The sequence below is a fragment of the Rhinolophus sinicus genome, chromosome 11 (genome assembly GCF_057876585.1).
Source record: "Rhinolophus sinicus isolate RSI-liver-muscle chromosome 11, RSI-T2T, whole genome shotgun sequence".
NCBI classification, from domain to species: domain Eukaryota; kingdom Metazoa; phylum Chordata; class Mammalia; order Chiroptera; family Rhinolophidae; genus Rhinolophus; species Rhinolophus sinicus.
The window spans coordinates 10,519,689-10,740,411 of NC_142511.1; the positions used below are offsets into that span (position 1 = coordinate 10,519,689).

The 220,723-nt window shown below is 37.3% G+C and overlaps 1 protein-coding gene and 2 long non-coding RNA genes across 3 annotated transcripts; all 3 read left to right on the forward strand.

Annotated features, from left to right (window-relative positions):
• Positions 1-8,485: 8,485 nt before the first annotated feature.
• Positions 8,486-14,793, forward strand: LOC141569362 (uncharacterized). The gene is made up of 2 exons (XR_016022744.1): positions 8,486-9,644; positions 10,695-14,793. It is a non-coding gene; the product is annotated as an uncharacterized LOC141569362 (long non-coding RNA).
• Positions 14,794-34,165: 19,372 nt separating this feature from the next.
• LOC141569355 (uncharacterized) lies at positions 34,166-81,062 on the forward strand. The gene is made up of 2 exons (XR_012492897.2): positions 34,166-34,315; positions 79,896-81,062. It is a non-coding gene; the product is annotated as an uncharacterized LOC141569355 (long non-coding RNA).
• Positions 81,063-88,716: 7,654 nt separating this feature from the next.
• On the forward strand, positions 88,717-220,372 carry XPR1 (xenotropic and polytropic retrovirus receptor 1). The gene is made up of 15 exons (XM_019733509.3): positions 88,717-89,130; positions 112,918-112,969; positions 165,142-165,243; positions 175,288-175,511; positions 178,376-178,525; positions 178,895-178,978; positions 183,012-183,093; positions 189,514-189,704; positions 189,921-190,100; positions 194,545-194,716; positions 195,862-196,065; positions 204,980-205,146; positions 208,190-208,329; positions 213,320-213,541; positions 216,086-220,372. The coding sequence occupies exons 1-15, from the start codon at positions 89,062-89,064 to the stop codon at positions 216,144-216,146; spliced, it is 2,100 nt and encodes a 699-aa protein (XP_019589068.1). The 5' UTR covers positions 88,717-89,061; the 3' UTR covers positions 216,147-220,372.
• Positions 220,373-220,723: the final 351 nt, after the last annotated feature.

A 220,723-nucleotide genomic window follows, 5' to 3' on the forward strand; every position in this document is an offset into this window, starting at 1 on the left:
TACTCTTTACGGTGACTGGTTATAACATTAGAATTTTCTTAAATGAAACAATTGGTTAGTGGTTACCTCATACCAATTTGGGGGAACAATTTAAGTTTTGCTTATGATTTTCAGAGGCATAATCAAGAAGTGACCCAGGTCAAGTTAGCCTTGCCTGTCTTGCAAAATAAGCTAAATTAAGCTTTTCTTGTATGACTAAACTGGTTTTGTCTGCTCAGGGGATTTTGAAGTCTGGTCACCACTACTGTTTGATTTTAACAGGATCCAGAATGTGCCACTGTTAGTCCCTGCCCTCTAGGCACTCAGAATCCAGTCTAGGGATGGCTGATGAATATTCTTGCAGTTAAGAAGTGATTACTTATTGAATCCCTTACTGACTTAATCCCTACTACTTCAGGAACGCAGAGTCATTTCCACATTAGAGACAGGAAATCAGCAGAGTGGCTAAGTAGAGAAGCACAGGGCTGCACAGTAGAGATGCAAGGTACAGAAACTAAAAGAGAAATTACTAAGTAGAGAAGCTAATCAGAAGAGAAGGTGCTGGCATTCAGAAGCTGTCCTGGCACTCACAGCTAAGCCATGTATGTTAGATAGAAATAATCTCATGAAATGCCAACCTCAGAAAAGGTCATTCTGAAACCATGATAAAATAAGACAAAGCAAAGCACTTTGTAAGTTTGTCTAAGCACAGGCAAAAACAAGATCACTCTGCCAACCACAAAATACTACTAAATACCCTTTCTCTTGGCCAAAATGAATGATTACTACTTCCTTACAAATTATAGCTTTATTCTCATGCTAGTCTCCTCTAGCTACAGAGAAGATATATTAAAGATGCCTATTCATAGAGATGCCCCAGCTTTCTGACAGCATCCAATCAAGAGCACACCCCTGCTTCCTTAGCCTCTCAGGTCACCAACCAAAGCCCAAATCCTATAATAGGTTCTTTCTGAACACCTTCTTATTGAGACAGTTCATAGTTCCCTATCATGTGTGTTCCTGGCTGCAACGAATAGTAAGTACAATTCGGTTTACTATAGGTACCTTCCTGGAGGTCTCTTGCTAGAGTACGTTGACACTTGATAACATTTCATTTCTTCGAGATTCCATCAAAACTCCAAAATTATTAGGATCTTTGAGAGAAAGGACCTTTTACAATTAGTGTTCACCTTCAAGCATTTCTTGGAAACTGCAGGGAGCTGTATTTGTTTTTCTGAATCCCAAGAAAAAATCAGCTGAAAAATCAGGAAGACAGGAGAAAGTATTATAATTCTCCTACTGGAATTAAAGTTTAACAATCAACATAGAGCGGTTCTGATTCAAAGAGATCCGCGGACAAGTTGAAAGCAATAGCTGGCGAGGCTAACACTTGGAATCCAAAGAGAGCAAGGGCGAAACGCAGGCAGGAGAAAAGTGGTCAAGTTCTAATCAGTCTTGCTTATAGTGTTTGTCAGGTTGTACATATAGTCATGGCCTCATCTGCTGCTAATAGCAAGTCATTCTTGCAAATAAAATAAACATTAATAAGATTATATACATAGTATACTATATACAAATTCTATGAATGATCTGAGAAATAAGTTTTGAAATCAAACCAAGTCCTCAAACTGGCAATTTCTTTAAGTGATCCTGAGTAGCGCTGTTAAAACTTTGCTCAGAGATCTGAATGCTATGTTATTAGACTACCCAACAGTGTTTGCTGGCATTTTCCAGTGTTTATATTCACTGTAGGCCACAGTTTTTTCTTAGCACTTTAACAGAAGTGCAAAGAGAAGATGTGAACTTGCCTGTGAAATATTCCAACACGACATCCTGAACTAACCTGAAATCTGAATGAACAGAAGTCCTATCTGTTTCAATGGCAAAACCAAAGTCTGGGGAAGCTGACAAAATAGTTTCATTAAAAAGTAACTGGACTGGATTTAGTATAAGTGAAATATTGACACTTTTTACATTACCATCAAAACATTCATTTACTCATCAAAAATACGTAAATTTCTAATGCTTCAGACACAGTGCTGAGCCCTAAGGATGCCAGGATAAACAAAATCATTCTTCCTTCTTCTCACTGTACTCCAGCCCACGTGGGCCTCCTCGTGGCTTTTCTACAAACCAGGCATAATCCACATTCTCCCATCTTAGTGCCTTTTCACTTTCTAGTCCCTCTCTGGAACACTCTGTCCCCAGATATCCACATGATTTGTCCTCACCTCCTTCAGGTCTTTGTTCAAATGTCATATTCGTCATAATTTACTTAACCACCCTGTTAGAAATGGCAACCCCAACCTCACTAACACTGTCTATTCCACTTCTTTAGAACTTAACCTCCATCTAACACAATATATTTTATTTGTTTATTACATCATTTCTGTATAAGTTCCGTGAAGGCAAGGATTTGTGTCTGTTTTTATCACTGTTGTATTCTGCAGAACTGGCACATAGCTAAATCTTTATTGAATACATAAATCAATGAATGTAGAAGAGACACAGAGTTCTTTAAAGATTTACAGATAGTGAATGAATAAGGGCAATAAAATATTACCAATCATGACGAAAAGGGCATACCAGGCAGAAGAAATAGCATGGGCAAAGGCAAAGTGGTGTAAAATTCGCAATATTGTTTGTTCTCACTTAATAATAAGTAAGATTCAATGCAAACAGCAGAAATACAGTTAGCTGATTTTCCTCTCTTATTCAGCATAAACTGAAAATTGGAATATATGTTAACTTGCTCCTAAGAGAAAAAAACCTTGCTTAACAAAGGCTGCATTCCTTGGCAAATATTAAAAGAATAGAGTTCTTATAGGTCAGTGGCTTATTTTTAGGTCCCTGAATCCAACTGACAGTGTTTATCTAGGACATAATCTTCTAGGAAACCCATGGCCTTTAATCCAATGCTTTAAGCACATTAGTGGGACTCTAGCATATAGACAGATAAGCGGGTAGAAAAAGATATTAGACTGTATTATCTAATTTGCATAATCTTGAAGTTCATTTGACCTCCTTCAACTAAAAGAACCAGCAGAATTATACTAAATGTGAGAAAGAAAAAAAAAAAAGGCAATCACAACAGGAAAATTAGAGTACTGACCTTTATGAAATCTGTATAATGAGCAAAATTTAATGAAAAACACATCACATCCTCAAGTTCTCAGGAATAGTTAGATATTTCCTACTAAAAGTTAAGAAAAAAATGTGATTAATTTTGAGACCACCTCAATGGAGGCTGTTTGATGATAATGGACTGCTTAATGCAGTATGAATAATAGAAACTTTGGGGGGATGGGTTTGTGGGTTTAGAAACTGACTTTACTATAGTCTTGTGTAATGCTATGTATCATTACATGGATATAATTAAAAGGGCAAATCACATGCCACAAACCAAATGAGGATTAAATAATAAAAGACTGGCACACTCTTAGCCATCACTCCTGAAAAAAATCCTATTATGCTTTGATAAATCTGGACCACAGAGCAGTGGATTCAATTTTAAGTGCTTAGTGCTGGCTAACTTCTGCCCTACATTTGAAATATTTTGGTTGTTGTTAATATAGTAGCTAGTACATTAATGGTGCTTAGTGAGTATTATTTATTAATAAATGTAAATATTTCTAAAATTCCATATTATTATTTTGACTTGCTAAAAATTAATCAATAATGAACTATTACATGCTGACTTATTAATCTTTCAGGTAATGTAATACAGTAAAAAGTGCACAGGCTGGCAAGTCTGATGTCTTCCTTGCCCTCAAGTAACTTAAATTTTAGTTGGAGAAACAAGATTAGGATTCATGAAACAATTACAAAATTAAATAAGACAGTAAAATTAAGTGCGAAGTCTTGTGATGGACACTGAAATGAAATAATGATAGGAATTTTTTTAGCTGGATGTCCTCCCATGAAAGACCTCAGTTGAACCCCATTATTTTCCCAGAAAAGGCTCTTTACACGTTAAGTGACTTGCGTTAGTCCTTACATTTAAGTGGCTGACAAAGTGCATCTCACACCCCAGTCTTCTAAGCGGTCTGGGCCTTTTATGCCGACTAAAACACACTGCTCAGAATTCATTAATGGAAAGGGAGCTATTCATCAATTGGCAGAAGCTAAGATGAACCATTTGTGGGCCCATTAGGAGCTAAGATATTTAAGAAAATATCCCTGAACTTGACACTAAGAAGCTAAAAATGTTCTTATCCATCTCTGTAATCTTTTTCTGGGTAGTTACTGGTTTGAAAAATAATGGATCCAGAAAATAAAAAGACAACTAACACATTGTTCCTTCGTGAAATATAATGTCTTTATATAAAAACTGAGTCCAGTGAGATTGAGTCTCCTCTCTGGGTGGTTCAAGATTCCAGGTGCCGGTCAGCTTTCCGGGTACAGGCCCAATGGAAGCGTTACGTATATATTGACCACACGGTGGCGACATAGACTCGGGTTTATTTTCCGGATTTGTGTTGCCGTGCTTGCTGGCTTGTCTTTGTCCTTGGGGTCTTTACACTTAGGAAGGACACAGACCTTGCACGTCCTATGGCACAGAGAATGGAACAATTGTCTGTGTAATCATATCTTTATTTTAAACAGCAGCCAAATCCTAATTCTGTTTCTTCTTTAGATTTGGAACCCAAGAACTGAGAGTGAAGAGGAAAACAGACTTTCTTGGGATGTGCTTGGTTAAAAATAAATGTTCTGACTATCCACTTACTCTGAATGTCACAATAAGAAATACAGGTCTTACAGTGTGGAGTGAGATAAACTTAGCTCTGAATCTATGTCATTACTCCCTTTTGAATGTCATTGGTTTTGCTTTTGCTTAGATTTTCTTTTCTTGAGTATTTGTAAGTTAACAAATAATATTAACTCAATGGCTACAATCCATCTTTTAAAGTGGCATTCAGTTGGCTTGGTTTTCTGTCTTCCTTTTTCCTTTATCCCTTTGTTCTTCATAATAACCCTTTCTCCCTCTATTCTTCATAATATTCTTGAGTATTAATTAGAAAAAAGTTATATTAACCTTTATCATGTTGAAGTATTTTATAGTTATCCAAAGTATCTATTACAACTGAGTAGTAAAAGTAAATATATTCTAGTAGCTTCCTACTGAAGCCTGTACAATCTATCTGAAGCCCAACCTTGGCCTCTCTGACAGATCTACCTTGGCAGGTGCAAACCTAAGAGAATCCCCTTTAGGGGGCACCATTCACCCATCTGAGAACTCTACCCATTGACATTGAAGGTGTTTAGTTAGTAGGCGTTAACATGAAGAATTTACTGCAGATATCAGTCACAACTGGACAGTTTGTATGTCGGTAAAAAAAACAACCCCAAACTTCAATGGCTTAACCCCACAAATCTGAAGTCTGTGATTTCACCCACGTTCCGTTCCTCTGCTCACCAGAATCATCAGGGGCCCACGCTGATGGAACCTGGAACTGTCTGGATACCTGCTTCCACAATCTCTAAAACAGCAACAAAGGAGATTGTAGCAGATTGTGCACTGGCTCTTCAAGCTTTTGCTCAGGAGTGACATAAGCCACTTCTGCACACGTTTCATCAACCAAAGTGAATCACATGGTCATACCTAACTTCACAGGGAGCGGAGAAGTGTGGTCCTACTATGTTCCTGGAAAGAAAGAAAAGCAGACTATTTGTGAAGATCTATAATGACGTTCACCATCTTACTCTTTTTTTCCTTCCGTCCTCCCTGCTTTTTGTGAAAACATATTATATCATTTAATGGAAAACTCCCCGCCAGGGAAGGGTCACTTGCTGAAGGATAAGAAATGAGCTGCCTCATGCACATTATTCCTTGGAAAGGTTAACTCTATGCAGTATTTTACAGGACTCGAATATAATTTCTGCAAATATCACCCAATTCAGAGGCCATCTGTAGCTTATGGAAAATATTAACTGTAGTGAACACAATGGCACTGCATCACATGTCAGCAGCATCTTCCTCTTTGCCATGGAAACCGGGAGACATTTTGCAATTTATCAACAAGTGTGCTGCCAGATCAGAGTTGAAGGCTTGCTTCGAACTCATTGTACTTGTCCAGACATGGTCCAATTATCCCTAATGCAGGGAAGAAATAGCTGTGTGTTTCCCGTTGTGCCTCTTGAACTTCAGCTGCTGGCTGAGGACTGGGCAATGTGTTATGTTGTCACCTTCCTGCAGGGTCAGTTGAGGATTTTCTGTTTTCATTGTGGGAATGACGAGCATGTCTTAGCAGTTTGGAGGAGTTGTTAGTTATCTGATACCTTATGGTATGTCAAGGGCACTGGCCTTGATATAGAAAGAGCTTTGCACAGGTTTGCCACCCATGTGGGGTATTACTTTCTGCTTTTAAAATGAGTTCCTGTTTGTTTTGCATTTTGCCAGCTGTCAGTTTTTAATTTCTCTACTTTGGAATTCCTTCTAAACAGTGTTACTTGTTGATGAGGAAGGTCATGGCTGAAGACTAGTAAGGTCACACTTGGGGTTGTTTTTCCACCAGAGCAAGCGTCAGGTCTGTTTTGTTTGCCACTGAATCTGCATTGCCTGGGATGGTTCCTGGAGCACGGTGCTCAATAAATATTATTTAATTAATAAATGAAGGAATGACAAATAGAGAAGACATTATTGGCTCACCTGCATGGTAGTTTTCTATATTTATCTTGACCAGTGGCAAAAAAATTGTGAGCTTCTGGACTGGAATGAGAGATGCAGAGACCTTTTGCGCATTACACTAAGCTAACAAGTCCATAGTTTCGTTCTCCAATTATTTTAGTTGCTAGATTGTTTTCATCTCTCACCACTCTTTAGTCATACCTAACTTTCCAGCCAACTATTCTCAAAATGGGTCTGCTCCTTGTTATGGGTTGAATTGTGCCTGCTCTCCGCCCCCCACCCCGCGCACACACACACACACACACACACACACACACACACACACACGATATGTTGAAGTCTTAATCCCCAATACCTCAGAATGTGACTTATTTGGAAATAGGTGTTGCAGATGTAATTAGGATGAGGTCATACTGGAGGAGGCTGAGCCCTAATCCAATATGACTGGTATCCTTATATGATGGCCATGTGAAGACAGGGACACACAAGAAGAATGTCATATGACAACAAAGGCAGAGACTGAAGTATGAAGCTACAAGCCAAGGAATGTCCCAATATTGCCAGCAACCCCACCAGAAGCTAAAAGAGACAGGGATTCTCCCCTCCAGGTTTCAAAGGGAGCATGGTCCCCTTGACACTTTGATTGCAGACTTGTGGCCTCCAGAACTAAGACAATCCATTTTTATTGTTTTAAGCCACTCAGTTTGTGGTGTTTTGTTACAGCAACCCTAGGAAACGAATCCACTCCTATATGCTTTGCCTCCTCTATCTGGTCTTCACCCTATTGTCCATCTTGAAAACCTCTTTAATATTTCTTCTCGGGTAAAATTTCTAAATCATCTCCAAAATGTTAAATGGGCTAACTCCTCTTCCCTCCTATAGTACCTATGTCTACTGTGGAGTGATGAACAGGCAGGAAATTCTGAAGAAACTGCTCTAGAGGTATCAAAGTTAGTTAGAAGAAATAAAATGAGTGAATAAATTAAATGAGTCAATTAGGGGGAGAAGCATATTGGTCATTGAGACCTGGGAGGAAAACAAGGGGACAGACCAAGAATACCAGAAGAGCTTATACAAAAAGTAGTTTTTAAAGGTAGGTTTAAGGCTCCAGGAAGGGCTGCCTTAGGAGAGCAGACACCGTTCCTGGTTTCCCTGCAAAAAGACTTTCTCCCCTGGCTGATGATACCATCATGAAAAAACTGCTCTTAATTAGAATCACTAATAATTAAAGGCAGAGCCATATACGGTCCAATAATTCCACTTGATTCAAGAAAAAGTCCGAGAAGGAGTTTAGTGAGCGTTCTGCCCGAAAGAAGGAGGTCATGAGATAAAGATTTTGAGTTACACATAAAAAGTAAATCCATGTTTGAATACACATTGATTTTTTAAAAAAATAGGTAAAGAGAAGCAGAGACAGGGAGGGAGGGAAGGAAAGAGAGGACGTTCATCTGGATATGCCTGTTAGTCTTCTCATGGCCTTTTGGTCAAGTCAATTAGGTAATAAATTATGCATAACTACTTCTACTGGCATTAAAACACGTGCAGTGAGAAATGATGGATGTTCTGGTGTCCTGTGTAAATGTGCTTGGGGTCAGAACAATTGTCCATAGCCTGTTGCTTAAAGTGTTCTCCCCATTCCAATTATACCTCTAGGGACGCTGGGTCTGGCTAGAGGAGGAAATGACTGCTAAATAGAGAGTCAACACGTATCTCCAGAGCAGTGCTTATCACTTGGTGTTTTAGTCATCTGGGTTGAAATAGCAATGAGTAGCAATTGGTTCAGTGAAAGTGAGTCAAAGAGACAAAACAGATATACACACTGTCTCAGATGGATGGGGAAGAAAGGGAAAAGGTGGCTTTCCTGGGGAGGAGCTAGAAGAAAGGCATGGGGTGAGCCCACCATCTGCGCTGGTCAGGCCTTATAGGCTCCTAGGGTTCAGCAGAGCATGTGTGTGGGCGTGTGGTGAGTGGGGAGATGGAGGGTGGGGGAGCATACATGCTTCACCAACAGTCAGACTCAGTGCAGGATTTGAGCACCAGCAAATCAGGCCCCCAAAATATTTGGGCAGGAGGGGCATGTGACAGTTAAAAGAAAAAGGCATTTAAACGGTCATCGTTTAATGTGTTTGAGTTTATTTTATGGTTTATCCTTTTAAAATGGTAGTTGATATATTTAAAACGGGCGGGAGTTTTAAAGGTTTTAGTCCAGTCCTAGGTGTTTGAGATGGAAGAAAGCCAGGGTTAAAGCTGGGGGATCAGTTCCAATGTGAAGGACAGAAGCTGAGGTGGGGAATGGAAATTGGGGAGGAGGATGAAGCAGGTAGAAAGGGAGAGGTCCTTGATGGGAAAGCTAGGAATAACAAATGAGTAGCAAAGTGAGCAAGTGGGGGAATGGTCTGGAGAAATTCTGGAGACTTAGGCCAGATGCTGCAAAAGGCTTATAAGCCACTTGTATGAGTGAATGGGATTTATCTAAAGAGATAGAAAATGAATGGCAGCAGTTCAGCTTGTGCCCTTGACAGAGTTGCTTACCTTCTCAAAGACATCATGGGCAAAGTGGGGAGACTCAATGGCACCCCTTGAGGAAGTAAGAGCCTGAAAAAAGCGGGAGCCCCTGTTTCTGCCTGAATATGAGGGTGGGGCCTGCTCCTGGCCTTTGGAAGGAAGCTTGTGTGCATAAGAATACTGCCCTACATACAAAGCCAGTGGTGAGGGTAGTGGCCTCAGTGGCTGGTGCATTATCCCAGGGATTATTTCATGAATTATTTCTTTGGTGGCTGCTGGAGTCAGGGAGAGTCACTGCAGCCCTTGTTATGACAGCGGTGGAAGCCATCCTAGAAATCCTGCCCCATTTTGAGCCAAATCATTTTTGTGCTAGTATTAATTTTCATTCTGCCTGAGGCTGGCGACCTGGGGAAACCTTCCTGTGACACAGATGAGAAGGTTGAGTGCCCAGAGCCACCGCTGACACTCAGAGATGCTAGTGTTGTAAGCTTCGCGGGCACCGACTAATTAGAATGTGCTAGAGCTACTCCAGGTGAGTCCTTTCGACCTACCTTAATCAGTAAGTGATCAACTGCCTCTGGGCAGAGGGCCCAAGAAAGCCTTTGTATGAACTCTCGGTTCTGGATTGGTAAGTTCAATAACTAGAGGTATTTATTTCCTGATTTCTTCTAACTAGGACTGTACATGGGTTAGTGTAACGCAGATGTTCCCAAGTCCACTTTCCTCCTAAGGTGGCTCTTGCCTTTGACAGTCACTGTGGAAACAGTATTGCTTTCCTTAATGCACCCACCATCTCCTGCTCTGAACTCCTGCTTCCTGCTCAGTCCTTACTGCCTGCTGTCTATCTTCCCACTGCAGGCAGCCAAAGCACAGATCCGGCCTGTCTCCTTTCTGTTGCAAAACACCACTGACAGAAAGCAGTTGCACATAACAGACTTTACTGAAGATGGGAATAATGAGAGCAGACAGAGCTATTATAGCCTGGGGGCAGGAAATAATTTTCAATGCAACATCGGACATCATTGTTCCTAGAAATGCATTGGCCATTCCCTCCATGAGGCATTTATCTCCCTCCTTGGCACTATTGGGGTGCCCCAAAGTCAGTGGTGCCCTCAAAGAGGTAAAAAAAATATCCCATCCTTCTGTGTGGATGGAACTACCATTTATTAAGGGCCAGGGACTGCACTGACTGCTTATATGATCTCAATCCTCTCAACAATGCAGTGGTAGACACGCTCATTTTACACATGAGGAAACTGAGACACAGAGGTAGTTAACTTGGCCCAGGACACACAGCTGAGATTTGAACCCAACTCCATCTATTCCAGGTTCATGCTCTTACTGTTACAGTTACTGCCTCTTTGCATAGCCCAATTCTTCACATAGGTCATCAGAATTCAAATCTATTACTCACCCCTTCACTCAGTAAAGTTTTCTGTAGAGTCAGGTAAAAATTCCCTTAACATTTTCTTCCGTGCAATTGAATCCTTTCCCCTCAGAAATGACCCTCCCTCTCCTGGGATAATTTTCACATCCACTTTGATATTTCCACTGAATCGTTTCTCCTCACTTCCTCTTCTAGATAACGCTCTGTTGTCTCTGCTCCCCTCCTCCCATTTCTCTGCTCTGTCAGCTCTTCTACAGAAATGGCCTCAGGAACTTGGATCATCTGCCCCACCTCCTTCTGGAAGCAGGTGAATCGAGCCCAATAGAAACACAAGCAACAACAGGATGTTTGACTCCTGCGCTGAATCTCTCAGGTGTCTTCTCTGGTTGCCTGGAGAGAAGGAAGGACTCTCTCCAACTTGAGGCTGTCATTTCTTCCTCCTGTCTCCTTGGCCTTCTTGGAACTGAGCTTGCTACTCCATTAAGCCAGGAAACTCAGCCCTCCTGAATCTTCATAATTCTTAATTACGTTCTTACCCCTGGTTGCACTACCAGCCATAGATGAGAGAAAGCGTTGCCCTGAGACACTGTAACAAAACGAATCCACGGTCCACGGATGCCTTATATCAAGTAATGGTAAGAAATGACAGCTGTGCTCCCCAAACTAATAGTTAGCCCTATCTCCAGACACCAAGAGATTGGGACTCATGAACCCATCAAGAGATGGTTTTGAGTATCTATTTGGACTGAAGCATCGTATCAGGGAATGGCTTTTTTGTTGTTTTTAAAGATAGAAAGGGAGAAAGATACACCTGCAGTGATGGAACTTACAGCCTATTTTCAGAGATAGGATATAAAAGATGTTTATCCATACCAGAAAAGATACACCAAGTTGTACATGTGTTAGGTAGAGAGTGAGGGCTACAAGAGTTCAATGGCGAGAGACAGCACTGACCTGGGAAAGGAAGCCGAGACGTCAGACGGGAGATGAGGCTTGCAGGCACGTAGCCTTCCTGGGCAGGCCAGATGGGGCAAGGGCATCGTGAGGAGATGGGCATGAGCCAAAGTGCGGGGGCAGGAATGTGAACGATGTGTTCAGATGACAATGAGTCATTCCCTGGGCTTTCTTTACAGTTGCCACATAGTAGTAGGCACAAAACAGGTTATTATTTTTTCTTTTTTTTAAAAAAAAAAACACACAAAAATAAAACGAGATCGAAATTCTCATTATGAAAAATACGCCTGTGATGTCAGTGCCCAGTGACACCGAGGAGGGGAGAATTCCTGAGCCCAATACGAACTTGACCTCTGATAAAATGCTCACCCTTGTTTGCTGGAAACTCCATTTATTAAATGCTGAGGGACAGGAGTCTGTTCCTTGGAAAACCTGAACATCACTTGGTCAAACTGTACTTCCATTACGAAGCACAGCGTCAGCAATGATCTTGGCTTTGTCATAATTGATCACAAACTTTTCTGTTGTTTTAAAATACTTGAAAGCCATTTGGAGCCAGGAAATGTCTCTCTGAGGAAACTAATCCTGGTAACATTACCTACACAAATGTCTTAGTGCTGTCACATCAGCAGTTGTTGTGGGGGAGGTGAATGAGTTTTAAGGTGTATTTCCCGAGGATTTAGAGTGCTGTTTCTGATGCGTGCCATTCTGTTACTGAACTTCTGTGTATGAATTAATGGTGGTCGGTGTTCATGTAGACTCCCCAGCCAGAACTGAGGCACTTCCACCTCCAAGACGTCGCTTGAAGATGTTTTCTTCTTCTTTTTTTTTTTTTTTTTGCTTTCCTGGTATTGTCTGTTGAAGATGTTTTTGTTTTTCCAGTATTTTCTATTGAGGAATATTAGCTGCCCCTAACTCACACCTGATGGGAAGTTCTCCTTTATTTATCATCTTTTAAAAATAATTTTTAAACCCACCTACCTCTCCCAGATGGTTACTATACATTTCCAGGCTATTTAGAAAGGAAATTAATTCTTACCTCATGATTGCAGAAAACAAACGTTACCAGAGTGCCACAGGGACAACTACGGGAGACATTATGTTCTCTTAGTCATAGGCACATACTAGGGAAAATTCAACTAAGCCTCAGTTGGGTGTATTAAAATAGCCCTTTTCCTAGCTCAGAATCACATTTCAAAGGGTGCCTAGGTGCAAAGCTAAGTCAAGTACAACCTAGCCACACAATAGTGCCAGGATAATACTTTATTTTCCATTTTGTTTTCAACACCAGAAGGCAGCATGGAGCTGCTGCGAACAAAAAGACAACTGGTCATGATCAAACCTGAGCTGCAGAGAGCTGTGTGACCTTGAGCAAGTCACCTCACCTGTCTGGCCATCTTCATTTAAAAAATGAGGGGGAAATGCCATTAACATCTAATAACCAAATAAGAAAATGTACGCAAAAGTACTTTGTAAACTGCAGATTTTTTTCTAGAGCATTTAAAGGAATCATGGAGGTGGCTCTTTGGGGGGAAATTAGATATGTGCAAAGCTTCTTTTTTAAAAAAAGGATTTTAATATCTACCATTGTATGTGATTTACATTTAGCAATTCAAGGACCATTAATTAATACCCTAAGAAAATACTGTTATACTATTACTGTGTCTTCTAAATGAACCATGTCTCTCTTTACTGTCATTTGGAATTTTCTCTATGGAAGAAAAGTATTTAAAAGACAAATTACCTGGCAGACAATGGGGTGAGATTTTTCTAAGTGTCTTCTGTCCAGAGACAAATGGCTTTTTCTGCTATAACTTCAAATGCACCTGTGGAACACAGTAATTTATTCGACCATATAGTACTTTTTTTTTCTACTAAAGTAAGGAAATAGAGGCTGTTCCAGCAAGTCACATGGAGTGAGGTGTTGAGCGGAGGGTGTAGGTGAAGGAGAAAAGAATATTGAGGGGAGCCAACCAGGAGTATCAGGCAATCATCCTGGATACCTTCAGAACCGGAGTCCCTCTTGGGTGAATGAAGTCCTTTGGCAGCTCCCCATCTGCCTGTGAAGGTATCTAGGCTTCAGCAGGGCCCAGCTCTCCTCCCCACCACTCTGCTCTTTTTTGAAGGCTGATCAATGAGAATGTCACAGAGCACTTTCCTAGGAGGGCCATGATCTGCTGTTTAGAAGAGAAAGCCTTTCTAGGCGAAGTCAATACACCAATCTGATGCCTGGCTTTGCTGCTGAAAGCACAATGGCCACTAAATACCCAGTAGTTCACTGTCCCCACTTGGAGCTTATCTTCAAAGAGCTTAACTTCTAACTCATTCTCATTTGAGGCAAGGCCACTGTCCCCCCCAACTTTACTAAGTGAAATATCATTTCTCAACTCCTTTTCAATATTGCTTAACAGTTACCTCTTCCTGCCCATTTGCAGGAAACTCAGTTGAAAACAGCTGATCCTACAAGAGAACTCAGGGTCTCTTCACACAGCAATGGGATCCCATTTGCTGCACTGCTAACAAAGCTAGATACAACAGAATCCCAGAAATTCCCTTTCTACCTACCCTATATTGTGAAGGAAGTGCCAAGCACCTACTGCTTTCTCTACCCATCGCCCTCTCATCTCTAGTGGCTGGGATCTCATACCCACCACAAGCCTAAAGTCCTGATTCCTTTTCATCCTTAGTGACCACAGTGACAGCTCAGAAACGGATTTTTTATTAAAAAGCAGAAAAGGACATTTTTTATTTGAGTGGGATTTTATTTAACAATGGGATATGAGTGAGATTATGACACATTCCTGTATCTTGCTAGAGTCCGATACCTCATAAGCAAGCCTCAAGTTTGGTGAGGACAGAGGTAAGTGGTGATGTTTCTTGAAAGATTCCAAGATTGCTTCCTGTAGCTATAACCTGAGCACCACCCGCTGCCTCTTCTAAAATTAGTTTCTTAAACAAACAAAGAAACAAATTAATTCCTCTACTTCCTGGGTCAGCTAACCAAAACCGCAGTGGAAGTAACATAGGAATACATCACTGAGAATAAAGCTTTTATGGTCAAATAAAACAAAAACATTAGTTCACTGATTTATTTAGTTGACAGATACTTGCCAGCCACTGCAGGGAACAAATGAAATATAGGTATCTCTGTTCCCTAGGAACTTACAATCTAATTATGGGGAAAAGTACACAATCACTGCAATTAAAATATGTGCATTGCAAAAAAAAAAAAAGGAAAACAAAAAAGGGTATAAAAAATTGTTAACTTTTTCATAGGGTCCCTTATAGTATTTCACTTAATTTTATGTGGTTTTAAAAATAAAACTGCTGTTATACTATGTATACGGTTTTTTTTCCTTTATCACTCATTCTGCTTTATTTTTTGTTATCAACTGTAAATCAACAGGTGTGTGATTTTGCTGCCTATGGTTTTAGTAGATATAAAAGTATTTTCTCATTAAACTACTTTATTTAAGTTCTTAGATTTGAGCTGTAATAAAAAAAATAATTATTAGGTTTTTGTAGTACTTCCCTAGAAATTAGGCAGTGTTAGTGACGACAGACTGGGGTGTCAGAAAAGTAAACAATAACAAATAGAATTATTTACTAATGTGGTAATAACAAAAGCCTATGCTTTTTTTTTCTTTTAAATATTCTTTTTTTTACATATTCAGAATGACAGTTTATTACTTTTATACAAACCTACAGACTCAAAAGACAAAAAAGATTACTAGTAATTAAGACTAGAAGAAAATTGTAAGCTATTAACATGTACACAGTTTTGTATTCTGCTTCTTCCACTTCATTTCACTTACCAAGAGAATTGGAAAAGAAGGCCTTAACCCTCTCTTCCAACTTTACAATATACATGATAAAGGGTTCATATCATATGGCTAAGGGCTTTAAGAAAAAAAATTAAACACTTCAATAAAATAGGCAAAGAACTCATGAATAGATAACGTCACCAAAAAGGAAATATGTGATCAACATACATATTTAAAATACTTAAATTCACTAAAAATAAAAAAATGTAAAATAACTAATACTCTCTCATTTTCACCTGTCAAGTTGGCAAACATTTTTATAATATTCAGAAGAGCTGCATTCAAAAACTACTAGGGGAATCTAAATTAGCACCACTTCTCTAATGGGAAATCTGGCTACATGAATCAAAAGCTTTAAAATATTCATATCATTCTCTACTGGAATTTTTATCCTTAAGTAATAAGTGTTACAATCCACAATAGGTAAAACCTGGACATAATCTAAATGTCCAACAATACAGCATTGATTAAATGATTGCATAGTTATCAATACAATGTGTGCAGAAATTAGACATGTTTTCAAAGTACAAATTTCACGATGTACACAGTATATTGAGTGAAAAAGAAAACCAATTATAAAACTGTATAGTATGAGTTCAGTTTTGTTTAAAACATATACATATAGTTCTATATTTAAGTATTGTTATGTATCAAATAATTAACAATGGTTATTTCTGTGTTTTTAAAAATATCCAAATTTTATATGGTGATCACATATATTTTTGTGATTAGGAATAAAAGCAACTAATTCTATTGTTAAAAACAGATATGAAAGTCAAACACTTTGTGAAGGGCCTTCTCATTTAACCTTTATACATGTCATGTCTTTTATGTCCCAGTCTCCCTCAACTTTACCAGGTATCATAATATCGTGTCTCAAATATCAATAATGAACATCGTTCTTCTCCTCCTCCTCCTTCTCATCATTATTCTATAGCTACCATTTATTGAGTACTCACTCCATATCAGACATTATGTTAAGAAATTTACATGTATCATTGCATGTAATCCTCACAAGTACTTCCTGAGATAGAAATTATTATTCTTCCCAGTTTACAGATGAAGAAACTGAGGCTTAAAGAGACAATAAGAGGCCACCTAGCTAGTAGGTGGTGGTGCTGGCATTTGAACCCTGGCAGTCTGGCTCCAAAGCCTACTCTTTTTATATCGACACATAAACTCTTGCAAGGAGAATTTAGAAGGCTCATCCAATTCATAAACGTAGTAAAATCAGGTTTGTTAAATAGAGAAAAGGGTACTAGTCTTGTTAAATAGGAGGCTGTGAAATTTGATGTGAATTACCTGGAATTTGCTCTTGGGGCTACTGAAAACACCACCATCTGGCTTCCCAAACTCATCAGCAGTGACAGAGCTTGAGTCAAGCTCAAGAGCTTGCCCCAGAGTTTGCAGGCCTCTGCCAGCCATTGCACGATACCTCTCAGGGTATCTGCCTAAGTCCCCACTTATCTGAGAGCATTAGGAGGAAAGAGATGTTTTCCACTGTGATTGTGTCTGGTCCCCTGGTAGCTCCATCACCCAACTGGCAAATACCCTTTTCAGGCGAGAGACTCTCCCAAAGCCCTTGTGATTTTTGCTATATGTGTAAGTATTCAAGTTGCTTCTGCGTCCCACTTTTCCACTCTTCCAACTCCTTCTGTCTCCAATTTCTCTCCCAAAACTATATATCATCCATATAGAAAGATATGTCACTTTACTGTTAAAAATCCAGTCTACATCTCAGTGTCTCAGAAATTGATTGCATTGCTTGGTGAGGCATGGGAAATTTGTTCTTGAGGATAAGGGTCACTGTAAGAAAATATTAACATTTAAAATCAAAAGCTAAAGAATCACACGTACTATTTCCAAAGGAGGAAGTCCTAATGGTTTTGTGAATGCACAAACGATAGCTTGTGAGAAGCTTTTAAAAGCTTTTCTGCTAACTCTAAAGGCCCAAGGTTGTTGTTGTTGGTTTTTTTTTGAGATTTCTTAATGCAATCTAAACACTTTATTGTGTTCACCAGAGCAGGGAATTGAATGTAAAGTGGCAGGCCTTAGAAGGGAAGCCAGCAAGCTGTATTGACTGCATGAAATACGTTAGTTTTTTTTTTCTTTATGGCATTTAAATGTTCCTATGAGAGATGAGTATTAGATTGCTTCCTTTTTTCTCTACACGTCTAACAAGCAGGGTCATCACCCCCTCCCTGGGCCTTCCAGGCGTCATGCCCAAGTTGCCACTTGGGGGCACTCTAACGTCTCCTTCCCTGCCCATGGCCATTTTCCCACTTGCCTTCTCTACCCAGGATTCTTAGGTCATTGACCTGGTTTCCGGTCCCTCTGATAATATAATGGTCATTACCAATCTCAGCAGTTACTTAAAAAGAACCAAAGGGCCACATTCTTAACATATTGAAAAATAAGACATTCCACGCATACAGTTTTTCAAGGAGGATTCAGGAGGGCTATCCTTCAAAAGAACCTCCTGAGGTAGTCAGGGGAGGTTTAACGATCACCGTTTTTTAACAGACACCTTGGCTTCAGGAGGTTAAGTCAACATCTAAACCTTGAATGGTTCTGCAGAGCCAGGTCTCTTTCCTCCACTCATTCTGGAATAAGATCCAACCTTCACTGTGAGGGAAGATCATTTTTTAATGAAGACGTCAGAACAATAAACAGCAGCAAGAATAATACGATAGAAAAAGAAAATCACATCATCACATTTCTTTTCCAGCATCTACTCACAAAATGGTTTCAACCTCAAGGAAGAAAAAAGTCACAATTCCCTTTCAAAATTTAATATAAATTCACTTAAACATGGAATAGATAGCACGCTCAGCTCCTTTCCTGGCCCTTCTATCCACACTAGGCAATTTAATTAGTGGGCAAACTGCCCGGTGGTGGCGTTTTCTGATAGGATGGCATGAAGAGTAAGATCCATCCTGGCACAGAGCTGGTTGGCATAGCGCTCTGGCTGCACTACAGAAACAGAACAGAGTCGTATGTTTCCTGGAAAGTAATTATTTGGCAGGGCTGTAGCCTTGGGTGCATCCATATAGAAGAAGTGCTCAGGTGGCTGTCATTGGTGCCAGGGCCAGGGTGGATGGCAGAGGGCATGCGTTGAATGTGTGTGCGATGGTGTGAGGCCCTGAGGTGGGAGAGGAGGACACAGCAAGGGAAAACTGAGAGACCTGCAAGATGAAGGTGTGGAGCATTCCTGCTTCCTCTGCTCCTGTAGTCTGTTCATTTCGCCATCAAATGTCATCACTGAATATGTATTGCTCGCTCAGCACCGAGCAAAGAGTTCTGCATAAGTAAGCACAAGACATGAACTTTGAAAGGATTAAAAAGAAAAACGTCCATGCCTTTGGTAAGCTTCCAGTTCAGATGAGGAAATGGTTTTTTTCCAGCAGTTATTTAAGGAATGTTTATTGAGCTTCTACTCTGTGCAGTGGGGGTCTCTGGCAAGCCTCAAGGCTCCAGATTGAAATATTGATATATTCTAATGCAGAGAAGTAGCTTTTAGAGTCCACTTTATTGACATGCTCAATGCTCTACAAAAGTCCAGAAGAGGATTGCTTTTAAAACCACCCCAAGATTGTTGTCAATGTTAAAATTTGAATCCACTAGAGACCAGTTTGAGGAATTTGCTGGAAGCTTTTCCAGGATTTTTGCAAAGGAGTGGGCAAAAGGGCAAACTTTAGTCTCAGACTTCAGGCCAATCAAGCATCTGCCCTGTTCCCGACCCTAGGACTCGCTTTACAAGTCTCCCCCCCCCCCTTCATTTCCACATCATTTACAAATATGAACCTCAAGCATAATCAGCATCGTGTGACTGGCTTAATAGGAAGCTCGTCAGCACTGTGGCTCTGGATTCCACGTCCTGGTCCACTCCCAGCAAATGGCGCCATAATCCTTCTGTGGACGTTAGAAAGGGTCTTAGGATCTCTCTTTTATATCAAAATGCCTTGGAGACTGCAGACTTGGACCTGTGAGCTCGCACTCGGCGCACACCAGTGGTAGGTAGTACATCAGCCTCCTACTGCCACCGGGAGCTGTCCTGGCTCTCAGCCAGTTCCCTGCTGCGCCCGCGTCCTGCACCGGGGGTGCTTGGCTGCCTCTCGCCATCATTTCTCCACGTGTGATGTAGATGGGCTCTATGTACCATCGTGCGGTGATTATGACTGAAGACAGGAGCAGCAGCGGTCGCTACTAGGAGGAAAGGGCCACCAACCCAAGGGGGCTTCAGTTGCCACCTAACATTAGCATTACGGTTATAAACATGCAAACCAGAACCCAGACGTCCATCCAGCTTGTTGCAAAGCCTTATGAAAAAGGCTCTCGGCAAAAGAAAGGTCTGGACAGAGAGCAGAACACACTTTGGTTTCGCCCTGTCCCTAGGACTGCTTTTAAGGAAGTCATTTATTCTGCACTGGACCTTAGTTTTCTAATTTGTGAAACAAAGGGTAAGACCTGTGATTTGTAAGGTCCTTTTCAGCTTTAACTTCCTATGTATTTAAAAGCCAAAAGAAGAAAACTATCAGGCAGGAGCCATTAAGATTCACTGCCCTGTAGCTGAATCAAGAGAATCAGTATTAATATTTATAAAGAATTATATCTTTTGTAAAAATTTTTAAATAATTTAAATTTTTTAATAAAAAATTTATAAAATGTATTAAAACTTAATAATTTAATTAATAATTAGCAGAAGACAGCATAACAGTTAGCGGTTGAATTACACTGAAAAGCCTTGGATTGAATCAAAGGACTAGAGTTCCAAGCCAGATAAGAGGCACTGTGGTCCACAGAAGAGGAAAAAATCATGATTTTGGAGCTGTGTTCAAATCCTGACTCTGTCTTTTTGGAGCAAAAATTAATATAAGACCCAGTCTTATTTTAATATAATATAAGACCAGGTCTTACTTTAATATAAGACCTGGCAGAGTGTAATATAATATAATACCGGGTCTTATATTAATTTTTGCTCCAAAAGACGCATTAGAGCTGATTGTCTGGCTAGGTCTTATTTTAGGGGAAACACTGTAGTTGTTTGACTTTGTGCAAGTTATTTAACCTTCAGAGTCGGTTACTTCATCAATAAATGAGAATAAGCAATACTTCACAGGATTGTAGTTTAAGATTTAGAGACAGAATTTAAGATTTGTTAAGCTCTTGGCACGTTGTAGGGACTCAATAAAGATTAGTTTATGTAAGCGGCTTTTCTAAGATCTCTTGGGGAAGGGAAACCAGCATTTTTTGGGTTCCAGCTTTATGCCAGAAACTTCTGTGACTTCATCATTTAATCCTGATGAAGTGGCTACTGTTATCTGAATTTTAACCTAAATTTGCTTTCCTAGATGTAAGATGAACATAAATAATACTTTTCCTTGCTTACCTAAAGAATTCTTATGAAGGTTAAAAGAATTTAATGTCAAAGGGCTTTGCAAATTGTCAACTTTTTTTACATAAATGTGACTATAATAGCTATTATTTTATGAAATACTGTTAATAATAATGTTCAATCATCCAACATGCATTTATTCAGATGGTACGACTTGGCCAATTATTCAGAACATGGTTTCTGTTGTCAGGGGCTTTATAACCAGGGACACCAAAATAGCACCCAGGAAACTAGTGAGAATAGTTAGAAACAGCTGGGTTGCCACTGTTGCAGAAAGTAGGTGTCATGCAGGGCAGCCTGCAGGGTCTCTGCTCCCACTCCCCACATAAGAACACAGGACATGGTGACGCCAAAAAGGAACACCCACAGACCCATGGATAGGGGAGTCACACCACTATAGTCTCGCGGGCGGCTGGGTTGGAGACATAGGAAGCAGGAGCCACATGACCCGCAACCTGCTGTCTACTTCTCTCTGCCAACCAACCTCACTTGCTAGCTGCAATCCGCCTCTCTGCAATCCGCAATCCAGACTCCGCCACTTGCTAGCTCAGCTACCATCTTCTTGCTAGCCCCCATTTTCCTGCTAGTGTAGCCATGGCGGTTATATTAGTGGCCAATGGCTCACTGGTTACAGCTGACGGCCAACTAGCCACAGCTGGTGGCCATCCAATCACAGTTGATGGCCATTTACTACCAGAGTGAGCACCTTTCCACGTGAGGGCGAGAGCCTGGAAACTGCACTCCTGGCTCTGTCCCCACACTCCACCCCTACAGGGTCTCGCCTCACAAGTTACGCGACAAGCGTCTTTCACTAGGGGCCCTGTGTGAGGAGCCTGGAGGTGAATGCAATATCCTGAACACAGCCAGGCGCTCCTGGCACAGCCAGACTTCCTGGACACAGCCAGGGCTCTCAGGGCACTGCCACTCTCTCTGGGCACAGCCAGAATTCCTGGACTCAGCCAGGGGTCTCAGGGCACTGCCACTCTCTCTGGGCCTCTCACGGTACCGTGCTGGAACAACAGCGACTCACAGTCAAGGTGCTTACATATTCTCAACAGCAGCTGGTCGAGACACAAAAGCAAACATCCGCCAGTTCCACTACATGATGGTATGTTCCCAAATAAACAGTCAAGCGGTCCATTAAATTAGGGATAGAAGGCAATTCCCTATAGTCCACAGTCATTTGCCAGGGCTGTCCTGGGGGTGAGTGACGACCTTGACCTCACCCTCTGCTCCCATGGATGACTCAGCAAGCCTTTCCTCCTGGGACAAGTCCCACATCCGGGCTGCCTCAGCAAGTACCTCCCAGCCCAAAGGGCCGCAACGACCTTCGCTTTCTCTGGCCTGTGCTGGTTGGAGAACCATCCACGTCTTCCCACCCCTCCACGGGGGTCCAGCTCTCCGGCAGCTGCTCCTCCTGGTCTTCCTGAGACTGAGTGTTCATACGCACAGACTGCTCCACTGCCCTTTGGAGAGCTTTGGCCAGCACCGTACCCTTACCCTGCTCGCTGGGCCATTTGTCATGCAGGGCGGCCCGTGGGGGCCTCTTCTGGGGTCTCTAGTCCTGCTCCCCTATCTATGGCTCCATTGGTGTTCCTTTTTGGCCTCACCACGTCCTGAGTTCTTATGTGGGGAGCGGGAGCAGAGACCCCGCAGGCCGCCCCGCACGACAGTAGGTAAAAGAGAATGAGCTGACTTAAGAATAAGTAGATTTAAGGTGATGAGATTGAGAAGAGGGGAGACATTTTATATAAAGTAAATAACATGAAAATAGCAGAGGCAGAAAAAAGTCTCTTTCGAAGACTGTGAAGAAATTAGGATTCATGCCCTTGTAATTTACAGGAACATTAGTATTGAATTATTCATGCAGCCAATAGTCATTGAGCACCTACTATGTGCCAGCCACTCTTCTAAGTGCTGGGGATACAGCAGTGAACAAATTAAAAGGTAACTACTTTGAGGAGCTTATATTCTAGTAGGAGAGACAGAATAAATAAATAAATTATACCTATATACTTAATCATAAATTATACAGAAGGGGATGAGTGCTATGGAAAAACAAGAGTAGAGCAGGGTTGAGTAACCAGATATGACAAGAGTAAGTGTCAATATAAAATAGAAGGGTCAGACTAGGTTTCATTGAGAAGGTCACATTTGAGCAAAGGCTTGAAGGAGGTGAAAGAAGAAGTCAAGAAGATACACAGGGAAAGGGAACAGGCAGAAAGAACAGCTACAGCAGGGTTCTTAACATGTGGTGTCCATCCAGCCCTAACATTCATTATCTGGGGACTTGTTAGAAATTTACATTTTCAGGTCCATCAGAAAATCTGGTGGGGCCCAGCCATCCCCCTCCAGGTGCTTCTGATGTTCCCTAAAATTTGAAGGCCACTGAGCTAGAATAAAAGTCTCATTGGTTTGTGCCAAGCTTGTGCCAGCGTTGTACAAGGTGAGCATGGCTCGAGTGAAGTGAGCCAGAGGGAGAGAAGGAGAGGAGGTCTGGAGAGATAACGGCATGCGGAGGTTGAGATGGGGAACGGGAGAGACCCCGTGAGACCCCGTTAGCCATTGTAAGGACTTTGGTTTTCTCTCTGAGTGAAATGTGGAGACATTACAGGATTATGACTAGCAATGACATAAGCTGTTTTGAATGTATCACTCTGGCTGCTGTTAAGTATAGATTGTAGAGGATCAAGAGTGGAAGAGCTTTTTCAGTAATCCAGGCAAGCGATGATAGTGGCTTGGGTCAAGATGGTAATAGTAAAAGTGGAAAGAGAGGTGGGCTCAGAACACATTTTGAAGAGAGAGTCAAGAGGATTTCCCGACAGAGTGGTTGTAGGGAGTGAGAAAAAGAGAGATATCAAAAATGTGTCTGTCTTAAGCCACTGGAGGGTTGAGTTGCCATCAACTGAGTTGGGGAAAAGTGCAGTGGAAGCAGATTTGTGGTGAGAGGCAAGGCAGTAGGGCGGCACAGAGATTGGAAGTTTCGTTTGGGACATGTGTGAGATGTCTATGCAACCTCCAAGCAGAGATTTTGAGTAAACAGTTGGACCTACGAGCCTGGATTGTTTTGAATCAACTTGTTATTCCGATTTAGATAGAAAACAATTTCCAAGAGCACCGAGAACTGATTCTGCTCATTTCAAATCCAGGTTGGTGTCTGAGTTCTTAGTCTTTCCACTGCTTATTTCTTTATGGTCCACACATCCAAGGAGAGGTTTTCTTTCTTGACCAGCTAAAAGCTCTCCAGGCTGGGTCCAAGAGACTTCCACTACAGAAATAAGATCCAGATTTGGGACAAATGGAGCTAGTATGGTGGTAGTTAGCTCTCCAGACTTTCAGTGAAAATCAGTTGCGTGCTCTCATGTTAGATTTTGCCTTTTTATCTGAAGTTCTACCTATGTGGTAATTTACGGAGGTTCTCCCCCAAGGGGGAGAAAACATGTGGAAGCATTAACTAGTCCTGCTCAGGGTCCACGACAAGAAGTTCCGATCATAGACTAGCAGAAAGTGTATGTTATGGAGGAGCCTGAACACCTCACTATAATTAACTGTTTTATCAGCTGCTTTGAAAACATATCATTGAGAATTTCCAAAAGAAAAAGACTTGAGTTTCCCAGCTGAGACTGTTTGGAACCTGGTCGCTGGGGTTTCCATAAACTAAACTATCATTAAACATTTCAACCACTGAAGGGGATCATTAGGTGTGCAATCCCATTTGATTTAAATTCCTATTTATTTTGGTGGTGAATCTCTATATAGATTTGTGTCCCTAAGGCAGAAAATAAGATGACATTTATGGATCTTAGACATGTATTTTCTCAAAGGTCAAATGGATGGTGTCACTAGGGCTGCAGTAAGTGGTGGAAGGTTACACCCAAATATTTTGCATCCACGATGATTCTTTGTTTTATTTCCCAGTTAATAAAGATGTCTGAGAACTGCCCAAGAGAAGCATTTCTTCCCTTACATTTACCCACCTGCCACATAGCTAAGGTCAGCTGTGTGTGGACACTTACAGCAAGTGGAAGTGGCTGGGAAAGGTCCAGGACTGCTTGCCCACTAGGGCAATCCTACGGGGAAAACTCTAGGTTCCGGGAGCAGTGCCCTGAAGGCAGATGTAGGCCTATTGTGTGTCAGGTCCTGTAGTCTTCAACAGAGGCCAGAGGGAAGACAGTTTGACTCAGAGGAACCGTTCTATGCTAATTGGTGTCACCCTGGTTTTATGCCTTCTCTTAACATCTCCTGCTAGCCTGGCTCTGGGATTCTCATCCAAGTGGGTGCCTGACCTCGGACTGACTCAACTTCACTTTGATTTCATGGACGAGATTCTAGTGTCCAGTCCCGTTTTCCCAGCACCAAACTTGACCTGTCCCTGACTTCATCTTCACAGTGTCCCAAGCGTTGGGTCTCCTGGGAACCCCTGCCCTGACTCCCCTCAAGCCCAGAGGTTTCCCTATGCTTCGGCCCATCTTCCGTGGTGCTTCTACTGGAGTGGGTAGCAGCAACTTCAGCTGCCTTGTATCGTCATTTTTCAAGGTCAGACTCTGGAGCACCTTAAGTGTAGACAGCAGCATTTAACAACATATGGCCCACCAGGTTTTGCAATATGGCCTACAGTTCCATTGCAGGGATAAGAAACCAAAATTATTATATTGATGAATAACTATCCCAGTTACTCACAGAAGCATTGAGAAAGCCTCCTCAGGCTAAGTAATTCCAGCCAGCAACCTGCCATTCCAGTGATGAATCACTGAGGTGCCCTCCCCCCCAGGATGTGACATTTTGTGGCCATGCTTATATGACTTAAGACACAGGATGGGAATGAGGGACAGAAGGAAACAGACCTTTTCAGAACAAAGGATTAAAGGCCCCCAGTAATCTATTCCCCCATCGCCAGACCTCTGGAGAATGTTTGTTAGCAGTAAAAATATTCCCTTTATATTACTTTATATTTGAGAGTGGAGAAAAAATTCAGCCTGTTTTCAGAGTATTTTGCATTCACCTATGCTCCCTCACTCGACACACTCACAAGCTCTGTGACCCATTTAGATCACCTTCCTCCAACCAAAAAAGGCAGCACTTTCTTCCCGTTTCCCTAGCACCCTAAAATCTCCCAGTGCAGTTATCTTTTAAATAAAAACATGAGATAATTACATGTAAAGCACTTAGAACAATGGCTGGCACATACTAAGCGTTGAATACATGCTAGCTATAATTATTATTTTTGTCTCTCGACTGCAGATGAATCCATTGCCATTTGCCTCCTCAGATGCCAATATCTTAATGCCTTCCTCAATCCCTGCCACATGCACATGTGCGTACACACACACACACACACACACACACACACACACATACACACACACACTACAAGGTCTCATCTCAATGAAAAAAACAATAGAAAACAACCCTAAGAATTATAATCAGATATGCCAAGGTGTACTATTTGGGTTACTTTTAAAAAATTAAAGTGAAACCACTCAGGGAGGGGGAAATTAATTTTAAATGCTTCAGTGATAACCAAATGTAATGTGAGGGCCTTGTTTGGGTCCTGACTCAAACAAACCAACTGTAAAAAGACACTTTAGAGACAATAAGGGAAACTTAATTACAGACTGGGTATTCATGATACCTAAGTATTGCTGTTAATTTTGGCAGGTGTGATAATGGCATTGTGGTAATGTTTTCAAAAGTCACTATTTTGAGAGATTCGGAGGTAATCTCTCAAAATTATATGAAATAATATGATGTCTGGGATTTGCTTTCAAGTCCCTCAGCAAATAAAAAACAAAAACAAAACAGGGATAAATCAAGTCCATATGGCAAAACCTTGGCAATTATTGAATATGGGTGATGGGAATATGGCGGTTTATTATATTATTTTCTCTACTTGACTAAAGTGGCCCTCATGCAAAAAAAAAAAACCAAACAAAAAAAAAAACGAAACAAAACAAAACTCAAAAATGCTGCTGACCAACAGTTGTTAGATTTACGTTTTTGACAGTGGAAACAAGGTTGGGAGGCTAGGACCAACTGATTAAGCAGCTGATAGCAATGGATGCAAAGAGAGATGTTTGAAACTGGAGCAGAGGGGTCAGGAGTGGTAAGAGGTTTGGGTGAGTGTGAATTCTGGATCCCTGGAATCTGGGGGAGAGAGAAGCATAGTAAGCTCAGACCAGCGCTGTGGCAAGGACTGGAGAAAGAGGAAAGAGACCCAACAGACAGAGTGACTGCACTTAGGCCACCCCTGCTTGTGGAGTGGCATTTGGGTCATTTTGCTTCCAACCTCTCCTTGGAATGAACCAGTCTCTTTCTAGCAGAACTGGGCTAGTCTACTCCCTGGCTATTCCTTCCTCTGGAAACAGAGAAAACTTGTAGGGAGTGAAAAATAAGATTTACCACTTCCCCGCATGCCCTAAAAAATGACAAGATTCTCTTAACAATGCTTTTAGGCATGGTGGGATTCTGGGAGGCTTGGGAAGGGCTGTCTCTGTTCTCTTTACCTAAAATTCTATTTCAAAGGTGCAAGGTCTTTCATTTACTATTTAGAGTTAAGTTTACAGTGTTAACATGCTTAGGTTATGGCTGCAGCTCATTCCTCCTGATGTGAAAGGACCCAGGTCGCATTCTTTCCTCTGTGGCTGGTGAAAACCAGCAGTCTGCTCAAGGCCCTGAGAAGACAAAGACAAACTCACTCGCCTGCTTTACAACGTGGCTGGGTGCTGTGCACCTAAATCTACCGGACAAATGGAAGTGGATGGAAAGCATACAGCCATGCCTACTCTCAGAAAACACCCTGATGAAGGCTACAGGAGGCTGTGTGAGAGGACGTATAGCTCATGAGCAACTCAGGCACCAGTCATGTCTCTTCTCTCGCAGGAGCTGTTCAGAAAAAAAATGTCAGATGCTGCACATATCCATAGCAACCAAGGACACTCCTTGTGTGCTACTGGGGCCTGACCACTTGCCCTTTCCAAGTCTCAATTCTGGAATTTCAGAAAGAGAGTTGGAAGGAGGAAGGGGGAGAGAGAGAGAATGAATACCATGTTTCTATATTTGCCTCTTTCCACTCTGAGGTTTTATAAGAATTAATGCACCTGGTCCTCTGGAAAAAGATACCTTTGTGTGTACTGGGAATGATGCCATTTTCTTTACCTCTTTTCTTCAGATGTCTTTTCCATTAATCACCTGATTTTGAGAAATATAAAGGAATTTAGTTTCCACTATATTATTTCTGACTCGACCATATTTTTAAAGGAAAGCTACGCTGTGTTCTCACTGACAGTTCGATAGAATAGTGTTCCAAGTGGGTTGTAGTACAATCATCTTAATCTTTTACATGGAGCAAGGGGATATATATTATCTCTTTGTTGATCTTCTACTTCTGTACCAAGTGGGAATCTTATAAAAACACTGGGCTTGTGTAGGCAGTGAGAGAGCCCTGGCAAAATAGGAGTTCCCCCAGGACCGGCAGTTCCTCTTTTGTTTTGATAAAATATTCCTTGTTTCTTTGGGGACTTATCCCCCCCTATCCCTTCAGGTCCTTGTGAGGCTGTCAATCACACAATCACAATGTCCCATTCCCCTCCCAGCTTCACTGGGGAATAGGCTGACCCAGGTTGACCAGTCCAAGTATATCCTTGTTCTAACCATGGTCATTAATTCAGAGGTAGGCAAATGGCCCAAGCAGGCCAGTTGGAGCTGTCAAAGGCAGGCATTGCATAATCCAAAAGAGCTCGTCTGCTCTGCAGTGAATTCCTTTCTGGTTCGGTGTAATAGACCCCTGACTCTCAGGTAAATTCACATTCTTGGTACCTGCCCAGGGCAGCTATGCCCTGAGGGGGCTCCCTGCCTGGGCAGTATGCTGATCAGAGCACAGTCACGTTTCCAGGGCAATGGAAGCTCCTGCGGTTTGTCAAATCCAGGCCTCAGACAATACTTTTGGACCCGCTAAGGTAAGGTTAAACCAATCTCCTTGAGGACCGAGTGCCCCAAAAGGGAAACTCACAAGGATAAAAGGAGGATTTGGGGCTGGTGACCTGGGTTCTGTGCTAAGACCTAAAGATCCTCACGATAAAATGGCATCTTGATGGGCTTTGGCAGATCACAAAAAGACCCATTTTTATCCTTTTTCCCTGGGGTAACAGATACCTGTACACAGTTACACCTGGCCGACCAGGCAGGGTCCATGCAAGGCCTATGCAAGAGAGGGAAAGATGCCTCAAGGTGATCTGAGGCCACCTCTAGACTTGGATGGACTGTCGTAACTTTTAGGTACCTGCCTCAAGGCCCACAGTGTTAATCCCACCATTTCCACCTGCATAATTTGGAAAAATAAGTTTCTCCAGAGACAACCTGGTATCCAGAGGTAGAAGCAGGGCATTCTTGGAATCAGCACATACTTGGCATGAGTAATACTCTAGGCTTTTCTATAGGGCAGATTAAGAAATACAGGGCTCCCAAGTAGGTTAAGAATGTAGTGCCTTTCAGATTGACTTTGTTCTGGGCTGGGGGCGGCTGGGGAAGAGTGGTGTTTTATTTTTACTGGACGATGTGGTCTACTTCACTGGAGTAAGGACACTTTGACATTTTACAAGTTATAGGTGGAATCATGTGTTGAACTTACCTGGCACCCTATTTCTACTTTATTCTTGAAACGACTCTTTAGAAATTAGTGCCTCAGGCAGCTGCCTGCCTGACCTGACCCTCCATTCAGTTCTGCATCTGTGGGATTCCTTTTTTGCATCCTCTGTATGCTTGCCCAACCTTCTTTGAAGAAGTTATGCTATCTCCCACCTGGGGACAATGGAAGGTATTCATAGCAGAACTCTGCAGCTAAATGCTAATCTGCAGTTGTCATTGTAACTCACAGTGTGTTTGGGACCCACTTTCCCACTGACCTGGCTCCTGAGGCCACACATTGATAGGTCCAGTCAGTGGTTATATCGCCTCACTAAGACCTTTCTGGATTTTTAGTGTTGTAATGCTAATGAAAGCTTTATCCAATGTATGACATCCTACTCATAAAAATGTTGGCATGCGTGGCCCTTTGCTATCCTCTTGGCCAGTGATAAAAATGTCTGTGACTCTAGTTGGGGCTGATTTTGACATGAGGGTTTCTTAGCCAGAGGTAAATTATTTCTTTATCTCTATCCTCCTGGCCATTTGAATGTTATAAGTTTAAATGGTTCCCTGTTAAGGAAAACATCCCAGATAGAAAGTGTAACCTTGGTGTCCAGGGAGATGGAGAACGGGGTTCAAGTTGGGTTACTTAATATAAAAATAAAATCATATTCTCTTATATGTGTTTTGCTTTAAGCCACCTGTTGGACACAAAATACAAAAAACATTTCAGAGGCCAGTGGAAGGCATGTGGATTCTCTAAGTGGAGCACCAGGGAACAATCAACTAGGAAAAAGGAGGCAAACCGCCTTTTAAAAGGGATTCCAACATGAGAAGGTAACAAAAATCCAGCTTCAGTTTCTACCTTCTGAACTGCAGCAAGATAAAACCGATTAGGATTTTAAAAACATAGAACCATATTCATTTAAGATGTGCAGGTAGAAATGGCCAGGAGTTAGCACCAGGCACAGGCGCCATTCAGTGTATGTGGTGACTGACTGTCTTGGTTTGCCCAGGCCTGTCCTGGTTTTAGCTCTAGAAGTCCCACATACTAGGAAACCCCTCCACTCCAGGCAAACTGGAACATTTGGTCACCCTAATGTGGGCCAAGTCACAGACCACAGGCCATGGCCAAAATACATAGACTGTCCAGGTATGTTTATGGTTGATGTATATTTGTCTCAACGTCTTTGTATCATAGTAAAAGAAGGGTTAAAAAAATCCTCAACCTCCCACTCAGAATTGTTATAAAAAATTGCCTCCATTCATCACTCGGCAATTTGCAAATGTGAAACGCTATAAAATTATAAATAATAGCTTGGAAGTGATTTTCACGCAGCAAGTAGACCTTACCTGGCTGGTGTCAAGGTCTTGCTGTGTAACTATGAGAGCTTTTCCTCTGGAGAAAATCTAGCCCATTGTGAGTAATTTTACATTTCTTTCATGCTGCTAATGCTAGGCCACCTCTCAGGACAATACAGAGCAACAACCTTGGCTCCGATTTTGTTTAACCCAGCTGGTTGCAGCCAAATTATGGGCTTCTTTTTGGGTGGAGCATATTTTTGTGGGCTGTGGGAGACCTGTAATTCTTTTTTTTTTTTTAAATGCAAAACCATTTATAGCTTCGGGTGATGTAAAATCCACAGGGTGCCTACAGCACTGTCACGCAACCCAAGGGCTTCCCACACGACCCATGTGGGACACAGTGGAGCCAGTGCCCCACCCAGGTCCCTGTCCACCCACTCTCCACGTCTCCTGTACCTACCCGCCCCCAGACAGGGCAGCAGCCTGCAGAGCCTTTCACTTAATTCTCTACTTGTGGTTCAGAGGTTTCAATCACCAGCCAGTTTTTCTTTTCATCGAGAGAGCTATTGTTTGATGCTGTGCATTCATCCATCCGTAAGCACCTCAAATCCATCTGACTTGCTAGCTTCAGAACCATGGCAACAGTGTAGTTTTATTCAAGAGTTCTTGATGAGGAGGCAAACCTCCTTTTTAGGCCCAGCTCTGCCGTGGCCTGACTGATCTATCGCGGGCCAACTGCCCTACGTTATAAGACTTCTGTTTCCTCACTTGTTAAATGAGAGGGTTGGGTTCAATGAGGTGTAGAGCCCTTTCAGCCTCTACAGTTCTATGATTCCACACCAGAGTGCTAACTGGTCGGGAGTATGGGGAAGAGAGGGAAGAGCTAAAGAGAAGCAGGGAAAGGTCTAAGCAGGTGGACAGCCAGTGTCCTGCCGAGGAAAGGGGGTCAGGATGAGATCCTCAACCAAAAGGCTAACCAATGACCGTAAGAACAGAAATAGCTGCTGTTCAATCCCAAGGAGTCAGCTGGGCTACGGTGCAATTTTACTTCTCTTCTTACCATCACCCTAACTTTTAGTAACAGCTCTCCCCAACAACCTTCCATTTTGGGTGGATTGGTGGAAAGATGACTTATAAGGTCAAAAAAGATAATGTTAAAAAGTTGGTTCTAAGAAAGCAACTCAGAAAACCATGAAATTGAAATCCATTTACAAACAGCTCATTCTCTCAACAAAACAAATGAACTACACTTCTGTAGATCCCAGTGGGACACCTTTAATTTAGCAAACAGCGCTACAAATACAAGTTCTTAGAAATCACTACACATAGCGTGTTGTACAAAGAGGAAGCAAGGAAGCAGAGATCATTACTGCTGCCTGGACTGGCCTTTCCTCTGGGCTCTATAGTCCTGGGTCCATTGAGCTTTTCTTTAGGGAGCCAAGATTTCGACATGATAAAGGATCTTATTAAGTGAAGCCAGCTCCAGAGAAAGACCATTTGCCACCAGAACTCTATAGTTCCTGATGCTATTGGTGGGCCTCAATTATTGTGACTCCCGTTATCCCAATTTGCTTCTTGGGTACAGTCCACAGAGGAAACTGAAAATATATTTTCTATTGTGGATTCTTTCTTCCTGGGTCTCCAGAATCCCCAGGGGTGTGCACAGTAATATTAACAAAGATCTGAATGCGCCTTTTGCCCTTTCCAAAGTTGTGCTGACAATTATGAATTTCCCTGAGTCTGTTCCATTCTGAACCTTTGAATGTAGATAGTAACTTCTCACTCACTATACTTAAGCAGGCACGTTAAATGATGCCAAGAGTTTAAGCACGTCCAATCTCTGTTTACTGTTTGATCTCACTGCTGGATATTATAATCCCGACCCTCTAATCTCTTCAGATACAGCACTAGATATCTTACATTTGTCTCTATAATTTTAAAAAGGTTTTTATTATGGAAAATTTTATATACGTGTATAAATATAGGTATATAGATAATTAGAGAGATGGAGACAGAGAAAGAAGATAGTATAATAAATCCCAGTATCCATCACTGAGCTTATATATTATCAACTCACTTGATGCTCAACCAGATTTGATGCCCAGAAGGGATCACTTTAAACATTACCCTCTTTATACAATGAAATTATTTTTGGTAGAATTTATGAAATGAAGCAAATAATAGTATTGGCCTCCTAGGGTGTCTCCGTAACAAAAGAAACATTAGAAATCACGTTTTGGGATACTCAACATTTGGATTTAGGGCTTCACCTCAGAGTTCCTAAGAAATAAAGCAATGGTTCTTGTCTGGCCCAACAATGGCAGTTGTTTTATTCTATATTTCTACATGGTTGATACACATCAGCAATGACTTTGTGTAGCTTATGCCATTGCTAGCTAAGTTAACATAAGTCACTAAGTGTTCGTTAGCATTTAATTATTTTAATAAGATCTTGTAACTTTGCCCTCCAATAAGTAAGGTTAATATTTAGCCTTAGACAGTAGTCAAGCTCTTTTTTAAAAAGTGTTTAGATTCAAGTTTTTGGTTAATCAAATTATGTTTTAGATATCTGCTTGATCCAACCCAGTGGTTCCTTAAGAATATCGAAAAACACCATGTTTAAATTGATTAAGGTTTCGTATTATCAGTCATCTTAGGGTGGGAAAAACCTGTATCGGCCTTTCTATTTTCAGCTCCCCTGAGGGGTTTGACTCACCATGTTCGAGCTGCAATGAATTAGTGATAAGAGGAAAGGAAACAAAAAGGTTATCAGGAAACAGCGTTATCTGGGATATTTGCTCTGCTCTCTCCTGGCACCTCTCAACAGTTGCTCTTGCCTGAGCACTCTCGTCTTTTCCATCTGCCTCCTCCCAACCCCCACCCCCACCCCCGCCCCCATGCTGTTGGAATGGAAGCTCAGAAGGCTTTTGGCTGAGGGTTATTGGAAAGGTCACCAAATCACAATGGTGACCAGATGCTCAGTGGCAGCCAAGCTGCACGAACGGCAAGAAGTAGGGCCAAGCAGGGGAATCTCTGTGAACACAGAGGGTGGGCAAAAGGGACCCAGCATTCATTGTCAGGACAATCCAGCCAGAGTAACAGGTGGTGTTACAGGAGGTAGGCGGAGTACACAGCAGGGATTTGGGGAACAGGGGATCCATGGAGACCCAGACATACTCACAGCTCTCAGCACAGGGTTGTTTGGCAGGTCTGAGCAGGCATTTTGCAGGGGCCATATGAAGTAGTTGGGTACTCAGCCTGGCTGGGGCGGTCTGGAAGGACCATCCCTGACCTTGTCCATTGTGAAGTGGGAGAAGCTGTAGGGACCCTGAGGCCTCAGTGGGAGGATGATACCCCATCAAGTTGGTTCAGGAAGTCAAATTTCAGCCACTGGGCATAGTCAGAATCATTAAAATGATTTTTCAAATTAAGGTTCCTTTTTTTCCCCCTTTGGTCTTAGCCTGTTTGGGTGTCTGCAGGGATCCCAGCCATCCAAGTCTAGAGAGCAGCAGATGTGGAGGTTGGCCTGCAAGGACTCAGCACAGTTCTTATTTCTTTTCAGGAGGCAGCTGTAGGGAGGCTGAGGTATGGACCAGACAAGCAACGCAGGCATTCATGGCAATATTTGGGGAGAGGGAGAGAAAGTGGAGAAAAGACCGAACTGGTTGCTGTTCTGGGTGAGAAGAAATCCGACTAAATATGGTTCTCCCAGGATGGTAAGGTGTTGTCCGTGCTGTGAATACTGGCACCCAGAATGTTGCTCCCAACTAGGTGACAGGTGGGAAACAGGTTATGAAGGGTCTCAGATATAATTCCTGAGAGGGGTTCCGTGAGACCAAAGATAAAAGAGGGTATATCTCTTATGTGTGTTATAGCTTTAAGAATGCTGTAACTCAGGGATCTAGAAAGTCCCAAGTCAAGTAGAGGGACAGGTAGAGGGAGAGGCAAGTCTAATGAGAAGCAGAGAAGACAGTCTGGTGATCTGAGCAAGAGGCAAAGGGGAAGCTAATATTGGGCACGGAGTAGGTAGCTGCGGCGCTCTGGGAATACATGCCATCCAGTAATGGATGGGATGTGCACAGGGAGGCAGGTGACAAATATCTAACTCAGGGCATAGCTCAGGCTGTTGCTTCTGAGCTGCCTGAGGTTTGGTGGATGGTCAGGCCACTATAGAGGGACACAGACAGAGAGAAAGAATGGAACGAACAGTAGTCAGTTTAGGGCTGTTTTCTTCTGCTTAAAGACTAATTTCTTCGGTCTAAAGATAGGATTGAGACATGTTCTTTTTTTCCTCTAGACAAGTGGTCCTGTGCAGGCTGACTGATGCTTTGCTCCCCCCCCCCTTTAAATAAGAATCTCTAGGGATGGGACCCAGCATCCATGGCTTTCAAAGGCTCCCCAGGTGATTTTAAGGTTCTAACGAGAACCATCGTCCTATGTCCTCACTCTGATTCCAGTGGCCTCCGTTCTTCCTACTGGATTTCTGTTTTGTGAATACCCTCCCTGTAGTATCGGGGTTTTTAAATAGTCCAGAAAAGATGACTAGAACACAAGTTCCACGTCAGAAGAGTGGCATAGATGAGATTCTCCAGATGGGTTCTTTGCCCATGCAAGACCTGTCTCAAGCTGACTCCCGGCTCTCTCCAGTCTTCCGGCTTGTTCCCGCCTCTCTTCAGCTTTGGCATCCCGTCTCATGCTTCTCTGCTCTCAACACAACACTTCCTAGTTTGTAGCTGAGCTCCTCTTCTCAGGCCCGTCCAATGGCTGGTCTCTTTGGCTTGGACCAACGATCCCGCTCTGGAGAACTGTCCCTGCAGGTCATGCTGATAGCACTAGCTATTGTCCAGGGCTATCCACCCCTCTGGGCCAAGCCCCAGACTTCAGCCATAGAGAAAATCCAGATCTTGCATTTCTAGAACAGGAATTGGTGGATCCTGCAAAGTGCCATTTCCTTCCAACAAGCTGGCAGAGTAAGCAGTGGTTTGCTTGCCAAATGGTAGCAAGGAGGGCCTGGCAGTGGCACTCTGCCCATGCATCATTGAAAATTGACTCTCCTGTTCTCTTTGGAATTTGATCCAATGAACTCAGATGAGCTTTTGGCAATGACCCGCTCAGATCCCTGAGCAGGATACGGCAAGACTTGTGGATTATTCATTCACTGAGTACCTGCCATGTGCCAAATACTATGCTATATGCTGAGTGCACTGGTGACTAAAGCAGATATGGTCCCTGGAGTCTATGAATCTTATTAGATAATAATTGAAAATAAGAACAATACACAGGAAAACTGTGTACTGGAGCAGAGTGAGGGTGGAACTGAAATGCCTGAACACACAGTGCTTTTCAAACGTAGCATTTCACCCAGCAAACAACCACCCTGACCTTCTAAGAGGCACTAGGCCACACAATTAAATTCTCTAAACAATAGGCTAGTGCAAATGGAGCTATTCCTTAAACCCAACTGTTGACACAGTAGCTACAAAACCGTTCAGAAAGAATCCCTGCTATTCACAACTGTCTATCGAACAGATGTTCAAAAGCATTTGTCTCTCACAGCCAGGATTTGTGAAGAGGAGGGAGCAGGTTGGAATGTCTGAGCATGGCACACGTCGTCTGCGCCCAGAGGCCGCTGCTCCTCAGCTCGCCTCTCAGAACACTAATGATTTTTAGAGGCATAATAAGGAGGGTTTGCATTGAATTATTAAACAATGGGCATTGAAGATATGTTTTTTTTGACCTCTTTACCTCTGGCTTTTACCACTCAGTGTTTTCTTGCACAGAGGCAAAGATTTCTAGAACAGCGAAACAGATGATGTCTTCCTGCATTAAAAACGCCTGCATTTTAAAACCCCCGTGATAAACTTGAAAACATCATATGCCCTTCTTTCATTTTCTGAAATTCGTCGTAAGTATCAGGGAGAACAAAAGCACACTAGAACAAAGCCCTGCTTTGTTTCCAAACCAGGCTCATAACCGGGCCTCCTTGAGATGCTGGTGGGGGTGCACGTGGGGCGCTGAACTCCCTCCCCCTACCTCCAGTTCCTAAGAATCATTGTTCTAAATGGTACTACGAACATTTGCCATCTTCATTTGTGGGTAACATTCCATTAGCATTTTCAGATGTAAATGTTTTCTCTGCGACATAAAAGAGGAGATGCGACTAGGAAAATAATGTGACCGGCTTTGAACAAATAAACAAGAATATGTACAACCAAATGAGCATTGTGTTTTTGAAATGGCCCTTCATAGGTCAAAACATGTTTCTTAAGGCTGATGCCATTGCTCAAGAAAAACTGCAGTGCTCATTTAGGCGTAGCACAGGGCAAAAAGCATGGGCTTTGGAGGCAGGTGACCTAGCTGCAAATTAAGTTCTGTCACTTTTTAACTGTGGGACCTTGGCCTAGTTGGTTAACCTCTCTCTGAGCCTCAGTTTCCTCATTGGTTAAAGGAGAACAAGACAAGGGAAAAAAATGTATGGAAAGTGTCTGCAGCACACCCCAGATAGCCCAATAATTATTAATATCATAATTATCACTAACGACATGTTCTTTTGAATTGCATCAAAAGATCTTGGAGTGTGATTTTTTTTTTTTTTTTTTTAAATTCCAAGTCTTTAAAGTCAAATTAGGAGAATAAAAGTGGATAATAAATGGCTGGAAATTCTAGTTTTGGTGGGGAAAAAATAATCGTTGCTATAGTCACAAGCTTAAATTTTTATGTGGCTCATTAAGTGACTCTGAAGTCAACTCCAAAAGATGTTTCTAAAATGCTCAGAAAGACCACATACGCCTTAGAATTGTGCATGGGCTCCCTGGGTGACCGCTTTGAAGTGGGTACAACTCCTTTGAATGTTTAAGTAAGTTGTGTGGTGTTAAAGAAATTCTCTTTGCTTTATAGTCACACCACATAGCTGAACCCTGTAAAAAAGGGCTTAAATATTGCCAATCTGCCTTGTTATTTCCTCTGTCCTGATGTACATTTTCCTTTTTTAAACTGTGGTGTGTAGTAACCAGTCCCCCCCCCCCCCCCTTTTCTAATGTTCTCCCTTTTATTTCTGAACCTTTGTAACTGTAAAGGGATATGAGACCCAGTCCCTGCTACCAAAAGCTCCTGTCATCATGCCACAATTTCAGGAGGCTTTCAGGTTTCCATTTTCCTTGTCTCACTCCAGATGCCTGGCATACGCGATAGCAGCAAAAACAAAATCTGTTGCATTTTTGGAACGTTATTAATGCATAAGCAGCCCAGAGATTGTGACAACTAAGACACACACACACACACACACACACACACACACACACACACACACACTTATTTATTTATTTATTTTTTTATCCAGAGAGCAAGGAGCAAAATTGTGCCTGAAAAACTTTATCTAGAAGAGTCGCCCAAATACATTCTAATCCACTACTTTCCCTCTGCTTACCATCCCCCCCCAGCCAGTCTCTATTTCCCGATAGGAAACCCATTTTAGGTGTTAGACAATGCTATTACACAATAGAAGTATAAATCCAACGTTTGTCTATAATTTAAATGGCACTGCAGAACTCCACCCTTCCTCCCATGAATAACGTCAGAAAGGGAGTTAGGGAGGGGCTAAAGCAGCTGTTAGTGTCTCTGAGTGGCTTTTGAAATTGCTTTCCCCCCAGGGTCTCCAAGGGTTTTTAGATATGAAGGTGTTCATCCAACTGAGAAAATGTTATGTCTATAAGCAATTTAAGATTTGGCGTGTCTGGCAATTCACATTTTTTTAAAAAACAGATGAGAAAATGCAGCACTAAATGTGAATCTGTGTGCTATGTAAGGGAACCTTTGAACTGTCATCTGGAAGCCTTCAGCAGGGAAGCTCTTGAGGGTGTTGGATTATAAAAAAATCATTCTTTCATTTCTGGGACTGGAGGACCTCTCTCTGGGCATGACAAATGCAAGATCACAAGTGAAGGTGCTTTGAGCTAATGGAAGAAAGATTTATCTTTAACACAGACAATTCTACTTCTCTAATAAAATCATATTGTGCCTCTTTTCATTACATGGTCCTCTCCGCCCTTCCCCTTCCCTAGGTGGATGGGATTCACCTCCTATAGTCAGTGTGGTTGGCAGGGCTGTCTGGATTTAGCTGGCATGGTCAGGAGATTGCTTCCAGGGGAATTGAGCAAATAAGTAAGCATATTGAGAATAATGGGAACCAGGTCTCCCTCTCGCTGTTGGACAGGTCTGTATTTGAGCTACAAATACAGAAAGGAAGAAGGCTAGAACAAACTCTGTGGTGCTTGGTTGGAATTGAACACCTGGTTTTTATGTAAATAGATAAATTAGATTTATGTGTATTTATGTGTGTATATGTATAAATATCCTGGGGGTGCCAAAAAATGTATACAAGCAGACACATTGGTCAACAGTGCTCAAGCAGTAGTTTCACGTAATCAGAAGTGTCTAGACACTGATGGTAACCACTATTGAGCACCTCTTGTAATTGCAGAAGTCAAACATGACTTGGATTCATCTTTTGTTATTGATATATATTGAGTATTACAATTTTAATACATTTTTCCTTTCTTAAAATCTGTATACATTTTTTGGCACCCTCTGCATACTTACGTAAATAAATATATATATATATATATATATATATATATATATATATATATATGCATACATATATGCATATATATGCATATAATATCCATATCTTTCTATCTATCTATATCTATTTTTCTGTCTGTGTAATTTTCTAGCTCTATTTGCACAGAGTGTCTGGAAATAAAGACCGTTAAGTAGCAATGAGCATACCTAGTATCCACACCTTAGCTACTAAATATCATTCTCCATTAAAAGAAACCAGCAGACCTTCAAGAAATGACTGATCCCAGGGTGTGATAGGCTGAAAAATGGCCCACCACCGAGGGGTGCCTACATCCTAATCCCTAGGACCCATAAATGTTACCTTATTTGGAAACAGGATCTTTGAAGATGTGATTAAGTTTCTTCTCAAAATAAGATTATTGGGGTGGGTCCTAAATGCTGTCACAAGTGTCCTTATAAGAGAGAGGCAGAGATTATAGGCAGAAGAAAAGACAATATGACCACAGAGGCAGAGACTGGAGTGATGTGGCCACCAGTCAAGGAATGCTGGCAGCCACTTCCAAAAGTCAGAAGAGACAAGAGGGGTGGCCAGTTGGCTCAGTTGGTTAGAGCGCAGTGCTCGTAACACCAAGGTTGCTGGTTTGAGTCCCACGCGGGCCAGTGAGCTACGCCCTCTAGATTGAAAACAACGACTTGACTTGGAGCTGCTGGGTCCTGGAAAAACACACTGTTCCCCAATATTCCCCAATAAAATGTTTGTTTTTTTTTAAAAAAGAAGAGACAAGAAATGGATTTTCCCCTAAAGCCTCCAGAGGGAGTCCCGCTGGCATCTAGATTTCAGCCCAATGATAATGACTTCAGATTTCTGGCCTTCAAATTTGTGAGAGAATAAATTTCTGTTGTATTAAGCCACAAAGTCTATGATAATTTGTTATAGCAGCCATAGGAACTGATACATGAGGCCAGAGTGGTGAATGGACGCAGAATATTTTCTTGTGCCAGAAAGTGAGGTAACGCTCAGGAATGATAAAGTCGTGTCATAAGGACCCAGCTTGAAAGGGCCTCCATTGGCCAAATTGAGGGCAATTAAGGATCAAAATAAATCAAAATTAAAAATCAAAATAAATGGCGAGACTAATTATTGCAACCCACTACAAATAAAAGAGGAATCCATGAGTCTAAGATGATATAAATAAACAAGAGAACACTCTACCTCATAGTATAATGCCAACTAATAAATAAAGAAAGAATGATAAAATTAGAAATTTGTTTGGCAACCGTTGCAATAAAAATTGATTTAGGCAAGAATCATCAAGGGGTGATAAAACTAGTTGATGAAAATTTGTTGAGAAACAGAAAATGTACATCATTTCATAGTATACTATGAGTGCACGGCAGAAAGTTCGTGAACTTCATCATCTGACCTTCGTATACTGATTAATTTCTTATGAATAAGTACAAAATGAGTACTAATTAACTCTACTGTAGAGACATTTGGCAAATGCCAGCTTAAGTGAGGAAATTTAACGGCACCAGTAATGGGACATCACGTACTCTGATATGATACACTGAGAAGAGCAAAGCATTACTCTGCGGTAGCCCTGCCAAAAATGCATGACCAAAAGCCAATTATAAGGCAATATCAGACATACCCAAGTTAAGAAACGTTCTGCATAATAACTGGAGGTACTGTCTGCAAATGTCAAAGATAAGGAAAAGCTGAGGAATCATTGCAAAGTAAAAGAGGCCAAAGAGATGTGTCAATTCAATGTAAGGCATAATCTTGGATGGGATTCTAGACCCATAAAGGATATTGTTGGGACAGATGGTAAAATTTGAATATTGTTTGTGGATTAGATGGTAACACTGTACCAATGTTTGTACTGTAGTTATGTTGGAGAATGTCCTTGTTTTTAGGAAATGCATATTAAAGCATTAAGGGATAGTGGGGTGTTATGTCTTTAACTGTTTCTCAAATTGTTCAGAAAAAAATTAAAAAATAAAGCATGTAAATACCCAAAGAGAATAAAAGACAAATGCGGTACAATGTTAACAATTGGGGAACCTGGGTGAAGGGTATATAGGAGTTCTTTATAGAGTTCTTGCAACATTTCTGTAAGTTTGAAATTATTTCTAAAGAGAAAAAAGTCATTATTCTTCCATGGTCACCTTATCACTTCCACTCAGAGACTATGGAATGCCCACAGCATTATTTGCAAAAGTGAAAGGGCATTGGCGGGAAAAGGAAAGGCAGGAGACCTGGTTCTGCCCCTTTTGGTGTCACTTCTGAACCTCAGTGGCCTCAGCTTTGTCATTCTCTGTCTTTCTATGCCTAAGGCATTGGTTTCCCCAGTTGGTTTGCTTCTGATTTAAAAGGGACAACCCATGGCACAGTTAAAAATCATTGCCTCGGAACAGGGAGCAGCTGTTAAGAGGCATCAAATCCTATTTCTTTTTGCAGGGTAAAATGTTTTAAAATTAGATTGTGGCGATGGTTGACTAACCCTGTGAAAATAATGAAAAACATTGAATTGTGTTCATTTTGGCTGAATTCTATGATATGGGAATTATATCTCAATAAAGCTGTTAAAATCATCGCTCCTGATTTCCTCATCGCCCACTCAACTGTAAATCTTTGTGGTGAGAATAGGATGTCTGTGACAGAATGGCAATGGCTTAATATCTGGATGAGTAGGAAAGACTTAGCCCTATTCCAGAGGCAGGAAAGAAAAGAAAACACAGTAAAGGAACCTTTTAGAAGGGACAGAGGAAAGAGTAAGAAGGACCCTCAAGTGCCTGCCGTCCAGGCTCTGTTGTCATCCTCTGCTCCTCACACTCTGTACACAGCCCCTGTGTGATGAGATCCATGTTTGTGGCTTCAACTCTCTCCCCAGGTTGGTGCCTCTTTGTGTGATTTAGGATTAGGTTGTGCTGCAAGTGAGGGAAGCTAAAATACCGCTAGTTTAAAAGCGTAAACAAAAGGGAAGTTTTGGATTCATTTCTTTCTTACATAAAAGTCTGAGTAAATAGTCCAGACCTGTAATGAAGCTGCGTGATAACAAAGCCCCAGGCTCTGGGCCTCTCTTTACAGCCTTACAGGCTGAGTGTCACGCAGCTCCAGGAAGTGTGATCCACATGTGCAGCATGAACGGTCCCTTCCGGAGGAGGGCAAAGTGATGGCCTTGCCCAGGACCCTCCTCTCTCATTGTTCTTCCCTAAGTGGTCTCAACCGTCATGTCCAAGACGGCAGCATCTATCTTCTAGGCAGGAAAATGGAGGAAGGGACAGAAGCAGAAGGAAGGACCCAGGGTTTACATCAGCTGAACCTAAAGTCAGGCTTTCTGAATTTCTCACATGAAGCGTGACTTATATTTCATTGTCTAGATCTTAGTCGTATGACCATACCCAGTTACAAAAGACACTGGGAAATGCAGTTTTTATTCTAAGTGCCACGCAATCAGAAAAAAGAAAAAGAAGAAGAATGGGGCAGAATTCTAGTACTGAAGAATAAGAAGCAATAAAAATAGGTAACGACTAGAATAACCAGCAGTCATGGTCATGCTTTCCAACCCATACTTTTAGTCCAGATCCATATAACTAATTGTCTCCTGGACATTTCTACCCAGATGACCCACAGACAATAAATCCGAACGTGCCCTCCATGGAAAGCACTAGGTTTACCCACCCTCCTCCCGGCTCAGATCTGCTCCTTCTCATGTGATTTCCATTTCTGTGAATGGCAATATCATCCACCTAGTTGCACGTGAATCATCTTAGACACTTTCATTTCCTTCACTGCCTGCCCTCTCCTCCTGCCCTGCAAGCTCTCCCTCCTAAAAGGCTCTTACATCCATCTCCTTCTCCCCATTGCCGTTACCTTAGCTCAGACTCTCTCTTTTTTTTTTTTTTTTTTATGGTGTGAGTTATCATAAGGATCTCACATTAAACTCAGTTCCTCCAGGCTGCATCCCTACAGTCCTTTCCCCACATTGCACCCAGAGTGCTCTTTCTAAACATCAACGTAGTTTTGCCCCACCCCTCCATAAAACTTTCCAGCTATTGCCCATAGCTTTGGTGATAAAGTTCACTTTATTTAAGCCTGGCTCCCAAGGCTCTTCCTGATCTGGCCTCTCCTGCCACGCCCCTCTGCTGCCTCTCCCCCACACACACCTTTGCTTCAGTTGTGCTAAACTATCTGTGGTTCCCTGAAAGTCTGCGATTTCACACCACCCTGCCTTTGCACACAGGGCTCACTCTGGAATGACCTTCCCATTTTTGTCTACACAACTCCTATTTCTTCAAAACTCAGCTCGAACATTGCTTCTCCCAGGAAGTGTTCCTAGGTTCTCCAATCTGGTTTAGAAGTTCTTCTGCTTGCTTCCATAATGCACCAACCATAATTATCTCCATATTCATTTATTTGTATATCTTTCGCACTAGAGTGTAAGCTCTTCAAGGGATGCGATCTTGTCTCTTTTGCTTTTACATCCTTAGGGATGTAATATTTATCACTCAATAAATATTTGTTGAGTGAACAAATATGCCAGGCTCCCTCTTACACATGTTTCTGTATAGTATTTAATTTTCATGAAGATCTTGTGAGACATATTCATTTTACAAATGGGGAAACTGAGGCTCAGGAGAATTGTACGAAATGTCAAGGGCCAAGGGCTAGTTAGAAGTGCACATGGAGATTAAATCCGATGTTCTTGCCTCCCTGTGTTCCCATTTAAACAAATCACATTTGTGGCTGTGATGAATTGAAATATGGAAGCACCCACCTTGGAGTGAGTTAACCTCCATCCTGAGTCCAAAATGGGTATTTCTTCTCTTTCCTCAAAATCCTGAGTCCTTGAACACAATTCTAGGGTATTTACAAAACAGAGTCTAGGGATTCAGTTTCTTTGTCTCCTCCTGGGAAAATGCCTTTATTACGCTTTCCTCTCCAGCAGTAGAGTCTGTGTTTCTTTACCCTTCCACTCGTGCAGTGATTATTTATTAAACACTCACTCTGTGTTAACGTTGGCCTCGTATACCCGCAAACATGCAGAAACAAAGACGTTTCAGTCATTATCAGAATCTTTTCATCTTTTCAGTGGAGTCACCAAGATTCAGCATTGTCCAAGGATACAGTTACAAATGAAGAACAAGCAACAGAGCTGTACTGTATGTTCAAGGTTGCATGTAATTATTGTTCCTCCTTAAGCTAGGCGTGGGCCATCCTTGTATCGGAAACAGGGTTCAGGCACAATAAATAATGTGCCCTTATCTCAGACGTACTCAGGCAGTTCAGCAAGTTGTTTACCACGTAGGTATTGCTTAGTCAGCAGTTTTCACACAATAATGATACCTTTAAATTCCCTCGATGCTCTAACCTCCTAAAATGTAAATAAGAAATCGAAACTGTGTGCTGCTTAAATGAATTCATTTGTGTGGCGAACAAAGCCATTTTTATATACTCCTGCAGTGTCCATTTGACTAGAAGCCAGAACATTTTACGCAAGCAGCAAAATCCATCTCCTGGAATTGATTCAGGTTTTGTCCGATGGGGAGGTAGGGTTAAAGAAAAAGAAAAGCACATGCTTATAATTGCAGTTGGAAGCAGTCCCAATTACCAGAGCACTTTTTTAAAGCTGCTCTTTCGGTTTCACCTTAAACTGTCTTGATGGAGCAGTCAAGTTTAGTAGGAACAAAGAAAAGCAGTGAAAGGAAACCTGGTTTTTATTTATTCATTTAACAAATATTGAGCACCCACTGCATTAGAAACTGGAAACATGAAAATTAGTCACACAAGAGTTCGTCCTTCAAGAGACTACAATACAGCAGGCAAGTTAACAGGCGTGTACACACACACACACACACACACACACACAATACACTTATACACACACTCATGCACGCATGCACACAACTGTATTATCCTCACTATTCAAACTCTTTATCGAAACTTTTGTTAACCAAACTCAGGAACTGAATAGATTCATATACATATTTAAGTAAATTCATCTCTATCCAAACTTTTATTACTCACTTTCCAAAAGTCAAGAACCTCAGGTAATCAGTATTTGAACTCACTATCCAAACAGTCGGTCTTTAAATTCAGGAAACTGATCAACGTGGCTAGCAGAACACTTAGTACTGTGTAAACATGATAAGGGCTATACGAGTGGCCCCAAGTGGCATGAAGCTTGGAGGAGTGTGAGATACCTTCCAATGGGGGTACAATTTCATGGAGAACATATTTTAACCGAGCCTTGAGGTATTGGTAGAACTTTTTATCTCCCACCTCGGTGCCATTGGGCAATCCTTTTATTTGTCCCTCCCCCCCCCCCCCCCCCAATCTCCCTGGACGTTCTTCTAAACCTTTCACCACTCTGATCAAGTTCGCTACCTCTATTCCACACATTCATTCACTCTCAGCAAATGCCCTCACTTCTTACTTCATAGAGAGAAGAGGGACTGGCAACTGTGAATGACTTTATTTTCCTGACCACATTCCCCTCTCCCTAATAAAAAACCAGCCCCCTTTCTACATTTCATCCATCCTTACTTCATTCCCATCTATGTCAAGGGAAGGAATCCCCTTTTGAAAACCAGAGTGACTTTTCATTTGTCGTTTGAATTCTATCCCTTCCCAAGTCTGTGAGTCTGTGATAAGCATCAACCATGTTTTTTTTTTCTTTTCTATCTGCCCTGCATTCCTTCCTTTCTAACTCCCCCTACCCCGTTCCACGTGCTCTGGGCTGTCAATAACGTGATTCTGCTTTCCCTACACGAGAGGGGGCACGACGCAAATAAGAACAGTTAAAATCTGTTTCAAGGATGGATAGGGGCACAGGAGGACAATTGGTTGAGTTCTTTTCTCTGGTGTTGCCAGCTATAAGACCGGTGTGAGCCTGGCCATCTTATATGGAGGGTGCCCGCCTAAGAACAAGGCTGAGGAGAGGCAAAAGATGCCAGGAAATACAAAGGCAGAGTACTGCTATGGATGAATATTTGTGTCTCCCCTGAAATTCATATGGTGAAGCCCTAACCCCCAATGTGATGCTATTTGGAAGTGGGGCCTTTGGGAGTTGGTTAAGTTTAGGTGAGGTCATAAGGGTATGTTCTCCGTGATGGGATTAGTGCCCTTATAAGAAGAGGAAGAGACCAGAGCTTCCCCCCACCCCTCCATGTGAGAATGTAGTAAGAAGGTGACCTTCTGCAAGCCAGGAAGAGGGCTCTTAGCAGAACCTGACCCTGCTGGCACCTGATCTCAGACTTCCCGGGCTCCAAAACAGTGAGAGATAAATGTCTGTTGTTTAAGCCACCCAGAATATGGTATTTTGTTATAGCAGCCTGAGCTGAGACAAGTACTGACAACACTGTTTTTAAATTTTTGGATTTTGCAGTTATGTGAGCCAAAAACTTTCCTTTTTGTTTAAGGTTGTTTGAATTGGGTTTCCGTTGTTTACCATCAAGAATTCTGATTAACGTGGTTTTCTTACTCCATCAGTCAATCGGCTCCTCTTCTCTCCAGCAACTTTGCTCTCTCCTGTCAAAACTTTCCTCAGCTATACACACGCTCCAGACTCCACCTGTTTAGAAACATTCTCTTTTGATGTTATAACTACTGCCTGCTCTCCCTGCTTTCCTTCATACCCACGGGCCAGGGTTGGTAGGTGACAAAGTTTTCACTAGTCTGTGGCAAAACGAAAAAATAAGCATAATGCAGAGAGTTTGTTTTAAGTTAGGTATACTGAGGTACAATTTAATACAATAAAATCCACCCTTTTTATATATATAGTTCTATGAGCATTGAGAAATGTAAACAGTTGAATAAATACCATTATTATGAAAATAAAGTATATTTTCATCACCTCCCCCCAAAAATTCTCTTTCCCCTTTAAAGTAAACCTCTCCTTCAGGCCCTGGCAAACACTGATGTAACTTCTGTCCCTATAGTTTTTTTCCCCCAGAATGTCATATAAATGCAATCATACAGTAGGTAGCCTTTTGTGTCTGGTTTCTTTTCATTAGTGTAATTATTTTGAGATTCATTCATGTTATTGTTGTTTCATTTTTTAATTGCTGAGTAATATTCCATTGTATAGTGATACCATAATTTGCTTATCCATTCATCAGTGATGGACATTTAGATTGTTTTCTGTTTTTGGCAATTGTGAATAAGCTCCTATAGACATTTGCATACAGGTCTCTGTATGAATGTACATTTTCACTTCTCTTGGGTAACTATCGAGGAGTAGGATTGCTGGGTTACTTGGGAAATGTATGCTTAATTTTAGAAAAAAACTGCCAAAATGTTTTCCAAAATGGCTGCACCATTTTGCGTTCCTACCCGCATGTATGAGAGTTCAAGTTACTCTACATTCTTGTTAGCACTTGGTATCACTAGGGTTTGGTTTTTGGTTGATTGGTTAGTTTGTAGGTTTTTGCCATTCTAATGGGTGTGTAGTGACATTTCATTGTGGTTTTAATTTGCATTTCTCTAGTAACTAATGATGTTGAGCATCTTTTCGTGGGCTTATTTGCCATCTGTGTCTCTTTTTTTGATTAAGAGATCTTTACCCATTTAAAAAAATTGAATTGTTTGCATTCTTATTGCTTTGTGGGAGTACTTTATATATTCTGGAAACAAGTCCTTTATCAAATATTTTCTCCTAATCGATGCCTGTCTTTTAGTGACTATCAAAGAGCAGATTTTTAAATTTTGATTAAGTCTAACCTACCAAATTTTTCTTTTATGGTTTATGCTTTTTGTGTCCTTTCTAAGAAATCTTTGTCTAACCAGTGGTTTTGTTTTTTTATTGAAACTAAACTTATTTAATTCAAATCATTTTAAATTTATTCTGAGATTGTGCTCCTTTGTTGGAATTAAAGTATCTTTTTAAAAATAATAAAATGATGACAGTAAGAATAGGTGTGTGTGTGTGTGTGTGTGTAGAAAAAATAGAGTTGATTGATAATTCTCTGTTAGTGTTATAGGTCAGGTTCTCCAGGAAACAGACAGAAATTTGCATGTGACAAAGACTCTCTCCCTGACCAAATCCTATTCATTCTCCTTGAAGGCCACTTCTCAACTAAGTGTTGACCTTGGGCTTCAGCATCTGTCTTTGTCAGCCTGGCATCTCTCAGTTTTAGCAAAAGTCCTGTTCAGTCAGTTTAGAGAGAATTCCCCCACCCTTGATACCTGATAATCCTTGCTATCTGATCAAATTCTTCACCCCCTGGTATCCTCCATATGATATGTGACCACCCTGGCCTGCCCTCAGCAAGAATCTGTTAGGTCGGTTTAGTCAGAATCCCTCACCCCATTACTCCTGATATTTCCTCTTAGTAATTTTCCACCCACCTCCCCCAACCCTACTCCTTGGCTATAAATCCCCACTTGTCTATGTTGTATTTGGAGTTGAGGCCAGTTCTATACTGAGATCTCTTTTCTCCTATTGCAATAGTCCTGAATAAAATGTTTTTACCGCTTTTACTATGGCCCAGTGCTGGTTTTTCTTTGACACATGCAGGAATTTTATTGGGGAGTGCTACTAGGAGCAACACCTCCAAGAGTGGGAGTGAAACAGGATTGGCAGTGGGAGAGGTAGAATTATGACGCAGTCGCCACAGAGGCCTCAGCTTATCCTATGGGGAGCTCTGGGGCAGGATGGTCATTCAGAATTGCTCTGAATAGAGGGAAGGGCCTGGACCCTGGTGTTCCTCAACCCATTCCCCATCAAATGAGATAATGTGTGAAACATAAAATGTGATATAGGAGTGAGAGAGATCAAATATTTAAACTGTAGTAAGTCTTGATGAGCCTGAGGCAATCCTTCTATAAGGACAAATAAAACAAAACTAATTAGTCATTTGTGAAATCCCTTCCGTGGTTCTGTGACCTCTGCCACCCAGCAGCCATGTCTCCTGGCAACAGTCTCCGGGCTTTATGCCTGGTTTGCATCATTCCCCACTGGGGTAAAGGCATCACTTTTACCTGTGCTATTGTTTTGTCTAAAGCAAAGAGCTGCCCTTTATAGCTGGCAAGTCTGGATTGTAAAGACACTGCAGAGGGGGAAGACTTCATGCCCAGTAATGAATCGTAGGGGATATGAACAAGGCTTTTTATGAGAAGTGTAATAAAGGACCAATCTTGAGGGTGCATGGGAAATGATGTTTTGCTGATTTTAATTTACCATGCATCACCAAGCCCTCTGCCCCACTTCTCGCATTGTTGTCAGTTTAAACCGAAAAGGCAGACAAAAGTTCAAAGTTGCCCATCACCCAGCGCTGCACAAATAAATCTGAGGAGCCACTAGAGGAAGAGAGGTTTTTCTTCCCCAAGGTGGCCCTCCTGGCCCCTTTTAGTCCTCTCAGCAAAAAGGGCTCCTGGGAGTGGGAGCTGTCAGGCGAGATGAGATCGATGTGCTGTCATATTTTTACTCTGACCCCCTCGAAATGAGGAAACTAGACTAGCTCGTGGCAAAGCCAGAATTAGAGTCAGATATCCAGTCTCTCAAGTTAACCGAGCCAGAAACTGCAATATCCTTGATTCTCTCGTCTTCCCTACCTCTCACATCCACTCGGTCACTAAGTTACATTATTTTGACTTAAAAATAGTTCAGTGCTGTCTCCTCCTCCCAAATGATCATTGTTGCTTCTTTTGCTTGGGTTCTCCCTAATCTCTTGGGCAATGGCAGTTGCTTCATAACTGGTCTCTCAGCCTGGTTTCTCCCATTGCAGCCCATTCCACACGCAGCAGCCAGAGTCACAGTTTACAAGCACAGATCTGACATCTCATTCCTCTGTCCTAATTTTTCTGTTGCTCCCATTCCTCTTCATGACAAGGTCCAAATTCCTCAGCCATGCCTATAAATGTCATCTTTAGCATGACAGGGGTGGTGGCGAATTTGACTGCTAGCAAACTATAATAGTGGCTTTAACCACAGGGTATTTGTTGTTTCCTTAGCTAAAAGTCTTACAATTGGTTTGGTGACTCCGATTGTTGAAGATCCTGCCGCTTTCGATGCTATCTCTTCCACCATTGGTGCGTGGTGTTCACCTTCAGGCTTCTCACGAAGGTCACAAGATGGCAACTCTAGATATCACATACTCATAGGACCACATCCAAATCACAAGGCGGGGGAAGGAGGGAAAAGGGAACTCTTCCAGGTACAGAATTCTTTTTCTTTCTTGTTAAAAATCAGAGATAAAACTCTCCTCAATGTCTTTCCCCAGACTTCTTCTGTTTCGCTGGCCAGAAGTGAGCGCCATGTGCAGCCCTAGACCGAGCATTATCATGAGAGGCAACGCGGAATTGCTATGATTGGCATAGGCCAATTGCGATTTGTGTTCTGTCCCTGGGCACTTTACCTCTGGAATTAAATCAAAATTCTGTTAGCAGGAAGAGGAATGGCTAGAAGGATGGGAACTTACAGTGTGCACCCCAACCCGTAAGGCCCTGTGAACTAGCCTCCGTCGACCCTGTTAGCTTAGTCTTCTGCCATTCTTCTTTATTCTGCCTTTCAGTCTAGCCTATGGAACCACTCTCACTTCCCACAACAGTCCTCCATGACTTTGCTGTTCCCCCTGCCTGGAATGTCCTGCTCCCCTTGATAATCGTATGCATTCTCATTCTTCTCAGAAAACTCAACTGAAATGTTGCCAGCTTTGGGAAACCTTCCCTGATCCTCTAAAGTAGGAAGAAAAGAAGGGCTCTTAGTTAAAGAATGAAAGAATAAAAAGGAAAGATGGAATGAAGGAAGGAGGGAAAAAAGAAATGGAAGGCTTGAGAGTTAAATAGAACGTCTGAAGTTGTTTAGACGGTTGCTTCCAGGAATCTCTGCCTAATTTCTTAGAAATGTGACTCAGGTCCTTCCCTCGGGGGATATCTGTCTTTGTTCTGGCAGAACTTTAAATTGTTTACTCCATGCTCAGTCCAGGCGGCCTCTCTATTCTTCAAGTCCAGCCATTTCCCTTGCAGACAACAATCACAGATGATCAAGAGACTGCCTCAGGCACACCTGGCAGGAGCAACGTTTCGCTCCTCTCGTTTTGCTTCTCTTGTCTCTGCAGCCAGACTTTCCTTGGCTGCACCACCCTGGGCTGCTTCCACTGTCTTTTGGCTGCCTCATGCTCTGTAGTCCTTCGTTCCCTTGGGACATCTGCTGCTGAGGGCTAGGATCTGGGGGCTATGTGGGCAGAAGCGGAGGACTGGGGGACAGGCCGTGCTTTCTGTTTAACAAATGTTTGGCCATTTTAGTCAAATGTCCTTCTTTACTTGCATAAAAAAAATATGTGCTATCTAAAATCTCAGATGGGCGCTTACTGAGGGTGCCCAGCAAGGACAGCCAGAGCAGAAATGCACAGGACACTCGTTGGACTTTCAGCCCTGCAGTCTTTTTGGGGTGTGGCCATGTCCCTCTTGCTCTCAGGGCACCTAGTGACCTCCATTATCTCTATAGGCCACTCTGCCCTCTGAAATGGAGCTAAGGAACTCATTCACGCTGTTGCTGGCTAAATAAGAAACTTCTCTGGAAAGGTCTTACAACAAAGGGATTAATGACTATTTTTGACATCTAGGGCACTCAATATTAAGGAAAGAGAGGTGTTTTAGAGGACAGGAAATGCTTCTTGGTATCTGTGATATCATACCTCATGGGATTCAGCCTCTCCTGGCAAAAGTTGCTCAGTATTCAAAATAGGTACAAAGTCTCGTTTTTATCTGAACTGAACCCCATAAGAAGTACAATCAAGCTAACTTTTATTGAGCACTTACTATGTACCAGGTATTTTGCTAAATACTTTACAATACATTATTTTCTTCTCAAATTTAGGTAGAATATCACTTAGGATCCTCTTGATTTAGCTGAACCAAACAGGTATAAATGCAAAGGTTTTTTATGGGCTCACCAGACTGGGAAATCCAGGTACAGGGCTGGCTTCATTCAGATATGACTGGATTCACGTTCGCTATTAGGACTTGTCTCTCTCCATCTCCTGGAATTGCTCCATCTTCCTTTGTGTGTTGGCTTTGTTCTCAGGTTCCATGCGGGTGCAAGTGGCTGGAGCTTCTCCAGCCAGACAGTCTTCCTGTATCTCTATTCTCAGCAGGAAATAGAAAGCTCCCTCCTGAATGCTCAGATGCACTCTAATTAGATAGGGTCACATACTCATCCATGAACTGGTCTCATGGCCCGGGCCTCAAAGACTCTCTCCTGGGTCATGTTCTGCTCTGCTGGTGTGAGGTGGTAGTACCCCCAAACCAGACCAGAGGGATAAAGAGTAGGGGAGGAGGATTCCTCAGATGAAAACTGATGGAAATTGGGTAGGCACCAAGAAATTTCCAAAACCCCTGTGAGTGTCAGTGTTCCAGTTTAATAGGTGAGGAAATTAAGACTCAAAGAGTTTTAATAACTTGCCCAAGGTCACTGCTAGTAATTGGCAGCACAGAGACTTGAATCTTGTCTGTTATATTTAATAAGCCATATTTGTTGTCCCATTTATTCAGAGCCAACGTGTTTGCTCTTTAAATAAATGAAAGCAAGAATGCATAAAGTAAATAAATTAATGTCAAATTTTCCATAATGAAAACCATCCCTAACTTGTTCCACAAATTTATCCCAGGGGACAGGCTAGAAGTTCTCGTTCCAATATGCCATTGGCCAAGGGGAAGGAAGCGAGTGTGGCCATTTATTAAAGATACAGGGGATGTATCTTTACTTCCTTATCAGAATGATGTGAACTAAAAACTCGGCTGGCTCCAAGAAAATCAACATGTTAAGTGAATTCTGGATATGATTTTTTACTTTCTTAGACACTTCAGATGGGCCTAGGTGCCTCCTGGCAAGATTTTGCAACAGTCCTCCAGGAGGTATGGTCATTGTTGACTTTGTTCTGAACTCTCGGCTATACAATCTGTTATTAATGGCCTTATCATATTGACACAGGGCCATGTACTAACCAAGATAGAGACAGATAGGTGTGCACTGCCGGACAGAACACCCAATTGAGAGTTATGAGCAGAGTCCTGGATCTGATGCGAATTAAGTCTGTAACCTCAGACAAATCACTTGACCTTGTTGGTTCTCACTATCTTCACCTATGAAATCTTTAAAATGATAACACGTCTTTTATAGGATTTTGTGAAGATAATGTGTTTTAAAATTCCAGAATATCGGCAAACCTTTAAACCTCTCATAAATATAAAATACTATAGTCCTTCTGATCTAAGAATCTGAGAACGCCATGGCTACCGATTCATGTTAACAATGGAGAGTACCAAGGGACAGGCAAGTCTAAATTAAGTTACAAATATAGTTTGCAACTTCAGAGGCTGATTCTAGACCAGGGGACAACCACTCGTTTAATAGGCAAATGATGGCTTGCTGCAAAACAAAAGAAAGCAAAACAAAAAACAGGAATGTGTTCTATTAGATTGAAATGCAAAAAGAGTGATGGAAATGTGGCATCAAGTTCTCAAGCAAAATTAGCAATTACCCAAACTCTGCATGACTTCTAGAGCTTTTCCTCTCATCCAAGAGGTTCCCTGGAATCCTTAGCACCCAACTCTGTCGCCTCAAAAATGATCAAATCTTTTTAGCCGAGAGCAGGATTCAGGAGAAAGCCCCACAAGTCAGAAACCTAAAGAGTAGTTTTACTGAGACCAAATTAGAACAGAGCAACATTCTGCACCGCAGGCAGAGTCTTTCAGATTTCAAAATCTAGCAAGTAAAAGTGGTCACTCTTTGGGCAGGTCAGTGGCCAGACCTGCAATTAGGCAGAGGATGAACTTCATCAACATGGGGCGCCATCTTTTTTCCAAAGCCTTCCCTGGTATTCCCTGCCTCACTTCAGCAAGACACAAAGGACTTAATTTTTTTCATAATTTTCAGAAAGATAACCAAATCCTATGCTTCTAGGCCTTTCCTGATTTCCTTCACTGATGAAACATTGGACTGAGCACCAACCATCATTTATTTATAGGATTGGAAAGCAAGTGTCTACTGTGCTATCTGGCCACAGGCACTGGAGATATCAACTGGAAAGCCCGGTCTCTGACCTAAAGGAACTCCCCAATTGAAATTTTGGGAGGGTTGTCGAGATGGAGGGTAGATTGGAGCCAGCCTTTCAGACAAGGGGTGAGGGTGAGGGATATTCTGGGCCAAAAGAACAACATGAGCTAAGGAGAGAGACAGGAAACTACGATGCATTTGGAAACTTTATGTCCATGTGGGTGGACTGCAGGATGTGTATAGCTGACAGGAGGCTGGGAGAGGAGGCGGAGAGGTAGGCAAGGGCTACATTATGAAAAGCCTTGGAAGCCAAGTTTTAAAATTAACCTTTATCATGAGGGCAATGCAAAGACATTGAATGATTTTAAGCACAGAAGTGACATGATTCCATGTGCATTTAAATAATAACAAGCAATATATATTCCAAATAGGAAAATCAAAAAAGCACAAAAAACATATAATAGATTTATTGAATGTACTGGACACACTATAACTCTAAGAAGAAGCAAATTTTTACTCTTTCTCCTGCTTTAGGACACCCATTTAGAATGAAACCCATAGTTTTTCTGATCCTATTCAGTCACAAGAATACTCTCATTTGAGTACTGTAAAAATTCTGTCAAGTCTAAGTACTACAACTTCAATCTTTTATTCATTTTAAAACATCTCTTGGAGATCCAAGATGGCAGAACAGATAAACACTGTGACTGCTTCCTTCCATGAACACTTTAAAATTAGAGCTAAATTACAGAACAATCAACCTAGAGAACCATCTAAAGTCTAGTTGAACAGAAGCTTTATAACTAAGGATATAAAGAGGCAGCCACGTCGAGACTGATAGGAGACTGATGCGAAATAGGCTGACCCCAAACCTCTGTGTGGCGGTTGAAAATCAGGAGGGATATCTTGGCCACAGAGGTTCCCCCAGAAGAATGAGGGACTCCAGCCCCACACCAGAGTACTGGTGCTGGGAAGAGGAGCCACTACAACATCTGACTGTGAAAAACAGTGGGGATTCTGTCCATCCAGGTGGGATGGAAGGCTTTGGAAAACCCAGACACCCTCTTAAACAGTCCGCTCACCTACTTTCTCACTCGGAGGCACTCACCCTGGGCTCTGGTAGAAGGACGGTGACTCCAGGGGCGTCAGAGGCATACGAGGACCAGACTGCAATGTGTGGCTTTGAGGCAAAGGGTGGAGGATAGTCACAATTTTCCCTGTGTGGGGTCATTCTCCCATGCAGCTGGCAGGCGGGCGCCATTTTTCCTGTGCTAAGCCCGCCCCCACAGGCCAAATCTGAATCTGATTGGCCTGCTGAGCTCCACTGGGCCCTCTGCCCCGCCCTACTCCCCCAACGCCAGACGCGCTTTCTCCTGAGCGGCCAGCCCCGCTCACATTGGAAAACTATCGGAGTCCAGGGGACCCAGGTGGGCAGCGACTGGCCTCTGTGTGCTCTGAGATTTTTGCTGAGTAGCTCCAGGCTCAGCACTGGAACCAAACTAGAGTCTACATTTACCTGGTGACCACAGCTCTTCTAACTCTAGTGATTCCCTGAGAGTCTGCCTCACCCAACTCACATACTGCATGGAGGTTTATCATTGACTGAACCTTAAGGGAACTGGCAGGTGTACTGGCTTTTTGTGGAGCTACCCCAGCCCGGTACTGTGGCAGCCATCCTGGTTCATAGCGTGGCCTCTCCCACATGCCTCCAGGTTTAGCAAAAAATTGTGGATAGCTTTGTAGCTCCTACTAGGTGGTACCCAGCCAGTCACAGGCAGTGGGTGACCTGGGCTTGCATTAGAGCCCCTCCCAAGAGGCCCTAGAAGTAATATACTTGGAGGATGTTTCCAGATCACAGCAGAGCACTGCCCAATTAACCCCACAAGTGGCACATACGAGAGGTGGTCTCAATAGGCACCAGAGCCCAGTGGGGCAAATCCCACTCAGTGGGACAAGCCTCCCACACAACAGCCTGTAAACTGTGGACATGGCCAATCCCCACAGCCAATCTGCCTGAGAGCCAATGCCACCCACTCATGTGCCAATAGCAATCAATACTCAACTATAGCAGGTGGCACATACAAGGGACATTCCTGGAGCACCCAAAGCAGGTGGCTAGGGAGACTGTGCTAGGGCTCCACAAGCATCTACTACACAATGTCGCATGGCCAAGACTGGGAGACATAGAAGATCTGCCTAATATATAGAAACAAACACAGAGAGGCAGCCAAAAATGAGGAAAAAAAGAAATAAATCCCAAATGAAAGAACAAGAGAAAACTTCAGAAAGAGATCTAAATAAAATGGAGGCAAGCGACTCTACCAGAGACAGAGTTCAAAACAGTGGTTATAAGGATGCTCAAGAAACTTAGCGAGAACTTCAACAGAGAGACAACAAGCATAAAAAAGGACATTGAAATAATAAAAAAGAACCAGTCAGAAGTGAAGACTACAATACCTGAAATGAAGAATGCACTAGAAGTAATCACCAGCAGACTGGATGAAGTAGAGGACTGAATCAGCGATTTGGAAGACAAAGTAGCAGAAAACATCCAATCAGAACAGCAAAAAGAAAAAAGAATCCAAAAACATGAGGATAGTTTACGAGACCTCTGGGACAACATCAAGCATAACAACATTCACCTCATAGACGTACCCGAAGGAGAAGAGAGAAAGCAAGGGATTGAGAATATATTTAAAGAACTAATGACTGAAAACTTTCCTAATCTGGAGAAGGAAATAGACATACAAATTCAGGAAGTGTACAGAATCCAAAAAAAGATGAACCCAAATAGGACCACACCAAGACACATTATAATTAAAATGGCAAAGGTTAAAGACAAAGAGACTCTTAAAAGCATCAAGAGAAAGGCAGCTAGTAACTTATAAGGGAACCCCCATAAGATTGTCAGCTGATTTCTCAACAGAAATTCTGCAGGCCAGAGGGATTGGAACAAAATATTCAATGCGATGAAAAACAAGGGTACTTTACCCAGCAAGTCTATCATTTGAAATTGAAGGACAGATAAAGAGCTTCCCAGACAAGAAAAAAACTAAAGAAGTTCGTCACCACCAAACCAGTATTACAAGGAATCTTAGAAGGACTTCTTTAAGATGGAAAAAAAAATAAAAAAAGATCAAATTTATAAATAATAAAATGGAAATAGCTACATATCTATCAAAAATTACTTTAAATGTAAATGGATTAAATGTACCAATCAAAAGAAATAGGAGGGCTGAATGGATAAGAAAACAAAACCCTTACATATGCTGCCTGCAAAAGACTCACTTCAGATTGAAAGACACACACAGGCGGAAAGTAAAGGGGTGGAAAAACTTATTTCATGAAAATGGAAATAAATTTTAAAAAGCTGGGGTAGCAATATTTATATCAGACTAAGTAGACTTTAAAACAAAAGCTATAATAAGAAACAAAAAAGGACCCAGTAATCGCACTTCTGGGTATTTATCTGAAGAAACCCAAAATGCTGCTTCCAGGGGATGTGTGCATCCATATGTTCATTGCAGAATTATTTACAATGGCCAAGATGTGGAGGCAGCCTGGGTGTCCATCAATAGATGAACAGATAAAGAGGAGGTGGTACATATATACAATGGAATATTGCTTGGCTAGGGAAAGGAATGAGATCTTGTCATCTGTGGCAGCATGGATGGACCTGGAAGTTATCATGCTAAGTGGAGTGTCAGACAGAGAAAGACAGATGCAATGTGATTTCACTTACATATGGAATCTAAAGAACAAAATAAACAACAACAATAACAACAAAACCCAGAAACAAACTCATAGATACAGACAACATTTTGATGGTTGCCCGATGGGAGGGGGTGTGGGTAAAAAAGGGGGAAGGGATTAAGAAGTACAAATTGGTTGTTAAAAAGTAGTTATGGGGATGTAGGGTATAGCATAAGGAATATAGTCAATAATATTGTAATAATCATGTAGGGAGTCAGATGGGGACTAGATTTGGTGAGGTGAAGGGGGTTGGGGGACAGGGTGAGAAAGGTAAAGGGATTAAGAAATACAAATTGGTAGTTACAAAATAGTTATGGGGATGTAGCATAGGGAATATAGGCAATGATAGGGTAATAACTATGTAGTCAGGGGGACCACTTCTTAAATTATGTAATGTCTAACCACTGTGCTATACACCTGAAAGTAATAATTTCCACTGTAATTGAAAAATTTTTAAAGGTGGGGGGAAGGTGAAGGGGAATAAGAGGTCCAAATTTCCAGGTATGAAGCAAATAAGTCATGGGAATGTAATATACAGCATAGGGGATATAGTCAAGAATACTGTGACGGCGTGGTACGGTATTAGATGGTTGCGGGACTTGTCATGCTGATAGTGATTACTTCTTTAGGTATGTAAATGTTAAGTAATTATTGTGTACCCCTGAAACTAATACAATATTGTATGTTAGCTATATTTTTAATAGAAATTTTAAAAAGAATCCCTCGTCCCTCCTGCTAGGCTCACGTCGGTCCTAGAAGCTTGAGATGGAGGAGGAGTACATGGTCAGCTTTTTCCTTTCCTTTTCTACCCACTGGCTGCTCTTTCCTTAGGCCCTTGAGGAAGGATTAGGGGTAAATGGCCCAGACTTGTGTGACTGATACAGTCGTCATCTGGTGTAGTACTTGCACCTTGGCAATCAATTCTACTAGGGATTCCTGGCTGTAGTGCCCTTCTGCCAAGTCTCTTGGGTAGTATCCCTCATGCTATTCACAGGTGGTCCATGAAAGGTTCCCCTGCATTCCATGACCCATTCATCAGTGAAATTGCAACTTCCTGCCAATGAGGCCTCTCTCTTCATTCTGCTGCAAGTCAGGCCTCTCCAGCCAGCCTTTCACCTTTGGGCTTCTTCTGGTGAAAGTCCGTCTCCAGTCTCTGTGTCCCCGTAGGTCAAGGTCAAGATCTCCAAATGGTTCTTGTGAAGCCCTCTTACTTGGGTTAAGGTGAGGGGGTATTTTTGATGGCAGAGTGGGGGTGGGATGGCTTGTGGAACACAACACCAGGACCATTCTTTGTAGAGCCTGTCTCTGGCCTCTAAAATCTCCCAAAAAATATTTCTAGCTTCTCCTCCATAACGTGAAGGTAGGTAACAGGCTGGTATTGGCAGTGCTATTTCACCATGTCTTTGCATGCCCTGCATAGCTAGGTGGTCTGGCATTTCCTTTTATAATGTACTTATTCTTAGCTTTTTCAGGCTTGAGATAATAGGGGAAGCAATTTTCTGCATAAAATAAAAATCACCTGTAATCTCACTCATTCGTCTCCCCCCTCTCCCATCCCCCCCGCCATCCACCTTTGGAAGTGTAGAGAAAGAGTAAACCTCTCCTTTCCTCCCCTAGTCTTTAATAGTTTGATGTGTACTTATAAGATTGTCTTTTATGCTTATACAAGTCTAGAAAATAGATGCTAGATATACAGAGGGTGCCAAAAAAATGTGTACACATTTGAAGAAAAGAAAAAACTGTATTAATTGTAATACTCAATATATACTGATAACAAAAGATGAATACAAGTCACGTGTGACTGCTGCAATTACAAGAGGTGCTCAAAGTGGTTACCATCAGTGTCCAGACACTTCTGATTATGGCAAACTACTGCTTGAGCATAGATAACATCTCTTAAAATGTGTATACTTTTCTTTGACACCCCCAGTATAGGTAGGTAGGTAGGTAGGTAGATAGATAGATAGATAGATAGATAGATAGATAGATAGATGATTTAAAACATAGCTACAAAGTTGTTGACACTGTTCCTATCTAGAGGTAGAATTTATGTTACATTTCCTTGAATGGAGGCAGGCTTGTGACTGTTTTGACCAATGGAATACAGGCTAAATTAAGGTATGTGACTTCCAAGGCTTGAACACAAAGGGCTATGACGCTTCCACCTTGCTCCCTGGAGACACCAGCAGTAAAAGCACTGAGCCACCATGGCAGATGTCTGACTAACCCGAGGCCATGATGCTGAGGAGGCCACACATTGGTCCTCTGGTCAGTAGTCCCACCTATCCTTCAGCATTGCAGCCCAGACACCAGACATGCAAGTAAAGAAGCATCTTAGGAGTCCATCTTCCAACTCCAGGTGTTCCCGTCCCAGCCACTCATGTCATCCCAGCTCTAGACATCACAGGGCAGAGAAAAACCAACGCTGCCATGCTCTGTCTGAATTCCTGACCCACAGAATCTGTGAGCACAAGAAAACAGTGATTGTCTTAAGCCACTAAGATTTGGGATGCCTTGTCACATAGTGATAGGTAGCAGAAACAGACAGATATTCATGTTAGAAAGTCCATTTAACTGCAAATGGTAAGGATTGAGCAGAAGGGTGCAAGATTAGGGGCAGGAAGACAAGGTGTAAGGCTTATGCAGTAATCCACCTGAGGGATAAAGGCTGAATGAAGGCAGTGGTAATAGGAAAGAGAGGCAGGGCCAACTGAGAAATACTCGGGCTCCACACTTCTGCTGCACTCGCCAGCATCAACAGTATGAAGCCTGAGACTGAGAAGAAGGATAGGGCAGGCACCCCGGTGGGTACTGTGAATAGACGTCTCCTTTGGTATAGCTCAGCTTTTTTCTCTGTGTGCAGGATTGGCTTTCTGATCCCAGGCTGTGATAACGTGGTTTAGTTCCACAAACCAGAGGACCGGAATGTTAGGCTATAGATTACATTAATCAATCTATTTTGTTTTATCTTGCATGCTTGCTTAAAAGCTTCTTATACGTCGAAGGAAAATATATGCAAAGTAATGTATGAATTAGCACGGCCTTGTCATTATTTTAAGCTGAGCCCTTGTCCCCTGTCAGTGAACAAAGAGGCCCCTGGGTATGCAGGGTCCGTCTGCAGAGATGAAGCTCCTCGTAACAGGGCAGCGAGGTGGGGTAGGGGAGGACAGAATGTACAGAGCAACAGGAAGATAGAGAAAAATTGCTCATGGTCTCCTCAGATTGTAGAACAGTGTGTGCAGTAAGATATAGTTCACATTCCAGAAAAGATGTGCACGCGAGTGAATATGTGACTAGAGAAGAGATCAAAAGCATATGTATCGAAAATGGTAAGGTTAGTGTCTCCGAGGGGTGGAATTACTTCTGTTTTTGTTTGGTTGTATGTTGGGTCCTTTGTGCTTTTTTTATGTTTTCCACGTTTCCTGCATATATATTATTTCTGAAAATTAAAAACAAAACAGCTGTTTTATTAAAAATCATTAGGCTCTCACAATTTCATCCATCGTATCCGTCTTTATCAGGGTTAGTATTTTCTTCAGGTTCCACGTTAAATCAACCCTCCTATTCTTCATCTTATTACCGTGTTTCCTCGAAAATAAGACCGGGTCTTATTTAAGGTTTGTTCCAAAAGACGCATTAGGGTTTATGTTCAGGGGATGTCATCCTGAAAAATCATGCCACCTTATTTTCTGGTTAGTGCTTATTTCCAGGGAAACACGATGGATTAGAAGGTTGCAAGCACCACAGAAGTTTTTCCTTTACACACACTGTTTAGGAGCCTTCTCATTCTCCCTTTCAGAATTCTTTTCTAAACCCTTCTCTGACACTCACCCCATTCTCGGAGTGCTCAGGACAGCCTGTGGGTACCCCCTAATCTCTCTACAGTACCAGGTCTTCAGTAACCAATGTCTGTGCTCCCAAATCACTTCTCCGTCTGGCATCTCCTGTATTTTCCCATATCCCACCTCCATCCAAGTGCCTGCTTCCCAGATAGATCTCAGTTAGATGTTAGAAACAGTCAATAAATGTTAAACTAATCCACAACATTTGAATAGCTAATTAAGCTTCACCCTCGCTGGGTTTCAAAAGAGGTTGCCCAGTTAATGTTCCTGGGTCTCTAATTGTCTGTAATTGTCTCTAATCTAAAGCTTTAGTTAAATGCAGATTTCCACGCTCCCATTAAATCTCCGTGCAAGCAGGTCACAACCTCTTTCAGCCAAGCAGGGAAGATTTCCTGCAGCCAGGCGCCATCGCCATTGCTACCAGAAGGAACAACAACTAATTCAGTCCTGTTGATGGATGCCGAGATGGTGCATCCGAGATGGAGACTCATCTACAGCCAGATAGAGCTGGAGTGCGAGAAACTAATTTCTTCCTGCCCTAAAGTGCTTCTGGTCACCCCTGGTTACAGGGAAAATGACATGAGCCACTGTGTCCCCTGAGCCACCTCATCCAGAGTGCTGTGCACAGCTAAGCCAACCAATAACAATAGGTGTATGTAGAATATGTGTTGTCTCACCCGTTAGTTCCAAGGATCTAACTCCGATTTCCCAGGAAAAAGGCAAGGGAAACTGCAAAATGTGGTAGTTGCAAAAAGCACTTCAAACCAATATCACCAGGGGAAGAAATGCAGACAAGCTTTTCTTGTGCCAGCTGAAAACAAGACTCTATCTGCTCAAGAGAATCCTTTCCTTAGGGGACCTTGAAATGGTTTGGAGGGTTTTCTGTGGCTTCTTTTTGTAGAGATGGGGATTTTTTTATTTATTTTTTGTATTTATGTCAAGATTTCATTTATTAAACAAACATTTTTAAGTACATGCTATGCCAACAAGTATTGTGCCAGGCATTGATGCTTCATATATGAATACTGATTAGTCCCTGCTCTGAAGGAAGCCACAACTTAGTTGGGGAGGGGGGTGGCAGAGGGGATTGGAGCAAATGATGAAACAAACAGAAATAAAATAAATTAAGCCCTATAAGAAAGTGCAGGGGAACAGAGAGGCAGGGGTGGGAATGAGGGTCAGTGGGTGGGAGGGGAGCTGAGATACAGGCGGCCCTGGAGTGAAATCTTCATCCCAAGGATAATTGTTAACCAAGTGGATATAAGTAACGTACAAGTGAGGAGGAACAGATGAAAATTAGAGCATGTTTATCTACAAAAGATAGTTCCAAGCCTTGCTTTTTATATCAGCTTATTTTTCTTTTGTTTCTTTTTTCACTCTAAAATTAAAACGAAGTGGGAATATTTTGTGACCCTTGAAACTTGAAATGGTACAATCTGATCTGTTAATTTCACAGTTAAGCTTCTACAAATCTTCATTCCTGTTCTGTGAGCCTTTGGAGTCACACTTGCCCTAGAAGATACAGCAGAGAAATGAAAGGGGGAAAAAATAAAGTGGAAGTCCATCCTTTTTTCAATAGTTTGTTTATGTTTTATAATCTATTTCCAAAGAGATTCAGAGGAAGCAGTTAATGTATTTGTTTAACTGATCCAGTTAAAATGATTGTGATAAAGTTGGAACAAAAAGCTACATTTCTACTTTATTTCCTCAATTACCCTGGTAATTGGGAGATAACCATAGAATAGGCCACATCCACTCCAAATTATATTTACAGGAAAAATGCCAGCAATCTGTCTCTCCATTCTTTCACTGTAAATAAAGGGCTCCCAGATGCTCTAGATACACCTAAAATACACGATCATATATGGCAAACTGACTCAACATGTATTTCTTTTAAACTAATTTTTTAAAATTATAAGCAATATATGCTTATGGGTTAAAATAAAAATACAGAAGGCAATAACAGTCACTCCCCAGAAGTGATCAGTCAACAACATTGAGAAGCTTGTTCCAATATACATATTCCAACAGAATTATATGGCATATCCAAAATTTCTATATTAAAGAACCTTGGAGGGGCCAATCTGGTTAGATGGGAAGCTGAATTTCCATAGTAAACAGGTAGTGTTCAGGTTGATGTTCATTTGTTGTGGTTTGTGGGGGAGGGAGCTGGAGGAGATCATGGAAGAACCTAAAAGCTTCTCAGATCCAGCCATAGCAAGCACTGCCATTTATATTTCCACAACTTGCTTTTTTAATTTAAAAATATGTCTTGAACATTTCACTATATCATCAACACATAGAGACCTACTCCCTTCTTAGTTATGTAGGATTCCACTGTATGTAACTCAATTATTGATCAACATTGAGATTTGTTCCAGTTTTCACTAAGTATTCTTGTGTGTGTGGATGTGTGTACGTATGTATAATCTTTTGCTCATAACATGAGAATTTCTATGATACAGATTTACAGAAGGACAATTTCTAGGATGAAGGATATGTGTACTTAAAATTTTGACCGAAAACTGTCATTGCTTAATATACAGTTCAATGTACGGTTGTTACGTGACCTTACTTCCGTTGGGATGGCAGAATACTGTCTCATATAATTAATAGAGTGACCATATAATTTAGTGCCCAAGCCAGAACACTTTTGAAAGAGGAAATGGATGCTATTAATTATTATACTGGGACCACAGGCACAAACCAGTATTATCTTGGGCAAACTGGGACATTTTGTCACCTTAAGAATTATTACCATAAACATTATTAATGAGAGTAATATTGCTAAAAATCTACGACAGCTCTGCAAATAGCTTAAGAAATTTCCATTATGCTCCTTTTATCCTTCCCAAACCTACCTTCTTACACCCACAGCATTACACTGAGAAGAGTATACGAATTTTCCAGCAACCTACTTGTTGGATCTTGTCTTAATGACAGCAAACCAAAGGTTTAGGGGAAAGGAGGAAGGATTAGCTTCTAAATATTTTACACTATTAAACTTTTCATTTGAAAAAAAGCAAAAAAAGCAAAACACAGATTCTCAAACTGTGTATCATACTTGGATATCAAGCATCTCATAGAATAAAGAAATAATATGGAGAGAAAAGTGTTTTGAAAAAGATCAGTATCACTACCACATTATCATAGAACATTTGCTTCCTATAAATCCAACCTCAGCATTCCCTGATAAGCCCAAAAGCCATGTGAAAACATGAAAAAGAACATAGCATATTCGGTTTTCTGAGGACAATATCTTGCCCTCCAGACGGCCAAATTTCAGGCAATCTCCAGACTAATGTTGACTCGTATGGCTCACCCTGAGAACATAGACTCTCTTTGGTGTCCTGTAAAATGCTGGCAGAATTCTGCCTACTCTTTGGTTCTTTTTGGACAGCCCAAGACCTGGGATACTAGACATATGGCCTGCTGTGAATGTGGTCTATCGCATGTGTCACTTCCCATTTCTAAGACAGCTGGGGAAAAAAAACACTTATCTTGCTCCCAGGCAGGATCAATCTATGGTGAAAATCTGTGTAAGTTCAGCAGAAAACTGGTTGTTCCAGATGAGAAAGGAGGGCTCATCCCATGCTTTGTATGTGTGTGTTCCCATCCCTCCAGCAGCGCCCTTTGTTATTCATTAAGGATTAATTTCTTTTTCTGCTTGTTATCCTAGGCTCAGGAAGAAAGCCCTTGACGGGTTAATGAATTGCCCAGAACACTGAATCATCTGTCTTGTGTTTCTCACTAAATGAGAGGCATTAACAGATCAGTGCTGAGGTGTAGGGAAGCGTGTTTCTAGCTAATGGCAAGCTGTTGAAAATGCCTCAGAGCCTTACAATCCACTACCTGAAGGCGACTCCATGAGAGTATTTTCCAAAACATTCCCATTTCACCTCTTGTCCATTGGCTGCTAATTCAAAAAGTGGAAGCAACGGCCTGATTTTTCTTTAAAGGCTGAGTTAGTTACAACAACATACTGTTTAGTAGGAGCAACTGTTAACATACTTTGATTTTTCCCCCCCAATATATAGCACTATCCCCACTCTCACCTAGACTTTGTTTTGATTAAAGCATGCATTAGCAAAACATTTGAAATTCATTCTATTTCTATGAAGCGGATATTTTCCTTTGTCAAAAGTTATCTGAAAGCTGAGATCAAGCTAAAGATACTGACAAAGAAAGAGCTAAGATGTTTGTTTGTCAAAAACAAACAAAAATTGCCAAACAGTATGGATGGCAGATCCCATTTATGTAAAAATATGTATAAATATAATATGTGTTGGTACGTAGATGAATAGAGGGAATTTAAAAGACTATGTTTCACATTATTAATAGGTGTTACATCTGGGGGTTGAATTGCCAGGGCTTTTTACTTCCTAAGACATCTGTATTATTCGCCTTTTATACAGTAAGCATGTTACCATTCCAATCCTAAAGAGACGAGGGATGCAAAAATAAAGTTACTGAACTGTCTCATGATCAAACGGACTGAGCTCACCAAAAGCAAACATAAGGAGCTTAGCACTGGGGAATGAACACTTTAGAATACAGAAGGCAGCATTATTATAAGTTGATAAATATTATATTACGTATGCTTCTCAAGGTGGAGGAAAAGGACAAGTGCCAGAGAGACAGAATTTTCTACAGGTTTTATGCATTAAAAATAAATTTGTTTTAAAAATAAACTTAAAAAAAATCTGCTTACAGAACTTCTTCAAACTCACAGAATTATTTTAGACAAGTACTCATTTGGGGCACATAACCTGAACTCTCCAGTTTAGAAAGATGTTCAGCTAGAATTATGTCAGATGTTAGTTGGTAGTGTCTGATGGCAAACTAATGATACATAGTTCAATTATATCAGATCTAACACACTGTTTTGTGAGTCATCCCAGTGTGTAGTGGAAAGTACACAGGTTTTGGAGATTCAACCTGGATTCAAGACTCCCTTCCCCTACTCTACTTGCAATTTGACCTTGAATAAGTTACTTAAACTTATTGGTCCTCAGTTTTTTCAATTAAGTGTACTATCTAACAATAACTACTGCATAGGGTGGTTGTAAGGCTTAAACAAAATAATCTGTAAAATGCATTTTATAACCTGTAAAATGCTCTAGCATACTGTCTTGACAGACTGAATGAATGAATGAATGAGAAAATATTATTCTCGACTTTCTTAAGTGTCCATACCAAAAGGAGAGAGAGAGAGCTAGAGAGAGAGAGAGAGAGAGAGAGAGAGAGAGAGAGAGAGAGAGAGAGAGACTTAAAAAGAGAGAGAGAGACTCATTCTAGTTCCTTCAGGTGTGGAGTGTCTCAAAAATGAAAGTGACTCATACGATTTAGAAAAGGAAAAGGGTAAACAATACTTGCATGAAGGCCCTGGATTTGGAAAAATGCTGCAAAATTCTGAAACTGCCACACACACAAATTATACACAGCACCTATCAGCCTCTAAGGTTATCTCAAATGTCACAGACTTTGTGAAGCCTTTCCTGATTTCCCAGGCAAAGGTAGGAAATCCCTCCCAATAAGGGCCTCGCATGAAAAGATTAGCTAGGCCAAGGAGATTCTCTTTGAGAGGAAGTAAAACTAATAGAAACAAAAGAATCTGCTAGTTGGAGAGAGGAACCTGCTTACGGTGTGAGTTCCCTTAATGAGAGTGCCCAAAGTGACAGTGCTATGACCAAAATCTACTGCTGGTCCCACAGTTAGGAAAGAAGTCAGGCATATACACACTCAAGGATATTTTAACTCTGTTATCCTACAAAGGTAGTTTGAGAGAGTGTGAGCACCTCAGAGAGAACTTTAAAATCCCTATTCTTTTAGAAATAACCTGATTTGACAGCTTGTTTGTAGCAAGCCAATCATTACTTTTTTATTTCCTTATCTTGCAGCCCTTTCCACTCTTCCATTTGCCACATGACACGTCTGAGCAGCCATGTAGATATAGGTAACATTTGAGGGACCCCAGAGCCAAACAGTTCAGGTACGAGTCTGACGGCCAGGAGAGAGATAGGGACCAGAGTTCTCTGTTTGGAAGTTCACAGCAAACCTGTTGATTTAAAATCCACATGAATGGATTTAGAGTGGGCTGTACCCTTGCTCTCAGAAACAAATCCTATTGAAGCAGGCTCCAGGCCTACCTTGGGCAAAACTCGAGGCCTGGATCCTTTAGGAATTAAGAGCTGAAACACAATTATTTTTCATGAATTGCCTACTGTGTGCTAGGCACCATGGTCGTTGTTTAACATGTTATCTTGTTTGATCTTCACGACAATCCTGTAGTTGCCCAAGAGATGGTCAGTGGCAGAGACAGGATGTGGGTACAGGTTTCACAGGCTCCAAAGTCTGGGCTCTTTCTTCTGTTCTTCAGTGTCTCCCGTGGAGGATGGGGAAGGATAGAATGCTGGTACTGTGGGGGCATCTGCTGTGCCTGCACTGTGTTTGATGGAGTTGGTCCAGCTCTTTGAGGATGAATCTCTGCTTCTAGAGGACCCTCTTCTAGGCCCTTCACCTATGCACATAATCTCCACTGTTCACTGCAGTGGTCTGAACGCCAGACAGAGGAGCTGGAATGCTGGTGGAGAAGGAAACAGAAAAGTCTTTCATTCTCTCATGCATTTGTTTGTTCATTCATGTACAGTATTTAATTGAGCCCTCCTCCTGTGTACCTCTGAGTTCCCAGGAAAACTGTGACTCTCTCTTTCTCTTAACCTCCTCTCTGTCCGGGGCCAGCAAAATTTCATGAAAAGACAACTGGGTGGTTATGTACATGATGAAAGGAAAATAAATGATTTCAGAGTAGCATGCTTTCCGAAATGAGATTTCAACGTATTAAACAAAAAATGACCTGTCACAATTATCTTGTTTGCCCAAGAATTATTTCATTACTCGATTCAGCCATAGGTCTGTGTAACTAACTGCAATCAGATAAAACAGAAAGGGTCATAATTAAGCAGAAGCTGGGCAATGGGGTTGACGATCCTTTTCCCGTAAGGTTATGATCTTGGAATATGTGTAAATTCATGACTGTGTTTGATGCTTTGTCTAAAACATGGTCTGAAAGGCTGGAGCTGCAAGTAACCTTGACAACAAAGCAAGAAGGGAGCATGGCCTGTTGTGAAATCCAAAAATTCTAGAGCTGAAATTTTCATGGGGGTCAGCTAGTCCAGTCGCCTTATTTGATAAATGAGGAAACTGAGGCTCAGAGATGCTAGATGAATGTTCTAAAGACACCCAGGTCATTAAGGGAGAGTTGAGCAGGGAACCCACGTCTCCTGGCTACAAGTCCAGGGCTTTCCAGTTATATCCTATTATTTTACCTATTATATTGCCTATTTCTTTTACTTGCTTAATTACATTTGGACTAATATGTATTCTTGATTTTTTCTATGCATTTACAAACAATACACTGTTTCCTTTTTATAAATGGAAACATACTATTCATATTGTTTTGAGGTTTACTTTTTTCATTTAATATTTTTCTGTGTTATTACAAAGATACCTACCTCATTCTTTTATTAAACCAAGATAAAATTCATATAACATAAAATTCCATCATTTTAAAGTATATAATTCAATGATTTTTAGCATATTAACTATGTTGTACAACCATCACCATTATCTAATTCCAGAACATTCCCATCACCCAAAAAGAAGCCCTGCACCTATTGGCAGTTAGTCCCAATTCCCCTGTCCCTTCAATCCTCTGGGCTACCACTAATCTATTTTCTGTCTCTCTAGATTTGCTTATTCTGAACATTTTGTATAAATGGAATCCTATAGTATGTGGCCGTTTGTGTCTGACTTCTTTTACTTAGCATAATGTTTTCAGGGTTCATCGGTGCTGCAGCAGGTATCAGTATTTCATTCCTTTCTATGGCTGTAGAATAACTCATTGCATGAATATACCACATTTTGTTTATCCATTCATCAGTTGATGGCCATTTGAGTTGTTTCCATTTTTTGGCTCATGTAATACTACTATGAACATTCTACGTGTTTTTGTGTGACTGTATGTTTTCAATTCTTTTGGGTTCATTCTTTTGAATATCTACATAATATTCTACAGTTTGAACTTATCACATAACCATTTCTCCTGTTAATGAAAATTTAGGTCTTATTCATCTTTTTTTATTACAAACAATGGTTCAATAAACATCCCTACGCATGTTTCTTTGACAGAGACAGTATAGTATCTGCTGTCACATAGAAGAGAGCACTGTGTGTCTGAATTCCTGCACTTAATAGTTGTGTTAACTTAAGCAAGTTGCTTCGTCCCTCTGCCTTTGTTTCCTCATTTGTAAAATGGGATAAGAATAGAAATTAACTCACAGGGTAAATGATTACTATTAAAAAAAAACAGGACTTGATACATGGTATGTGTTCAATGAATGTTAATAATATATGCAAATTCTTCTATAGGTTAGGTTCTTAGAAATAAAATTTGGGGGGTTAAAATATTCATTTTTATAATTTTGAAAGATATTGCTAATTGCTCTCCACTAAGGTTATACCAGAAGAAATAAGAATGCCTATTTCCCCCACACTCTTGCCAGTTCTGAACATTATTAAGCTTTTTGAGTTTTTAATTTTAATTTTGTCTATCTCATAGATAAGAATGGCACATTGTTGCTAATAATTTGCATGTCCCTAATTACAAGTGAGATTAAACCTATTCTAATATGTTTATTGGCTACTTACATTTCTCCTACTGTGAAATGCCTGTTTATACCTGCGGCATAATCTTCTATTGAGTAGTAGACTCTCTTTATATATGGTTACTAATCTTTTGTTATATATTTTGAAAGTATTTTCTCTCAATTTTGTTCTTGCCCGTTAATTTCATTAATGATTTTTTTTTTTATCATATTGAAGGCCTTAGTTTTGATGAAATCCAATATATCAATATTTTCCTCTGGACGCTCTCCCATAGACAGTTAAAAGGTCAACCTGGGAATGACACAGGTTTACTTTTCCTCATAACTTATTGGTCAGAACTTGTCACACAGCCCCACCTAACAGAGGGACCAGGAAGTATAATCCTAGCCCAATCCCAGAAGGTGAAGAACTGGAAATATTCAGTGAGCAGTCTGAATAACTGCCACAGAGGTCTAAGTCAGAAAGAGACTAACAGAAACAAGGGGCAAATGATAGCGTGATAAAGGAAGTGTTCATATGCCTCCAGGTATTGGGTGAGAAGACTGCAATCAAGTAATACAGAATTAATTCCAGTTGAGTTAGTAAGATGTGGCTTCAGGAAGCCGTTTCCTAAGGAGTAAGCCGAGAAGAAGATTCCAAGAAGGCCACGTTTGCTGAAGAAGCTGATAGAATTCTTTGCATTCAAAGAGTACGCATAGAAAAACATCAGCCATTGATTTAATCCTGTTGTGAGGGGTTTGTATAGATCCTCCAAATATTAAGTCACCAAGCCAGAGGGTATTTTGAATGCACTGGGAATGGCAGAGCTGTCTGTTCTTGAATAAATGCCTGTTGCCCAACCCCCATCCTTTGCAAGCGCTCTTAGTATGTGTGTGTGCACTTCCGTGAGAGGAAAATCAATATCTTCTTGGATAGATGGAAATTGAGCTATGTCAAGGCATACATGCATTGTCCGATAGCATCTTTCTGCCAGGAATCTAATATATTGATCAAATTTCCCTAGCAGAGCATTCAGGCAATATACAATAGAAAGACAGGCTGATGGTAGGAACATTGGCTATACTTTTTTTTTTTTTTGAAATGTCTCCTTTAATCAAAAAGAAAATCAAAGCTTGAGATCACCATGCAGGGCACTGTCTCTCTTGATGAGTGTCTTAATCTCCCTGCAATTTCTGGCAGGGGTTACCAACAACACGCTCTCCTGTTTCTGTGCTTCACCTGCTCCTTACTGAGGGTGAGAAATGATTTTCTCAGCTGGAACACGCCTGTCAAAGACAGAGCGCCTCCTGCACTCCTTTGACTCTACCTCTTCCTCCCCTTTTGAGCCAAAGCCACATTCCCTTCCCCACCTTCCCCCACCCCCAACAGCAGCAAATGTGAGGGTGTTGATTTGGCTGTAGCTCCATGTTATGACAGAAGTCCTACCTTTGCATTGTGCACATGCTATTTTGTTTGTTGTTAATAACTTTTGTTGTTGCTGTTGTTGTTAAAAGGTCAAGGTGACATGGCTAGGAGGAGGACGGGCTCTCTGCCTGGCTCTTTTCAGGCATGCTCATTCCTAGCTCAGGATGATGACACACGAGCACAAGGGGTACTGGCTGACACTGTTCATCGTTGATGAGCCTGCCTTCAGCTGCTCAAGAGGAAGGACATACCAAAGCAGAGAGGAGGATGTGCCTGTATTTTAAAATAAACTGCCTTGTGATGCAGAAGGCCTATGAAACATTTCAGATATTGAACCCTAGGTACATGGAAAATTACTCACATGGCTTTATATTTTTTTCCCTCTAATGACTCTAGTGATCCAAAGGGAAATTATTCCGGTTAAATGACTCATCTAAAACACATTTTTCGACTGCATCTTGAGCAAGGAAGAATCTATTCAGAGGTAACAATTTATTATTTAACATTTTGACAGGTCCACAGAAGTACGAGTCAATTGAATCCAAATAAAGAAACGTGCTATTTTAAACAATTTTTAGGTATTCTTGGCAGAACCGAGGCGAGACTTTTGTTAGAGGAAAGAACAGGTTTATGATCTTTTTTCTTCAGGTTTCCAATTAATATTTGATAATCACAATAATATTTTAAAAGAAAAGCCAAGAAATTGCCTTAGAAAATTTTATAAAAATATGATGAAAGAGTTAACAAGGGAGGAAGGAAGGAAGGAAGGAAGGAAGGAAGGAAGGAAGGAAGGAAGGAAGGAAGGAAGGAACAAGAGGGGGGAGGGGAAGGAGGGAGGGAGGGGAAGGGAAGAGAAAGGAAGGGAAGGAAAGGGAAGGGAAAGGAAGAAAGAAGAAATAAAATGTGCCCTGGAACTAAAGTAAGATGTACCTAAAATAGAGAAATTGTAATATTTCTATTACTTCATTCTTATTATTGCATAGATTGTTAGAGGAGATTTCATACATTGTTATATGCTTTTAGTTCCCTATAATAAAGGCATTTCATCCTTTATAGATGAAAATATCATCCTATTAGAACACTACATTCAAATGTACAACAATTCTAACAAGAGCTTTTTATATTTTCACAATGTTTTCAAAGATTTTACACGTTACTTTTTTTAAGAAGCATGTATTCTCAGCAGATAGGTAGGGCATGCATTATTGTCCCTATTTTACTGATGAGGCAATGACGACCAGGGTCATATAGCAAAATAATAACAAAGTTGGCATGTACTTCCTGAACATCAAATCTGTTACAACATACTGCCTCTTTCGACCAAAACCTCACTGTATTTTTGGACATACACTTACCTTTATTTTCTTTCTTTTTCCTGGGACTGAGTTTGAGCCTACAGAAGTCCTTGAAAAGTTTTATTTGATGTATAAAATTTTCATCTTTCTTCTGAGGGAGTGACAAATGAGGGTCCCCTTGGTAGTGCAAATGGATATTATGTTGCACTTTGAAGGTCCAAAGGGGAAGAATTGGCTCGGTTTTATCTGATACCCGTTTCCAGTACCTTCTACTTAGAATGACTTATACTGTGGTTCATTGCAGTAACAATGGAGAAATTAAAATAGGTATGACATGATCATTGGACATAGACATTCATAAATCCAAAATCACAGTTTAAGTATTAGTATTATTATGTAACAATCTGATTCCTAGCTCTCTTACTTTTCCTATATTATGCAGTTTAGTTCTTCACTAGCATATGGGTTTCCTGTTTAAGTTTGGTTTTACCAACACATTGTACGTAAATTGAATGTAGGATTTCTCATTTCTCTTATAACCCTATAACTAAAATTGTTAATCTTCAGAGTCCTTTTGAAACTTTCTTCACTTAAAAATATTCCATGCTCCATTTTTGTTACTCTATTGCCTGCCTTCCATGCAGAATTTATTATGCTCTGTAAATATCCATGCTAATTCATTCCTTCATTTATACATCTATACATCTAGTGCAGCTAACATGTATTGTACTCCCATAACGTTTGCCCCATTGTATTGGAATTATCTGTTCCTCTTTCTAGATTTGAACTGTCTGAGGGTAAAGACTGTGTTTTTGTAATCTTTTCATTTTAGAAAGTATCTGGTAGACAATAGGTGTACAATGACTGTATTTCAATGAATGGCATCTAGTAAGATGCCACATACCTGGTTATCTCCTGGTGAAGACAGGTTTCTTTCACTTTCTGTTTTAATCATTTTTTTTTATAAATGAAAGGTTGAATTATTTGAAAGAATAAGACTCTACTTTTGGAATGGAGTTTCACATTGCATTACAATGCAAGATCCTATTTAGATAAAACAAACAGACAACCTATTTTTGTGGTGGCTGGGTATTGAATGCTCCTGAAGCTATTAAATGTTGTAGCAATAGGTATATTTTTTTCAGAAGGCTGATATATGCATGCTATAATGGTAAGAAACCTTAGGTGGGGATCAATATATATTATATTTTAAATCTAGTAGAATAAACAGAAAATAATGAAAAACAAGCAATGGGTATTTATTTCTATGTTCATTTGAATTTCTGCCTCCGGTTAAACCAAGCAGTATTTTGAAAATCATTGGAACTGTAATAACATGCCACTAAACGCTTTTGCTTGCTCAATTTTTCATTTGCAAAGGTAATCCATGTTTTAAAACCTGGAAACCTTTGAAATATGCATCAGGCAGGAGGCTGGTGTGGAGATTGCCTTGAGGTCAGGGCTTTCTGTTCCTTGGTTGCTGAGTCTGAGGTTTCTGCCAAAGGCCACGAAATATCCCCTCATTAACTGGTTCTTGGCGGCAAATATAATTAAGAGCTAGCCATAGACCAGAATGCTGTAAAAGGATAGGTGTCTCCTGTGGTGTGAAAATAGGGCCAAAGATGCTGATCCTGTGACAAGAGTCCTGTGCAATCACTACCCTGCAGTTGGTGGGGATTTGATTTAACAAAATGGTTTGGAATAAAGCAGCTTTGTGATGCTGCTGGCTTCTGACAGATAGTGCGATCTTTTGTGGGGCTGCCATGTGCAGAGCACAGTGCCTCCACTCCACATGTTGGCAATTCCTCTGGTTGCCAAGAGCCATTCCCCAAGGGCGCTCATGTCAGGCCAGTTAGGTGCATGTTTGTACAGGTGGTGAATCAGCTGTTCTCCCTGGAAGTCATCCCCTTCTCTTTCTAGCTTTCCCGTTGAGGGTCACTCAAAGGTGACAAGAAGTTTACTGCTCCTTGAAGGCTGAGCCTGCTGTTGCTTTGGCTGCCAACACACAGCCTCAAAGAGAAAATGATTTGAACCTGGCTTGCTGACTGTTGTCTCTAGACTCTCCGGCACCACTCAGTTTAAGGAAGAAAAAAAATATACCTGGTAGCATTCAAGTCTAGAAATCATCATGAAGGGAAGGTGTCCAGAGGTATGCTTTTAAAAGGATTACCCCCGTGTTCCAGGAAGCCTTTGGAGGGTAATACATTATTTACTTTTTCCAAAGGAGATAGAAATAGGAACTCTTCAACCGTGCTCCGAGAGATGAGAATTTTAGATAGACCTTTTGCAAGTAGGGAGGAGGTAGCTGTTTGTGTTACACAGAACACACCCAGGGTAGATCTTTGTTTTCACCTTGGTCATTAGTGCATGCTTCTGATCACGCCAAGGTCCCTGGGCACACCAATTACACTTTGCTGAAGTCTGCTTTAAGAAAATTGGATGATGGTTGAAAGAAAAACCCCAAACCATCTTGGGCTGGGTAGGAGGGATTTGAAATGCTAATATTTGCCTTTGCAAGATTATATACTGCTGATAACCCCTTCCATCATGCAAGTCTCTCCTCCATTGGCTCACCAAACATACTTGAACCATTTGCCAAAATCTCTCTTCACACCCTTGACACTAGTCAAACCGGCCTCCTTGTCATTTCCTGAACACAATAGCAACTAAATATGTACCAAGTCTGTGCTATGTTCCAGGTACTGTGTTATGTGTTCTATATATACATGAAAGCTCTTCAGAGTGTTTAGTAATTGTCCATTCTTTTATTCAATCAAGCAATATTTAATGAACACCTACTATATGTCATGTATATAATAAGAAGTGAGGGTATGGCTGTAAACAAAGCAGACACGTTCCCTATTGTCAGTCGAACAGCGGACCCAGATGTTAAATAATAACAATAGGGAAGGATAGGCAGACAGGGAGGCACGGAGTAAGGAGGTCTGACCCCGAGGAAGGGCTGTTTACCCTGAGACATGAAGGAGCCATAGGAATCAGCCAAATTAAGAGGGTGAGGAGGAACGCTGAGGGAAAAATCTAGAGGAGTGAGAACAAGGTCAGAGGGACACAGTGGAGTCCACTGCACAGCCAGTATTCCTGGTTCAAATCCTGACTTACCACTTACTTTCCTTATAAGTTTGGGCAAGTCCCTTAACTTCTGTACCTCTACTTCTTTATCTTTAAATGGGGATAGTCACAGCGCTAAGCTGATAGGTTTGCTGTCCTGGCCAATGAATTCCTATGTGCCCAGCACATAGAAAGCATTAATTGTTAGTTATTTTAACAAGAAAGTGAGGGTATTTTGAGTTACTCTCTAGCAGAGAGTATAGCATATAAAAAGTACAGAGAAAGAGCTGAGGTTAGAAACACTGATAGAGCTTGGATTATGGGGGGCTGGGGCAGGGGGTGGTCTTATAAACATCGGAAGGACTTTCTTGATCTGTAGATTGCACTACAGCAATAGGAAGTCACTGAAGGGATTTGAGCAGGACAGGGACACAATCAGGTTTGTATGAGCCAAGCTGGTAGCCATGGAGATACACTAAACTGTGTGAATTGGCAAAGATATCTAGGAGGTAGAATGAACAACACTGGGTCACGGAGTGAAAGTGCGAATGAGGAAGAGGGAAGAATGAAGAATGACTAGAAAGATGCCAGGGTACCTCAAATGTCCAAAAATCGGGAGAAGTCCAGGGTGGCTGTGGATACACGTGGTTTGTTAGGCTTGGTGGACAGAGTTGGAATTTTTTTTCTAAGGGTCCGTCTTTTCTCAGTGCTAGGCATTGAGCTCACCTGCTCGGAGTGAGATGAGAAGAGGAGGGTGGTGGAGGTTTGAGGAAGCGTGATTTGAAATACAGGTTATGGAGAGGCAGGGTGGAGGACTGTGGTGAGGTTGGTGAGGCTGAATTTTTCGTGGCACCTGACTGCTTAGGTGTGAGGTTTTCTCAGCAGCTCCCGGTAGCTCTCAGATACAGAAGAGACCTGAGTTGCTGAGAGCTGTAGGGTCAGGATGATGAGATGATGATAATAATGATTCTACCGAACACGTATAGGTTTACAAGGTGCCTAGTGCTGTTTTAAAAGCTTTCCCTGCATTATCTCATTTAATTAGATACAGGCAGGTCTTAAAGTTGTGTGAAATATTCTCGATAGTGGCACATTGACTAATTAAATTCAAGTCAGCAAATAAAAGCTTAGCAGTTTGGCACGTTATTCGTATGATTGCTACGTACAAATTGTGTTTCTCTGGCCTCACAAATCTATGGGGAAAACCGTGGTGCCAGCATCTCCTTGAGGCCACTAAAGATTGATGTCCTCTTCCATGCCATCTTTGATCCAGCTACAGTTGGTCTGCTGTGTCCATTCTTAGTCCTCACACGGCCCTCATTGTGACCTGACTCCCTACCTGTGCATCCCCAAATAGTTTGTTGACAGATCTATGTTATGCTTTGTTTTTATCCACTCTTTGGCAGATCCTGCTCTCTAAGTTTAGTTGATCCAGAAGACAATCACAGGGAAAGATGCTGTTTGGGACTTAATCATCCTTCCCACTGACACTGACCTTGAGCCAGAGGCTCTGAACTAATCTTGTGAATTTTGCCTCTCTTTCCCTCAGCCTGATGGCTGTTATGGTGCCTCTTGGTACAATTAAAACCTCTGCTCACCCAGACCTGCTCAAAAATACCACTAGAAATACTAGGGTGAATGCAGCATAGCGTCTCAAGCCAAGACTATGGCTTCCTATCATCTATATATTTAAATTAATTTTGTAGAAAGATTAAATCCACAGCACGATGTTTATCATTGATAACCGTTAGGCTGGGTTGTCTACTGAACCTGCTCCTTGAGATTTGAAGTATCACCTTCTGCCCTACGAGAAAGGGCTTTCTCCATGTACCTCATGTTTGGTTTCTATTCTGCTCTTCTTTCCAAGCCTACTAAATCTGGTGAGATGTTTGATTTTATTCCACAGTTACTTATGGCCAATCATCACCTCTCACTGCAGAAAACACAACCATGCCCAGTAATATTCAGCTACAGCACGTCTTGTGTCTTGGTTTTCTTTTTCTTGTAAGAGTCCCTATCATTAATTATAAATGTTTGTACCTAATCCTCGCTATGACAGTTTCACTTTCACCACAGTAAGAAAAGAGATGACTATAATTATACCGGGGTGTCTTGCGTGTGTGTTTTACTTATTTTTTATTGTTTAAAAATTAAATTATAGTTGACATAATATACTAGGGTGTCTTTGACCCTAACCTGCCTCCAGGTGTGATACCTTTCTTCCCACCCAAAATGTCACTCTAAAGTTAGCTAATCAATCAATATTATTTGTTGAGTGTTTCTTATGTGTCCTGCATTAGCAGAAAAGACACAAGGACATTACCTTTTTGGTAATTTTTATTTTAAACTCTTTAAACCCAGATGATTTAAATCATCAATTTAAGAAGTACTGAGCACCTACTATGTGTCAGGTACTGTGCCAGGCATGAGGGGATACAGCAGAAGCAAAATGGGCATCATCTCTACCTTCTTAGAATCTACCATCTGTGAGGGAACCGGAACCTTAACTGTCTTACAAGTAAACATGTATTCACAAACTTTAGTAAGAATAGTAAAAGAAATGTACGGAGTGCTATCATAATAAGAACCTAAGTTAGATTGGGCGTGGATGGGCAATAATATTTAAGCTGAAGTTCAAAGGGTGAGTAAGAAGGGAAGAGATAATCTCCTGCAGAAGAGTAGTGTATGGAAAGGCTTGAAGTTAAAAAGAACTTGATGCCTCAAAGAAACTGAAGAAAGACTAGTGAAGCTGGAGCACAGTGAAGGAAGAGGAAGCTGAGACAAGATGAAGGAGAGGAGGGCAAGGACTAGATCCTGTATGTCCATGGGAAGGAGTCACATGTGCCATGTTCCCGGAAGCACTGAACGATTTTAAGCAGGAGACAGGTGTGATGGTATTTATGTTTTAAAAGATTGCTCTGACTGTTGTGTGGACAATGGAAAAGGGCCAAGAGGGGGCAACCAGCTAGGAAACTATTATTATGGTTGCGGGGAGAGAATATAGTGACCGGTGCTATGGAGACAAGAAAAAGTGAACACATTCAAGAGATATGTTGGAGATAGAGTCAACAAGTTTCTTTCTAGGGGGAGTATAAAAAGAAAGCATTAACCAGTATGGACCACTGAATTATGTAGGTTCTAATCCAAATAATCTGGAAGTTAGTCACCTGCTCAGCACTGAAATCGCCACTGAGAATCTGTCCCATTGCGTTGCAGGCGATATACCGTGGAGTAAGACCCAAACCTCCAGTTCACGGGCAGATAGAAAACTCGACTTTCTTTTTAGTGTGTGCTTTGCCTAGAACTGCGTTCCACTTCAGGATTTCAGGAAGTGAACAAATAAAAGTTATTGGTTTTTTTGTTTTGTTTATTTCCTGTCATCAGAAAGCAGCGTTCAGAGATATACAAAGAGCAGAAGCAGGAAATGATAAATGTGTTTTTTTCTTAATGAAGTAGACAGTCTCCTGCTTGGTATCTCCTCTCCCATTCTTTGCTTCTATCGTGACCTCCACTAGCAAGAGCCCATAGGAGTTATCTTAAATTACTCCTGTCCAATCTACACTCCTCACACACTCCCAGACACACAGACATACTCAGCTTTCTACAGATACACCCTTCTTCCTATCTCCCCACATCTAACTGATTCTTCTCTTTGCCCTATTTCCTCCTTCTTCTACCCAGATCCTGGCTCTCAGAAGACAGCTGGAAAGACGAGAGATGGAATGCACTGTAAACTGGTGGGAAGGACGTGCTGGGCTTCCCTAACTGGTTTTTCTTAATATCAATCTGTCATGCAAAGAAGAGGAACTCCTTCCCTCAGAGTCAAGACAATACATCTCTTTGTTCTAATGGATGCGTCAGAGGTTTTGGGGTAGCTTGTGGTGGTGTTATCTGAAGGGAGGGGGGTCTTGCCTCAGAGACCTGTACCCTGATGTCAGGAACACTTAAGACTTACAAGAGAGGGATGCATTTCTGCTCCAACCTCTCACTTTCTGTAACTCCTCGACTATATTAACTTAAAATGACAGAATTAATAGGCCCAAATATTGACAGTGGTTCCTCCTGGGTGATGACATGGGTCTATATTTTCCTGCTTCTTTATACTTTTCTGTGCTTTCTCAATTCTCTACAATTAGTGTGTGTTAATTTGATAATTAAGAAAAAAAAGACTAAAATTAAAATCAAACCTCCCTGGGGTTGGGAATTTTTTGATTGGATGTGCTGGCCACTGAACTGAATACCAAAAGGCTTATGTATCCCAGTAGGACTTTTGACACATTTAATAACAAGGCCCTTACTCCCCGAATGCTTCAGATTTCTCACTTTTTTGGATAGTCTGTCTTACCCCTTGCATACAGGTCTGTCATTCCAGTTTTAGTTTCCAGCCATCCCAAGTGTTGGGGAAGTGTCCAGATTCTGATGACATGTTTTTATAACAAGAATGGATCTGCAAGGATTCAAAAATTATCATGCTTATCATTCCCGGGGGGAAAGCATATATTAAAGGATCTACTATATTGCTATGTGGAGTCTACTGTGTTAAATGCTGTTAAGAGTGAATAAGACAGAAATGGTTCCTGCCCCCAAAGGACCTAGCTGCATTTGGGAAAGAGTATTTCTCCAACTTTAAAGATGTAAGTGTTGGCAGAGAACAGCGATTCTTCTTTGATCAAAACATCTGTGAGACTCATAAAAGACAAAGCCATGTCAAAGTGAGCTACATAATGGCCTACAGCAATTTTTATAGCCTGAATAAAAAGATAAAAGCGATTTTTAAAGCAAAACAAATAACCTAAACCACTCTTCCACAATCATTTTGATTCAATAAAACAAACATGTCATACTTTTTCATTGTTTGCAGTGTTGTTTTGTTTGTTTTGCTTTTTGGTCAGTGTTTAAGTACCGATACAGAAAACCACTGTAGCAATTTTCAGCAGGAAAGGCTGAATCAGGTGCTTACAAAGTCATTGGAAGGGCTAGAGGAGTAGGTTATTGCCTGAGAAATCAGGAAGGCACTAGAGGAATTCCTGGCTCCAAGGGGATGTGTTTATTCCTCCTCTAGTCTGGTCATCATACCACCTTCATATACTGTAACCTGAGGTCTAACTTATAAAGTTCACCACCTGTAACACAGTGATATGAAATACTAGAGCAAAAGGAAAGGGTAAGCAACGGAAGTTTGTTACTCTATGAATAACAAAGTGAGGAAGAAAATGGGGTAGCTAATGCAGACCTTGTTTCTGCATCTGGTCCCAAGCCATAGTTGGTATTTATAACTTTTTTCCACTCCTATCTCATATTCCTTTTTGTACCTTCAGCCAGCCCCTTAGCTGGTCGTGCTACTTTATCTGTTGGGGGTAACACAAACCTTCATTCCAAGGGGTCTGAATGCTTGGGGATCCTGCCTGTATTAGGTTGGTATGTCTTCCATTAACTTTTACCACTGGGGTTGCCCTGGAGTTTCCTCCGGGTTTTAGGCCCGCTCATACCCATCATTTCATTTGTAGTAGAAACTCTGTTTCCCCTTGAAAATCAGGACCAATCACTCCAGCAATAAGGAACCCCCTTTTCCTTATTGATTTAATGTCAAAAGAAACCCACATTGGCCAAATGGCTGTCTCAACTTCTCCTTTAGTGGATTTATGGAGTCTTTAGTTGGGAGCAAAGTTTCTCTGGGTTTTAAGCCTTCTAACCCATCAGAGAGCCAAGCATCATGACGACAGATACAAAAAGCTTTGTGATTTGGTCTTTATATGCAATAATGATTCCACTCCTTGATTTCTAGACTCATATAGTCTGACTGGGAGAAGAGGCACCATATATATTGGATACTGGTTAGAGAATCATTATATTCTGTAGCACAGCACTACAACTATTCAGAGTATTGTCTCCTGGCTGTTACCATAACTGAATCTTCAGTCAGTTATAATACCATGCTGTAAAGGCATGTGCTTGTAGGTGATGGGATACATGGTGAGATCAGTGAAATCTATAGACATCTTCCCTTTCTCTCACTTCTTTAGTAGAAGCAATATTGAATGGGACACTGTGATGGTAAATAAAGACATTTGCAGATGGTATTGCTGGCAGAAACATAGCTGGCAGAAAAGGCAAATCCATATCTAAAATAACTATGTATTCCAGTGAAGATAAGTTACTGCTTCTCTCCCCCACTCCCATGATGAAAAGAGATCAGTATAATCAACCTGCCACCAGACATCTGACTGGTCTAGCCCATCCCAAATATGGTATTATATTAGGGACTCAGCATTGGACCCTGACGGCAGGCTAAACAATCAGCAGTTGGCAGATCAGCCTTGGTAAGGGGAAGGCAATATTTTTGAGCCCCTGCATATCCTCCACCCCCTACTACTATGACCATTTGATCCATGAGTCCATTGACCAAGCCTGGGGTGGTTGGGGAGAGAGGCTGACTGACATTCACAGAAAATCATTATGTATATCTGATTACTGAATACCTCCTCAGCAACAGCTATAGACAAAATTCTTAATCTCTATGACCTACCCAAGAAATTATGACTTAGATTAATTTAAACGGACATACGTGTAGATTTTATTGGATGGCTTTGGGTTGCTCACAGTATCAGCGTGAAGGCAGCACGTAAAACTGAGAAAAAGCCAGAAGCCAAGAAAAACTCACAACCAAAAACAGAGCAGAGGTCATATCAGAGAAACAATCAGGTTAGAACCCTGCCTTTGGCAGTCCAACTTTGGATGCTCACTGCCCTTCTCACTGCTAGACTCTTAAATCTGCTGTAGCCGCTAAGAGTGTGCTCTACTTATGGCTGAGTCTTTGAGTACTTCCATATGAGGCAAGATCCTCGGTAGGAGCATCTGATTGGTCAAATCTGGGCCACATGCTTCCTGCCAAGGAACTGAGATAGGGACATCTGCCCACATAAGGCCTAGTGGGAGCTGGGTCTGGCTTCCCAACAAGACCTAAGGGATGAGGGATCCCACCATCTTGGAAGGCAGATCCAAACCCTGGCAAAAGCCCATCGAGCCCGTTAAGCCTCAGTTTTCTCATCTGTGCAATGAAGATGATAATATCTAACATTTTATCCTAACATCCTTCTTATCCTTATCCATTGCTATGAAGATTAAATTAAATAATGCACGCGAAATACAAGAAGTTTTAGTTGTTATTATTTTGTTTCCATTAGTACTTCAGTGTCTTTATCTCCTTTGTCCTGAGGCAATTTCTGCAATTCCTAACTTTGGAGCAATCCAACTAAGGTTTCCCTCATTTTCTACTCCTAGACTGCTGAGTACTGCTGAAAAAAATTGATAAAGTCATCCCTGTTGATTCCATTACAAATGAATAGTTTCCAAACTTAAGATGCTACTCACATACCTCTTGCCCAATTCTGCTCCCATTTTCCCAAGCAAATGGATGAGCTTGTGTCCTATAGAGAGGGAAGAGGGAGTTTACATGTAAACTCCTCTAAATTCCCTCCCCTCCCCTGACAAACTCATGTATGTCTGCCTCAATCATTGCTATCACCCCATACTCAAGTCTCAAGTGATGTCAAGTCTCTCCTCAAATGATGTTAAAGGCTAATCCCTCCCTTGGTTTGGACTGTTCTGCTTTTCTTGGGTCCTTGCTTGAGTTTCCATCCCCTTGATTTTCTGTATCTCATAGTCTAGTGGTTTCTTCCCTGTGGCTTGCAGTATCAAATACTGCCACGGCACTCCTGGGACATCACTGTTTTGGGGTGATTGAAATACTTAACACTTATTGTTTCTGTAGAATTGATAAATGCACTTTGTAAAAATTGAAAGCAACACAGAAAAATACAAGGTGTGGATATCACTTGAAATCTCTAACCCAGAGAGAACCATTCTGAAATCCTTCTTATTCCGCTTCAGTGGGAGGTGTAGCTTAAGATTGGATCCCTCTGCAGGTCAGTTGCTCACCCTTCAGCATGATCACCAGTCTCATTTGCTCAAGCAACAGAGCAATATTTATACTTATCACACATAATTCTAAGTTTTAGAACAGTTACTTTGGGGTAAGTATAACTGTCCCCAAACTTAAAATTATATGCGATACATATAAAGTGTTCAGACTCAGCACTTACGAATTTCTCGATAAATAGCTGAGTATATTATTAAGTTCTCACTCCTGGCGATCCTACAACATGTACACAGAATAAATATAATTTAGGATACACAAAAACAAAATGCTGTTTACTGCTCAGCCTTCTGCAATCCTTCATGCTGCTGAAGTCACTTTCTCTGAGGTTACTAATGATTCTAATTGCTAAACCCATGGCCTAGAAGTCACCCTGCTCAACTTCTCTGTAGAATCTGACATTTTTTTATCACTGCCTCCTTTATGAAAATGTCACCTTTTTTATGACTTCCTTGACACTATTTTCTCTTAATTGTCTCACTGCCCACTCCGGCCACACTCCAGCCTCCTTCCTTGCCCCGTCTTTTTTATCAGGCTCATGTCAAGATGTTCCCTTGAACCCTTTTCCAGTTCAGTGTATGCTCTCTTTCTGGGCAGACCGGCCTTACTTAATTAACATCTAAATGTGAACAGCTCCTCAGTCTTCAGCCCTACCATCTCTTTCCAGATCTCTAGATCTGTATCTTCAACGGGAGTACTGCATGTCTCATAGATTGCTATTTAACACATCCAATAATACCCCAAACCTGCCCTCCACTTCCATTCCTTATTTCAGTTCATAGCAGCAGCATCTACCCGGTCACTAGAATTACAGTCACATGTCACACCCCCTTCCGTCCATCACTACAACTGGCATGGGTTGTTGCATCACCAATCAGCATAACGTAGTGGTCAAAACCAAGGACTCTGGAGCTGGATCGCCAGTGTTCAAACCCAGCTCTACCACTTACTAGGTGGGTGACCTTGAGCAAGATTCTTAACTGCTCTGTCTCTGTTTACTCGTCTCTAAAATGAGGATAATGATAGTAGTTTCCACATGGGGTAGTTGTGAGGATCAAATAAGTTCGTATTTATAAAGCACTTAGAATAGTGTCTGGCACGGAGTAGGTGCTGCATGGGTGCTTGTTAATAAATTGGTCTCTGGTATGCTGTCACTCTAGTTCATCCTTCACCCACTAACAGAGGTGGTTAAGGGGCTGCCAATTTTTGAGTGGTCAATTAGAGGCCAGTCATTATGCTAAGTGCTTTATATGCAGAATCTCATTTAATCCTCATAACAATCTGTTAGAGAGGAGTCATTATCCCCATTTGAGAGGTGAACAAACTGAGGCATTAAGAGCTAATGTACTTTGCCCAAGGTCACACAGATTATAAATGCCAGAGTTGGGATTTTGATCCAGGTCTGCCTAATCCCTGAGCCAGTGTCCACAACCAGGAAGCTACACTATACTGCTTTCCCACACCTGAGCTAGTCACCTACTGCTTAAACTTCAAAGACCCCACACTGTCTGTGCTGTCACGATCTAGCCCTTCACAGCCTAGTTCCAATTTAACTTTATTTCCTGCAACTTCCCTCCATGTGGACTGCCCTTTCCTTCCTCCTTTCCTCTTTTTCTTCTTTCTTTCCTTCTTTCAATATTTATTGAATGTTTGAATGCCAGGCACCATGCTAAACTGGAGAAAACAAGAGAAAGAAGCAATTTGTCTTCAAGGAGCTCATAGTCTGATACTAATTATTATTGACAATACAGTGATGGGAATGCACCAGGGGGAGGTGGGGACCAGACTAAGGAAGGGAGAGGAAGGAGGGCACAGGGAGAGTTTCTTTGAGGAGGGGACATTTAGTTGCCTGAAAGGATATTTTGGTCAGACAACTTCTTGCCGTTCTTTAATAATCCCGACTTCTTGCTTTTTGCCTTTGAGATTGTTAGGTGTCTTTATCCCTGTCAGGTTGTTGCTTAAGGCTGTATTTTGAAATCACCTTCTCTAGGACACCATCCTTTTCTACCCACTCAGTTGAATGTTTGTTTCCTTGTACATGCCTTAACTACAGCACATATCACACTGCAATCTAGCTATTGGCCCATTTGCCTATCTTGCTGACAGAATTGTATTGTCTTCCAAGGAGAAGACAGTTTTATTTATTTTTGAACTGTTCTTCATTTCCAAAGTGGCATAACTGGTATATCACAGTGCGCAATAAAATTTTGTTAAACTTAGAGTTATTTGCCTATTTAAAAAAGAACATGTAAGGCTGGGGACCCTTCTGATTCAGAGTAAAACAATTCAGATTATCATTCATAATACCTAGCCCAGTGCTGTCCAGAAAGTAGGTGTTCCATAAATACTAAGTATTTGATGGCTCTGTCAGTGAAATAGCTGAAGTCATAATAGGAATAAGGAAACTTATTATTAAATATACTTCTGTGGATAAATTAGGGTTTCCATGTCTGAGTGTCAGGGCTCTGGGTCAGGCATGAGAAAAATTAAGAATTGGTTATAGAGCTAGCAGTGAGGATTTCCTTTCTTCTCTGGATTGTGCCGTGGTTCCAGGATCTTATACACAGTTAAGGCACCAAGATATGGAGTTGTCGGCGCAGGATGCTATAGCCTACAGGGATTGCTGCTAAGCGTCTACCATTCTAGTCCATATCTGGCTAAAGGCTAAGCAATCTCTTTTGCAGCTGCTCCTGGTTCCGTCTTCTTAGACACACCAAGCAGCCATTTCCTCTCTGTGGTTGTGCCTTCTTCCTGGGAGCTTAACCCTCTCTTTTGCCTATTTCTTCCTCCTGGCAACATTTACCTACAGTAGAGGGGAATTGTTATGGTGGGCAGAGGGTGTGGTGCTGGGTTGAGAAGAATCCTCTGTTTCCTCCATCACTTCCTCCTCCTCCTTCTTCTTCCTCTTCTTCTCTTTAAAGTTTATTGGGGTGACAATTGTTAGTAAAGTTACATAGATTTCAGGTGTTTAATTCTGTATTACATCATCTATATATCATATTGTGTGTTCACCACCCAAAGTCAGTTCTCTTTCCATCACCATATATTTGACCCCCTTTACACTCACCTACTACCCTCTTGTCCCCCTTGCCCTCTGGTAACCACTGAACTATTGTCTGTGTCTATGAGTTTTTGTTTCTTCATTTATTTGTCTTGTTCTTTTGTTGTTTTCAGTTTTATATACCACATGTCAGTGAACTCATATGGTTCTCTACTTTTTCTGTCTGACTTATTTTGCTTAACATTCATTCTAATCTCAAGATCCATCCATGTTGTTGCAAATGCTAGTTCATCTTTTCTTATGGCAGAATAGTATGTCATGCCTTCTTCTTTTTGACCTTGTTTATCCTTTCACCAGAGGTTGAGGCTTTTTTATAACAAAAGTCAGAAAGACTCAGAGCCTATGCCTATTTGCCATCATGCTTCATCCTTCTCCAGAGAAAATGATTGCAGAACTTCTAATGGTATGAAGTTAAGAGGTTTGGAAAGGAGAAAAATTCATGGAGGAAAAAAAAGCCAATATCAGAGATTGATCTCAGAATACTGCCCCACTCACAGTAGTCCTGCAGTCTCTTTGGGTCTCATCAAAACTGTAAGAATTAAAAAACAAAGTACCTGTAAGAGATTTAGAATAGTATTCAGTACGTGGCCAGTGAGTGCTTCAGAAATGCTAACTATTACTATTTAGAGGAAGGACCTGGGTTTCTGTCCCAAGTCAGGTCTTCCAGGAAAGTCACTCTCACTTTCAAAGTAGGGCCACGCTGTGTGAGTGATCTATTCCCCTGCTCCTGGAGGACAGTTCAGCCTGGATGCTGGATCCATTTCTGTTCTCCCTGGGTTGCTGTGGTACCTCTAGGGCAGGGGTGTCCAAACTTTTTTCAATGTTTTTCACCAAGGGCCATATCCGGGAAAATACACAAACAGCCGGGCCACTCGCTCGAGGTGAAGTACGTATTGCCTCACTTGGTTTATTTAAGTAAACTAAATATATTTTTGGAATTTGCTGCGGGCCAATAAAAAATGGATCGCGGGCCACAGTTGGCTGGTGGGCCGCAGTTTGGACACTCCTCCTCTAGGGGATTCTCTTTCTTCCCAACCCTAGTTTCCCTCTTAACCCTACCCCTAATCCTCAGAAAGCTCACTCACAAGTTCAATTGGTACCCCCAGTCCTGGTTTGAATCCAGGTATTATTACTGACCTTTCAGGTAGACCTAGTTCTGGATAATTACATTGAAATTCAGAAGCAGCATGCAATCTTTGGCACTGATGTCTTTAATTAAATCCAACAAGCATTTATTGAGCACCTAGAGCATGTAAAATCTGGAGCCTTTAAATATATTTGGCTCTTAACTATATAGTCTGTTTTAGTTACACATTTTGGATGAATTCTGATCCATCTTTGTTTTATGAAGAATTAACACAAAAATGGAAAGATATTTGCACAATTCTTTGCAAACATAAATTTCTTGTGAGGATTACTGTTCCTACAGTGCTAATATTAATTGTAATAACAACACTGCAGCTTCCCACACAGCTGAAGGCCAAGAGGAGCCCGAAGGCAGAGGTCAGGGGAGGTGCCTCCAGCACGTCCGGCCCAGCAGAGGCGGAACTTTAAGGAATGTACCCACATCCCGCCCTTTACCCCGCCCCTTTCGTCGGCGCGGCGTAGGCGGTTACCATGGCGATGACGTATAGTGGGCGGGGCGGGGCGGGGCTATGGAGAGGAGGAGGAAGATGGCGGGAGGGCGGCTCTGAGGAGACCTCGGCGGCGGCGGAGGAGGAGAGAAGCGCAGCGCCGCGCCGCGCCGGGGCCCATGTGGGGAGGAGTCCGAATCGCTGTTGCCGCCGCCGCCGTCGCTGCCGCCTCCTGTAACTGCTGGACACGAGTGGAAGTGAGGGGGAAACGTCAGGATGAAGTTCGCTGAGCACCTCTCCGCGCACATCACTCCCGAGTGGAGGAAGCAATACATCCAGTATGAGGTACCGGTGGCGGCCGGGCTGTGGGAGGACTCGGAGGGGCCACCGTCTCGCCAGTCCCGACCTCCACGGCCGCCTTCCGCTCTTGCTGCCTCCCCGCGTCCGGGCGGACTTTGACTGGGTGCCGCGGGGAGCCACTGCGGCATCCCCGTCGCGCCGGCCCCCTCCGGGCCCCACTGACCTTCCCCTCCCCCGCGGCCCCGCTGCCGCCGGGGTAACGGATATGAAGGCGGCGGGCCGGGAGGGCACAGCCTGGCCAGGGCTGGGGAATGGTGGTGGGAGGGCGAGCCGCAGGTGGGGGAGTCGGGGTGTGAGGGGAGCCCGGGGTCGCTGCGGCTCCGCTCTGATCCCCTTTGCCCCACTCACCCTGACCTCTGGTCCCCACCCTGGGCGAGCGACTCCTCGGCAAGGTTGGCTCTTGTTTCATTTTGCTCACCTCTCACCAAGGAATCCTTCTCTTTCGAGATAAGCCCCTCCAGTTATTTCCTTCATTCCACAGAGCCCTTCAGCTTTTCTCCACTTGCCCGCTGTTGACAAAGGCTTTGTAACAAGGTTGAAACTTGATTGAAATGTACATCACATATGCAGTGGTTACGGTGTGCAGACGTAATCAACTCTTCTGGGTTGGTAATAAGACGGCGACTCTCGTCTTACTGATTGCATGAAGTATACAAAGTAATCACATCTTTGGTTTTGGCTCTTCTGTTGTTTTGGAATGGAGTGCAGGGGGAAGAGGAAGGAGGAAAGAGAATTATTAAAATTGTCAGATTAGTTTCCCTAAAATTTTTGTTAACCAGGAGGGAAAGTACTGTATGATCAACAATGTACTTTTAAAACATACCTGTGTATTACAGAGATCATGACATCCCCCCTCCCGCCCCCAATTTCTGTGATAACAGCTCCTGGAGGGTTTCTAATAGTGATAAGGAATGGAACGTTAACACAGGGAAAAGTAAAGATAATGGACCCACTTACAGATTCAGAAGGCAAGATACCTGGAGGGCTTTAATCATTGCAATAGGTTATTATCAGTAGCTGGCAATTCAGCTCCTGGATAGAGAAAGAAAGACTTACCTGTAAGCTCCAGGAATTCACATCTACGTTATGTGCAAGAACAAAGAGTATAAAATCAATAGGGAACGCAAATATGCTAGGTAGATTTTATGAATTAAAATATTTTAGTTCTCTATTTAATTTCTATTTAAGTTCAGTGATAGGATGTTTAGGCAATAGCACAAGTTTATTTATTCATATAGCAGTTGTAATAATTGAAGAGTACAGGGAAAGCGATGTAGATAGGTTAAACAGAATGTTGAAGATTGTAAAATAAATTCACCTTGTAACATACAGTGTTGGTTATTGGGAGAAATGAAAGGCCTAAAATTATTAATGCTTTCTTGTCACTTAATTTTCTTACAGTGTTTTGTGGCTACATTTGGAAGAATGAAAAAGGGAGTAGCTTTTCAGCCTGTAGAGTTTTTGATTTATTATTTCTAATAACATTCGGTCAGTTTTAAAACCTTGGCTAGAGTCCAGATGATGGTTTTTATTGAAGGAGGGTATTGGTCTTTCATCTTTCTAGTAGTAGTTTTCAGCACCACTGCCAGTTCTTCACAGAAGCATAGGACACAGCATGCTGAAGCAACCTCTTATACTTGTTACATAGTACGGAATGCTTGATTTGGGCAGAAGTAATAGTGGCTGTGTGCTATGATTCATTTGAAGTATTATAGTACTTAACTGTTTCATAGGATTGTATTAATTTGGAATATCTGGAGCTGGAAGGGGCAGCATACGATTTAGTTTGAAAATACAATTACCTCTTGATTTGTAGTGTCAGCTTTGTGACTGGAGTAACCACAGTAATTCTGGGACTCCTCATTCACATACTCCATTTGGATACTAGTCCTAAGTGGTTACTTCTAGGTTGATCACAGAGGGACAGAATACCTGAGCATATGTGTGACTGCATTCATTGTGTTTCCCGGGCCAATTATAAATTATTTTTTGAAAAATTCATTTATTGTGGATAACTGAAATTTTTTTCTGCAGAGAGTCCCTAAAATGTGACTCCTGTCCTGGATAAGCTCATTGTTTGGTAGGCAACATTAAAAAAGGGGCATTTTTCTTTGTGAATTGGTGCCATTAAAGACATTGTTTATAGGGTTGGGATCTGTGTGTTACATGTTGTTTCTCAAGAACTGGTACTGTTCCTTTAAAAATACTTAAAAGAAGCATGAATAAGTATTTGGAGTCCAGAAATTTTGGCAGTTTAAAAACTTAGGGGAAAAAAGGACATCATAAAAGATGTTAGCCTTTGCTAGAGAAAAGAACCTTCTTGTAATGCAGTAACGTGTAGTTTCTTATGTATGAAGATGATGCTCTGGAAACAGAACAAACACTTGAATTTGTTTTTCAAACCCTGGTGGTGAAATTTTGGAGTATTACCCCTGATTTCTAACCTAGGGTGTTTTCTAGTGCTATAAATAACTATGCTTCAGCTTCTTTGGTTTTTATGTCATTTCACTATGTTCAGTTTTACTAAACAGAGCTTTAGATAGAAGCTGAAAATTTTGTTTTACATCCATAATCATATGTATATCGGGTATACATGGTCACACGATAAGTGCTGGTTCTTGTATATGTTAGTTGTGAGACCCTCGGGACAGCCTTTTTGCCTTTCTAGGGTTCTTTTCTCCTCCATAAAATAAGAATATAGGACCAGAGTTTTTCAGGGTCTATTGTAGTTACAGGTTTTTTAAATTTAACTTTTAATGGTTTTTATTCCTTGGACTGTTAAAATTATTAATGTTAGTGATCCATCAATATCCTGAAAATTATTGTTTGTAATTTAAAGATAAATTGTGAAGTTCCTAGACTCAATCTTCATGGGCAGAATAATGAAGCATAAAAGAAGAGGGCAACAATGGAGAACCATGTAAAGAAAATCTCTGTGGTCCATTTCTGAATAGTTTTTAGAAAGAATAAACACAAATGAGCAGAGACTATTCTATTGCTGTTTTCAGTAATCTATTTGAGTTTAAATCTTGGCATATAAAATAAAACATTAATAAGTCTTTGTAAGAACACTTTTTTGATTTAGAATCAGTAATTGTATATTTTAGAGCTCTGTAATTGATTAATCAAAATTAACTTAGACCAGTTTAGACCTAATAGACTAGTATGGCCATGTTAATATTTTACAGAATATTAGCAGAAGAAGCAAATATATTTGGTGCCGTAGGCTGCTGACTTGTGTTTTCTTCCCTAGGGTCCTATGCTGCTTTGGTTTCTCAGGAACCAGGAATGATTTTTTCAGTGTATACTGTAGTTTTGTAAGATACTAAAATAATGAGGTATCTAAATTTGATGCTTTTAGAGTTTAAAGGGGATTTAGAGGTTATCTACCTCCTTGTTTTTTTAGGCAAGGAAACTAAGGTCCAGAGAGGTTAAGTCACTTGTCCAGGATCATACTATATAGATAGCTAGTCTCTTGAGGACAGATGTTTAAGCAGTGGGGGTCAGGTCACCCTAGCCTAGCTTTGTGACCCTGATGAAGTCACTTCCTCTTTCTGGGCTTTAGGTTCTTCATCTGTAAAGTGAGAGAACTCGACTGCATCATTTCTAAGCTCATAGCCCTATATTTTTTAAGGACCCATCTAGCTATAAATTTCTGATGTTTTTATGGCTTAATTATGTTTGATATATGAAGAGGAAAGAATTTAAAGGACTATTATTAATAGCATCTTTTTAAATTAACAATGTCCTTTCGAACATTTTTGATAAGATTTTAATCTGTGAATGGAAAGCTAATCCAATGAAACTTTTGTTTAACTTAAATAGATAAAAACTGATAGTCATAGATTAATTTTTTATTGCAAGATTTGGGAACGGATTCTGCTAAACTACACGTCCCTTATTTTCAAGTGTAAGGAAACATTGCCATAACATCATTGTGATTTTCATTTATAGAACTCTCCCATGAGAACACTTGTGTTGCAGGCTTCAGTTTCCCAAAGGTATTATGTTGATTAGTTAGGGTTAACTTGCCTTGCTGGAACTTGTTTGAAATTTCCAGTTTGGCCACCCGATGGGGCACAAACCACACTTTTTCGTTCAGCGCTTCTGCAAATGCAAGTATAGTGTAGCATATTTAAGATAACACTTGTAAATGATTGTGTCAGATGCCTAGCATTTACAAATGTGTCTTAAATGAGTGAATGAATGTTGTATAAGATAGGAAGGTATTACTGTTTATTGTCTTTGTATGATAAAGTATGTTAGGGTAAGTATTCTGGAAAGGTTATACTTGTCCATCCATCCCTGAAGGTTGGTTTTGGATCAGCTTTTGGGTGAAGGCCCAGATCATAAGAACCTAAGAATCTTATTTGACCTGGGGTGGCCATGGAAAATTAGTCCTGGCTTCAAATCCAGTCCTAATCTGGAAAGCATTTGAAAGACTGATTGAGTTGTGCTGGTTAGGGGCTTCAAATATATTTGTGTCATATCCCCCAAAGGAGAGGACCCGAAACTCACATGGAATAAGAGAAAGTGGTATTGGAACTGTTTGTTATACTCATTTTTATGCATAAGACAAGGAAGAACTAAAATTTTACTAATAGATCTAATAAATGGATTGATACCTTCTTTAAGAGGTATTCTGAGGGAACGAGAGAGAGGATTGCTAATAGTTTTCTCACTTGTTTTCACCAAATAGCAATTAATGCAGTTTATTGGTGCATAGTTAAATGAATTTATGTATATTATGTAGTTTTCACTAAACTAACTCTCATAAAACGGATGTGATTTAAAAGACTCCTGTAAGGAAGCCTCAACAATAAATAATAGCAATAGTCCAAGCACATGTGAACAACAAGAAAATGGCAGAGCTGACAATTCCACGTCAAGTACTAGCTTTTTGTCAGGCAAATTATAGATAAAAACAATGACACTTTAATACACCTGGCAGGAAGTTCCCCCCAAATTTCAAAATAATTAAGGTAATTCTTTGAAATGAGATTTTTACATCCACTGTCATCCACAATGAACTTCACCCTAAATATTATGTATATTATGTATTAAAAGTATTCTGCCTTTGTGAGGTCTGTTTTTCAGCTCATAATATTATAATCAAGTTTCAAAATCAACTGAATCCTGAAGTTTGAACTAGAATACTATATCACAAAATGTTAAACTAAAATTTTAAAAAATAATGAAGCTTTTCACTTATGTTATTCTCTAAAAGTATTGTTATTGATGGTAATTTTTTAGAGTTAAAAAAAATTTTGTACTATTCATAAATGAAAGGTAAAAATTATTTTGTTATTGTCTTATCTTTTAAAAACTTCTATTTAGAAAATCCCATGTTTTATAATGTACACAGTTTTAGAAGGATATAATTTACAAATATACAGGAGGTGCATAGTACACCTCTTTTTTTTTTCTTAATAGGGATGTGACATAAACAAAATTTTGAAGACTTTGCTCAAGTTGTACAGCTTAAGCAAAGATAGTTTGTGGGTTGTCCGGTATTGAGCTGGCTTTTAGGATTGAGAGAGTGTGATAATTCACTAGGGTTCTTGCCTTCTCAGGGCTTCCCCTTACCTAGTAAATGCTAAAAGAAGCCAAGCAGACAAAGTTCATGAACAAATGCTTTACAAATTATTCATTCATTCAACAAATATTTGCAGCGGTTCTGATGTTTGCTGTAGGGTGATAGATTTGTTGCTAAATTCTAGCTCTTTTATTATCTTAAAAATAGAAAAAGCAAAACATTATTTTTTGGTTTTTCCTTTTTTTAATATGTTTTTTGGTTTTATATTTCAGTCAACATAGTGTTTTACAAATTAAAATGGTGTGGCAAGGGAAGATTGCATGTTAAGGTCTTGGGACATTGTTATAAATTTGGATAACTTATATAATGATATGAGACTTTCTCCTTAGCTTTTCAAACTTTTTATGTTATACACCTTTAAATATAATTTGTTTATAGGAAGAAATTTAGTGACCTATTCTCATCACCAAGCAGGTGTGGTATCTATAGGGACTGATCAGAAAATCCTTAAAACATTGTTTATTTATTAGAGGTCAGAGGAAAGTACAATTAACCTGCTGTAAGCATAACTTACAATTTTGTTAGCTCTGTAACAAGAGGGACAATATGTTGATTAAGAAAACATAGTCATCTTATTTATTGAGGGCGACCTGCAGTCTTTAGGAAGATCATACACCAGCAATAAGGAAATATAAGTCCTTAGACCCAGTTCTGTCACTGACTGTTCGTTCATAAATAGTGACCAAGTGATTTTTTATTTTTTTTTTGAAGATTGAAGTGGGAACTTTTTAGGTTATGGTGTGAGATACTTATTTAGGCTAAATTGGTAAAGTTTTAATTCAGAGTAATCCATGTGCTTTGTGCACTTTTTCTGTACCTTAGAGTTGTGTTCTTTAACTTTTTTGGTCTTGGGACCACTTGAAACTCTTAAAAATTATTGAGGATTCCAATGTCTATTGATATGTGCTGTATTAGAAATTAAAACTAAGAAATGTTTAAAATACAAAAGTATACAAGCACACCTACTAGCCATCAGAGACATGACATCACACTTCATGTAGCCTTTGGAAAACTCCACTGTGTACTTGTGAAAGAATGAGAGTGAAAAAAGCAAATGAAGTTGTAGTATTATTACGAAACAGTTTTGACCTTTTGGGTTTCCTGCAAAGATTGCTGCCTGAGAGCACAGGACTCCTTTCAGAAAGTTTGGACATGGCCTAAGAGAAAGCTCTCTAGTCTTGGGAAGCACATAAGAGAATATGGAGACTCCATGGGTGAGGATTCTCTGGTATCCCCTCCACCCCCACCCCACCCCACTGTAAAGGACCATAGAGAAAGAAAAGTTGGTTTCCCTGGGGTTCCCATTTTCTTTTTTTTTGAGTTAGTGGAAGTGTAGTCAGCTTGTCATTAAAGTGAATTAATATTGGGCAGTCAAGAATCAGGTGTTAGCTGCTTTACTATATGCTATTTCATTTAATCTGCACAATAATTTTGCAAGATGGATGATTTATCTTGATGAGGAAAGCCAGGCTTAGAATATGGCTACACACCTAGTAAATAGAGCCAGAATTTGAAATCAAATCTGTCATACTTTGGAGTTCTTGCTTTCATATGGGAATTGTAAATAACAACAGTGGTAGTAGCTGTGGCAGTAACAACAGCTGTTGTATTTTGAGTGCTTACTGTGTAGAGCTCTGTGGTAAGTACTTAAAAATTTTTTTTTCCTTTTCATAGCATGCTGTTTAAGTGGGTTGTTAGCTCTCTTTATAGATTGGGGAAACTGAGTCTTAGAGCCATTAAGTAATTTTGTTGATGTTGCCAATTGTGGATAGCAGAGATGAGATTGTAAGAGTCCCTGCTCTTAATTCCTACATCAGACTGCTTTATGAAAAATAAATAAATTCACCTATTTATGCATACATGCATACATACATACATACATACATGCATTTATGCTTGGTCTGAGCTGTTCTCCGGCACCTGCTGAAGTAATGGCTGGTCTGTTTTTAGTTCTAGGTCTGGTCTGGGTGTGGCTTGGAGGTAGTAGAGTGTGGTCTGGAAGTCAGAGTTCACCTCTGTTAATTTATATTTTCTTTAAGATTATCGGTGTAACTATTATTAGGTAAGCAGCTGGTAAATAGAGGAGCTTATAAAGGTGAGCCATAAGAAAAAGATAAAGGTAAAAAGAGGAAGGTAAAGAAAAGTGGACATGCTCGTACCTGTTACTATGTCACAGTTCAGGCATTTGGCTTCTAGATCATAGATCATAGAATATTAGAACTGTAAGAATGTCAGAAATTATTTAGCCCAGTTCCCTTTATTACCTAAATGGGAAATGAGGTCCAGAGAGGTTAAGTGATTCAAAGTCACATGGCTTGGTTAGTGGCTGAGTTAACACAATTACCAATCACCCTGATTCATTTTATTACTTTAAAAAAAAAATATATATATATATATATATATATACATATATATATATATATTAGTATGATGTATACAGAGACCAAACTCTTCTGAAGCCAGATGCTAGGTTCATGTTCCAGCTCTAAAATTTACTAGCTGAGTGACCTCAGACAAGTCACTTAACTTCTCTGTGCTTCAGTTTTCTCATCTGTAATATGGGGATAATAATAGTAGTTTTATAGGCCTTTTGTTAGGATTAAATGAGTTAATATATGAAAAGTGCCTAGAACAATGTCTGGCACATAGTAATATATATATCATATATATTAAATATATCATATATATTTAAAATTATTTATCTTACAGAGCTCAACAGTATTAGATAATGTTAGGTTAACAAAATTTTTGTCAGGGAAACCAAGCCTCAAAGCTTGTCCCTCTGGGCTTGTCCAATTTAGGTTTTCTTGGAAAATGGCTTTGTTGATTTTAGCTATTATTCCTGTTATCTGTGATACTTATATTAATAAATTGTCCTTAACCTTTGTACATGTACTAGTAAGAAAACCTGTTATGGGAACAGTTATGTGGTTTTGAAATAAATTAGTTCAACCTGGTCACTTATAATTTCTGTTCATTTCAGTATCTGTGTGTTGTTGTTTTTTAAATTGTGAAATTCACATGTGTATTCTTAAGTATGGCTAAATAGCTTACATAAATAGCTTACATGAGTTGAGTTTTTAATGGATATCTAATTTTAGTTCTTTTCAATTTTATAATAAAATTTAATTTTAATACTAGTATTGATTTTAGAGTTGAAAACAACCTCAACACCTTGGTTTTATAAATGAATAAATTAAGGGCAGAGAGGCCATGATATGTGGTCAGTCTTATAACTAGCTGATAGCAGAGCCTGGAATAAGAATACTGACCTTCTCACTGCTGTACCTTGTTGGATCTTATCACTACCATATGAACATTTCTTTGTTTTTAAATTTTAAGAATGAATTGTCTTTGTAAGAGTCAATATGAATTTAAATGTTTTTGTTAACAATTACTCACCTACTCTGCATTAATACATTTAATCTGAATCTAATCCATTAGATCACATTAACAGCCTAAAATAGTTCTTGTGTGTGTTGGTTAAAAGACTGTGTAAATTATGAGAATCAAACTAAAAATATTATTGTTTACTTGACTATAGAAAATTAGCCATTGCCCCATCTAGGTAGAAACCTATTTTAGGTGAGATAGGACTAAGTAATTATGGTAAGGCTTACGGGGTTAGGTAGAGAGCAAAACTCAGGAAAGTTGAAAAATCGTTTGGTCATTCCTCTGTAACATAATCTGTGTTTGAAGTTAACAAAGGTTATGTGTGTTACTTGTACATGAAGAGCACATGCTCATCTCTTCTGACATGTTATGAAGCCAAAGTTGGAGCATATATGACTAGAGAAGATCAGAATATGTATTATATTAAATCAATTCATAAGTATTCTTGAATGCCCCTTCTTTGAAAACAAAAAACAATAATGATGATAATAAGAACAGCGAATGTTTATTGAGTGTTTCCAGTGTGCCAGGCATTTTACATTTAATCCTTATCCTCTAAGGTAGGTTTTGTTATCCCTGTTTTAAGAAGACAGTAAGTCTTAGATTGAATAGGTTGCCCAAGGTCACATAGCTGGTGAGTGGTAAAATCAGAATTCAAACACAAGTGTGTTTTATTTCAGCGCCTAGATTCTTCACATGGTGATACACTGTCAGACTTATGCAAGGGACTGGAGATGTAGAGATAAGTAAGACCCTGCCCTAGAGGAGCTCATAACTTCCATGGTCTCCTAATCATAGTACACTGTGATTATGTTACAGAGGGATGGCCAATTGATCTTGTTCTGGAGAGCAAAGTGTTGATCTTGAAAGGTATTACAGAGGTAGTATTTGAACTGAGTACTAGAGATTGAATAGGGTTTGATCACATGGTGTAGAGGGGAAGGGCACTGGGGGCAATCTGGGTTGAGAGAGTAACACTGAACAAAAGCATAGATAGGTGGACGTGTCCAAGCGTATTAATGGAATTTGGTTTAGTCGACGTTAGAGAGCCTATAGGGTGAGATTGCAAAGGTGGCCTGGGAGGATCAAGGGATGGAATATCATGCAGAGGAGTTAAATGTTTCCTGGGTGTGAACCATCAAGGATTTTAAAGAAGAGATTAGGTAGGGGCCAGGGATCAGTGCAAAGGGAAATGTGCAGTTTAGATCATGGAGGATGCATTGGAGAGGAAAGACCAGACAGGAACGCTAAATAGGTTAGCTAAAAATAATGAGGAGGGGGCTTGAATTAATATGTTATTTAATCTGTTTTAATATGTACTTTCCCCAGATTTTAACACCCGAAGTCAGGATACATTTTATAATTAATGCTGATAGATTAATTGACAGACTTTTTTTTTCATTCTTAGAACATAAAATAATGGTGTATATTACTATTAGTGGCATCTTAAATTTGAAGAAATATGATAGTAATAATACAAAATATTTACTGAATGCCCACTGTATGTCAGGCAGAGTAGTAGATACATGTCAGCATCCAGCATCTGGCAGTGTCTGGCATACTTAGCAACTTTAAAAAAAAATATCTATCTATCTATCTATCTATCTATCTATCTATCTATCTATCTATCTATCTATCTATCTATACACACACACACTCACACACACACATAACAGAAAGTGACTGAAAGGCCATGGAATCTGCCTGAGGTGTCATTAAGGGATGAGAAAGAGATTCAGAAGAGCACGGGAGAAGGCAGTGAGTGGAGAAAATTAGAAGTTCATGCCTGTTCCATACACTGTGGTGGCTAGAGCTCTGGAAATGAATTGCTTTGGTATCAATTTAGAGACATTTTTTATTCTTTTAGTTTTGTTTATTCAGTGAATGTGGATTTAGCCTTTTTTACTTAGTTTTATTTAACAAACAAATGTGATCAGCAATAATGAAATTGAGATATCTTTTCCTGTTTTTCAAATATTTTTAATAGCAGGTAACTATTGATGAGGGGTTGAGTCACACAGAGTTCATGCATCTTTTGATAAACCTTTCTTTTTTAGTAGAATAACCTTATTTGAAATGCGAGTTTTTCAAATTATGCTCTTATTAGATATTTGCTAAGAAGGTTGCAAAATGTTTACTCTAGGATTTGTTTGCTTAGTATCATGGACTTTCAAAAATTCAGTTCTTGATAGATTGAGAAATTAGAATTGAAATTATAATAACCCTGTGAGCTTGGGCAAGTCATTAGCCTTTCTGTGCCACAATTTGTAATCTTTAAACTGGGGATAATAATGATGCCTACTTTAGTGGATCATGTAAAATGCAATGAATTAATAATTGGGAATCACTTAGTATAATAGTATAATACTAATATAGATATTGGAGGTGAAGGAGGGAAGAATTCAACATAATGTTTTAAATCTCGGGAAACTGGTAGAGAAAAGCTACTTTGGGGGGTGGTAAACTCATTAAATTAGATCTTAAATATGCTGATTTCATGTGTGAAATGTTTATTAGAGATAATAGCAGGAATTTGAGATTGTATCAAAAGACGAAAATGTTATAATTGAGATAGTAATTAAAGAATTCACTAAAGGAAAGTATATAAGGCAGAAAAATAGAAACACAATAGAGGAAATATTGGAAAATACATTGTCATAGGAGTCAAGGGTCTTAAGGGTAAATGGAGTATCAGAAGTGACATTGTAGACAGATCAGTGAGAATGAGGATTAAAGATAGGCCTTTGGATATGACAAAAGGAGCCCATTGGTGAATTTTGAATATAAAACGTCTTTTGCTAACTATTCTGGGTTTTAAGAGGTTAAAGTCATTGAGGCAACACGTGTATTTCTCATTAGAGAAATTTGGCTATTAACAGAGTGAGGAAAATAGGATAGAACCTTTAGGAATGAGTAGAATAAAGGAAAAGCTTCTTTGAGGATATTTGAAGGTAGGAGAGAAAATAGCTTTAATTTTATCTAAATTTTTGCTTTAATTGCATTTCCCTCATTTATTGCATGTGAGACTTTTAAAAAGTTATTTTATTTCTCTGAACCTCAGTTTTGTTTTTGTAAAATGGGGATAATATTTACCTTTCAAGGTTATTGTGAGAATTAGATATAATAATATATGAAAGTGCCAGCAAGGGCCTGACCTCTAGAAGGCACTTTTCAATGAAATATAGCTGTTAATTTCTATCATCATTAAAAATAAGCCACAGGAGTAACTTTTACTCATTTATTCAGTAGACATTGTTTTAGGGTGTTACTCAACTTTTTAATATAACAAGACCCCCTTTCAGTGGCGTGAAATTTCTTGAAACCAAATGATGGGAGCTGGACTTTCAGAATCCATTGTTTAAGGAACTGCATTCTGACAAGATGAATTGCTATTATTTCATAGATTCTGAGATGCACATTCCCTGGGTCCACATCCCAACTCTTTTGAAACTGGGTTTCATCTTACAGATGTCATAGTTTAATTGGTAATGTTTTTCTTCCTTACTGGTATATAAAACAAGGGTATGTTTTAACAACTAATCAAATAGAAAGATGATGTATTTTGTAAGTACAGATATCTTCATATATTTTGATAAGTAGTAACATATTTGTGGGAAACATTATTTAGCCTCCAAAGAATACCTAGTTTGTTAAGGTTTTGTAGTATTGAAGTTAGAGCCGTGAAGTGGTGTGAGACCCATGGATTAGAAACCATTTTTATAGGTATATAGGAAACAGCATTGCAGCACCTTTGGGTTCCTTTTTGTTTTCTTACGGATAAACTGGCAAACCAAGAGCAGGAGTGAGAATTTTATGTTGCGACAACTATTACATTTGGCAAAATCCAACATATTTTACCAACCCGTATAAACTTTAAAATTTAAAGAGGGCTGGAAGCCAAAAGCACTATGAACTTTTCTTGTGACTAGTAAATGAAAGAGGTTTGAATTTTGTTTAGAAATAAAATATTATGAATATTGGGAAAAATAAGAAAGAACTTTGCATTTTGATATTTCATGAAACTGGAAATGCTATAATTCAATAAAAATAACAGTAGCTAACACTTTAAAAAATTAACTGATGTGTTGATTTTAGATGTTTAGTTTTTGTATTACAAAGTCTGCAGTTTACAAACATTTTGAACTTGTACTGTGCTAGATGCTGTGGCCTATAAAAACTGAAGTGAGATTGCTCTCTGCCTTCAGAGAATTTACAGCTGTCATCACAATAAATGAAGGAATGAGCCATATAGATTTAATTAGTTAGAAGAGAGCGTTTGTTATCAGCTTTATTTTATCATCAGAATAGGATCCTCAGACAAGGCAGATGCTGATTTATTCTTCTGTCAGACCTGCTTCAGCCCAGAAGTGTGGCTATATGACTTTTCAAGGGCACTCAGTGTAAGTTAAAGAACAGTGTTGTTGGAGGCTTTGGCATACAGGAATGCAATTTTGCTTATTATTGTTAATATAAATCTCTTACTTGAAATTGTCAGTTTTCCTTTCCATAATTTTGTATCTTTATAAGAATAAAAATTTTAGCTACTTTGATCAAGACAAGCCAAACAGGGATGTTGGTTATGATCTAATAATGTGTGCATTCTGTGATATGAAAATTGTTTTTCAAATTTAGTCTCATGAATTATCTATTGCTGTGGCTTAAAACAAAAATTTAGTAGATTAAAACAATAATAATCATTTGTTATCTTATACTGTTTGTGTGTGTCAAGAGTCTGGAAGCAGCTTAACTGGGTGGTTCTGGCTCAGGATATTTTGTGAGGTTGCAGTCAAGATGTCAGCCAGGGCTGCAGTCACCTCAAGGGTAGAGGAGCCAATTCTAGGATGTCTCACTCAGGTGGTTCACAGAATTCTGCTAGTTATTTTCAGGAGGCCTCAGTTCCTCACCCCTTGGACGTCTTCATAGAGCTGCTTCAGTTGTTTCGTGACTGGCTTTCTCCAGAGTATGTTACCCAAGAGAGAGCAAGATGAAAACCCCAGTGTCCTTTATGACCTGGCCTTGGAAGTACTCGGTCATTTATGCAATATTCTATTGATTATACAGGCCAGCCCGGTTTAGTATGGGAGGAGATCGCACAGAGTGTTACTGCCAGGGAGGAAGGAATTATTGGGGGTCATCGCAGAGGCTAGTTACCACACCTGATATAAAAATCTAATGGTTTAGAAAAGTTTTGGAAATAAAAGGGAGAGTATCAGGAAATTAGAGGTAAATCTTAGAAAATAAGGTTTTGTTCCATATAGTGGGGTACATGTCTTTTTCTCAAAGAAGCATGGGTTATAGAATGAGTAATGCTGGGGCAAGATATTTCAACAACCTCTCTTGAGTCTTTGATCTTCAGTGGTAAAATGAGAATCATATTTACATTAAAGAGTTGTGAGCCCCTGTTAACATAATGTTTAAAATACTCAAAACAATATCTGATAGTAGGCATTCAATAAATGGAGCCTGTTACTTTTATTGATCAGTATTTGTAGCCATCATATCCTCAACTCTCATGTGTATTCAACCCAATCTAATCTTGCCTCTGCCCCCATCTCTATTGAAGTCATATTTTTGAAGGTCACTAGTGAGCTTCTGATCCTCACTTCTAATTACCCGCTCTTAGTCTCTTCCTTCTTGATCTCTAAGCAGCTTATTATTTTTATTTTCTTTAACTTAAGGTTATATTTTATTGATCTTACATATGGATAGTTTACATTATAGGCTCTAAAGTAGAAAGTCAGAGTCTAGGCATTCTAATGTTAGCTGTTTTACTCTGTAATTCAGTTGCAGCTTTCCAGTTAGATAAATAGTTACATAGAGAGATGCGTAGGTAGAATAGACATCTATATTCACCATCTAGCTCAATTATCTTAAATATTTTTTTACTTTATTGAGATATAATTAATGTGTAACTGTAAATTTAACATGTACCACATGTTGATTTGATATTTATATATTGCAAAATGATTACCACCGTAGCATTATCTAACAATTCCATCCCATCACATAATTACCATTTCTTTTTTGTGGTGAGAACATTTAAGATCTGTTTTTCAAGTATATAATACAGTATTATTAGTTATAATCACCATTCTGTACATTAGATCCTCAGAACTTGTTAATCTTATAACTGGAAGTTTGTACCCTTTAACCAGTATCTCCCCATTTCCCTATCCCCCAGCCCCTGGTAACCACTATTCTACTCTGAGTTTGGCTTTTTTAGATTCTATATGATAAGTGGTAATCATATAGTATTTGACTTTCTCTGACTTCTTTCACTTAGCATAATGCCCTCAAGGTTTACCCAATTTGTTGCAAATGTCAGAATTTCCTTCTTTTTCATGGCTGGATAATATTGCATCACACACACTTGTGCACGCATGCGTGGACCCCATCTTCTGTATCCATGTATATTTTGGCATACACTTAGGTTGTTTTCATGTTTGGGCCATGATGAATAATGCTGTAGTGAATATGAGAGTGCAGAAATCTCTTCTATAAGCAGCTTTTGATAGTTTTTAATTTCTCTTCCTTTTGGAAATGCTCCTTTAGTTTTTGTGGTACTGTATACAAGGTTTGCCAATTAAGTTCTCTAACTTGTTGCAACGATATTGCTAACCTTTTTTGATACCAGAGGAATTATTCCTTATGAATTTGTACCAATTGGTCAAACAGTTAACCAAATTTACTGTTTGGAAGTGCTGAAAAGACTGCATGAAAAAGTTAGACGACCTGAATTTTTTGCCAACAATTCATGGCTCTTGCATCACGACAATGCACCAGCTCACACGACACTGTCTGTGAGGGAGTTTATAGCCAGTAAACAAATAACTGTATTGGAACACTTTCCCTACTCACCTGATCTGGCCCCCAATGACTTCTTTCTTTACCCCAAGATAAAGGAAATACCGAAAGGAAGACGTTTTGATGACACTCAGGACATCAAGGGTAATAGGATGACAGTTCTGATGGCCATTCCAGAAAAAGAGTTCCAAAATTGCTTTGAAGGGTGGACTAGGCACTGGCATTGGTGCATAGCTTCTTCCCAAGGGGTGCATTTTGAAGATCACTGTAGTAATAGTCAGCAGTGAGGTATGTAGCACTTTTTCTAGGATGAGTTCGTGAACTTAATTGTCCGACTTAATACATCTCATTTTGTTCCTTATTTCTGTTTTGTATTCCAAAAGATTTCGTTGTTTGCCCACTTCTCACTTTTTGAGAAATTTCATTTATCTAGTCTAGGCAATTTCAAATCAACTATAGATTATTTCATTATTGACAATTTCCAACTCTTAACCACTAGCTTTGACCTATTTTCCAAATTGTAGATCTCTATTTTTTTTTTGTCTCCTGACCATCTCAGTTGTCCTATTGGATACCTAAAGTGGTTTGTCATCCCAAACTCCTCTATCTTTTCTTTGTCCAAGTTTTTTCTTTGTTGTTTTTCCTACTTGGTTAATAGTGTAACTGATCAAACTTCTTTTTACCTGGGCTCAAAATCTTGGAGAGCTTCCATTCCCTTAATTCATGTTTAGTTGTTTGCCTAATTTTTGTTTCACTTCTTGATATTTCCTCTTTCCCATATTTCATCTACTTTGAAATTTCTTTTCATTGCTACTGCTTTAGTTAGGCCTTCAGTATGCTTTGTTCATGTTTTATTTTAGTATTTAACATATTATATTTGAATTTGTCTTTCTGTGTGTCTTCTCCATGTTTGGTTCATCATTACAGTTGACTCTTGAACAACATGGGGGTTAGGGGTGCCAATTCCCCTTGCAGTCGAAAATGCGAGTATAACTTTTTAACTCCCTCAAAACTTAACTACTAATGAATAGTCTACTATTGATTGGAAATCTTACCAATAACACAAATGTAGTCATTTATATGTATTATATGCTGTATTCTTACAACAAAGTAAACTAGAGAAAAGAAAATGTTATTAAGAAAATCTTTAGGAAGAGAAAATACATTTACAGTATTTATTTAAAAGCTGTGTATATGAGGACCCATGCAGTTCAGACCCATGTTCAAGGGTCAACTGTATTTCTTTAGAGCCTGGCATAGTGCACAGAATAAACATCTAATAACTTTCATTGAATAAATAAAGCTTAGTAACTTACTTAATGATAATATTAAATAATCTAGAAATATTTATTTTGCACCTCTTTTATACAAGTATAAGCAAGGTGACAAAAACCCTGACTTTCCAGTCAAATGGGGAACAAGTGACATAGATAAGTAATGAAAACAAGGTAGAAATGTTAAGTGCTATAAATGGTTTCAAATGGAGTACTACAATATTTCATAGGAGTGAGTGATGATATCCAGCTGGAGGAATCAGAACAAAGCATAAAAGAGGTTAAATTCAATAAGGACCTTAAAGGATGGTTAAGATTTGGAAATTAGATTTAAAAGGTGGGGGGTAGGGGAGCGAATTCCAGGTAGAGGCAATAGTCATAAACAAAGGCAAAGATGGAAGAAATATTGAGGTCGCTAAAATGAGTAGTAAGTAATTCATTTTGGCTTTAGGGTCTCATTGTGAAAATGAAATTGTTTTTCTCCAGTTTGGAAGATAAGCCTACAAACACAGTTTGGACCATTCTGGGTACCTTAGACTGGTAGATGAGTATAGACTTTATTCTTGTAAGTTTTGAGCAAGACAATCAGACTGATGCTTTGGAAACATTGATATGGCAACAGTTTGTCAGATGTGTTAGAGAGATGAAAATCTATAGATTAGTAAACCGTTAAGGTCTGTTGTAATAGTTCAGGTAAAAGGAAAGGAGAGAATGAATGTAAATGAGATTGTGGTAGTGGAATTGATTGAACCGGATTACTGAACTCAGGGGTGGAAAGGAGAATGTAGGAATGTGAACTCCACCAGGACAGGGATTTTCACTTTGCACATGATTTATCCCAGGTTCCTAGAACAGTGCCTGGCACATAGCAGATTCTCAGTAAATTACTTGTGGAATGAGTGAGGCGATGATAACTGAGATTATGCATCGGTGTTATTTGGATACTGGCCATAACGTTAACAGAAAGAAAGAACATGAGAAGAGCAGGCTTTGGGAAGAAAACAAATGGAATTTTGGACATTCTGAGTTTATTTTAGTAGACATGTGGCTGAGGATATAGATTTGGGATTTATTTACATATAAATAATAAAAGCTATGTCAGTGAACGTCAGAGTATGCTAGTATGGATATTTACAAATGTGAATATATCATATATTCTAAATGAATTCTTCCTATTACAAATTATATGTTTTATACATTTAGTATGCATTTAATAAATTCAATAATAATTTAATGTAACAGCTTTTGCATATTGAATTGCATTTTACTAATGGGCTGCTTTTGAATTCCATGAAAATTTTGAGTCATGCATATTCTTTCTAATATACTATAGGTTTTGGATTTTTGATTATGTGCAAGAGTACACTGATTTTAAAATTTAATTGATTATAAGAATTTGTATAAGTTTTTATTGACTTTATAGAATATATCTACCATCAAAGCAGAGCTAGGTTAGTTTATTTCTATTTGGGGATAAAAATGAAGATTAATTAATGGAGACTCTTTATACAGGACACGTGAGAATGCTAGAATGCCCTCTTTTGAGGTTTATGATTTGATTTACAGAACTGACCTTAGAACTTCTGTGTTAGGAAAGCATGACTGACTTCTAGCTGATGAGCCAGAGAAACCAGGTCAGATGTAACTGACTTCCACATTATTCACAGACTACCCAGTATTTCTGGTGAAAAAAATTAAACAGGAAATGCAAAAAGAAGAAGTGGAAACTGAAAAAGAGATCATTGGAGAATGTTTCTGTGATGCTGTAGGTCAGCACATGATGGACATATTTTAAAGCATATATCAGAATTTTATTCAAGAGTTCCTCTTGGAAAAGTTTTCAGATAATAAATGTCCGATGTAAATTTTATCCAATTATAAAACACTGTGAAACAGGGATTATGGCTCCTTTAAAGGTTTATAACAAATATTCCTTGCCCTTTCTCTTCAAATACCTGTTTATTTTATTGTGTATTAATCCAATAATTAGATTGCAGTGTGCTGACTTTGAATGAATATTGAAGCAAATGAGAGCCATATAGGTTAGATATCTTATTGATGGAAGTGATCATATTTCTAGTGTGTTATATATGAGGCTAATGGTGAGTTGATAGGAAGTAGGAATTTTTCTAGCTTCTGATCTCCTTTGTCTTCGAAATGGTCTGTGAAACCTATCTGTGCTTGGAAAGGAGATAAGAGGTGATCTATGGGTTATTAAAAATTAACAAGACATTTGTATTGGCAGTATTATTGAGTACGTATTAAATTTGACCTATACCCTATTTTGTACAATAGATAACGTTGTAGAAAGTTCAAGTAATATATTTAGCAGACCTTGTTCTTTAAAGCATATGTAAACTGGGCTCTCCATATATTTTCTTAGCAGTCTGTAGGTTTCCTGTGAGAATTAAAAATATAGTGTATTTATGTCAGCAGTCATCAAAAATATAAAAGGAGCATAGTCTAGATAATGTGGAGGACCGTTTTATAACCTACTACTGCCAGGAGGTTGCAGTGCCTACGTTTATGCTTGGCTCCCGGTGGTACTATCCTACCTTGTCAAGTTAATAAGAACTGAAGCATATCTAATGCGTAAATGACCAGTAGAGGGCCAGATGATGCCACAGCCCATTGTATGACATAAGTTTTGTGATAATTCACATTCTGTTCTTAACTAACATTCTTTGAGCATCTTCTGTGTCCTAGGCACTGTTCTAAGTACTCTTCATGTATAATCATGAATCATAATTAATGTAAGGATTTGTGTTTTAAGAATTTTTAATTTTCACAATAGACCTGTGAGGTATATGTGGTCACTATTTCTGTTTTACAGATGAGGGCACTGAAGTACAGATAAGTCAATTTTCCCAAGCTAACAAATGCTAAGTTGGTTTTCATACACAGTGTCTAACTCTGTAGCTCCTAGCCGCTCTCCTATGCTGCCGCACCTAGAGAAAGGTACTAGGGGAATTACATCAAATCCGACACAAAGTCATTCACCTAGGCATTCCAGACTCAGAAGAAAAGGTATGTGGCGGCCAGCATTGTATTGGCGGCCAGCATTGTATTCATTCATATTACCAGTTGAGATTTTGTTTCTTCAAACAACATGTATTTTCCTGTCATGTTAATGTTGGTTTTGTGGTTGTATTTGGATTGATTTTGTTAGGTTTTACTATTACATGAGTTGTTATAAACCCTAAAAATTTTGTTCTAGTTTACATATATTTCAATAATATAACAAAAAAATTAGAGTAGAGATTACAGTATAGGTGCTGATGAATAGAATTGTTTTGAATTCTTTGGAAATCAAAGAAATTTTTTGTAATGGACATGAATACATGTATTGATTTTATTTATTATACAAATTCATAGTTTTATATAAAGTATTAGATTTTCTTAGAAAGAAATGAGGAAACTCTTTTTGTTGTTTTGTATATTTGAATGTACTCCTTCCAACCCAGGCAAGTGCTCTGGTGACTCACTAGAGACAAACAATCCATAGGTACTAATGTAGAGACATTACTTTGTAGGCTTTTCTCCCTTCCCTTGGTTCCCAGTTGCGGGCTATTTTGTCACAGGCATAAAATGGTATCCTGTTTAGGGAGTACTCTAGAGTCTATTACTATAAAAAAACGCAGAAGGTCTTTTGTTCAGAGGGTAACTGAGGCAGTAAGAAGCAAAAAGAGTTGTCCCTGATTTCACTGAGATTGTCTTTATTTAAATGAAATTATGATTCAGCCTTATAATCAAAATGAAGACTTTCATTTTTCTCTTTATAAAATTTTAATCATTTTTTAAAAATTTGTAAACTTTCCTTTTGCAAATTTAATTCATTTTCATTACATGTCAGAAATTCTACTTAGTATGCTTTTTCAATCATCTTTAATTTTCTCCAAAAAGGAAATCCTTTTGAATTTAAGAATTATTTACTGAGCTCCTACTGTGTACAAGCCACTTTGCTAGTCATTGATGATTTATTTGGTTTCTGATCACATCCCTTAATTTGGTACACATGCCTGTTATACTCCAGAAGTAGAAAAACTTTGTGAGACATTTGAGTCTCTGATACTACCTGCCCCCGTGATAATTTATTTCCATAAGTATTCTCTGGCTGAATTTATTTGTTCCTTATATTTTTCTACTACTAGCAATTTACTCTAAGCAATGTGTTCATTTACTCTCTTAAAATACCTGTGGAAGAACTGTAACACAATCATTACTCTACAGTTGTAGGACTTCAATATGGAATTCTAATCTGTGAACTAAAATAAAGATTTTCTGATGTTTGATAAGATCTTCTGGACTGACTTCTTTTTTTAGACTAGAAGTTAGTAGTGTCTAAGACTTATGAAATTGTAAAGAAAATAGTGTATATACCTTTTTCTTAAAAGAAGGTCCATACCTTAGGGCTTTTGTACACGAATAAGTTTAAGAATTAATGGTCAGTAAACATGAGGTTGAGCTTCAAATGTAATCTTAGGAAAGCTGTGGACCACTAATAAAGTTTGTTTCCAAAAAAGATTTCCGTTTGGGTATTTTTTGTGACCACTTCCAACACAAATATAGTTCTTTTTTTCTGGACCAACAACCATTTTCTGACACCAACTGTGTGTCTAACAATTCAGTTCAGTTCTGACACTATCTGGAGTTAGCACAGACCCCACAGTATAAGGGCTTAGTCTCACAAGACTATTCCCACTTAAGACGCCTGCTGCAAATGGGGCACCTGGGCTACCCACACTTCTGCCTGGATAACTATAAATTTGAGGGTTCCCATGACCCCCCTTCAGGATTGGTAATTTGCTAGAATGACTCACAGAACTCATGAAAGTGCTGTACTTACCATTAAAGACTTATAAAGGATACCACTTACGGAAGAGATACACAGGACAAGATACGGGGACAGGGATGGCATGGAGCTTCCATGCCCTCTCCCAGTACATTGATCAGCCTCTGAAACCTGAAGTTGTTTGGAGTTTTTATGGAGGTTTCATTACATGGGCATGATTGATTAAAGATTTTGTCATTAGTGATTGAGCTCAATCTTCAGTCCCTTTCCCCTTCTCAGAGGTCTGGTGTGGGGCTGAAAGTTTTAACCCTCTAATCGTTAATCGGGTTGTTGGTTTTTCTGGGGACCAACTCCCACCCTGAAGCTAACTCCCCCCTACTCCCACCCACTCAAGAGAATCCTCTCATTAGTATGTAAAAAACAGTCAATTCCAAAGGTTTTCAGAGCTTTGTGTCTGGAAGAACAAATTTTTTTTGTTATAAAACAATTGCATTACTGTATTGCCTCAAATTCTATATAAATAGTGAATCTTACTGAATATTTTTGGATTTAAGAATGTGTGACATTAACATTTTTATACATAATTTTCCTACAAAAATGAACAAAATTGCATTGATTTTTCAGTTTTCCTTGTTTTATTGGAAATCTTTTTTACTGTATATTGTCAAACTTGTTTAGTCACGGAACTAACAGATTGGTCATTAATCTAAAGCAAGTGGTAAATTCACTTGGGCAGAATGTCATTCACTAGACTTGAATACAGAGTGAGTTACTCTAGAGGTGTATTTTGCGTGTGTTGGTGTTTATATGCTTGAAACACTCTCAGCCAATGGTTCTGAGGAGGGCTGATTTTGTTCCCAAGGGGACATTTGGCAGTGTCTGGAGACATTTTTGGTTGTAACTACTCTGGTGGTGGTGGAGGGGAGTTCCTACTGTTATTTAGTGGATCCCTAGATGCCAGGAATGCTACTAAAAATCCTGCTATGCACTGAATGACCCTCACAACAAAGAATTATCTGCTCCGAAATGTCCACTTCTACTGAGGTTGAAGAAGGTTGGAGGCCAATTTAGGAATCACGCATGGTTAGATGGTATTTGAGGCTTTGAAGCTGTGAGACTGGATACAGTCACCTATGAGTAAGCTTATGACCAGCTCTTGAGCTCTGGAACCTTATCCACTTAATTCTACTGTTTTGCTAGATATGGAGAAATGATTTTCATTTCTGTCCCCAAACCACTTAGTGAGAGACCAAACAGCAACCATCCAAATTACCTAAACATGGTTGTTAGTTTATCTACTGGTTTGGAAAAAAGAATGCAACCTTTACCATCTTTATAGTCTTGAACTATTATGGAGGACTTTCTAGACCTCCAATAAAAAGTATTTGTATTCAAGATGAAAAGATTTCTGAAGATTTTCAGAATTCAGAATAACAGTATGAATGTACTTAACACTGCTGAATTACACACTTAAAAATGATTAAGGTGGTGAATTTTATGTTACGTCTATGTTACCACAATTTAAAAAATTTGTACCCAGTGTTTCATATTTTCTTCTGTTGTGTTCATTGTATTCCTTTAGGACCATTGTTCTCTATAACTATAATCTTTTAGTCAAGAGAGTCTGTGATCTCTCAGGTGATTTTCTAATTCTTTTCAAATGTCCCTTAATTTTTAAAGTGTACAAATTAGCCATTGTCTTAAAAATTAGACAATACTACATTGGTATAAAAGTATAGTATTTTTCTTTTTTAGCTTATTAAGGTTAATTGACGTATTTCACTAAATTCTCAATTTAGGGAATAACATGTAGGCATTGTGTGGATACTGAAAAAGAAGCAATTGTTTAGCTTCAAATCCTTTTAATATAAAGGTTACTCAATTCATGTATTCCTTTTCTTTCTTCCTAATAGGCTTTCAAGGATATGCTGTATTCAGCTCAGGACCAGGCACCTTCTGTGGAAGGTAAGATGTACTAACCCCTACATTTTGTCACATCAAACCTCTTTTTAAGGAAAGATATTTTAAACTGCACAGTATAAAACCAATTTAACCTGCCTCATTATGTAGATATTTTTTATTTTTGTAATATATGAGTATATTATGATTATATTTCAATCAAATTTTTTTTGTTCACATTTTCCCTATGATGGATTGCTTGTATGTCCTTAAATCACCTTAGAATTATGAATCACAGATATTGGGTTAGAGTCAAAGTTCTTATTTGTGTCATGTTCACCCCCCTGAATGTATTTGCATGTCGGTCTGTCCGTCCGTCCATCCATCCGTGAATCCTTAGTCCTTAATTAGTCTAGGCAACACAGCTTTTCCTTTCTATTTATGCCATTCTTTAGACGGGGACTAGTAAGACAACGGAGTGTCTCTCTCTCTGTCTGTCTCTCTCTCTCTCTCTCTCTCAGAGTACAGAACGTACTTCCTTCAACATCTGAAAATCTTTACCAGGATACTCGCACTTAGATATTAGTTTTATGATATGTCACTGAATTTTGGTTTATAATATTTTAATATACTTAATTTTCTAATATTTAGCTGAAGACACTTAAGATTTATTAAAATGTTTAGTTCTTTTTTGGATTATCTCTTATTTTGTGTGTCCTAAAGAGTACCACCTCAAAATATTTTAAGAATATAAGAAAAATGTGATTACATGGAAGTTAAAGATTTCCTCACCCTGTGTAGCTTACTTTAATAGCTGGTCTTTTCATTTTATTTTCAAAGTTGGGCTACTAATATTTGATATTTTTTCTTTTTATGTTTTACCATGTGGTTTGTAACAAAGATTCTCTGAGATATGTTGAAAGTTATGATGATCTTTCTTCATCCATCCATGCTAGATCATGTTGCAATTTTCATTCACTCTTAGCTGTTATTATAGAAAAATGGAATTCTGTGAAAGTATGCTAAAATGAAAAATATTTAGAGTTAAGAGCTTTTTACTTTGTTTCATTGCCAAGAGATGTGCATTTCTTTGGACCCTGTTGTAAAGAGAGTGTTGTAGGCTGATCATCCAGATGTATGGTCTGCTTTCATAAGGGAAATACCTGCACTTGTTTGTTCTTTGTACTCTCAGATAAACAGACTAAAGCCCTATAGTTTTTATCTTCTTAAAATGAATTTTTCTCTTTTGAGACACTGGAGGATTAAAGGTATTAGAAAGTGATTTAAAGAAACTTATTCTGTGTAGTATTGAGGTTAGAAAAAGTTATTAGGTTGGTACAAAAGTAATTGCAGTTTTTGTAATTATTTTTAACCATTTAAACCACAATTAGTTTTGCACCAACCTAATAGTAAAGGAACTATACTTTTGTATCTCATTTGCACTGTGATACTATATTAATTTACTGCCTTGTATATGGTGTTAAATTTAAATGATCATTTTTGTCATTTATTCTTGCTATTGATTTCATATATCTTTAAGTTTTTATTTAGCAGTTATCTGAAAAATAATGCAACTTGAGCAGGTTTATCAACAAAGTCTAACATAGGACTTTCAACCTTTAACATTTTTAAAGGAAAAAACGTTTGATAGGCCTTGATTATTTTTTTAAATATTGTCTTTCTTTTCCTCACTAATCTTTTTTCTATACCTTAAGTTTTAGTGGACTTAAAACCTTTGGTGTCAGTGAGCACGGTGTTTTTTTATTTTTATCTAAAACTGAAATATACTGTAAATTGGTGGTTCTCAAATCTGTTGCACATTTAACTCAATTTACCTGTATTTTGTTTGTTTGTTTGACAAATAGTGATACTTAGTCTCCATCTCAGACCAATTAAAATAGGATCTCCGATGGAACCCAGGCACTGTTTAACAGTCTCCCCAGTGGAGAATTCCTGCCATAAATCTTAAATAATTTTAGATCAGTATCGTTAATGCTAACTTCTTTTAGACAGTAATTTGCCAGTAGGTTTATAGGCTTCTTAAGCTCATTGATAGTTTGATTATTCTGTTAGCATACAGGAAAATCTGTCAACCTACGTCACAGAATTAAGAGATCAGTGACATTTCTAACTGAAAAGATAATTTTGCCTCACCCTCTTTTTAGATTTGTGTGCTCTGAGACCAAGCTAAGCTGGCATGGCTCAATAAGAACAATTGGGATTACTGATGCTGTATGTAACGACAAAAGGAGAATTCCAGAGATTAACTAATATTGAAACATAAAGACTTTTTTTATGTTGACTTTGCATTTTTATCTAAATATCTTTGAATAAAATTTTTAACTGGACATTTCCTTGCATCTGTGTATTTTTAAAAGACTTACAAAGCATAACTTTTTTTGAATAATACTAAACTGTTTGATTTGTTGTGGTAAAAGCTAAATTGTATCTTTCAAGAAACCTGTCTGTACTAAATTTTTTTTTTTATTACTCCACATAGTTCCCATAAGTATTTGGAAAGGTTTATAGAATTAGATAAAATATATTAGATAACGGCAGTTATAGAGGTTAGAATAAGGGAGAAATGAAGACAGAATAGTGACTTAAAGCTCCACTAAATTTAATATATAAAATAGACACTGTAAAGATCCTGGAACAGAAACAGAACATCTGGTAAAAATTAAGGTAATCTGAGTAAATTATGGACTTTAGTTAATAATAATGTATCAGTCAATATTGGTTCATTAAAAGTGGTAAACGTATCATACTAATGTAAGATGTTAATGGTAAGAGAAACTGAGTAGTGCGTATATGGGAACTCTTTGGGCTACCTTTGTAGTTTTTCTGTAAATCTAAAACTTAGAAAATAAAAAGTTTATTAAAAAAATAGATGCCATAAGTTTTTATATAATTGCCAGAAGTTTATTATAAATTCAACTCTGAATTTTCTGGAATTCAGAGGATAAAAGAGAGCATGGTTAATTTCAGAATTCACATAAGGTAAATTTTTAGCAATTCCTCAGCAAAAGATCAGTTTTTACTGAATGTGAGATTTGATTCTTAATTTGGACCTTCTTGAAGAATAGTATTTTGTTCAGGATGGTGAATAATATCCCCAAGAGCAGTTTTACAAAAAGCATGACAGTGAGTTTCATAGGCTGCTTCTTAGCATCCAAGGGTGTAATGTAAAAATGTATCACACTGACCTAAAAGGCCCTAAATAATCTGGTCCTGTGTCAATGACCTCATCTTCTGCTATTTTCCCTCTCGTTCACTAGGCTCCAAACACATTGCCTTTCTTTCTGTACCAAAACCAGATGAAACTTGCACTTACAGTAGGGCCTTAGCTGTTGCCCTCCACTGAGAATTATTAGATCATTCCCTGCCTATGCCCTTCAAGAGGCCTTCTGAATACCCAGTCTTATGCAGCTACTCCGTTACTTCACATCATAGTACATCACTCTATTTTATTTATTTCTTTGCATAGCATTTGTTACTTTCTGATATAATGTGTTTTTTCATTGATTTATTCTCGTGAGATCAATGGAAGTCTCCTGTGGCCAGAGATTTTTTTTTTTTTTTTTTCTTTTACTGTTTTATACCTAGTATCTAAAATAGCTACATACTTTACATATTTACTGAGCATATCAGTAATGGGTAGGAATAAAAATAAATGCTTTCCCTCAATCTTACTTGAAGTCCAAGTACTATTTATGAAAAGAAGGAGTAAATTAATCTAGCTTGCTTCTTTGTTTTTATTTTTGGTTTTTAATTTTTAACTTCGCTTGATCTTTAGATACAGAAATTTACCTGCCGGTTAGATAGCTAAGGATATTGTTTGTTGTTGTTTTATATTGCTGACACTGTAATTTCATAAAGTATAGTTGAGGTGACACATGTAGCAGTTCTTTAAAACCAGTAGAAAAGCAGATGATATGAGGACCTAGTTTAAAGATTTTGTGTGTTTGTGGCATTGTGTTATCTTGGTTCCAAGCATAGATTGCTGAGAAATTATATTTTACAAGCTACTGGGTGACTTTGATTGCTGGGAAATTATATTTTACAAGCTACTGGGTGACTGTAAATTTTTTGTAAGACACTAAAACCACCTCATTTCATGTTTTTACATATTTGGTATGTCTCCTTTAAAATATACATGAAATAGGCATATATTTGAAAAACCATATATTAATTGTTAGAGAATTTTTATATGTGTCTACTCAGTGAAGTATATTTTTTAGATTGTTTGAATTAAAATGGAAAGACCTATTGATGCTTTCGTTGTTTTCCTTTCACATTTTGCCTCTCTTGTTATAAAGTATTCCTTTTGATGGGGAGTATACATAGCTAATGTTAGCTGAATACAGCTGTCTGACTTTCTGAAATGGAATAAATAGATACACTTAAGGATGTAAGTCACCACAACTACACTAGTCTCTGCTTTTCTGCCGTTTCTTTTTAGTCCCACTGTCCCCTCGTGAACAGGTTTTGTTGGATCTTTTTTGCTTAGGTTCTCTCTGCTTATTCAACTTGGTTAGCAGATGTGTTACAGTCTCCCTAAGCTCCTTAGAATTCAGCTCTTAGTAGCATAGAAGATGAAAGTACGCTTGTAAATTATTCATTCTGATTATACGCTTGAATGGACAGAGTCCACTTTAGGCATCTTCTTCCATCTCACCTCTGTCCCCAGGTCTTTGTTGTTTTAACAGATGTGAGCTTGCTTTTTAGTTCTAGAGGATGGAAGACTGAATTGCATTTCTAAAATTCATGAAGTAATTTTTGCATGTCTAGGATTACTGTCAAACCCATGCATTCATAATACATTACTTTTCTCGTGTTATGTATAATCTTGTGCCTCCTTTCTGCCCAGTTTTCCATTTTATCATCGTGTATCATTATCTCTGTAAAAATTATTTACATGACTTTTTTGACTTAGAAATAAAACCATTTGATATTTATAATAGAGAGAGTTGTCTCATTTGTTACATTTTCAGCTCGGTGATGACAGGAGTGTATCTTTACTGATTTCCATTTTGCTATTGGTGTTTTGTTTAGTCATGTATTGTTGATTTTCAAAAATCCTCCTGCTTGTAGTGGGTTAATGGTGCACGAGAAGACTATATACTGGGGACTAGTAGAGAGTTTAATCCAAAAGAAACACTAGATTCATTTGTAGACACTGCAACCCTATTTTGAGAGCCTTAAAAAAAAATACAGATGGCTAAGAGTGGAAGTTGAGGCAAGAGCCAAGCCAACAAGGTGATTGTCATCTCTTTAAGAATGATATATTTTTATCCTCCGTTAAGTTGTTTTAGAAAGGATGAAAAGACCTGACTGATACTCAAAGCCATGTAATGAAATTGTTTCTGAAGGATGTGCTTATTTCATGTTTACTTTGGAAAAGGATTGCATATTCATAACAAATATTATCACCTTCAAAAATAAACTTGTTGATTCTTCAAAGATGCCACTAACCTCAAGCTAGTTCACTGATAGGAAAGATGTGCTTCTGAGTAGTAAATAGTATTACTATTGGAGTTAATGCAATATCTACTTAACTTTAACAGAAAGAGAAGTAATTTGATGCTCATTGCCAGAACATAAGATATTTTAGTAATGTAATTTAATGTTCTAGTAAATGAATGTAATGCTCATTACTAGCATATAAATAGGTAGTAAAATTATGTGATATAAATTAGTATCAACTTTGAGTAGTATACAAGTAGGAAGCTAGAAGAAATGAAGAAATGTTTGGAAAACACAGACCTAATAATCCTTTGTGACACAGTAAAGTATTTAAAGTATCTTCGGTGTTTAAAATTTTCCTTCGCTTATAAAAATCAATAATGTATAAAATGTGTCAATTATCACACAGTGCTGTTTTCTTTTTTATTGGTACTTTTGAGGGAAGGGCATGAAGTAGAGGAGGGATTATTAAATATTGTACCATGAAACAAAAAAGCTCTGGGAACTATTAGTAAATACTCTACATTGTAGAGGAAAACATAACATACTAGATGAATGAATCTGGTGAGTTTCCTAGACTAACTGTTAGAAAACTGGAACAATTGTTAAAGCTTAAAGTTGGCAGAGTTTAAAGTAAGGGAAGTTCTTCTTTATGCACCTTTTGTTTCCTTTAGGCAGGGCCACTTTAGGTGTTTAGTGAAAGAATGCCAATGAGAAAGGTAGAAGAAGCATAAAAAGTTATGATCAGAGAGGATTTCCTCCCCCCCACCCCGTGCTAGGTATACATCATTGAATAAAAAACACAAAAATTCCTGCCCTCAGCATGTTCTAAAAATTGTTTAGATTTGCAACAACTTCTAATTATTGAGGCAATATGAGGAAGGAATAGGTGGTCAGTGATTGGAAGAGTAGGTAATCCTCTTCATTAGTTTTCTATCACTGCTGTAACAATTTACCACAAACTTGATGACTTCAAATGCGAGAAATGTATTTGCTTCAATCTTGAAATTTTGGGGGGTGTATATATATGCCTCTTTCATGCTCTAGTGGTTGCTGGCTTCTTTGGCTTATGGCCACTTCACTCCAGTCTCTGCCTCTTCACTTTGCCTTCTCCTCTGTTCTCTGTGTATCTAAGGACATTTGACATTGGATTTAAGGCCACTTAGATATTTCAGGATGACTTCATCTTAGGATTCTTAATTACGTTGCAAAGAGCCTTTTCCTAAATAAGACAGCATCATGGGTTCCGAGGATTTGATACGCCATCTTTTGGGAGGGTCTATTCTCGGCCTAACATATCCCTAAATCTAAATTGAAAAAAACACGTTGTAATGTTCTTCAAATTATGAACCAGAGCTAGAGGTCCAAATGAAGTATTGCTTTCACATTCTACTCTACCCACTTTGAAAGGAACAGTTAAATGGTGTCAAAGAAAAATTCAGGTATGACACCGAGAAAGTGAAAAACTGGGCAATCGGCTTGAGTGTATAAAATATAGTAAAGGACAGTTTATCTGCTTTTAACCAGAGTTATCTGCAGAATATTCCAAATCATCCCTCTTAAGAATTTCTTTTATATTTCTAGTATCCTTCCTGGGGGGAAACAAAAAAGCAAACCTCTTCCTAGCACACAGGTTAAGTGTCCTCTCTCTCCCCTCCCCCAAATTTTTATTATGGAAATTTTCAAAAACATACAGAAGTAGAGAGAATATATATAGATTCCCATTTATCCACCACCCAGCTTTAATCATTATCAATACAATTCCTAATCTTGTTTCATCCCCCCTGGTTATTTTCATGCAAATTCCAAAAATTGCATAATTTTACCTATGAATATTTCTAAAGGATAGTCTCTGCCCCCATTACCAAATCGCAATTATCACACATAAAATATTAATAGTAATTTCTTAATATTATTAAAAATCTGACAGGGTTCACATTTCCTGAATTATTTTACACTTTTTAAAAAAAGATTGATTAGTTTGAGTAGGCACCCAAATAAGATCCATTATATGATACATTGTGATTGATTAGTAAATCTCTTAGTTCTCTGTCTATAGTAGCACCATCCAATATGGTAGCCACTAGCCAGCCACATGTAGCTATTTAAAATTAAATTAATTAAAATGAAGTATTCTGATCCTCAGTCATACCACCTACATACCAAGTGGTCAGTCACTTGAGCTTAGGGATTCATTGAATAGCACAGAGTATTTCTCTCACTGAAGAGAGTTCTGTTGGTCAGAGCTGATCTATAGGTTTCCCCTCTAACTCTGTTTTCTGTCATCCTTTGAAAAATTTTTATTATCATTATTAATTGGTAGAAAAAACTGGTTTATTTGCTTCTTTTGGTCTTTCAGAGTCTGGATTTTACTGATTGCAATCCTGTGGTGAACCTTACCATGGTTTCTGTTCTTTATATTTCCTGTAAATTTTTAGTTAAATCTAGAAATTTGATACAGTTCAGATGAAATATTACGTACATATATATTTTCCCCTAAGAACACTTTATAGGTGCTGATGTGTACTTCTATTAGGAGGGCTATATAATATTCAATTGTTTCTCTCTTTGTAGTGTTACTAGCTATTGATGATAATTGCCTAGCCCTAGATACATGAATTCATTAAGGTTTACAAAGTGGTTGTATTTTAATACTCCTGTTTTCATTAGCCAGAAATCTATAAAGAGAAATTACGCTTCATCAGCTGTTTGGTGGACAGATTGTATGGGAAAGGTAGAATAATTGCCTAATTCTTTCCCTTTGTTTTCTAGTTTTCAAAATCATATTGGTTCTCTAACATTTTCCAAAGAAAACCAGTAAATGTTTTTTTAACATGTCTTAATGAATTAATATTTAAACACATTCAGTATGTTTTAGTCCAGTGTAGTTTTTATCCTTATTAAAGGTCAGATTTTCATCTTTGGCCCAGTGGGAGCCTCTGCAGGTGAGTTTCTCATTCCTTTTGATATGACCTTCGTAGTCTTTGATAGCTTCTTTTCTAGCTGATGCTTCTATTCTGATATGACAAAACTTTCCAGACTCACTTTATGTATTTCAAGCCTGGGACCTGGGATCAGCCATTCTGCCAAGGAGTTTTGGTTCTTTTAGTGCTAACCTATGAGTCTTAGTTCCTTTAGAAGCCACATACTGGGCTCTTCTTTCAAAATGTCATTGCTACTGAGTTATTCATTGTTTTAGGCTTTCTTTTTCAGCAGAAAGAAATATGTATATACCCACACATGCATGCGTATACATATACTTATAAATAAATATATATATGTATATTTTGAAAGATATACCTCATTCTTTAAAGCTTAGATTCTTAGTGTACTTTACACTTAGACATTTAGAAAATGTCTGCTCTAATTGGATAGGTGAACTGTGATGATTTTTAAGATTGTACTCTTAGACATCATAACCACAAGTATAGCTCTTTGGGATTGGAGTGTTGAGGGTAGTGAATCCACCAGTACTGATTAAAATTTCATTTTCTTCATTGAACGTTGAAAGGGGAAACATAGTTAATCACCTACAAGACTGAATGCCAATTTATGGTTCCGGATGAGAAATTGATCCGCTATCTATTTGTTACAAGAAGTGCATGCAATCAGTGAGATTGGAAAAGGAAATTGAATTTATGTTGGTGTGTTACCACATGCAATTAATTTTGCATATATATCCCAAACATGTGAATCTTATTTGTAGTTGAACTATTTATACTTTGAATCAGGGCATTACTAATCTAGTATATATACTTAAGAGTTTCTATTGTTCCATAATTTCTGTACAATTCCAAATATATTCATATCAGGCTATTCACAAAGGAATCTTTGATTGTATAATGAGAAAATGAAATAGCTGAATTTGTGCATTCCTTTTACAAAGGTTGGAACAGAATAAGGTAATTATAAGATTTATTATTTTTATACTGCTATTTTTTTTCTGTCTGGTATCTCTGTCATCTCAATAGAACAATGGGTTATCTTTTTTTTTAAAGATTTTATTGGGGAAGGGGAACAGGACTTTATTGGGGAACAGTGTGTACTTCCGGGCCTTTTTTTTTTTCCAAGTCAAGTTGTTGTCCTTTCAATCTTAGTTGTGGAGGGTGCTGTTCAGCTTCAAGTTGTCCTTTCAGTCTTAGTTGTGGAGGGCGCAGCTCAGCTCCAGGTCCAGTTGCCGTTGCTAATTGCAGGGGGCGCTGCCCACCATCCCTTGCGGGACTCAAGGAATTGAACTGGCAACCTTGTGGTTGAGAGCCCACTGGCCCATGTGGGAATCGAACAGGCAGCCTTTGGAGTTAGGAGCATGGAGCTCTAACCGCTTGAGCCACTGGGCTGGCCCCAATGGGTTATCTTTTTAAAAGACTAACACTAGTCTTTCTACTTAAGGTACAATATGATATGGTTCACTCATGACATGATAAATAAATTAGGGTATTTACAGCAGGAAGGAATTTTTAATAGTACAAGAATAACACAGTGTATTAGGTAGATATCCTTTATCCACAATGACCGTAAAAGAATGTTCATAAATGAAGTAGTAAGAGAATGATTAATGGCAGAGGTGAGATATGAGTTGGGTCTTGAAGCATAATTACAGCTGTAGGAGAGGTCTTCTTGGCAAAGAAAAACAACTGGGCAAAACCAAATGGGTGCAAGTACATAAGACGTTCAGAGGAGAGTCAGTAGAGCACTTTAAATGAAGAAAAGGGTTATTGCAGGAGCGAGAGTAGTGAACTGTAAGGATGAGGCCAAATTTTCAAGGGGCTCACATTTTTTTAAAACCTGAGCTGCATTTGGTAGACCAGTATACTCCAACACTTGGAACTCTTAGTCTAATGAAGATGAGAATTTAGAGATGATTGTGTTTTTTGTTCCAGTCCAGCAGTATCCAGAAACTTCCACTTAAGAATGTGGTCTCACATATAAGCTTATCATGATTGCATCTCTTCCCAACCCTATGTTCAGTGTTGGTAGCTTGACATTAGCCTTGATGGGAATATTTACATTATGGAAATTGGCAAACACTACAGGTGAGCTGTCACGTTGGAGAACATTGACCTGTACACTACTAGTTAAATGTAGTAGGGTGGGATAGGTGTAAAGTTTAAGGCACCTGTAAGATGGCAGAATGGTAGCATAATTACAGTTAATATAAAAAATATCTAGGGATTTATCTGTCTTTTTTGATGTAAGCCAGTAGTAAGATACAGCTTTCAAAAAATGTTAATGCTCTATATTAAGTTATATAGAATTAAGAAAAAGTGGTAATTCTACTGTGCGAAGCACTAATCATAACTTTTCCTGGAATATTGTGAATGGTTACAGGTGCCATATTTTTAAAAGGATATTGAACTTTTCTAGAAATGAACAATTAGTATATGGGAATGAGTTTGAAGATTGTTGTAAGGGTAATGATTGAAGAAAAGTGTAGCATAGAGTACTTACTTAGAGGGTACCTCATAGCTCTGATAGAACAAGAATAAGAAATATTTTATATGACTAGATAAGGTAGAATTTGGATCACTGGGTATGGAGTTGCAAATTTTGTTTGTTAGGACTTTCAGATAATTAAAATTGCCCTAAAATTAAACTGATTGAATATAGTGAGTTTTGAAATTGGTTGTCAGGTGACTACTGGCTACTGAACAGGGATATTAAAGGAATTTTTGCATTTGGGAGGAAGGTGCATTAGATCAATGATTGTTAACCACGGTTGCACATTAGAATCACCTGAGGAACATTAAGAAAACAAATACTTCAGTGTATGAGCTGCACCCTAAATTCGCTAAATCAGAACCTTGGGACTCAGGCATCTGTATTTTAAAGCTCTTAGCCTATACGTGCAGCCAAGTGTGGGAATCCCTGGGTTAGGTAAACTATCACGTATTTTCCAATGTAATTTTACAACATAACTCTGACCATTGGCTGTATCATTTTATTTTCCTGAACAGATTTTGAATAATCTGCATTTGTAAAATATTTAGGAAACCTGGGATACTAGGTACCAAGGAAATGCGTAGACACAGATTTATTGATTCTAAGAACAGAGGTTTTAATTCTAGAAACACTAGTTAAACATTTGTATGCTAATTTCATAATGATTAGCAGTAAAATTTAAAGTCCAATATGTTTAAATCAAAATGCATTTAAAAATTATGAAACAATGAAGTTGTGAATACATTCAGAATTTTATTTCTTATGGTTAAAATGTGACAATGATATTGGCAAAATACAGAGGGTGCCAAAAAAAAATGTATACACATTTTTTAAAAAGGAAAAAGCTATTAAAATTGTAATATTCAGTATATACTGATGACAAAAGATTAATACAAGTCACGTTTGACTTCTACAATTACAAAAGGTGCTCAAAGTGGTTACCATCAGCGTCCAGACACTTCTGATTACGGTGAACTACTGCTTGAGCAACATTGACCAACGTGTCCACTTGTATACATTTTTTTGGCACCCCAGGTATTAATAATTGTTGCTGGGTATTAGGCATGCTGGGGCTTATATTATTTTCTGTACTTTCTGCTTTATTAATTTTGAAATTTCAATTAACAGCTTAAAAAAACCCAAACTAATGCTAGTCATAATGCATTGAGAGGGAATGTGTAGCTGGTGTGTCCTGAAAACATAATGTATTAGAATTTAGTATTTTCCTCTTTTACAATTGGTTTCTATGCAATTTTATGTGGTTATGGTCTTTCTAGGAAAAACAAATTATTGGTACATTATATTGGATGCTTGGAGCAGAGACACTTGGAAGCTCTCAAAGCTCTATGAAATTCTGTCAGTGAGAATATTAATATCTGAAGTAAGAGATTAGATTATATTTGCTAATAATATGCACAGAGAGAGTTTCCCCTATAGCGAGAGAAACCCCTGGTGTGCAGAGCTCGGTGTCATTAATAATGGTTGTGCTAACTCTTGGTACTTTTTCATGCACTAGTAGACTGTAGGGATCATGCCTTTAAGTAATGAATTGATGAATACAATCCCTCGTCCCCTGGGTAGAGGTGGGGTGAGGAGAAGCTTCTTTTTTCTTCCCTTCACCCTCCCTAAGTTCCTTTCTTACTGCCTGCTTTTCTTTCTCCTTCTCTCCCGTGTGCCCACTGCCTCTCTGTCCGTCTGTTTCTTAGTCTTTTTCCCTTTCACCTGCCCCTTCTCTGTGCTGATACCTGGATGTGCTTGCCTGTCTTTTTCCCTCTGACATTTCTCCTTGTCTCTCTGACTCGCTCTGTTCACCTTTATCTCTGTCTTTCTAATGCTGTCTCATCCTTGTCTGAGCCTCTCTCTTGTGTCTCCCCTCATTTGTCCGTCAGTTTCTGCCTATGTCTGTCTCTCCTCTTATCACCATCTCTGCATCCTCGACTCCTGGTCAGTCTGTTTCCCCTCTACCTTTGGTCCTTCTCCCTCTCCCTGTCTGCCCATTTGTCTATCAGTTTGCCTCTCCCTGTCTGTCTTTCTCTCTGTGCATCTGTCTCTGTCTCTTCCTGTCTTTGCCTTTTTATTGTTCTCTCTGCTATGTTCTGTTAATAAGCTCTCTTTGTGCATCACTCTTGTTCTCCCTACCTCCTGTCTGTCCCTCACTCCCCTTCTCTTCCTGACTCGTTATCTTTTACTTGTTCAGTCTCTGTTACTAACCCTTCATGCATTCTTTCACAAGATAGAGTCATACTGCTATCTGCTGTACTTGGGGTGCCACAGGAGTACCAATGGGAAATTTAAATGTTTGAGGGAAATATAGCATTACTTGACATCTGTTGGCAATGCTAGATAGTTCAGTTTCAGTGTTAGATCTTCCTACCTTCCTTTTGATGTTACATATTTGTGAAGATGAATTTTCAATGGTTTTTCAGATAAAATGCAAGTACTGTGTGAAAACCACTGAAATTAGAAAATGAGGATTGTAGTGTCCAATGTGATATCAAAGTTTGAGAAGTTATGTGGTGCTGAAATGGACATAAATACTTATTAAGTTATTTCTACTTACCTGCTTAGTCAGTGAAGTATTAGGTATTTCTTTTGGCCTGAGGTCAGCATGTAAAAATTACTGGGACAACTTGTGGTGTGATTCACGTAGATCCTGAAACTATGTCCCCGAAGTAGATACAAACTGACGTATATTATGTGGCCTGTGGTTATATTGGGGGACTTGATAAAAGTGTGGAGGTCATTTCAAGTTAGAGGTTGATATAGTTCCTGAGTAGGAAAAGCTCACTTCTCTTGTATGACTCTCCTTTGCTACTTACACAGAACACTTCATTTCTGAAGCTTCTGGTCACTAAATGTGTAGGGGTTTTTTTTGCCCTTAGCAAGCAATTAATTCATCAGCTGGGTGTCCTATAATTCTATTCAATTCTGATACTATCTATCTGAAGTTAGCATCAGATTCCACAAATTAAGGACTCACTCCTACAAGACTGACCTACCCGCCTCCCTCCACGCCCCCGGCACATTTCAGACACCATTTGCAAGTCCTAGGTCATCACCTGTACTTCTGACCAACTGGCTATAAATCAGGGTTACCATGCCCCACTCCTTGGGTTCAATAATTTGTTGAGTGCTCACAGAACTCAGGGAAACACTTAATGTTTTCCAGTTTATCATAAAAGGATATGATAAAGGATACAAATGAACATCCAAATGGACAAGATACCTAGGGCAAGGTACATGGGAAAGGGCATAGAGCTTACATGCCCTCTCCAGGCGTGTCACTCTCCCAGCAACCCAGAAGCTCCCCAAACCTGAAACTTGAGGGATTTTTATGGAGGCTTCGGCACATAAGCATAATTGATCATTAACTCAATTTCTAGCCCCTCTCCCCTTCCTGGAGGGTAGGAGATAGGGCTGAAAGTTCCAAGCTTCTAATCATGGATTGGTTTTTCTGGTGACCAGCCTTGATCTAAGAGCTCACCAAACATTGCTTCATTAGAACAAAAGATGCTCCTTATCATCCAGGAAATTCCAAGGGAATGAAATTGGCTAAAATCTTGATTGCTGAAATCATCACCATCCATTCTGCTTCCCCATCCCCCACTTCCCAAGGAGAAGATGCTTAATAGTGACCATAACAGCTTGGAAAGTAGAAAGTATCTTTTCTTTTTTCTTTTTTGAAGGTATCTTTCTTGAAAAGTATTTTTATATTTTCCAAAAGATACGGCCTTCCATTATCCAACTTACAAATACTTTTTTGATGTTCTTCTTACTTAAAATGTGTTGATAGTTACCAAATTTTCTGTGACAGGCCCCCTATATACATAGTTATGTGTATCCTTTTACTCACAAAAACAACTGACAGACAGTATGTTTATTTGCATATGGATGTTTTGACAGACATTTTCTCAAAAATGAAGAAAGTATCACTTCAAGCAGAACAACTGACAATGTTTGTTGCCAATTTAAAAATTTGAGCTTTTAAGTGAAAATCAGAATTTTGAAATCTTTGACCATTTTTTTTCTTTTTTGTTGAGGTAACATTGTATAATAACATTATGTAAGTTTTCAGGTGTACGGTATTACTTCAGTATCCGTATACGTTATAGCGTGCACCATACATTTGACCCCGTTTACCCATTTGCCCTCCCCACACACCCCTTCCCCTCTGGTAACCACCAATCTGTTGTCTGTATCTATGAGTTTGTTTTTGTTTTGTTTGTTCATTTGTTTCTTTTTTGTTATATTCCACATATTAGTGAAATCATACTGTTTTTGTCCTTTTTCATCTGACTTATTTCACTTAGCATAATATCCTTAAGGTTCATCCATGTTGTCACAAATGGCAATATTTCATCTTTTTATGGCTGAGAGAATTTTGAAATGTTTTATCTGTCACTGTAAGCTTGATAGCTTCCCAATACTTAACGCTTTTCTTTTGAGACCAGCAGTAGTATTAACTGATGTCATTTTAAAATGATATATAATGTAATGTGTCAATTTTTGGAAGATCTATATAACTCTGAACGAATATTTTTCAAATGATGCATGATATTGTAAAATTATGAATGGATATAAAATCCATTCAAAATATAGGATAGACTAATGGATTTCAATGTTAACAGTATGGAAAAAGATACTTACACATTGCAACTAACCTTTAAGAAGCTATTACTTGTTGAGTTTTAGTATAGTGTCAAAAAAGAATATCTACAGTTATCTGAAAAGAATATTAAAATACTTTTCCATTTTCCAATTACATATGTGTGAGGCATAATTTTCTTCAATCACAACATATTGCAACAGACTGCATGCAGGAGCAGCTAGGAGCATCCAGCTGTCTTCTATTAAGCCCGGGATTGAAGACATTTGAAAAACTGTAGAACAGTGCTACTCTTCTCAGTAAATGTCTTTCATTTTAGAAAGTACAATTATTTTTCATAAAACATGTTACTTATGTCAACTTGTTAATGGGTTTATTATTTTTTAAATTGACATATAGTTGACATAAAACGGTTAGTTTTGGGTGTACAATATGATTTGATATATGTATATATTTTGAAATGATTACTACATTAAGTTTAGTTAGCATCCATCACCATTTTTAAGCGAATTAGTAACTAAATATTGTAAATGTTTGTTTTAAGTTCTAGTATGGTATATATCCATAGATAAAACCCATAAAGAGAAGCACTTTGGGGTCATCAGTAGTTTTTAACAGTGTAAAGGGAGCCTGAGACCAAAGAGTCTCAGAATCACTGGCTTGGACAGCATAATGTAGTATCCTAATTGGATTTTCTAACTGCCATATTGTGCTTACAAAAATCGATCTTTTTTAAAAACTCAAAACTTTTTTACTATCTATCAGGTAAAACTCATGCTTGTTTACTTGGCTTTCAAATGGGTTTACCCCAGATGAAGTTTTTAGGTACACAGCACTGTAGTCTCCGAAGTTAAACTAGATTACTTCCTGGGTTTTTTTGCTGTTTTTTTTAAGCTCAGCACTTTTTATAGTGAGTTTGTTTTTTTGCTTATGCTGTGTTTTCTTCCTAGAAGGAATGTAACTGTCTTTCTATATCAGCCAATAGAAATTTTAGTAAACTTGTTTATTTGTTGCAGTAGTCAGTAAACATTTATTACATGCCATTTTATATGGAATATAATTTTCTTTAAATGAAAGAATCAAAAGAAATCAAGGAATTTCACAGTGTTTTTGGAACGAGAAAATATACACTGAAAAAAGCAGTTTTTTGAAAGTTACAAAACAATATAGTTCAAACGCAATACAGACCTGCCTCATGTTATTGCACTTAGCTTTATTGTGCTTGCAGATACATACTACGTTTTTACAAATTGAAGGTTTGTGGCAACCCTGCGTAGAGCAAATCTATCCGTGCCATTTTTCCAACAGCATTTGCTCACTTTGTGTGTCTGTATCACATTTTGTTAATTGTCACAGTATTTCAAACTCTTTCATTGTTATATTTGTTATGGTGATGTGTGATTAGTGATTTTTTTTTTTTTTTAAGATTTTATTGGGGAAGGGGAACAGGACTTTATTGGGGAACAGTGTGTACTTCCAGGACTTTTTTCCAAGTCAAGTTGTTGTCCTTTCAATCTTAGTTGTGGAGGGTGCCGTTCAGCTTCAAGTTGTTATCCTTTCAGTCTTAGTTGTGGAGGGCGCAGCTCAGCTCCAGGTCCAGTTGCCGTTGCTAGTTGCAAGGGGCACAGCCCACCATCCCTTGCGGGAGGCAAACCAGCAACATTATGGTTGAGAGGACGTGCTCCAACCAACTGAGCCATTTGGGAGGCAGCTCAGCTCAAGGTGCCGTGTTCAATCTTAGTTGCAGGGGGCCGAGCCCACCATCCCTTGCGGGACTCAAGGAATTGAACTGGCAACCAGTGGTTGAGAGCCCACTGGCCCATGTGGGAATCGAACTGGCAGCCTTTGGAGTTAGGAGCATGGAGCTCTAACCGCCTGAGCCACAGGGCCGGCCCTGATTAGTGATTTTTGATGTTACTGTTGTAATTGTTTTGGGGCGCCACAAACTGCACCCTTATAAGACAGTGAACTTAATTGATAAATGTGTGTGTTCTGTGTGCTTCACTGACTGGCCCTTTCCTCCCTGTTCCGACTCACAATCAGGCCATTTAAAAATCCTACAGTGGCTTCTAAGTTTCAAGTGAAAGGAAGAGTCGCACATCTCTTTGCTTTAGATCAGAAGCTAGAAATGATTAAGCTCAGTGAGGAAGGCATGTTGAAAGCCGAGTTAGGCCGAAAGTTAGGCCTCTCGTGCCAAACAGTTAGCCAAGTTGTGAATGCAAAGGGAAAGTTCTTGAAGGAAATTAAAGTTGCTACTCTGGTGAACACACACATGCTAAGAAAGTAAAACAATCTTATTGCTAACATGGAGAGTTTTCATGGTCTGGATAAAGTATCAAACCAAGCACAACATTTCTTTAATCCAAAACCTAATCCAGAGCAAGGCCCTAACTCTCTTCAGTTTTGTGAATCTCTGTTACAACATCCATTCAGCAGCCCCGTGGATCAAGGAGAACTTTCGACTTTCAAGTCTTAAAATTATTTAAGAAATCCATTTTGTAAGGCTATAGCTGCCATAGATAGTGATTCCTCTAATGGATCTGGCAAAGAAAATTGAAAACCTTCTGGAAAGGATTCATCATTCTAGATGCCATTAAGAACATTCGTGATTCATGGGAAAAGGTCAAAATATCAACATTAACAGGAGTTTGGAAGAAGTTGATTCCAACCCTCACGATAACTTTGAGGGGTTCAAGACTTCAGTGGAAGAAGTAACTACAGATGGTGGTAGAAATAGCAAGAGAACTAGAATTAGAAATGGATCCTGAAGATGTGACTGAATTGCTTCAAAAAACTTGAAAGGATGAGGAGTTGGTTCTTATGGATGAGCAAAGAAAGTGACTTCTTGAGATGGAATCTACTCCGGTGAAGATGCTGTGAAAATTGTTGAATTGATAACAAAGGATTTAGAATATTATATAAACTTAGTTGATAAAGCAGTGGCAGAGTTTGAGAGGATTGACTCCAATTTTGAAAGAATTTCTGCTGTGGGTAAAATGCTATCAAAGAACATCACATGCTACAGAGAACTCATTCATGAAAGAATCGATCTATGCAGCAAACTTCACTGTTGTCTTATTTTAAGGAATTGCCAGAGCTACTTCAGCCTCCAGCAGCCACCACCCTGATCAGTCAGCAGCCATCATTGAGGCAAGCAAAAAAATTATGACTCGCTGAAGGCTCAGATGATGGTTAGCATTTTTTTTTATTCGTGTCAGGTTTACAAACACTAGTGTAGTAGACATTTACACCCCCCTCTGACATCATATATCACGGTTACAATTCCATTGAGTCTATTTCCCATGCAGTACTCCGCATCCCATGACTATCATTAATTATAGTTGACATCAGTATTATTCAGCTTCAAGTGTACAGCACAGTGTTCAGGCATCTACAGTCCGTGAAGTGATCCCCTAATAAGACACGTGCCCATATGATCCCCTATAAAATCTTTGCAACATTATTAATTGTATTTCATATCCCTGTGGCTATATTGTGATTACTAATTTGTACTTTCTAATCCCTTTACCTTCTCCCCCGTCCCCACCCTCCCACCTAGCAACCCTGATTCCCCCCCCCCCATATCTCTGAGTCTATTTCTGTTTTGTTTGTTTGTTTATTCTGTTCTTTAGATTCCACATATAAATGAGATAATATGGTATTTGTCTTTCTCCATCTGATTTATTTCACTTAGTATAATATTATCTAGATCCGTCTATGTCGTTGCAGGTGGTAATATTTCAGTCTTCTTTATGGCCAAATAATACTCATTGTATAAATGTACCACAGTTTCTCTATTCCATCGTCTATCGATGGGCATTTCAGATGGTTAGCATTTTTGAACAATAAAGTATTTTTAAGTTAAGGTATATTCATTGTCGTTTTAGACATAATGCTATTGCACACATAATAGTCAACAGTATAGTTTGAATATAACTTTTATGTGTATTAGGAAACCAAAAAAATTTGTGTGATGCACGTTATTGTGATGATTTTCAGCATAGCCCTTCATATCTCCAAAGCATGCCTGTATTTGTAGATCAAAAATGATTGGAATGAATAAAATGAAGTCAGGGAAAAGTGAGTTAATAGCTAGTTCATACTATTTTTAAAGGTGATGTTAATTGAAAGAGGAGAACATAGAGCTTTACAGTTGAGAAGATGAAATCTAGTAAAAGTTAGCAGATAGATTCGCAAGAACAGGTATTATGTAAGAGAATCTGAAAGATAAGTTTGGAGATGTATGTTAGGATCCATTCTAGTGGATCAAAATGTTTGAATTTGATTTTTAATAAATATTTATGCATTTTAGCATCTTTCTAACATTTTATTTCTTAGAGATCAACAGAGCCAAAGTATGGTTTATGAAAAGATAAGTGGTTCTGACAGAAGAAGAGAGGAGAGAGTTCTAGGAGATAAGAGAGGAGCTGCCTTTTTATATTGTAATGAAGTTTATTTGATTATCTTTCAAGAACTATTAAAGGAAAACAAACTGAGTTATCTAACCCAAACCCAAGCATAATGTCTTAGAGAATCGATCTGATTAATGAGGAATGACAAATATAATTATGTAGTGACATAGGACAGAATTTCTGAAAACTTTCAAGTTCCATTGTCTTAAACCTTTTGGAGGTTTTTCTTTCTTGGTCGAAGTATAACATAAAAAACTTGAGGAAATAGGTCATGATAATTATCTGTCATACAATAAAAGAAATTTTAAAACTGTTGTATAAAGTAATGTATATAAATTGATGAATTAGAGCAATCTGAGGTATGATTTTTATGTGTGGGACATGAAAATTCATATTATAATTTAATATTATTACATCAGTGGTTTTCAAAGTATGGTTTCTGGACCAATAGCGTCAGTTATTGGCACTTGTTAGAAATGTAGATTCTGGGACTCAGCTCAGATATACCAAATCAGGGAATGGGGCCTGGGCTATCTGTGGTTTACCAAGCTCTTCAGGGGATTCTGATGCGTGCTCAAGTTTAAAAACAAACTTAGAATGTTATTATCCTTTCTTGCACCAGCCAGTAAATATAATCCTGTATATGTTATTTTATTCAAGAGTTATGCCCTTGTAGAGTGCCTTAATCAGTTGTACGATCTGTATCAGAATGTTTAAAAGGTAGAATTTATCAGAGCATAAAATCAGAGCATGTGGTGGTTAGATGTCATTAGAACGTAAAAGGAAATTTCTCCATTCTGTGCTGACACTGGAGAAATCCAGGTTGTAAGATTTCAGTGTTTTAGGTAAATATGTCTCCCCACTTTTCCTTCTTGGTACCATTTGTTAACATTTAGCCAACAACTCTGAGAGTGTAGTTTGACAGACTAAGGATAGACTTAAGAGGTGTTAGTAATTGGTCTGGAATGTCACTTGGAATAGTATCAATATCAAAGTAGGTCTTTGATAGAGGTGCGGAAAGAAGTTGTGCCTGTCATGAGTTTGAGCAGGGATTGGAACCATCATTTTGCCACGATTATGTGCATTATAGTTTGAAAGTCATTGTCCTAATATAGGTAAAATGTGTCCTTTTTCCAAGATATAGTATTACGGTTTAGATTTTTGTTATATACAATGAGCATTTAAACAGAAATTTTTGAAGGAGAGAGTTAAACTAGAAGCATTTAAAATGTTACTTTAAATTATTATACATTCATTTATATGTTTTATTTTGAACCCTCATTTTAAGAAAGGACTGAATGAAACTAGAAATTAGTTGAGAAATTGGTCTATGATATAAAATTATCTGATGTATACTGTAACTTAGTTGAACAAAAATGTAATTTTATCTTGTTTTTAACTTGTTAGTTAATTTATGATTATTTACCTGAGGTTTGGCTGTTCTTTTGAAAAATCCTGCCTAAGAAAGCTAAATGCTTGACCATCAGAACACTGGTCCCAAAATAGAGTTCAGACTGTTTTTCAACTTGACACAGTTGTCTCTCTTGCTTTGCTTTCCTCCTGAAATGATGTTTCCATTTTTGGGATGGGAAGAGCTCTGAGTATTTATAGGCTAGTGTGTTTTGGACAGGTGGTGTGTTTACACAGATCAGTGGAATTATCAAATGTCCCCCGAGACCTTTAATGTGAATGCATTTCATTTTATCATCACTCTTTCTATTTAGGAGAACAAAATAATTATGTTGGGTAGATGGAGAACATTCTCTTTAATTTTATATTTTAATATATAAGGTGTCCTCCACATATTAGGAATTTTTCACAGTTTTGGAATGATAGAGTTACTGGTAAGCCATATAGGTTTGTCATTGAAAAATTTTAGTTTTTTTTTTTTAGATCTTCTTAAAAAGCATACAAATTACAAACATCTCCCCCTTTCCCAGTTTCTGCTTTTTATTTGTGAGGAGTTTTTTAGGGAGTCAGGCCCTGTAAAAACCTAAAGTAGTCATAAATTATTGAAGCTTTCCATATTATATAATTCCAAAATTATAGTAAAATCAAAGTTACTATTGGCGCTACTGTATAACAAAAACTTTGCAACTTAAAAAATTTCTGAAGTTTGGCACGTGTGCATATTTTCAGCTCTAAAACCATTGTTCTATGGATTATATAAGTAACTTTTCATTGTACTAGGACCGTTTTGTCAGGAAAGGCACCAAATGAAATTCTTTCTGTCAGCCTATATATGATAGCTGTCTTCTCTAGTAAACAGAAGTACACATAAATAACTCCTTTCAATTCTTCCTTTCAGTAGGCAGGAACGACTTTCTTTTTTTATCCTGAGAAACCCCCTCCCCAGTCTCTTGAACCTACTCCCATCTGCTTAGAGACTGGATGATATAGTTCTATTCAGGAAGATATTGAGTCCCCCTCCTTTTGCGCCCCGCTTGCCTGTCTTCAACTCTTTCTGGAACCTCCTCTTTGTTCTATATCCATTGGGCCCTGGTCATCCAAAGCCATCTTTAGTTTTCTCTGTTCTTTGTTGTAATGAATTAACTACTCATTGTAGGATCATCCAGACACTTCATCTACTAGAAGTAGTTAGCTTGCCTCTTGAGACATTTGGCTATTTCATGATTTTGTGTCATATGGTTAAAAACCTCTTTCTATCTGGATGGTGTGTGTGACCATAGTGTTCATCAGTCTTTTCTGTTCTTACAGTTCCTATTTTACCCTTCTACAAACAGAGGTGGAGAGAGGAATGGTAGGTTCTCGCCATGGTTATTGAACACTTAGTTTAATAAAAAATCAGAATCATGTGCCAAATCCTGGAAGTGAGGAGGGGTAGTCCAAAAAAAAAAAAAAAAAAGAGTAAGCCATGGACCTTATAGGGGAGAAGATTGTTAAGTGTCTAATTCAATGAGATAAATATTATAAGAGAAAAAAGAACCAAGTGCGGTGAGTAAGAAGGTGAGATTCTGCCTTGAGGCAACTTTGGGAGATCAAAGAATATCCATGAGGTGACTTTTAAGCGGGGCTAACATCCATTAGGCACCGTAAGCACAGTACCTAGGCTTCACGATTCTCTTAGGAGAATATGTTTCAATTTTAATGTATTTTAAGATCAGAAAGGAAATGAGTATAAAGTAATGAATATATAATGAATCTGGCCTGAATTATATTCTTTATACCAGGGGTATCCAAACTGTGGCCCGCAGGCCAACTGCGGCCTGCAATCCATTTTTCATTGGCCTGCAGCAAATTCCAAAAATGTATTTAGTTTACTTAAATAAACCAGGTGAGGCAGAACGTACTTCACCTTGAGTGAGTGGCCCGGCTGTTTGTGTATTTTACCGCATATGGCCCTTGGTGAAAAACATTGAAAAAAGTTTGGACACCCTGCTTTATACTAATGCAGTTATTGTGAAATATAATTTCAATATTTCTTTAAATGGAGATAGTGGCTTCCAAGGCAAAAGTGTCTGGTCCTCACAAATGTCATAATGTGGCCTGCCTTGAAGGGTAAGTAAAGGTTTGTGGGGATTAGGGGCTAAGATCGGCAAAATCTTGAGTAAGAAATTGATAATTAAACCACAGTCACTCTAAGGAACTTAAATAAATATGGTTTCTCTCATACATGCTGCTTCTAGTTGAAGCTGAGTGATGGCTAGAGAAATAAACAGTACTTAGTTAGAATAAACACCACTGATAATGCTAAACCCGAAATATAGATGCCATTATTAGTCAATGAATTAGTCATTATGTTGAGAGGCCATATCGATTTTAATATTTACTCATTTATCAATTTAATATCAGCTTTACTGAAGAAATATTAAAGATGTATATATCCTTGATAACAGAAATGTGGTTAAAATATGGTGGTATGGAAAATAACATCTTTGATTCTAAGAAGCACTGTAGTTTTCCACAAGTCCATCGCCATAAAACTCACATCTCACCATAGAATGGGGAAACAAGGATTGACTATTTCAGACCTTGATTTTATTCACTATTATAAACTATAACCTGTAAGTGTATGATAGTTATTATTTCTATTTCACAGATGAGAGAAACAATCTAAGAAAGATTGGAGTATCTTTTTCAGGGTCAGATATTTAATAAGAAGAAGGCAGGGCCAGGCTTTCAGCCCAAGTATTCTTGACTCCAGAGCCTTTGCTCCTAACTATTAGGCTTCCAAGTTGCTAAATTCAATTTGGGGCATGTTGAGTTCAAGGTGTCCGTGGGACAGCACATAGCAGATACTCAGTATGGTGTATAAGTCTGGCGCTCAGTTAAGTAGTGATGTGGACCAGAGATAAACATTTTGATGTCTCCCTCCTATAGGTGGTAGACTTTAGTAGGAAGAGCCAATTGTCAAGATTAGTATCCTGGAAACCAGGGTGGAGAGAGAGAGTGAACTATAACTTCACCTCATGAACTACCGTGTTTCCCCGAAAATAAGACCTAGCCAGGCACTCAGCTCTACTGTATCTTTTGGAGCAAAAATTAATATAAGACCCGCTCTTATTTTACTATAAGAATGGGTATAATATAATATATAACAAATATAATGTAATATAATACCAGGTCTTATATTGTTTGCTCCAAAAGTTGCATTAGAGCTGATTGTCTGGCTAGGTCTTATTTTTGGGGAAAAACAGTATGAGTGGTCAGTATTGTGAAATGCAGCAAAGGAGGTCTCAGAATATAAGCACTGAAAAGGATCTATTGTCTTAGCAGCAACAAGGACCTCATTGGTGACTATGGCAAAAGGTAAGGTTTTATTTAATCAGCATGGCCTCTGCATTGGAGAGGAAGTTGGAACCCAAAAAGATTAACCTCAGAAGGTGACCTTATTTGGAAATACCATCTTTTCAGATGTAATTAGTTAAGGGTCTTGAGATCCTTGCCTATAATGAGCCAGTGAGGAATAACAGAGATGCAATTTAGTTCCCTTGACTACTCATAAGGGAGAATTGATCTTTAGTATGTTTTTATTGTGGCTTCATTGAATAATGAATGCCTGTTGAAAAGCAGAAACACACTTAAATTCAGAAATGCATATTGTCGGACAGAATGTGTCTGTTCTGTACATAATAGTCCAAGTCTATTTGAAAATTGTCTGATCAAATAGTGTCTTTTTAAATGGTTTTAAACAGATTTGAGTATTACATTATGGCTCCCTCTAGACATTTAACTTGTTTAGACTTAAGAAAAATTGATTTCCAATTAGCACCAGATTTCATAAGAAAATATTAGCTAAATAATTAATTCCATGAAATGACATGTATTCCAAACAAAAACAGGCAACATCTGTTAATTCAACTGAGAGGACAAGATTGAGCTTGATCCTTTAAGTTTTTAAATTAAATGTTCACAATTTTTATTTCAAGCATCTTTTAAGTACATTTAGTGACTAATACTTTTTCACGCTAGAACTTGAAGTATTTCTTTTGTGTATAGTCATTAAATATTTTATTGATTGACAAACGGTGAGAGCTAGTCAGCTGACATTCTCTTAACTTGAACCCCCTGTTAATGATCCCCTTCATCTACAAATAATGATTATTAATAATATATTCGTAATTCTTAATAACTTTGAGGCATTATAGTTTTACAATTGATTGTCAATAAGATAGTAAAGGATAAATTATGTTCAGAATAGTTTTATTATATAATCCATTATACTCTAATTATTTGAAAATTTGTAATTCACATTATAATAAGATATTTTGGAGGATTTTGAAGGTCGTCTAGTTTTAGCTCCCATCCTTTGCATGAATCCCTTTTACATTTTTGCTGAGATGGTCACACAGCCTTCACTTTACACTTCCAGGGATAGGGAGAGCATTACCTCTTAAGTCATACAGCAGCCAGTCATGTGTATCTACCGTATACGAGGCACCAGGGATATCATAAGGCCATGAACAAAATCGACCCTCACCCTGTCTTCATGGAGTCTGCAACCTAGCAGTGATTTTGAATAAGTCATTAGAAGAAGTATGTAAGCAATGTGAGGAAGAAATAACAGAGTGCTATAGAAGGATATGACAAGGGAATTTAACAATCTGGGAGTGTCAGAGAATGTTGCCTTATGGTATTATTATTTAGCTGACACTTGGAGGATGAATTAGCTAAGAAAAAAGTGGGATAGTTTTTCAAGTTGAGGAATCAGCATGTACCAAGATCTAGAGTTGAGAGCATGGTGCATTAAGGAACCTGAAATAATTAGGCGAGGGCATTCTCATCTCTTACGTATTGAAGAATAAAGGAACCTTTTAAGGATTTGCAGCTTTTGAAGGTCAGCATTAGCAATGGTGAAGCACTTTCCTTAAGTGACTTTATAAGAATCAGACATCAACAAAATAGCGACAGGATGTGAAGAACATAAGAACACCTGTGAGACATCTGTGGCCTCCCAAATATAACCAGAGTTGGGGGTGGGGTGGAGAGCAGGACCAAAAGGAGTTATGAGTCATCACGCAAGTTAAGTGCAGCAAACAGTAAACATCGGAGCTATCATGAATACACCTACAGGCTAATAAGGCTGGAGAAAATGTAGGTTATGTATTACCTAATACAGAATTTTCTAAAACAAGTGATTTGACTTAAACTATTTTCTTCCTCTTTGTTTCATTTCCCTCTTTGCTGGGTAATGGCCTCTTGCAATAGTGATAATATAAATTCATAGAGTCATTTGATTGCTTGACATTTAAAATTTTCCTTTTTAAGTTAACATACAGAAAGGTTGACTTTTTTTGGTTGTTAGTTATATGAATTTTAACACGTGTATAAATCCATGTAACCACCACCACAATTGGGGTACAGAACAGTTCTGTCACCCTGAAAATCTCCTTAAGCTAACCCTGTTAGTCACACTCTCCTCCTACACATAACCCCTGTTAACCACTGATATGTTTTTCATCACTATAGTTTTGTCTTTTTGAGAATGTTATGTACGTAAAATAATACAGTATGTAACTTTTTGATACTGGCTCTTTTCATATAGCACAATTCCCTTGAAATACATGCAACTTGTCACTTGTATCAATAACTCATTCCTTTTTATTATTGAGTACTATTTCTGTTCGATTCCGATCACCTGCCTTAGGAAATTAGGGTTCTGTCCAGTTTTTGATGATTATGCTGCTTTAAACATTTGTGCACAGGTTTTTGGGTGAGTGTAAGGTTTTATTTCTCTAGATATTTAAGTGGGATTGATGGGTCCTTTGGTGAGTGTGTTTTACTTTATGAGAAACTGCCAAACTGTTTTCCACAGTGGCTATATCATTTTGCATTCCCACCAGCAACATGAGTGAGTACCTTTTAGTTCTGCATCTTCACCAACACTTGGTATTTATTGTTAGTATTTTTAAATTTATTTTCTTTATTATTATTTTGATATTTGATTTTTTACTACTTAACATTTATTCTTTTCATTAGTTTCAGGTGTACAACGCAATGTAGTAGTTAGACATTTACACTCCTTACAAAGTAGTAACCCCCCTGCCCCAGTTAGTATTTTTTATTTTAGCTATTCTAGTATGTGAGTAAAGGCTATCTCATTGTAGCTTTAATTTTAGCATCTTTATTATAATTTACATAACATAAAAATTACTTATTTGAGGTACATGTAATTTATAGTGGTTTTTAGTATATTCAGAGAGTTGTGCAACTATCACCACAATCTTAAGTTTTAGAACATTTCATCACTGTGGTTTTAAATTTTGTGTTTCTCTAATGGCTAATGGTGTTGAACATCTTTTCATGTGCTTCTTTGCCATCTCTATTTCCTAGTTTTCTGCCCATTTTTTGTTTGGGTTGTCTGCATTCTTAATGTTGAGTTTTGAGAGTTCCTTATATATTCTGGATAAACGCTCTGTTCCTGTTTACTTTTGAGAACCCACAAGTAACTATTACATGCATTCTGTTTGTGTTTTATAGATGAATTTAGTGGGAGAAACAGATGGTGTGTGCTTATTAGTACATCTTGATCAAAACCAAAACCTTGATTGCTTGATTTTTTTAGTAAGACATTCTAAAAACTATCACCTTTTCCTCTAAACAAACAAACAGACCTTGCTAGAACTGAGTTATTCTTTAGTATATTTCCTCGGGTAATCTTCATAAGCCTCTGAAAGGGGATCCTTTTTGGGGTGGGGGATATAAGTACAGGAATTACTTAAAAGTTTGTTGTTCTGTATATAAAATGCCTATATTTAACTGGCTTTAAAATATATTTATTTTATGCAGAATGGTTGAAATCAGTTTTATGATTTTTATGGTTTGTATTTCAAATTGAAATCTAGTAATTGTATTGTTTTTATGACAAATGGTCTTTTATTCTTAATCATTAGTAATTAATACATATTTATATAATATTTGCAACAACTACGTCATCACTCACTATTTAATAGATCTGATCAAGGAATCCAAGTGTTATATAATTTCATTGCCCAAATCCAAAACTTAGAAAATGATGTGTGTGTGGTTGTGTGTATTGTGTTCTTTGTTTGTTTGTTTAAGAATACTAGTAATAGTAACAATTACGCCTCAAGTGGTTATTGTAGTTACCTATAAACAGCTTTTATCTTAGTTTTTATCTTCACCGGCTGTCAGGATATGCACTGGCTTTCAGATATTAAGAGTTTTGGAATTAAAAAAAACTGATTTTAAGGCACTTGTATTCAAAGCTCTTATCCATTCATTTGGTAACGAATAGTTTATTTGTACTTTTTAGCCCATAAAAACTCACAGATGAATCCATTATTTAGTTTGTAATTTGCCTTAATTGTTAGATTTTTTAAGGTTCTTAATATAGGCTTTTTTTTTTTTTTTTTTTTAAGTACTTAACTATTTTTTGGTCAGTAGATACTCAATGAATAAGTTATCTGGAATTTGGATAGTGAAGGTATTTTTTTTAATAAGTTATTAGGGAAGACTTTACTACTAGTTAAATGTGAGATGATACAGAAATATTCTGATTTTTAATTGAACTCTACAAGGCAGAAAAAATGAGATAATGCAGATGCCTACAGAGAGTAAACAGAGCACATGTACTCAGAAAATAGAGACCTTACAGCCATAAGGAATAAGAACACAGTTCAGTCCTCAATTGCATGGCTTCCCAATTCCTATGTGGTGGTTCCCGAGTTTTCCACCCAAAATACTTATGTCTTTGTGGCAGACCTTCTCTTGTTAAAGTGAATAGTGTGTCTGTTCTTTGAAATCAAAAGAACGTAACAAAAACAAGTTTCCACTTAAGTGTTTGCAAAGGAAAACATCCTATTATGAATTTTAATATTAAAGTTTTATATAAATTATATCCTTGATAACCTGATATGATAGAGCACAGATTTCGTCAGTCATACCCCAGCTTGAGTCACAGTGTTCCCATTTACCAACTATGTGATCTTGAACAAATTTGCTGAGTTTTAGGTGCCTTGTTTGTGAAACATTTATATGGCATCCAGTCAGTAGTGTACTGGAGCTGGTTTGTACCAGTTCACAAGAGCTAATTGTTAAATTTTTAGAAATCTTATGAGCTGATTGTTAAACACAGCTATCATTTAAAATTATGTAAACTTATAATGATGTGCTATTGCATTTCTCTTCCCAACTCTGTTCAGTGTTGTCACATTGGTAACTTGAAATCTGTTGTAGTATTTATACCTTGGAAAATGTAAATACAAACCAAAGCTTGATTTATTGTGTTTGTTGATTGTCTAGATTTAAGAAAGCAGTGGAGAAAGTTCCAATAAAGCAGATAAAACTTAAAAGTTTGTGTCTGTTGCCTGTTATTGTGAGCAGAACAAAAGAATGGAGGAAATAGCCTCAACTATTATCTAACTCAGCAAAGAAGTTAGTTGCTCATGTCATTGGTGAACAAGTGAGGTTATGACATACGTCTTTGTTGTTTTCCTTTCCTCTTATTTAACGTAAATGAAAATATCAAACAACATTCAGGTTGGAACTACACTCATTTATCAGTTGCAACCCCAGGTTGGCTCCTCATGACTTTGGGAAAATCAACAAGAACATTCTGTGAGAATCAGTTGGGTCTATGAAATCTACAACAAAGAGTATTATATATTTTATTATAATTTTTAAATTGTGTCCTAAGCATCCTTTACATCAGTAAAGTTTATAATAAACGCATATTCATTTCATACACACATATATGCTGAGAGCTGGTTGTTAAGCATTTATCAGCACACAACTCACTGTGTCTAGCACAGAGCAGGCATTCATTAAAGACTGCTTTCCCTGATCCTTTTTACCCCTTTGGCCTTTTCAAACAGAATCAAAATATCGGCCATACTTATGTAATCAGGGTTGGTGAAAGAAAATCTTAACACTGGCTTTAACTTCAAGGCTATGATATCCTCCGGTATTATCACTTTCACCAGTATTAAAAACTACCTTAGTTAAAAGGACAAATGAAGGGATGAGGGAGTATGGTTTTCTTTTGAATTCCATATGGTGGGAGTTTTCAGGTCTAAAAATACCAATACTTCATTATATTTCAAAGAAGGACATTAGAAGCTTAATGACTTAATGAATATTAAAAAACTGAATCATAGCAATTATCAACATTTTCTTGAAAATATTTTTTCTAGAAATGGGAGTAATTTAAATTTTGGGTTTAATTTTCATTCTTTTTCGTCCTTTGTTCCCTTTCCAGTGTAAATACGGAAATGATTTTATAAAAAGCATTTCAGCATTAGCTACAGTTAAAACACAAGCTGATTTTCAATCACTACAAAGATGTATTATGGATTTTTTGACAACACTGAATTTTCCATTATGATGGTTTTTCTTTCCATTTTTAATCTGGAATAAAACCTTTTTTAAAGCTTCCGCTTGACAGGGATTTTTTTTTTCTTACACATTCAGGATATAGTGTAGGGGTCGTGTAGTCAATCCTCTCACTTCCCCTGCCTTCATCTAGTTTAAATAAAAGAAAAGCAGCTATATTTCTGTAGTACATAGCTGATCATTTTCCAGCTCCCAAAGGAGAGAAATTAATTGCTGAACACAGAGATGATGAAATATTGAGATACCTTTCTGTGTGGATTTAATGTTACTAATCAGGGAAAAGTAAGCTTTTACACGTTTTAATCCTATTATTTGCAAAATAATAACATGGAGTAATAATGTTTCCTCCTCATGAATGTTTGAAAATATATAAAGGAATGATTGAATTATGTTGGTATCTTTGTAGAAAACCAATTGACCATACATGTGTGGGTCTATATCTGAGCTCTCTGTTGTATCCCATAGGGTTTATACTGATGTCAGTGTAACACTTGTCTTCATTACTATAGCTTCATAGAAAAATTTGAAATTGGACAGTATAAATTTTCTAGATTTTTTTTCCTTCATTTTCAAAATTGTTTGGCTATTCTAGGTTTTTTGCGTTTCCAAATACATTTTTAAAATCTAGTTGTCAAGTTTTGCAAAACCTGCTGGGATTTTGATTGGGATTGCATTGAATCTATAGCTCATTTTAGTGAGAATTGACATATTAACAATGTTGAATAGTGTAATCCATAAACATGATATATTTCTCCACATATTTAGGTCTTCTTTACTGTGTCTTTGCAACATTTTTAGTTTTCCATATTGTTATATACAGATCTTGCAATATTTTGCTAAATTTATACCCAAGTATTTACTATTTTTGATGCTGTCATAGATGGTAACCATCTTAAATTTCATTTTCGAATCGTTCTTTTCTAGTGTATAAAAATACAGTTGCATTTTGTATATTGTCCTTATAATCTGAAACCTAGTTAAAATAGTTCTAGCAGCGCTTTTGTAGATTTCTGAGGATGTGGTACATACATATTGCATTGTCTGTGAATAAAAACAATTTTAATTTTTTTTCATTTCTGATCCATATGCTGTATATTTTATATACTTGTTAACCCTCAAGCTACAAGGCATTCCTTATCCATTTATGTATCTCTTGTCTAATCATTAGTGAGTTCCTTAATTTGAGATCATAATGACCAATTTTTCTTGCCGTTAGTAAATAAAGGAACTCTTTGGCATAGCTTTTCTAATAAGGTCTTATTCAAAACATGAGTTTCACGTCAGTACCTAATAAACAATGAATGAATTTACTAGAAAATGAAAGTTTCTAATTTTTGTAGAAAACTGAAGCCATCTTTTTTAAACTTCTTTTAAGCTGTGTCTTTTTAAACAGTAGCAACTGTTTAAAAATTTAAGACATAGTTTATATTAGTAGATTTACTTTGTAAGCATTAACATTAGTTTTATAAGTAAAATAGCAATAAAAGGGAAGTCAAACTTGCTGACAGCATTTTAAAACTTTGTGTGTTTTTCCATAGAATTATTATTGTCACAATGCATTACTGTTGTACACATATCCTGGAAAATTAAATATAGGTTACTTTCAGAGGTAGAATAATTTAAATGAACCGATAGTTCAATTTTCAGTGGCAGACCCTCTTTCCTATAAAATAGAAAGAGCAGATGGCAATAATCATTGAAGTAAATCTTACCATCATGTCTATAATTTTAAGTGTGTAAGGGATGGTGAGCTCATCTTTCACATAGGCTATTGAAAATTGTTTCCATCAAGGAGGAAGGAGAAAGGAAAAGTTAATGTCTAAGGGGAATAAATGTGTCGCCCATAAGTCTGGGGATATGAGCTTGGAACCTTATAAATACAGAAAGCAATGTAATGATAGCATCATCTATGACACTTAGTAATGGAAAAAGAGGAAGGAGATAGTATGAGTGAAAATGAGATTGAAGCTTCAAGTGAAAGTTGAATGTTTATGGCATTAATTAACATTTACTTGCAGACTCGAATGCTAACCATGGCTGGCAGAAGATGCAATGGAATGGAAAAGGAGCCTTGATTATAAAAAAGAACAAAAGAAACGTGACAAAATAAAGGACAGTAGTTAGCTTAGATGACTAAATTTTGAAAAAGAATTGTTTATTCTTTTCTCTTTTTGGAATTATATGGTTAAATTTGTTGGTTCTCTTTGGTATAGTTTCATTGTAGATCTTGAATAATAAAAATTATTTGAATATGAAAACAAAACATTATAGAATTATAAAACATTAGACAACATAAAACATTATAAAATTATAAAACATTAGACAACATTGCTATCTCCCTATTCTTATGTTTATCTTTTCTGAGAGCTTTAACAATAACAACTTTTTACCAAAAGTCTTATAGTCTTGATTTTTGGCATATGAAACTTACATGATTTTCGTGTTTTCTGTGTAACTATTACTGTCATTTTTATTTGGAGATTTTTAGTAATTTCCCCCTTGCTCAACCCTGCATGCATCTTGGTTAAAAAACTTCATTGTGGTCAAGAATTCTGATTGACTGTAATTTTAATTGAAGATTAACTTATTTTTATTCAGCAGATCTCAGAGGAAAAAGAATTTCATACCTCTGAAATATCCTGATTGCACAGTAAAATTGAACATTCAGGTTTTTTTTTTTTAAAGAAATACAACAATTCCACATAGATCTTCCAGCTTGTCACTAGATCATCATAGACAGTATCAATGTACTCTTAAAAAAGGTACTCAGGAATATCCAGGTAAGGTTACTGCTAATCATTGTAGATAGGCACAATGAATCAGAACTGAAAATTAATTCTCTAATTTGATACTGAAACATTGAGCGTCAGAAGTTGACAGAAGTACTACCGTGTAGTAAAGAAGTATCAGGTATCCAAAAAAATTGCTTTTAATGATTTAAAAAACAAAAGCGTAAGATAGTTTTAGGTGTACATTATGTAGAAAAAATACTGTGTTAGCAGCAGAATCTGATTTAGTTGACATTTGGCAAGTCACTTGGAGCCTAACATTGCTCCGTACAAAATAGCAATTGGAGTTCTGACAATTGAAGCTTGTTATGTGCGGGCCCTGGCGCAGGACCCAGCTGGCATGTTGTCGTCGATGCTCAGCAAGTCACAGCCGGATCTCGTCTGAAAAAGTACAGTTAGAAAGTCCTTGTTAGGTAATCCTTGTTAAAGGGGCAGCGCTGAAAGTGTTAAAACTGTCGCTTTAGTTGCATTACTAAGAAATAAGCTGAGAGGAAGACTGATTTTCTTTTTTTTGGAGTGATGTATTCATTTCATCATTTAATTATATATCATCTTATAATGTTACCCTTTGATATCTGTCTATATAATTAATAGATTGTATTTCGGCTGAGAGGACAAAAATGTCTTCTACTCTCAGCATAGTCCTGACACAGTGCTAAACATACGTATGTGGTTAACAAATAGGAGAATATGTAATTCTAATTGTACTTTTATTTCCTCAACTTTCACAACTATTGTTCCTATAGTTCTCTTACAGTACTATTTCCCACCACTGAAACTTGTCCTCAGACATGGCAGGTTTTCTTTAGAGCCTTTGTATTTTTTATTCCCTTTGTCTATCTCATTGCAAGGGGGGTTCCTTCTTGTTATCTAGGTCTCAACTCAAATCGCACCTCTTCAGAGAGGTGTTCTCTGACCACCCGTTCTTAATTCACTCTCCCTGCCCTCGTTACACTATCATATCACCCGGTTTAATTGTCATCATTACCATTATAGCAATCTGAAAGTATCTTAATTTATTTAATTACTTGTTTACCCTTCTTATAGAATATGAATTCGCAAGAGCAGAAATCTGGTATGTCTTACACTAGATAAATGACCCCTTGTGGAAAAGTTAATATCATTTATTTTAACTATTTAGTTTCTTTACCTGTGTCCAGTCTATTTGTTGTATTCCTGTTAATTGATAGGTATATGAGAGTTCATTATACTGCCCTCTCTAGTTTTGTATGTTTGTAATTTTATATAGTATAATCTTTTACAAAGGGTAAAACTGATTTATGTTACAGAAAAATGTGGTGGTATAGAACCCAAGTTTGTCCTGAACCCTTCTCTTTTCTTATATGTTAAAATTACTTTGTAAGAGTGGGCTCTTTTTCTCTCTCAAGATTACATCCCCAATAAACCCATTGTTAGCTGAAAATATCTTAAGTTGAAAATACATTTAATACACCTAACCTACCAAACATCATAACGTAGCCTAGGCTACCTTAAATGGGCACAGGACACAATATCCACAAAACACTGGCCACACAGTACCGTGTAGAGTATCTGTTGTGTAGCCTCCTGCTGGCTTGGCTGACTCGGAGTGGAGGCTGGCTGCTGCTGTCCTGCGTCAGGAGGGTATCTCACCTCATATCACCAGCCTGGGAAAAGGTCAAAATTCAAAATTCGAAGTACGGTTTCTACTGAATGCATATTGCTTTTACGCCATTGTAAAGTAGAAAATTCGTAAATTGAGCCATCTTGTTTTGGGGTGAAGCAATGAACAATGATCTACAAACTTATTGTCTACTTTTGTTTCATAACTCCCTTTAACAAAAAGTTTTACCCGTTAACCCTGTTTCATAGAGGTTTTATTATCAAATAAATTTGTCCCCTATATGTGGTGGCCAAAGAGTCATGATGCAGTGTATAGTTTCTAATGTTGAAGCTACAAATACTCAACTCAAAAGAAAAAAAGCAAATTCTAAAACACTGTCTCTTTTCCCTTCTCTCTCTCCTTCTATTTCTCATTTGACCAAATTCTTGTTCAAGTCTACAAATGAGTATTTGTATTTAAGAGGGGAGAGGGAAATCTTACTGAACTCCAAATGGATATTTTGTCTTTGTTGTTTTTTAATAAGAAAGTTTTTATGTCTTTGCAATAAACTTTGATATGCGACATTAAATAATTGAATTGCTGTTCAAAAGCAGTATAAATAGGAGAGTTTTAATAATAAGAAAAACACCCACCCACTCCCTTCAAAATAAAACCATTTTAATAGGAAATTGAATTTAGATATGATAGGCATGACTCATTAGAAAATAATTAAAATTTTGTTCATTAAAATGGTAACGGGAATTGTAGTTTTCAAGAGAGAATAGACTGTTAAAAGATGGATCTATTCAATTGTTTTCATAGTGTGGAAATTTTCAAAGTATATAAACTGGTAATTCTTAAGTGCATTTTTCTTTTTTGCAGTTTTCTTATAGAATGTTGACTAGGTGAAAGTTGCCTGTGGCTTATCATTGTATATATTTATTTGAAAAAATAATATTTGGTGATCTTTTTAATATAATTTCCAAGTAGTCATAGGAGATAGTGAATTAGAAAAATTGGTATATATCGGGCATAGTTATATTCCCCCCTTTTCAGATAATACAGCCATTTCATTTATGATAAAAAAAAAATTTTTTTTAATTGGGGTACGGGAACAGGACTTTATTGGGGAACAGTGTGTACTTCCAAGACTTTTTCCAAGTCAAGTTGTTGTCCTTTCAATCTTAGTTGTAGAGGGCACAGCTCAGCTCCAGGTCCAGTTGCCATTGTTAGTTGCAGGGGGCACAGCCCACCATCCCTTGTGGGAGTCGAACTGACAACCACGTGGTTGAGAGCCCACTGGCCCATGTGGGAATTGAACCGGCAGCCTTAGGAGTGTGGAGCTCCAACTGCCTGAGCCACCAGGCCAGCCTCTGATAAAATTTTATTTGGCTTAATTCCTTACATTTTTGTAGTGCTTTTATATTCATCAACTCATTGAAAACACTGAGAAACAGGTTATTGTAGCAGTTAAGTTTGGGCACAAGACTTAGGCGCTAATCCTAGCTCTGCCACTTAATAGCCTTGTGTCCATGGACAACTATCCTACCTTCTTTAGACTTGTTTCCCCACCTTTACCTGTCCCATGGTTGTAAATGTTAAGGGAGATAATCCATATAATTTGCCTTAGAACATAGTTAAGTATTTAATAACGGCTAGATATAATTTGATTCTTCCACCTTCTCATGAAGTCATCAGGGCAGGTATTGTTACTTTCATTTTACAGATTGACACTGACGTTCAAAGAAATTCAAGTGGCTTATTCAAGCTAGTATATCTAGTAAGTATTTAGAGGTTAGGACTAAACTATTGTTTTGATTACTCCAAGTTCAGTATGTTGATTTTACTTAAGAATATTTAAACCGGTAAGAGGTTAGATTAGGAAATTTAAAGATAAATTCTTCAGAAACTTTCTGTGAATAGATTGCCAATTTGGGCAATCTGTTACACATTTTAGAAATAATTTTATCACCTTTAATTGCTATTATTTTCTTAAGGCTCCTTTATAAAACTGAATATTCTTATACTGTTTGATTTTATCTTAATAATCAGCTTTATGAACAAAAAATGCAAGGGTGAAATTGTGTATTCTGACATGGCTTAAAGTAGAAAATTTTGAAAAAGTAATGTAAATACCAAATAATATGAAAATGAAATAAACTCTAGAACATGCATATGCGAGAACATTATGAAGCCATTAAAATCATGATGTTGAAGGATATGTAATAACATGGTAAACTACTCCTAATATATTACATAAAAGGGTATAAACTACACACAGATAATGATCCCAATTCTATACATCACATACTTATACATATATGTTTATAGAAAAAATATGCCAAAACAGTGGCTGAGATTGTCATGAGTAGTAGGAATACTGGTGATTTTTTATAATGAAGGTTTATTACTCTTATAACAAGAAACTTAAAAAATTTTTTTCCATTTAAACTTAGTGAGTAGAGGTTTGGCCTAAGACTAAGGCTTACTATGAAGTTATTAGAGGGCTTTGTAAACACTAGGATCTGTATATTATGTCCTGTTCACAGCATTCTAGGAGGAGCTGCTTCATTCATAGATTCATAGGTCTGCTTTTGGACTTTATGTCCCCAAAATAAATGGTCAGAAATGATGCTTCTGTATGAAACCCTCAAGCCCCATAATTCTGTTATAACCTCCTTTTGGTGAATGCCACCTGAGTTCAGATTAGAGACATGACTAGGATTACATTTATGCAATTCTTTGTGACTCTAAGATGAACAAAAGATGAAGAGGATGTTGTACAATGAAATCATGATCATCAGGTATTTCACTGCAGGATTTATAACAGACTTAACTAGAAAATATGAAATGTGAGTCTGAAGAGCACATAAATTTTGCTCTAAGAATTAAAGGCTTCTTATTCCACTGAATATATTCCAGTCTCTTAGACATTTCAGATTCCTTCCTTTAGTAACTAGAGCCTTTTCTCAATGTCCTTAAGACTCTAAGCTGTTGTTGTTCATAATGCTTCTCAGGATTTTGCCCAAATAAAATAACTTCCCTTTATGTGAGTAGAACTTCTATGACTAAAGACGTCAATAAATTCAGGGGGAAAAACAGTGCTTTTCACTGACTAACATTCAGTAAGTTCAGTCAACTGCAGTCTGCTTGGACTAATTTGTTCCAGGCATCCTGGAACAGGGAAGAATCGCTATTGTATCCCCTTTTCTTTATTTTAGAGATTTTAGCATTCTGTAGCAGTAGGTCTTAACTTTCTTTAAGGTAAATAAGTCACTTTAAGTATTTTAAGAAAAATAGAGATATCTTCTGGGGTCTATAACATTTTACATCTAGTTTCAGAAGGAATTCCTTATTGTTTACCTGTGAACTTCTGGTTGAAAATGCCAGTTTTAGTGGCATCGGATTTTTTGTGTGTGTGTCTTTATTTTTGTGTTTTGGGAACTCTTTTTGAACAGTGTTTGTCATTTTCTAAAGGATTGTTCCCACCCTGTTGCTTCCTAGAAATATTGTATTATTTAATTTATGTTTTAATATCTGTTTTCCTTGATTTGATGCTTTTTGAATGTTAAACAGAAGATCTAATTTTCTTATGAAAGAATAAGTGAGGTACTAGGGCATGTTCAGAGTTAAACATGACAGATGTGGAATCATAACCCTGTGCACACAGATCATGTCCTCCTGTTGTGCCAAGAGGCAAATTATTACTTTGAGGTTGACAAAGCAAAAGTATTTATGATTAAATACCTCTCACTCTCAAAGTGTGATCCTTACTGGAATCATTATGATCTCTCCTAGCACTTACTGGTAACAAGTATATGCTAACTTCAGGCCCCTGAGAGAAATATGGGAGCCAAGAGCTATGCGAAGTCTAGTGACCTTGGCATAAGACACAAAAGAGAGCTAAGAGATATTTAGATGAATCGCGTTTAGAATGACTAAGTCACCTGAAGAGAATTGCATCTATACTAAGGAGTTAACTCGTTTGTTTTAAGATCTAAATTGTATAATAAAGTTGCCTAAACAGTTTTGCTTCCTGATCATATACTGTGATTCACCTGGTGATAAATATACTAAATGTAGGTAGACATTATTCACCTCTGAAGGTGTATGATATATTCTACTTTAAGTGTAGAAATGATTATTAGTTGAGTTTTTTCATTGTAAGCAATTGAATTTGAATGACTAAGTAAAATAAGGATTTGTTGAAGGATGTTATGGTAGCACATAGAATTGAAAGAACAGAATAGCTGGATCACTGGAAAGAAAAAAACAGGTCAACTTTGATGCTCCAGCAGTAGGGCGTGTGTACTTACTTTTTAGAGCATGTGTATCAAATTATCTGTAATGAAGGACATCTGTATCTGTTGGTTTTTTGGTTCAATATTCGTTCTTTTAAATAATCATTTTGTTTTTGAGCTTATTACTATATTTGTATTAAATACTGTTTAATTTTGATAGTCTATTGCTTCATTAGCCAGCGTATCTCTGCAGATGTCCTTGAGGTAGCCTTTTGCTTCAATGCTCAGTTCTTTCATGGGTTTTTGTTTTCTCTTAGAATTCTTCTGTAAGGAGAACTGTCCTTTCTCCCATATTTATCTATGTATTCAATTATTTATTTATATCAATATGGACCTGTATATATTTCTTTTGTTCTATGGGTTATCATTTCATTTTATTGCTTTGGCCACTGGGAGCTTCTTCAGGTTGGTTCTTGTATCATTTTGACATGCTCCTATCTTTTTGCACAAATGTCTTTTCTGATATCACAAGATATTTCAGGCTCATCTTGTATTTTCCCTGCTCCAGCCTTGGAATCAACCTCTTTTCGTAACAGCACTGAATCTTTCTGTTGGGGAATGATACTTAAAAATCAGGATTTCAGTGCCAGGTGTGCTCACTATTTTTAGAGTATCATTGCTCCTATACTCTGACAGTGCATAGAGCCAAGAAATATGTGTGTGTGTGTGTGTGTGTGTGTGTGTGTGTGTGTGTGTGTGTATTAACCCTTGCATATACACACTATATTTTTATGTCTATCTACATGTATGTTAAAAACCATTATTTTGCACTGATATTTCTGATTCCACTCCAACACATAAGGTTCATTGTAGCTTTTCCCCTTTTCTAGCCCCCCAAATTAGTTTCCCAGCACCTTTCTCCTATGCCTGAAATATACCTGGTACTCCTTGTTCCAAGAGATTTGGACTATTTACAGTCAATAATTTAAAGTGTTAAGTATTCTCAGGGTTGTTCTGGTCATTAATGTCTCTGAGAAGGGTTATTTAAGAGGGTAAATGTCAGGGAACAAGAGAGATGATGTGAATATGAATGTTGGGGCTGGGGAAGAAATAGTTTTGGGGTGCTTAGGGAGAAAATGTTCAAGCAGAACAGCTTGTGTTAAGTAAGTAAGAAAAGTATGTCTGGTTCAGGGAAATGAATACAGTTCAGGGTAGCTATAGAGGTTGTGACATAGAATTGCTGTTTCATACCATTGTGGTTAGGAAAGGTGCTTGATATAATTCAGCCTTCTTAAACTTATTAAGACTTGTTTTATAGCTTAACATACGATCTATCATAAGGAATGTTCTATGTGTGCTTGAGAAGAACATGTATTCTGCTGCGGTTGGATGGAATGTTCTGTAACTGTCATTTAGGCTAATCTGGTTTAACTTGTAGTTTAATTCCAGTGTTTCCCTGTTGATATTCTGTCTGTGTGATCTGTACGTTATTAAAACTGGGTTATTGAAGTCCCCTTTATTATACTGCTGTCTGTTTCTTCCTTAGATAAGGGGTCCACCTCCTTCTCTCCTCTGGGAGAAGTTGGGAGTTGGGAGTGCCCTTTCAGTTGTCTGGTGCTTTATTGGGGGTGGTGTTTATGGCAAGAGTGTGTCTCAGCTTTTCCTCATCATTTCAGTGTGGGTGATGTGGACATTTTCTCATTCTCCCAATGTGTAAGAGTCACTCAGCTGGTTTCTGGATATTTTTTGGAGGAAATTGCTCTGTGAGTAGCTGTAGATTTAGTGTGTCTGTGGGAGGAGGTGAATTTAGGAGCCTCCTATGTCGCCATCTTGGACCGGAACCCCCAATTCATATTTTGTTTGAAGAAAGATACAGCTTTAAAATATGCTTTAGTTGCTTCGATTGTAAATTTGTCTATATGTAATTAAGAGCCCAAACTATGATTTTTGGATCAGAAATTATTTATGGTTTTTTAATTGAATATGTTCCTTTTTCTTCAGTGAAATAGAAACTTGACCACTTGTCCATATCTTCTATTTGAATATGTAAAATCACTAAGCTTTTGCAAAAATTGCATTTTAGTAGTCAGTTATTCATTTCCATGATTTCATTGTTTTACATACTTTTCCTTTGTTCTCTCATCTTTCTCAGTATGATTCTGGGATGTATTTTAATTTTCTGTCAGTCATCGGGAGAATCTCTTTATCAGTGGCTGCTTTTCTAGTCTAATACTGAATGGTCCCAGGATATAGGGGGAGGAAAGCATATAAAATCCTGGCTTTAAGGGATTTTGAGTTAAGAACTTTTTACTTATTTATTTTAGTTGGTATGTTGCTATTATATCAGAATAAAAATTGGGAATATTGGGGAAATTTTTCAACAAAGACGTAGTTTATGGATCTTAATTAACAAAGAGTGAAACATACTTCGGTTTTTTAGTATTTTTGTTAAAAACCTGTGTTTCCTAGCTTTTTTAATATTTGACTTGAATATTGATGTTATGTTCATTATAAATGCATTCTGTCTTTAGCTACATGCGTGCCACTTCAGAGAGAAATGAAATAGTTACATTAACTGTAGTTCTTTGAATTTATTCCTGGAATAAATAACCAGAGTCGTTATAATTCTTATGGTTCATTCTTGTACTCATCTTCGCAGAAAAAAAGAGACTGAAAATTCAGTTAAACTAATGCTATTCATCTTGGGTAAGTATCAGACATTTTGTATTTGTTTGGTTGATAGTAATTCCAGTCTTAATAATACAGGATATATATAACCTGTTACTTTGCAGAAGTAAAAAAGAACTATGATTCGTAATAATTTAGCTAAAGGTGAGTTTAACTGGATAGATATGATTAACAAAGTGGCTTTAAATAATAATATATACTTTCCAGTTATGTGAAGTAATCAATTAGGCTAATAGAATTAGAAAATGGAAGTCCTTCGGTAAAGAATAGATAATTCTCATTTGTTTACAAATTAGTGTTTTGTCAGTGCTGAAAAAAGTCCCTTTTTATTGTCTGTTAGGGGAATCCATTTCCAGATCTTCTGTGTTTCCCCGAAAATAAGACCTAACCGGACAATCAGCTTTAATGTATCTTTTGGAGCAAAAATTAACATAAGACCTGGTCTTATTTTACTATAAGACTGGGTGTAATATGATATGATATATGATATGATATCAGGTCTTATATTAATTTTTGCTCCAAAAGATGCGTTAAAGCTGATTGTCTGGCTAGGTCTTATTTTTGGGGAAACAGGGTTTCATATATACTAAATCTTTTTTTTTTTTAATTTTTATTGGGGAATATTGGGGAGCAGTGTGTTTTTTCGGGACTCATCAGTTCCATGTCAAGTTGTTTTTTTTCAATCTAGTTGTGGAGGGCGCAGCTCACTGGCCCATGTGGGAATCGAACCGGCAACCCTTGTTGTTACGAGCACCGTGCTCCAACCACTGAGCAAACCGGCCACCCCCATATATACTAAATCTTGAAATTGATTTGCTTGAATAAAATCAGTAGGTGTTAGTGACAGATTTGATACAGTCAAAGGAGTCCCCTTTCAAATGGCCTTTCCCCGATTTTATAAAATAAAGCCTGTCTCTTAGTAAATCTGAATTATGTTATGATGCATGCCTCTCTGGCCCTCCAACAAAGGACTATATACAGTTCCAGACTTGCGATTTTTTGACTTTATGGTGGTGAGAAAGTGATACACATTCAGTGGAAACCATACTTTGAATTTTGATCTTTCCCAGGCAGGTGATATGTGGTACAGTACTCTCTCTTGGTACTGGCAGTGGCGGTGAATGATTTTTGCCTAACTGTGGGCTAGCGTAAGTGTTCTGAGCACGTTTAAGGCAGGCCAGGCTAAGCAATGATATTCGATAGGTTAGGTGTATTAAATGCATTTTCAACTTACGATGGTTTGTAGGAACATAACCCCATTGTAAGTCAAGGATCATTTGTAGTGTGAAATACTCAAGTCCTTGGTATAGATGTTGAGAAAGTAAGTGATTAATAGGGTGACATCCTTTCAAAGTCAGATTGTTTTCAATGAAATTGAAGGAAGACTTGTCAGCTTATATATTATTAAAATTAATTTTTAACAATAGAGCCCTATGCAAATTTTTGGAAAACACTTGGAAGGAGTTCAAAGAATTGACATAGCTACAACAAATTTTCATTCTGATCTACTTATTTATGTGAACAAGTTTTCTCAGCACTTAACATCTATAAGATGAAACACGGGGAATTAGCAATGCTTGTTAATGGTCTCATTCTACAATATTTATAATATTCCAGCAAATAATGTAATATTCATCATTCGGACAAATAATGTAATATTTACTGTTCTAGCAATAATGTAACATTTATCACTGGATATATGAACTAATTGGGAGGAAAAACTCTATTCATTTAAATATGAGATTTATGTTCAAATTCTCAATAAAATTTTATGTTTAATATTTATCAAAGTTTATTACATATTTATGTTGTTTGATGTAGTGTGTTCTAAAAATTGTAGTGATAGCTCGATCCAAAAGAAATTTTAATATTTATACTTTCTAGATAAGAAAGTTTTTGTATTTAAATTTTAATTTGTATACATTTAGTGGCTAGGAAGTATAGGATCATCAATAAATTACTTTCAGATCTAAAAATACGTTAGGATAAATTCTGTAATGTTAGTAGAATGGAAATAGAAGTCCAAGAAGAAAACAAAATGATATAAAATTTCCAACTGTTAAAGAAGAGCTTATTTTGATGTATTTAATAATATTGATGGTGGTTGTCATATTGCTATGACATTTAAATTCCATTAGCTACATTTAAACAAAGTCATTTTATTTTAAAATGCAAATAATTACAATGCATCAGAAATTACATTGTTTATAACTATTTAAAAGTGTTTAAGTCTTTTGTCATAACTTAAAAATATGCAAGATGGGTTTTCAAATTTTTTTATAGGTTACAAGAACAAACAACATTTGAGAGCACTGGCATACAACACTTGCTTTATTATTGAATTATGCCCTTGTTGGAATTATTTATTGCTATTTCATTTGTTGGTGTTTTTTGCTTAGCAGACATTAGGTAAACATTCATTGGGGTGATAAATTGTTTTGATTGTTTCAGAGTTAGTGCCAGTAAGATTAATTTTATCTCAACATGTCACTAAGGTAAATTAAAAGAACTTTTTTGTTGTTGTTCTACTAGGACTATTTTAAAAGCACATTTAGTTAAACTTCATATGATGAAACCTTAAGATAGATCAGAAAATCTTATTTAGGACCACTTCAGCCTAGTTGGATTCAGAATATTTTGCAGAAATTAGCAGCTTTATTTATGGAATATGAAATTTGGAATTAGACGAGGACTTAGAGATTTCCTATTGAAGTACCTTCATTTGTCAAAGAGAAAACGTGGAGTCAAAGAGTCACTTAATCAAGCTAATACAGGTAATTGGTAACCGAACCGTATCAAATCTGTCACTGAAACCTATTGACTTTTACCTCCAGACTATCTCTTGAATTTCTCCACTTCTTTATCTCCAGTGCCTTCACCCTAGTTTGGGCTGTCATCTTTTATTTGATATCTGTACTACATCTGATTTGCTAGCCCACAGCCTCTCATTTACAAAGCATATCTGATCACAATTGTTCCTCTGCTTAAAATCCTTCAAAGATGTCTCATTGGTCATAGGAAAAAGGCCCTAACTGATCAGGCCCCTTCTAGCCTGTCTAGGCTTAACTGCCACCACTGTCCCCCTTGCTCCCTGGATTCTAGTCACACAGGCCTCTTCAGTTTCTCAAATGTACCATGCCCATTTCTTTTCATATATATAAATTTAATTTTAATTGTAATTGACGTACAGTAGTATGTTAGTTTCGGGTATACAACATAGTGTTTCAAGATGTATATACCTTACGAAGTGATCAAAGTAAGTCTAGTAACCATCTGTCACTGTACATAGTTACTGTGATGTTACTGACTCTATTCCCTGTGCTGTACATTATACCCCATGGCTTATTTTATAACTGGAAGTTTGTACTTCTTAATCCCCTTCTCCCTTTTCACCCTTCCCTCTACCCGCCTCCTCTCTAGCAAACATCAGTTTCTTCTCTCTGTATCTTCTGCAGTGTCTTGCTCTATGTATGCTCTTCCTGCTGCGTGGAGCACTTCTGCTGCTCCAAGCCAATGCCTATTTAGACTTCAGATTTCATGTCAAATGACACCTATTCAGAGATGCTCCCATTTCCCCTGAGTCCTTACAGACTAGCTAGGTCCCAGTGCGTGTTTTCTTATCTTTACTTCTTCAAAACTTATATTACAGTTTGTATATTTGTGTGATTATTTGATTAAAGTCTGTTTCCTCAGGTCGAGTGCAATCTCTGAGGGCAAAGTTTATGTGTATTTTGTTTATCATTGTATTCCTAGCACCCGCCTCATTTCCAGGTTCATTCAATGCTTACTGAGTGAATGACTCCCAATTACTTCTATTTCTACTACACAAGTGATTTTAGAGTAACGTGTATGAAATCATCTTTGCCATATGCTTTATTTAATTCACCCATCTGGTGATAGAGTAGCATTTGGGAAAAAAATAGAATTTCAAGTTATTTATTCCTATTTTGTAAATCACACTTTAAAAAACCCACCTTTTTTTCATAAAAGCATAAAACCAATAGTGCTAAATATTCTTTCTATATTTGATGGAACCTAGTCACATATTAATTTTTATTTGTCAGTTCTCATTTATGAGTAGTTTTTGAGACGCTAAGAAGTCATAGAAACTTGCGTATGGAATATAATAAAAATACAAAGAGGTGGTGGTGATATTAAAGTTAGTGCCTCTCAAACTAGTATTGCACAGAATAATGTTCCTGGAAATTTTCATAGAGACTATCTACCCTGTTCCCCACCTCCCCCGTTATTCCCCCTTCACCCAACCAAGAAGGATTGTACCCTTATAAATAACTTGGGGAAACATTGTATACTAAGTCTCTTTCTCATAGAATAACAACAATGTATATTAGCTTAGTAAAACTACTTGGGCCTTGAAGCAGAGTTTCTCACCCTTGGCCCTGTAGGCATTTGGAAAGAGAAGGTGGTTTAGCAGTATCCCTGGCTTCTATCCAGTAGACTCCAGTAACATCCTCCCACTTTGATAACCAAACAAGCGCATTCCAGACATTGCCAAGTGATTCCCGGGAGGCAAAATTGTCCCCACTTGAGAACTACTAGTTTTTGTTTGTTTGTTTTTTTAACAGCATTTTAAAAAAACATTTTATTAGGGAATATTGGGAAACAGTGTGTTTTTCCAGGACCCATCAGCTCCAAGTCAAGTCGTTGTTTTTGTTTATGTTTTTGTTTTCATTCTGGTTCTGGATGGCGCAGCTCACTGGCCCATGTGGGCATCGAACCGGCAACGTTGGTGTTATGAGCACTGCGCTCTAACCAACTGAGGCAACCAGCCACCCCAAGGGAACTACTACCTTAAAGAGATCAGCTTTTCTCTGTTGATATTCATATTTCCCAAACTTACTTGAATTCCTTGGAATTCTCCTTCATTCACATACCTAATGTCCTGGGAAATGCTATTTTATGTTATCGTTTAGTAAAAGTAAACTAATTGTACTTTCCCACCTACTTTTTAGACTCCTCCTTAAAACTTTCAATACTTTCCACTGCTTAGAATAAAATTCAGACTCCTCAATTTGGCCTTCCTGCATGTAAAGGACTTTGTCTCCTTCCGTAACCTGACCTCCTAACCTTATCTTCTGTCCCTTTTGACCTGCTTTCAGGCCCTCAGATATCCTCGTTTCTCTCCTAATACGCTGTTGCCTCTCGAGAATCATTTTGCCCTTGTTCGTTTTTATCCTTTAGGTTCAGGTTTCAGATTAAATGTCATCTCATAAGGAGAGGTCTTTTCTGACCATCCCTTACCCTGCCAAAAAGGACAGTCATCATTATATCCCCAGTATTTAGCAGAGAGCTGAGCATTTTATAGGTACAATAATTATTTGTTGAATAAATAAATGAATATGCTTTAATTTATCACAGTGTTTCTGTTATAGGGTTATTTAAAATTAGAGTTAAAAATATTTTTTATTGAAATATGGTTCAGATACCATAAAATTCACCCTTTAAATGTGTATAATTTAGTGGTTTCTTATATTTTCACAGGTTTATACAACCAACACCACTATCTAATTCCAGAACATTTCATTACTCCCCATTCTCCCCTACCCAGCCACTGACAACCACTAATCTACTTTCTGTCTCTATGGATTTGCATGTTTGGACAGTTCTTATAAGTGGAATTATGCAACATGTGGTCTGGCTTCTTTCCCTTGGATTATGTTTTCATGGTCCATCCATGCTATAGCATGTAATAGTACTTCATTCCTTCTTGTGGCTAAATACTATTCTATTATATGGATGTGCCCTCTTTTGTTTATCCATTCATCTGTTGATAGACTCTTGGAACGTTTCCACTTTTTGGCTATTATGAATAATGCTGCTATGAGCGTTTATGTATAAATTTTTGTGCAAATGTATGTTTTCACTTCTCTTGGGTATATACCTAGAATGGAATTGCTGAATTATATATTAACTCCATATTTAAGTTTTTGAGGAACTGCCAATCTGTTTTCCAAAGTGAGTGTACCATTTTACGTTCCCATCAGCAGTACGTGAGTGTTCCAATTTCTCCCATCCTTGCTAGCACTTGTTATTGTCTGTCTTTTTTATTATAGGCATCCTGCTGGGTATAAAGTGGCATTGTGGTTTTGATTTGCATAGTAGTCATTTTGATATTCTTTATTTTATATTAAGAATATACAGTGAGTCTTTATAAAAGTCACATTCTTACAGGGGAAGGGGGGAACCTCATGTTATCTAGGCTCTGTACACCTATATTTCCTTACCTGTAAAACAAGGGAATTGTACTACTGTGTTTCCCCGAAAATAAGACCTAGCCGGACAGTCAGCTCTAATGCATCTTTTGGAGCAAAAATTAATATAAGACCCGGTCTTATATTATGTTAGATAAGACCTGGTCTTATATTACAGTAAAATAAGACCGGGTCTTATATTAATTTTTGCTCCAAAACACGCATTAGAGTTGATTGTCCAGCTAGGTCTTATTTTCGAGGAAACAGAGTAGTTGGTTTCTGAACACTGAAATTCTCTGTTCCTCCAATTTAGAGTTAGTGATTTCCAACATTATTAGGAGATAGGTTGTAGGAAGCATCTGGTAATAGAAATTGATGTTTTGTAAATCAGCATTCTGCCAACTCCTAACTGAAATTATGTACCTCTAAATTCTGGTATCGATACTCTTTTCAATTACTTATGCTGGTTAGGTTTTACTATGTACTTGTATGATTTAAAAATTTGGATGTGACATGTTTCTCTTTTTCTTCCAGTTAATAATACCCTTTATTTATACAATATAATGTATTTATCCTTCAGAATATGTTTCATTGTAATAGGTTCAAACAATACAATAAGTATAGATATAGCAAAATGTTAGAATCCCTCTCATACCTACTCCTGTTGCAGAGAAGATGACCATAATTAATAGTTTGATATGCACCCTTCCAATCTTTCTATGAATGTACATATGAATATTAATTTATACACATATTTTTTCATAAATGAGATCATGCCGTATATATTCTGTTATTTAAATTTTTCCCTCAACAGTGTGTTTTGGGATTTTAAGACGTATCAGGATATATGTATATTATTTTTTAAATGACTGCATAGTGTTATATGATATTATTATAGTTTATTAAACTGTTCCCCTTTTGTTGGGCATCACTTTGTTTTCTTCATCATTATTAAAAGTAATGGCGCATGGCATCCTTGCACATACACCCATTTGTACAGATATTCCTTTAGAATATATTTCCTACATGTGAGATTGAACACAATGAAAATTTTGGTAGCCTGATTATCTTCCTAAAAGGGTTTACAAATTTACATTTCCACCAACAGGGACTGAGAGTGTTCATTTACCTTCACCACTGCCAATGTGATGGTTGAAAAATTATATTTCATTATTTTAAAGTTATATTTATCTGATATCTAGGATGTTGAGCATCTTTTTTATTTGTTCATTGGCCATTTGTGTTTTTTTATGAATTGCTCTAATTTACCCATTTTTCTTATAGAATATTTTTTTAATATTGTTTTGGAAGAATTTTTAAAAATATATTTTGCAAATGAATCCTTTATTTTAAATGTTGCAGGTATGTTTTTCCATGTCTCTTCTTGTCTTTTAACTTTGCTTATGGTATCTTGTGGAATGGAGATACTTCATTTTGTGAGAATGTCAGTTATTCTCGTTATCGCCTGTTTATGTAGTGTTTAAGGAGACTTTTCCCCATGTAGAGTTATTGTTTTTTCTAATATTTTATAATATTATTTCTTTAACTCCATTTGGAGTTTATTTAAATAGATGGTCAACTGACCCAACCCTATTTGTTATATAGCTGATTCTTCTACTCGTTTGAAGCCCCCTTTATCTGAATCTATGTGTATACAGATTTATTTCTGGGCACTCTCTTCTGTTCTTTTTGTTGTGTTTTGCTAATTCATTTACCAATAAATAGTGTGCTTCTAATCACAGTTGGTTACTGTGTCTATGGAAATCTAAAAGGACAGAACATTTTCCTTCATTTAATTTATTTTGCATAGTTATTCTTGCTATTTTTATCTATAGTGGTTTTTTTTTTCTCTTTACTCTGTTTGCTATTACTTCCTAGTGTTGCTGTAACCTTACTCTGCCCTCGTCTGATTGGTGGCTATTAAGTTATATATATATTAGGAAACTAAATAATAGACTGATAATATTTTAGATAAACAGTCTCTAAATTAAGGAAATGAAGAATTCATGAGATTGATTCATGGATAGAATGTTCATACTTTAATACATAAAATTTATTACGTATGTTTTAGTTTCTCAGAGGCTTAGATTTTTTTCGTTTCTAGATTCTTAGTAATATTTAGATAGATGTTGCTGAATATGCAATTTCTATATAAACATTAATATACGTATGTTAAAATTATTTTTAAAACAGAAACTATGTTTAAATCACTTTGCTGAAAAACTTTATTTCCATCAGATTAGGTTAATGAAAGTTGTCTGTTTATAGGGAAACAAATTAAATGTGACCAAGCCCGTTTTTTGCTTTTGTGTTTTCTTTCCTAACAATATTATAGAGAATAAAATAAAAATGGGGGGGGGGGGAGAAAGTAATTAAGTAGAATAAGATATTTCTCTTATTTTAAATCAGCTATAGCTAGCTAGATGTGATCATAAGAGTAGCATCTGTTGCCATGGAGCATCTTTCACTCAAGGTTAGCTTAAAAAAAAGGTTTGACCTTCTTTATGTTTAGAAAAAATAATTCTCAGTGGCCTTGGTTGGTTGGGTAGCTGTAGTCTTTATTGTACCTAAATTGCTTAGCTTACATGAGGAAGTTAAAGTGGCATCCCTTCTTTACTGCAAAATCAATAGAATACTGCATTATCTAAAGCATAAGAAATAGATTGTGTGTGTGTGTGTGTGTGTGTGTGTGTGTGTGTGTGTGTGTAAAGGTTTTGTGTACTAATTTTGTTTTACATTTGTATTCGTATGAAATGACTAGATTCAACATGCTTTTTAAAACTTCATATTAAGATTTTGTTTTTCTTTGAAATATCGGTGGTACTGGGAATTAGTGTGTATAGGTATATTTGTTTTGTGTATTACTAAGGGAAATACTATTTCTCTTATTCCTGGACAGGTGAATTATTTAAGAATTTCTGGGGTTGCACTAAGATTTGGGGCACCTGGGGGACATAAAAGAACAGATACTTTTTTTGGATATTTCAAGTTTAAAGTGCCCCAGAGATTCAGAAATAGGATGGTTCTATATAATGATTAGCATCTGGAGTCTAGTCATACCTCACTTGGGCAAGAAATGTATCCTTTTAGGCTTGGGGGTTCCTGAAGATACATATGTATCTGTATTTAAGGAATTCAGTAAAGCTGTGTGCAGTATGACAGAACTCACGAAGTGGATCCAGCCTGCAGACACATATATTGATTAGCCCACTCGGTATTTTTATAAAATATCTAGGTTTATGACTTCTCCTGAAAAATTGGAAGATCTGACAACCTGGGCCACATATCATCACATGGTAGCAACTAACTAGATGGACAGGTGCTCTCTAGTTTGCCAGAATCTATACCACTCCTTATCCTGACGGTGGTGGTTGTCATTTATCACCACACTTGGGTAGTCACCCACTAGCTCAACTCATTTATGTTCTTACCCTGCAACTGGAGGTTTGGAATGCCTAATTTATAACCATCCATCTAAATCTCTTTTTCTGGGTCTGGTGCAGCTAAAGTAAAAATAAGTAGATAGCAATTTAATATAGATAGAACAATCAACTCATTTTTTACCAGAAACATATTACATATTCATGTCTTCATTTTCTCTTGCATCTTTTTTCCCTTGAAGTATTTACTCTACTCTCTTGCAGAGTCCTGTTCATTTCAACTGCCAACACCTTGACTCGTCCTTGACACCTCTGTATACAGTAGTGTGTTTCTTTTCTGAAGTCTTAGAAGACTTATTTTCTTCACCACTATATATTCATTACAGTAGAGCTTTAGAGTCTCATTCAGTTAAAACAAATAATTGTGTTCCTGTGAAGAGACCTTTGATTAGTCTTTTTTGAATTTGGTTCACAGTTCATTTTTTCCAAAGAAATACGTATGTTGTTATTTTGAAAACTAAGAAAGGAGTAACTTTAAATTTTATTTCCTTAGTTTTCCTAATTGGCCTTCAGACATTAAACTTAAATACTCTTTTCCTTGCTTTCAGTTACCGATGAGGACACGGTAAAGAGGTATTTTGCCAAGTTTGAAGAAAAATTTTTCCAAACCTGTGAAAAGGAACTTGCCAAAATCAACACATTTTATTCAGGTGAGTGTTTTTTTTTTTTTTTTTTTTTGGTACAACACATAAGAGACAATTTCTGCTGCTAAGGGAGGAGAAACTCTACCAAGTCATTGTTTAAACTTCTGATCATCATTTAAACATTGGGGCGTGTTTTCCTTGCTGTGCTGCACTGATGTGGGCATTTCCTTTGGCTGAGGTGGGCATGTGTCAGGTACCTCAGTGTTTAGTAATTAGCCTTAGGTGGTCATTGCCTAAGTTCTCTTGCAGTTGCAAGGATTTCAGGACCTCACTGGGAAGCAGTACCTCGCTAGAACTTCACTATAGCCCAGTCCAGTGCTTGAAAGAGTCAGAAACTTGATTTTATCATTTCTCTCAGAGCTGAATTACAGTTCCAGCTTTTTAGTAAACATCAGTTTTATGCCTGTCCATTGCCTTGCAGAACACTACTCTCGAGCATGGTCTGCAGAGTGGCATCTACAAGATGTAATTGGAGTTGAGAAGAAAACATTAGGGCTTGTGTTTCTTTATGTCTTACTCTTTAAAAAATAATTCTGTATATATTTACTCTCCTACCTTTTTAACATCTGTTTTTCCCTCTCAGAGCTCAACTCAGGTTCCTTGACTCCCTCGTTGTATTCCAGTTGTCAGACCCCTCCCAGAATTACGTCTCTATCAGTTATTTTATCTACTCTGTCCCTTGTGCTTTTAATCCCTTTGCCCTCATTGCCCTGTAATGCTTCTGCCTAGCAAACTCCAACTGTGGACGCATCTAGCCGTTTGCCTCCTTCATGCCTACCCCTGGGCTGCTTAGGACAGCTGAAAAAAAGTCATATAGCAGAACAAATCGGAACCACTGTAAATTCATTGTTACATTCTTAACTGTGTCCTCAAAGCTTCATGTGGGTCCTAATCAATGCCCTTTTCCATACTCCAAATTGTTCATCTAAACCCTGTATCATTTTCTTGAATTCTGTGACCTATCTTCCCCATCATGCTCCTTAATGTCCTACTTTGCAAATAAAAATAAAGGCCTTCACCTCCTGTTGGTGTATAATACTTATGCAGATCTAGGCCATTATTTCCCCAAATGCCTATAGACTTTCTTACCCTTAGTCATTTTCCTCCAGTCTTTGTAGAAAAGGTAACCCTCTTAAGTCCATGGAAAAATCTCTACAACTACTGACTGAATTTCAGTTCCTTGAGACCTTGCTCCAGTAATTATCTCCTCCAAGAATTGTTGCGTAAATGCATCATTAACTTCCCTTTTTACTGGTTTAGTCTCCTTAGCAAGTCATTCCCTTCAAAGAAAAAAATAAACAAAAAAGGAAGCAAATATCTTAACTCTGTGTCCTCCTCCTCATCTTGCATTGATAGTTGGACTTCTTCCTAGGCAGAGGGAACAGTTTATGCAAAGGCAGAGCCATTAAAGGAAGTGGCATAGTACATGTCCTCCTCGCTACATCACAAGTGCTTAGAAGGCAGAGATGAAATAGAAATATTGTTTAAAACATGCAAATGGAAAGATTTTCAGCAAGGGGAAAATGTACGGAAGGAATGGCAATATTCAAGGACAAAGATAATCTCCATAATAAGGAGGTAGAAGGATAGAGAGGAACCAGCAGTACAGCCAGCCGTGTAATGTAGAGGGAGGAAGAGGAGACTAAAAGAGAAAGAGTATTTAGACTGAGAAAAGGCTATTGGATGTGATCTAAGGCTGTAAATGAAAAACAGATGAGGTCAAGTTTATTCGCGTTTTCTTTTACTATGATTTTTTGAGGAAGGATCTCTGAGCCCAATTCTAAATGGATAATTGAGATCACAAAGAATAAATAATGTTTCTTGGTTTACAAAGAAAAATATCTATTGTTAACAATAGGTACATACCTTTATATTTGAGTTACACATAGATATGTGTGTTATGTTTGTATGCACCTATATATGTGTGTATATGCAATATATTTAAATAATTAACTTTTATCATGAAACAATCCTTATCCTTACTACTTGTCATACGGTATTCTATTATTTGTATATTCTATTTTCTATATTTAATTATTTCTATTTGAATTTTAAAATGTTAATTTATGATCCACTAAATTGCTTTCATGAACCTGTACTGGATTACAAGCCTTGGTTTGAAAAATGATATCTTAGACTTGGTTACTTTTCAACAATAATTCTAGATTGAATGTCCTGAGAGGTCAGTTTGCTGTCAGACATGGCCCATGGACATGGACATGAACATAGTCAGAGTAAGGTGGAACTTCCAGATTATAAACAGTGGGAGATAGAAGGGACACCATTAGAAACTGTCCAGAAGTTGGCTGCACGAGGGCTCAGGGATCCATGGGGCCGCATTGAAGCTTGGAGATACATGGGTGGCTTTGCAAACAGTGTTTCCTTTGTCGGTGCATTACATGGGGATTTGTGCACTTGTGATAGCTGTGGGGCTGAATATCACCTGGAGTCCAAGAAGGAAGATAAGAAGCATCACTGAAGAGAACACCTGGAAGAATCTTAGTGGCTTCCTCACTCTCTTATAAAGATAAAATTTCTTCACTGTAAAAATAAATAAATAAATAGATAAAATAATAATTCCAGTCTTTCTACTATTAAAAACTTGGGGGCTAACTGATTTAATGACTTCCTTTTTCTGTGTGTGTTGGCAGGGACATTAGGGCATGTCTCTTGATGTCATCACAGAGTAGGTACAAATTGATAGTCTTCAGACTGACTTTTTGCCAGGTCAGGAAGTGATGGGTAATATGAAGACATGATTGACAGAAATAGAATTTGGCCCTTGTCCTAGACAGTATCATTTTTCTCCTTATTTAGCCACCTGTTCATTGGCAGATTGTCTTGTAGACTGCAATGCTCAGACACTAGGGCACATGAAAAACTGTAACTAATACAGGAGTAAGTTCAGCTTATACACCTACCTCCACCCTCTTACATCTCACAAAAATATGTAGTGGGCAGCTAAAAATGGTCATTTTCTAAGTGAGTTATAGTCTTGACTGAAACCTTTTAATACCCGAAACAAATGTTATAAAAGCCAAAGAAACAAAACATAGAAAGAATACTACCAAAATGTGGCTATTTATTTTCATAGCAGTTCTGTTACCTACCAATTACATTTTGGATTTTTGAACCTTATTACTTTCTTTAGAAGAAGTTTACCATTTAACCTTCCTATACTTCCTATACTTCTATATATACTTGCTTGTAAAATGAGCAAATTGATTCCCAGCCCGCTAGGGTTGCATATGTGAGGAGTCAGAAGCTACTTTCAATATTTCAGAAAATCTGATGTAAGTTGTTTTCTTGTTCTTTATTTTTTATAACATATTTTTAGTTGATAAGATATGAGGATTTATTTAGATTTGTAGATAAAATCTTTTTAATATTTGAAAGCCATGGGAGGAGAGAGTAATTTTTTAAAGAAATAAACCTTTTTGGTGATAACATTACTAATCACTGATCTAAGAGTCTCCCAGGTCTCTTCCAACACTAAAAATGGTGTCAATCCTGAAGGCTGTAATGTTAGAAACCTTTTTTGTGGTGACCAGGTATGTCCTTTTCCATTGGTGATAGAAAACACTTCACGTTATAACATCTTTTTTCTTTCTTGAACCAGTTTGCTTTCTTTCTCCATTCAAAATACTTAGCTTCAAAGCTCAACTTAATTGATCTTCAATAAATTGGAATATATTCTGCAAAAAGAAACAAACAAACAAAAAATATTTAGCTTCTCAGCAGTGTTTTTATGGGCCTACATTAAAAAAAAACAAACCAGAATATATCTGTTGCTTTTAATATTCCACAATTAAAACAGGCAAGCCCTTTATATTGATTGGTATGTTTTAAATAGCTAAGAGCTTTTTCCTTTGTTTCTAAACAGTTTCAGTTTTTTTGAGCCTATCCTAATTTTTTTGGCTTCAGTTTTTATGTTAGGAACTCACAGCAATGTTGTGTGCTTTTCCTTTCATACCAAAAAGGAGGGAGTGAAGGAGGGAAGAAAGGAGATTGCAGTAGTGTTATTGATAAGTAGGAAAATCATGGCAAAATAGAAACAGATTTATTTCTTAGTTAAATATTTTCAGGCTTCATATAAATCAAAGACCAATTGGATAATAATTACTCGGAACTATTCCTATTATACAGTTATCCTTATAATCCTATTATGCTATATGTTTGTTTTTCTTTATTCTTATTGAGACACTTTATATTATTATTACCACTGAGTATGTGTAATGAAACATAAGAATCTCTTTCACTGAAATACTAAATGTTCATTTTACAAGTGATTTTATGTATCTAGTACCCACATATTTAAACTGACTTAGTGGCTGGTTTTGCTCTTTGCTTATATGTGTGTTAAAATATAGATTAGATACATATTTAAGTAGGGTGACCATTGGTGTATAATGTGGTTTAAAATTCCCATGGGCACAGCATTTCTTCCTATATCATGACTCTCTTGAATTTTGAGCTCATTGCAACAGAATCAGTTACTTAAGAACTATTAGAAGATGGGGGGGTGGGGGTGGGGGAGGTGAATTAAAGCAATCAGTCTGGCTTGCTTTCTTGTTAACACTTCTGATGAAAATTAAAAATTTTTACATATTATCCACAATAAATTTTTCTTTCTTCATTTTGTTAAAAAAAAGTGATTGATAAGTTTCTATTAAAAACAAGCCATGTGAAACCAACTTCATTTTCTTTCTCTTCTTTCCTCCTCCTGCCCTCCTCCCTTTTCTTGTGTTTCTTTCTAAGACTGAAAGGTTCGGGAATGCCCATGGTCATAGGGTAACACAATTCTAGGATGGCATCTTCACAAAAAAAGCAGACTATCATCTAAGTTAATGCTTTTAAACTATAGGCTGAGGCCCAATAAATGGGTCAGGAAAGTAAAGTACCTGGGGTTACCACAGGAATTTTTAAAAATATGATTTGAATGTAGTTGAATAGAAAATATCAGAGTTTATTTGCCAGTTATGTCTACTTTATGTGTATCACATGATACCTGGCATTTTAGAGTTTTGCAAAGTACTGTGGAACAGACATGAAGCATTGACTTTTCTTGGAGGAAAAGAAAGGGATTGAAGAAAAGCCTCCAGAAGAAGTACCTTTGCAAATGTATGGACATTTGCCAAATGCCATTGGAGGAGTGTGTTTGGGGACAATAGTAGGGGAGTTGGAGAGTAGTGTCCCAGGGCAAGGGAAAAAGTATCCAGATGCATAGTGACATTAAAGTACGTGACATATTTAGGGGTGAGGAGGGTAACAAATAGTCTGCGGAGGCTGGAGTTGTAGAGAATAAGGAGTAAGTTGGTGATTAGAGAGAAAATTGGAGGAATAGGATGTTTTATTCACACATGGAAATTTTAGACCAGTGGTTGAGGTATAACAATTTCAGTAATAAGAATACCAGATAAAAGCAGAACAAAAATTGCATGCAATATAACAAGACTAACGATCCTGAATCATCTGTGATGGGTCAACATTCTTATAAAGTTACTTTGTATTTTGAATTCACATTGAGGTCCATAAATGTTGGTAATATTGCAGGAGAAGTAAACAATAAAAGTATTCTAGGACACTAACTTTATCAAGACTTATTCTTCAGTTGCATAACGATATATAACAGCTTTGCTATTCTGAAGATAGCTTGTAGTTCTGAAATAACTTTTTCTAAAAGTAAAACAAAATACATAAACCTGGTGAAAACTAAATACCTTGTTAACCCTTATTTTAGCCCTTTGAGGGGCACATAGGTGCTTTGAAAGTTCTTGAATGGTTATTGGAAATGTCTATCAAATATTTTTTATATGAGATCTTATACCATTAATTATATATTAAAATAATCAATTCTCATTCACAGTCACTTGATTTCCTGGCATGAGTAGAAATTGGAATTTATTGCCAAATAGGGTGTTTTCATCAACATTCATAAAATTGCTTTGAAATGGTCATTTTTATTTTATTTATTTTTCAATTAAAGTTTATTGGGGTGACCACTGTTAGCAAAGTTACATAGATTTCAGTTGTACAATTCTGTAATACATCATCTATATATCACATTGTGTGTTCATCACCTAGAGTCAGTCTCTTTCCATCACCATAATAATTTCTTATAAGCGTATTTGTAGATTTTTCATTCATAGACCAAAGTATGTTCTTACATACACATATACCTTTTTCCAGGTTTTGTGCTGTCCCATATGTTTGAGTTTTTCGGAGGTCTGAAAATTGGGATGTCATTGCAAAATAGATTTGGGCACTTGTCAAAAGCGGTATTTTTCATCCTTTTTAAACCTATGCCCCTTTTGATAAGTATAAAATTCTCACTCCATAACTATAGTAATATTGAATATTACTATATTGGATATGATTTCTTTCAAATATAAACATGTCCTTTATATTTCCCTACTCCCACCCAGGGACTCTGTCTCTCCCATATGCTCTTCTAGATTGTCTCGTCCTTAAGAAAGAGAATCAGTTGTTTAAAGAAAGTAGCAAAATACCCCTGAAATTTTCATTTCTCCTATATTTCTGTATAGGAACTTGGATTACTACGGAGAACTTTTCCCTACATATTCATTCATTCATTCATTCATTCATTCACTTACTCATTCACTCAGCAAACATGGATTGAGCCTGCTGTATGCAAGCTTTTATGATACAATGGTGAAGATGGTAGTCCACACAAAAGCTTGTACATGAATGTTAATAGCAAAATTTATAGTAAAAAAACTCTAAACAATCCAAATGTCCATCAACTGATGAGTAATTTAAAGAAAATATGGTGTATCCACACAATGAAATACAGTTCAGCAATGAAAGGAACAAACTACTGATCCGTGTTCTGAACCTCAAAATCATTATGCTAAGTTAAAGCCAGACGCAAAAGACTACAGATTGTATGGTTCCTTTATATAAAGTGTCCAGAAAAGGCCTATCTGTGGAGACAAAGCAGATCAGTGGTTACCTGCGGGTGGGGATAGGAGTGAGGAATGACAGCCAGCAGCCAGGACAAGAGCTGCAGGGGGTGATGGAAATGTTCCAAACTTGGATCGTGGTGATGTTTGCAAAACTCTACAAATACACTAAAAGTCAGAAAACTGCATTATTACCGTGGGTGAATTCTATGGTATGTAAAGTATACCTGAAAAAAATCTATTAAAAAATAAGTTGTTCATTAAAAAATGAAGATTATAGAACCATTGCCCTCAGAGAACTCAGTCAATGAAGCAAACATATAAACGAAGAATTCTACACAGGGTGCTATCCATACATGTATGTGGTGCCTTGAGGCCCTAAGGAGGGAGCTTCATATTGTAACAGACTTGTTGGGCAAGAAAGACTTTACATAGAAAGTCGTACTTGAGATTAGCCGTGTAAAATGAGTAAGGGGTTTGCCAGATGGAGAGGCATTGGTTTCTTGACTTATTGCTGGCACGTAGGAAGTAGCAGATCCTTTCTTTCCATTTTTTGGACTTCTTACATTTTAAATATCATGTGATGAAAGATGTAAATAATTACAAAATTTATTTTGACAACTCAGGCTAAGGAAGCTAAACAAATAGCAATTTCATATATTACTCCTTTAACAATAAAAATTGATCATATTACTTACGATATTCTGGATATGGGCTTTTACTAATTACCTGAGTTTTTTTTATCAGCAGAGTAATTTATATACTTAATAAGTCCTCACGTCTTTTATGATATATGTGTCTTTAATTGTGTATAATATATTTTTTCAATTGGCTAGTAAGTGGTTAAAGCATGAATACTTAAGTTCTTTGAACCTAACTACTTAATAAACAGAAGTGGTAAGTATATCTTTTGGCCTAGGAGCATCATGAAAAAATTACTGAGATACTAGTTGCCCTGTGAACCAAGAAAGCACCAAGAGGGTCCGGTCCCTACTGTGTTTGATCATAACAATAACAAGACAAACACATTTGCAATAGAAATGTTTAACTTGTATAAAAGTAACCCTGAGATTCATTTTCCCTTTGACTTCAGTGTGAGATCTGAAAATAGGTGAATAGTGCTTTTTCTTACAACATGGAAGACTAGAAAGAAATCCTGAAAACCTCTCATTACAAAACACTAAAGTGCTGCATAAAATACGCAAAATTATTAGAAAACAAAATATATGCTTAATTAGGATAGAGACATAAAAGAGTATCAAAACCATGAGGAAAGAATAAGAAATGATCAAAATTGCCTTTTAAAAATAGCCAATTAGAACTTTTAAAAATGAAAATATAATCACTGAAATGAATATCTTAATTAAACTAAATTAGGTAGAGCTTAAGAGAGAATTTATAAACTAAAAGATAGAGTTGAAGTAGATACCCAGAATATTATACAAAGAGATAGATAGGAAAATATAAGATATGTAAAAGACAGCAAGAAGATCAAAAGGCCATAGTTGATACTTGTGATTTGCTTTTTCCACTACCCATTCCATATTTCCTTTGCCCTCAGCTAGAATTCCAGCTGGCTAGGGTTTTTTTTACTGGTTGGGATGACCCAAACTTTAATTCTTGAAGGATCTGAACCCTCAATAGTTCTGTCTTTTTTATGATTGCTGTAGTTTTTTATTAACTTTTATTATTGGTTATGGAAGTACTAGGATGCGTTCCAGAGAGCTCCTGGGTTGCAGACACAATCCTCCTTGCTCCTATTGTGTATCAAGAACTCACTGTCCCCTTGGCAATCACCATCAATCACTTTAACCTGTAAACACATTCTTTGCCTACTGGTTCAGTGGTATAATGAGCCCAGAATGGCCAGGTGCAGTCTTGTCTTCCAATTCAGTGGAACCATTGCTGTATTCCTCTGAAAGAAGCATTTCCCCTTCAGAACTAACCAATAGGCTGAGCTCAAGTTGCAGATTGGGAAGCAAAAATTATGTGAGTGGAGTATAAAAATTATGTGAGTGAGAGGAACCACTTACACTTCCACCCCTTGATTCCTAGACAGTGTTTTGGCCATGGTTGGGACAGCACCATATAATGGTCTCAATACTGCATCCTATAAGACAGGAGCCCATCCTTGCAGAGTTTTGTCTCCCAACTCATTTCACTAAGCTTTTCTATTAGGCCAGCTATTTCTGGGTATGTGGTAAGACCATTGTACTTCATGGATATTCCCATTGCTTTACTGCCTTTGCTGTGAAATGAGTTCCTTGATCAGAAATAAAGCTGTGTGGAATATCACGAAAATGGGTAAGATGTTCTACTTAACAGTGGTGCTAGCAGGAGCATTCATTATGAGCAGGGAAGGCACATCTATGTGAACAATACATTTGTTCCAGAGAGGACAAATGTCTGTCCTGTTCTGTTCTTCCTTCCTCACAGACCCTGGCAACCACTGGTCTCCTTTCTGTCTCTATAGATTTACCTGCTCTGGACATTTTTATAAATGGTATCATACAATATGTGGTATTTTGTGTCTGGCTTCTTTGACTCACCATGATGTCTTCAAGATTCATCCATGTTATAGCATGAATCAGTACTTCATTCTTTTTATGCCTTAATAATATTCCATTGTACATATATGCCGTATTTCGCCTATCCGTTCAGTTAATGGACATATGGGTTGTTTCCACTTTTTGAGTATTATGAATGCAAGTTTATGTGAACATGTTTTCAGTTCTTTTGGGTTTATACCTAGGAGTGGAATTGCTGGATCTTAAGGTAACTATGTTTAACTTTTTGAGAACTGCCAAACTGTTGCAAATTACAGTGTGCTGTACCATTTTGCATTTTTACTCTTAGTGGCTTTTTAAATACAGTATCTTCATCTGTAAAAAGAAAGGGTACACTTGAGGTTTTGCAGGGAGGGAAGTGTGGGATAGAATGAAAGGAGCCTGCTATACTGAAACATTTTTTTCATATCCAGTTCTAACTGTTACATGTTAATGGTTTTTTTCTTAGAAATTTTAGGGAAACAAATTAGAATAATTAGTAAAAATTTAGACGAGTCACTGAGAACTTTCACCACCATTTTTATCTTGATGATTTGGCAATTCTGTTTTATTTCTTATAGAAAAGCTCGCAGAGGCTCAGCGCAGGTTTGCTACTCTTCAGAATGAGCTGCAGTCCTCACTGGATGCTCAGAAAGAAAGCACGGGTGTTACGACGCTGCGGCAGCGCCGAAAGCCAGTCTTCCACCTGTCGCATGAGGAACGTGTCCAACATAGGAATATTAAAGACCTTAAACTGGCCTTCAGCGAGTTCTACCTCAGTCTTATCCTGCTGCAGAACTATCAGGTATTTAGATTCTTACCCTGGAGAATGGCTCCTTTAAATAATTGAGAAATTATACTAAATAATTTGAGCTGTATTGATGAGCCATTCCAAAAAGGGAAGTCCTTAGCATGTCATTATTCTTTGTACTTCTATCTTTTTAATATTACATATTCTTGAATTTTTTCCTTATGTTGCTTTTGAAATTTGGTGCAGTTTCTCCCATTGATGTTATCGTACACAGTAGCAAGTTCTGAAAGATGTGATTGATATGATCCTAACAAATCTGAGCCAGTTATCAGAGTTGCAGGATGGAGACTTGAAGTGCTAAATGAAGCAATCCAAAGGAAATTTTTAAAAACAATTCTAGCTGAAGAATTCAACTGTAAGAACATGGTATTTATATACCATTTAGTATTTTTGAAGACTAGTGAGATTTCTTTAATAATTTTAACTGTTTAAAAAGTCAAAGTTCAATGTAAAGTTTCCTTTTTTGCTATTAGAAGGAAATATCAAGAGAAAAATTTATTTCTTTCGTGGGCAGTTAGTAATTTCGAATCTTGTTTATTTGGCTAATTTGTAAACCTAAATTATATGAAGCTGAATTATAGCTCTTTGGCCTCAGAAGTTTCAATAGTCAGTATTTCTGATTAGCTAAGATGAAACTTTTATTAGACATTTTCAGTTGGTAATTCAGTTGTATATTCTACATATGTATTTTAATGAGAAGTTTGGCTTCATCTCAGTTGAGACATTCAGTCAAAGCTAAAAGTACATACATACATATACTTTTGCATGCAGTTTGTAGGTTGTATACAGAATTTTTACTAAGATTTTAAAAAATTGATAAGCAATTGAAAGTATTTTTGAAGTATTTTTCTGATTTGATTACAATATTGTATATCACCAAATTTTAAAAAAGTTACAGTCAAATGTTAATCGCTTTAGTTGGCTGCTGTTATACCTTCAAAACTGAGTTTATACACACCCAATTACTATTTATATGGTGCTCATTTGTTCTCAAAGATATTGCGTGACTAAGAAGTAGTGAGACACATTCTACCAGCCACTGTTTCACTACTTTTTAATCAAACTGGGTTTGTTCTTAGCATTCATTAATGAGAATCATAAAATACTTGTACTAGAAGGCCCAATCACAGAATGAAAGATGGATTAGTTGACATTCCATGCTAACATGCATTGTTTATGCTTTCTTTAAAATAAACTAAAGGAACATAAAAAATCTCAGAAGTAGTTTGCCACTAATATATACATATATTGTATAAAAGGTATATTTTGTTTTTGTTAAAACCCTTGTTGACTTTTCTACAGTGAACATTTTTATAACTTGATTGAATAAAAATGTTAATTTCAGGAAAAAAAAAATATATATATATATATAAAGGAAAATTCCTTTCCTTTGAAATTTATCGATAGGCTTTATAATTTATTTTTAAAAAACAAAAATATATTTCTTCTTTCTTCTAATGCTATAAAACATTAACATTTCATATTTTATTAATTATGCTTGTGTGTTACAGGCAAATACCCTTGTTAAATTTTATTTCATTAACTTTCCCAGAAGCTTTTGTTTTGGGTCATTATAAAAAGCTCCTTGGGAAAACAAAAATAATTATTAATTATAAAAGTTTTGATCTATCCTCTGTTCTTTGAAGCTGTCTGTTCTGTATGAATACATTTACTTTGAGAATAAGGAGAAGGGAAAATTGTTTGAAAGCAGTCTCTCAATCATGGTATATGTACCCCAAAGAGAGTTTAAAATGATTCATTAATGTATGGGGGGGGGAAAAGTAAATAAACCAGCAAGCAATGAAAGCCTAATTTGGAGTGAATGCTCAATTTTTTTACTAATGGGGATATGTGATCAGCAAATTTGGGAGATCTTTGGTTTAAAGAACCTTGCAAATCCACAGTTTATTGCTTTTTCTTAAAATAAATTTTATTGGGGAGTATTGAGGGACAGTGTGTTTCTCCAGGGTCTGTCAGCTCCAAGTCATTTTCCTTCAGTCTAATTGTGGAGGGCGCAGCTCAGCTCCTAGTCCAGTCGCCGTTTTCAATCTTTAGTTGCAGGGGGTGCAGCCCACCATCCCATGGAGGGAATTGAACCGGCAACCCTGTTGCTTAGAGTTCACACTGCAACCAACTGAGCCACCCGGCCCGCCCCTCTTGCTTTTTTTTGCATGTTGATCAAACAACAACAGAATTTGAAAATGTAGAAAAGTAGGATTTTGATATTGTAGAAATGGAGAAAAAGTGCTAGCTCCTATCCATTATCAGCAAAATCCTGTGTGATCATTACTTCTTTTCTACTGACTCTTCTTTGCACTCCCGTCCCCAAACTGAGAATGGATGGAAGCAAAATGAAAGTTAGAAATAGATGATCTTTCATTTTCTATGTTGGTTCATACATGTTTGCATAGTAGTAGGGGGGAAATACATAGCTATACCACTCCTTCAAAAAGCAGAGAACTTATAAATGTGTTCGTGCATGATAAATCCAAAATATTTTCTGAAAATACTCTTTGGATCAAAGAATCAAAATAATGTAAATTAGCTATTTTGAGAATAATTATACATAGGAAAATGGAAATAAAAATGTTTTGAGTTTAGGACTTCTGTTAATTTTTTTTGAAATAGAAATAATAGGATTCTTGGTTAGGGTTTCTTTCTATTACTGATTGCTTACTACCTTGAAATGAATAAATAAGAAAGAAGAATCTTATCCTTTTAGTAAATTGTTTTATGAAATCATTGCCATTTCACTCAGTACTCAAAACTTCAGTTAGTTCTGTCTACTCATACTGCTTATTATTTTTCACCTTTGATGGTATAGAAATTATAGTAGTGTTTCTCATTTCTTTCCATAGAATCTGAATTTTACAGGGTTTCGAAAAATCCTTAAAAAGCATGACAAGATCCTGGAAACATCTCGTGGAGCAGATTGGCGAGTGGCTCATGTAGAAGTGGCCCCATTTTATACATGCAAGAAAATCAACCAGCTCATCTCTGAAACTGAGGTACAGTAATCTCACTTACATACTACATATTTTCCAATAATTTGCATGTCTAATTTTTAATGAAATAATTCCTCATTTCTGTTCTCCTTTATTAGTTGCTAGCATTGAATATATACATTCTTAACTCATGATTTTTTTTCTTTTGCTTTATCAATACTCATTTACCAAGAGGTTATCAGAATACCATATATGCCAGGGGTGCCAAAAAAATGTGTACACATGACTTGTATTCATCTTTTGTTATCGGTATATATTGAGTATTAACAATTTTAATACAGTTTTTTCCTTTGTATAAATGATTCAGAATTATTTATACAATACTCAAGTTTAGTGTAACTTTTGTCAACATTTAATAATGTGTCTTTCTAGGCTGTAGTGACCAATGAACTTGAAGATGGTGACAGACAAAAAGCTATGAAACGTTTACGTGTTCCCCCTTTGGGAGCTGCTCAGGTTAGTATTTGTTTCCAGTTATTTGGTGGGTTGATTTTGCCAATTTAATAATCAACACAATTTGTTTCGCTGGTAAAATATACTGATTTCAATATTTGAAAAAAAATGTTTCAGTCACAGTTTGTAAGTTATTAGTATTGTTACTTTTGTTCTAAAAAATTAGGTGCCAAGTCTCATTGCATAATGAATTGTAATGTCTTCCCACCTTTCTCCATCTTATCCTGTATTCCTTCTCTTGTTTATTGTTATTGACATGCTAACTTCTTGGTCTCACTAAATGATTAAGAGGAGATATTTATTTGATGATGAGGGGGTTCAGATGTGCTGGGCTACTACATAGTTTCATCCAAAACATAATAGTTAACACCTAAAAAAGCATTTATTAACTGATAGCTATACATTAGTTACACACACACACACACACACACACACACACACACAAAATTAAGTGATACCCTCTGTGGTATAAAATAAGTCTCAATAAAGTTCAAAAGATTTAAATTATAGAAAATAATGTTCTCTAACCACAGTGGCATAGAAATCAATAACAGAAAGAGCTTTCTTATCCTAATAAAAGGTCTTTACAAAAACCTACAACTAATATCGTACTTAATGGTGAAACACTGAATGCTTTCTCCTTAACTTAAGGACAATATTCGACATTGTACTGGAGATTATAGCCAACGCAGTAAGGTAAAAAAAAGAAGTAAGAGGTATTCAGATTAGAAAGAAAGAAGTTAAACTGGTGGGGGTTTTTTGCAGATGACATTATAACGTATGTAGAATATCTAAGGAATCTATAGACTAGCTACTAGAACTAATAAGTGAGTTTAGCAAAGTTGCAGAATACAAGATCAATATATAAAAATCAATTGTATTTCTGTATACCATCAAGAACAGTTGGAAATGAAAAAATTTAAAAATAATGCTACTCATAATGAAAATATGAAATATTTAGGGATAAGTATGACAAAAGATGAGTAAGATCTCTACATTGAAAGCTACAAAACATTGCTTAGAGAAATTAAAGAAAAATAGGTAAGCGATATACCAAGTTCATGGGTTAGAAAACCCATTATTTTAAAGATATTTCTTTCTAAATTGATCTATAGATACAGCACTATCCAACTCAGAATCTCAACAGGACTTTTTTTTTTTTATAATTGGTAAGCAGATTTTAAAATTTATGTGGAAATACAAAAGATCAAGAATAGCCAAAACAACTTTGGAACAACTAAGTTGAAGGATTAACACTACCTGATATCAAACTTACTATTAAAGCTACAGTAATCAAGACAGTGTGGTATTAGTGTCAGGATAGGCAAATAGGTTAATGGAACAGAGTAGCATCTATAAATAGACCAGTAAGTGTATGGATAACTACTTTTCAATAAAGATGCAAAGACCATTCAGTGGAGAAAGGATAGTCTTTTTCAACAAATGGTGCTGGAGCAATTGGCTTACATATAAAAAAAAGAACTTCCATATATTCACACTATATACAAAAATTAATTTTAAGTGTACCGTAGACCTAAATGAAAACCTAAAACTACAAATTTTTGAAGAAGACATGGGAGAAAGTACAGGTGACTTTGGGTTACATAAAGATTTCTTAGAAATGACACTTCATCAAAGTTTTGAAAACTTCTCTTCAAAAGACAATGTTAAGAGAATGAAAAGAAAAGCAACAGACTAGGAGAAAATATTTACAAAATATATCTGATGAAATACTTGTATCCAGAATGTATAAAGAACTCCAGTACTCAATGATAAGAAAACAGACAACCCTGCTTAAAAATGGGCAAAAGATCTGAACAGATACTTAATGAAAGATGTATGGGTGGTACACAAGCATGTGAACAGATGATGTTCAATATCATTAATCATAGCAAATGCAAATTAAAACTATTGAGCTAATACACACCTATTAGAATGACTAAAATGTAAAAGATTGGCATACTAAATGTTGAAGGAACAAGAACTCTTATATCTCATGCTGCTTGTAAAATGTAAAATGATATAACTCCATTGGAAAACAGTTTGGCAGTTTCTTAAAAAGTTAAATCTTTTACCTACCACATGATCTAGCCATTATCCTCCTAGGTATTTTACCCATGACAAATGCAAGCATATGTTCATGTAAAGACATATACACAAATGTTTGTAACAGCTTTAGTTGTGTAATAATAGCCTAAAACTGGAAACGAGCCAAATGTCTATCAATAAATAGGTAAATGGATAAACAGTTATGGTATATCCATACAATGGAATACTATTCAGCAATAAAAAGGGAGTAAACATTAATATATGGAACAATATAGATGAATCTCAAAGTAATTATGCTGAGAGAAAGAAGCCAGGCCAACAGAGAGTACATACCAGTGTACCTACTGTATGATTCTGTTTACCTAAGATTCTGGAAAATGCAAACTAATGTATGTTGACAAAAAGCAGATCAGTGATTGCCTGGGAGTAAGTGGGGTGTGATAAGAGGAAAAGGATGATAGAGGGGTATGAGGAAACTCTTGGAGATGATAGACATGTTTTTTTTCTTGATTATGATGATAGTTTCATAGGTGTTTGCACATATCAAAACATCAACATGTACACTTTAAATATATGCAGCTTATTGTGTGTCAGTGTAGTCAATAAAGCAGTTTTTTAAAAATAGACATATCATAGTCAATCTGCTTTAAGGTAAACGATAAAAATCTTAAAAGCATCCAGAGAAGAAAGACACAAATTGTATACTTTAAATATGTGCAATTTATAGTACGTGAATTATATTTCTATAAAGCAGTTAAAATAAGAAAATTAATTTTGAAAAATTGAGGTGTTTAAGAAGGCATGTAGAGGTGGTAAGGTAAAGGAAACATGGAAATGGTTATCTCTGGTGAGGAGGGGTAGGTATTTGGATCTGGAAGAGCTAGGAACTTCAAAGGTAATAGACATGTTCTGTTTCTAAAGATTGATGATAATAAGTTTAGGTATATGTTATGATTCAGTTCCTAACAGTCCAAATACATTTTATTTATAGAGATACAGATGATATAGATATAGATGTAGATATGGATATAGATATATAGATATATTCTTTTGTATGTATGATAAATTGCCCAATTTTGAAAACTAAAGAAAAAATTTTTGAAAAAAACAAATGACTGTCTTCCTTCTGGATGCTTTCAAGTCCTAAACTAACAATTCTATAGATATCTGTCTTGATAAAGAAGAAATCAGAGGGCGTCTGAATGCTTGTTTTTGTTTTAAGGTTTTTTAGAAAACATTTAAAGTATCTTAAATGTAACATCACCTCTAACAACAACAAAAGTTTTTGCAATATTCATAGCAAATATTTAAATCCCTAAGATTAATTCTCTCCGTGTTTCTCATCCCTTTACATTTAAAATATCAAATACTGTCTTTATTTTAGAAAACAGAATTCTTTTTGTCATTTTCTAAATATAAAATTACATTGTAATAGAGAAAAATATTTTTGAATCTGCACACCCTGGACATACTGTGATATGTTGGGCTCTGAGAATCTAGTATATCTTTAAAAATTCACTTTGAATTATCCCAGTATAATAGTGTAAGTACTATCAGAAAGTAAGTGTTCTTATTTTTACTGTTGTCCCTATTACTGATTGTACCAAATATGTGAACTCCAATTGAGTAATACTGACTTACGACATTTAAAGATGTGTACACTGTAAAAATGAAATTGCACTTAAATCTGTCCTATAAGAAAATCAGTATATACACGTACATAATTTGATACCTAAGATTGTCATCTTGTTTATTTAGTGACTCAGATTTCTGTAGCAGAATTCGAACAATTAGCAACTCTATTCTAGTATTATAGACTGAAGAAAAGATGATTCTTTGGGTCAGATTTATTAAAATTCAGATCATAAAATATTTTTGTTTTCATTGTAAAACTTTGAGGCTCATACATGGTAGAATTTTGTTATAGCATATACTAAATGTATTTGTATTTTGCCCCATACTCAAAATGCTGTTTTTCTGTCCACAGCCTGCACCAGCATGGACTACTTTTAGAGTTGGCCTATTTTGTGGCATATTCATTGTACTGAATGTTACCCTTGTACTTGCCGGTAAGTAGTTTAAATTTTGTATTAAATTTTTCTTACTAATATGTCTATGCTATGTTCTGTCCTACCAAAACTACTACCTGCCAAACGACCAAAGCTACTGAAAGGGAAATCTGTTAAGGCTAAGTTTTTTGTTATTATAGATAAATGAGTGGAGCTCATTTGTTTGGGTTTGTTTTTCCCTTTGTGTACATATTAGTCTTTAAAATACTGCTAGTTGATGACCTCTTATTCTCCATTATTTTCCAGTGTTTATGCATAATTTCTTCAGACTTTTTCAGTGTTCAAGAACCTCAGCCCCCTTGATCACAGATAGTAGTAAATAGGGTTACAAAATTCATGTACTAAAGCTTAGTCACCTGCTTTTTTGGAGACTTACATCCTTTCCAGAACCTATTTGCAATTTTCATATGATTTTAAGAAGCTTGGTTATATAATTTCCTATTCTATAGAAGTTAAAAATTAGAAAGAGGTAGGAGGAATTGCTAGAAACAGGTGCACTTCCAACATGAAGAAATGATATAACATCAAGGGAAGCATAATCTTACTAAACCTCCCAACAGAATTTCAAATACCCTCTCAGCTGCATTTGACATTGTGGATCATTCCTTGAAACTCTTTCTTCAGTTGTTTTGGGGAAACCACACTGTGCTGGTTTTTCTATTATATTTGACCGGCAGTTCTTTCCCACTCTCCTTTGCTGGCTATTTTTTTCTTTGTGACATCTGAATTTTGGGGATTACCACTGGGCTCAATCGTCAGATCTCTTCCTCTGTCTATGTTTATTTTCTACCTAGGCAATCTTACTCAAACATATGGCTATAAATACCATCTATCTGTTAATGACTCCCAAGTAGCTATATATACGCTGTCTTCTCTGAATGCTATATAATTGGCTACTTGGGTGTCTGACAGACATCTCAAACTTACATGTACCTTTATAAACCCTTATATACTCGTACACTTTCTCTTCCATGTGGCATTATCTTTCATCAGTTTCTCAGGCCAAAAACCTTTAGCCTCTCTTTCCCCTCATACCTCATCTTCAGTCCATCAGCATATCCTGTTGCTCTGTCTTCACAGCACATCCTGAATCTGACCACCTCCACCAGTGCCATCCTTGTCTAAGCAACCATCTCTTGCTTAGTGTACCGCAACAACCTTCTGAACTTGTCTCCCTGAAACCACTCTTGCCTCCTATAGCCACTAATGTCTTTTTTAAAAAATATGAGTTAGATCATGTCACTCTCCTCTTCAAAATCCATTAATGGCTTCTCTTACAACAGAATTGAAGCTTCTTACTATGACTGGCAAGACCCTACAAAATCTCGCCCCTGTGGACCTTTCTAACTTTACATCCTGTCATCCTCCCCACACCTAGTTTCAGTCACTTTCACTTTATTTCCACCCACACGTGTGTTGTTCCTATTCCTTGAACCACCCTCAAGCTCATTCCCGTCTACGAGCACTTGCAATTTCCTAAAAAGACTCTTCCACAAGAAGTCTACGTAGCTTACTCCCTCACCTCTTATAGTCTCTGTTCAAATGCCACCTCCTCAACAAGGCCTTTCCTGATCACCCTACCCTAAAAGAACCTGTTCTATCCCATTAGCCAACATTAGTTTCCTTCCGAGCACTTGTAATTACATGACATAATATTTTATATTTATGTTCTTGCTATCCGTTTTCGCACTGTAATGTAAGTACCTTGATGCCTGGGCTTTTATCTCTTCTGTTCACCATTGTATTTCCAGCACCTAGAACACTGCCTGGGACATAGTAGGGATTCAGAAATATTGGTGGAAGTTTGAATGGACGGAAGAGAAGGACCAAGATGAAATTAAATGATACACAAAAACACACACACAGGATTGTCACTTTGTGAGGGGTGTAAATATCTATTACATTGTTTTGTACACCTAAAACTAATAATAAAACACACACACACACAAACACACACATACAACAAAAAGACAGACACATCTCAAAGGTTCTTGCACTTGAAGACTTTTACTTTAAGGGCAAATAATCCTGGTATACCTCAAGAGTCTGTGTCCTTTTATAATAACTGAATCATTAATAAAGGATTAAATTCTGCTCAGTGAAGTCTACAAAGCTACATGACTTAGAAATGGATGTTATTGTATAAATTTCCATTATATCCTGTTTTGGACTTGCAGTAATCATAATAGTGCCTGAACAAGGAAGGTTTATATCACTGTCACTTAACTATTCTCGATTGCAGAGATTATGTATTTTTCATGTTTGTATTTTAAATTCCTAACAGTGCAAGGCATATATTGGATGTTTAAGAAGTAATCTTACTGAACTCATTATTCCTCATAAACATTCTTTTTAGTTAAGATTGTTAATTGCACATTATGAAATTATAACCCAAGTTGTAATAGCTTTTAGAGAGTGTATGAACTTTACCTGTTACAATGTGTTTTCATTTGTATTTTCAGAGTTCTCCTTCTAATTACTAAAAATTAACTAGTAATTGTTTTCTACATGAGCTCATGATTTAATATTGTTATAATTTATGATATTTTCCCCCTTCTTTCATTCCCCACCCCCACTCCAGTTCAAGCCGTTGTTTCTCAGTCTAGTTGTGTAGGAGGACACAGCTCCCTGGCCCATGCTGGTATTATGAGTCTTGGGCGCTCCCCCCCCCACCCCCCCGGCTGAGGCAGGCGGACAGCAGCTCACGGCAGCTCTCGCCAGCTGCCGGCCACTCACGCTGGCCACGGGCCGCTCATGGCAGCACACGACTGCTCATGCTGGCTGCCAGCCACTCACGCTGACCTCCAGCTGTTCACGGCAGCCCAGCTCCAGGGAGAGCCATTGTTCACGATCTCAGCTGTAGAGGGTGCAGCTCACTGGCCCATGTGGGAATCAAACCAGCAACCTCAGCGTTAGGAGCAGGGCACTCCAACCACCTGAGCCACCAGGCCGGCCCTATGATCATATTTTAATCTGGTTCTATTTCTTGAGATGAATGCAGTCTTTTTATGTAGAATGTATGGAAATACTACAATAAAAAACCTAGCCCCCAGATGATCAAGCTAGCTATTGTGGAAAGAACAGTTACTAGTCTTTAAAAGGCCTTGCCTGGGTTTCAGTCCCAGCTCCACCGTTTGTTAATTGTTTGGCTTTTGAGGATATCACTTCTCTGAAACAGTTTCCTCATTTGTTAAAGGAGCTTAATACCTTAAATTTAAAGGATCGTTTTTGAATTCATTCAACAAAGAAATTTTATGTATCTCACAGTTGTGCTTGATACCCATGAGTCTTAAGATAGATAAGAGAATCCCTTTTCCTATTAAGTTTATTATTATGCCAGGGAGATTAAGACATATTAAAACAATAGTAATATACAACAAGATAGAAAGTGTTAAATCTTCTGCATAAGCAGGTCAAAGGAACAAGTGATAACTTTTAAATGAGAGCATCAGGGAGACATTTATGCTGGACGTTGATGGAATGAAAGATACTCCAAGTGAAGGAGACAGATGAGCATAGATTTTAACTTTAGTTGGCCGGGGTATGGGGTGGAGCATAGGCGGAGGGGAGTGGGTTATGCAGGAGAGAAGTGATAAATTCACCTAGGGTAAAGGAGAGTATTGGATGATAAGAATGCAAAGAGTTTGAGACCAGTTCTTAGAGTTCAGCCGACAAATGTTAGTAAAAACACATTTATAGTTGTGAAGCACTATATCAATATAGTGCAGCTGATAGGAGTTGATCTTTCTGTAGAGAAAACCTTAGTCATTCGTATGTGGAATTTTTTCTTTTACTTCCAAGATGAGCATGGTGGTATCATTAAATAAGACATAAGACTAAATAAATACATACACTTCTTTATTCTTTTTATGTGAACGAATCGAAAAGAAGTTTTTTAAAATTCCAGGGACAAGTTGAGGTGTTTGCTTTCATAAATATAGACTAAGTTTTTGTGAGGCAGTCTGAGTTTTTTAATGTTTGTGGTGTATGCATTTAGTGTCCTGCATTGTGTTCTCACCTTAGATCCCCTCTTAGTTTGATCTTTGTGTGTGGGGTCAGGGGAGGCAGGGTACATACAGTTAAAGTCAGCTGTCTGTCCTTAGTTATCTCCCAGCAGATGCTTAAAAGATAACAGTGTTGAGAGTTGAGAGGGAAACACTGCAGTAGTAATACATGTACAAGCACGATTCTTGTTTTCAAACATTCACATCAAAAAAATAATGCACATAATTGCTGTAGTTTCTCAAGGGGACATGACCTGATATTTAATAATTTGTCTGAAATTTATGTAGTTCTCATGAAGATGAAAAATTTCCTGTATAGATTTTTAAAAACTTCTCTTATAGATTCTTAATAACCTTTACTTAATTTGATGCAGTAACAATATACTTGTTCCTTTGTTGTCTATTCTTCAGTAACAGCCAGAATAACCCTTTAAAATTGTTGATCTTGTCATGTCACTTATGTGCAAAACCTTTCATTGGCTTCATACATCAAAGTGAAAGCTTAAGTCTTGACAAAGTCCTGCAAAGTCCTGCCGGATCTGCCCCTGGCTCCCTTTTAGCACTTTACCTCTCCTTTATTCCAACATAGCGGCCTTGGCCTTCTTCCTGTGCCTGGAGCACACCAGGCTCATGCCTATCTTGGAGCCCTTTGAACTCTCCCTTTACTGGGAGCTCTGTGCCTTCAGATAGTCACATGATTCATTCTCTGTTCCCTTAAGGAAATGTAAATGCTCTGCAAATATCCTGAGAGGTCTTCTGGACCACCCTACCTAAAAGAACACCTAAGAGCATTCTTTATCTCCTTATCCTACGTTTTTTCTTTCAAAAAACTTATCACTGTCTAATATTATACAAAAGTTTCCTGAAGACAGGTATTTTGTCAGACTGGTGTCACATATAATAGGTACCTAATAAATATTTGTTAAATTAATGAAAAAATGAAGTTTCCTCAAGTAAAAGGAAAACAAATCCTGATATATACTGAATACTCATAATAGGCCAGACATTGTTTTGGTCATTTAATGTATGTTATTACATTTAATCTTCTTAACAAACTTTTTAGAGTAGATATTATCCCCCATTGACCAGCAAGGAAACGGCGACTTAGAAAAATTAAATAATTTGCCCTAGTTTAGCTAGGATTTGAAATCTGGTCTATCACATTTGACTCCAAAGCAAAGACTTTCTGTACCGTGTTATTTTTAAATTATTAAATGTGCTGTGTACTATAGAGAATACAAAATTAAATAATAAGCGGTTCTTTAAGTAAGTGTATACGGTAGTATATAATTAAATTTCAAATGAATAGTACTAATAATGCATTTTATAGTTATTTGGAAAAATTGAGAAATTGTAACACAAATTGAAATGTTTGGCCCATAGTAGGCCCAAAATGAAACATATTGGTGCAATGAATTTTTGAACAGAAAAGGATCTGGCTCTTAAATAATAGAATTTGAATTGTTTGAAAGAGCAAGGCCATTTTAGGTCTAGGGGACAACATAAGCAAATGTGAAATGAAAACTTGTTAAAAAGGATAATAAAATTCATCAGGAGGTAAGAATTAATGTTTAGTGACACTGTGAGAAAAGAATGGGAACAGTGAGTTGGAGATCAGATTGTGAAGAACATGAATTACAAGGCTAAGGTGTTGGAATGTTCTAATTATTGGAGAGCAATACAATAGCCGTGATCCTGAATGTTTGTGTGGGTATATGGGCACTAGAATGTAGTGGTTAAGACTGTGGGCTTTGAAATAAAACTGAGTTAAAATCCTGGCTCTGCCCTATACTAGCTTAGGAGCCCCAGCAAATTGCTTAACATTTTCTGTGCTCTAGTTTCCTCATCAATCAAATGGCAATAATACTTTTCAACTCACAGAGCCATTGTGAGGATTAGGTGAATTATTATAGGTAAAGATACTGAGAACAATCCTTAGCACATAGGAAGCATTCTACAAGTATTAACTGTTGTCACGTGTATGATTTTTGAATTTTCACATTAGTGTCGTGTGGACTATTTCTTTTAATTTTCACAGCAACTCTGTGAGGTAGGTATTACTATATCCAGTTTAATGATGGACAAAACAAAACCCAAGACGTTGTGTCATGCCGGATATCCCCAGCTGATGTAACTTATCTTGTGGTTCTAAACTATTTTACCATGGTTCTCTGAGAGCTAAGAAATTAATGGAACTACGGATCAACATGGTAACAGTAAAATTTCAGGAAAATTATTCTGGTGAAATGAAGAAAGGAAAGAACCTGGAAGCAAGTATATCAGACTCTTAAGATAATCTAGATTTAGATTTTATTTATAAAAAATACTTATGCCGGGGCTGTTGAGAATTAAGAGAAAAGACATTATTAAAAGAGACATTATGAATTTTCTAACCAGTTAATTGATATTCTTTCAGCTGTATTTAAACTTGAAACAAATAGAAGTGTATGGCCCTTGATAAGAATCTATCGGGGTGGCTTTCTTCTGATTGAATTCCTTTTCCTACTGGGCATCAACACGTATGGTTGGAGACAGGCTGGAGTAAATCACGTGCTCATCTTTGAACTGAATCCGAGAAGCAATTTGTCTCATCAACATCTTTTTGAGGTAATCAAAGCAAGACATAAAGTCCCACAACTATAGTTTGCATTAGTTATGCACACTGGTTTAGTGGGTACTGAAATCCATCTTCTACTTGAAGAGGACTGTTGACTTCGTAACTAAACATTTTTCTTACCTTTGTTTTATTAAAGAGATTTCTGAGTAATGGTAAAAATAAAATAACAATTTTTTTCTCTTTTTGTCTTTTCCATCATTTATCAGATTGCTGGATTCCTTGGGATATTGTGGTGCCTGAGCCTTCTGGCATGCTTCTTTGCTCCAATTAGTATCATCCCTACATATGTGTATCCACTTGTCCTTTATGGATTTATGGTTTTCTTTCTTATCAACCCCACCAAAACTTTCTATTATAAATCCCGGTTTTGGCTGCTTAAACTGCTGGTAAGTCCAGAAATTTGTGTACCATTTTTAGAGTGGCCTATTGGTCATTGACTTCCTCCAGGATGAAACCAAGGCTGCTGTACTGCACGACTCCAGGAGGCTCAGTTCTCACTGACTGTAGTCTGCATGAGAAGCTCCAGCTTCAGGGGCCAAGAATACAGTATGATGTACACCTGATGCTGCAGAGTGCAGTGGCTTTGGCAGCAGCACACATGCGTTTCTTTCCTCCAGAAATGGAGTATGAAGATGTCTCGATACTGAAGTGATTTTGCAAATAAATAATAATTCATTAATTTAATTACTTAATTATACAGATTATTTAATCAGCTGTGATAACATGTAGCACTCTATAAGTTTCCTTTTTTAAAAAAAGGTAAAACTTACTTTTATGTTAAATTCATATAAGTAGTTCACCAAATTTTTGTTTTACGAAAGATTGGTTTTCTAAGAGTAACAGGAATATCTTGCCATATCGCCAAGTTTAATTTGAGAAACTGACTTTGATTCTTTGTTTATAATAAATTCCATTTCTTCTTCCACTTTACATATTTCTTAATCTCAGAATCATGCAGTCTCAGCATTAGGATGTAGAATTTCCTGCAAAAATGGTAACCATATTTTTTGTGATAGTGTAAAGATAGCTTTGGGAAAGGACTTCTACTTACTCCTAAATTAATAAACCAGCTCTGTTTTGAAAATCAATTGAGAATGCTTTTATTTTCATAATTATTTCTTATATTATGAATTACAACTAACAGTAGAATAAAGATTAGTGATTAAATTGACCAATCTCTACACAAACTTTCAGGATTTTCTGAAAGTGAAATAATAATTTTTTTTTTTCACCTTATAAAGTATACTGCCTTGAACACTGTAGTTTTCTTTTTTTTTTTCCTTTTTGTATGCCCCATAGGGGCGTAAAATATGGCCTTCCTATAAAAAAAAAAAAAGCATTCAACAGATAAAAAGCAACCTATGTTCTAATACAGGTGAGAATTTATAGCAATCAGGAAAAAGAAAATGGCCCAAATCTCCTTGATTTTTTTTTCCTCCATAGTTGATAGTCATTTATTTGTATATCTTATTTCTTCTACTAGGATTTTTATCACAAATTGAGACTCTCCCTCTTTTCCTCCAATTTCATTAATATAAATAAATAAAAGAACAAATAATTTCCTTTATGTATAGCACCACTAGGCTTAACTTTGGGTTTGAATGCTGAATATGGAAGTTAGATGTACAAGAGTATTTTGATAAGTCCTAAGTATACCATCACCTTGAATACGTTTTGTTATCATCATCTAGAAAACACGCTTTTTAGATGAATTTTTTTAAGACAAGAAAAATTTGAGCCATCTTTTTCTCTTGAAATTTACACTAAAAATAAATCATTTCCAAATAGTACAACTAAACTGTGTTATTTACATTAAAAATGTAGTATCTTTTGGTAACAAGGAAATAACTTTCAAATTATAAACACCTGTTGTTTCCTGCTTCAATTATTGTGAAATCTTTATAACGCTATTTTGAAATGCGGATTGAAAGACTCAGAAAACTCAGGTGTTAATATGATTGTGTCATTGCAGTAACAGAATATAATACAGTTGTGTACATTTTGTGCTAAATGAGCATCTCCCCAGTGCATCCTTCTTTGTTTAAACAGTAAGCTATGATTCACGCATGAGCAGTTACTCTTATTAGCAGAACGATTCCCCATTGAGCAGACATTTATCTATGTGTCTTCTATGTGTTAATAAATGAGGACTTATTGATGGAATAGGTTGGCAATGATAATGTAATAAGAAATAACAGAACAATGAAATGTACTAGAGCCTCATCTTAAAGTAAAACTGCATTTCTTTCTTTCGTTTTTTCTTTAATTTTTAGTGGGAAAAGAACATACATCATTTGGCCATAGTGGTAGGCACTGGGCGCTATTTATACCCATATTTAAATTTGAATCTATGACTTGATATATGGTACTTTCCTCCCCCAAAAAAGCTAAAAAAGTTTATAGGGAATTGATTTATTTTGATATTACTATCATATGTCAAATTAGTACAGCTTGTTTACATTCATTAAGTCATACATCATTTCTCCAGATCTATATTTGCCCTAATTGGAAATCCATTAGGAAGTATAAATAATGCCTCTGATTTTCTAAACAAAAATATCAACTTATTCCTATAGAAGGCTACTTAAAGTTTTTAAATTAGAGAACTTTGCTATATAATTTGGAAATTGATTTTTCCCCAATATTTTCTTTACAATATTTTCTTTAGTTTATAGTAAAGTTTTTATAGTAAAAATTTTTGTCTCTACTATAAGAATAAGTAGAGAGATGTTCTCATTAATAATGCACTGTTCTGTGCATCCTTATAATAAACCGTGAGGTTGGAGCTGCTATTTATCCACATTTTATAAATGAGGAAACTTACTTAGGTTCAGTGAAGTTAGATGAGGTTGCACAGTAAGTAATGGAGATGGGATATGAGCCCTGGCCGTCTGGCTCCATAATCTGTACTCTTAAACACGGTCATGGTCATTTATCCGCTAGACCTGGTAGTCACTTTATCTAAGGTGTTTAACTTTGATTGAGTGGATCAAATTAATGGGATACAAAAATTAAATTTGGAAAGAATGTGATTATTCACAAGCCTCTAAAAAGTAGAAATTAAAACTTCAGCTCTTGATCTGCGTTAACTTAGAAGCTGAGGTTAGCATATATATTTTGTATAATAACTTATTCGTGGCTTTTTTGTGTATGTGGATGAAACACCAAATATCCAGAATTGTCTCTAGCTTTCTTAGTACTGTGACTTGGTGGATCATTATCATTTTAATCAAAATCACAACAAGGTAGAAGTTTGAAAGACCTTAACCAGAACAAGAAAGGAAGAAGAATTCTCACTCAAAAGGGGGAATTCATATAAATCCAAGATGAATTTGACTGTGTAAATCTTTTAAATCTATTCTATACCCTAGAGTTTCTTAAAATACTACATAAACTGGTACCAAAATTTTTCCGTGCGTAAGTGACTAACATCTCAACCCCTAACTGCTCCCGCCCCCAAAAAAGAGTTTGCTGTATCTGGAACTTATGGTTGCAAGTGATATAGGTTGTCTCTCTGTCTTACTTATTGAAAGGGTGAGTAAGTGATCAAGATCGAGACTGAGCCATGGACTCAAAATATGTCAGCTCCAGAATATAATTTCCCAGAGTCTGTACTGTGTCCTGCAAACACCTGGTCTGACTTCCAAAGTTCCAAGGCAATACCTGTTGTTGCTGACACCTAGGATCGATTTGTAATATAGCCGTTATTCTCCCTGAAATAATAAAGGGGAATAGAGAAAGAATAGAAAAAAACTGCCAGGTCTGAGAAGAGAGCCATAGTCTCCCAGGTTGAATATGTCCACTAAATGATTATAATTTAGATGGCAGGAGAGCTACAGATTTAGACTTACTTTCTCAAAACTGCCGCTTAGCCAGAATTCCTTGCTTAGGAGTCCATTTTCATCTGTACAAGACAGAAAGGGTCTGACAGGGTGAGGGCTAAAACTGCCTTCACCCTATCTTCACTTCACTCAAGGCCTTTCAGGGCATTCTGCACAATTTGAGGCTATTTATGGTGATAATAGTATCTGATCTTGCCTCTGCAATTCCAGGATTTCTCTTTGCAGTGGGAAACAGCTTTCCATAGAACAGGCCAGGATGCATTTGTTGTTAAGTCTTCCATAAAATGGGGATATGAGTAACACCTGGCTCATAGGATTGTTAGTAGCTTATGAGAAATGCATTATGAGAAAAATATGCAGCATGGATTAGTGCTCAGTGCATTTAACCTGAGTTCATTTATCATTGTTTTCATAACAGTGGGATGTGGGCTGATTTTTTGTGGCATAATTTGAAAACAAATGCAGTCATCATCATGGCATTAGTGAAACGAAAGTGATTTTGCTTAGCGAATAAGGCATGCTTCAGACGACATACCATCCTTCCCTTCCTGTCCTTGGTAGGCAAAGAGCTTTGTATTCATTTACTAAGCTTCCATCCCAGCTAAGATGGGAGAATACTTCAGAATTTATCATAGCATGTGGGTCTCCAGCAAAATTTACCCTAGAGCCTAATACTAAGTGTCCAATCAGTGCTTCTACTTTCTATCACTCTGCTTTCAGCTTCAACTCTTCCCACTTCTCTACTTTCTAGCAATTCCTGCCTTCCCTCCCCCCTTTTATTTACTCTCTTAGTTATGCATTCAACTCATTCCTCTCACTAGCACTAATTCTCAACCTAGCCACTGTTGCCAGGTCCCTGTGTTTGTGATTGACTCATTAGTTTCCAGTTTATCAGCTAAAATAATGATGCTGCATGGTCAGACATGAATTAGAGAAATTTAATATGAATTTTCTTGTTTCTCTGTGTTCTGATTTTTTTTCCTCCTAGTTTCGAGTATTTACAGCCCCCTTCCATAAGGTAGGCTTTGCGGATTTCTGGCTGGCCGATCAGCTGAACAGCCTGTCAGTGATACTGATGGACCTGGAATATATGATCTGCTTCTACAGTTTTGAGCTCAAATGGGAGCGAAGTGGGGGCCTTTTGCCAAATAATTCAGAAGGTAGGGTATGAATGTGCATCCACACTACTAAACTGCCAGTGGAAACCAAGAAATATTGGGAATGATAACTGAGACATTTAAGATCATGATGAAAACTCATCCAATAATATTACAAACTTAATTAAATGTACTTGGCACTCCTTTAGCACCCTCTTTATCTGACATAATTTGGCTCTTAAATTATGTGTTAAGATTTTAGCCATCCATTTGCCAAGAGATTTACAACTTACACTAAAAAAATTCTAAAACTGAAAAAAAAAAAGTTCTAGTACATTGGTAGTTATAGCACAACGGCTTTGGTGCCAACAGTTGCCATTACAACATTGGTTTATGATGATCAGAATACTGATTATTTAGAGCTACATTAAGTGCTTTGAGAAAGTCATTGTGGATTGTTTTTTTAATTCTTATTGGGAACCTTGTTTTCCTTCTGGCTCTTTATCCCACTCTTAGTTTATGCCAAGAGTTCAAGTTATTAAGGAATTTTGCCTTAGACCACATTTAGTCTGCTTACGTAACATCTAACAAAAGTTAATGAAACTGCTGCCAACACATTTTCATTTGATTGTCAGCAGATGAAAACTCTAATATAGGTTGATCACTCTATAATACATTCCCAGAATTTGAAGAAAAATTGATTTACCAACTCCATTCTTCTCATTTAAAAATACAAATTTTGCTCTTCATTAAAAAATAAGAAGTGTAAGAACATGAACAACCTTAGTGAGAATGTTATATTATAGTGGCTTGCAGTTCATGAAATTGATTGGAGTCACCGGTGGTAGTTGTAGGTATTCCAGATGTTTCAAACACAGAGCTAACTTTTCTTTCTCTTTGACTAGTATACTCATCTTCTAATTTTATTATGTTCTTACCACTCTCCAAAGAAAGCGATTCCAGAAGAGATAGTCAGAAACCTGAGAGGGCAATTTGCCTACTAGGTCCTTCCTATGTATTTTACCTTCTCTCCTTGGCTTATCTACCACTAAAAAAATATGAGAATATAATAGTTGCAAAGAAGAAAGTGATTCTGAAACCCAGGCTCCCTGCTTTTATGGACTTGCTAGTGGTTACAATATATAACTAAATGATGTGAACAAGTTATATTTTTATTTTTTTAAATTGTAATTTTTTCTTCTTTGAAGTCGTCACAGAACCAGAAATTTGCCACAAATATTCATATGGTGTGCGGGCCATTGTTCAGTGCATTCCTGCTTGGCTTCGCTTCATCCAGTGCCTGCGCAGATACCGAGACACGAAAAGGGCCTTTCCTCATTTGGTTAATGCTGGGAAGTACTCTACAACTTTCTTCATGGTGACGTTTGCAGCCCTGCACAGCACTCACAAAGGTATTCTATGATTGACTGGGAAGAGGTTTTTCAAAGTATAATTTTCACTACTTGAATCTGTTTACTCTGGTTATTTTTTCCTGTGTCATGCTCGTTTTTCCACTGAAGTCCCCTCAGTTATACTAGTTTGTTCTTGAACACAATGTTAGTCACATTCCAAAATTTACTAGCAAGTACCATTAAAAAGAATCAAAGTCATCCAGAATAGAAGTATTTGTAATAACATTTGAAATCCTGAATTGTGTTTAATGGGTTCAATCAGTGGACATCTTGGATTTTCATTTGGTTTTTTTAGACTTGTTGTTCATTAATGAGGTTGGGAAATGCTAGGTTAAAAAAGTCCCTGTGGCAATCATGTATATTTTTAATCTCTTTCCTTCACCAAGTTATAAGGATTGTTTCCAGCCCATTTAACTGCAAATTGAGTTCTCTGATCTCTCTAGTTTCTTATCTCCATGGCAACCAGTTATTACTTGAGACAGCTCTTCTGTTGGGAGGAGAAAAAAGCTTTTAGGTTTTGAGCCACATGCAGTCACCCTTTTGAATTTTTAACCTTTTTTGAAGAACTGTCGATCAAAGATCTCGCTTCCTTTTACTAAAATGCATTACTTCTTTGTCTATTCAAATCAAAATCAGCCCACACCTTAGAGGCTGTACCCTCTCATCTGTGGGTGGTAAAGAAATGTCACTAATTGAAATTATGACATTTATTTTTAAATACTTTGGTAAACTTTTTCAGCGTTTTTTTTTTGTTTTTTTTTAATTGAGATACCTTGTTTTAGGAGCCTTAGTGTTTCTAGAACTGCTGCTTACCTAAAAAGTGTGTCTAAAATGGTCATGAAAGATTAGGGCAGTGCTTTTTGTTGTTTGCTTGTTTGGGTTTTTTTGTAAGGCTTGTGATTTGGTCCAGCAGAACACTTGAAAACATACTTCTACTTTTTGCAGTAGATTCTGTGATTACAGTAATATTGATAATGCAGCCAATAATCTTACCACTAGATTGGCACTCTTGTTAAATGATAATTTAACTAAGTACCTCAGTGAAGGAAACACGTCCTCAAAGCTCCCTTCATTTTAACTCTTGATGAGGAATGCTATTATTCAGTCCTGGCATGCATCGTGATTCAGCAGTTTATCGCCAAGAATTTGTAAATCAGGCAACTGATTTGGCATGGTACCCCATGACTCAAGAACCCTTTACTTTTCTCCTGTTTCGGGGAAAATTAAGTACTGTTTTTTGGTTGATTTTTGGGACATATCTTTATACTGATACCATTTAGTACGAAGCTGAAAATCTGAATTCCTCAAATCTACAAAGCATTCCAAATCTAAAAATCTAGAAGGCTACATACAAGCAGTGGTTTGGATAGAATTGCGGTCTTCAGACTTTCTTTTCTCCTGTACCCCTTCAAACAATTTTTTAAACTATATTTTTATCATCTATCATTTTTATTTTATCATCTTTATTATTTTAAACTATATTACTTCGTGGGCATTTTTAAGTTTGCATCTGAAATTTTTCAGAGAATGCATTCAGTAAGCATTGAGAATATTCTATGTATCAAGCTGTGCTAGACACTGAAAATAGAGCAACAAACAAAACATGATTCTTGCCCTTAAGAATTCATAATCTAGTAGGGGAAATAGTCAAGTAAAAAAGGATTAATTGTTTGCACAACAGTGTGCCTATACTTAAAACTTCTGAACTGTATACCTAGAAATGGTTAAATTTTATGCTACCGTGTTTCCCTTAAAATAAGATCTAGCTGGACCATCAGCTCTAATGTGTCTTTTGGAGCAAAAATTAAGACCCGGTCTTACTTTACTATAATATAAGACCAGGTCTTATATAATATAATATATAATATAATATTATATAATATATAATATAAAGACCGGGTCTAATAATATAATATATATTAATTTTTGCTCCAAAAGACGCATTAGAGCTGATGGTCCAGCTAGGTCTTATTGTCGGGGAAACACGATATGTGTTTTTTACCACAATAATAATAGTTTTTTACCACAATAATAATAGTTTTTAAAAAGACATTTAAAATAGAGGGTAAAGAGGTAAGTAAGGTACCAGAAGAGCCTACATAAAGCACAAGTCCTAACCCAGCCTCTAGGTCTCAGGATGGGAAGTACAGAGAAGACTTCCCAGAGGTGATAGTTAAGCTATCATTGTCTGAATTGAGTTAAGGAGGATTCCAGTTATCCCATTGTGTGTTTTGCCCAAGGCCATGTAATTTGTAAGTGGTGGAAGTGTTACTGTTTTCCAGTTCTGTTCATGTCCAGCCTAGGGCTTTTTTTGTTTTCCCCTCCCCAGACCAAGCCACACCTTTAAAATGGAGTTATAGTATCTGTTCTGTTTACTTCACAGATTTGTTGTAAGGATTAAATAAGGTGTAGTGCATATGAAATCACTTTATGCATTCTAACTTGCTACACAAATGGAATTTATCATTAAATATAATTCTTTGCTGTATAGAACTGGTATATGTGTCTTCCTTTATTGAAAGTCTTTATAAGAGAAACCCTTTCGATCACTTTGGGTGGAGGGGGCTTGTATGAGGCAAGTGTCAATAAGGAATGTTTTTGGCTTTTTGTTCTGGTAACACAGATGTTTACTCACTGAACTTGATTCATGTGCCCACAGTCAATTTTTTAAAAAAAACAAGCGTTGGTTATATATCTTAGTTATATCCCTAAAATTAAAGAAAAACACTCTTTGTAGTTGCTACATATAAATATTTATACCTTTTTTTTTTTTTAACATCTAAAAGCCTAAAATGGGGGGGGGGGGAATGGAAAGACAACTCAGAGGGACCATGGACAGAAATTTTGACATGAAGTGATGATCAAAAGTAGAATTTGATTTGTTTTTTCTTGGGCAATATTCCAAGAGAAAAGGCATCAGAAAACATAGACTTTGGAAATAATCGTTAAGTCAAAGGAATAGATTCTATATGGTTAACAGGGTGGATCTTTTTCTATTGGACATGTACGTGCTAATTAAAAAGGATAAATTTTATGAGGGGAAGAATAGAAGATGGTGAAGTAACCTCGTTCAGACTCAGGGATCTAAGTCTTTTCAGAGTACTTGGCCTGCAAGAGTTTTCGTAGTAACAGCATTATTGGGGACATTTTCAAGATATTTACAAAGGTTATGTCTTATGTTATCTGCATGATTTGTAAAAATTGAGGCTCAAGAATTAGCTCTGGACCTAGAGTCACTTTTTAAAAGGTGAGAGAGGTGGTTTAGGCCCATTTTAGGGAAACTAAGTATGATAATACTGCAAATAGCCCTCACTTGTTGCAGTAAGAAGGAAACACATTTTAAACATTTCAGTATATTTTTATTTTCCTTCGTTGATTTTAGAAACAAAGGAGAGTAGCTGGCAGCCAGTCTCCATATTTTAAGAATTTACATTTCATTATACGCCTAAATTTGATGCCAACTCCTACAAGTTTTTTGTTGGAATTGGGATTGGAAGAGACAGGAAAGTGTTTTAAATGGTTTTTGTGTGTCTTTGAGGTTTCTTGGCTTTGACAAGGAAAAGCTTGTGGGAGGTAGAGTAATAGAAGAAGCCATTGTGTTGTCATTTCTAACCCGTTGATTTCACTAGATTTTCTGTTTTTCATTTGCAGTTTCTAACATTGTAAAATATTCATAAATTCTTAGTGGATTTTGCTCTTTGCTATTCTCTGAATATGTAGAAGAAAAAAACTTCTTTTAAAAAATCCTTTATATTTCACATTTTCAGTTTTTTGTTAGCATCAAGCATTTGCTATTTCACTTTTTAAAATACTTGGGGAAAGAGGGGTTCTCTGCTGACTTAAAAGCTGAGTTCATTTCTGTTTGCTCGTTGTTGTCCAGTGCCCAGATCCCTGCTAGATCCCTTCCTGTTTAACATTCTGTAAGGCGCCCTGTGTCCCCTAATGAGGATTCCTCAGCAGTAGTCCAGTGCCTTTCTTCAGTGCAAATAGTCATGTCATTGTTTTGAGTGAGCACACATAGTCCTGAAGTGCTTCCTTTCTGGGGTATGGCCAGTTTGTTACCCTGTTTCTTCCCTGATAATAGGCTGATATGCATGAATTTCCAAATTTTAGTCTTGTTATACTATGATAGAAACACTTTTTAAAAATTCTCTAGGGAAACTTCTGTTACAATTTTTTAAAGACATACACAAAAATGTTTTAAACTATTTAGATAAAGTTTTTGTGGCTTACTATTGAAAGTAGCTCAAATCTTTAGCCCCTTTTGAAATTTGATATTCTGCTGTAATTTGTCTAGTTTAATGCAGACAAGAAATAGATTATTGTATCACACAAGAAATCAATTATTTTAGACTTTATTATTTGTCGATATTGGCTTCAAGCTTGCTGATGCCATAAAATAAAATGTGAGATATTGTTTGCTTCTGATTATTAATTTTACTTTGACAATTATTTCCTGAGTAGATTTTATATACTTGGCATTGTGTTAATTTTAAATAATTTTATAAATGTTACATTAATAATCCCATTTATATTTCACCTTAAATTGCTTTACAAATATTATAGCTTTAAATAAATTAAATTTTCTTTGTATCTTCCTTCCTGCCCCCACTTTCTCCCTAACCTCTGGCAACTACTAGTATGTTCTCCATTTAATAATTTTGCTATTTCAAGAATTTTGTATAAATGGTATCATATTGTCCTGTAACCATTTGAGATCTGTTTTTTTTGTGTGTGTTTTTTTTTCACTCAGCATAATTCTCTGGAGACTCATTGAGGTTTTTGCATAAATCAATAGTTTGTTCCTTTTTGTTGCTGAATAGTATTCTATGGCAAAGATGGATGTACCATAGTTGAACCAGTCACCCATGAATGACACTTGTGTTGTTTCTAATTTCAAGCTATTATGAATATAGCTGCTATAAGCATTCATGTACAGGGTTTTGGTGAACATAAATTGTCATTTCTCTGTGATAAATGCCCAAGAGTACAATTGCTGGGTAGTATGTTAGCTGCATGTTTAGTTAAAAAAAAAACACACACACACAAAAACTGCCAAACTATTTTAAGGGTGGCTGTACCATTTTATATTCTCATCATCAGTGTCTGAGTGATCTGGTTTCTCCGCCTCCTCACTAGCATTTTATGATGTCACTATTTTTTATTTAAGCCATCCAGATAGGTGTGTAGTGATATCTCATCATGGCTTTAATATTGTTGAACTTCTTTTCAAATGCTTATTTGAATGTGTATGTCCTCTTTAGTGAATTGTCTATTTATTTTCTTACCTAATTTCAAATTAAAAACTAGTAAACTGTTATCAGAGTAGAAAGGTTTTGGCTGAAAATAAGACTATTTACCTTCACACAGTGCCACTTTTTTCCTTTTTAAAATATCGTCCCTGAAATATGGTTCAGGATGATTTTCATGTGTAATTTTTCTGGTTTCTTTCTTAAGCACTTTTCCTGACGTATTACGTATTTTGCTTTATCCTTCCTATGATGGGTATAGGTATAAAAGTCTAACCTTATTTTTATTTGTTTTAGATTCACTAGATGTCATTACCATAAATACGTCCCCTATGGGTTATGCTTCTGACATGGCAGGTGTGTACTAGAAGCTTAGAGTAGAATAGCAATGACTTGATTTTCTGTGATTCTGCACATCATTAAAGTAGGCTACCAGAGATGGCCAGGAGAGAATTGGATATAATTGCTTGCCTAAAGTGACAATATTTTTCCAGTACATCCCCTGAATACCAATGAACGCAGATGATTTTGCGTAGAAGCACTTCTCATTTGGGAGGGGGGAAAGATCAAATAAGGATAATAATTAAAAAGAGACCAAAACGTAGCATATGTAGACCAGGTGTATGCTAATCATTGTTTGATAAAACATTACTTATTCCAAAATATTCTGTTAAAATATTTGGTTTTTTAAAAGTCAGTAAGTCTTTGTGTATGTTTCGTCGAAATTTTATAGAAATAATATGGACTTAGAAAGGAGGGAGGTGCTTGACCCACTGTACCATTTTAAGAATTAAAGGATCAGACTTGTATTTAAAATCTAAGAAAAATAAAAGAAAATTAGCATATTACTTGTAGTTTAATTTCTTTTTTATTTTCCCCCCATAATCTCCTTTTATATAATAATTTGAATTCAGTGTAATTAGGAAAGAAAATAAGCTTTCAGTAATAAGACTTGATTTTACGTATGCTTACTTGAGAAATACACATTTTGTTACCTCCTGATGAATGTCTATTACTGTATTCTCATTTTATTACCTTTTCTAGGAAACAAAATGGTGGCTTATTGTTGAATAAACTAAATGAGATATATGTAAATTACTTGGCACATAGTAAATATTCCGTTAAAAGAGAGTTGCAGATATAATTTACAGCTCAGTCATTTGTCTTTACTTCTTTGTGATGATCTTGTTTTGAAAATATGAGAACAGTGTAAATTTTATTAAGTTGCTAAATTTCTTTATTCCCTGCAAACTATAGTAGATGAGTAATAGGTTTTTATATTGCAACCATGGTGCTAATAATTGAACTATACTATTCAGCTAGACCTTGTATCTATCTATAGAATCAAATAAAAGGTATGTCAGAATACATCCAACTAAACCTAGATAGTAAGAAATATTTTGTTAGGCCTTTTAGGTTGATGATTCATATGGCACAATGTTGTAGTATAAATATTCAACCCAATTTGCTTTTGATGAAAAAAAGTTTTTGTGGAAATAATTTAAACCTGAAAATGTGTTTATATCAAAGCTTGACTGCTCAGTAGAATTACTTGTGGACTATTTAAAAAACATATTTTTCTGTTCTCTACCACTGACTTTCCAAGAGAAGAAGCTGAACAGTCAAATGATAGTGTATATGTTTAACAAACCAGCTCTCTGGTGGGAGTGGGGATACAGGGCACAGATTTGCAGTGTTTGCTGATTTCCATGGTGTAAATACTTCCACCATAGCTAGTCTCAAGCTACTAAGATGATGACATTGAATGTTGGGAAAGATGTATAGTATTGTATAGTAGTTCCTTTATACAGATACAATAAACATACATAACTGAAAAGAATAATAGCAGAATTTAGTAAAATAATTAGGAAGTGGTGAATTTTGAGTTTTTATTACCTTTGTTTTTAATATAATTAATTGTAAGTTTATATAATTTAATTTAGTAATGACTGTGTTTAACAACCAGCTTACAAAGTTTTTGAAAGTTGAACAGGTGGCTCTCATGAGCTGGTACGAGCTGACTTACACAACACTGGAGCTCTGAGATATCTGTGTTTTTTAACCAACTACCCATAATTCTAATGCAAGCAACCTACCAACTAGTTATTTTTCTAAAATACAGATCTGATCCTAAGGCCCAAGAAGGCATTCCACAGCCAGGCACAAAATGTCTTTTCCAGCCTCATTTCAAATCATACCCATCCCCACACAGCCTCTGTATTTCACCCACACTAGACTTAGATTACTTTCAGCTTCTCAAACACACTTTGCACTTTCCCACCCTCATGCTTTTTTATTATTTTCCTTCAGTTTTGAATGGCCTTCCTTGCCTCATCTGCCAGACTTTTGCAACACTATTTATTTATCCTTCTAGAAATAACTCAAATGCTACTTCCTCTTATTTCCTACTGTTGGAAACATTCCCATTCTCCTTGATGTTCTCATAATACTTTGTTTATAATTCATTTTGAACTCAAACTTATTATCAGTAATGAATAGTTGTTTTACTTACTATATTATAAATTTCCAAAGGGTTCCTTTGAATCATACTGTACTTAACACTTTAATACCACGGTGTAAATACTTCCTAAAATTTTAATACCTAAAAATGATTAATAAACATGTTTATTTTAATAGAAAGAATTATGGATAATGCATGTACATTTTTTACTTTCTATGCCTTTGGGTAACCAAAATTTAAACTTTTTTTTTTTTAATTAGGTGATTTGTACCTTTTGTCCTGATGATTTAGGACCATAGTAGTAGTTATATAGCTATATCCTGCACCTAGAGAACACAAATGGTCTCGTCTGATCTCAGAAGCTAAGCAGGGTCGGGCCTGGTTAGTACTTGGATGGGAGAACACAAATAACATCTTGATGACTCTCGAACTTAAAAATGAATTTCATTAGAGAATATATGATGTTCTTAAGAGTAACAAGGAGTAAATTGTATAACTACATTTGCAAATTATTTTTATTCTTCTGATTTAGTACACTTTATAGTGTTCCCAGCATAAAGTCACATTAGGTCTTTGTATCAATAAACAACTTCTATAAGAAGAAAATAGTGTGTTTGCTTTGATTTAAGAAATTTGCTTTAATATATGTTCTTAAGGATCAATTCCTCATCAGTTGGTTGCTTTCTGGTATTTTCTCTAGAATTAAAATTAGCTGATCACTGTCACAACAAATATTGACAGGATTCAAGTGTATGAAGGAAATGTTCTAAAGTAAATAAACAATCCAAGAATTTCTTGAAGCAGTTGCAGTACATTCCTTGTTAGTAGTGTTTCTTTTTTTTTTTTTCAATTTTGGTCCTAAGCTGCCACCTGATGGCAAAAATTAAAATGACATCTTTGTAATATTATAAGCCTCCATCGCAATTATTTGGATTTTTATATATTCAGCATAGAGCCTCCAGAACTTTAAATGCACATTTGTACAAATTGTATGTATTTGATAAATGTTTGATGATTACTTTTGACTTCAGGAGAATCAGATTTATTATTTAACCTTTGTGAGACAATGCTCCTACTAGGGAGATTTGTTTAAAATCTTCCTTCCTTTATGGAGCTGTATAAAGAATCTGTTCTTCAATTAGTTTCATTTAATGAAGAATTTTACTTAAATCTAGTAATTTTCCCTTTCCCTTTCTTTCTTCAGAACGAGAGCACTCAGACACCAAGGTATTCTTTTACCTGTGGATTGTCTTTTGTATCATCAGTTCCTGTTATACCCTTATCTGGGATCTGAAGATGGACTGGGGTCTCTTTGATAAGAACGCAGGAGAAAACACCTTCCTCCGGGAAGAGATTGTATACCCCCAAAAAGTATGTACAGTGTTTGTGTCTGTTTAAAAAAACAAACAAAAAAACACTCAGGTGTACCACCAGCTAAATCCTAGTATGACATATACCCAATCCCAACATAATATAAATAGAAAAAACAATTCCAAAAAATACTAGTTCAGTCAGCAAAAAAATGTATCAGGTGTTTACTATATGCTGGGCACTACAGAAAATAAAAACGAAACAAAATTCTGGTTCTTAGAGAGGCCATGAACTATATTATATTCCAAACGGATTGCAATACAATGTAATAAAGACTAAAATAGAGGAATGAGTAGCTTACCATAATTTTTAATTTATGTTTGAACATGCAATTCCCTCCACTCAAATGCCCCTTTGCCTTGCAAACTCCTGTTCCTCCCTTTTAAAAGTCAGTTTTAGTATTATTTTCTCTAAAAAAGCCTTTCTTTATTTCTCCAAGCATATTTAGCTATTCATCCTAATCCCATTTTACCCTATACAAACTGCCATTATAGCAATTATCACATTGCATTACAATTATCTGTTTAGGTATCCATATCCCTCACTGCCCTGCGTGTAGTAGATTTAATGTTTGTGAGATGAATGTATAAATACTTGCCTGAATGAGCAGCGCACAAGGAAAGGGAGTGCCTGACTGCTTGAATGCATCAAGAGGGCTGCTTTCATTTATTTCACCCAGCTTTTGTTAAAAGTGCCAGTTCAATCTGAAAATATATGGATAATTCCTTAGGAATTAGTTTAGGATTTTTATCTATGTATGAATAAAAAGATGAGAGAGGCAGAATTAAAAAGTCAAAAGACCAAGAGTGTCTTTGTTCAGATATGGACAGAAATTAAACAATGAACTGGAAATCCTGATAAGTGAATTCTAGTCCCAGCTCACTAACTAACTAGGCAAAGAGACTGCAGTGTATTCTCTTCTGTAAGGCACAATGTTGTAACTCTTGGTCCTTCTCCAGTTCTAAAATTCTGTGAGGGGGCAGGGAGTACAGATTGGGTCACTAATATTTTATACTATGTCAGAATGTCACCAGTACCTCAAAATGGTACTTTAAAAAGTGTGTGAATGTATAATATTCAATTGGTGCATAAGGAAGGCTGTTTTCAAGAGTGAGTTTTGAAGGTATATATGATAAGAGAGTGTATACAAAGAATGATTTGTAAGGTAACTTCAGATAAGCAAATGAAGGCAGAACAGGGGATATCCATTGACAGTGATCTTTTTTATGTAAGCTATAGCAGTAATCCTAATGTGCAGACTTAGAATTTATGCCCAGGGCAGTGGACATATCTTCATACATCTTATTTGAAAAGAAAATCAGTAACAGTATGCACAAGTCAGAGAGCAGACATGAGCTCAGGTAAGAATGGTCCTTTTGCGCTCACCAAATGTGTGTGCCTTCTTGCTCCTTATATTGTTCTTGCCTCACTAGAGATAGAATACATTCATTTCTTATTATGCTGATTGTTTAGATGAACTGTTTGTATCTTTATATAAATGTTAATCCGTTCCTCCTTTTAAATAGTTCTAACTTACTGCTTTCTATGTAATAAAATTAGTGAATAGACTCAATCAGTTTCCTTATTATTATATTTTTTCATGGCCCTAGAAAATAAAGTATATGCTTTCCTACTTTATAATTTGCAAATTTATGACAAAAATGTTCTGCTGGATTGCCACAAAATTTCAATTTTAGAAAGGAAAATATTGGAATAAAATTCATTCTACTTGAAAAGGGAAGAAACTATTTGTGAAATCCAGTGGAGCTTCATTTAAAAATTAAGAACACATCTATAAAAACCCTGAAATCAGTTCCTAGGAATTAATAGTGCATAATATCGAGCACCACACCCAGTTCCAAGAAGCATTTTTATTTCCATATTAAAACTTAACTTTTCTGTGTTTCTTGATCTCAAGTTAAGTGTATTCTTCCCAAAAGACTTCCACATTTTTGGCAACATCAGCTTCTATGTCAATCAACTGTGGGTCAGCATAAGACTGACTCTTAAATGCATGTGAAATTGCAGTTCTTCACTGAAGCCTAATAATAATTTACTGAATGTGGGTTTATCCAAAAATTGCATTATCACTATATTGCATGGATGGTGGAGGGAACAGGGAGGTATGTTGATGTGTTAAAATCTTCATAAAAATCTATCATAATGATCATAGTGGATAATATCTAAAATTGATTGATCAAGGTATAGCAATATACACATTATTTAGAACAGGGAGGATAAATACTAGGAGAAACAGCTACAAATTTTGAAAATGTTTGTCTACAGAATGGGAAAAGAAGGTGACATTGAATATTATACATTCACACACTTTTTTGTTGTTGCCACCCTTCTAACATGAGTAGTCCTTTGTTAAAACTTCTTAAAAATAAAATGAATTCTATGGCCTAATACATAGCAGTTCTAGTTTCTAAGATGTCACAACCTTTAAAAACATATTTAAACCAGACTTGTGTAGGTAAAACTGGACTACTAAATACCTGGAAGAATTGGTTAGTTGAGTGCTATTTTCCCCATGTAAAAATGGAACATTCCTTAAATTCAACCATGTTTGTGAAATCCAAGCTTCAGTTCATTTACTGAAATCAAAAAGCAAGGCAAAACCTCCTTCAAATACAGGGTAAAGCAGTTTGAAATAGCACAGCTAATAAATCTGTTCATTTCTAATATTAGCTATTGACTCATTAGCGTATCACATACATATTAGAATGTCATCTCAATCAGATTGAGGATCTCACCTAGCTTATATTTCTGAGGCCTAGAAGACAGACTGGTATACAATATAAGAATGAAATATATTTGTTAAATGATTACTGAAATTCAGTAAAACTTCATTTTTAATATTGCACCATTTAAGAAAAGAACTAAATTTGTGCAATCTTTCTAAACTATAAAATAAAATAAAACTCTTTCCTCTTTAACCTGTGTTTTGTTGGTGAGACATATATGAGTCTTGTTGCTGGGATGGGTGTGCTATTGTGTGAGAGACATGGTAAGTATACTGAATTTGCTTATTATTCCTCAGGCCTATTACTACTGTGCCATCATAGAGGATGTGATACTGCGCTTTGCTTGGACTATTCAAATGTCAGTTACCTACGCGACTGCGTTGCCTCATTCTGGGGACATCATTGCTACTGTCTTGGCTCCCCTTGAGGTTTTCCGGTAAGCACACTACCGAAAAGTTTATCAAAGGTTCTTTTTACCTAAAAAGAAAAAAGTGTCTGAATTAAAATTTATTGAAACTTATACTTGAAAAGCTTAAAGTTTTACAACTTCTCTCAATCTTATCCACGTCAGAGTTGGAAAATCCTACAGAGTAAGAGATTAATTCTTACAAAGTTAAAATAACTGCTAACGATGACTTACAGGCTCTTTTAGAGTTGGGATCCATTGGAAGGGTCATGAGTAGAAATTGTGAGGTAAAAAATCTTAGAAATTAAAATTCACGTCTTTAGAGAATCAGTTTTTGCAATTTGTCAGTCTCGGTTATTCAGCCCAACTTTCTCACTGGAAACAAACAAAAAAGTGCCAGATAAAATGTTTTTTTAAATCAGTGATTTGACAAGATAGCCTGAAATCTAAGTGAAAGCCGGTACCCTAAGATAAGCAGAGCACTAAAGCCAATATTGCATTTAAGAAATACCTAGAGACTTGAGATTCAGTTGTAATAGCCAATTTAAAAATTTTATGCACCTAATAATATAGCTTAAAAATATATAAAGCAAAAGTTCACATTACTAAAATGTAGTAGATGAATTTACAATTATGGAGGAAGATTTTAATATACTTTTCTCAGTAATAAGTAGTCAGTTAACAACCAATTTGACCTAACTGTCATATGTAGAGCACCACATACAACAACCATTAAATACACATTCTTTTAAATGCATGTAGAACATTTACCAAAATTAACCATATGGTGGGCCATAAAGAAAGTATCAACAAATTTCAGAGGGTTAAAATCACAAAAAGATAACTGGAAATTCCCAAATGTTTAGAGATTAAATGGTACATGTCTAAATAACTCATGTGTCAAAGTTGAAATTGCAGTGGAAATTTAAAAATATTTTGAACACAATGATTGAAATTGTGGTAAAAGAAAATACGAAATGCAGCTAAAGCCATGCTTAGAGGTAAATGTATACAGCCTTAGATGTATATATTAGAAAAATATACAGCTCAAGAAATTTGAAAAATTTAAAAACAGTAAATCAAACCTAAAAGAAAGTAGAAAGAAGGAAGTATAAAGAACAGAAATTAATGAAATAGAAAGTAAACATACAATAGAGAAAAATTATCAAAGCCAAAGTTCTTTAAAAAGACTAATCGATAAAATGTCTAAATAGGAGTGATCAAGCAAAAAAAGGAAAGAAGGCACAAATTTCAAATTCAGATATCCTAAATATTTTTTTTAAAAGAGTAAGATGATATTATGAGTATCATCTTTATGTCAATAAATTTAAAACTATAGATGAAATGGACAAATTCCTCAAAAAGCACAGTTTACCAAAACCAATAAAGAAGAAATGGGAAATCAGATAGGCTTATATCTATTAAAGAAATTACATTCATATTAAAATTCTCCCCACAAAGAAAACTGCAGGCCCAGAGAATTTTTCCAAATATATGAGTAGGAAATATTATCAATTTTACATGAAACTCTTCAAGGGGAAAGAGGCAATGAAAGGAACAGAACACTTCCCAGTTCATTTTGTGCAGCCAGCATGACTTGGATATCTAAACCTGCAAGGACATTCCAAGAAAGACCAGTCTGTCTCATGGACAGAAATGCAGAAATCATGAATATTTACTAATTAATCCAGCAATATATGTAAAGGATAATACATCACAACCAAGTTAGGTTCTTTCTAGGAATGTAAGATTTAATATTAAAAAAATCATTTAACATATAAAAATCATTCTGTAACTGATTAATAAAATAAAAGGGGGGAACCATAATTATTTACTGATGACATGATTGCATATGCAGAAAATTCGAAAGAATGTACAAATAAGCTATTAAAATAAGTGTAGCTGTGTCCCTAAATACAAGGTCAATATAAATATAAAATAGTGGTGTTCTATAAAACAGTCGCAAACAACTAGAAAATGAAATTTTTAAAACCATACCATTTTTGAATAGCATCAGAATATATCAAATACCTAGGAATGAATTTAATGAAAGATATATGTATATGAAAATTGATAAGCCAGTTCTGTAATTTATATGGAAACAGAAAGGATCAAGAATAGGCAACCATCCTGAAAAGAACAAAGTTAAAGGACTTACACTCTCAAATACTAAGACATAGAACTACAGTAATTAAGACAGTGTCTGATGTTGGTGAAAGAATAGACAAGTAGTCCACTGGAACAGAATAGGGAGTCCAGAAACAGATCCACACATGCATTAACACTACCTGATTTATGACAAAGGTGGCTAAATAAGAGTGGAGAAAACGAGGTCCTTTAGTAATGATATTGTCAACTAGATCCATATGGGGAAAAATGAATCTCAACTCCTATGGAATACCGTATGCAAGATCAATTCCAGGTGGATTGCAGAACTAAATATGAAAGGTAAATCAATAACTCTCTAAAAGATAACATAGGATGGCGCCATCAAGGCAGCTTTGGTGTATGGTAATGTTACATAATGTTAATGTTAAAAATAAATAATGTCTTATTTTTGAGTGGTAATTACACATTGTGATCACTTTATAATAATCAAGCCGCACACTTACAATTTGCACACTTTTATATATCTATGCTATACTTTAATGCTTATTTTTTTAAAGCAGCCCAAAGGAAAGGATTATCTTCAAAATAGTGGCAGTTAGATTGACAGCTGACTTCTCAGCAGCAACAATGAAAGTCGGAAGTCATTAAAATGGTATCTTTAGTGTGCTGAAAGAAAATACTAAAACTGTCTAGAACTCTTCACCCAGTGAAAATTCTTTCACAAATGAAGGTGAAAGATATTTTCAGACCAGGTGGATAGCATTACTCTGAGTCAGAATGGGCACATTTAGCAGGATGACCTAATAAGATAGAACCTAGAAACATAAAGGTAAACCTGAAAGATAAAGATTGAATCTGGAAACAGTGTATTTGTTGCTGTCAGTACTCTCTCCAAACCATTTGTCAACCCTTCTTCACTTTCCCAAATGTCTAGGTCTAGGACCTGAAACTTCGTCACTACCAAGATCTCCTCCACCCACTTCTTTCTCTTTCATGTATGCTGCTTCATAAATTAAATTTTTTTCTAGTTAAAAAAAATTGCTTAATTATACATTTATTCTTGGTTATTGTATTTTTAAAAATGTATTTGCTTAATAATACAATCAGGTGTTCTATCACTATTTAAAACAAAAGCAAAAAAAACCTCCTTTGAATCTACTTTCTTCCTCCAACTGTTGCGCGTTTTTCTCTCCTTCACAGCAGAACTCTTCTAAGAGATGTCTGTGTTTGCTGTCTCCACTCTCTTACTCCTCCCCCATTCTCCCTTTAATTCAGCTCATGTTTTTTCCAATACACAAACTAAATCATTTTTGTTAATTATCTATAATAATAGTAAACACGTATTGCTTAGGATGTACCTGGCACTGTTTTAAGCCCTTTACATGTATCAACTTAACTGAATCCTCACAACAGTCTTCTGAGGTAGGTACTGTTACTGTCCCATCTTACTGGTGACAAAGGTTAAGTAACTCATCCGGGATTATTATATCTAGTAAGTTATGGAGCCATGATTCACATTTAGACAGTCTCCCAGAATCTATACTCTTAGATCATACAGCCTCTCTATTTTGTTAAATCCAGAAGTCAGTTCTCTGTACTTACTTTACCTTAGCAAAGCACTTTCTTCACTTGATTTCTCAGAAAATACATTCTTCTGTTTCACTAGTTATTTCTTCTCAACTTCTTTACTGGTTCTTCCTCTTTCCAAATTGTAAATGTTAGAGTGCTTTAGGGTATAATCCGCTGCCCTCATCTCTCCTCTACTTATGTTATTTCTAAGTCCATGACTTGGAAATACTCTTTTTACTCTCTCCAGCCCGAGACTTTCCTTTGAACTGCAAACTCATGTCCATCCTAGTTACTGAATTTTCCCCTTGGCTATCTGATGGCTCTAGCCTAATAGGAACAACCCAGATCTGTAGTAACTGGTGTCATCATTCACTGAGACCAAAAACTGAGACCACTCACATCCCAGTAAGTCTTGTCAGCTCCATCTTCATAAATAAATCCCTAGTCTGTCTGCTTCTCATCACCTCTGTTATCACCACCTTAATCTAAGTCTCCATCATCTCTTTCCTGAACTGCTGCAGCAGCTTCTAATTGGTCTTCTTCCAGCAATTCTTGCCTCCCTCTGAGCTATTCACAGTGTAGCAGATAGAATGATCTTTTTAAAAGGAAATCACATCATTCCCCTACTCAGAACTCTCCTTGTTTTCCATCATACTTGAAATCTAAACACTTTACTATGGCACGTAAGGCCCTCTGTGGATCAGGCCCTTTTCTACGTCGCCATCTGTATCTCCTGCCAGTTGAACCTCCCTATTCCACCCCAGCCTCACTGGCCTTGCTGTTGTTTCAAAGGCCACACCAAAGGCCTTTCCAACTTGAGGCCTTTATACGTGGTATTTCCTCTGCCTAGGATACTTTTCTTCAGGATTTTACATGACTTGCTTCCTTGCATCATTCATGCTTCTGCTAGTTGCCATCTCTTCAGAGATGTCCCCTTGCCCTGCTTTATTTGTGTGTTTTTTTGTAGCGCACTTATCCTTAGCTGACTATTTATTATCTGTCTCTGCCACTAGAAATCACTCCCCATAAGGGCAGAGGCTTTATCTGTGTCTCAGTGCCTTTTCCTGTCATACTGTAGACACTCCATAAATATGTGTTTAATAAAATGAAAGAGTGAGTACTCTGAAACTGCCTTCCACCAGTTCCCTTCCCTTTGGCCACTTCGTTCTCGTTCCCCCACACATACCATGCCATCTTTACCTATTTTATTTTAATATTCTAGCCCTTAATTTCTTGTTTTTGTTTCTATGCTTGGAAACTTGACATACTGGAAGGTTTACAGGTTATAGTAGTACGTTAACATTTTATAAGTAATTTGCCTACTCTTCTCCGTTTTGCTAAGGCGATTTGTGTGGAACTTCTTCCGCCTGGAGAATGAACATCTGAATAACTGTGGTGAATTCCGTGCTGTGCGGGACATCTCTGTGGCACCTCTGAACGCAGATGATCAGACACTCCTAGAGCAGATGATGGACCAGGATGATGGGGTACGAAACCGCCAGAAGAACCGGCCATGGAAGTACAGCCAGAGCATATCCCTGCGCCGACCTCGCCTCGCTTCTCAGTATGTATGGCGTCCACTTCTGGGAGACATTTAAGCTAAGAAGCTATCAGGTTGAACCAAATGAAATTATTGGCATTCAACCAGTTTTCATCTACCAAAAAAACTGCAGTAACAGTAATTTCATATGATCCAACCTATAGAATGTCTTAATGAGCACATAGAGTAAAAAAAATGGCATTAATACATTAATGCCCACTAATTTGGTGTTAAAAGTACATGGGGGGACAATTATTGGAGAATAATTTATTTGATTCTTCAGTATGTTTTGTCTACAAATAATTTTCAAGTTATAAACCGTAGGAATCCTGGCTCTGTCACTTGCCATCTATGTAACCTTGGCCAAATTACTTAATTGCTCTACATGACCCCTCACCTGCAAATTGGGATTAATATGGTCCCTGCTCAGGGTGGTTAAATGGATTGAATATGTTGTTACATGGGATTTAGACCAGTTTCCTCACAGAAAGAGCTCAATAAGTGTAAGCTATTTTTATTTTCTTACCAAATACCTACAATAGTATTTTTTATCAATCATTGACTTTGTATGTTCCTAAAAATAACAACAAATGTAGGATATTGTGGCTGCATTTGAAATTTAGAGATAGAAGATATCACAGTGGATTGGAATGAAGGAGGAGACTTAAAGTCAAACATGGACAGTTTTCTTAAGGATAAGGGAGTGTTTGAATAGGATAGAGGCACAGTAAAGACATAGGGTGGAAGGGAGGGGCCGCAAGGAAAACCATGTGACTAGAACTATAGTAAGATCATTTAGCTGAATAGATGAAGTATGATTGTGAAAGGCTGAGAAGTGCAAACTTGGTCTTGTCGTCAGGAGGAGTCACAGAGTTTTGCATAGAAGAATAACACGGAAGTATTTTCCTAAGTTTTAATGGCACTGCAGTGTTTGGGGGTTTTTTTGCAGTATTTTTAAGTATGGGACATTGAGGACTTGGATTAGGATGCTTATAATAGGACTAAAAATAATGTAAGGAGACATTTTAAAGGAAGTAAAAAATAGGAAATGGTAATAGTATATAAACCTATAGATATAGGGGAGCAGAGTAGAAATTGCCCACATTTTAGGTAGAATTTGGAGGTTCTCTAAAGAGAAGAATGTGGAGAAGAGAAGAGAACAAGGAACTAAGTCGTAGGGAATAAACAGGCAAGAGAAAAAAAAGGGGGCGTCAGAAAAGGGACGGTCAGGGAGATCAGAAGGAAGAGCTTTAAAACAAAGCATGATACATTAGAGCAAGGATGCAGAGTTCTGAAGAAGCAGAAGGAGGGGGTGCTGGGGCTGGTGATGTCAGCAAGGTAAGTACCACAAAGGCCTGGAAGACAGTACTGTAGGTGGTTCTCATTGAGCTCCTAAATTTGGACATCTAAACCTTGTTAGTTACCAGCAGAGGGCAATCTAAACATACACAATTTCTGCTTCAGAAACAAGGAAGTTCTTTGGCAACAGATTATGTTCAATTTCAGGTATTCAGTGGAAAAACACTGGGATACTAGATTGCAACCAGAGGAAGATGTTTAGAACAATGGAGCAGGTTCTGTGCAAGGAAAGAGCAGGGAGTCTAAAATAAGATCTGAATTTTAGGACTCACTTTTTGACTTATGCAACCTTGAACACATCCTTAACGTTTTTTGTCGGTTTCCACCTCTGTCAAGTAGGAATAATAACCTACTTCAGCCGAATATTTTAACATTATCTAGTCCCATTTTTCATCCAGTAAAGCAATATCTTCTACAGCATCCTGAAGAGATGGTCATCTTATGCTGATTGACAATCATCAGTGATAATGAAGTTTATAACTACATAAGTTTATAATTGTTGTTGGACAGTTATCATGGTAGATAGCTTGTATGGGGCTGAAATGTTTCACTATAACTTCAACCCGTTGATCCTCGTTGGGCTCCCTAATAGTCTCCTCCCTCTTCTGCATCATACTTTGTCAAGTGTTTGAAGACAACTGTCTCTCCTTAGGTCCTATCTTCTGCAAGTTAACTGTCCTTGGTTTTCAATGTGTACCTCAAATGGCAGTATTTCTACAATCCTCATCATAATTCCTTATATTTGTTTAATGCTTTACTGATGCTTTTTACATTCATTTTCTCATTTGATGTCCACATTTTCTCCATGAGGGGAAAGTAGTATTATGTGAACTATGTATTATTATTGGATTATTATTCCTGCTTTACAGAGATGAAAATTGGCACTCAAAGAGGTTAAAGAGATACATCATAAAATCAAAGTCAGTACTCTAACTCATATCTCCTAATTCCAGAATACTCCTCTGTCTGTTGTACGTGACCTGCCATTGTTCTTGTTACCTCCCTCTGGTTACAATCTAGTTTCGTAGTGTTTTCCCAGTAACACCTGAAATTGAATATGGAACTCCAGGAGTAGTCCTCTGGTGCAGTATATAGTGCCTGTTTAGGGTGTATTTTTAATTGTGATAAGATTGGAAATGGACCTGATACTGTGGATGTGTTTGTATTTTAGTAACGGACGAAGTGCTCTTTTCCCCCTATTACCACTAGATCCAAGACTCGTGACACTAAGGTATTGATAGAAGACACAGATGATGAAGCCAACACTTGAATCCTCTGAAGTCTAGATTAACATCCTTGGTTTTCGTACTCTACAATTCTTTCCTCGACCAGCGCAACCTCTAGTATCTTTCCAGCCGAAAACAAGAGAAGACACATAACACATTTTCCGAGCTCTTCCAGATCGGATCCTATGGACTCCAAACAAGCTCACTGTGTTTCTTTTCTTTTATTCTGGTTTAATTTTGATTTTCTATTTTTAAAACAAATATTTACTTCATTTTGCCAATCAGAGGACATTTTAAGGAACAAAAACATAGTATCTTATGGATTGTTTACAATCACAAGGACACAGATACCTATCAGGATGACAAACAGGCATTGCAAGGACCCTCTGATGGGACGGTACTGAGATACTGTGGCTTCCACTGGCCTGATTTTGACTGGTTGAAACCGGATATTGGTTTTTAAATTTTTTGTCAGTCTGTGTGGAGAATTTTTTCCTTTCCTTCATCATACCCAGCGCAAAAGCACTGGCTGCACTTGCAGGGAAAGTGCAACTTAGAGCAGTACCTTCATTCACGAAGCTACTTTTTAATTTGATGTAACTTTTCTTATTTTGGGGAGGGTTGCTGGGTGGGCGGGAAATATGATGTATTTGTTACATATCATTTTCTCATTATTTATGAAACTTAACCATAAAAGAATGATATAACTCCTGTGCAATGAGGTGATACAGTGAAAGAAGACAGGGGAAACTAATGTCGGACAGCGTTTCTGAGAAGTTAGTCCACAATACCTCTTTCATAAGACAACTTGTACCAGTTTGACTTTTCTTTTTAATTTTAAGCCAAAGTTTCATTACTAATTTTTTAAGTTGCTGCTGCTTTAGAATTCTGAGCATGTCTCACTCATAACAAACCATCCATACACCTTCATGGTTTAAATTTGTTTAAGAGGTGTGATACCTTTTTTTTTTTTTTAAGGGACAGGCATGGAATACATTTACCTATATTCCAACCATAACAACTAAAGTTATGCCTTATTAAGCTTCAGCATGTAGGATAATTGAATAGTATAACCTTTACTAACTCTAAATTAGAAGACAAGCCTACTTGAGAGATTCTCTACACCCTCATTGGATAGCTTTTCTTCTGGGCTGACTTAACATTAGCCAGAATTTGATCAAATTAAGTCTGTCTTGGGGAAACCGTATTTTTGAGAGCATAGAACAAATTATCCTTCCTTGTTCACGTTACACAAATAAAACAGACCTTGGCTGCCATTTCTCCCAGCAGTTTTAAAGAACAAACATTGGACGTCATGCCCTCCTGTGACAGGAAACCTGCTTTTAAAATGTTTTGGGACTAAGCTTGGTCATACACAAAAAGTATATTTCTTAGACATTTCAGACTATCATGGTCTGTACACAATGCCCATTTTCACTATTTTGTTTAATTTCTTTCCTATGTTCATAACTCATCCAGGTAAGCCCAAAAACTGTAAAGGGTTTTACTTCCTTGAATGTGGTTGGCATTAAATTTAGCATTTCATTATCTAACAAAATTAATATAAATACAGGAAAAAGTAAAATATGTTTTAATCCTCCCTTCCCCCTAGATCCAGATGAAGGTTCCAAAGTCAATCTCAGTGGGTTTGTGAAATTAAATTACTCCTGTCATTTTCAGCTTAATTTTAGACAAAAGAACAAATTAAGTGGAAGGACAGCTATTATTACTTAGTCTTAAAAACATGATTGTTGCTCCTTAATATACCCCTTTTATCATCAGCTCTTCTCCCATGCATTACAAATACTTTACTCATTCGTTACAATTTTAGTAGATTAAAGTTACTCTTATTACCAAAATTCTATCAATTAATTGACAAGTAGTTTCTTTTTATAGGAGTTTCTTCCATCTTTATTCTGACACACTTCCAAAATTTGTTCCATTTGTGAATCAAGATTTTTTTTTTAATTGTACAACTTTGTGGCTTTTATTGCTTTTTTGTGTTTTGCCAAGCATGTTCCTTGTTCCAAAATTGAAGAGGAAAAGCTTAATTACTGGTTTGCTTTTTTTTTTAGTTTAAGTGAATTGAATCATAATAATCAGTGGTAACAATTTAGTGCCCCTTAATAGATTAAAGGTTGCATTATTTGTACTTGGGATTGTTTTTCTAATTATTGTTTTTTGTACTTTAAAACTATGGGAGAAATATCACTGGTCTGTCAAGAAATAGCAGTAATTATTATTGAGTTATATGGAGAAGTCCAGTGGACCAGTCATTTCTTATACAAATAAAATTGGTGATACTAATGTGTATCCAGAACAATTTGAATTATCAATTTCATTTTCTATTAGTAAACCTATATAATGAGACACATAAAATCTTACAGTTGACTTCTGATATTTGAACTCCCCAGTATTTTTACTTCTGTGTGTCCTATGGCCAATTTGGTCTTTCTTCAACTGTTATGATTCTAGGCCCTAATCAGTATTATTGTTTCATAGATAATACAATGTTAGAATGTATTCCTTTCCTGACGTGTTTGTCCTATTAGCATAGTCTATTAGGATGATAGGCTTGTGGAACTCATGACAGATGCTTAAATATGTATTTAAATACACACACAACTTTATGTTCCTCCTAACGCTGTAAAGAGAAAAGAGGGCTTTTCCTCATCAAGAGGAAACAGTTTGGGAGACAGAATGTACATTTAAATTGTTTCCTCCAAAAAGGCAATGAGCATTTTTCTCTCCTAAATTTTATATGTCCTAGAGTTGCGAGTGCTATGTCCTACATAAAATTTTATTGGAGACTCCTGTGCACTGAAACTCTCAATAGAACTCTTAGGAAATGACTATCACAAAGTCATTTGAAAGGAGCAGCAATCTAACCAAAGGTAAAACTTCATCTCATTTTAGGTTTAGAAATTCTGGTTTTATTTGAGAATCACACAATTTAATATATCAATTAAAATACTCCCCAAAGGAATGAAAAGGAAGTATAAATAAAAGAATAAAGTTCATTTTTCACTTTCTGATAGTATGGAAAGCACTAATATGTGATGAGTATAGAGAAACTAGAAGACGAAAGTGGCTTATTTTCTATGCACAAATATGTGCCTATGTTTAAGACTGCCCCTACCATTAAAATTGGATACTTGATCATTTTATGTCAAACAGAAAGACAACAAAATAATTAAAAATTAAGTCATGATTAATTAGGTTATGATGGTCATTTTTAAGATTGGAAAGAAGTTAAAAACCCATTACAACTTTCTTTTCCAGCAGCTACCATTTTTCTCCTTACGAAAGCTGCTTAACTTCAGATTCAGAAGCAATGATGTGAGAGGAGCATGCCAGGCACCTCAGCAGTAACCTATATGGACCCTTAAAGAAGGAAAATGGGGGCCAGCCCCTAGGAGCCAGGACTTCCCAATATTCTCAACATGAGGGTTCTGAGACTTTAACTTGAGATTTTACTAGACATAACATCCACCATGGTTTGACCGAAGTACTTTCATGATAACTAGAGAAAGCAGTTCATCCTTTCTTAACAGGTAAACTAATGCAAATTAACAATAGAAGAGTGTTATATATTACTGAGTTGTACAGGCATCAGATTAACAAGACATGTAGCCGAAGAGAAGTAAAATAATTGTGGCGGTACCAGAGAAGAGCAAGAGGATGCTGGACCTTAGCGGCAGAAACAGGGCCCTTAGGAAAGTCTGAGAGCTCCGTAGCACGGAGGTGATGGCTTGCTGTCTCTCCTTTCAGTAGTTATGTTGCTGCCTTTCTTTTTTGTCATTTTTCTCCATTACTTTTCATTATTCAGGAAATAGTTCTTTATGCCCAAATGCAATTTTCTAAATAATGACTAGAAAAATTTCATAGTCTACGGAAAATAATTTAGAAAATAACCCTATCCATGGCATTATTTTATTCAAAAACAGAATTCTCTGAAGTGATAGAACATTTTTTGGTAAATCTATTTCAGATTATTATTGTTTTCTTGAATAGTTTGCACAAAATTTGCCTTTCTCAAAAAATAAATACTTCTTGCTATATAACATTTAAAATTTTAAAATTAAGATAGCTTCTCAGATTTGAAAACAATAATGTTGAATCTATGGCTTTGTCAACCACAAAATCACCATACTTTTCTCAAATCTAATAAAAAAGCCAGTGTCACTACAGGTAAGATCTGTAGACACTAGGTTAAGGCAATAAAAGTTCTGGTAGAACTTTGGAAAAAATTAGGTAAAAAAAAAATAAATCAAATTTATCAGCTTAGTTCATTTCCTTTTCATGATGGATCTAAATTTTATATCTTGCGATGATTAGCTGAAACAAGGAGAGTTAAAGTCAGATTTTATAAATTAAACATACCTTTCTGCATTTGAGGTATCAGTCTTGATAGTAAATTTAAAAACTAACTTTCTGCGTCGAATTTCAATCTATACAACGTCAGCGCACAGTGGTAATGTGGGATAGTTGGTTATATTGGAGTATAAGAAACTTGTGCTGGTCCGTGCTACAATCCAGTAATTTAACCAGCATTAAACCACACTTCACTCACCAAACATGAAGAAGTAAAAACATCTAATTAGATTTGGAAGAGGTTAAT

Excerpts from the sequence above, each read along its gene's own strand:
- XPR1 (XM_019733509.3), top strand. The coding sequence starts at position 89,062 with ATGAAGTTCGCTGAGCACCTCTCCGCGCACATCACTCCCGAGTGGAGG. Across the intron at positions 175,512-178,375 it reads TCCTGCTGCAGAACTATCAG|AATCTGAATTTTACAGGGTT; the intron begins GTATTTAGATTC and ends TTCTTTCCATAG. Across the intron at positions 208,330-213,319 it reads GCTCCCCTTGAGGTTTTCCG|GCGATTTGTGTGGAACTTCT; the intron begins GTAAGCACACTA and ends CGTTTTGCTAAG.